Source organism: Budorcas taxicolor, chromosome 5, assembly GCF_023091745.1.
Source record: "Budorcas taxicolor isolate Tak-1 chromosome 5, Takin1.1, whole genome shotgun sequence".
NCBI lineage: Eukaryota > Metazoa > Chordata > Mammalia > Artiodactyla > Bovidae > Budorcas > Budorcas taxicolor.
The window spans coordinates 150,292,191-150,574,292 of NC_068914.1; the positions used below are offsets into that span (position 1 = coordinate 150,292,191).

At 51.8% G+C, this 282,102-nt stretch overlaps 10 protein-coding genes and 2 non-coding genes across 15 annotated transcripts; 5 read left to right on the forward strand and 7 right to left on the reverse strand.

Annotated features, from left to right (window-relative positions):
* Positions 1-2,703: 2,703 nt before the first annotated feature.
* Positions 2,704-2,776, reverse strand: TRNAG-CCC (transfer RNA glycine (anticodon CCC)). The gene has a single exon. It is a non-coding gene; the product is annotated as a tRNA-Gly (tRNA).
* A 13,482-nt stretch (positions 2,777-16,258) lies between these two features.
* Positions 16,259-77,472, reverse strand: TEAD4 (TEA domain transcription factor 4). Its single transcript, XM_052640053.1, has 15 exons — positions 77,458-77,472; positions 76,889-77,003; positions 48,952-49,206; positions 33,431-33,495; positions 32,979-33,041; positions 31,399-31,404; positions 31,346-31,351; positions 28,385-28,513; positions 27,137-27,180; positions 26,685-26,740; positions 24,344-24,483; positions 22,933-23,106; positions 18,991-19,131; positions 18,475-18,627; positions 16,259-16,541 (listed from the first exon to the last, which is right to left on the reverse strand). The coding sequence occupies exons 3-15, from the start codon at positions 48,956-48,958 to the stop codon at positions 16,428-16,430; spliced, it is 1,098 nt and encodes a 365-aa protein (XP_052496013.1). The 5' UTR covers positions 48,959-49,206; positions 76,889-77,003; positions 77,458-77,472; the 3' UTR covers positions 16,259-16,427.
* On the forward strand, positions 20,085-20,157 carry TRNAG-UCC (transfer RNA glycine (anticodon UCC)). Its single transcript has one exon. It is a non-coding gene; the product is annotated as a tRNA-Gly (tRNA).
* A 9,467-nt stretch (positions 77,473-86,939) lies between the features above and the next one.
* On the reverse strand, positions 86,940-117,152 carry TULP3 (TUB like protein 3). 3 transcript variants are annotated; one of them, XR_008199354.1, is made up of 12 exons: positions 117,071-117,152; positions 105,038-105,089; positions 98,410-98,644; positions 97,532-97,705; positions 94,768-94,901; positions 94,211-94,408; positions 91,843-91,955; positions 91,502-91,616; positions 90,009-90,107; positions 89,375-89,546; positions 88,615-88,827; positions 86,940-87,824 (listed from the first exon to the last, which is right to left on the reverse strand). XR_008199354.1 is itself a non-coding variant. In XM_052639944.1 (11 exons), exons 1-11 carry the CDS (start codon positions 117,109-117,111, stop codon positions 88,694-88,696), a joined length of 1,467 nt encoding a protein of 488 aa, XP_052495904.1. In that variant the 5' UTR covers positions 117,112-117,152; the 3' UTR covers positions 86,940-88,693. The 3 variants fall into 3 exon arrangements, 2 of the variants coding, with proteins under 2 accessions (XP_052495904.1, XP_052495905.1); XM_052639944.1 differs by having other exon boundaries at positions 86,940-88,827; XM_052639945.1 differs by lacking the exons at positions 86,940-87,824; positions 88,615-88,827 and having other exon boundaries at positions 89,121-89,546; positions 98,485-98,644.
* Positions 117,153-118,782: 1,630 nt separating this feature from the next.
* Positions 118,783-121,183, reverse strand: RHNO1 (RAD9-HUS1-RAD1 interacting nuclear orphan 1). Its single transcript, XM_052641009.1, has 2 exons — positions 120,952-121,183; positions 118,783-119,392 (listed from the first exon to the last, which is right to left on the reverse strand). Exons 1-2 carry the CDS (start codon positions 121,120-121,122, stop codon positions 118,838-118,840), a joined length of 726 nt encoding a protein of 241 aa, XP_052496969.1. The 5' UTR covers positions 121,123-121,183; the 3' UTR covers positions 118,783-118,837.
* Positions 121,184-127,981: 6,798 nt separating this feature from the next.
* On the forward strand, positions 127,982-139,982 carry FOXM1 (forkhead box M1). The gene is made up of 9 exons (XM_052640125.1): positions 127,982-128,105; positions 129,828-130,376; positions 130,979-131,130; positions 132,722-132,922; positions 134,509-134,637; positions 135,377-135,421; positions 135,961-136,030; positions 136,176-136,351; positions 138,969-139,982. Exons 2-9 carry the CDS (start codon positions 129,872-129,874, stop codon positions 139,980-139,982), a joined length of 2,292 nt encoding a protein of 763 aa, XP_052496085.1. The 5' UTR covers positions 127,982-128,105; positions 129,828-129,871.
* A 1,558-nt stretch (positions 139,983-141,540) lies between these two features.
* Positions 141,541-144,756, forward strand: TEX52 (testis expressed 52). Its single transcript, XM_052641529.1, has 3 exons — positions 141,541-141,612; positions 142,858-143,408; positions 144,474-144,756. Exons 1-3 carry the CDS (start codon positions 141,541-141,543, stop codon positions 144,754-144,756), a joined length of 906 nt encoding a protein of 301 aa, XP_052497489.1.
* Positions 144,757-161,013: 16,257 nt separating this feature from the next.
* On the forward strand, positions 161,014-167,740 carry NRIP2 (nuclear receptor interacting protein 2). The gene is given in 6 exon segments (XM_052641259.1): positions 161,014-161,484; positions 165,001-165,156; positions 166,241-166,323; positions 166,970-167,091; positions 167,314-167,366; positions 167,648-167,740. Coding segments are annotated over 6 exon segments (978 nt in total).
* Positions 167,741-169,613: 1,873 nt separating this feature from the next.
* On the reverse strand, positions 169,614-178,827 carry ITFG2 (integrin alpha FG-GAP repeat containing 2). 2 transcript variants are annotated; one of them, XM_052640157.1, is made up of 12 exons: positions 178,594-178,827; positions 174,455-174,550; positions 173,869-173,910; positions 173,604-173,775; positions 172,717-172,856; positions 172,200-172,348; positions 171,721-171,818; positions 171,488-171,541; positions 171,294-171,385; positions 170,973-171,090; positions 170,457-170,630; positions 169,614-170,333 (listed from the first exon to the last, which is right to left on the reverse strand). In XM_052640157.1, the coding sequence occupies exons 1-12, from the start codon at positions 178,687-178,689 to the stop codon at positions 170,230-170,232; spliced, it is 1,335 nt and encodes a 444-aa protein (XP_052496117.1). In that variant the 5' UTR covers positions 178,690-178,827; the 3' UTR covers positions 169,614-170,229. The 2 variants fall into 2 exon arrangements, with proteins under 2 accessions (XP_052496117.1, XP_052496118.1); XM_052640158.1 differs by lacking the exon at positions 173,869-173,910.
* Positions 178,828-185,666: 6,839 nt separating this feature from the next.
* FKBP4 (FKBP prolyl isomerase 4) lies at positions 185,667-193,675 on the reverse strand. Its single transcript, XM_052639405.1, has 10 exons — positions 193,495-193,675; positions 191,517-191,661; positions 190,936-191,078; positions 190,045-190,165; positions 189,619-189,775; positions 188,906-188,996; positions 188,733-188,816; positions 188,298-188,483; positions 187,448-187,687; positions 185,667-186,446 (listed from the first exon to the last, which is right to left on the reverse strand). Exons 1-10 carry the CDS (start codon positions 193,597-193,599, stop codon positions 186,339-186,341), a joined length of 1,380 nt encoding a protein of 459 aa, XP_052495365.1. The 5' UTR covers positions 193,600-193,675; the 3' UTR covers positions 185,667-186,338.
* A 16,042-nt stretch (positions 193,676-209,717) lies between these two features.
* Positions 209,718-242,586, forward strand: DDX11 (DEAD/H-box helicase 11). Its single transcript, XM_052639765.1, has 27 exons — positions 209,718-209,799; positions 215,652-215,799; positions 218,981-219,229; positions 219,891-219,977; positions 220,226-220,374; positions 227,848-227,893; positions 228,673-228,780; positions 228,971-229,058; positions 229,443-229,657; positions 230,144-230,296; positions 231,296-231,342; positions 231,665-231,744; positions 232,563-232,607; positions 232,700-232,767; positions 233,202-233,240; positions 233,404-233,515; positions 233,614-233,745; positions 234,210-234,322; positions 239,109-239,181; positions 239,469-239,572; positions 240,075-240,224; positions 240,489-240,557; positions 240,637-240,737; positions 241,063-241,147; positions 241,372-241,450; positions 241,595-241,749; positions 241,832-242,586. Exons 2-27 carry the CDS (start codon positions 215,656-215,658, stop codon positions 241,859-241,861), a joined length of 2,721 nt encoding a protein of 906 aa, XP_052495725.1. The 5' UTR covers positions 209,718-209,799; positions 215,652-215,655; the 3' UTR covers positions 241,862-242,586.
* A 107-nt stretch (positions 242,587-242,693) lies between these two features.
* WASHC1 (WASH complex subunit 1) lies at positions 242,694-258,454 on the reverse strand. The gene is made up of 11 exons (XM_052639973.1): positions 258,296-258,454; positions 255,007-255,160; positions 246,089-246,200; positions 245,735-245,881; positions 245,462-245,598; positions 245,128-245,263; positions 244,770-244,971; positions 244,507-244,677; positions 243,946-244,104; positions 243,238-243,306; positions 242,694-243,121 (listed from the first exon to the last, which is right to left on the reverse strand). The coding sequence occupies exons 2-11, from the start codon at positions 255,153-255,155 to the stop codon at positions 242,982-242,984; spliced, it is 1,422 nt and encodes a 473-aa protein (XP_052495933.1). The 5' UTR covers positions 255,156-255,160; positions 258,296-258,454; the 3' UTR covers positions 242,694-242,981.
* Positions 258,455-282,102: the final 23,648 nt, after the last annotated feature.

Below are 282,102 nucleotides of genomic sequence, written 5' to 3' on the forward strand. Positions count from 1 at the left end.
AGAAGATTCCACATGCCTCGGGGCAACAAAGTGTGTGTGCCACAACTGCTAAGCCCACCCGCCTGGAGCCTGTGCCCCACTACAATGAGAAGGCCACACACTGCAGTGAAGAGTAGCCCTCACTTGCTGTAACTAGAGAAAGCCCACGCTCAGCAGTGAAGACCCAGCATAACCAAAACAAAATAAAATCTGCCTTCCAGCAGACGTTGATAAAGAATCCGCCTGCAATGCAGGAGACTCAGGTTCGATTCCTGGGTAGGGAAGATCCGCTGGAAGAAGGGATAGGCTACCCACTCCGGTATTCGTGGGCTTCTCTTGTGGCTCAGCTGGTAAAGAATCCGCCTGAATGCAGGAGACCTGGGTTCGATCCCTGGGTTGGGAAGATCCCCTGGAGAAGGGAAAGGCTACCCATTCCAATACTCTGGCCTGGAGAATCCCATGGACTATATGGGGTCGCAAAGAGTCGGACACGACTGAGCGACTTTCACTTTCCAACAGAGGAGACATGGCTTCGATCCCCTTGCGGGGGAACTAAGACCCCACGTGCAACTAAGCCTGTGTGCTGCGACAAAGATCTGAGACCTGACGCAACCAAATAACTAAAAAATGAAAGAAAAACAAAAGCTCCTGGGAGGCTCCTGTTGAGAGAAACAAGTTGAGTACATGGGGAAGACAAGCAACCACAAATTGTAGAAGTTTTCATAGAAGGAGGACAGGGATGACAGAAGTAAAGTGTAGAGATTTGGCTAACGCAGGAAAGATGCCAGTCTTTGTACCGGGAGCAGGACGGGGAGAGGAGGGACGGGCAAGGAGAGGTGGATTTCTGCTCTTCGTGGGGATGCTACAGTCGGGACGTCACCAGACGGCAAAACGACGGAAGGTCGAGGTCAGGCTGTCACCAGGACTGTCAGAAACACGCACCTCCAGCCTGATAAGGACGGCAGACAGGAAGTGAGAGGCCTAGAGGGCGGGTAGTGTGAGGGTGAGAGCTGCGGTGCCGACGGGGGCCGGGGGGGGGGGGGGGGGGGGGGGGTGGGCGGTCCAGTGGGAGCAACCGAGCAGACAGCAGGAAAGACAGGAGGGAGGCTGGCTTTGGGGTTCGGAGCAGAACGGTCTCCTGTGATGCCAGACCCAGCAGGGCTCAGCAGGGTTCCCTGCTGAGGATATCACAGGCGGCGACCGGGGCGCTGGCCAGGTTGTGCTCACTCGGGCTGTGGTCAGAATTCACTCGCTCACCGGCCCTGGATGATGGCTGGCTCCTGCTGGAGGCTGCCCCAGTGCCTGGGGCCAGGCACAGCCACCTGCTTCATGGCACCAGCAGTCTCTGGACTACATCTGTCAGTGACACGGAGTCTGTATAACATAATCACAGTTCGACATCCCATCGCCTCTGCCATGGTCTCTTCGTTAGCAACACGTCGCAGGTACACATGCTCAAGAGGACAGCATCTCAGAGACGGGTGAACACCAGGAGTCAGGGAGCTGGGCTGGGAGGTGCGCCGTGGGCTCTGTCCTCCACAGAAAGCAAGCGGACATGGGGATTTGCTGGTCACTGCAGGGCCGCATGCTGGGAAGAGGTGCGAGCCGGGTCAGGGCAAGGGCCTGGCGAGGGATGGGTGGGCTTGGGGAGAGGGTCTTAGACGCTGATGGAGACTGAGTTCTCTGCCTTTCATGGGTCACACAGACTATGAAAAAGCAATCTGCTTACCTATGGTAATATGCTGTGTCAAATAGGTTAACTTTGTTCAGTATATATTGATTTTATTTCCTCCCAAAGGATGGCCTCTTTAAAGAGCAGATGGTTGAGCACAGACACCAAGACAGCCTGAGAGGAGTCCCAGAGAGGACAGGGAGAAAGAAAATGACAGGCGTTCCCAGCAGAAGAGGCAGAGGAGAGGCAGGAGGCGAAGCAGGGAGTCGAAGCCGATGCTTTGAAATTAGAACTCAGACTAGTGAGCTCAGTGAGGATGAGAGATGAAATTGTGTGACTGTCAATAAAATGATCAGAGGACGATGGCTGATAAGACCAGAGGATCAAAAAAGTGACGAGGGCACACTTGAAGCCCTGGCTGGGACAGCCACGATCCAAGTTGATATACATCCATGTGTGACATTTAAAAATTCATTATAATTAAAATATGCATTGAAGGAAAGTGTTAGTCACTCAGTCATGTCTGACTCTTTGCAACCCCTTGGACTCTAGCCCACCAGGCTCCTCTGTTCATGGAATTCTCCAGGCAAGAGTACTGGAGTAGTTAACTGCTGCTGCTTGGGCATCCCTGGTGGCTCAGATGGTAAAGAATCTGCCTGCAATGAGGGAGACATGGGTTCGAACCCCAGATTGGAGAGATCCCCTGGAGGACGGCATGGCAACCCACTTCAGTATGTCCATGGAATTCTCCAGGCAAGAGTACTGAAGTAGGTAGCTATTCCATTCTCCAGGGATCTTCCTGACCTAGGGATCGAACCTGGGTCTCCTGCATTGCAGGCAGATTCTTTACTGCCTGAGCCACAAGGGAAGTTCAAAATATGTACAGCATGACGATAAAAAGAAGCAGCAGCTGGTAGCTAAAAGCTAGTCATTTAGAGGGGCAATCAAATGAGCAGCTCTTATAATATATTTTCTTTTTATTAGTTCTTTTTTTTAATTTATTTTTATTTATTTGGCTGAGCTGGGTCTTAGTCACTGCATGTGAGATCTAGTTCCCTGACCAGGGATTGAACCTGGGTCCCCTGCATTGGGAGCACAGAGTCTTAGCCACTGGACCACCAGGGAAGTCCCCAGTAGAGTATATTTTCTAAAGGACGGAGCAGGATTGGAGTTAACTGGACACGTCCACGTGAGCTCATGTTCCAGCTCTCTCACTGGAGTGGACAGGAGTAGACATTCCTTCCTGCCCTCAGTGCCCATGGAGACGATGTGATTTGCGCCACGAGGGCCCAGGTGTTTGTCACTAATAACATTCACCATTTAAAAAAGCAGGGCTCCCTGGAGAATGGCTGGGTCCACATCTCAGTGCAGAGAAGTGCCAGCAGACCTAAGTCTGCTAGCTGAGGCCAGAGCTTGCTAATCCAGAGGACTCAGAAAGTGGTGTTGAAAGGAGAAGGGACACAGCAAAACAAACCAAAGCTGGCGATCTGAGTTATCAGAAAGGAATCAAAACTTGTGAAAAGCCTGAGTCCCTAACAACACTGAAAACCAGTTAGACTTAAAAAAGGTGCATGGGAGCTCTCAAAAATGTCAGCTATTCCAGCAATGTGCATGCCACAGCCGAGTGTGGGTTGATAATTAAGCTGTGAATTTCTGGTGCTTTTATCCAGGCAGTGAGACACCTAGGAATGAAAGAGGCCCTGAGGTGTCTTTTTTTGTTGTTTTTTGGTGAGGGTTTTGGGAATTTTGTTATTGTGGCAGGCAAACTTTGACCCCAAGCAGTCACTCCCCACAGATAATTGCCAGACTGGGTGACATCTAGACTCTATCCCCAGCCTCCTGCAATCTCTGAATCTGTAGCAGTATGGTAGCTTCAAATACAAAGCTTATAACCCCAAAGTGTAAGGATCCTCAAGTCCTAAATCTTCACTGTAGTCATCTAGCCCACCCGTGAGGCTGATTCTGCTTGCTTTGTTTGGACAGAGGCTTAAAAATAAATGTAAATATGATGAATGACACAAACATGTATCGATATTTGAATTTTGTGATAGGTTTAAGGATATCTGTAGCAGTAATTATTATAACCGGAGAAAGAAACCCACTCCAGTACTCTTGCCTGCAAAATCCCATGGGTGGAGGAGCATGGTGGGCTACAGTCCATGTGATCGCAGAGTCAGACGTGACTGAGCAACTTCACTTCTTCACTTCAAATGTTATAATCATTAGGGTAATTTATATTTTCTCTTGGTTTGGGGGTAATTTTAAAAACATGACCTTTGTTGTTGTTGGTCAAGCCAAGTGGCTTGCAGGATCTTAGTTCCCCAACCAGGGACTGAACCTGCACCCTCAGCAGTGAAAGCTCAGAATCTTAACTACTGGACCACCGGGGAATTCCCTAAAAATGTAATAACTTAAATTTTAACTTAAATTAATAAATAGCTTAAATTTTACATCCTCTTGAAAAAGTCACATAACATGAAATTAACCATTTTTATTTTTTTTTTTTTACCATTTTTAAATGAACAATTTTTATCTGCTTTTTTAAGTTGTTGGAAAAGTATAAAAGTATGTGATATATTAGACTTATGATGTTAATTTAATACAAAGGTGGCTGAACGGTGAAGGTTAAATGTTTAAAGAAGTCTGCTTAGATCTCTAAATTGAAACTTACTATGTTTCATGAATAGTGTGTGTTCCTAGTATTACATTCCAAGTGTCTAAGATTTTGTTAGATTTGTTTAAGTATGGCTTGTTAGATATTTGAAGTGCTTAATTATAGTTTTGTCTAAGCTAATTTAACCAAGTTCGTAAGTGATAGTAAATGTTTAGAGAATTTGTAAGCAAATTAAACATTAATCAAAAAGAAAAAGAGATTTAACATAAAATACGAGCTTTCTGAACAAAATAGCAGGATTTGTAAGTTGAACTTAATAAAATCAGGCTTTAAAATTTACAACTTTAATCAACTGAAAAAAAATTAAAATACACAAATAACTTGAAGTATTCTTTTCCATGCACGAAAGTTTCCCCTCAGGCATTAAAAACTCAATTAATAGTGACTTAGCAGTTTATAAATTAATACAGTGGTGTAGAATGATATTGTTGAAATTTTTGACCGCTTAAAATATTACAAGTCAAATGAAAAGGAAGCATCCTTTTTTGAATTTGTTAACTTTTTAAGTTCTATTTTTATTGATACTATTTTATTTATAGTAACTAAACCAAACAATGATGAGGGGGACTTCCCTGGTAGTGCAGCGTGCTTCCAATGCAGGGGGCCTGGGTTCAATCTGGTGGGGAACTAAGACCCCACATGCCATGCGGTGTGGCCAAAAAATTAAAAATAAATAAATAATGGCAATGCCTTAACTGATTTGATTAAAAATCCAGACCCTTCTCTGCTACATATTAAAGATGGCCACTAATTCTTCAAAAGCAAAACAAAGAAACAGAAAAACCAGTGATGAGTATGTTGATCAAATGCACACCTTTCCCAGGGGAGGAAGTCCATCGCGTGCTCTACCTCCAAGGAGGAGGAGTGATCATTGACGAGTCGCGGGTGGTGGGCAGGGCTTTTCTCTGCACCTGGTTAGAAAGCCTAGCCTGTTGCTTCTCGGATTGCACTGTGTGCAGGAATCACCTGCAGATTTTGATCCCGGGAGGGTGGGGTGAAAGTATATGGGTTCTGAGCCCCAAGTCCCTGCTCTGCCCACGTGAGCACACACGGATGTGGCTCTTCTCAGGGGTCCCATTTACCAAGGGCCGGAGATGCCCCCTCAGCCAGATCGGCCACGTCTGTGTCTCTGTGGCTGGAACAAGCCATCTTGCTATCACACTACAGCGGGACCAGGGGGTCACTGTCTCCTCTAAGGAGGCATTGAAGCAAATGCTTTCTGTTGCCCTTGACTCACTTCCTCCATCATAGAGACCAGATCCAAGATTCTCTGGGTACAGCCATGGGAAGGATAAACAGAACAGGAAGGCGGCCCAGTTTTGCTTGTATTCACCGCTGCATCCCAGGAGCAGACACGGGAACCGTGCCAGACACATCCCAGGTGCTCAGCAATTGTTTAATGAGATAAACTCGGCCTATTTGGGCTGTAGGCTTTCAGGCCAGCCCTTCTAGAACTTGACATTGGGGTCCAAGTCTCCGCTGATAAAGACAGTGGTCAGTGCCTTGCCCAGCCTCAATTGTGCATCTCTCTCTCTCGAGGAAGAAGAACTATGATCAAGAGTAGATCTGGGTCTTCTTAGGCCCCTGGCTAAAATGACAGCTGAAGACCACTTCCATCTCAGAGCCCAGGCCAGAGAAGGGTGGTCCTCACTCAAGGCCGAGGGAGGACACACACCAGAGGCAGAAATAGAGCGGACGGCAATCGAGAAAACCGAGGCCCCGAAAGCTGCAAGGGGAATGTGATGAGTTGCCAAACCCAAGGGAGCAGAAGCAAATATCAAAGCCAGGGACCACGGCCAGGAATCCAAGACCCAGGGAGATGAAGGGGAAGAGCAAGTGGGCCTGCAGCAAGTGGGGAGGAGCCGGGCCGTTCCCCGGAGCAGGCATGTGAGGCTTGCTTTAATGTGCCTCCAGGAGCGAGGCCAGGGCAGTCTGTCAAGATTAAAGGGGGCCTGGGTGGGATAGACAGAACGGCATTCCCAGGGGGCTCCTGGTTTTCTAGAGCTAAAGCTGGGAGTTGGGGGAGTGGGCGGTGTATGGTTTCTCAAGTCCCAAGGCTGCTTTGAATTGCAGCTTGCACTTCCCGACTTCGTAACCTCTAGCAGTCACCGAAAAGTCTTCTCACCTTCACTTGCTGTTTGTTTTTGTGAGGGGCCAAGCTCTGTCTGACTCTCCATGACATCTATGGACTGCAGCATGCCAGGCTTCCCTGTCCTTCACTGTCTCCCAGAGTTTGCTCAAACTCACTGAATCAGTGATGCCATCCAACCATCTCATCCTCTGCCGCCCTTTGCTGTTAGGAAGGTGCAAACTCATAATCAGTTTAAAGTCTGTTTCTCCCCCACAATCTCCAAGTGATATAGGCATATACAGCCTCCACAAACTGTCTACATCAGGATCAGTCGGGGATTCAGAGAAAGAAACTGGAAAGAAGTCGGCCAAGTAGTGACTGGAGAGGAAAAGCAGAAGGAGAGAATCGTGCCAAGCTTCAGAAGTGCTGGGCTCGCCTTTGGGAGGGAGTCTGCAGAGAGAAGCAGATCCCCTTTGATATCAAGAAAACATTCCCCCACCCGCCCATCACAGGATGCTCAGCAGGCTCTTGCTCTGAACATCTCATTGCTACCCAATTACTTCCAAAATGGGACTGCTCGCCCGCCAGCTGGCATGCACATTTCCCTCCAGTGTTTGTGGTTGTCTGATCTTTACTTCTCCAATTATCCTCTACGGTCTCCACCCCTGTGCAAATAGGAGCATTTTCCAGAGAGATGAGAAAGCTTCCATCGTCAATGACTGCCAGTGACTCTCAGGGTCTCTGGGGCCAGCTCCCAGCTCTCTGCCCAGCACCAGCATCTGGAACAAAACCTCCTACACGTTCCTAACCTGTTCCCCACTACAGTCACCAGGCGAGGAGCCAGAGGATCCAGGTGGAAGCACAAGGTCTGCGACGCAGTAACCGGGTGCCATGAGTGAGCGATTCCTCTGAGCCTCGGTTCCTTCATCTATGAAGAAAGTGTCTACAGCATCACTACAGAGCAGCTGCGAAACCAAGCAAGACAGTGTGTTTAAAAGTGGTCTGTAGGCTCTTCCCCGGTGGTCTGGTGGTTAAGAATCCGCCTGCCAGTGCAGGGGACTCAGGTTCAATCCCGGAAGATTTCACATGCCGAGGAGCAACTCCCCGCAACAACTGAGCCCATGTGCCTACTGCCTGTGTTCCACAACAAGGGAAGCCCACATGTGACAACAAAGAGTAGCCCCTGCTCGCCACAGCTAGAGAGAGTCCTCAAGCAGTAACAAAGACCCATCACAGCCAAAAATAAATAAACAAACCTTAAAAAAAAGTGCTCTGTAAACTGAAAAGTGCTACAGAGTCAGGAGTGGGATTATTACTGTTGTTGTTATAGCCATTCATGCTTCAAACGTTATGCCATGATGCATGAGTTAGAAATATGTTTGGCTGCAAATTACAAAAAAAACACAAAAGTGACTTAAAGAAGATAGTTTATTTCTCTCTCATAAAATCAGTCCAAAGCTGTAATGGTGCTTCATGGAACCAAAGATCCAAGATCCTTTTACCTTATTGGTTTACCACTGGTAACTTCTATTCCTAAGGTTATTTCCTAGTACAAAATAGCTGCAGGAAATCCAGCCATTACATCACAATCCAGTCAAGTGAAAAGGAGAGGTGAATGCCCTCTTTCTTCTTATTTATTTGACTTCCCCATTTCTTAGTTGCAGCATGTGGGATCTAGTTCCCTGACGAGGGATCTAACTCAGGTCCCTTGCATTGGGAGCATGGATTGTTAGCCACTGGATCATCAGGGAAGTCTCCTTCTTTCTATTAGGACACTTACAAAAACTGCAGCTCTATTTGCCTCCATTGGTCAAACTTACACAGCCTCATCTAGTGGCAAGAGAGACTAAGGAATATGGTTTTTATCCTGAGGGCCATGTGCCCTGCTAAAAATGGGGGATTCTATTATTCAGGAAGAATGGAAACCAGAGCATCTCTGCCCCAAATGATTGTTTCTCTCTGCTCACTTTAATATACATGTCAGTGCACAGCTCCCCTAGAAATGCTTTCTTTTCTTTACGACTGAGAAGAAAACCACTATTTCCCGCGTTCCTCCCCCCTCTCCTCTGCCCTTCAATGTTGGAATGACTCAGGGCAGTCCTGGCGACACCTCCTCTTCTCCAGCCATCTTCTCCTAAGTAATCTCATCTAGTCTCAAGGGCTTAAATACCAACCCAGGCGCCAGTGAAACCGCTCCCCTTCATTCCAGAATCGCAAGGGCAGCTGCTATGGACGCCTCCACTGGGAGGTCTAACAGGGATCTCAACTCAGCTCCGATCTCCACCCACATATTTGCTCCTCCTCGAGTCTCTCCCATCACTCTAAGTATGTGACTTGAGCCAGGAACCTTGGAGTTAACCTTGCTTCCTCACTTTCCTGCCCGCCCTGGACCCAAGCCTCAGGAAATCAAAGTGATGGTCTTCAAACACATCTCAAGGTCATTGGCTTTCTTTCCTCTCCGCCACTTACCTGCATCCAGAGCACTGTCTCTCCCCTCGACTCTGCAGCCACCTCCTAATGGGGTCTCCCTGCTGCCTCCCACCCCTGCCCTCCACTTATGTATCCTCACCTGACAGCCAGGTTGACATTTCAAATAAGTGACTCGGCACAAAGGTGGCAGATTCCACACATCCGTCTTTGTTTTCTCTTGAAATCCTTATAAGATGGCTGCATAGGGATTTTTTTTTTTTTAAGATATAAATCTCAACAAGATCAGGAAGGTGGGGAAAAAGTTCAGGAGCTGGAAAAAAGAAGAATGGGTGCTGGCTGATTTAGCAGACCAAGAGAGCAGAACCTTAACCTGGAGGAAGCCAGAAAGGAGCATGGTTTCTACCACTGATCCAACTCGCCAACAGTCAAGAGCCAATGGCTCTGGGGGTCTCTGCAAGTGGAGGTGGAGGTGGCGGCGGGGAGTGGGGGACTGCTCCAAGTCAGTTCAGGAAGAGATAAATGGCCCAGAGCCCCTCCTAACTCCTTGCAGCTCCCCCTCCCAGCCCTGGCAGAAGTCTGAGCTCTTCCCCACGGGCTGGGGGACACCAGGTCCAAGCGAGCGCAAGAGGCTCGTGCAGAACAGGGGGTCCGTGGGCAACACTGGGGCAGTCTTCTCCCACTTGGTTCGCAAGATGCTGGCAGCCGGATGGTTCTCCATGGCAGGAAATTGGGGGAGCCCTTTCCATGGAACCAGATGAGGCCAGGAAGCAATGCCCTAAAGCAGTCTGCACCCTAACACAAGAACCCCACCGGATGGTCACAGACGAACCAATCCCCCGCTCACAGCTGCCCACCTGCTCAGAGTCTCCCACGGGCATGTGGGACCCTCTTAAGCAGAGGTGGACAACCAACAGATGACTGGGTGGATGATCAAGGATGACTAGGAGTCTGAACAAAAGCTCCAGTGCAAACAGCAAAGTCTTAAACAGATACGGAGGAAACAGGTCAGGTTGGGATGGGACCCACACCCCTGAAACCATCACTGCCCTCACTCAGGCCAACCAGTGATGATGTGGCCCCCTGAGAGAGGGGCAGGATGTCACCTTGCCCGTCTTCCCTCCTCAGCACCCTCCCAGTGGGTCTCACTTCCCGGATCGTCATGTGGCCGCTCTTGCTGTCCCGTGGACAGGCCCTCGTTGGCCCCTGCTCTGAGGGAGGCCCTTGGTCACTCTCTGACTCAGGAGTTGGGAGCAGCTCCTGGAAAGGGCCACTGTGAGCCAAGCCACCAGAGCCCAGTGCAATGACCCCCAGTTTACCGACCCTGGACTTGAATTGCAGACCATTGTCACAGGCCATGTGCTAGTGTCCCTTGGATTTCTTTTTAGCCATTTAAAAACAGAAAAACCGTACTGTCACCAAACTGTACAGTTAAATATGGTTAAAACAGGGTGCTTTATATTATGTGACTTTTACTACAATTAAAAAAAAAGGTTTAATAATAAAAAATAAAAACCTTTCTTAGCTGCCAGGCTCTACAAAGGCAGGCGGTGGACCGGAAACGGCCAAACCATGTTCTGAGACACCCCCCTGACACACCCACCACCAGTGACCTGGCTCCCCAGGGAGAAAGGGCCCCTGGGAGGGGTGGGGGTGACACCTAGGTCCCGGGTCCCAGGGAGCAGTGCAGCTCAGGGTGAACTGAAGTGTGTCTGGGCCCCTCAGTCCACTATCACCTGCAGTTCTGATTTTGGGGGACCAGCCAGCCCCGTGGGCCTGCTCACTCCCAGGTCAAGGCTAACGTCACGTCCCCAGAAGGCCAACTTAGGGACGGCACCCCTAAGGATGCCCAGCCTGAACCTCTGGCTTTGACCACTCTCTGAATGCAGGGGGCGTTAAGTCCGTTTGCTGTTTACTGAGTACCTAACGCTATGCATCTAGAACCACGGTGCACACAGAGCCCGGGGCCTCGAAGGAGGAGGGGCGGGGGGTGGCTGGCCTGGGTGGCGGCCGAGGCTCGTCCTCCCTGACGGCCCAGCCAGCTGGACCTGCTGCTCTGTGTTCCATCCACAGGGACCCCTTCGTTTCCATACAAAGAAATCACCGCACAGACACCTTTGTGTATGGAGCAGACTTTACTGAGGTTTGGAGACAAAGGGGGTTCACATAGCAAAATACAAAACACTTGAAGTTGAATATCAGACAGCCATGAACCCAGGCACCATTTCCCCGCTGCGGCCTCCCGCCTGCCCGGGAAGCACAGGCCCACCTCACCCGTCCTGTCCCGGGAATTGAAACAAAAACGCACTTCGGATAGCTTCTCAATCGGAGCGGCCCGGCGCTCCCTTTCCAGAGTCATTTTCCCGATGAAGAACACCGGCTCCTTGTTTCCAAGCCCCCGCCCCACCACCCCACCAGCCGCCACAGAGTGAGAAGGGTCTAAAACGGTGGCCCCCTTGCTGAACCAGGCGCCCCGAGGGCTCCTCTCTGCCTTTTCTTGGGGCCACACTGCAGCATGTGGGACCAAGCAGCATTCGAACCCACGCCCCGTACATTGGAAACCCAGAGTCTTAACCACTGGACCACCGGGGAAGTCCCTTCTCTCTGCCTTTGAAAGGACATCAGAACAGAGCTTTTGTTTCTCTAAAAATGTGTGTGTGTGTGTGCGTGTGCTGACACCTACATGTCCATACATGTGTCCATACAGGTGTAAGTATGTGTGTCTGTATGATGAATGTTGAGTGTATGTGTGTAGGTGTATGGTACACGCACATGTGTGTGATGAGTTTATGAATGTGTGTAGGTGTGTGTGCCTATGTGTAAGTGTGTGCATACAGTGTGTGTAGCTGTGTGCTATATGTATGTGTATGTATATACAGTGTGTGTGTGTGTAGGTGTGTGGTACATGGGGTATGTTTGTGATGGTGAGTATGTCTATGTGTGAGTGTGTGCGTATAATGTGTAGGTGTGTACCGCATGTGTGTGTGTGTGTGTATACAGTGTGAGAGTGTGTGTAGGAGTATGGTACATGTGGTATGTTTGTAATGGTGTGTGTCTATGTGTGAGTGTGTGCGTATAATGTGTGTAGGTGTGCACTGCATGTGTGTGTGTGTATACAGTGTGAGTGTGTGTGTAGGAGTGTGGTACATGCATGTGTGTATGTGGTAACTACGGGAATGTGTGTGGGTCTGTGTATCTGTGTAAGGGTGTATACAGTGTGAGTGTGTGTGTAGGAGTGTGGTACATGCATGTGTATATGGTAACTACAGGAATGAGTGTGGGTATGTGTGTCTGTGTAAGGGTGTATACAGTGTGAGTGTGTGTGTAGGAGTGTGGTACATGCATGTGTATATGGTAACTACAGGAATGAGTGTGGGTATGTGTGTCTGTGTAAGGGTGTATACAGTGTGAGTGTGTGTGTAGGAGTGTGGTACATGCATGTGTATATGGTAACCACAGGAATGAGTGTGGGTATGTGTGTCTGTGTAAGGGTGTATATAGTGTGTGTAGTTGTGTGTGCTGCATTGCGTGCATGGGTGTGTATGCAATGTGTGTGCCTGTATCTGTGCTGTGAGTGTGTGTGTGTGGCCAAGGCGGCAGGGGCAGAATCAGGAGCGACCTCTTCATGCATCACACCCCGGGTGTGGGGCTGCCCCTTCGCACGTGTGCTCACCCTCCTCCCCACAGCAGCCCACTTCATTCCCGTCTCGCAGACAAGGCCACAAAGGTTCCCAGAGCTCAGTCCCTTGCCCTCAGCCCCCAGCAACCTGGCTCCGGGTTTCCACCCTCAGAGCAACTGCTCCAGACTCACCTTCTTGCTTCCGTCCTTGGCTGACACAACAGTAATGTCAGAAGGGGTCAAACGCAGTGACCTCTGGGATAACTGGGTAAAATGGGCCACAACTCAGCTCCAGCTCTGCCCCTCCTCTGGGCAGCTGCGGCCCAGGTGTGCATAGGTGGCCCTGTCCCTGCGGGGTCGGGGGCTCCCTGTGGTCACCACCCCTGCCAGGAAGGGCCGCACCGCCCCTGGCTTCACCGCTCTTGAGTCCCATGGGTGGGAGGGGAGCAGGTGCCCCGGCCCCACACTCCTCACCCATGGGATCCAGCCCACATGCCCCTCGACTCCTGTTGTATGGGGCTGCCCCCATCAGGAAGAGCACCCCCACTCAATGTAAAGTCCCTGATGACCGTCGGGGCCCTGCCTAGTCACCAGACCCCACGGGTCAGGCACACTCCGGTTTCCACGTCCCCACCTCCTCCCAGTGCCATCAGGAGGGTCCTATCCCTAAGGGGTGCACAGACTCCAGGAACCTCACTCACAGCCCCAAAGGCACAGATCACGCACCTTCAAATGCTCACCAGGCCGCTGCCGTGCCCCAGACGTGGGGTGTGGGTTGTGGAAGGTGGCAGAGCAGGGCACCTCTGCCCTGCAGTGGCTCCCCTGCCCCGATGCGGCGTCCAAGGGTAAGACAGACCCAGAAACAATGACACTGCGCTGTGGGCCACAGCCGCCTGGTGGTGTTTCCCAGAAACCAGACTTGACAGTATTACTCCCTCACTTGAGACCCTTCCAGGACCTCCCAGCATAGAGAGGAAAATCCAAGCCCTTCCTGCCCTTGGGGGCCAGGACCTGGGCCACACCTGGGCCTGCGGCTCCCTCTCTCGGCGCCTGACACGGCCTCCCCACCGTCCCCACGCACACGCCTCCCTCCCCAGGTTCCAGGGCCTCTCTCGTCTCCTGGTGGTCCCCCGTCAGGCTACCCACCCTTTACCCACTCGGTCTGTCTTCCCTCCTTAGTAAGGCATAAGCTTCCCAGAGACCCCATCTGTCTCAGCCGTCTGTACATCCCTGTGTCTGGTACGAACCAGAAGTTAAATAAACATGTGTTAAGCTGGTGAATACATGCATTCAGATTCCAGAACACTCCAAGCAAGTTAGCTGGCCTCTCTGGACGCCCCTCCCTCATCTTTAAAATGGGGAGAGCACAACACCCCCGGATGAAAACGGAAGAGATGTCTCGGCCCCGAGGCGCAGGGACGGGTGACAGGTGCCCTGATGGGTTGTGAGTGGAATGCCTTTCCCCCGCCAGGCAGGAGCCAGCATCCCTTCTGCAGAAGTGGCTCCATGCTGGGAGTGTCACTCCATGCAAGAATGAGTGACAGTTCTCCAGGGGCCTGCTGGCCAGGGGACATGAGGTGCCAAGACTGAAGGCAGAGAGTGGCTAGGAGGGGATGTGTGTGAGATGACGGCGCAGGAGAAGCGGGCCGGGTGGGACCTCCCATTTGTTGGCCCCGCGGGTCACGGTCTGCACTGCGCCTCAGGGAGAGGCGCCTAGACCTATGTTCTCGGTGGTGGAACGGTCTGGACTTTCCAGCTCTAAGTAGGTGACTGTCCACTAGGCTGCTGAGACCAGGTCCTAAAGAGAAGGGAACACTCGCAGCCAGCTCTGGCCCCAACATCTACATGGACTCCCTAGACCCAGGACACAAAACGATGGACGCAGTTTGTGCGTCTGTCCCAGGGCCCAAGGCTACTCATACACCAGTGTTTGTCTGAAGGTTCAGTCCTGTGGGGGCACAGAGGTCACGGGCTCCCTTTATCCTGACAGCTCCGGGAACACGGGTGGGGAGGTGGGAGGGCAAAGGCCATGACGGTGACCAGGGGTGGGCAGGAAAGCCTCCCCAGACCCAAACCACACAAAGACGGTAGACAATTCTCAGGGACTCAGGGACCCCTCGCCTCCCTCCACATCACATCGTCTATAGATGAGAGCCGGGCCCCAGCACCCAGGAGGGAGACACGACTTGGCCCAGGGTCTAGCAGCTGTCCAGAAGGAAGCTGGAGGGCTGGTCCTCCTGCCCTGTCCAGAGCTGCCAGCAGACTGCCCCTTCAGGCTGTTTATCTAGGCAATGCCTCTCTTTCAAGAAGCAGCCCCTCTCAATTTCCGCCTCTTCCCTGAATCTTCCACGCCCCACCCCCTCCCACCTCTGAATTCCAGTTGCTCTGAGGACCACCCCACCCCCACTTAAGAGTCTCCCAAGCTGACTCCTCAGACTGCAAGAGTCAGTGCTATTAATAATAATGCATACTCACAGCACACACTCGTGTGCTTGGCACCATGCTAGGCACTCTACATATACGAGGTAGGTACTATTGTTATACCCATTGTACAGATGGGGAAACTGAGGCACAGTGAAATTAGGTAACTTCCCCAAGGCCACACAGTCCAAAGCTGAGCACCAGGATTCCAATCCTAGCCACTGACTCTGGAGCCCTGGCTCCTAACCACACAACACCTCCTCAACACCATCTTATTCACTTCATATCCCCACACATGTCCCTGAGATCAGCACACAAAACTCCTGCACGTGACTCTTAGTCTCCTTTGGCTCCAGGCTCCTGGAAGTGTGGTTCCCTATTAGGGAAGATGATAGCAAACAGCCACTAGATGGCAGCAAAGAGCCGGTTCCCAGCATCCCAAGGGCCAGGAGGGGTAAGAGGACGGTAACTTCTTATCTCTCTAGTGCACCTTGCACCAGGCACTATACCGACATGTCCTCCTCACCAAGGCCGTCCCCCTCTACAGGGAGGAAAGGACACACGCTGAGACAGGGCAGGCAGCGGGGAGCCCTAGGACTGAGGCCAGTTGCCAGGAGGAACAGACCAGGGAAATTCCCTCAGCTGAGGGGTCCCCTCCAGGCCCAGGGTGGGCTCCACTCCCCTCTCCTCCATCCCCAGGGTGCATAGAACCTTCCGTCCGGGGAGGGGGTGGTCAGCGCGGCTGCCCCGAGGTGGTCACCACCCAGCAGGCTTCTTGGCTGGGAGGCGTTTGCTGTGAGATGGCAAGGCATACCAACTGCATGGTCTCAGACCACCAGAACAGCGCGGACCTCGGACCAACGTTCTTGGCCTTCACCACCGAAGAGGACGCCAAGGAACCCCAGGGCCCCCACCCACACTCAGAAGCTGGCCCCAGCACTCCTACCCTCTCTGTCTTGGGCTCCCCCTGACCTGGAACCCACCCCCCGGGCAGCTGGCAGGGCCTGAGAGTTCACGCCCACTGGAGCTAAAGAGCTCTGATTGCCCTTGTCTAACCTCCACACCTGAAACCCACCCCTGAGCTGGGCCGGCCTCCCTGTCCGCTCTTCAGGGGGAGCGGCAGCAGAGGCGGTGGGGGAAGCGGGGCAGACACATCACTCCCCGTGGCCGAGGTGCCCGCACAGGACACACAGGCCCCCAGGCCTCCCACTGTGGCCGGAGCCGGGGGCAGGGCCTCCAGGGCAGCTCGGGGACATGCCATCTTGAGCGTCGGCAGCTGGCGACCGTCCTGGCCGAGTCCACGGAGCCCTGGCTTCACGGCCGCGCCCGGGGTGGCATCCGGCCCCTTCTCCCTCAGCCCTCCCGGGGCTCGCGCAGCCAGACGGGGCCTCTGAAGACGCACAGAGCTGGGGTTTATTGGGCTTGGGCAATTGCAGGTTCAGGCAGAATTTGCTCCTGGGTAGAAGAGTCACCACCTCAACTCTCGGTGCTTCGGGGGTTGCCCCATGGGGCCCCTCCCCTCGTCCCTGCACACGTGATGTCACCCCCTCCCTGTCCCTGGTCTCTACTCCTTCACCAGCCGGTAGATGTGGTGCTGAGCCCCGCGCTCGCTCGCTGACACCTCGAAGACGTACGCGACGCACAGCAGGGTCTCCTGGGTGTCTCTGTTGGTGACCACCTGCCGGGGGTGGGGGGGAGGGCCTCAGGAGACAGCGTGCCGTCCACTCCGCCCACTGCCCACCCCCCACACACACACACCTACCTTCCCACACCTGCACACACCACACACCTGTCCCCACACACACACACCTGCCTTCCCACACCTGCACACACCACACACCTGTCCCCACACACACACCTGCCTTCCCACACCTGCACACACCACACACCTGTCCCCACACACACACACCTGCCTTCCCACACCTGCACACACCACACACCTGTCCCCACACACACACACCTGCCCCCCACACCTGCACACACCACACACCTGTCCCCCCACACCTGCACACTCCACACACCTGTCCCCCCACACCTGCACACTCCACACACCTGTCCCCCCCACACCTGTCCCCCCCCACACCTGTCCCCCCACACCTGCACACTCCACACACCTGTCCCCACACACCTGTCCCCCCACACACACCTGTCCCCCCACACCTGCACACTCCACACACCTGTCCCCCCACACACACCTGCCTTCCCACACCTGCACACACCACACACCTGTCCCCACACACACACCTGCCTTCCCACACCTGCACACACCACACACCTGTCCCCCCACACCTGCACACTCCACACACCTGTCCCCCCACACCTGCACACACCACACACCTGTCCCCACACACCTGTCCCCCCACACACACCTGCCTTGCCACGCCTGCACACACCACACACCTGTCCCCACACACACACCTGCCTTCCCACACCTGTACACACCACACACCTGTCCCCCCACACACACCTGCCTTCCCACACCTGCACACTCCACACACCTGTCCCCACACACCTGTCCCCCCCCACACACCTGTCCCCCCACACCTGCACACTCCACACACCTGTCCCCCCACACACACCTGCCTTCCCACACCTGCACACACCACCCACCTTCCCTCAACACCTGCCTTCACACCTGCACACACACACATCACACACCCGTCCCCACACACACACCTGCCTTCCCACACCTGCACACTCCACACACCTGTCCCCCCACACCTGCACACTCCACACACCTGTCCCCCCACACCTGCACACACCACACACCTGTCCCCACACACCTGTCCCCCCACACACACCTGCCTTCCCACACCTGCACACACCACACACCTGTCCCCACACACACACACCTGCCTTCCCACACCTGCACACACCACACACCTGTCCCCACACACACACCTGTCCCCCCACACCTGCACACACCACCCACCTTCCCCCAACACCTGCCTTCACACCTGCACACACACACATCACACACCCGTCCCCACACACACACCTGCCTTCCCACACCTGCACACACACACATCTGTTTCCCCACACTTGTCTTCACACCTGTCCCCCCCAGACACCTGCCTTTCCACCTGCTCCCACACACACAAACCTGTCCCCCCACACCTGCACACACCACCCACCTTCCCCCCATACCTGCTTTCACACCTGCACACACCACATACGTCCCCCCACACCTGTATTCACACCTGCACACACATCTGTCCCCATAAACACACTTGCCTTCACACCTGTCCCCCAACACACACCTGCCTTCCCACACCTGCACATGCATGCCTGTCCCCCCACACCTGCACACACACCTGTCCCCCCCCACACATCTGCCTTCCCACATCCGCACACACGCACGCCTGTCCCCCCCACACACACCTGCCTTCCCACATCTGCACATACGCACGCCTGTCCCCCACACACACACCTGCCTTCCCACATCCGCACACACGCACGCCTGTCTCCCCACACCTGCACACACACCTGTCCCCCCCACACATCTGCCTTCCCACATCTGCACACACGCACGCCTGTCCCTCCCACACACACCTGCCTACACGCATGCCTGTCCCCCCACACCTGCACACACGCACGCCTGTCCCCCGCACCTGCAGGATGGTGAAGTTCTCCAGCACACTGTTCATCATGTGCTTCTCGGGCAGGTGCCTGAGCTTGTGGATGAAGTTGACCATGTACTCGCAGAGCGGGGAGCGGTGGATGCGGTAGGAGTAGTGGCCGTTCTCGTAGCGCGCGCACTCGGTCTGCAGGGCCGGGGACGCGCGGCTTAGGAGGCCGCCGCCCACCGCCAGCCCGGCGGCTCCCAGACACCACCCGCAGGTGGGAGAGGTCTGGGGTTAAACACTGTGGGGGACTCAGTGCCAGGGTGTTGGCCCCCCCAAGACCTGATGTACAGCCAGTGAGAACCACCAGGACAGGGGTGCCTGGCCTCCCACCGCTCCCCCGGCTCGTGCTGGGCATGCGGCAGGCTGTCAGTGGTAAGGACGAGGTGAGGGTGAGACTGCCATAATTCAGACAAATCTGGGGGAAGAGGCGAGAAGCCCAAGCTGGGGGCGGTGTGTGTGTGCGCGTGAGGGGCCGGAGCCCAGGTGGGCAGCATGGCCTACCTCTACTTTCTCCACCACCTGCTTGCCGAAGGAGCACACCTTGGTGGAGCAGGTGATGACCATGTTCTCGGGGCTCTCGTACTGGCTGGACACCCCGTAGAAGGAGCTGCCCTCGTCCTCCATGTTGGTGTTGAGGTCTGCCTGAAGGGAGACAAGGGCGAGGGCAGGGTGGTGACTCAGAGGGGTCTTGGTGGAGGTCACGGCCCAGGTCCCAGGGCCAGGACACGACTGAGGGGGCGGTGCTCAGAAAGAACATGGATGAGGAACCTCAGAAAGCCTCCCCGCCCATTCACACGCAGGCCTGGGGTAAAGTCAGGCTGTGCAACAGAAACAGTGTCAAGAGCCTGGCCCCTGCTGCCCACCAGGTACTAACTGCCCAGCAGACAGGACCTCACATTGGCCTTCAGCGCAACGAGACCCTGCTGGTGCCTGTCAGCAATGGCTCTGGGGGGCCAGCCCCTTGCCATCTCTGTGGCCCCGTGAGCCCAGCCACCCTGGACTTGCATCTCAGTTCTGCCTCCAGATCAGTCTCCCCAACACCGGTCCCCTTCCACTCGGCCCCTCCTCTAACTGCTCTGAGAGGTCTTGGCACCCTTGTGCAGAACCCCTTTAAAACGGGAACAGCACCGGGTTGGCAGGGCCTGGCCTTGCCCCTTCCAAACGGTGAAAACCCTGGAGGCAGGAACCAAGCTCTCCCAGGGCTCGGCCAGGCGCAGGGTGTGTGCCTTCAACAGTGTGGCACGTGACTGAGCCTGCCCCCTCACGCGGGCTCTGGGCGAGGAGTGGTCCTGTAGTCACAAGGGGGACACCTAAGCTTCCTGCACCTGCCAGTCCTCAGAACCGCAGCCCCACCCCAGCCCAGAGACGCTCCCGGGTCTCCTGGCATCGCCTCCCACTCACCTGGCCTTTCAGTCACCCATGCATCCTGCCTGGCCCAGAACAGTCAGGGTAGAAGGGGAGAGGCTGCGACATAGTCTCTGCCCTCAAGGAGTGTGTGTGTGACTTGGGGGGTGGGGGGGAGCAGCAAGAACAGGTGAGCTGGCAGCTGAGAGAGAGAGAAGGAGATGAAGCAGAGATGCAATTCCACAGGGACCTCCCTGGTGGTCCAGGGGTCAGGACTCTGTGCTTCCACTGCAGAGGGCCCGGGTTCAATCCCTGGTCGGGGAACTAAGATCCGGCATGCAAAAAGAAAAGTCCCACAAGAGACGGTCCAGAGTCTGCCCCAGAATCTACCCCTGGGGACCTCAGCCAGCGACAGCCACAAGTATCCTCCGTGACATCCTAACTACGATCCCACTCCCTCAACAGCCCCACTGCAGGATTTCCTGCCCACCATGTACCCCCACTCTGAGCAACGCACCCACACAAGCTTGGCGTCTCCACCTTCCCAGCCTGAGAGCAGAGCTGCCTCCCTGTTACCCTGAGAGGCGCCCCACCCCCCACCCCTCGCGGCCCCTCACTCCCCTCCCCCATCCTATTCATAGCCGTGGCGTGGTGGGCAGCTCGCAGGCTGTGCCCAGAACAGGTGTGGGGGATCGGGTGGCTGACAGATGAGCCAAGACAGCTGGGCAAGGGGGCTGGGGGCTCAGATTCATTGTCACGCGCTGGTATGTGCCCAGGAGACAGGGTCCTGCGACGGAGGAGGGGCAGGGGCCCTGTCCTCCCTGCCAGCTCGACCCAGCCTTTTCAATCCGGAGTTAACAGCCATCAGTGCCCAGGAGGCCCCCCTCCCTCCGCCGACAGACAGAGGAGGACTCTGCTGATCTCACAGGTCCTGGGGAAGGAGGGAGGGGTGCTGGCCTCTCGGCCCCTGCATCTCACATGCCTAGGGCCCAGCCTGACCCCCCAACCCATCCTGTGCCGATGTCCCTGCCAGCTGGAACCGACGTGCACCGGCAGACGCGAGCCAACCATTCACTCCCTATTCCCCACCAGTGAGGGCAGTAACTCGGCAGGAGGGGCTGGGAGGCCGAGCTGGGGACATCAGAGTCCCCCCTCCTCCCACTCCAAGCACCCTCTGACCCACCCTGCAGCCTGCATGCCCAGGGCCTGGGGCCAGATGGGAAAACCACCAGGCAGGAAAAAGGAGGCTGGGGGCAGGGAGGGGGCTCACCATGTCCTTGCCCAGCTGTGTCCTTGCCTAAACATGTGGCCCATCTCGCGCCAGCTCCAGGCCAGGGCACAGGAGGAGAGGGTTTTGGATGACTGGGGTCTGGGGCTGCCCGGGAGGACCCCGAGTCCCATGATAAGCAAGCACGAGAACTGCCTTCCCCACATCACAGGTCTGACCTTCCCTGGCGCCTCTGCCTTCCCCACATAGGAGGAGAGGGTCCAGATGGTGGCTGAGGTCTCCTGGCCACCAACATGCACCCCCCACCCCATCTCCTCAGCCTGCTGCCCCGTCCCCAGCTCCGATTTCACCCACCCTAACCCTGCCCAAGCCTCTGGCCATCAGGGCTCAGGCCGCGGGCATAAGGCAGGCACACAGCCCCCTTCACCATCAGCTGCCCGCACACGCCAGGGTCCTCAGACACACAGCCTCTCACATGACCCCAAGAACCAAGTGCTGATTCTGCAGGTGGAGAAACAGGGTCCAGCGGAGCCAAGACTCCTGGGAACGCAACTCTCCAGCCAGACTCTCCGCTGCCCTCCTGGCTCTCCTTACACGCTGGAGGGCTCGCTGGTAGCCCGCCCGCAGTCCTGTGTGGTGACCGCCCCTGGGTGCTGAGAACGCGAGCTCCTGTCGGTCCATACAGCACAGGCTCTGTGTGCAGCCCACGGATGGGGCACTGAGGCCAGCATGGAACTTGCCGTTCACGCTTCCTGGCATCTCCGTCCCCACCCCCTCTTCTCTCATCATCCCACCCCCAGCACCCCCAGAGTCAAAAGGAAGGGGAGGACCAGGGCCATGGGCCAGACTGGGGAAGGATGCTCTGGCTCCTCCCCGACCCCTGCCAGCTCTGATCTCCAGGCAGGATGCCCCCGACCATCTCCTGGAAGCGAAGTCTGGGCTATAGAAAATGACTCTGAATGCACGTCTAAGTCTGCTCTCCTCCTGCCCCCGCTTAGGGGCTGGGGTCCCTTTTTAGGCAATCCACAGCCTTCTCCACCAGGACAGGGGAAGCACCAGGGCCCTGAGGGAGGCACCAAGCACCTGGCGAAGCAGGAAATGTAGGGCGATGGCTACAAGCACACTCCCAGAGCTGGGTCTGCACTCTGGGCTGCCACTACAAACTGGGTGGCCCTGGCAGGTCATTTCCCCTCTCTGTGCCCCAGTTTCCCCTCTAGGGACCAAGGCTGTCAACTGTACCTCCCTTCGGTAGGGTGGCGGGGATGCATGCGCAGTTGCTCAGTCATGTCCGACTCTTTGTGACCCCATGGACTGTAGCCGGCCAGGCTCCTCCGTCCACGGGATTCTCCAGGCAAGAATACTGGAGTGGGTGCCATTTCCTCCTCCAGGGGCTCTTCCCGACCCAGGGACTGAACCCGCATCTCTTACGTCTCCTGCCTCGGCAGGCGGGTTCTTTACCACTAGTGCCACCTGGGAAGCCCAGTGAAGAAGAAACACGCTAATAAAAGTCTCCCGACAGCCCTGAGCTTCCCCAGCACGCCCGTCACAAGAGGGACTGCAGGAGCTGGGCTCGCCGGGGCTGGGGGTCTCCCAGCCAGGCCCTTGCTGACTCCAAGCCTCAGTTTCCCCATCTGTGAGATGGGGGTCTAGGGTGGCTCTCATCTGAGGGTGGCTAGAACACAGACTGTTATCTCTGAGTGGAGGAAGGCAGGTGCTGGTGAGAAGGGCCCCCACGCTGCTGTCTCTCCTGACCAGGGCAGGGTTCCCATCAGTGCCTCCTGCCAGCCAGGCCTCCCTGCCCAGGCTTTTCCCTCGGGGCAGTTGGTCATCGCCGAGCTAGGGCAGGAAGGGAGAGGCCACCAGAGACTTACCCAGAACTTCACGAGGAAAAAGGCGTTGGAGGGTCCACGTTCAAAGAGCTCCTTGAGGCCGCCCTTCTTCTCGGGGAACTTGTCGTAGATCTGGTGGATGTCCACGGCTTCGAGGTAGGGGTCGCTGTAGCTGGGGCTCGACTGGCCGATGTGCACGAACAGGTGCTTGTTGTACTGTGGGCACAAGAGAGCTAGTCTGAGGGGCTGCGGGGCGGACGGACCAGCCCTGGGGCTCCGAGCCCAGCCAGGGGCCCAGAGCAGGGATGCCACGGCAGGGCCTCAGTTTCACCCCTGGTGACACGGAGCAGGAAGAAGGGCTGAGTGCACAGCAGAGTAAACAGGCATCCCGCACTTGGGGCAGGTCGGACCCCCACAGGTGCTTGGCATGTGTTGGTCGCTATTTGCACCATTCTGAGTCGTGGCTCGGTCACTGAATATCCTTAGGCGGGTCATTTCTATCTTTGGACCCCCTCAATCTCATCTGTGATGGAAGACCACTGAACCAGAAAAGGGGTGTTTCCCCCGTTTGAAGTGGGGGGCGGGGGCTGGGAACCCCTTGCTGCAATCCGAGAAAATCCACTGCTTTCACAATACATGCTGGGCTTCTAAGGAAGGGTTTGTCTGACTAACAAGTTCCTCACCTGAAAAATAAGCTTCTAAATGTCAAACTGGGAGTGGGGGGTATAGGAGGGAGGCTCAGGAGGGGAGGGGATATATGTATACATATGGGCTGATCCACGTTGTTGCATGGCAGAAACCAACACAACACAGTATAGCAATTATCCTCCAATTTAAAATAAATTAAGAAAAAATAAAGACCTTGAGAAATCTTAGCGTTTAAGAAAAAAAAAGTGTTAAACTGAAATGATCGGTGAAGATTCCCAGGCTCTGGGCTCCTGTCCACCCGGCCAGGTGCTACTCTGAACTCTGCAGGTGACGCGGGTCACCCAGGATGGAGACACAGCAGGGCTCAAAGTGGGGGTGGGCTGCTGCTCCTCCTGGTGCCCCCGAGGATGTGCGGCAGACAGACGGCTCCTTGGAGCCACAGGGGACAGCGCAGTGCAGCCTGGGGTGGGGCTGGGACCAGCGTCTTCAGAGGGAGAGGTGACTAGATGGGAGGAAGGAAGGCGTGAGGGACTGGGGACTAGGGTGGGGCACAGAGACCAGGGGAGGCTTAGGGGAGGGAGAGACGCAAGGTCCAGTGAGAAAGAAGCCAGGGGGAGGACAGGTGAACCAGGAGAGGATAAGAAGGAACAGGAACCTAAATTCAGTCCCAAGGTGGAGCAGAGCAGAGGGCAGGGAGAGAAAGCCAGAGCAGGCAAAATTGGAGCTGGAGGAGGCTGGGGAGCAGCACGCTCCAGGAATGAGGATGGGGCGGGAGAAAATCCAGCTGGCGACGGCTAGGACCTACCGTATCGGGGTCCTGCTGCCGCTCCAAGAAGGCAGAGAACTCCAACATCCAGAGCTTGGAGCTGGCCACGCTGCGGCCCTGCCACGGGGGTGCGGGGGGCGCAGAGGGCGACGGGGCAGGTCCTGCCGGAGACTCGAACCCTGCACGCGGTGGACGGCACATGGGAGCCGGCCCACATGGCCTCCCCACACCAGCCTCCCCCAGACCCCCAGACCCATCGGAACCTGCTGTGTGCCTCCCAGCAGGCATGGGGGTGGGGGCAAAGCACTGGCCAGCGGTCCAGGGGCAGCCCTGGCAGGGGGCTCAGCCCTGACAGTTCAGTCCCCTCTGGGCACAGGATGGCTCTCAAGGGAGGTGATGCTGGCCAGGGACAGGTTGTGGGGGGCAAGGGGACAGGGGTGGCTGGGGACAGGGGGCGAGTGGAATGCCTGCTGGACCCAGGGCTTCCAGGGCAGGCACTGCTTGGTTCTTGCTCTGGAGGGGCTTCAGGTCCAGCCGGGGAGATAACTGGACAAATGACTACAATGACACGAGTCTCTGCCCAGCCCCGTGACAGCATCTGGCCCAGAAGGGCATGCAGGTTTGTGATTAAGTGAAGCAACGAACGTGATGAAAACAGACTGAGCGCTGCAGGGGGGTTCCTGGTCCACCTTGGCGATGGTCAGAAAGGCTTTCCGCAGGTGATGCTTAAAGAGGTTATGCAGCCGGGGTGGGAGGGAGGCTCAGGTGGCAGGGGATATATGTATACTTATGGTCGATTCACATTGTTGTACAGCAGAAACTAACACAACATCGTAAAGCAATTATCCGCAAATTCAAAATAAACTTAATAATAAAAAAATAAAAAGAAGTGATGTGGCAGGAGCAGGAGGCAGCAGCAGAGACAGGGGAACGGGCTGCAGGCAGAGGGCACGGGGCGGCCAGACGCTCAGTGGGCTGGGAGGCTCCATCCAGCAGGTTTGTGCAGGAGCCGGAAATGAGGCTTGAGAGTTGGGGCCTGGCTGCTGGGTGGAGAGTACAGGTTTCAGCCTGAGCTCAGGAGGGTAACAGAGGATTCTAAGCAGGGCCGAGGAGCGATTGGCTGAGCATTTCTGCACATCTTGTTCCTTGTGGACGAAGGAATGGGCAGAGGCAGTGCTGGCCAGAGACGCGGGCCTCGTGGGCTCTTCTCAAGGGGGTAAAAGAAGAGGGCAGTGAAGAGGAGGGGACACAGGAGGGACATGGAGGGAGCAAGACTGCAAGACTTGGTGAGAGACAGGACGAGGGGGCAGCCGAGGCAGGTAGGTCAGGAGCTCGGGGAGGAGACAGAGAAGAGATGGCAGAGGAGCGGGTGGAGGACCACGCTGGACACACCAGCTCACACACTGGACGCGTGAGCTGAATCCCTCGTTCATTTGTCCAAGGGCAGCTTCCCGAGTCCTGCCCAGTGGGGGCACACTGGACGTGGCCCAACACACGGAGGACAGACACCAGCCCGGGATGGTGCCCGGGTGCACGGAGAGGGACAATCACCAGGGAGCCTCTAATGGATTCTCAGCTGGAAGCACCGCGGTGAGAAAGACGCTTTAAGATAATGGGTGAGTTATGGGGTGGAAGAGCAAGGATATGGTTGCAGATGGGGAAGCTGGTCAAGAGGCCACGGCAGTGACCCAGGCAGGAACGAGGAGGGCCTGAGAGAAGCTGATGGGCAGACAGGGGAGAGCACAGATTAGGGGGGTGGAGGGTGGCCCCAAGTGGCCGTCAAGAACCTAGGAAGGTGGCAGGGCTCCTCTCGGAGCAGGAAAAGCCAGGCCACCGTGCAGGCAGGAGCCAGTCCCAAACCAGGAAAGGTGGCTAAGGCCGAGGATCCTGTCTCGCCCCGCAGAGGGCAGATGGAAGGACCCTCCTGAGAAAGAGGCAGGAACAGAGCTGGTCACATGAGCAGCCAGGCTGCCACCCAGCCTGCCCCGTCTCAGGAGCCTTCCCTCTGCTGACCAGGGGTTCCAGGCTGGAATGCCAGGCTCTGCGGGAAGCCCGTCTTGAAGGAGAGGGTTACGGTGTCCCAGAGGGAGGCCAGCCCAAGCGCCAGGCTGGACGGGACGCACATGCAGGTGGGGCAGCTGCCCGGGGCACCCACCGTGCCCCTTGAACCATGCGCACGCTGCCAGCCCTGAGTCTCTCTGAGGAGGATGGCAGCCCCAGGCACACAGGGGTCTTGGCTCTGGAGAGGACTGGGGTGCACAGTCTGAGCAGGCACCAGGATGGCATCGAAGGGGGCGTGAGTGCCCAGCTGTCAGGGCCTGGGACCGGGACAGGAGCCACAGAGTGTGACACAGGAGGGAGTCAGACCCTGCCCACCCACCTGGCAGAGGCAGTGACGGCTGGACAGTGTAGGTTTGCTGGGAGAAAGGTTTCACACTGCAGGAGACGAGAGAGGACGCATGAGCCCAGGGCAGCCTTGGAGCCTCGGTCAGGCCCCAGCGCTGTCTGTGAGGCAGCCCGGGGGGTCAGGACTCTGGCCTCCTGCTCCCTCAGGATTCTGGCCGGCCCATGGAAGCAGCATGTCTGTTGGGCAAACCCATCACTCCCTCCCTCCCACCCAGGCCAGCCTCCTCCCCTCGGGTCCCGAGCTCAGGCCTTGCTCCACCCAGGACAGACCAGGGCTTTGGCAAAAGCTGGGTGAACCATCCTTAAGCACAGGGCCACCCGGAAACGCTGACTCCACCCTGTGGCCCACCCACCCTGTGGCCGGGGTCAACAGAATGGTTCACCGGCTCAAGTGCAGCCCAGGGAGCAATTAGAGGCCATACTCACTCGTGGGACGTTCCGGCTTGGCCTGGCAGAGCTCCTTGCCAAAACTGAGGAGGTAAAAGCACAGGGTCAGCAGAGCCCCGTGGGCACGGCTGGCATTGTGGAGTCAGACATGGCAGGGGCCCTAGAGCTGGAAGGGAGGCTGGAGCCTGGGCCCGGGGGCTAGGGAGGGTGTTAACACCCCTGCCTCCATCCAGGCAGCATGGCCTCCCAGAGAATGCATCCAGGAAGCCCAGCCCCAGGAACATCCCCCAGTGCGGGGCTCCCAGGAGAAGCCCCCAGACTCACAGACACGGCTCCTCCCGTCTCCTCCCTGAGACAAGTCCTCTGTGACGGTGCCAAGCATGGCCCCCAACAGTCCTGGAGTCAGGCATCCTGCTTAGATCTAAGCGCCCCAAAGTCACGTGGGCACACCCCAGGTCCTGTCGTCCTGTCTACTCAATGCCCTGCTGGACTAGAGGCCTCTGGACACACTGAACGCCGGCCGGATTGGAGGCTCGCCAGACGGCCCCTTGTTCTCGGGCCTGGGCTGGTGCATTAGTCCCAACAGCCAGGAAAACCCTATGCGGACACAGCCCTGGGAAGGAGGGGCCTTTCTGGACTGTTCTTAGAGAGGCCGAGAGACCCGTTCTCAGGCCAAGAAGTTCACATTCAAGACGAGTTTGCTCTGGGACGTCAGCCTCCACCTGGGAGGAACACCTGAGGGGGAAGGGGCATGAGGCCAAGTGGGGGCGGGGGTTACTGGGGACTGGCCAGTGCAGCCCCACAGCCTGGGGCCTAGGCTGCCTCTTCTGCACATGTGCATGTTAAGCTGCTTCAGCCACATCCCACTGTTTACTATGACCTGCAGCCTGCCAGGCTCCTCTGTCCATGGGATTCTCCAGGCAAGAATACTGGAGTGGGCTGCCATGCCCTCCTGCAGGGGATCTTCCCCACCCAGGGATCGAACCCAGGGATCTCACGTCTCCTGCACTGGCAGGCGGGTTCTTTACCACTAGCGCCACCGGGAAACCAGGCCAACTCTGCAGAGTCCCCAGGCCGGCCATCTGATGGCGTGGCTTCAGCCTGTGTCCCTGCCAAGGCCCCTAGAGGGCAGTTCCAACACCTGCACGGCCCTCGGTCCTTGGTCCCTCCTTCCCTGAGAAGACTCAGGTGAGGACTCTGGCGTGGCCAGCGCCGTGTCTCCTCAGAAGGGGGAGGAGGGAGAAGGACAGGGTGGTCCAGCCTCTGGCTGCAGGCAGCTCCACTTACCCCTGAGACCGCTGGGTAGCCTGGGCCCCGGGTGAGGGTCATTTTACTGTGGAAGGCTGCGGCGGAGATGATCTGGGCGGACGACATGGCAGCCATGCTCTGCAGGGCCTTGTCCTTAGCTGCCTGATCCTGGGGAGACATTGGGGGGAGGCCTCAGCACGGGCACCCTGGCAGGCCAGGAGAGGCCCCAGGACCAGGCTCCCGCTCCTGCAGGGCTGTCAACCTTCCCTGTGACTCTGAGCAAGTCACTGGGTGGCTCTGATCCCTTTCCTCATCTGTCAAAGGGGACACTTGGCCTGCCTGTCACACTAGCGTTTAAAGAGACTTTGACCCACTCCCAGGCATATAGCCAGAGGAAAACATGATCGAAAAGGATACGTGCACCCCAGTGTTCACTGCAGCACTGTTTACAACAGCCAGGACGTGAAAGCAACCTAGATCAACAGAGGAATGGATAAAGAAGGTGTGGTGTACACATGCAATGGAATATTACTCGGCCATTAAAAAGAACGAAATCGAGCCTTTTGCAGCAACAGTGGATGGACCTAGAGAGTGCCATACTGAGTGAAGTCAGTCAGACAGAGGAGAAATGTATGACATCCCTTATGTGTGGAATCTAGAAAGAAATGATACAAATGAACCTACTTACAAAACAGAAAGAGACTCACAGAAAACAAACCTACAGCTGCCAGGGGGAAGAGACAGTAGGGAGTTTGGGATGGATGGGTACACACTGCTGTATTCAAAATGGATAACCAACCACGACCTACTGCATAACACAGGGAACTCTGCTCAGGGTTGTGTGCCAGCCTGGATGGGAGGGGGGTTTGGAAGAGAATGGATACGTACATATGTAAGGCTGAGTCCCTTCCCTGTCCACCTAAAACTACTAGAACATTGTTAATCAGTTATGCTGCTGCTGCTGCTAAGTCGCTTCAGTCATGTCCAATTCTGTGCGACCCCATGGATGGCAGACAACCAGGCTCCCCTGTCCCTGGGATTCTCCAGGCAAGAACACTGGAGTGGGTTGCCATTTCCTTCTCCAATGCATGAAACTGAAAAGTGAAAATGAAGTCGCTCAGTCGTGTCCGACTAGTAATGACCCCATGGACTGCAGCCTACCAGGCTCCTCCGTCCATGGGATTTTCCAGGCAAGAGTACTGGAGTGGGGTGCCATTGCCTTCTCCAGTTAATCAGTTATACCCCCAATGCAAACTAAAAAGTTTAAAGTTCGAAGAAAAATAAAGAGACTTTGAAGGTCACCTGCCAGACAACAGCTCTCCTGTTACCAACCTAAGGGACACCTGTGAACAGAGACCACCCAGGCCTCACTCACCTCCACACCAAGGGTGTCTGGGGCCCCACCTGGCTCATGGGAGAGGATGTAGGAATATGCTCAGCAGAGGTCATCTCCGGTCACATGGACCAGTGGTCCCTGTCTCAGTCCTGGCCTATGGGTGTCAACTGTACCATGGGCACCCACAGCTCCTGAGCCTTTTATGTGTCAGAATGTGACTGTCCTCTGTAGTCCAAAGACCCTCCCCCAAAATGGGGCTCACCCAGCACAAGGCACTGAATGAATGAGCAGTATCATCTGCTTATAATAAATCCTTGTTAATACTTGTCTAAGCCAACGGTCCCAATCTGAGCTCCCCAACCCCGAAGGGCCTCTCAAGCAATAAGACAACATCCTGTATTCCAAAAAAGTCCATATGGATCGGAAATAAGACCATACATACAGACAGTGGGCTGGTACAGGCAGCATTACTGGGGCTAAAAGGTTGGGTTATGTCAACTCGGGAGCTGTGATTAGAAATCCTGTATCTTTATGATGGATTATTTTAAATGGGAAAAATACGTGGGCCCTTTATTTAATCACCAACTTGGTGACCCAAATCTGTCCTGAATGATAAGCAAGCAGATTGCTGAGGGAGGGCCTCACAGCTCACAGCTGGGTTTGCTGTGACTTCACTCGCCCAGTGGGTGGCATTACAAAGGTCCGAGTGTTGAGCCCGGCACCCTGTGGGACACAGTGTGGGGCCAGGCCCTTCTACCCAGACTCTCAGGGACCTTTACAGTCACAGGGCACCAGACAGCCCCCGGAAAGTAAAGAATGCTGTCTCACTTTGGCTCTGAACATCATAGGATCTCTGTAAGGCTGGCAGGACTTGTCACACCCCTATTCTAAGATAAACTGAGGCTCAGAGAATTTAGGGGACCCGGGTGTTGACAGGGGTCGCAGGCCAGTGCCCTGCGAAGTGGGTCCAGGACAGGCCTTCCATGACCTCTGACCTCTGCAGGCCCAGGGGCTGAGCAGGCTGAGGAGGGGGCAGGTCAGGACCTGAGGGCAACCCCGTCTTCAGCACAGAGGCGGCAAGAGGCCACACTGAGTGGTGGGCACCCGAGCCCACTGTCCTTCTGGGGCCAATCTTGGATCCTGCTCTAAGGCGATCCTTATTAACCAAAGTATCAGGCTGCCTCTCTGCAAGGACTCTGGGGGTCTCAGGAGCATCACCCAGGCTTGCTCCCTTCAGGACTTGGATGGGGCAGCACCCCAGGTACAGGCTCTGTTAACAGACCCCTGTTAACAACAGCACTGGGAGGCTGGATGGCTCCAACCCGAGGTCAGAGACCTGTACTCCTTTCTCATAGCTGGCCTAATGAACAGCCAGGGACCAGCAAGTGGAATAGGAATCGGGGGGAGTGGGGGGGGGGGGTGGTGACATCAGTGACCTGGTACTGAATTTTGAGGTTGGAGGGGACCTCAGATAGCACCTTGATTAACTCTGTCATTTATAGGCAGGGAAGCTGACAGGAGCTTGAGGTGGATGACCCAGCCAAGTGCCCACAGGCAGAGCCAGGCCAGTGACCCAAAGATTTCCACCTGACCTTGCTGCCCACGGAGGAGCTTAACTGCACTGGGCCCCAGACCCCTTGGAGAATATGGTAAAATCCTCAGACCAAATTCTCCCCTAAGTGCATACGCAGGAAAATGTGTGTATTACTTAAAGGACCAGTGCCTCCCCTTGAAGTCTGTCTGGTGGTCCACTGAGGCTGTTCCTGGCCCCTCATCAGAGTCTATGGACAGGGACAGGTTCAGTCCCCCCAGCACATGTGGGCCATACAGCTGGGCCCCTTGGAAATCAAGAGCTCCCCTCAACAGCTCTAAACAGAAGCCTGGACACTCCAGTCTCCATCAGGTCCCCTGCTGGGCCCCATGGAGTCACAGGGCAGCCAGAGAGTAGAGCGGGGAGCAAGTGGGCGCCAGGGCTGAGGGTGTCCGGGTACATGTGCCAGCGTAAGAGGGAGGGACCAGCAGCTGCGGCCAGCCAGCTGTCCTGGGGGCAAAGGGGCGAGGGCTGGGCCGCAGCTGTGGGGGGCGGGGACGGCTGGGTGGGCAGCGGGGGCAGCCTCCTGTGGCCTCCCACCCACGCCTTCCAGGCTCCAGTGGCAGGGTCATGGGCCGCAGTCCCAGAGGGGTCCTCTGTGGTCCTCCAGCCCAGGGGCTTTGAAACTGGGTTCTCATATGTTTTCAGGTTCGAGAGTCGTGGGGCCTGAGAGGGACGTAGAGGAGGGGTCCCTAGCCCACTCCTCGCCAACTTAACTTTGACCACAGCAGCTCCTCTGACATTGTATCAGTGATAATTCAGTTAGGAAGAAAAACAGAAAGGCTTCCACTGCTTTAAAAAAATGTCTGTGGGGAGTTCCCTGGTTGTCTAGTGGTTGGGCCTCTGCACTTTCACTGTCGAGGACCCACGTTCAATTGCTGGTCGGGGAGCTAAGATCCTACAAGCCGCACAGTACAGTCAAAAAAATTAAAATTAAAAAAAATTTGTTTTAATGTCCATGGATTTACTATTCTGATCTAAGGCCCAAATGCTGGCTCCTCCACGGGAGAAGTAGTCACCCAAGGGGCCCTGGCTCTGGGGTCCAGAAAGCCTGAGTCCCACGGGGAGGGGGCTCCCACCAGGGCTGGCCCCCTCGAGCAGTCACCTGTCCAGGCCTGCAAGGTGGGGCTGATCCAGGGAGGGACAGGAACCTCCAGTCCCAGAGAGTGGGGTGGGAAGAATTCCACCAGCCCCTCCTCCAGCATGGAAGCCCTCTCCCCAGCAGTGCCTCCCAGGCCCCGCCACCCTCAAACAGTAAGGGGCTGAGGGGTCCTCAAGGAAAGGGGCCTGGAGGTCAATCCTGTTGCCCTAGCCATGGGATTCGGGGCATGCACCGTCCCTCTGAGCTGGGCGGGGGGTGGAATGCACAGCAAGAGACGGGACTGTGCCTCCCAGGATGCTGAACCTGGCCGTTCACACACACACACACACACACACACACACACCTGCCAGTCAGTGGTCAGTGTACACACACACACACACACACACACACACGGCTGCCAGTCAGTGGTCAGTGTCCTCTGCTGGATGGGGGAGACAGGTTACAGGCTGACCCCCACTTTCCTCAGCACCTTGAAGCCTGCTGGCTCCGCGGGCAGTCCCGAAACCCATGGAAAGGCTTTTCCTCCTGGGAAAAGAGCCCAAAGTCCCAGAGGCCAGCCCTCCCAAGCCCTGGGCCCTTGCTCCCACCGCCATCCCTGTCTTACCTTTAGCTTGGCCTGGATCTCACGGGCTTTTCGCCGAGCCAGCACCTGGATGTGGCTGGACACCTGAGGCAGGAAAAGGGACTCCTGTTCCTGCCTTCTCCCCGAAGGCCACTCCCCACGGGGTTCCCCCCGGCCCTCCACCCGCCACAGCCCTCCATCCACATCACAGACTGACTGAATGAATGAATGAAAGATCCATCACTGATGGGCCCTCGGTTCTGCCCTCCCCGCTAAACAGAAGTGAGGTCCTCCTGCTGGCCAGGAGAAGTAGGGGAGGGGTCTCTCTCCTCCCAGTGACGGTGGCGGGGACCCCAGGGAAACTGACCGTCTGGGGCACACTCAGTGGAGGATCCCTCCCGAGCTGGCCCCCAGAGCCCACACCTGGCCCCGCAGAGGGCCAGGCCCACCCTGAGAGCCACTGTTGGTGCCAGGGCACCCGCGCCAGGGCCCACCTGCTTCCTGGTGCGGGTCTTCCCTGTCCGGAGCTTGATGTAGCGGGCGATCAGCTCGTTCCGACCTGCAGAGACACAGCAGCCTCTCAGTGGGAGGGCCCGAGGGACCCCAGCCCTCACCTCTGCCCACCTGCCCAGCACTTGGGGTGATGATTCTGTAGGCCCCTGCGCCCCTCCCCCCACCCTCCTTAGATCCCAGGGGTCTCCAGGCAGCAGGAGGGAGCCAAGGCCTTGCTGGGGATGGTAACCTGAGGACACGGTGACAGGGCCATGGGTCTCCGGCTGGTGGGCACACAGCTTGAAACTCCCCCCGCCGGAGCCTCCCCTCACCTGCAGCCTGGCAGTCACCTCTGCTTATGCCTCCCCTGGGGCCTCCCTGCCTTGGCCCTGGCTCCAGACAGCTCCCTCGGTCCCCACCACCTCCACGAAAGAGCAGGACCGGACAGGGTGTCTGTCTTGCCTGTGGGCAGCAGAGGGCACATGGGACGCAAAGAGCGTCTCTGGAGGGGAACCCGCGGCCCTGACCCGGACACAGCTCCAGGGCTCCTGCTAGACCATCACCAGGTCACACGAGTGCTTCCTGCCGGCCCAGCCTCCTAGAGGAGATGCCGCACGACCCCATGTCCTCCCTGGTCATAAATGAGATCAGGATGAGGGCTCCCCGCCTTCCAGGAGCTCACCACCTGTGTGGCCAGACGACGGCCCGGTGCCTGCATCCAACGGGGCCCACGCTGTATGCTGAGGACGAGGCCCCAGATCAGGCTGGGTGGCCAGGTGAGCCTTGAGCTGCACTGACCACTGGTAGGATTAGACCATAAAGAAGGGCACTGGGGGAGACAGAGGGTGAGAGGGTTTGAGAGGGAGTGATGACCTCCTTTCTCCACCTATGGGCACAGTCTCCAGCCAGCCCAGTCCTCTGGGCTTGGCTGAGCCAGGAGGCCTGCGGGGGGTGAGAAGCTGCTGATGCAGGGGGGCAGCGAAATGAGCAGGCCACCCGCCACCTGGGTGGTAACCAGGGCACCCAGCCAAGGCCACGCGGGTCTCCCAGCTGACCTCTCCCCACTGCCAAGGCTGAATCAAGAGCCGCCCTCAGGAGGTCTTGTCTGCCAGGAAGACTCGCCAGCCTAGGAGCACAAACCTGTCTGTGTCAGGGAAAGAGGGGGAGGTCCAGACCCTGGGGACACTGCCTGTGGGCTGATCTCTCTAAGCCCACGGTCCAGCACCATGCCCCTTCTCAAAGCTTCCCAGGGAAAGGAATTCCACAGGCAGTCCAATGGATGTGAGACAGTCCTACTCCACGTCTAACCAGAGGCAGTCATGCTGCAGCTAGGAACAGCAGAGAAGTGGGTCACGGGCTGGGAGTCGAGGAGCCAGGCTGCAACCTGGCAGCTCCACAGACAAGCTCTGGGGGCTCACTGCTCACTTCCCTCTGGACCCTCACACAGCCTCCTCATCTAAAACCTGGGCCCTGACGGCCGTAGGCTCATCATTCAAACGTGTCCAGATTGTACAGACTTGGGAACAGACCTGGACTCTGGCTTGACCGCAGTTCTCTGGAGCTCAGTCTCCCTTCCTGTTAATCAAACGAGCTCCAGGCCCACAAGAAGAGTCCACTGCCAACAGTTCAGGGGCAGAAGGCAGATGGGGTGGAGGTCCTTGGGGCCCCGAGGCTGAGCATGGTGCCGGTGGGCATGGTGCCAGCAGTGGGGGAGCCGATGGGGACCCTTTGGTCAGCATCCGGGATCCAGTTCTCCTTCTGCTCCAGCCCAGCCCTCATAAGGGCAGCAGCCCATCACTTCTGGGTCTGTCTTTTCGCGCTAGATTCTTAGCATCAAAGACGAGGGGACCACACCTCCCTTCAGGTCTGCATCCCCAGACTTGGCATCTCTGTGTCAAATGAATGAACGAGTCTGCCAGCAAAAGCTGATGACTCTGTTTTCAACCTAGGTTGGAATCCAGCCCCTTCTCCCCCATCCACCACCACCACAGTTCAAGCTACCACCTTCCCTGGCTGAATTCCCTGCTCTGAGTCCATTCTCTACACAGCAGCCACTGTGATGCTATTAAAACTCAAGCCCCCTCCAGGGGCTCCCACCTGCCTGCTTAGAAAGTGTCCAAATCCCTACAACAGCCCAGAGGCTCCCCCAGGATCTGTCCACCCATCCCCAGCTCAGTCCGCCCCTCACCCCACACCACCTACCTCTGAGGCTCTGAGCTTTTGCTGGACGTGCCAGGCCTTCCCACCTCAGGGTCTTTGTATGTCCGGTCCTCTCCTCAGAGACCCCCGAGGCCCACTCCCTCATCTTCACGTCCCAAAGGCAACTGTGGCTCAGCGGCCACTAGAGGGGGGGACATGTTCCCTAAACAACCCACTGAAAGCTGAGGTCACCCCCTCGAACCCCCACAACTGCCCGTCTACCCCTGACTCCCAACAGGAGGAAATCTCCTGTTTATCCCTAAAACTAAGAAAAGTGCTGTACAGAGCAAGCGCCCAGTAAATGCTTGCTGAATAGATGATCTGACATTGGTCACATCTTCTATGGGAAAAGTGACTTAAATTTTAAGTGCAAATAGGGGACTTTCCCGGTAGTCCAGTGGTTAAGACTTCTCCCTTCAATGCAGGAGGGTGTGGATTTGATCCCTGGTCAGGGGAGCTAAGATCCCACATGCCTCACAGGCAAAAAACCACACCTAAAGGGGAAGCAACATTGTAACAAATTCAATAAGACTTCAAAAACCAGATCCACATTCAAAAAAATATTTTTTATGGCTGATACACGTTGTTGTAAGGTAGAAACCAACAACACTATAAAGCAATTATCCTCCAATTAAAAATAAAATAAGTAAATAGAAAAAATAATTAAAGAAGAAAAAAATATGCAGATAATCCACTTTCAATGAGTCTGGCATCATTCTCAAAGTGCTCTCCTAGCCAGGCCTCATTTGAGCCTCTCACGGCAGAAACAAATCCAGATTTCCATGGGGCCTAAAGCATATGAAAACTGTGGGGCTCTCTTTGAGAAAAGGAAATTAGAAATACACACACAGAATTAGGTTCAGACCCTCTGGAGGTGAGGATGGGCTCATTCTCTTGATGGTGGTCACGGCTCCATAGGTGGACACATGGTCAAACCTACCAAACTGTCCACTTCAAATATGTGTCGTTTATTGCACGTCAATCAGATTTCAATAAAGCTATTTTAAATTTTTAATTAAAACTAAAAAGTTTTGGAAATTCCCGTGGTTAGGACTCTGTGCTTTCACTGCTAGCTGCTAGTTGTTCAGTCACTCAGTGGTGTTTGACTCTTTGCAACCCCGTGGACTGCAGCACGCCAGGCTTCCCTGTCCTTCACCGTCTCCCTGAGTTTTCTCAAACTCAGGCCCATCGAGTCGGTGATGTCATCCAACCATCTCATCCTCAGTTGCACCCTTCTCCTCTCACCTTCAATCTCTCCCGGCATCAGGGGCTTTTCCAATGAGTCAACTCTTCACTGCTAGGGCCCAGGTTCAACCCCTGGTCAGGGAATTAAGATCTTTCAAGCCACACAGTGCAGCCAAATAAGTAAAAGGAATTTTAAACATAAATAAACAAATTAAAAATTCAGGCACCTGGAAGGGGCCCAGGCAGGTGAGGGCCCTGAAGCGTGAGCCTCACTGACTTCACTGGAAATGCACCTACCTGCCCCACAGAAGCGCAGGCAGATGGAGCATCTCACCCAGGTGGGCACAGCAGATGCAGGGTTAACGCCCGGGTTTGAGTCCTGGCTCAGCCACTTGGAAGTGGCTCCGGGCCTGGCAAAGAAGGTGCTCCGACTGCAGGAGGTCACTCCCCGCCTGGCCTCCTGGCCTGGACATAGTGGCACCTCCCTCACTGCTGTGTGTGCTCAGTCGTGGCCGACTCTTGTGACCCCATGCACTGCAGCCTGCCAGGCTCCTCTGTCCGTGGGGTTTCCCAGGCAAGAAGACTGGAGTGGGTTGCCATGCCCTCCTCCAGGGAATCTTCCCAACCCAGAGATCGAACTTGCGTCTCCTGCATTGGCAGGCGGATTCTCTACCACCGCATCACTTGGGAAGCCCCGTTAAACAGCAGCCAGGAAGCCCCTGCCCACCCCTGGCTGAGACCGTTTCTCCCCACATCATAGAGACCCCTCAGGTCCTGAAGACAGAGCCCTACCCAGCTCTAGAACCACCTGTGTCTCTGCTATGGGGTCCAGGAGCTCTGCCTCCAGACAGGCCTCCTGGTCCTGGGCACAAGGCCAGCAGTGGGGCCAGAGGAGCCAGACCAAGGGGTCCAAGGCTGGCTAGGCTGTCTTTGTGCTTTTCAAGTTGTGCTTCTCTCCTTCTGGGGCGATTTGCCCTCCTCTCCCTGGCCGGCCCCTCTCAGACCATACCCCATCCAGGCCCTTTGTGCTGATCAGCAGTGGAGGATCCCAGGGTGGCAGTGGAGCCCCGGGTGTCTCTGGGTGTCTGGAGCCGAGGGGGACAAGCAGCTTCCTTCCTGCACCCTGAGGTCCTCCCGAGGTCAACCTGGCCATTCTACTGCCTCCAGACCAGCTGGCATCTGATCCAGACTTTATACAGACATAGGGAACCGCTATAGTTTCTTTCATTTTTGTGATGATAGTAATAATAATGAATGCTTATGGAACATACAGGAACCTGTACAAATACAGAGAGAAGACAGTATCTGCTCTATATGTGTTCACACTTTTGCCCTCCTGGGGCAGCTGTTCTATCTTCCATTCCAACCACAGGGAGATCGAGGCACAGAGAGGTTTACAGGCTTGTTTACATCACAGGCAAGCCCGTGGTTGAGATCGAATCCAAGCAGTCTGGTTCTCTCTCTTTTTTTTTTCATTTTTGGCCACGCCATGTCACGTGTGAGGTCTTAGTTCCGTGACCAGGGATCAAACGTGCATCCACTGCGTTAGGAGGAGGAAGTCCTATTCACTGGACCACACCGCAAAGTCCCTAGAGCCGATCTCTTAACTTCTCTTTAACATAAGAATGAGAGGACCGACCAGGTGGCCCCAGGGGTCCTATGCAGCCTAAGTGAGAAGAAACTAAGGCCCAGAGAGGGGACATGATTCATTCAAAGTCACATGGTTTATTACTGACCCAGGGCCATGGAACATCCGTTTTCTAAGGCCACACCCAGGGCTTCACAATGGCTCCTCTTCCCCGTGGATGGTCTGGGAGTTGCCTGAGACCATTCTACTCCACCTTTCTCTGCCAGTTCCCCCACCACCACCCAGGCCTCTGCATGAAGTCCTTAGTGATGGCTCACTGTCCCTTGCCCTGACCCTGCCCGGGTCCTGCAGGGACAGCCAACTACCTAGGCCAAGAGCCCGTCCCCCCACTTTCACTCTCTCCTGGACAGTGGCCCCAGGAATGTGGGAGCCAATGACGAGGTTATGGGGGTGCCAGGAGGACCCCGGAGCCTGGGCAGCAGCAGAGAGAGCCAGGCAGTGTGCAAAGCCACTAAGCCACAGTGAAGGCAGCAGAGGAAAGCAACGGCGGAGGGAGTGGAGTGAAGTGAAGTCGCGCAGTCGTGTCCGACTCTTGGTGACCCCATGAACTGTAGCCCACCAGGCTCCTCCGCCCATGGGATTCTCCAGGCAAGAATGCTGGAGTGGGTTGCCATTTCCTTCTCCAGGGGATCTTCCCGACCCAGGGATCGAACCCAGGTCTCCCGCATGGCAGGCAGACACTTTAACCTCTGAGCCACCAGGGAAGCCCAACGGCAGAGGGAACCTAATAGGAAATCCAGATGAGTCAGTGGGGAGACAGGAGACCCACACGCTGTCCCAGCTCTGCCCCCAGCTGCAAACCCTCTCCAGGGGCTGAGATCACAGACTGGGGCAGCGGGAGGCCAGCTTGGACCAAGTGGAGGCCAGCAGGGCAGCTGGGCATTGCAGTCTGGCAGTGACCTTGGCCAACCCCAGAGAGAGTCTGGGTGGGGCTGGAAAGGACACCCCACCAGAAGGTGGCCCATGTGTCAGAGAACATGTGCCCAAAGCCCCCACCCAGCTCACACCCATGACCCCACCCTCCATGGGCAAAGACAGCCATAGGGATTGACGCTCAGGCTAAAGGTGGGCCCTCCCAATGCAGCGGCCCACTCCAGTATCCTTGCCTGCAAAATCTCATGGACAGCGGCCACACCAAGTGACCACCCCCGACTCTGAAGCCCACGCCTGGAGTCACACGTGTCCTGCCAGTCACCCCAGGCTCTTTCTCAGTCACACATGAGCCACACACGAACCTTCAGTTAGTGTTAGTGTTAGTCGCTCAGTCATGCCCGACTCTGCAACCCCATGGACTGCAGTCAACCAGGCTCCTCTGTCCATGAGATTTTCCAGGCAAGGATACTGGAGAGGGTTGCCATTTCCTTCTCCAGGGGATCTTCCCAACCCAGGGATCGAACCCGGGTCTCCTGCACTGCAGGCAGATTCGTTACCAACTGAGTTACAAGGGAAGCCCCTCATGAACCTTTATGCCATCTGTAAATCCTGTCTGGGACAGGCCTCTTGTGTGTCTCATCCCCTCCCTGCACCAGCCCTCCCCCTGGGCCATAAACGTGTTCAAAGTTTATGTCCATTAAGAAAGGTCGAAAAGACAGTTGTTTTTGCTAATATTGACAATACAGTCCTGTTAGAACTAGTTTTCTAGTCAAAGCTATGGTTTTTCCACTAGTCATGTATGGATGTGAGAGTTGGACCATAAAGAATGCTAAGTGCTGAAGAGTTGATGCTTTTGAACCATGGTGCTGGAGAAGACTCTTGAGAGCCCCTTGGACAACAAGGAGATCAAACCAGTCCATTGTAAAGGAAATCAGTCTTGAGTATGCACTGGAGGGACTAATACTGAAGCTGAAACTCTGGTTACCTGAGTAACCAGAAAAGACCTGGAAAAGACCCTGAAGCTGGGAAAGACTGAGGATGGGAGAAGGGGATGACAGAGAATGAGATGGTTGGATGGCATCGCCGACTCGATGGACATGAATTTGAGCAAGATCTGGGAGTTGGTGATGGACAGGGAAGCCTGGCGTGCTGTAGTCCACGGAGTGGCAAAACAGTCGGACACGACTGAGCGACTGAATTGAACTGAAAACTAGTTTTCAAAGTTGAAAAGGGCATGAGCTTCCCCTTTGAAGCAAAGGGAGATATTCAGCAGAGTCCTCACAGGGAGGGAGCTCTTTAGAGGAGCTGACATTTCACTCTTGCAGTGGGTGGCTGCGGAGGAGACCAGCCCCTCCCCCCAGCCATGCACATGGCCTGGCCTGGGGGCCACTCTGGCCAGGGGTCAACTGAAGCTATAAACACCTGCAGCTGGAGGAGAAGGCTATTTGTGGAGAAGACACTTTTCAGGCCTGACATCCGAGCTGTCACCACCATTGTCCCTGGAGAGCTCTTGGACTTCTGGTGAAATCCAACCCCATCTTCAAGGCCACTGCCCAGGTGGGCATGCCCACTCCCGCCTCCAAGCCTGGTGCACAGGCTCTGCGGCTCTCTGGGCTCAAGTCATTTGAGCTCCTCCAAGGCAGGGAAGAGGTCCCCCACAAGTGCTGCAGCCCGTTCACTGGGCACCTCTCGGCCCGCAGTGACACCAAAGACTGTGCCGTCTTTCAACAAGAGCGTGAAAAGGTGCTCAACATCACTAACCTTAGGTGAAGGTAAGGTAAGGTGAAGTTGCTCAGTCGTGTCTGACTCTTCGCGACCCCATGGACTGTAGCCTACCAGGCTCCTCCGTTCATGGGATCCTCTAGGCAAAAATACTGGAGTGGGTTGCCATTTCCTTCTCCAGGGGATCTTCCCAACCCAGGGATCGAACCCAGGTCTCCTGCAATGGAGGCAGATGCTTTAACCTCTGAGCCACCAGGGAAGCCCTCGCTAACCTCAGGGAAATGCAAATGAAACCATGAGATACCACCTCACACCCGCTAGAATGGCTACTGGAGAAAAATGGAAAATAAGTATTGCCAAGATGTGAAGAAATTAAAACACTTGTACGTTGCTGGTAGAATGTAAACTGGTGCAGCCACTGTGGGAGATAATCTGGTAGCTCCTCAAAAAATTAAACAGAATCAGCACACGATCCAGCAATTCCATCTCTAGGTGCACACCACAAATAACTGAAAGCCGGGTCTTAAAGAGCTATCTGTACACCCATGTGTACACTATTCATAATACCCGGAAGGTAGAAATACCCACATATAAATTAATAGCTTAAATGGATCAATAAGATGTGGTCCAGCCATACAATGGAATTCAATGGAATTGTTCAGCAGTTAAAAGAAAAAAAGAACGAAGTTCTGAACCAGGCTGCAACGTGGATGAACCTTGAAGGTACTGTCCTGAGAGAAATAATTGAGACACAGAAGTGCAAGGACTGTATGATTCCACTACCGTGATGTACCCAAAATGTTGTTGCTATTGTTTAGTCACTAGGTCATGTCCAACTCTTTGCAACTCCATAGACAGGCTTCCCTGTCCTCCATTATCTCTTGGAGTTTGCTCAAACTCATGTCCATTGAGTCAGTGATGCCATCCAACCATCTTATCTCTCTGCCACCCCCTTCTCCTCCTGCCCTCAATCTTTCCCAGCATCAGGGTCTTTTCTAATGAGTCGGCTCTTTGCATCAGGCAGCGAAAGCATTGGAGCTTCAGCGTCTGTCCTTCCAATGAATATTCAGGGTCGGTTTCCTTTAAGATGGACTAGTTTGATGTCTTTGCTGTCCAAGGGACTCTCAGGAGTCTTTTCCAGCACCACAGTTTGAAAGCATCAATTCTTCAGCACTCAGCTTTCTTTATGGTCCAACTCTCACATCCATACCTGATTACTGGAAAAACCATAGCTTTGACTATGCAGATCTTGGTTGGTAAAGTGATAGCTCTGCTTTTTAATACACTGCCTAGGTTTGTCCTAGCTGTTCCCAGAATAGGGTTAAAATTCATAAAGACAGAAAATAGATTATAGGCCATCAGGGCCCGGGGGAGGGAGGAAAGGGATTTACTGCTTAATGGGTACAGTTTCTCTTGGGAAGAAGGAAAAAGTTCTGGAGATGTCCGTGAGGATGGTTGCCCGACACTCTACGTGTGCTTAATACCACTGAGCGGCGTACTTAAAAAGGGTCCGGATGGTACATGTTAAGCTCTGTGTGTTTTCCCACAATAAAGTATATGACGAGTTGGCTGTTCACATGAGTAATGTGAGTATATGTGTAATATATGAGCAATAAAATGAAAATACATGAGTAATAAATAAAACCAACCCCCCCAAAGGCAGTATTATTACTCTCCCCATTTCTCAAGTAAGGAAACTGAAGCTGAGAAGAGGTACACAACATGCCCGAGGCCACGCTGGCCCCTGGACAGAGTGGATGTGGGCAGAGGTGCCCATCGTCAAGCCTCCAGAAACAGGAGGCCAAGGACCCAGGCCGGATGAAGGAGACACACAGCACAGGGCGGCGGCGGGTCCAAGGTTCACAAGGAAGCGGGCAGAAGTCGACTGAGGCTTCCTGACCTGTGCCATCCCTGCAGGGACCAGAGCCCCACCCAGGTCCAGTCTATGCTCTGCCTCTTGCAAGCTAGTGATTCACCTCCGATGAGGGCCTCCCAGGTGGCGCTAGTAGTAAAGAACCCGCCTGCCAATGCAGGAGACATACGAAACGCAGGTTCATCCTTGTTTGGGTAAGATGCCCTGGAGGAGGGCACGGTCACCCACTCCAGCATTCTTACCTGGAGAATCCCATGGACAGAGGAGCCTGGTGGGCTACGATCCATAGAGTCTCAAAGAGTCAGACACAACTAAAGCAACTTAGTATGCCAGGCATCTCAGATGGGCCCTGATCACAGTGCTTTGCCCAGATCCCCAGGGAAACCCCCAAACCCACACGGCTAGTCTCCACCTCTGGGCCAAGGATCACTCCCTTCGGCCCTCCTCCACCCAGCCAAGCTCCACTTCCTCCCAGAAAGCTCCCAAGGTAAGCCAGCCCCTGGCTGACTCCTCTAACCAACATGAGTGCCATCCATTTTCTTTAAAAATATGTTCCTCCGGCATCTCCCTCAACCATGAAGCTGGCGAGAACAGAGACCATGGCCCCAACCTGGCCTGGTCCTGAATAAGAACCACCCGACGGCTAACAGGCCACGAGGCACCCAGGGAGACCCGGGAGAAAGAGCGGTCAGGGGGAGGGCAGACACAGACACTTGGGAGATTCAGAGCAGCATCCAAGAAGGTGAGGGGCCTGGTGGGCAGAGAGGAGGAAGGACAGCAGCAAGACAGCAGCTGGAGGGAGAGTGAGGCCACCGGGGCCAGACTCACCTCCCACCACCTGCCCACGGGGCCAGAGCCAGGCTGGGCAAGGAGGTCAGAGTGACCAGCAGCGCCAGGATGAGGGTCACACCATGACGGGGCAAAAACACAGGCTGCTGTGAGCCGGGGAAGGGGAGCCCCTCGGCATAGACAGGACCCTGCACCCGAGTGTCACCTGCATGTCTGTCTTACCCTAATCAGTGGTCCTGCTCTGGGTGTGCGTGGGCTGGGCTGGGGGCAGGCCTGAACCCCCATCCTCAGAGACTCCAGGTCTCGGATATTCCTCTGGGCATTTTGTGCTTCCTGCCTGAGAATCCAGCTGCCCACCTGGAAGCCAGGTTGAGGACTCTGGATGCAGAGTCGGGGATTAGGGGGGTAGGGGAGGAGCCCTCCAGGGTGCCCAGGGCTCAGATGGGGCAGGGGCACAGAGGGTGGCAAAAAAAATGGGTCCGGGAGGCTAAGAGGGTGGTGAGCAGCCCGAGGTCTGAGTCAGCTTGGCAGCAGGTCCCTCTCCCCCTCCCCCTGGGCCTGGGGCCCATCCCACGCCTAGGCCTGAGCTCAGAGTTATATATACCCCCCAGCTGGGCCACTCACTCGGGCAGAGAGCCCCGTCCACTCCCCGGCGAGGCCCCACCTTGGCTCAGCCCCCGCGCCTGTAAGAGGAGACGGGGAGCTGGGAGAAGCCAGCGTCTGGGCCCCGGGCAGGATGTGTACCCGAGGAGGACAGGTGCTGTGGGGGCTGGGTTGGTCACCAGACTCTGCAGGGATTGGGGGAGGCCCCCCTCCGGTCCCCCTGCCCAGAGCCTGACCCACCTGAGCCGGGGCCAAGCGGGAGCTGAACTGGCTTCGAAGAGCTCACCAGGGCCACTTGGGGTGACAGGGAGCGCTGAGCAAACCACCCCCCCCAGCCCCCACTTACTACCTGAGCGACTCAGGGACTCAGCCTCTCTGAGCTTCTCTCTCTGCATCTACAGAGGCTGTAAACCCTCCCTACTCACCCCTCCCCGCCAAAGATGGTCACTATGAAGCTCTGGCCTCCTTGGCCCCTCTCCTCTTCCTCCTTCGGGGTGGCCCCCCCACCCTCAGCCCCTCTCTATCTCTGGGCACATGGGAAGGAGGGCCACAAGGGACACCAGCAAGACCCACAGTGAGCCACTGTCTTCATCCTGCTTCCCCCGCCCATCGGCTCCCCTCTTGCCAAAGAGAATTCCACCCCCGGGACTGCTGAAAGTGTGCCTGCCTGCTGAAAGTGTGCCTGCCTGCTGAAAGTGTGCCTGCCTTTCCCAAACCCTGCCTCAGTCGCATCGCCAGGGGACTAAGCTCAAGTCTCCCAACCCCGATATCTCTCTACGTGAATAGAGATAGAAATAGCCACCCATAACGACTGTCGGTCTGGTCAAGGCTATGGTTTTTCCAATAGACATGTATGGATGTGAGAGCTGGACCATAAAGAAAGCTGAGAGCCGAAGAATTGATGCTTTTGAACTGTGGTGTTGGAGAAGACTCTTGAGAGTCCCTTGGACTGCAAGGAGATCCAACCAGTCCATCCTAAAGGAAATCAGTCCTGGAAATTCACTGGAAGGACTGATGCTAAAGCTGAAACTCCAATACTTTGGCCACCTGATACGAAGAACTGACTCATTTGAAAAGACCCTGATGCTGGGAAAGGTTGAAGGCAGGAGGAGAAGGGTATGACAGAGGATGAGATGGTTGGATGGCATCACCAACTCAATGGACATGAGTTTGAGCAAGCTCCGGGCGATGGTGATGGAGAGGGAGGCCTGGCGTGCTGCGCTTCAGGGTCACAAAGGGTCAGACACGACTGAGTGACTGAACTGAACTAAACGACTGAATAAACTGAAGCGTTCACCCAAACGTCTGTCAACTGAGTCAACAGCTATGCACCACGGGGTCCATCCATATGACGGAACGTGACCCAGTCTTCCAAAGGAAGGAGGTTCTGACACCCGCTACGTACGACGTGGAGGAACCTCGAGGACACGACGGTCATTTAAACAAGCTGGACACAGGAAGACAAGCACTGTGTGAGCCCACTTACGTGAGGTCCACAGAGGAGTCACAGCCACTGAGACAGAAAGTGGATGGCGGGCACCAGGGGCCGGGGGGTGGGGGAGCGGTGCAGGTGAGTGTTTAAGGAGGACAGAGTTTCAGTTTGGGAGGATGAGAAAATTCTATAGACGGATGGTGGGGATGGTCACACAACCGTGTGAATGTACTTAATTTCACTGAACTGCACACTGAAAAATGGTTAAAACAGTCAATTTGATGTTCCATATACTTTACCACCATACACAAAGGAACAGCTGGTCCACAGCGGCCCTCAAACACTGTCCGCTGGCTCTCCACGGTTTGCAATCCCTTGGGGTCTTCCCCACATGGCAGTGACCTCAACTTCCTCCCCAGGCTGAGTGCCTCTGCCCACCTGTGTTTGCCAGGCCCTCTGTCCCTTGAAAGCAGGAAGAGAAATCCTGCCAGGTTCCCCAGGAACCCATCACAGTCCCACCAGGGACCTGCCAGCTCTCCAGCCACCCACCTGCCCCTCCCTGCACACCCTGCCCTCTTCTCACCCTCACCCCTCAGCTCGTGACCAGCAGGCACCCCACTCTCCAACTGAGCAGTGGGAAGCACCCCAGATACTCGAGACCCTTCCTCCCCAGCTCCACAGGCAAAGCCTCCATGAAGCAGCCCCATCTGGACCCACGGATGCTCCATGCACAGTGCTGCCTCCTCCACGAAGCCTCTGCAGGGACCAGAGGTAAGAACCAGCCACTAGAACAGGGGTCAGGCAGGGCGGCCTAGGGGCTGACACAGGGCTTGAGTAGAGCCACGGCGGAGGGGCCAGTAAGGAGGGATGAGCAGCTTCAACTGCTGACTGAGGAGCAGACCTGGGGTCCAGAAAGGACCTTGCTTCCATAACAAGCAGGGGATGAGTCCTTTGTCCTCACAGGTGAGGGGCAGGAGAAGGATAAAGGAGGCAGGGCTGTGTGGCTCCGCAACACCCCGGGCCAGTGAGTAAGAGGCTTTGGGTTTGGTCACTTGAATTGAGTTGAACAGTGTCCCCTCAACATTCATGTCCACCCGGAACCCCAGCACGTGACCTCATCAAGAAGCAAGGTCTTGACAGACATAATAAGTTAAGATGAGGGCATACTGAATATAGGGCTTCCCTGGGGGCTCAGTGGTAAAGAATCCACCTGCTAATGTAGGAGACACAGAAGACGCAGGTTTTATCCCTGGGTCAGGAAGATCCCCTGGAGGAGGAGATGGCAACCCATTCCAGTATTCTTGCCTGGGAAATCCCACGGGCAGAGGAGTCTGGTGGGCTACAGGCCATCGGGTCATATAGTCAGACACGACTGGGCTCACATTGGATTAAGGTGGGCCCCCGATGTCTGGTGTCCTGATAAGAGCAGGATACACAGAGACTCGGAGAGGACAGCCATGTGACAACAGGGTCAGAGACGAGAGGGATGTGGCCACAAGCCAAGGGCACCAGGGCTGCCAGCTGCCACCAGAAGCCAGGAGGGAGGCATAGCACACATCCAACCCTACAGACCCCCTTGGGTTCAGACTTCTGGCCTCCTGACCCTCCAGAGGATACATTTCTTTGTCTAAGGCACCCCTTAAATTTGTGGTGATTTCTTACAGCAGGCCTAGGAGATGAGTTGGGTCAGCCCCCAAGGGCCCCTCACAGTTGACGAAACATCTGTGCTGGGGAAGGGCATCTGGCTTGGAGCCCTCTCACTGAGGGCAGAGGGCGACCCAGGGAGCAGCACCCTGAAGCACCTCCTTTCCTGGGAATCACAGCACGGGGGCTGGAAGGCTTCTGTCAGTCACAGAGACTCCCTTGCCTGCCCAAGACCCATGTCTCAAGCTGGGTGTCCTGGGGGACTTTCCAATGGCTGAGCTGAGCCTCCCAATGGCTGTTACTATTTGCTCTGCTTCCCCAAAGCCTTCCTTCAAGGCTATGGTTTTTCCAGTAGTCATGGATGGATGTGAGAGCTGGACCATAAAGAAAGCTGAGCACTGAAGAATTGATGCTTTTGAACTGTGGTGTTGGAGAAGACTCTTGAGAGTCCCTTGGACTGCAAGGAGATCCGACCAGTCAATCCTAAAGGAAATCAGTCCTGAATATTCATTGGAAGGACAGATGCTGAAGCTGAAACTCCAATACTTTGGCCACATGATGGGAAGATCTGACTCATTGGAAAAGACCCTGATGCTGGGAAAGACTGAAGGTGGGAGAAGGGGACGACAGAGGATGAGATGGTTGATAGCATCACTGACTCGATGGGCCTGAGTCTGAGCAAACTCCAGTAGTTGGTAATGGACAAGGAGGCCTGGCGTGCTGCAGTCCATGGGGTCCAAAGAGTTGGACACGACTGAGCAACTGAACTGAACTGAACTTGCTTCCCCATATACCGTATCTTCCACCCGAAAGTCAAGACAGAGCTTGGATGGGAACGGAATCTGGGGAGAATGGAGACATGTATATGTACGGCTGAGCCACTCTGCTGTGCACTGAAACCATCACAACAGTGTTAACCGGCTATACGCCAATCTAACATGAAAAGTTTAAAAAACAATACACAGTCACAGAAGTCAACACAGCCCCAGGCGAATGGCTCAGTCCACCGGCTGCTGGACACTGAGCATGTTCCCAATCTTAATGGCTCAGGAAGACCTAGCCTTCCTGATCACTGTCCTCTCTGGGGACACTCCATCTTCCCTGTGTACGGCTACATGTATGCTCACCGCCCCCACCGCCCCCACCGAGCAGGGCTTAGATCTGCCCCACCCCAGCTGGTACACAACAGACTCCTGCCTGGGGGAAGGAGGGAGGGAGAGGATGAGCAAGGACATCTTCCTAACACCCTTGACACGTGGGAAGCTGGGAGAAGGTCAGGCATTTGCCTGGGGGGCGGCTGGAGGGATTTTCCCAGCCTGCCCTGGGGGGATGTTCTGCCACTCTTCCAAGTCTTCCCCCACCACCTTCTTACCAACCTCCACATCCATCCAAGGGCATCTCCTCCAAGATCCTCCCATCCCTTAGGAGTCCAGACAGAATAAAGCAGCGTCCACCTGGGAGGAGTCCCAGGAAGTCACACCCCTCCATCACTTGGTGGGAACGTGACTCGACCCTGAACAGGGGTACGGCTGCCCAGACCCAACAGCCTCCTTACCATACATCTTGCCTTCATCCGACAGGATGATCTTGCGCCGACCGCAGGGTGGGTAGATGGCCAGGGCCTCCTGGAAGCTCTGCTCAATGTCGGGGCTCCACACGCCCTCCGCGTCATTGTCGATGGGCTTGTCCAAGGCCTGGCTGCCCCCAGAGACGTTGCTCCCCTCGGGGGAGTTGGGAGAGCCCCACTCGTTGGAGGTAATGGTGCCGGCCTTGCCCTCCAAGGCTCCGCTTGGAGGAGCGCCCGTTGGACCTGTTTGGGCAGAAACCACCAGGGCATCAGTGGACGAATGTGTGGATGTGGGGCAGGACACCCAGGGAGCGCCACCCCCGGAACTGGGTGCTCCTCCTTTCTTGCCCATCGCAGCTCAGGAGCTCGAAGAAAAAAGCCAGGGACCCCAGGGAACAGAGTGAGGCAGAAGGTAGGGGGGCAAGGGCAGGTCGTCTTCAGTCCATCACCCTCAGCTTCCCACCCTGTGAGAGCTCAGTGACCAGGCCCTGATGTGTGGGTCTAAGGCCCAAGATGGCACTGGGAAGCCAAAAGTGAGGCCCAAGTATCAGGGTTGTTCTATGTTAAACCACAAAGGGGCAAAAGAATGCAAAATATTGTGCACTGTAACGTAAAGTGGGAACAACAGCTAGGGAAAACAGTATGGATGTCCCTAAAAAAATCGGACTACCATATGGTCCAGCAATTCCACTTCTGCATATACAGCCGAAAGAATTGAAAGCGGTGTCTCAAAGACATGTGGGTACACCCCTGTTCATAGCAGCATTATTCACAATAGCCAAGAGGTAGAAGCAACCCAAGTGTCCATGGATGGATGAATGGATAAGCAGAACATGGTGTCTATATATTATACAGTAGAGATGAACCTTGACACTTTATCCTAAGTGACGTAAGCCAGTCACTAAAGACAAATACGCTGTGATTCCACGTTTATGACGTCTGAGAGCAACCAAAGTCATAGAGACAGACAGTAGAATGATGGTCACCAGGGGATGGAGCGGGGAGGAGGCAGGGAGTTGCTGGGTACAGAGTTTCCGTTTTGCAAAATGAAAAAGTTTCGGAGATCTGCTGCTGCACAACAATATGTATATACATTTTTTCCCCTGGTTTTAAGTTTACCTTTTATTTTTAAAAAATTTTTATGGCAGTACCGTTGATTTAATGTTGTGTTAGCTTCAGGTCCACAGCAAAGTGTTTCAGTTATACATATATCTCCTTATGAATATACTTTGACATGACTCAACTGTATCCTTCAAAACGGTTAAGATGATTAATTTTATGTGTCTTTTTAACCATAATTAAAATATGAAATTAAAAGAAGCATACAAAATAAAATGCAGGTCACCATTCTCCTACTTCATCCCAGCTCAGGCTGTTTTTAGAGGAAGAGTCTAACCCTGGCAGATTCTCAGGTGTTAGGGCTTCCCTGCTAACAGTCAGTAAAGAATCTGCTTGCACTGCAGGAGATGCGGGTTCAATCCCTGGGTCAAGAAGATCCCCTGGAGAAGGAAATGGCAACCCACTCCAGTATTCTTGCCTGGGAAATCCCATGGGGATTACAGTCCATGGGGTCACAAAGAGTCAAACATGACTAAACATGAACAACAGCAGCAGCACGTGCTAATAATCTTAAGGCAGTTTTTGGATTATAAAAACCAGGTGGACACCAGCTACCTCCCAAAGCCCTCTGGAGCCCCCAGCATCCCCTCTCTCTCAGCCACCAAGCACCTCTGCAAAGGAGGACCCCCTCCCCATCGCATGTCAGCCCCTCCCTTCTTCCTCATTAGCCATCAGGAGCAGTGTCAGGAGTCGGAACACCTGAGTTCCCACCCACTACCATCCAAGACTCTCTGAGATAAGACCTCCCCAGGCATTCCTCCTCCCTGTCTCTCTCTTCCCCAGGCTTGTTAGAGGCACCACTGTTCACAGAAAGGTGGGCATGAGGGTTAGCACGGTCAAGGTCACAGTGGAGGAAAAGGAGGAGCTGAGTTGGGGGCAGCGCCTCCTGGGAGGGGTGGAGGGTCTAAGGAGCTTGGCCTGGCTGCTGGCACGGACACGTAGTTGGAAGGAGGGTAGAACCACTGAAATTCAAGGCAGGAACCCCAGCGGAAGCCTAACCCAATCCCCTCAGCTTGAGGATAAGCACCCTGAGACCAGGGAGGCCTAGGGACACGCCAGAGGTCGCGGAGCCAATCACTAGTGCAGCTGACTCTCGATCTCTGCCCCAGGGTCCCAGGTTTTTCAGCGTAACAAACTTACATCAACCTCCTCTCTGTGGCTGTTAAAATAAGTTTTCCTACAGCCACTATGGAGAACAGTACGGACGGCCCTTAAAAAACGAAAACTAGACCTACCATTTGACCCAGTGATCCCACTCCTGGGCATCTACCCAGAGAAAACCATAATTCAAAAAGATACATGCATCCCAGTGTTCACTGCAGCACTATTTACAGTAATCAGGACAGGCAAGCCACCTAAGTGGCCATCAGCAGAGGAATGGATAAAGATGTGGTGCATATATGTAACAGAGTATTACTCAGCTATAAAAAGGAATGAAATTGCGTCATTTGCAGAGATGTGGTTGGACCTAGAGACTCTCATACAGAGTGAAGTCAGTCAGAAAGGGAAAAACAAATATCATATATTAATGCATATATGGGGAATCTCGAAAAATGGTACAGATGATCTGATTTGCAAATCAGAAATAGGGACACAGACATAGAGAGCAAACATCTGGGACGCCAAGGGGAAAAGGGGGTGTATGGGGTGAACTGGGAGATTGGGATTGACATGTATTGATAATATATGTAAAATAGATAACTAACAGGAACGTACTGTATAGCACAGGGAACTCGGTGCCCTGCGGTGACTTAAATGAGAAGGAAATCCAAAATAGAGGGGATACATGTATCTGCATGGTTGACTCACTTTGCTGTGCAGCAGAACCTGACACAGGGTTATAAAGCAACTATACTCCAAATTAAAAAAAAAGTTTTCCTCAATAGTCTGAGGGTGTCAAATAATACTAGAATGGGTTGCCATTTCCTCCTCCAGGGGATCTTCCTGACCAGGGATGGAACTCACATTTCCTACATCTATCTCCTGCATGGGCAGGCGGATTCTTTACCCCTGAGCCATCAGGGAAGCCCAGTAATGAAGCCGCTGAGTTTTAGTGGCCACACCTATGCGACCTTACACCAGAGGCATGCAGGGTGGCTGCAACTCAGTCCTCAGAGGAAAGGTAGACTGTTCATAAAACACGACATGGAAGACAGTCCGTCTTGACCTAAGCCCTAGGTATAAAAAAGAATCGTCTTTCCTCAGAATTTGCAGCCAACGTTCTGCCCTTAAGTGGATTTGAGATCTGAACTTCATATTACAGGAAGCCCCAGTCAATTCACAAAAATAAACAGTGACCCCAGGCTAATAATCTCTAAGTACACAATCTTATCTCAGACTGCTGAGACCCAAAGCCTTGCTAAAGAATCTCAAAATCCAAAATGACAAATATAAGAGGAAACGATCTCAGAGCTTCTGAGTATGGTGACCATGTGAATAGGCGGGGAGAGGGGCTGCCCACAGAAAGGGCGTGGAAGCTTGCTTGCTTCCCCAAGCCACGTCATGTGCATACCTGGCATCTGCTGTTCCTGAGTTACATCCTTTTATAGCAAAGTGGTAGGCTGGTAAGTGAAATGTTTCTCTGAGTTCTGAGAACCACTCTAGCAAGTGAATTGAACCCTAGGAGGTGGGGGTCTCTGGAACTTCCAATGTACCTATGCATGCGTGCTCAGTTGCTTCACTCGTGTCCGACTCTTTGTGACCCCATGGACTGTAGCCCACTAGGCTCCTCTGTCCGTGGAACTCTCCAGGCAAGAATACTGAAGTGGGTTGCCATGCCCTGCTCTGGGGGATCTTCCCAACCCAGAGATCGAGCCCGTGTTTCCCATGCACTGCAGGTGGATTCTTTACCACTGAGCCACCAGGGAAGCCCCCCAGTCTGTCTGTAGTTGATGATAACCCGAACTTGAAGGGTGAGGGCCGTCTTGTGGGCCTGAGGCTTTAGCCTGTAGGAGCCCGTGCTACTTCCAGATAGATAATGTTAGAACTGAGTTGAATTGTAGGGTAAACACTTGCTGGCTGGTGACAGGAAAAACACCTAGTCACAGACTGGACTTGGTGACCAGAACTTTTAATGACTAAACACTAAAAGTATTACACTTCAAGTCAGAAGTAAGATAAAGAATGCTCACTTTCAACACTGAACACTCAACACTGTAACCGAAGTCCTAGCCGGTACAGTAGAATAAAAGAGCTCCGCAGACTGGAAAGGAAGACGTAAAACTGTCTTTGTGCTTAGGAATCGTGATAGAAGATTGAAAAGAAACAAACCATAAAAAGAGCTTCTGAGTTCAACAACACCAACATAACAAAATCAATTCCATTTTTATGCCAGAAATAAGAAATTTGATAACGCAATTTCTTAAAATATCCTGTTTAGATACAAAGTCATAATTTATCGAGTAGTGATAAATCCAACAAAGGATGAGATCTTTACAGAGAAAATGGTAACTGCTTTAAAAGATATAATTTCTGCATGAGACAGGGTGCTCAGGGCCAGTGCATTGGGATGACCCTGAGGGATGGGATGGGGAGAGAGGTGGGAGAGGGGTTCAGGATGGGGAACACATGTACACCCATGGCCGATTAATGTCATTGTATGGCAAAAACTACTACAATACTGTAATTAGCTTCCAATAAAAAAAATTAATTAAAAAAATAAAAGACATAATTTCTAAATAAATGGAGAAGAAACTGTGTGTTCGTGGAAAATAGTATCGCCAAGAGGTTGAATCTCTCTGGATAAATCATAAATTCAGTGAAAGTATGACTAAAATCCCACAAGGTTTTCCACAAACTTGAGTTGATTTTCAAGACACATGGAAGCCCAAGACAGTTCTCGAGTCATCTAACCCACTGCCTTCACCTTGGATTAGACCTTCCCATCCAAACCCGAGTCTTCCCTGGGTTCTGGCTGCAGAGCGACTACCCACCAATCATCAGACATCTCTGAAGCTCTTCCCTCTCAACGCGTCCAGAGTCACAAGGCTCGAGATTGAATCCCGCTCCTCCTCTGTCTCTCGGGAGAGGACATCACCATCTGCCCAGAGGCCAGCAGCCAAGGAATGTGCTTTGACTCCCCTCTCATCTCCCATCAGCAGTTAGTGACCACATCCTGGCTTTCTCTCCCGGAGCCCTACCCCAAAGCTCCAGCTTCGCCAGTGCTCACCTGGACGACCGGGCCAGTCCAATCCGGACTCCATCATCTTTTCACTGCAGCTTCTACAGAACACATCTGATCATGTGACTCCTGCACTTAAACTCTTTCCCAGGCTCTTAGATAATGAGATTTTACTAGGCCCTTCATCCGCTGATTCCGGCTCTCCAGCCATACCTTCTGTCCATTCACACCATCCTCCCTCTTCTTTGCACCCACTCCAAGCCCCAAATGACACCCCAACATGTCAAGCTCTCCCCCTGCACAGGGGGCGAGCTGCCTGTGACCTTCCTTCCCACCCCCTACTTTTCATCCAGCCAGTTCTCACCCATCCTTAAGGTCCAGCCAAAATCTTCCTTCATTTTTCATTTTTGTCACTGAAGTATCCTTGATTTACAATACTGTGTCAGTGTCAGGGGTATGGCGGTTGCAGGCAAACTCACTTCCCCTGGGAGGATGGTCCCAGCCCAGTCTCTGTGCTCTGGGCACCCTCAGCCCCGGCTCCCAGGTGTAACTGCCGCCCCCCCAACACACCGCAGCCCCCCAGAGGGCAGGGCTCGTCGTCTTTCTCTACTAAATCTTCCGCATGCTGTACACACTGGGGCACAGAAGGACGAGCACATGAATGGCTATTTGGTGCGTGTTGTGGATTAATGATTTCTCTGTAGGAAGGACACGGGATTCTGTTTAGTGTCAGGAAACACAAGAAAATCTCAGCAACCTCTGGGCCTGGGCACACCCAAGGGAGGGCTTGAGTATGTATGCAAATCCCTTTGGGGTTTATCCTGGAGGCTGAAAAATCAAAGGTTGATGCCTGGGAATCAAGAGAGTCCCAGGATCTGGCTCCTGTCCTACAAGCCGCTATGACCATGGACAAGTCCCTGTGTTTCCCTGGACCTCAGCCAGCTCACCTGTGAACTGTGCAGGCACCTCCTCCCTGCCCCAGCAGAGCCTGTGGCTCTCAACCTGACCCCCAGTCTCCAAAGGAAAGAGAAAGTCTCAGTCACTCAGTCATGTCCAACTCTTTGTGACCCCATGGACTGTTGCCTGCCAGGCTCCTCTGTTTGTGGGATTTTCCAGGCAAGAATATTGGAGTGGTTTGCCATTCCCTTCTTCAGGGGATCTTCCCAACCCAGGGATCGAACCTGGGTCTCCTGCATAGCCAGCAGATTCTTTTACCAACTGAACCACCAGGGAAGTCCAGTCTCATTATCAGAAAGATTTCAATAAAAGCTGTAAGCTCCCAGTTCTTTGGAAAAGTTCTGAGTAACCAGCATCACTGGTCCCTAGGAGGGAGCCAGAGTTTGCTTTGGGTGGGGGCAGAACCAGAGGCCTCCGGGGCAGGCCCTGGGGCCAAGTCAGGGATTATTTTTGTTCCTCTGCTGGTGGCACCTGGCCCAGGCTTAATGAGGCCATCTGTCCCCTCCAGCTCCTCCTGGCAGGCCCCCGAGGGTCTCTGGGGAGCACTGGGGGAGGGGCAAGGGGACCCTTCTCCCAGATGCTGCTGGCTCACCCCACTCCACACCCTTCGAGCCATGGGCAGAGGCTGTGTGGGAGCTCTGTCACGGCCGTGGCCTGAGACAGAGGGAGAGGCCAGGCAGCCGGCCTCATGGGCCAGGAACAGCAGGCCACACAGGGCTGGGAGCAGCTCCATTTTGGTAACGGATCCCAGGTCCAGGACCTCAGGTGACCCGCTGCCCTGCTCTCCCCAGGGTGGACCCAGTGCAGGGCCTCGGCAGACCTGCCTTGTGGGGCAGTGTCCAGGCCTACCTCCCAGCTCGGGGAAGGAAGGACCTTGGGACCACAGTCCTTGTTCTGCCAGGGCCACATGGGACATCAGGGAAGTTGGAGCACCCTCCTGTCATCTCCCAACTTTCTGGCCTCCAGGGCACTTGCTGTGTTTAGTGTTAACCCCAGGAGAAAACCTAGGCATAGCCAGGAGACACGACGCCTTAGATATTCACATTATTAACTAGCCAGTTTAATTATTACTGGGACTTCCCAGGTGGCTCAGTGGTAAAGAACCTGTCTGCCAAGTGGGAGACGTGGGTTGGATCCCTGGATCAGGAAGATATCCTGGAGAAGGGAATGGCAACTCACTCTAGTATTCTTGCCTGGAGAATCCAATGGACAGAGGAGCCTGGTGGGCTACAGTCCATGGGGTTGCAAAGAGTCAGAAACAACTGAGCGACTGAAGAACAACAGCCGTCCTGCCCCCAGATCGGAAGTGATGGAGACGGAAACTCAGGAAGTTCATAGGACTTGCCTGGTATCACCCAGAAAGTTAAGGAGAGACCATTAGGACAGGGCTCCTTCCCAGTCACGAGGATAGGAGCTCTGGGATCCAGGCTAAAGGTTACAGCCACACAGGACTCTCGGGAGGGGGTCTGACATCCTGCCCACCGATGTCTCAGCTCTCACGCTGCTGCTCTTCTCCTGGGGGCCTGTGGAAGAACCACCTCCTGCATCCCAGTGACTCCTAACTGAAAAGCTGGGAGGAGAAGAAAAAGTGGGGTTTCCTTCCGGAAATCACTCCCAATCTTCCCGATACAGGAGGCCAGGTGTAAAGATATAGGAGATGGAAGGGTTGTTCCTATAGCTGTATAGTCGCTCAGGCATGTCGGACTCTTTGCAACCCCATGGACTGCAGCACGAAAGGCTTCCCTGTCCATCACCAACTCCCAGAGCTTGCTCAAATTCATGTCCGTTGAGTCACTGCTCCATCCAACCATCTCATCCTCTGCCGCCCTCTTCTCCTCCTGCCCTCAATCTTTCCCAGCATCAGAGTCTTTTCCAATGAGTAGGTTCTTCGCATCAGGTGACCAAAGTATTGGAGCTTCAGTTTCAGCATCAGTCCTTCCAATGGCTATTCAGGGTTGATTTCCTTTAGGATTTATTGAGGTTGGCTACAGTAATCTGGGGTGGGGAAGCGGGTCCTGTCTGCCTCAACCCCAAACAGGGATCCTTCTTCAGGCTGAAGGACTTGTCTGCGCGACCCCGTTATCAGAGCGTTCATATGTGCTAAGTCGCTTCGATAGTGTCCGGCTCTTTGTGACCCTGTGGACTGTAGCCCGCCAGGCTGCTCTATCCATGGGATTCCCCAGGCAAGAATACTGGAGTGGGTTGCTATGCCCTCCTGCAGGGGGTCTTCCTGACCCAGGGATCGAACCTGCGTCTCTTATGTCTTCTGCATTGGCAGGCAAGTTCTTTACCAAGAGCACCACCTGGGAATTCCAGTTATCAGGCCAGGGGGGGTCAAGTCTCTGAACCCCAGGTGCTTTGCCCGACCTGACTCAGTTGTTACAGAACCCACAGAACATCACGTTGGGTGGAACACGAATGTTTTCCATCCAACAGACATCAGAGCTGGGACGAAAATGGCTCTCCCATCATTACCATGGCTACTGCCACCAGCCTAGGCTCTGGAGATTGGACCCAAGGGTACGAGGACCACAAAGTCTCGCACACACTGAAGCAGGTGGAGACCCCCGGTGGGCTGGGCTGGGGCCGAGGGGTAGTCATCTCGGAGGCTTTGCTCCTCTGACCTCATTCCTGAAACTAGATCTGGAGGGAAATTCAGGACCAGTGGGCTCCAGCCTTCCTCCAGCCCCGCCCACTCTTTCCTCCAGCTCCTGGTCTCCTCACCGTCCCCAAATTCACACATATCACTTTCCAGAGGCCAGGGCTCTGTACTTAATTCTGGACACCAGTCCATCTACAAATATCTACTGAGGGTGGAGAGAATGGGAGAGGTCAGTAAAAGGGCACAAAACAGTTAACCTCTAAGAATAAGGTCTGAGGTCTAATGTCTCTCACGGTGACTGCAGCTGCTAGCCCCGGATTGTACAACTGAAATCTGCTGAGAGAGTAGCACGTAAATCTTCTCACACACAAGAGAAAACTATGTGAGCTGAGAGATGTGTTAACTAACCAGATGGAGGGGCCCTTTCATAGTGTACACGTACATTAAATCACCAGATGTGTGCTTGAAGCCTCTTACATTCCCAGATGTCAATTATGTCTCAAAACAGTTGAAACTGGGGCTTCCCTGGTGATTCAGATGGTAATGAACCCACTTGCAATGCAGGTGGTGTAGGTTCAATCCCTGGGGTTGGGAGGATCCCCTGGAGAAGGGAATGGCTGCTCACTCCAGTTTTCTTGCCTGGAGAATTCCATGGACAGAGGAGCGTGGCAGGTTACACTCCATGGGGTCAAAAAGAGTTGGACACGGCTGAGCAACTAAGGACCCACACAAAGTTGAAATTACCTACTGGATGCCAGGCTTGAGGTCCAAGATTACTAGGACATGGTCCTGCCCTCTACTTCCTTCAATCTATGGGTCCAGGGGTCCCTGTGATGTGACGGTGCAAGTACAGTCATCCTTTAGTATTCATAGGTTCCATGTTTGCAGACTCGCCCATTCACTAGAATTGAGCTGAGGTCCAGCGAGGCTGCCCTGCCTTCCAGTTTCAGCTCAGACCCCAAACAAGCATCCTTTCCTCCGTCTATTTAGTGCCACAACTTTGACACTTCTATCTTTTTTGCTGTTGATCTCACTGTTTAAAATAGCACCCAAGTGAAGCGCTGGGGGGCTGACTGGTGACCCCAAGGGCAAGAAGGTCGTGACACGCCTTACAGAGAAAATTCGTGCATTAGATAAACCCTGTCCAGGCATGAGCGATGGTGCAGCTGGCCGTGAGTTCAATGTTAATGAATCAACAATCTGTAATAAATTATGTGTCTCTGGACAGAAATACAGATAAAACAAGGTTACGAATTAAACAGATGACAAAAATGTTGCAACCAGGGACTCACAGGACCCTAACCTGTGTCTGCCCTTGGAACTCTGGCTCTGTACCTGCTAATTCATGTTCCCAGTGACTCTATGGAAGTCAGGAATGACAAGAATCCAGTGTACCTGGGAGAGTAACAAGGTAAGCCATTACAGGTAAACATCTCAGGCAGAGGGAGGATTCTAACAGGCGCCAAGATCAAGGCCCTAGGAAAACCAAAGTTGGTGGTGAAAAATGTGCCCAAAGTCCCCAAGACAGCCAAAAGGTGGAGACAACCCAAATGTCCATCATGAGCTGAAGGGATAAATGGAAGGTCATCTATCCATACAGTGAATTATATTATTCAGCTTTAAAAAGGAATTTTTTTTAAAAAAAGATGGGGGGCAGGAGGAAGGGAGATGGTGTTCCAGTCGATAGGACTTGGCACTTTGACTGCTGGGGTCCAGTTTCAATCCCTGGTCAGGGAACTAAGAGTCCACAAGCCAAACAGCATGGCCAAAAAAAAATTTTTAATAAAAAAATTTTAAAAAGGAATGCAATTCTGACACATGCTACTTGAGGACATTATGCTAAGTGAAATGTCAGACACAAAATCACTAATATTCTGTGATTCCACTTATATGAAACACCTAAAACAGGCAAATCCATGCAGACAGAAAGTAGAAGACAGGTTATGAGGGGCTGGCGGTTGGGGGAAGTTATGAGTTAAAGGGGACAGAGTTTCTGTTTGGAATGCTGAAAAAGTTCTGAAGACGGAGGCTGATGGTAACACAAGATAACGCTACTGAACTAACTGTATACTTAACAATGGTTAAAATGGTACATCTCAAGCTGTGCAGATTCTGCCACACTTTTTAAAAATAAGCAATGGCAACCCATTCCAGTATTCTTACCTGGAGAATCCTATGGACAGAGGAGCCTGGCGGGCTATAGTCCATGGGGTTGCAAAGAGTCAAACACGACTTGGTGACTAAACAACACCACCAGGAGATAGAAGGGAAAAAAGATGCAGATGGAAACGGGAGATAAAGGGTCACTCCAGAAGTCCAGGGCCCACCATACAGGAGAGAAAGGAAGCTGCCTGCTCATAACCAGAAATGAAGAGAAAAGGCAGGCACTCCCCAAGGATGGGAGAAGGAACGGGGACAGGCCAGGCAGGGCAGTCCGTTGGACAGAAGTGACCACTGTGTGACTCAGAAGGCTAGCCAGGGCTCGAAGGATGCCAGCAAAGGGCCTTTTGCAAAAAACCACACAGAACCAGAGGCCATGATACCCAAACGCCCCCACAGTCCCTTTGCACTGGGCAGTACCCCTTCCTCCCTGAACGCACACAGCTCTGAAGAAGCTGAGCATGAGGCCGTGTGGTCCATCATGAAGCTCAGAGTCTCAGGACCTGGCTAAGGTCTGCCTCTGAGCAGCTCTGCAATCACCCCCTGAAGCCCCTGCATCCTCACCTCGGAAACCAAACCAGACACCCACCCCTTGCAGAGCGGCGACAGGGACCACATGGGATAAACAGCAAAGCCCTGCAGGGTAGCAGGGTGCCCTCCCTCTCCTTTCAGTGGGGATGCCGACGGCGTCCCACTTCTTGACAGGACAGGATGGGGAGAGGGTGGAAGGGAAGAAGGCAAAAGACGAGCAGACACAGACCTTCCAGTGTGAATGCATGCTGGAACCAAAGTCACAGAGAGCCAGGCTTGGCCAGGAGGGCGGCGCTGTGGAGCCCAGGGTCAGAGGCCTGGCTGGGCCGCACACTGGCCAAGGGATACCGACTTGGCAAGCCATGACTCTCTGGGGCTACATCCTTGCAGATACACAGCAGAGGCAGTAACGATCGTGAGGACCAGGAAAACTCCCATCCACAGGCATGGCACCTGGCTGGCTCCCAGAGGAATGATGGATGGATGACGGAGGGGGGGCAAGGACAGTGAGGAGCATCGCCCCTGGACAGTGGGAGGTGAGGAGCAGGAGGGGTGAGGGGCACGGAGAGAGGTAACTGGAGGAGAGGGAAGCAGGCCAGAGGGAGGAGTCAGCAGGGAGGGACAGAGAGGCTCAGAGAAGAAAAGAAAGAGGGGAGATAAGATCCCTGAGCAGACACAGGCTAGAGGCCCATCCCCAGACGCCCCACCCACCCCAGGGGCAGCAGTGTCAACAAGGGCGAGGCACCAGCACACCACCCCCTCAGCTCTGACCCTAGCCCTCCTCCCAAATGGCCAGGCTGTGGGTGTATATGGACCAAGCCCTAAGGCATCCAGGAAATTGGTGCCCAAGGCCCTCCACCCCCCACCCCACCCTGGGGGCCTGCGTTGGGGCCCCCAGGGGGCCTTGATGAAGCAGTTCTGAAGTCCCTCTGATCTCAGAAGGAAAACAAACTAGTTCTGCATTCAGACCTGGGGCCATGTCCCCTCCCTGGACCTCAGAATGTCCCCACAGACAAAGAGAAAAGCTGGGGAAAGTGGAATATTGCTCATGATGAAAAAGAAACAAGCTGTCAAATCAGGAAGAACATGGAGGAAGCCTAAAGGCATATTCCCGCGGGAGGCCCACCTGATGCCACCAAGAAAGGCTACGGATGCAGGACCACGCCTACAGGACATCCAGAGAGGGCGTCACTGTGGGGACACGCGAAGCTCCACGGAGGGATGAGCGAGGGGGGCATGGGCATTCTTAGGCACTGAAGCTAGCCCATCCGATGCTGCAATGGTGCAAGTCACTTCAGTCATGTCTTTTTGCAACCCTATGGACTGCAGCCCGCCAGGCTCCTCCGTTCATGGGATTCTCCAGGCAAGAATACTGGAGTGGGTTGCCATGCCCTCCTCCAGGGGACCTTCCCGACCCAGGGATCGGACCCGGATCTCATGTCTCCTGCATTGGCAGGCGGGTTCTTTACCACTAGCGTCAGTCACCTGAAATTAGATATTTGTCCAAACCCACAGGGCACACAACACATAGATCAGACCCTAATGTAAACTGGCTTTCAGTTAATAATGTAGCATCGTTAAGGCTCATCAAGGTAACAGAAATGCCACAGAAGCAAGAGTTAATAAAGGAGAAACTGGGGGAGGAGGAAGGGTATTCTGTGTAATTTCTGCCTAATTTGTATGTAAACCCAAAACTGCTCGAAATAATAACAAAAGCTATTAATTTTAAAAAAAGGTAAAAAAGAATGTAGATATGTGGAACTGAATCACCGCTGTACAGCAGAAATTAACGAAGCATTGTAAATCAACTATACTTCAATAAAATAATTTTTAAAAAAGGTAGGGACTTCCCTAGCTGTCCAGTGATTAGGACTCCACGCTCTCACTGCTGAGGGTACAAGTTCAGTCCCTGATCCAGGAACTAAGACCCCACCAGCCTTGAGGAACAGCCAAAACCAAAATTTTGTGCATATATATATATATATATATATACATGTATATATTTTATATACATACATATACATACACACACACACACATTTGGGGAAACTGGGCGGGTCAGGGGGATGGTGAGAGGGTTAAGCCTTGCAGCCTTGCATTTATTTCTCCTCTGGGCCCCTCTCAGGATTCTAACAGAAAGCAAAGGTCTCGAAAGTACTGGAGGCGAAAGGACTGAACCAACCCACTGGTGTCCCTCTGGGTGCCTGTCCCAGAATTCAGATCTCTCAAGGGATAAAGAGCCCGGAGTCTCTGAAACTCCTCGAGTAGCAATTCCCCAGGCTGGGCTGGAGAGAGCTCCCCGAACACTCAGTCCCCAGCCTGGGGGCGGGGGTGGGGGGTACTGCCACACTCCATTGCTCCCCTTCTTTCCCAGCAGAGTGCGGGATGGTGCCCAGCAGTCAGGACCCAGGCAGTGCCCAGGCTGGGCACCCCTGCAGCACAAGGCCCCGCCCAGGGAGGAGCAGGTGGGAGGCCTTGCCGTTGCTGGGAGAGCAACCCAGGACCTACAACATCAGCAAGCCAAGGGTGGGGGCAGAGGGAGCCCCGTCCTCAGCTCTGACCACTGTTTGGTCATCCCTGGGCAAGGCCTGCCCAGCAGAAGAGTGAGGACTCTGCATGTAGGCAGCACCCCAGCCCCCAGCACACAGGAGTGGGATGGGCTGGACGGAGCTTGGGGAGAGGCAGGAGGCAGCACCCACCCCACCCCCAGGTCATTTTCATAGGAATGTCCTCATGTCTCAGAGCCACCCCCCGGACCAGGGTAGAAATTCTAGTGGCCAGAGCCTTCGGACTCCAGGCTGAGGTCACACAACCCAGGACCCACCCTAACCCAGAAACTCACCCTGTGATTCCCTCCTGCACCAGCCAGACACCCACCAGGCCCTTGCTCCTGCAGGCCAGCAAAGGTCCCACCTCCATACCAGGATGCACGGTCATCTTGTTAGGAAATGAGGCCATGTACTCAGCTGATACCCAGGCTTCACATAAGCATTTGTTGTTCTTGATGGGGTGCCCCAGCCTGGCCCAGTGGCCACAGGGAAGTCTAGCGCGGCTGGCCAGCGCGGGCACCTAGAGAGATGCCACTGGGGTCTCCTGATCTGAGACAGATGCTGTGCAGGGCAGGACCTCACAGAAGACCAGGTTCATTTCTCACCTTATCAGGAGGTCTTTCTCTAGGGGACTCCCAACCCCCACCTCACAGGGTCCCACCTTTGCCCCTGAAGAAAAGTCAAGGTTCAGGACACCAAATTCGTGCACCACACCCACTATCTTTTCTTCGCACTTTATTTTTCTATTTTTATTTTATAATGTCTTAGAAAAGTTTATGTTGTTTGTTGCTCAGTCACTAAGTCGTGTCTGGTTCTTTGCGATCCCATGGACTGCAGCATGACAGGCTTCCGTGTCCTTCACCATCTCCCAGAGTTTGCTCAAACGCATGTCCATTGAGCCGGTGATGCCATCCAACCATCTCATCCTCTGCCCCCTTCTCCTCCTGCCCTCAATCTTTCCCGGCATCAGGGTCTTTTCTAACGAGCCGGCTCTTCACATCAAGTGGCCGAAGTATTGGAGCTTCAGTTTCATCATCAGTCCTTCCAATGAATATTCAGGGTTGATTTCCTTTAGGATTGACTGGTTTGATCTCCTTGCAGTCCAAGGGACTCGCAAGAGTCTTGAGTTTATAACAGCATATAGATGTATCATTATACATGTATATGGGCTTCCCTGGTGGTTCAGAGGGGAAAGAATCTGTCTGCCAATGCAGGAGACAAGGGTTCCATCCCTGGGTTGGGAAGATCCCCTGGAGAAGGGCATGGCAACCCACTCCAGTACTCTTGCCTGGAGAATCCCATGGACAGAGGAGCCCGGTGGGCTACAGTCCATGGTGTTGCAAAGAGCCGGACACGACTGAGCAACTAAGCACAGCACAGCACAGCGTACATGTACATATGTATGAATATGTAATGAACTGGACAGAGGAAATAAAACATTCACTTTATTTTAGGCTGGAAGATCTTTATAGAGTCACACTGGAAGGTCATTTAGTCCTTTTCCAGTTATACCCCATTGTGATTTCTTACTTTTCTGATGATTTAAGAACATTTTCTGACATTTAAGAACATTGTTCAGGAGCTTCCCTGGTGGCTCAGCTGGTAAAGAATCAGCCTGCAATGTGGGAGAGACCTGGGTTCGATCCCTAGGTTGGAAGATCCCTTGGAGCAGGGTATGGCAGCCCACTCCAGTATTCTTGCCTGGAGAATCCCCATGGACAGAGGAGCCTGGTGGGCTACAGTCCCTGGGGTCACAAAGAGTCAGACATGACTGATGGACTATGCACACAAGAACATTGTTTACAATAAGACGTCAGGTTGTTACAAACACATTGGGATGCGGTATCTAAGGTAATAATTATCTTAACAAAATGACATGTAGTGAGTACTAGAGACTAGGGACAGAAATAGCCCTGGAAACTCCATGGATGAGAATGAGATGACAGGGGCTTCCCTGGTGGTCCAGTGGCTAAGACCCTGTGAGTCCAATGCAGGTGGCCTGGGTTCAATCCCTGGTCAGGGAACTAGATCCCACATACCCTAACTAAAGATCCCATATGCTGTGGAACAACTAAGCCCATGAGCCACAACTATTAAGCCTGTGCTTAGAGTCCCTGTTCAGTGACAAGAGAAGCCACTGCAATGAGAAGCTCACACACAGCAAGTGGAGAGAAGCCCCCGCTCGCCAAAACTAGAGAAGGCCTGTGCCTGAAGGAAGACCCAGAGTGGCCATAAATAAATAAATACACAAAAATTTTTCAAAGATTGAAAATAATAAGCTTATAAATAATAAAAGAAAAAAGAATGAGATGATAAAACAGTATTATTCCTGATAAAGTTAATCACCATGTTCTCAAATAACAGGGTTTTTTGTTTTTGCTTTCTTACACGTATCTCTTTTTTTATTGGAGTGTAAGTGGTTCAGTAGTAAAGAATCTGTCCAGGTTCAATCCCTGGGTCAGGAAGATCCCTTGGAGAAGAAAATGGCAACCCACTCCAGTATCTTGCCTGGAAAATCCCAGAGACAGAGGAGCCTGGCGGGCTACAGTCTGTGGGGTCACAAAGAGTCAGACACGACTGGGTGACTCAGCACACATAGTTGCTTTACAACGCAGCGTCAGTTTCTGCCGTACAGCGAAGAGAATCAACCCACCATCTTCTTTTGGAAATTTCCTCCTTAAGCGAGTTTTCCAGAAATCTATATAAATCAGACATCTGAGAAGTGACTTGTAACCAGAATATTAAAGACAAAACAATCAAAAGAAAGAAAAAAATAGGCAAAAGATTTGGACAGACATTTCCCTAAGGAAACTGTATGAATGGCAAGTAACTAACCTGAAAGGTCAACAAGGAAATGCAAATTAAAACCGTGGCCTCGATGAGATTCTACTACACACCCTGGGGGATGGCGAAAACAAGCCAGAGGGAAACCGAACACCACCACGCGCGCGAGGACAGATACTAGGGAGCACCGCCACTCCGCTGGGAGGAATGCAAGACGCGACACGCGGGAAAACAGTTCGGCAGCTTCTTTTTTGAGATGTTTCTTTGATGCGGATCTCTCTTTTTTTTAAGTCTTTATTGAATTTGTTGACAATATTGCTTCTGTTTTATGTTGTTTTTGGCCACGAGGCATGTAGCATCTTGGCTCCCCGACCAGGGACTGGAACCATCCTCCTTACGGTGGAAGCATAAAGTCTTAACCACTGAACCACCAGGGAGGTCCCTTGGCAGTTTCTTACACCATTAAACATACATGCACGGTGTGACCCAGCAGTCCCACTCTAGGTATTTATCCAAGAGAAATGGAGGCCTGTGTTCACAAAAAAACCAACATGTCAGTGACGATAGCAGCTTACACAATCAACAAAGGCTGGAAACACCCCAAGTCCTTCAACCAGTCAGTGGCCAAGCACACTGTGGGATGTTGTATAATGAGATCCTTACAACTCAGCGTCTTCTGACCCACACGCCACCTAGTGAAGGCCACAGAGCCCAAAGCTCCATGCGGTGTGATTCCACAGGAGGACAGGACCACAGGAGTGAGAGGAGATCAGAGAAGGCAGAGTGGGTGAGGGGCGACAGGGCTGCAGTATCAGGCAGTTGTCTGGGGAGATGGACAGTCATGGACCCTGATTATGGTGGCCACCACCCAATTCTGTACATCTGTCAAAGTCCATCGGACTGAGACTTCCCTAGTGGTCCAGTGGCTAAGACTCAGCACTCCCAATGCAGGGGACCCCCGTTCAATCGCTGGTCAGGGAACTGGATCCCATGTTCTGCAGGCTGGATTTAAGACTGAAGATCCCACATGGCACAATTAAGGTCCAGTAGAGCCAAATAAAGAGAAGGCAATGGCACCCCGCTCCAGTACTCTTGCCTGGAAAATCCCATGGACGAAGGAGCCTGGTAGGCTGCAGTCCATGGGGTCGCGATGAGTCAGACACGACTGAGCGACTTCACTTTCACTTTTCACTTTCATGCATTGGAGAAGGAAACAGCAACCCACTCCAGTGTTCTTGCCTGGAGAATCCCAGGGACGGGGGAGCCTGGCGGGCTGCCATCTCTGGGGTTGCCCAGAGTCGGACACGACTGAAGCGACTTAGCAGCAGCAGCAGCAGAGCCAAATAAATTCAAAAAGAAAGAGAAAAAGCCCACAGGACCGACACATCACAAGGAGTAAACTCTACTGCAAGTTGACAAGTAAACTTTTAACAGGTCCTCCTCATTCTGCCCAGAGGCCCCCAAACCAACCTCGTCATAAAGCCCAGTGATCTCCCCCCACTTCCCCTCCCCATTGTCTCATGACCACAGACCCGCAATCACTACTACTTCTGTCTTCTCGAGGACACTTCTCCCACTCGCTTCCTCCCTCCCTCTCTCCTTCTCTCTGTCCCTCTTACACACACCCGCACACACAGCTGTCAAATACCCATCCTTCAAAGTCAGCCCGAGTACCTCCTCCTCCATGAAGCCTTCCCTGGCTGCTCCCTCTCCAAGTGGGAATGAATCCTCTTCCCTGGGCACCCCCTCAGCACTGATCAGTGCTTCTCCGTCGCCCTCCTTGGCGCACCCCCACAGGCTCTCAGCTTTTGCCACTCAGGGTGTCTCCCCTGCCTGATGGGACACTCCTCGAGCACAGAGACCAGGCCCTCCCTTCCAGGTTCCCCCCACCACACCTGGCCCAGCGCCCGGCACACAGTGGGTGCTCTGTGACCACTGTGGCTTGCCCAGGGGCAGGTGCAACCAGGGGGTTGGGGGTTGATGCCAAGACAGAGAGCTGGCACTGCTGGCTCTGGCGGAGCTCCAAGATGGGTATCGGAAGCCACTGATCCTGTCTCCCTTCTTCTCCTGCACAAGCAGCAAGACTACCAAGAGCTGGAGGCAGCCCCGCCTCCCATCCCAACTCGAGGTCCTGCCATTTACAGCGGAGCATCTGGCCACGCAGCAGAGCTCCGAGCCCCAAGCAGACAGACACCCAGGACACACCTCTTGAGGTCTGGACCCTGCCCTGTCCTGCCCTGTCCTGTCCTGTCCTGTCGTTGGGGTGCTGACATTTCTCTCCCATGAGGCGGCCCTCTGCAGCAACGGTGGATCAGCCCATCTGATCTGAACCCATTTCACTCTGTAGAACTAGGGGGCCACCCAGGGAGCACAGGGTCCTCCTACAACAGGGCTTTCCCGAGTTCATCACCACCTGCCCCTCTAGCCTGTCCAGGGGTTAAGGACCAGTTACAGGTCATTTATTTGATAAGCACTTTATAGAAAGTTTCTGGAGAAGGAAAGGGCAACCCACTGTAGTATTCTTGCCTGGAAAATTCCATGGACAGAGGAGCCTGGCAGGCTACACAGTCCATGGGGTTGCAAAGAGAAGGACATAAAAAAGAAATGAAAAAGCAAAAAAATAAATAATAAAAAACAAAACAAAGAGAAGGACACAACTGAGCAACTTTCACTTTCACTTTTATACAAAGTTTAATGCGTGCCAGGCCAAAAAAACCAAGCGCTTTAAAACATTGCCTAATTTAATCTTCACATCAACCGTATGGGCTTGGCACTGTTAGTATTATTGACCCCATTCATAAGAGGGGTAAATAAGAGACTTCCCTGGTGGTCCAGTGGTTAGGGCTCTGTGCTTCTGCTGCACAGGGCACAGGTTCAATCCCTGGTCAGGGAGCAAAGATCCTGCACACTGCTAGGCAAGGGAAAAACAAATAAACAAAAAAATGTGGAAAACAAGACACACTGAAGTCTGAAAACTTGCCCCAGGCCACATAGCTGATAAGAAGCAGAAAGAGCAGGCCAGCTGTGAACCTACACGGTCCAAAACAGTGGCCAGTCACATGTGGCTGCCGGGCACTTGAAAAGTGGCTGGGCGACAGAGATGAGCCGATGAGTATAAAACACAGGCTGGATCGCCAACCCTTTATATGAGAAGCAACGTAAACAATCTCATTGTATTGTTTTACTATTGATTATACAGTAAGCGGTAATATTTCAGACACAGTAGCTTAATAATATATTATTAACACTCATTTGGTCAGTTTCTTTTCGCTTCTTTAATGTGGCTCCCAGAAAACATACAATTTCACATTCCCATCAGACGGTGCAGCTCTGCAGTCTGCTCACGGCCACTACCCCCAGCCAGGGCATCTTCCCCGGCCCCAGCCTCGGGGGCAGCCTGCCCCTGACAGCTGTCCACTCAGCTTTCACAGGGTGATGGGGGGCCATGCAGTCCCACCACGTCTCCCCCCTCGGACACTGCCTTCCCCCCCGCCCACATCTCTCAGCCTCTCCTCCGGCATTACCTCCCTCTAGCAGGATGGATTTTCCAGAAAGTCCAAGTGGGAAATACGCCCCCACCCTACTGGTGGAGAAACAGGCCAGGACCACAAAGTGGAGGCGAGATCCCAGAGGTCACTAATGCTATCTCCCAGCCAGAGCGGAGACCTCCTGTGAAGTATCCCGAACACATTCTTCACAGAAATAGAAACTGGATGTGGGTCCGCCTGGTCCTCCCTCCTCAAATGGACCGCAGATCAGATGGAGGGGTCTGCTGCTCCCGAAAAGAGGGCTGCCTTCTGGGAGAGAAGTGCCAGCAGCCACCCTTGCTCCATCCTGGCCGAGACAACCACAGCTCAGTGCTCCCTAGGTCTGGTGTGTCCACCCTCCAAAACCAGAAGAGGCTCCCAGTGTGGCCAGAGCACCGCAGTGGCCTCAGCCCTCCTGTCGCAGGCCCCTCCCATACCACTGTCTCCGCAGCGGAGAGCCAGATGGACCTGGGCACATGCCCCAACCCCACATTAATCTCCATGTACCTTCCTCCTCCTCTGTAACCTAAGTTATCTAAGTCACTTCAGTCGTGTCCGACGCTGCGACCTCCTAGACTGTAGCCTGCCAGGCCCCTCTGTCCATGGGATTCTCCAGGCAAGAACACTGAGGTGGGTTGCCATTCTTTTCTCCAGGGGATCTTTCTGACCCAGGGATCAAACTCGCATCTCCTGCATTAGCAAGCGGGTTCTTTACTACTGAGTCACCTGGGAATTCTCCTCTGTAAAGTAGAGGCTAAAAAAGCAACACAAAGCCTATGTCACAGAGCTGCTACAAAGATTAAATGAGAGATTTCGAGAGAGATGCTTAGAATACTGCCTGGCATCCAGTAGGCACTTAATAAATGCTCATTTCCCTTCCCCTTCCTTCATCAACCAAAAACCTCAAGATTTTTCTCCTCACAAGGATTGACAGTAAGTTCCTATTCTATATAATTGATGTTCCGAACTTAAACGCACGATTTTACAAGTCAACTTTTTAGATTTCATCTTCAGATAGGCAAACACACTAGATGTCAAGCAATTTTGAACGGGTTAAATATTGAAGACAGTTTTTAAAAGTCCAGCAGGGCACAGTTAAATAAATTGTCATAGGGTACAATACTGTTTGGGGCTTCCCAGATGGCCCTAGTAGTAAAGAACCCACCTGCCGACACAGGAGACTCAGGTTCGATCCCTGGGTTGGGAAGACTCCCTGAAGAAGGGAATGGCTACCCACTCCAGGATCCTTGCCTGGAGAATCCCAGGGACAGAGGAGCCTGGTGGGCTACAGTTCAGAGGGTTGCAAAGAGTTGGACACAACTTAGCGACTGAGCACACAGTGTTCAGTAGCTTAAAATAAAAAAGAAAAATAGAGTATAACTGCAATTATGCTAAAATATACAAGTTTGCATGAACACAAATTCGGAGGGACATATACCAAAATACCAACGGTACTCATCCTTAAGTTGTGGTCCTAGGTATTATTTTATTTTCCCCTTTATGTATTTATTTTCCTGGCGTTCGATAATGAGCATGTATTTATTTTAACTGAAAAAAAAATTTTTTTTAATTTTTGAGTTCTGCTTAACCTCAGCCTCCTAGCCAATTGAGATGGTTCTGAATCCTGGTTCTGTCATCCTGTGTGCTTGTTATCCTGAGCACCCACAGAACTGATAAGAGGACAAAGCCAAAAAAAAAAAAAAGGGAGAGAGAGAGAGAGAGAGCCCTGTGACACATCACTACAGACCTCGCCCCAGGGCGACACGAGGTCGTACCAGGACACAGAGCGCTCTTTCAGGCAGCTCCAAATCCCTCTTACTGCTCTTATCAGCCAGAACACGCTCAATTCTCTTGAACCCAAGAAAATCCTACACCCAAATTAGATTTTTTTCCCATGACTTGGTGAGTGAACACACACTGGCTGCTAGCTTCCTCAAATTCATTTCTGAAGCCCCCTCCCCGAGACCGAATGTTCAAACATCTGACCTGAAATTTGGTAAAGGATCCATAAGAAGTATATAAACTAGTCTTGCCCTCTGTGTGTGTGTTAGTCACTCAGTCGTGTCCAATTCTTTGCCACCCTATGGACTGTAGCCCGCCAGGCTCCTCTGTCCATGGGATTCTCCAGGCAATAATACTGGAGTGGGTTGCCACTTCCTCCTCCGGGGATCTTTCCAACCCAAGGATAGAACCTGTGTCCCCTGCATTGGCAGGCAGATTCTTTACCGTCAGAGCTACCTGGGAAGCCTTGCCCCCTAGAAGGGTTGAACCAGGACAATGTGGGTTGCTCTGCCATGCTCACCTCCTCCCACTGGTCAGGGCTCCTCCCAGGGCCCAGAAGCTTCTTTCTGGTTCCCAGAACCCGATCTGTGAGCACTGGCCACCTGAACTGAGGAAAAGCACGTAGTCTGACTCACTTCTCCCGAAGCCGCCTTAGCTCTCTCCCAGGTCGGCTCTGCTCTTACAAAGATGAAGGCTAGATAAGGGTGCTTCATCTCCCAGAACATCCTGCCACCTGCTCTGGGTAGGATCTCCCTCTGCCTGTCCTGGTCGGAATAATCCCTCTCTGTCGCCCAGCTGACCCAGACCAGTTGCCTCCCCACCCAGACCTCTGCCCACTGCCCAGTCAACGATTACTCGAGGCTCAACGCCAAGATGGCCGTCAGCCAGGAAGAAACAAGACTGGTCTTTTATCCCAGCCAGGCCCATTCACACAGACATCCCATCCAGGGAGCTGGCAGGAAGGGAGGACCGTGGTTCTGGTGGGAGTGAGCCCGGCTGGCGGACCCCAGGGACACCTCTGCTGAGAAGACACTGAGCAGGAGGTTCAGCCAGAGCGGGCTTCAGCGGCCCAGGTCTCTGAGTCAACAGCCCCTGCAGAGAAGACGCCCAGCCTGTGTGTCAGCGGCCCGGCCCCAGTGCCCTCTGCCCTGCCCCCAGCGCCCTGCCTTTCCTCCAGGCCGGATGTGTATCCCCTCCCCCACGACAGTCACCCAGCCTCAGCACAGCTCCATTTCCTGCCCCTGGTGACTCCTCTGAAGTCCATTGTTCCAATGAAGTTTGGGTCAAAGGAAGGCGAGTCCCACCCATGGGGGCCCGCCCACCCTCAGCAGGACGCACAGCAGGGAGCCGGGCCCATCCCCCTGATGGGCGAAAGGCCAGAAGGTGTGGGCACCCTGGGGAGAAGGGGGCTGCAGTTCCAGTGGAAATCTTCCCAAAGGGCCAGTCACAACAGCTGAGGCTCGGGGACCACACCTGGCAGGAGCTGGCTGTTGTTCAGTCACCAAGTTGTGTCCGACTCTTTGTGACCCCAGGGACTGCAGCATGCCAGGATTCCCTGTCCTTCACCAGCTCTCAAACTCATGTCCGTTAAGTCAGTGATGCTAACTAACCCCCTTCATGGATCACAGCCTTGTCGTGGTGACTTGCCCCAAGAACCCCATGGACATGAATAGTATGAGAGGAAGTGCGCTAGAATCTCCTTGCTGTCCACATGGCAAAACCAGAAACGTAGGAAGAACTGTCATTTCAGGAAAGGTCAAGGCAAAGCTGGAATGAGATCCTAGAGCTGGAGGCTGTGCCAGTGACACAGCGCTGCCCCCACGTCCACCTGGGCCCCGAGCTGGTCACACCACCGGGAGGGGGGGCCGACAGCAGCTGTTCAGCTACAATTTCAGAGCCTGAAAGGGAGCTGTGGTCTCAGCCCCTGCCAGCAACAGGTCACAGGGGGCAAAGGCAGGCAGGCCACCCCGGCCCAACCTCGGCGGCAGGAAGGCCATCACGACCTCCACTGCCACGCTCTGTGACAGTCACCCGTACAAGGCCGGGACGGAAGTCCAAGCTGGCTGTGCTCCGCATCCCAAGATACCTGGAAGGACAGGGACGCTTCTCACCTGGCTAAGTGACCTGCAGACCCAGGAGGAGAAAGGCGGGAGCATTTTAAAGATCTCTTATGGGAACTCCCTGGCAGTCCAGTGGTTAAGATCCCGAGCTTCCACTGCAGGGAACACGGGTTTGATCCCTGGTCAAGGAACTAAGATCCCACATGACACCATTGCGGCAAAATAGGAAAAAAAAAAAGACCTCTTGAAGTCCCTACCCACTTGCAGAGGTCATTCTCAGGTTCCACAGTTCCTAAGGGAGTATTTCTGCCCAAACAAGCTTATCTGAGCCACAAGATGGAAGACATCCCCAGGCGGAATACTCCAGACTCCACACCTGTTAGACCAAGGTGGCCAGTGGTCTGGGCATTTCCACCCACAGAGCAGGAGAGAGAAGGCATCAGAATGGACCAGAGTGGACCTCCAGTCCTAGCTCTGCCACCCACCAGCCATGAGACCTTAAGCAAGTTATAGTCCCACCAGGGCCTCAGTTTCTCACCTTTATATTTATTATTTTTAAAAATTTTATCGAAGTATAGTTGATTTACAACATTGTACTAATTTCAGGTGCATAGCAAAATGATTCAAATATATATATCAAATATATATATATGTTTTAGATTCTTTTCCATTATAATTTATTACAAGATACTGAGTAGAGTTCCCTTTCTACAGTAGGTACTTATCTATTTTATACAAAGTAGTGTGTATCTGCTAATCTCAAACTCCTAATTTATCCCTCCCCCACTCATTTCCCCTTTGGAGACCATAAGTTTGCTTTCTATGTCTGTGAGTCTATTTCTGCTTTGTAAATAAGTTGTTTTCTACCATTTTCTTTTAGATTCCATGCGGTATCACACAGTATCTGCCTTTGTCTGACTTACTTCACTCAGTATAAAAAGGTCTAGGTTCATCCACGTGCTGCAAAGAGCATTATTTCATACTTAGTACTTTTTATGACTAAGTAATATTCCCTTGTGTATCTATACCACATCTTCTTTATCCATTGATCCATCGATGGACATTTAAGTGGCTTCCATGTCTTGGCTACTGTAAACAGTGCTGCTGTGGACATAGGGGTACATGTATCTTTTCCGATTGTAGTTTTCTCCAATATATGCCCCAGGAGTGAGACAGCTAGATCATATACTAACTCTATTTTTAGTTTTTTTTTTAAGGAATCTCTATTCTCTTCTCCATAGTGAGTGCTTCCCATCTTTAACACGAGGGGGGTTCGGTGCTGACATTAGAGTTCTTTAAAGTTTAGCAAGTTCACCCTGGGTCAAGGCAAAACTGGAATCTGAACATGGAGAGCCTGTGCTGTTCAGTGACGAAGCCCAAACCCCACCTCTACCTGGGCTGCTGGTTCCTAAACCCGAGATAGGAAACCTGTAGGGTTCAGCGTACAGTAAACACTCGATCCGTTTTGCTAAATAATCATGAATGACAGGGTAGGGTTTAGCAAAGGTGTTCAGGAAATTCCCTGGATAAAGGGGCTCTGTGGTGAAATAGGGTTAGGAAACACTGGCTGCTCCTGCTCGGTGCAAGTCACTCTGCCAACAGTGAATTTTCACCATGAAAACTTCTTGGATAGATGTTAATTACCCCTCCCCCATTACTCATCAGGACACTGAGCCCGAAGCCTTAAAGGTAGTAACTGTCAGGATTTATACCCTGCTATGTCTGCCCCCAAACCTGAGTCCTTTCTACTACATCTATAGACCAGACACCCTCGAAGCCCCACCCACACACCTGGCCTGAGCAGGTGAAGGAGGAGGTGGCTCCCAGCAGAATATCTGTGTCCTCAGGGTGGATGGAGGACCAGTGGGAGTCCCCACCCCTCAGGGCATCTCGGCCCTTCCTTGCAAGAAGCCCTGAAGGTTATGCCCACAGCATCTTGTCATGGGATGAAGAGATAACTCAGGGATCAGTCTGTGCCCCCCCCCCCCTCGAATGCTGTCAGTCTCAAACTTCTGCCCATCTCCTGGGCACAGGGGCTCTCGCCCCACCCAGTTCCACCCTCTGAAATGTTTCCAGTGGTAAAACTCCAAAGGGAGAGAAAACAGAAGGCATAGCAGAAAGGAAGAGATGAGGAAACAGCTATCCAGAAGGGCCTCCCCACAGGTCAACCCAGTGAATCAGAGGCAGCCTTCCCCCCTAGGAGGGCAGGAAAACATTCTCACTACATCCCAGTGCCTGGTGGTCCAGTCAGTCAACAAGAATGAGGGTCCTTCCATTTGACCCCCAGGCGGCTCCAAGGAGAGCTGGACCAGTAGTTCAATTTACCCCTGTCCTTGGAGCCAACTTTAAAAGCACTGGCTAGACAAATACTATATGATATCACTCACATGTGGAACCTAAAAAATACAACAAACTAGTGAATATAACATAGGACTCACACATATAGAGAGTCGACGATTGGTTTCCAGAGGGGGAGTGGGGGGTGGAAGGAGCAAGCTAGGGGTGGGCGAAGGGCAGGTATAAACTATCGAGTGTCAGACAGGTACAAACTCAAGGATGTATTGTACAACACGGGGAGTATAGCCAGTATTGTTGTAACTGCAAATGGAAAGTAACTTTTACAAATTGTATTTTTTTTAACTTTTTAATTAAAAGAATAAAAGCACTGCCTACACAAATCTCAAGATGCAAAATGAGCTCTTTCTGGGGGGAGGGTGTCCAACCCCTCCCACAAACATGCCCAAGTCTCACTATCAACAACCCACCCCATCATGGAAAGGCAAGAATCTCAGCTTCCCTAAACTTTCTACCAACGTGTTCCCTAAATTCCTCCAGGCAAGAACAAAACCGATCTCCCCAGGAAGACAGCTGCCTGCGAGAGGCAGGTGTGCACAGCTTCCCTGCAGCTTCGCGGGTCCAGGGCGAATGAAGCCCGGGGGACCACACAGCCCCACAGCCACCGCCAGCTCCTTGGGCACAGACACCACCAGAGACTCGCTGTCCTGCTCCCGCTCCTGCAGGGAGGGAGGACTGTCCCGCCCAGGAACATCCTCACGGGGGAAACACACACTGAGAGACGTGGCATCTCGCTAGTCCTCTAAGACGCTCAGCTTACAGACAAACAGCGCTTTTCTCGGGTGGAAAGGCGCTCCCGTTCAACACAAACATGCCTCCTGAAAGGTAGGTGATCTCATCGGTGAGCAGGTATCACCCTCAGATACCCGGAGCTAAGGAGGCGGCACAGTCACACGCCACGTGAAATCATCACTGCCCTGCCAGGTCTGGCCCCGAACCCCCTCTCCCCTTGACACACAAGTGCACAGAGGCGCGAGTCCCGGGTCTGCTCGCCCTCCGGGGAAACGTTCGCTTCGGGCTGTGGAGCTCTGCTCTTCAGACTCACTGGCCTCCAGCACGGAACGCACCACGCTTCTCAAGCCCTGGGAAATGGGGACCTTTGGCGGAGGTCCTCTCCGCTCTCGCAAAGCCTCGGCTTGAAATCGCCAGGACACCCTTTCCAAGCCTGAGAGGCGCCCAGCAGAAGAGAGGCGCGGGCGCTGGGTCTCTTTTCGGCCGCCGGCGACCTGGGCTCGGCCTCCGGTCTTTTCGGCTCCGCGCGCTCCCCTTACTCCTGGCCCTCGCGCCCACCCCAGCCTCCCGGTTCGCTCGACTCCACGTGCCGGACTCGCCCCCAAGTCCGATCCCGGGTGAGAGCTCCTCCCGCGCCGCCGTCTTACCGGTCCCAGGGTGCGGGGAGGTGGGCGGGTACGCGGAGCCAGCCCCGCGGAGTCCGCCGCGGCGCCGCTCTTCCAGCCGCAGCTCCGCTGAGGTCCGGCGAGGCGGGCGAGGGCGCTGCAGAGACAACGCGGGGTCAGCGAGCGGAGACCCGGGCTCCGGCCCCGGGCCGACAGGCTGAGCCGGGATGAAGGCGGATCGCGGGACGGAGCCGACTCCGCGCGGGCCCAAACCCAGCTCGCCCCGCCCGGCGCGCGGTACTCGCTGCGCGGTGTCCGGTGCGCGGTGTCCAGCGCGCGGTGGCCGGTGCGCGGAGCGGGGCGGAGCAGAGGGCGGAGTTTTCCCAGAAGGGGACTGACGGGAAAGCACGGGCGATCCCTATTCCTGGCGGGGTGAGTCAACGGGAGAGGAAGGGAGCTGGGGGAACAGAGCGCGCGCGGGAGGGCGGAAGGGAGGGAAGCGGGAGAACGGAGACGGGAGAGGGGGACAGCGGGCCCGGCGCGCAGGTCCCAGGCGGGAAGGAAAGAGCGCCCGCGGCGCGACCGAGGGGCGCGGCGTCCGGGCCACTCACCTGGGGGATGCGGCAGCGCGGCGGAGCCGGGAGCTGCGGGTTCTCCCCGCCCCCGGCCTGGGGTTTGAAAGGAGGAAGCCTGGAATGCGCGGAATGAGGGCTGGAATGAGATGCGCGCGGTCGAGGGCGGGAGCTGGAGGGAGTGGCGGCCCAGCCCCGGGCCCTCGGGGAGGAGACTGGGACGCGGGGAGGGGCCGCAGGCTGGGCGGGCCGGGGGCGGCCGCGGGGACCCTCGGCTGTGACCTCGGCATCCGGCTCCGGCCGGGGCCATCGCCCGGCACACGTGCTTCCTCTTTGATCTCAGCCCCGACTCTCCTCCTCCTCCCCGGGCCCGGGTTCCCGCCCCTCCCGGCCAGTCCCCCGCTCTCTGCCGAGGCCGGAACCCTTCCTCCCGACCCTGCGGGCCGGGCTCTGGCTTCGCTCCCGGCCTCCTGCTCGCCTCTCCCTCCGCGCCGGCCCCGAAAGGGCGGGCGTCCAGCGCGCGGGCAGCTGCGCCCTTCTTCCCTACGGGGCCCATGCACCTGGGACCCCGGTCCGGGGCCCAGGACGCAGGAGCTCCGCGCGCCCACAGGTGCCCTCCCCGCAGTCTTTCGGCCGCTCCCCTCCGCCCGGCTCCGGCCTGCATCGCGGTCATCGCTGAGAGCCGCGCACGAGGGGACGGGATGCCAGTGTGACGGGCGTGTGGCGTGGCCGGAGACGCGTCTAACCCTGATCCTGCGTCTGTCACTCGCCCACCGGACACTGGAACAGCGAAGGATAAGACCTCGGCACCTGCCCTCTCAGAGCTTATCATTGAGCTGGGAAGACTCGATCTATTGGGGAGCATCGCCAGAAAGTGGGCAGTCTGCGTCTTAAACACACCAGGATGGATTTAGCGATTGGGTTTGTTTTCTGGTGTTTTGTTTTTGTTTTGAAGTCTTCAGAAGATACTGGCTTGACACAGGGTGCAATCACAGACCTCAGTCACCCTTCTTGCTGGGAGGTTGAAACCAGAGGACTTTTATCTTTTTCCAAAACTCAGGTCCAACCTCCCTGGAGCCTTATTGCTTAACCCTGTGCTGTAGTGGGTGTCCAGATCTTACCTCCCTTACCAAACAGAAACTTCCTTAGAGACAGACTAAATGTCCGATTTATCTTATCTTTCACCCAGCTCCGGCTTGGTGCCTGGGATAGATAAGTGTATAATAAATATTAAGTTAAAAATGAAAAAGCAGAAAGCTACTGCCACAGATCTTGAAAAGAAAGTGCTACAAATGCTGAAGTGACTTCCAAGAGAGATGTTCCACTGGTGTGTGTTTTTAATAATTTTATTTCTCTAATTTTGGCTGTGCTGGGTCCGCTGCATGCTTTTGTCTACTAACTGCGAGCAGGGGCTGCTCTCTAGTTGCAGTGTGCAGGCTTCTCATTGCAGTGGCTTCCCTTGGTGCAGAGCACGAGCTCTAGGGCTCAGTAGTTGTGGGGTCCGGGCTCTAGAGCACAGGCTCAGTAGTTGTGGCACACAGGCTTAGTTGCTCCGCGGCATGTGGGATCTTCCCAGGTCAGGGATGGAACCCCTGTCTCCTGCATTGATAGGCAAACTACCGCTGAGCCCCAGGGAAGCGCCCAGTGGCCTTTTGAGCATCACAGCATCACTGACAAAGTATTGAGTCTCTTGAGGTGGAGATTTTGAAGGAAGCAGGTCTCATTTGCATATAAATTCTGGTCTGTTTGTTAACGAATGCAACACGTCAGGGCTTGGTCACAGCTCGTCCACATGAGACATGTCTACAGCTCAGGACAACAGGCAGGCACTCAGTTCAGTTCAGTTCAGTCGCTCAGTCATGTCCAGCTGTTTGCGACCCCATGAATCACAGCACGCCAGGCCTCCCTGTCCATCACCAACTCCCGGAGTTCACTCAGATTCACCTCCATCGAGTCCGTGATGCCATCCAGCCATCTCATCCTCTGTCGTCCCCTTCTCCTCCTGCCCCCAATCTCTCCCAGCATCAGAGTCTTTTCCAATGAGTCAACTCTTCGCATGAGGTGGCCCAAGTACTGGAGTTTCATCTTTAGCATCATTCCCTCCAAAGAAATCCCAGGGTTGATCTCCTTCAGAATGGACTGGTTGGATCTCCTTGCAGTCCAAGGGACTCTCAATGAGGCACAAATGGTGAGCACTGGCTACTTAGTATAATAACCATTTGTTGAGTGACTGTGAGCTTTGAGCCCCACAGAGGAACCCAAGGGAAGGCTCAGAAAATCCAAGTTATAGAGGTAACTAGCGGAGGAGCCTGGTTGGCTGCAGTCCATGGGGTCGTGAAGAGTCAGACACGACTGAGCGACTTCCCTTTCACTTTTCACTTTCATGCACTGGAGAAGGAAATGGCAACCCACTCCAGTATTCTTGCCTGGAGAATCCCAGCGACAGGGGAGTCTGGTGGGCTGCCGTCTATGGGGTCACACACGACTGAAGTGACTTAGCAGCAGCAGCAGCAGTGACCTAGATCTTGAAGGATAAATGAGAGCTTGCTGAATTGAGTCTGGAAGACTCAGGAAGGCTGGTGGTCTGTACTTGGGTTCGGGGGTTGGGGAGCATGGGGGGACGGTGGGAGGAGGGAGGAGGTTAGGAAAAGTCTGGTAAACAGGAGTGGCTGCAGAACAGAAGGCAGGGAAGATGGATTGCAACAGCAGTGTCAGCTGTGTTGTTTGATATTGTTTCCATTCCTTTAATTTTTTTTAATTAAAAAAATTATTTTTTAATTTTTAAAGTTTTTTCAACCCATATTATGTGTGCTCAGTTGCTTCGGTGTGTCTGACTCTTTGTGATCCTATGGACTGAAGCCCACCAGGCTTCTCTGTCCATGGGATTCTCTAGGCAAGAATACTGGAGCGCGTTGCCATGCCCTCCTCCAGGGGATCTTCCTGACCCAGGGATCGAACTAGTGTCTCCTGGGTCTCCTGCATTGCAGGCAGATTCTTTACTGCTGAGCCACTGTGTTAATAAATTTTTTCAAACCATATTATGGTCATAGTTAAATTATCCATGTGATACTGTGTTAAACAAACTCAGCCACATCCATGTGATAGTATTCTTTAAATAAGATTTTTTAGAATAAACCCGACAAACGTTCTTGAAGTGGAAAAGCGGATTTTTTAAAAAAAAATAGTGTATATAGGATGATCCTGGGTTTTTTTTAATTTTTTATTTTATATTGGCGTATATAGCTGATTTACAGTGTTATATCCTGTTTTTAAAAAATAAATTGAAAGGTATTTTTGAGTGATTATCTCTGACAGGTTGACGATTAAGGGGCTTTCTTTGTCATTTTGTTATTATTTATAACAAACGTACTTCTTTTATAATGGGGGGTTGTGGGTGAGATGTGACTGGAACTATATGTCTAAGTGAAAAAAAGTGAATGTGAAAGTCACTCTGTCTTGTCCCGACTCTTTGCAACCCCGTGAACTGTATGTAGCCTACCAGGCTCCTCTGTCCATGGGATTCTCTAGGCAGGAATACTGAAGTGGGCTGCCATTCCCTTCTCCAGGGCATCTTCCTGACCCAGGGATTGAACCTGGCTCTCCTGCATTGGGAATGTGGAGTGTTAGCCACTTTATCATATGTCTAACCCTGCCCTAATTTTTCCATATCTTAAAAGAAAAAACAAAACCATGGCTGGATTTAATAGCCTAATACGAAGCTGACCAGGGCAGAATCAAGAGAAGATTATTGCCTAGTCTTTAGGTCAGAGGAAGATGCACTACTTTGGAGATGCCCCTAAAGCGTGCCCCCTCACCCTCGGCTTAAAAGTGGGGTGCTGCCGACTTGGTGCTAGAGTGTGAGTGCTGTGCCTCTGGGTCCTTTGCTTTTTTAAAAGTGTTTAGTTATTCGTCTGCACCCAGTCTTTGGTGCAGCACACGGATCTTTAGTCGTGGCAGGTAGGATCTAGTTCTCTGACCAGGGGTCGAACCCGGGCCCCCTGCGTTGGGAGCAGGGAGTCTTAGCCACTGGACTCCCAGGGCAGTCCCCAGCCACTATCCTGTATTTCCTTTTGCTTTTTTCCCTTAAGAAGACTCTGCATTCCGTACCGTCTCCACTGCATCGTGTATTGAAGGGTGAAGCAGTCCAACTTTTATCAAAGCTGCAAGCTTTCTTTTCCTCTATAGAATAAAAGCAGTCTGTAATTTGAAAAGCATAGTATTAGTCCTGTTTTCTCTTCATCAAAGAGAAATGTGGACAGGCTAGACTCCAGGTCTACCTTGAGGACAGTATGTGCCGGGAGCTGACTTGTGCTTCCTCCCCCCATCCCCAACCCCCAGCCCATCTGTTGAACTCCTAATCCTCAGTACATCAGAATGGGATTGGATATGGAGACATCTTTAAAGAGGTGATTAAGTTCCAATGAGTTCTCTAGGTTGGCCTAATCCAACTTGCCTGGATCAGGGCCCTTCCTAATCTTCTTTGTAAGAAGAGATTAGGATGAAGACTTCTCACAGAGGAAGGACCACGTGAGGACATGGAGAGAGGATCCATCTCTAAGCCAAGGAGAGGGGCCTCAGGAGAAACCAAGCCTGCCTACACCTTGACCTTAAACTTGCATCCTCCACAACCATGAGGGATAAATTTCTGTGTAAGCCACCCCATCTGTGGTACTTTGTTACGGCAGCCCATGCAAATGAATGCGGTATCCAGACTGAAACGGGACGCTTGGTGTCTGGAGCCCAGAGGTGAAGCTTTCTCACCTCTGGTTACAGTTCTTCAGAAATTTTTCTGAGGGTCCCAGAGGATCGTTAGGATCCAATATTTGGGAGCTTCCTGGAAAAAAACTCAGAAGGGAGAAAAGGCTTCCTCCAGCCTTACTGTTAAAGAGTTTCATTTTCAGTGACTCTGATATTTTGGCAACAAAAGGCAACAGAAGTCACGTATTATGTGGTTACTGGGGAGTTTGAACAATAACAGTTCAGCCGAGACTAATTATGACCCTAGGGACACTTAGGCATCTGAACCTGTCTCCTGTGACACCGGTTTCCATCCCACCAGGACGGAGCATGGATACGGCCCTTGGCACTGTACCAGGTAGACACCAGTGATGCACAGATGTCAGCCCTGGCCTGCACGCTGCCGACATTCTACTGGGGGAGCTAGACAAGCGCCGCTTCCACTGAGAGGACACCTGGTGAGCAGAGGTTACATTTTTGGAACCTGAGGTTGAATTTCTGTGGACCCACATTCTCCGACAGAACATTTTAGAATGATGAAGTGTTCTTTATCCACACTGTCCAGTATGGTAGGTGCGAGCCACGTATGGCTACTGAGCCCTTGAAATGTAACTAGTTGACTAAATTTTAATTTGAATAGTTCCATGGGACTAGCAGTGACAGAGAGCACAGCTGGGCGCCATCCAAAAGGAGACGCTCAACCAGCAGGTAGATGAGACCTTCGGAGCAAAGGGGAGAACTTGGGACTGTGGGAGATGCCAAGTGTGGTAATGCCAGGGGAGTTAGTGAGTTACTTATTACAGTTAATAACAGGTCCCTGCAGCACTGTATATACTTAAAACACACTGATACAATTTCTCAATGCTCAAACTGTACATGCATGGGGGACTATGTAAAAGCATTACGGTACTTCCCGGAGTGAATGAAATACTGTAGCCTAAAAACAGGTACATGCACATCTGAGAGACACTGCAGCCTCAGTCCCAGACCACCGCAATGAGGCAGATATCAAAATAAAGTGAGCCACACAAATGCGGGGCTTTCTCAGTACATACGGCAAAATTTATGTTTATACTATACAGTAGCCTGGTAACCACGCTGTGCAACAGCATTATTATGTCTAGAAAACAATGCTCATACTTTGATTTTAAAATATTTTATTGTTACATGATAATCGGCATCTGACAACACAAGGTTGCCACAAAACTTCAATTTGTGTAAAAAAAACACACACAAAAACAGTGTCAACAGATCATAATAAAGCAGTAAAATAAGGTATGCCTCTATAAGGAAGGACTGTATTTATTGATATGGAAACATCTCCAGGATATATTAAATGAAAAAAAGCAAGCTACTGAACCAAATCCTGAGGATGGGAAAGATTGAAGGCAGGAGGATAAGGGGGCAGAAGGACAGAAAATGAGATGGTTGGATGGCATCACCGGCTGGATGAACATGAGTCTGAGCAAACTCCAAGAGTTGGTGATGGACAAGGAAGCCCGACGTGCTGCAGTCCACGGGGTCGCTAAGAGTCGGACACGACTGAGCGACTGGACTGAACTGGACTGAACCAAGTATGTATTATGCTACCTTTTGTGGACAAAGATTGGGAGGTTACAAATACATTTTTATTTTTGCATGAAGAAACACTGGAAAGATACACTGGAAACTAAAATTGGTCAACTGTGAGAGTACGACAGGGCGAGAGAAACAGAGTAAGGGGACAGGTATGGGAGGAGGCTTTAATTGTATAAACACTTTTTGAACCACATGAAATCATCAGTATTTAAAATTTGTATCCATATGTGACACAGGATAACATAAGACTGACCAAAGGCAAAATCGGGACGTATTTCTAAGGGCATCCTTCTATCTTACCCTGATTGAGTCCACACTAGGCATGCATCAACACCCTAGAAATTCCATCTAGACCCACTCTTCAAAGCTTGATCTAAGTCCCAGCCCCCTCTGCCTGTCACCCTTCTTTCCTCTCAGAGCATCCTTCCTTCCTGACTTCCCTGCCCCCAGACTATGGAAGAAAGGGAACTACTGATTATTCTTGGAGTCTCTGAAAATCACAAGGGACAGAATCTAGGTGGATAGTACTTAACCAGATGTTAAAACCCCGAGGTTTGAGAACCACTAGATTACACCACCATGTGTAATAAAAAGTTGGAACAGACCAGGAAAGTCCCACTTCCACCCTTGCCCCCACCAGCTCTGCCCTCCACGTGGCTCACTCTTCTTGTGCCCAGGCTCCTGGGTCTCAGCTTGGCCCCATGCATGGGAGAGTGGACCTGATAGACAGAAGGACTCGGCAGAGCCAGAGAAGACCACGGAGGCCTACTTCGTATTTGAAATATTTCAGAAACTTGCATTAATCTCAGGGCATTTTTTTTGGGGGGGGGGCGGGGCATGGGCCGTTCCTTCCAATAGGAGAAAGTGAAAGTGTTAGTTGCTCAGTTGTTTTCGACTCTTTGCGACCCCATGCGCTGTAGCCTGCCAGGCTCCTCTGTCCATGGAATTTTCCAGGTAAGAATACTGAGAGAGGGGTACAAAGTCAGGAAGGCAAGGTAAGCTCAGGCCTGAGACCACAATAGGAATGTTTATCTCCCTAGTTAAGTCATGCTGTTTTCCTTTCCTTGGGCCATAGTCCCTGGAAAACTTTATGAGCATTTATAAACCATTTTGTGTAACTGCGTGGCTAAAAAAAAAAAAGTCAACTGAGCTGCATTATTCTGTTTGTAAGAAGACACTAGTGAAAATGAGAACATTGATATCTGCCTAGGCATTTGGTGCTGGAGCCCCGGCGTTCTGCCTGGAGTCCGTCCACTGTCTACCGTCCAGAAACACTACTGTCTCTAGAGCTTCTAGAGTTGTGTTGATGCTGAAGCACAGAGTGCCTAGTACAATACAATAGCACAGGACGGCAGGGTCTGGGCCTTGGAATCTGTGTTCCTTACTGCACTTGTAACATGCCCCCTGGGTCAGCAGGTGGTGCTAGGGAGCTGCCCACAGTTTAGGGAGGTGCTGTTCCTCAGACTCTTCGCAGCCCCCTGGACTGTTAACCCACCAGGCTACTTTGTCCATGGTTGCCATTACTCCAGGGCATCTTCCCGACCAGGGATGGAGGGAAGGAACCCATGTCTCTTGTCTGAACTGGCAGGCGGATTCTTTACCACTAGCACCACCTGGGAAGCCCGGTGGCTTAGGAGGGCTTGCCTGAAAACTTCACGGGCAGTATCCCGCCCCCCAAACTGGGAAGAGCCATGAGACTTAAGAGAGCACACACTGACTAAGACAGCTAGCTGATAGGGCGGGGGGAAAGGGGCAGACTAGCCCACGTGCCCTTGGCCAAGAGATGTGTGAGGCCAGCCATGCAGAGGGGGGCTGGAGGCTGAGGGGGGGCAGTTCTCAACATCCAAGGGTTTTCTCTGGGAACAGTTGTGGCCAGTGGTTGGGAAGCGGCTTCCTCAGTTGCAAGGTCACGCCCTTCCCCAGGTGTGCTCCCCAGTCCAGTCTCCCCTCCCCAGGTTTCTCCAGCTACAAACAGTGGAACAGCCAACAGCAGCTGTGCAGGAAGGAGAACCAGAGCACATGGCTGAAAACACGCTGTGGGGTCTTGGGTGACTGTGGGTGTGGGCAGGGAGGACTGGGTTCACGCGAGGACAGGAAATCCTATGTTAATAACTCTTAACTCCTCAGTCTACAGGAGAGGCAAATCCCTGGCAGAAGAACCAGAACCCAGGGACGCTGCCTGATTTGACCGTTGCTTTATTTCTGTACCCATGTTGCTGTCTAAAGGCAGTGAACTGATACTCGTTGATTTCTTTCTCTCACCTAACCTTCCACTCAAAACAGCCTTGTGTAGAGGGACGGAATGGGGTGGGAGGTGGGAGGTTCAAGTGAGAGTGAACATATATATACCTATGGCTGATTCATGCTGATGAATATGACGGAAACCAACACGATATTGTAAAGAAATTATCCTGCAATTTAAAATAAATTTTAAAGAGCCTTTTGCAGGCTTATTCAGATGTTTGAAAATCACCTGCTGGTATCTTTCATATCAACGACCACTGATATTATTCTTGGCTACTGAAAAGTGTATAAAAAAAGTGTATAACCTTTTGGCAAAAAAATCAAGTGAAAAAGAAAACCCAAGCTGTACACATCAGACTGACCCCAGCCCTCACCGTGATGTGACTCATCCCGTGACCCCAAGAGCAGGAAGGCCTCGCCAGGACTTACGAACGTACTCCTTTTAACTTGTCTGTAGAAGGAAGCCTTAAATGTGACCACTGAGAACTGAGAGAGTCCCTTCATTCTGTTTTTTTCTGCTGGGAAATCAGGAAGGTGACCCAGGAAGCTGACGGATGCAGGCACCACCTTCTGGGCCCCCTTAGTCTCAGCCCCATCATCTGTCTTCTGGGGGCCCCTCAGTCTCAGCTCCATCGTCTTGCCCTCTGGGGGCCCCTCAGTCTCAGCTCCCTCGTCTTGCCCTCTGGGCCCCCCGTCTCAGTCTTAGCCCCATCATCTGCCCCCTGGGGTCCCTGTCTCAGGCTCAGCTCCATCACGTGTCCAGGAAACACCATGTCGTGCATGTGATGAGTCCTCAGACCCCTGCTCTCCTGTGATGGAAACTCACAGTGAGACTCACTTGGCTTCAAAGAACTGACTAGTTCATGGCTGTAGCGATGAAACTATCACGACAGATGTGATGGAAGGAGCCATGCGAGGGATGGGGGGTCTGAAAGAATGGCAACACTCACATTTTTATAGAAATCACTTTTTATTTCTGTAGCGTACAAAAAGTATAAATATGTAAAACTGATCACCTGCACACTTGAGCAGGAAGGACAGGAGGCCGGGGTGTATCTGCGCCAGAGCTGGGGCAAGAGGCAGGTCAGATCAGCCGCCCCCCAGGTCCCTCCCAAAACACTTCATATCCCCTGCTGGAGGCAAGTGAGCAGCCTCAGGAGAGGCCAGCGGGGGAAGGGCACCTGAGGACTGAGGCACTTGAAGGACGCAGCCTGAGATGACCGCCAGGTCAGGACAGAGCAGTAGACATGCGGGTGGGGTGAGCTATGGGTCGGCTCACCCCTAGTCTCTTTCCTTCCACTGCTGTTTGATGTGGAGCAGGGACAGGAAGCAGGGACAGAAAGGACGTCCACATAAGGAAATAGAAGGAGCAACAGAGGCTGCCGCCCAACACCAGGCTAGCAGACAGGCCTGGGGGTGACCGACGGCAACGTGGAGCTCATGGCGCTCCTGAGTCAGGATGTGGGTGCCCGAGCAGGCCGTCAACCGGCAGCAGAGCCATGCAATTTGTTGGGAGAGGCTAATAATCTGAACAAAATAGCAAAACGCTTACAATCTGCGAGCACAAGTGATAGGACGTGACCTGGCTGAGGGAGCCAGGCCTTGGGGCTAACGACACTTGCCTTGAGAAGAGAGGCCTGAGCGTCCTCACCCTGGATGGTGACAATGGCAGGTTTACACACCCACACGGTTCTCTCCCTCCCATGGGGCGGCAGGTGTGTCTGCACTAACGGCTCCACGGTAACCCATCGAGGGAGGTGCTCGGGGCTGAGAAGGTGAAGGCCACGTCAAAGCTTCTCAGCCATGACCTGACCAGGTCAGGTCCCTCTGAAGTCCACGCTTCCAGCCTAAACCACGATTAAGACAATTTGTAAATTTCTCACATCACTGATCACAAATTGGACCACAGCCACCTTGACTGAGACAGGAGCCAGGCGGCCAGCCTTGAGGGAAGAGGGGATCATGATCAGGTGACTCCTGAGCCCCCAAGTGGAGCGGCTGGCTCTGGGGAATGGGCGCCGCACTCCCCCACCCCACCCTTGCCCACTGACAAAAGACAGCAGGGAGCGAGCACTTCTCCCGGAGCCCCTCCCCCGTGGGTGAGGCAGGTGTTGGGGGGACTTGGAATGACCACTGATGGTAAGTGACACTCTGCAAACCTCTGTGGGCAGGACACGGGGAAGGCTATGTCGCAGCAGACAGGGCCTCAGCTGCGACCTGCACTCCTGGAGGCAGTCGTCCCCCAGGTGCTCTCGTGACCACAGGCCCATTATGGAAGACCGCCAGGCCCAGGGCAGTACAGAGACCCTGGAAACTGGGGACGGTCACATCTCCATGGATGAACTGGCCATTTTCAGAAAAAGTCTGCAGACCTGGAGACTGAAGATCACTGAGGGAACTATCCCTCTCTGAGAAGGTCTGCAGGAAAGGGAAGTCAAGCTGATTCTGGCTGCGAATTTCCAAAAACGAGACTCTGACGGCTGGACGATAACGTCAGATCACTCCTGTGCTCTGCAAAGCCTCTTACCCGAGTTGAGCCATGATCCCTGACCAGGGCTATGTGACCAGGGAGTGGGGGTGTACAAACATATATGTGCACGCACACGTATGTGAATCCACACACATCTATACACACACTTCCAGGGACCACTCCACAGGGGCAGCCTCTTGCTCTGGGTGTCCTGGGGCGAGAGCGCCCTGCTCCGCCTGCTCGGCCTCACTCGCAGGCCAGCTTGCTGTCAAAGCTGGAGAGTCCGATGGCAAAGGCCTGGAGCGCGCAGAGCGGGTAGTTGTAGTCCAGCGTGAACACGTCGTCGGCCACGCGTCCAAACTGCATGATTATGTAGTCAGCTGGAAGCAGAGGGCAGGCACATCAGCGGGGGAGGTGCTTCTACCTGGAAGGGCCCACTTTAGATACGGAGACAAACCTTCCACACAGGCCAGCAATCCCAGCTCTCTAAAATGGGAATCCCTCAGAAGGATGGAAACAGGCGTGACCAAGAGTGCCCGCTCCCTGCCACCACAGGCTCTACTATGATCCACTCCGCTCCGGGGAAGAAGGCTGCCCAGGGCAGGGCCAGAGGAGGGGACGGCGATGAGGAAGCTGCTGGGCGCAGCACAAGCTCCGTGGGCCCGACTGGACTCGCCCAGAACATTCACTGAGGAAGGGAAGGTCTGTGCCCCTGCTTCGCACGCTGCCTCCCCCGGATGTCTCTGTCTCACTTCTGCCCTCCACACAGCAACTCAGAGGTCCCAACTGTACAATGCAGCTCTGTCTTTCCAAAGGAACCATTTCTTTCTTTCTTAAACCACTCTTTCCTGAGTGTAACTTCCTACCAAACAAGGCTAATGCTCATTTCCGAATCTCGCCAGAATACCCTTCTCCCTGGGGGCTTACGGTCATTGTCGTGGACGATCTGGAAGTTCTTCACAGACGCCTGGGTGACCCGGCCGTGGAAGTTCAGGACGTAGGACTGGGTGTCATCGTTCCAGACCGGGGACTTGTTGTGCAGCTCAATCAAGTTCTCCATGGCTTTGTTCTGCCATTTTGAAAGCAAGCTCTCGTGGTCCTGCAGGCAAGGGGTCTGTGCTGAGAGCCAGGGGAGACCACCCCTCCTCTACCCTGCACAGGGACGGGCAGAGGAGGGGCCTATTTTCTCCATTTCAGGAAATAGAACAGAAAGTCAAAGATTAAGCCAGGTATCTGGATTCTTAGAGAATCACCAGCAGTTCTCTTTGCAGAGTTAAGCGGCTGCCATCAACTGCAGGAGCAAGTGCCCGTGCCCGGGGCTCTGGAGCGACAGCTCTCTGAAGGAGAGGGGCCGGTCGCACACTGGGCTCTGGTGGAAGCAGGAGTCTGTTCTACTGACTTTGTCTGCATCACGGTCTTATTTTTAGGGTCCTCTGATGATTAAATATGTATACCTATGGCTGATTCATGCTGATGTATGGCAGAAACCAATGCAATATTATAAAGCGATTATCCTTCAATTAAAAATAAAGACATTAAAAACAAATACGCTCTTACTTACATTTCGTGGCTGAAAAGGAATCCGTTCATGATTCATATTCATCCCAGGGATGATCACAGACATTTTCCTCGGGCCTTTAAATCCAAGTACATTTGTCTCCTAGAAGAGAGGGAAATAAGCAGGAACTTGAAACAGAAAAGAAAAAGCGACAACATTCTTAACACAAGACTCTGCTGGGCACGCGCAACGTCCACAAGGTGGAGAGCACTAAAAACCATTCACCTACTTCACTGTAGTTAAACAAAGAGACGGGGAATCAAGACCAGGAAAATAATACTGTTTCCTCTTTTTAACCTACTTTGAACATTTGAATTTAAAGCAGATTCTATTATCTAGAAACCTTACTCTTCTTTAGCCTGACGTGAAATTTAAGACAATTTTGAGCAAACTGCCCAGTTTTATCATCATCAATAAATATCTATTTCCCAACTAAGGACATGGCACTATATGATATACAGGGAGAATTACAGTTTAACTAAGGCCTGTACTTGGAAGTAAAAAATTAAAATGCCTATCAAGCCAAGCAGATTATACATGAATAAGTACATTAAATATGTGGATGTGTATATATTTACATACATATATACATGCATATTAAAGTCATGCATAGTTAAAATATTTAATTGATTCTGAAGCTAAGAGAAAACATACCATAGGTTATAAAGGGTTAAGTCAAATGATTCTCAGTCACACAGATAAAATCTCATGGGAATCAAGTGATGAGATTAATTCCAACTGAAGAAAAGCTGAGACTCTAGGATCAAAGCAACAACTGAGTCGGGTTAATTCCTTCTCGCTTCTCTGACTCTGCATGCCCTCTACACGGCGGGTCCAGGTTTGTGCGGAAATAGCAGTGAGCGGGAGTTTACAAAGTGGTCAGAGAAGGATCAGAAGCATGACGAGGGTAGCTCACGGGCTGCGAGAGGAATCGAGGCGAGCCGAGGGGAGCGTCAAGCATGTCCTGTGTGGGGAGAGGCCCCTCTGCAGACCCTGGTGGGAGGCAGGAGCGGACGGGCAGGTTTGGGGTGGGGGGAGGGAGCGGCCAGAGAGGAAGGCTGCTGCAGCTCAAGGGGCAGGGAGCGTGCTGCCAGGGGAGCCAGAGGGTGAGGTGGAAGGTCTGGGCTGGACTCTAGACTCGGTGGGGAGCAGCCTGAAAGGCCGTGGAGCAGAAGGACGTCGTCTGCTGGAGCAGGGCCGCTTGGCAGCAGCAATACACAGCAAACCAGCTTGGAGAAGATGGAAGGAGGGACCAGCTTCCAAGTCACTGTCACCTCTAGCCAGTATGTCAGCGGTAACGCAGTGAGTGTTCACACCACCACAGCACAGGGAAGGGACAAGAGCAGAGGAGACAGGGCCTGCTGGAACAGTAAATACACTGAACTTGGCGGATCACAAGTAAACCTGAGCACACAGGGAAACAAGCATGGCGGGGCGGGAAGGGTGGCAGACTGTGAGCCTGGGGCTGGTCAGGAGGCCGGCAAGATGGCACTCACGTAGCACACGGCGGCCAGCTCCTGACGCATGTAGGCCTTCTCCACCAGGCCCTGGGCCTTGGCCGGGCTCACACCGTGGTCATACACGGTGAACTTAGTCCCCATGAGGTTGGACCTAGAATCAAGAGGAAAGGTCACCACAGAGCTCTGTAACTTTCTCTCACTTTGAGTCACTCTCTCAAAGATTCATCCTTAAAACATGGAGAGGCCTTGGGCTTTCTATTAACTTATTTCTTTAGATGGCATCAAACCAGCTCACTGTAAAACCAGCGTGGACTTGCTTTGAGACTACAGGAATCAAGCTCTCACAAGAAGAGGCCGTGACATGAGGCTGCCCCCACCTGAGCTTGCCAATATAGCTCTCCCCTTCTCGGGACAGGTCTGTGGGGTCCGTGGAGATGAGGTAGTTGGATGTCTTGCTCTTTTTCCGCTTCCTACCTGCAAGAAGAAATATCTAGAAAAGGAAAACACGTTTCAGTAAAAAATGCACTCAAGAGCTGCCAGGTGTGTATGTGTCCTACCTATTCAGTGAGCAAATATCCAGCAGCTGCCTGTCCTATACCAAGCAGTCCGCTTCTGGGTCTTTTCTATTTTTAAAAAGGTTTAATTTGCTTTAACTTTTCTTGTAGAAAAGCCACATGGTGGCTACAGCTGGAGTCCTCTGCACTGAGACTCCAGTGTGGGTCGTGCTCAGTGCATTCTCAGACACTCTCCCTTCAGAGCCTGGGGTGAGGCGGCCCAGGTCTTGGCGACGACATCAGAGATGATTTCAGCACAGCACCCGGGGCGGCGTACAGCCCAGCCACAGCACAGCGCTGTTCACGCTGGCCAGCTGGCAGCTTCCAGGCATAGGAGCAGAGGCTATGCTAGGGTCCCGGGGTGGGGGTGAGAGGCGCCAGCCAGGAGCCGAGGGGCCGGTGTGCCTGCAGGATGGTGTGGGGCCTGCTGATCCCACTCCCAGCAGCCTCACCACACAAGGACTGGAGAACCTGGCCAGAACCACGACCTCACGGATGGCAGCAGTGACCTCCCTGAAGCCCTGAACACCCAGACCAGCCTCTATGCACTGGAACCCCAGTGGTGATGACGCCTGGCCCCTGGTGTGCAGGCCGGCACATGTTAAACTCACGCATCATGTTCAAAACCTAGTCCTGGAAGGGTACTCCCAGGCAGAAGTCAATCATCTCGGGTTCCCAGATGGACAGGCACGAGACGGGGCTCCCGCAGAGCCTGGATGAGGCACCCAGCTGAGCGAGGGGCCCCCACTCCCTGTCCCTGACCTTGCTGCCGTGTGCTCTGTGGCCTTGGGCCCTAGGTGCCACGGTGGAAGCCCCTGTGGCCTCCTCTCCCAGGGCCCTGGGGCCTCCAGCCCTTTCACAGCACCAGCACATCTGCCGTTTGGGGTTTTCTCAGAGAAGACCAATCTCTAGGTCTTACCACTTTTTCTAATCCTGATTATGCCTCTTAGAATTCACCACCAGAGTCTCCAACTGCCTAATTTTTCTAAATTCACTAGCCTCATTCTCCACATCATTATTTGTAACTTCATCCCTAAAACCTCCACTGACATTTTATTTATTTGCTTGCACCAGGTCTTAGTTGCGTCATGTGGGATCTAGTTCCCTGACCAGGAACCAAACCCAGGCCCCCAGCATTAGGAGAGCGGAATCTTAGCCACTGGACCTCCAGGGAAGTCCCACTCCACTGATATTTTAAACAGGCTTCGTGCAGTTTCACGAAAAGATGGCCTCTACCCTGGAGAGGCAGGACCTTGGACACTGGGCCCCCCGCTCCCCACCGCACTGCCTTCCTGCTGCACTGTGTGAGTGGCTGTTCTGAGCTCCTGTGGCTTCAGAGACGTGGGTACCATGGTGTGGACATCCTTCCCAAACCCTGCTGAACCTGGAGAGTGACAGGGAGGCGGGCGAGGACAGTACCCGGGGGTGGGGGGGCACTATGGAGTCAGACAGGTTGAGACTGATGTGGGTGATGTGGGTGCTCCCCGAGCCCCCGTTACCTTGCCCGCACAGGGGTACAAGGACTCCTGTCTTACAGCGCTGTCCTATGGGTTCCAGGTGATGACACACACAAAGCCGGGGCACACGCCTGGTGCGCAGCGCACACGCAGTGAACAGCGGGTGTCAACAGCACTGACACCTACTACCACCATCTTATTTCTAGAACCTTAAAATCATCCACTTAGACCTGGTATTAACACAAAATAGGCTGGTCACTGGCAAATACTAACTGCCTCAAATTTAGGGTAAATCAGAATTTCTAGGATGGAAAATAAGACATTTCACTGACATGTTTTTGTTTTTCCAATTCCTCCTATTCCCTAAAATGTACTCTTTTTTTCCCACATTGGCATGTTCTACCATGTAATAAGAATAAAAGTCTAAGAGCACGCTGGAAACCCCTGCACCCCAGAAGAGGGATGGAGGTAAAAACAACATTTAAATATTCTCCTCCATTTTATGACTCCTTGATAAAACTCTCTTTTTTCTGGGGTGGGGGTGGATTTTGACTATTAGACTAGGACCTCTTTGAAGACAGTGAAAACACTGCCCCGGACACTTGTAAGTACACCCTCGTTCCTGCTGACTAGGTCTGAGACTGGTGCCCCCCAACCCCTGTTGCTAAGACCACCACCGTCCCCGCCCCAACAGCACACTTCCCTCCATCTCAAGATAAGAGCCACTCGCCTACCTTGCGATCCTCATCCTTTTCCAAGTGCATGTAGTAGGTGGGGAAGAGCCCCCGGTCCATTCCTTTCTTGTCCCGGGTTATCCGGCACTTCACTGTGACACCTCGTGGGGCAGGACTGTATGCAAAGCCTTCCAAGTCCTCCATTTCTCCCAGCTGAATGTCAGAGTGCGGGGATGCGGTCCCGGAGGCCCCTGCGCCCTGAGAGAGCAGCCGCAGCTGGGTCAGGAAACCTCATGTGCTCTTTGAGAAACACTTAAAGGACAAATTAACTTACTGATTTACCCATATGTCTTCCGTCTTCTGACAAAATAAGGAAAAACTCTGAGAAGTTAAGTAAGTATGTGACCACTGGGATTAATGAAGGAGAGAAGTACAAAAATGGGATACAGCTTTACAAAAGCTGGCTGAAGACACAGGAAATAGAATCGTGGGCTCTAAATATAATTCCAGCTTAAATCCTGGAAGCAGCCCTCATCCAGTGATGGCACTTAAACAGGAAGACGTGTCCAGGAAGCAGCGAAATCAGCCCCAGAGGAAGAAGGTTCAGGACTACACACCGGGGCTGGCTTCTGGCTGGATGCAGAACTGGGCCTCTCTGCCTCTGAACACGGCGACTGAGACCTTAGTTGGTTCCCTTCTCCTTCTTCCCCATCAGTCTCCTCCTCGTCAAAGTTCAAACTCCCTGAGATCCCTGGCAGAAAGGGAGAAACTGTTTTTAAAAAAGGCCAGAAAATCTTTGAGCCAAATATAACTTTAACTCCCTTGCTTAAAACATTCCAGCTGTTCTGACTTAACACACGGCTCTTTTATGCACATTCTGACAACTCTTTCTTCATATTCTCACCTACTCCATCCCTCGTTTTCCCTGCCCACTTCTGCCACCCTAATTTGAGCCTCTTTAAAACATTCTATGAGAGAAAATATCTGCAAATCATACATCTGATAAGGAGTAATATCCAGAATATTTAACTCAACAGCAATAAAACAAACCCAATTCAAAAATGGATCAAGGACTTGAGTAGACATTTCTCCAAAGAAGATACGTAAGTGGCCAATAAGCATGAGAAGATTCTCAACATCACTAGCCATTAAGGAAATGCAAATTAAAATCACAATGCGATACCACTTGACAAGCACTGGGATGACTACTATAAAAAAAACATACCAGGCTTCCCTGGTGGCTTAGTGGTAAAGAATTCGCCTGCCAATGCAGGAGACACGGGTTCTACCCCTGATCCAGGAAGATCCCCCATGCCGCAGGGCAGCTAAACCCGTGTGCCACAACTACTAAGCCCGTAGCCTACAGCCCGGGAGCTGCAACTACTGAAGCCCGCCACCTAGAGCCCGCGGCCCGCAACAAGAGAAGTCGCTGCACTGAGAAGCCCCAAAACCACAACTAGAGACTAGCCCCAGCTTGCTGCAACTAGAGAAAAGCCTGGGCAGCAACAAAGACCCAAAGCAGCCAAAATAAATAAGTAAAATAATAAATTTTAAAAAACAACAACAAAAACCCAAAACCAGAAAATAAGTGCTGGTGAGGATGTGGAGAAACTGGAACCCTCATGCACTGCTGGTGGTGATGCGAAATTATGCGGCCACAGCAGAAAGCAACATTGTGGTTCCTAAACTAGACATACAGAACTGCCCCAGAGTCCACCAATCCCACCTCTGGGTATGTTCCCAAAAGGAGGAAGAGAGACACAGACAGGCACGTGAACAACCGATGTGCAGAGCCGTGTTCTTCCCAATTTTCAGATGGTGGAAACAGCCCAAATATCCAGCAACTGATGAATTAACAAACCGTGGCACATACGCAAATGGAACGCTATTCAGCCTTAAGAAGGAATGAAATCCTGACGCCTGCTGCAACATGAACGCATCTTGAAGACACGATGCTAAGTGAAAGCAAGTCAGACACAAAAGGCGGAAGCCCCTGTGATTCTTCGTGCGCTGTGAGGGGAGAGGAGGAGCTGGGGAGGCAGAGTTCACCGGGGACAGAGGCTCAGTCTGTGAAGGTAACAAAGGCCTGGAGATGACAGTGGGGAGGCCCAGGAGGAGCAGTTCTGCCCAAGACAAAGAAGCAGAGCTCCGCTTGAAATCCAACCCTCTTTCTCTTTGGTCTCTGGGGTGAGGCTGCCCCTCATACAATAGCTGGCACAGCCCCCAAATCGTAACTGGCAAGGAGACCGAGCAACAGGCAGTCCTACCCATCTCGGAGGAGGGACCACCATGAGCTCTTTTCACACAGTTCACAAATAAATGGTATCAAGTTTTTCTCAAGGACACCCAAAGATAAGACTAAGGCCAGGAAAACATACATCCATATGAAAATGTACGCACAACTATTTACAGCAGCGCTATTCCTAACAGCCAGAGTGGAGCCACCGCAACTGTCCATCAGCCGATGACAAAAAGAACAAAAGATGGCTTATCTGTACAATGGAGCGTCACTTGACTATAGACAGGAATGAAGCACTGACAGGCCAGAACGTGGATGAACTCTGAAAAACTGATGCTAAGTGACAGTCAGGCACAGAGGGCCACTCTGAAAAACTGACGCTAAGTGACAGCCAGGCACAGAGGGCCACACGGCGTGTGACTGCTGACATGACATCCCAGAATCAGCAGGTCCACAGAGAGAGGGAGACCAGTGGCTGCCTACGGATGGGGTGCTGAGAATGCAGGAAATGAAGGGGGACAGCTAACAGGCACGAAGTCCTGTGGGGTCAGACAACGTTACAAAACGGAGAGCGCTGATGGCTGCAGGCTTCTGAGTGACACATTAAAGGGCCAATCAACCGTTGGCTTTAAGTGGGTGAACTGTGTGTTACGTGAATTATATCTCAATAAAACTACCATTTAAAACATTTGTTGGTTTGTGACGGACATTTCTTTCTTTTTTCTTCCCTAAAATGTTAACTTTTGGGGGTGGGTAGCAAAAAGGCACAGAACTCTTGGGACCTCACTCTCGTACGGGTATCTTCATTTCTACTGCGCTTTCTTCTTTTTTGTAGAAGTACCGTTGACTTACAACGTTAGTACTATGTTTTCAAATGCCATCTTATACTAAAAACTCAGTTTATGTGAACATGTACCTTAAGACAAAGATCAAGGATTTCTCCCAAACTTGTAAGACAAGCAAACGAACCTCCTCCACTTGAGGAACATTATCTTCCAAACTGACACTTCCTGAATCTTGGTCTAGAGAGCACCTGCCTCCTCCACTTCATTCTTCACAGCATGGAGTAACTCTTGTCCAGCCCACACCTGACATCACCCCAGCTCAACCAGCTCACGGCCTCAAAGCCGGGACCCCCTCACCGTGCTTTCGGAGAACCTCCTGCAGGTCCGGCTTGGAGGCGGGGTCCTGTGCACTCTCCCCATCTGCGCTCCCTTCAGTGTCCTCAGTGGCAGAGGAGCCTACCGTGAGAACGTGAAGTCTGGTGTCCACATCCTGAGCATCCGGCTTCAGGAAGGCAGCAGGACCATCAATGCCTAGGAGCCCAACAAAAAGAAACAGAAGCCGGTATTATCCGCTCTGTGGCCAGGTGGTTTTGGTGCGTGTTATCCGAATGAACACCCACCAAACGGGTTCACTTCTCCAGCCTTAACCTCCACGAGGACATCTGTTAACACAGGGAGCCACTCCATTAACTGTGTTCATTTTATCAAGCTGCCCTGACTAGAGGCTAAAGTATGAATAAAACGCACCTGATGCTGTGTTTCAGAAACTTAAAAAAGAGACAGAAAGCAAAGCAGGTCCTCTGGACTCGAGGCCTGGTCCAGGCAGGCGGCCAAGGGCTAGCTTTGGCCATGTTTAACCCTGCTCTTTCTCGTCCCTGCTGCTGTTGCTGCTGTCCCCCGAGTCCGGCTACTGGAGGAATGGTTGCCTCTCTCTGCTCCTGGCTTTACGGTTCACTCTGCTGGGAGACAACAACCAAGCCTGCCAGCTCCTCAAATGGGCTGTTCTGGGGGCTTCCCTGGTGGTCCAGTGGTTAAGACTCATCACTTCAATGGGAAACTAAGATCCCACACTCATTCATTTTGCAGATAAAACAACTGTTCCAGCATGGCTGTGAACTTTCAGGTATCCTCCGCAGATTGGACCACTGTGTTTATTCCAACTCAAAAGCCTAACCGTGATTATAAAGATTATGAAGGGACCTGGTAACGATGCTAATAGCATCCCTCTGGCCCACCTGAAAAGGCTCTGCCTTCCCCCAGGTCTGTGAGAGCCCTGTGGCAGCGGGAAGGGACGCTGCCTGAGCACACACCCTGCAGGACGACGCCGCCGTGCGGGGCCTGGGGTTCCACCAGCAGAGCGTGCTCCTCGCAGCCCCTCGGCCTTGCCCGCCGCGGCCGGGCCTCCAGGTTCGGCTGCACCATGAGCGGCTCCAGGCGCTTCTTCCTCTGCTTCTTCTCCAGCAGCGCTCTCTGGGGAGGATTGAGAGGGGACAGCCAAGGGGTCGACCACCAGGTCTGGCTACTTCAGTATATACAGTCTTTCACAGATCCTTACAGAGCCTCTGGAACTTACATTTTCCCATTTAAGAAGTGGGAAAAACTGAGGCACAGAGAGGGGGGTAAGGATCCATTTACTTCATTTAATAAATACTAAACACCTATAAAAAGCCATCTAAAGTGATACAAATGCATTTCTAGCCAAGCTAAGACCATAATTCAAGTATATTAAAAATATATAGTAATTAACATATTATTATCAAATCACAATCACAAGTTTATATAAATACATATGAGTGGGAAAAAGATGAAGGAACACGGTGACGGTGATTTGTCTAGCAAGTAGAATATGGATGATTATTTTTCCTTTTCCTAGTTTTCTAAATTTTCCTACTGTTTTAACTGGAAGGAAAAAAGAAAACTTATTATCCTTTAGATGTGAAGAAAAGGGGCCCATCCACCACTGTTGGTGGAAATGTAGACTCTTACAGCTGCTATGGAGAACAGTATGGAAGGTCCTTAAAAACTAAAAACAGAACTACCATATGATCCAGCAATCCCACTCCTAGGCATACGTCCAAAGAGTATATGCCCTTGAAAGGATACATGTACCCCAACGTTCACTGCAGCATTCTTTACAATAGCTAAGACACGGAAGCAACCTAAATGTCCATGGACAGAGGAATAGAAAAAGATGTGGTACATATATATATAATGGTATATTATTACTCAGCCATTGAAAAGAAAGAAATAATGCCATCTGAAGCAACATGGATGGACCTGGACATTATCATGCTGAACGAAGTCAGTCAGACAGAGAAGACAAGTATCTTGTGATATTGCTTATATGCAGAATCTAAAAAAAAAAAAAAAATGATACAAATGAACTTATTTACAAAACAAAAAGACACACAGATTTAGAGAAGGAACTTATGGTTGCCAGGGGGAAGGCACAGTTAGGTAGTTTGGCTGGACATGTACACCCTGCTACATTTAAAATAGATAACCAACAAGGACCTTCTGTACCACACAGGGATATCTGCTCAATATTCTGTAATAATCTAAATGGGAAAAGAATTTGAAAAAGAACAAATACATGTATATACCACTGAGCTGACTGCTGCCACCTTGAAGCACAGGCTGCCTGAAGACCACTGGCTCGTGCTCCATTCTGGGTGCACATGAGAAGGCTGGATCCCTCCTATGTGGGGGCCTGAGAGGCAATGGACTTGGTGAGAGGCCCCACAGAGGCACCATGGACACCAAGGGCCTGGTAGAGGCTCTGGAAGCCACACAGCCCCAGGAACGTCTCCCTGGACACAGGTGAACTAGGTTCCACCTTTGAAGTAATTTACTGCCTTCCAAGTCCTCTTACACAGAAGAACTACACAAAAGAGATCTTAATGACCCAGATAACCACGATGGTGTGATCACTCACCTACAGCCAGACATCCTAGAGTATGAAGTCAAGTGGGCCTTAGGAGCCATCAACATAAAGCTAGTGGAGGTGATGGAATTCCAGCTGAGGTATCCTAAAAGATAATGCTGTGGAAGTGCTGCACGCAATATGTCAGCAAATTTGGAAAACTCAGCAGTGGCCACAGGATTGGGAAAGGTCAGTTTTCATTCCAATCCCAAAGAAAGGCAATGCCAAAGAATGTTCAAACTACTGCACAACTGCACTCATCTTACATGCTAGCAAAGTAATGCTCAAAATTCTCCAAGCTAGGCTTCAACAGTACATGAACCTAGAACTTCTAGATGTTCAAGCTGGATTTAGAAAAGGCAGAAGAACCAGAGATGAAATTGCCAACATCCACTGGAATGGCTGAATTTAACTCAGATGACCATTATATCTACTACTGCAGGCAGGAATCCCTTAGAAGTAACGGAGTAGCCATCGTAGTCAACAAAAGAATCTGAAATGCAGTACTTGGATGCAATCTCAAAAACGACAGAATGATCTCTTCATTTCCAAGGCAAACCATTCAGTATTATGGTAATCCAAGTCTATGCCCTGACCAGTAACGCTGAAGAAGCTGAATGGTTCTATTAAGACTACAAGACCTTTTAAAATTAACACCCAAAAAAGATGCCCTTTTCATTATAGGGGACTGGAATGCAAAAGTAAGAAGTCAAGAAACACCTGGAGTAACAGGCAAATTTGGCCTTGGAGTACAGAATAAAACAGGGCAAAGGAGAATAGAGTTTTCCCAAGAGAACGCACTGGTCATACCAAACACCCTCTTCCAACAACACAAGAGAAGACTCTACACGTGGACATCACCAGATGGTCAACACCAAAATCAGATTGATTATATTCTTTGTAGCCAAAGATGGAGAAGCTCTACACAGTCAGCAAAAACCAGACCAGGAGCTGACTGTGGCTCAGATCATGAACCCCTTATTGCCAAATTCAGATTTAAACTGAAGAAAGTAGGGAAAACCACTAGACCATTCAGGTATGACCTAAATCAAATCCCTTATGATTATACAGTGGAAGTGAGAAATAGATTTAAGGCACTACATCTGATAGATAGAGTGCCTGATGAACTATGGACAGAGGTTCGTGACATTGTACAGCAGACAGGGAACAAAACCATCCCTAAGAAAAAGAAATGCTAAAAAGCAAAATGGCTGTCTGAGGAGACCTTACAAATAGCTGTGAAAAGAACAGAAGCAAAAAGCAATGGAGAAAAGGAAAGATATACCCATTTGAATGCAGAGTTCCAAAGAATTGCAAGGAGAGATAAGAAAGCCTTCCTCAGTGATCACTGCAAAGAAATAGAGGAAAACAACAGAATGGGAAAGACTAGAGATCTCTTTAAGAAAATCACAGATACCAAGGGAAAATTTCATACAAAGATGAGCTCAATAAAGGACAAAAATGGTAGGGTCAACAGAAGCAAAAGATATTCAAGAATACACAGAAGAACTGTACAAAAAAGATCTTCATGACCCGGATAATCACGATGGTGTGATCACTCATTTAGAGCCAGACATCCTGGAATGTGAAGTCAAGTGGGCCTTAGGAAACATCACTATGAACAAAGCTAGTGGAAGTGATGGAATTCCAGTTGAGCTATTTCAAATCCTGAAAGATAATGCTGTGAAAGTGCTGCACTCAGCATGCTAGCAAATTTGGAAAACTCAGCAGTGGCCACAGGACTGGAAAAGGTCAGTTTTCATTCCAATCCCAAAGAAAGGCAATGCCAAAGAATGCTCAAACTACCACACAATTGCACTCATCTCACACGCTAGTAAAGTAATGCTCAAAATTCTCCAAGCCAGGCTTCAGCAATACGTGAACCGTGAACTTCCACATGTTCAAGCTGGTTTTAGAAAAGGCAGAGGAACCAGAGATCAAATTGCCAACATCTGCTGGATCATCAAAAAAGCAAGAGAGTTCCAGAAAAACATCTATTTCTGCTTTATTGACTATGCCAAAGCCTTTGACTGTGTGGGTCACAATAAACTGTGGAAAATTCTGAAAGAGATGGGAATACCAGACCACCTGACCTGCCTCTTGAGAAATCTGTATGCAGGTCAGGAAGCAACAGTTAGAACTGGACATGGAACAACAGACTGGTTCCAAATCGGGAAAGGAGTACGTCAAGGCTGTATATTGTCTCCCTGCTTATCTAACTTTTATGCAGAGTACATCATGAGAAACGCTGGGCTGGAGGAAACATAAGCTGGAATCAAGATTGCTGGGAGAAATATCAATAACCTTAGATATGTAGATGATACCACCCTTATGGCAGAAAGTGAAGAAGAACTAAAAAGCCTCTTGATGAAAGTGAAAGAGGAGAGTGAAAAAGTTGGCTTAAAGCTCAACATTCAGAAAACGAAGATCATGGCATCTGGTCCCATCACTTCATGGGAAATAGATGGGAAAATAGTGGCTGACTTTTTTTTTTGCTCTAAAATCGCTCCAGATGGTGACTGCAGCCATGAAATTAAAAGATGCTTACTCCTTGGAAGGAAAGTTATGACCAACCTGACAGCATATTAAAAAGCAGAGACATTACTCTGGTCAAGGCTATCGTTTTTCCAAGCAGTCAAGTATGGATCTAAGAGTTGGACTATAAAGAAAGCTGAGCGCCAAAGAATTGATGCTTTTGAACTGTGGTGTTGGAGAAGACTCTTGAGAGTCCCTTGAACCGCAAGGAGGTCCAACCAGTCAATCCTAAAGGAGATCAGTCCTGAGTGTTCACTGTAAGGACTGATACTGAAGCTGAAACTCCAACACATTGGCCACCTGATGCGAAGAGCTGACTCATTTGAAAAGACCCTGATGCTGGGAAAGATTGAGGGCAGGAGGAGAAGGGGACAACAGAGGATGAGATGGTTGGATGGCATCACCGACTCAATGGACATGAGTCTGGGTAAACTCCGAGAGTTAGTGATGGATAGGGAGGCCTGGCGTGCTGCTGTCCATGGGGTCGCAAAGAGTCGGACATGACTGAGTGACTGAACTGAACTGACTGGATCATAGAAAAAGCAAGAAAATTCAAAAAAAAACATCTACTTCTGCTTCACTGACTTCACTAAAGCCTTTGACTGTGGATCACAACAAACTGGAAAATTCTGAAACAGACAGGAATACCAGACCACTTTACGCCTCCTGAGAAACCGGCATGCATGTCAAGAAGCAACAGTTGTAACTGGACATGGAACAATGGACTGGTTCCAAATTGTGAAAGGAGTACATCAGTGCTGTATATTTAACTTATATGCAGAGTACATCATGCGAAATGCTGAGCTGGATGAAGCACCAGCTGGAATCAAGATTGTCAGGAGAAGTATCAATAACCTCAGATATGCAGATGATACCACCCTTATGGCAGAAAGCAAATAGGAACTAAAGAGTCTTTTGACGAAAGTGAAAGATAAGAGTGAAAAACTTGGCTTAAAACTCAATGTTCAAAAAAACAAAAAACAAACAAACAAAAAAATGAAGATCATGGCATCCAGTCCCATCATTTCATGGCAAACAGAAGGGGAAACAACAGAAACAGCAACAAACTTTATTTTTTGGGGCTCCAAAATCACTGCTAACAGTGACTGCAACCATGAAATTAAAAGACGCTTGCTTCTTGGAAGAACAGTTATGACAAACCTAGGCAGCATATTGAAAAGCAAAGACACTACTTTGCCAGCAAAGGTCCATATAGTCAAGGCTATGGTTTTTCTAGTAGTCATACATGGGTGTGACAGTTAAACCATAAAGAAAGCTGAGAGCTGAAGAACTGATGCTTTTGAACTGTGGTGTTGGAGAAGACTCTTGAGAGTCCCTTGGACTGCAAGGAGATCCAACCAGTCCATCCTAAAGGAAATTAGTCCTGGAAATTCATTGGAAGGACTGATGCTGAAGCTGAAACTCCAATACTTTGGCCACCTGATGCGAAGAACTGACTCATTGGAAAAGACCTTGATGCTGGGAGAGAGGAAGGCAAGAGGAGAAAAGGATGACAGAGGATGAGATGGTTGGATGGCATCACTGACTCAATGGACATGAGTTTGAGCAAGCTCTGGGAGATGGTGAAGGACAGGGAAGGCTGGCATGCTGCAGTCCATGGGGTGGCAAAGAGTCGGACATGCCTGAGCGACTGAACAACAAAAAGTCCCATTATGAGGTCCAAAAGCAACATAAAGGAGCAAGACAGCACTTGGAGGTATTTTTAGTCACCTGTCACTCCAGACACTGATGGCTAATGATCCTATGTTGGCAGACTGGATGGACCTAAAGAATTTCCTGAATTAGAAAACACTCCTATGAAAGTAACACATGTTGGATGTAAGATTCTAGGCTGACTAATCAGGACTCTCACAGTATGTGACAACACAGAATTGCATTTATCTCTTCCATCATGCCAATATTTAATGAAGGACTACAATGGGCCCAGCCCTACGCCAGGACCTTCTGATGGAAAGGTCATCATCAACAGACTTCATGGAGAAAATGAACGTAAGTCAAATCATTGCAAATAATAACGCATAACTGAAAAGTGGGACCAGTACTGTGAGAAAATATTCTGTAGGCAACAGAGGCTTTTAAGTATCACAGTACCATTTTCAGATTTGCATTTTAAGATTAAAAAAAAAATCTTGCAGTTACATGAAATTACAGTGCAGAGAGGTATTTGGGCAGCAGTTTCATATTACTACACAGAAATACAGTGCTAACATTTTTCTAATTCTTATGACAGATGCCAAGGAATCTTTAGTGACTATAAGTCCAAGGCCAGTTTTAACGCTGTTATCCTCAAAGCGCTTTGGCCTTGCTGCAGCCACAGTCAGGCCCATCGGCTTCCTGGTCAGGATAAGCTGTCCACATCTTTCAGAAGAGGAGCCTCTGCTCACCTGGTTATCCAGTTTCAGCTGCCTGAGCTTCATGGTCTCATCTTCAAAGGCACTGTTAAGAAAACATGAAAGCACTTAGAGAGAAAATCCTCTTAAAACCACATCAGTCTTGTCATTTCCGTGTAGCTAACTACTCCTTTGGGCCATCTGGAGCCAGTTAAGTCTACCTCAGGGAAGCACCGGCCTCCACGGGCTGCCCTCAATGACTGCAGGAGGACCGGCCACCCTCCATGCCACACGGTCCAGGGGACCTGAAGAGACTGGATACCCTCAGGGTGAGAAAAGGCAGAACACAGACCCCCGTGCACGCCAGGATTTTCTTTCTCTTTAAAATCATGTACTGAGTATTCAATATGTTCCAGACACAGTGTTAAGTACTTTAAATGTATTCTTTTATTTATTCCTCAAAGCAGTCCTATGAATTAAGTACTGTCATTTTTCACACTTTGAAGATAAAGGAAACAGACCTGGAGAGCCACGCCTAGGGTTAAATAACAGAAACAGACACTAATCCTGGTCTCTTTCCAGAGTCTAAGTTACATCTAAAATCAAATATATTCTACTTCTGTGTTTGGTTTTAATTTTTATTGGAACACAATTGATTTAAAATGTTGTGCTAGTTTCAGGCATACAGCAAAGTGATCAGTTAATACATATGCTTTTTTAAAATTCTTTTCCCATACAGATCTACTTTAATTTGGGGGATAGTTCTAAGAGATAGTTAGGTAGTATATAAAGCATCTTACTAAAATCACTGACTTCAAGATCTAGCAAGTCATGTAACTTCCTTTTCAATAGAAGAATAAAACACTAGTCATTACAAGAGACTACAAATGTGATGGACAAGATTTAATACTATTAGACAAATCTGTTTCACTGAAGGAAGTCAACAAAATGGAATCAAATTACTGTCTCAATTAAAAAATCAAACCCTTCTGTCTTTAAACTCTTTCTGAAAGTCTTTTCTATTTTTGACAATTTCCTAACTTAAGATTTTGTGACTCAGCATTCTTAGAAACGAAGTATAAAACAAGGCAGAAGTGGTTCTCAATTATTTCTATTGTTAAGTTTTCACTAGGAGCTTCTTGCCAAAAAAAAACCCAACTATAAATATGACGTCTTTATTTAAGAAGACATGTTCCACAGCTACAAAGGGAAGCAGGGCTTTTCCTGCACTTTGGGTAAATGCCCAAAAGCATCTCTCTATGGTTGAATGGCTAACTAGGACATTCCCACATTGTGGAAGGGTTTGTAAATTTTAATAATGCACAGCAACCTGGAATTTGTGCACCATCTTCAAGACTCCTCCTGCCCACTAACTGTAAGCCGATTTAATAACCCCTGAGATACAGACAAGGAGGTATGCTGATTCTCTGACAGTCCCCTCTATTTAAATTTCTATGTAACCTTTACATTTGGAGAAGGAAATGGCAGCCCACTCCAGTACTCTTGCCTGGAAAATCCCATGGATGGAAGAGCCTGGTAGGCTACGGTCTATGGGGTCACAAAGAGTCGGACATGACTGAGCGACTTCTCTCTTTCTTCTTAACCTTTCCATCTTATGTGAACAGCCAACTCATTGGAAAAGTCCCTGTTGCTGGGAAAGATTTCGGGCAGAAGAGGAGGACATCAGAGGACAAGATGGCTGGATGGCATCATGGATGCAATGAACATAAACTTGGGCAAATTTCAGGAGATGGTGAGGGCAGAAAGGCCTGGTGTGCTGCAGTCCAAGAGGCTGCAAAGAATCGGGCACTACAGGGAGACTGAACAACCACCACCACCTTTACATTTAAGAATAACAACAACACTAAGTGTTAAATCATCTCATTTTTTCCCTAGCTTAAAAGAGACACAAATAGACAAAATATGAGATATGACACACTCTTCACCTTGACTTTGTGGATCCCTATCCAGGTATGCTCCTGATTTCCTGTCTTTAATCCTCATCCACATATTTTTAAATCAAGCTTTATATAAACAGTGAGAGAATATTATTGGTATTCAGTGAAAATTAGTATACACTTGAAAAAGTCCTATATAAAACAATTAAGACAAAAAATAAACTCACTGTTACAGACTAGTATTTTCAACAACTACTGCTATGAAACTGCTTTTCCTCCACCTCACTGGTCCCTCTTCACTAAACCAGAATTGTGAGCATGGGGAAAAAAATCATTCTATCTCAGAACTTCCCTGGTTGTCCAGTGGTTAAGAATCTGCCTTGCAATGCAGGGGACAAAGGTTTGCTCCCCGATGGGGAACTAAGACCCCACATGCTTCAGAGCTACTGAGCCCAGGCACCACAACTAGAGAGTCCTTGAACTGCAACAAAAGGTCCCGTGTGCCACAGCTAAGACCTGACTCAGCCAAATAAACAAACAGGTATTTTTAAAATGCTCTAAAAATCATTTTATTCCCTATAAAATACTAAAACCTTTCCAATGATGCCAAATTCTGAAACACAACTAAAATCCTCAAACATTTCTCTTACGGGCCTCTAACAGTGACGAAAACAGGTGTGTCTTTAATGCCTTCTCTCAACACCACTAATTCCTTTCATCAAGCCTGGGCAAGATGGACAATTTAAATAAACAGTGTGGTATATTCAAAGCATTCTGACCTGAACAGAAGAGGCACTAAAAAGATGTTATAATTGTAACATTTAGATCCCTTCTGTACTTCAAAAGCTACACTTTCTCTGAGCTCTAGTTTTAAATTATAACAGCAGAAATAATCAAGATTTTTATACACTTATAATAACTCTGAACTAGGATTTCTGGTCAAACTGTATTATGATCTTACTAAACTTGCATTCGTTGCTTTAATATTCTCTTTTCTTCATTTCAAACCAAGTTGTTGAATAGCAAGCCTAAACAAGCCTGGTTAGTAAATCTACACAAAACAAAACGAAGTTCTACAGAACAGAGAGAGAATCATTAACTCAGAGGGAAAGTTAACACTAGAGAAATGTTAACTCAGAGGGAGCTATCTGTTCAAGGTCAGAAAGTGGATGAGTGGACGAGCTAGAGTTCAGCCTCAGCCCCACAGGACCTGCCTCAGCGTGCAGACTGCACCTACCCCACAAATACGCAAATGGTCAGCAGAGAGTCTGGGATTTCATTATTACGGCATTTCAACAAGTCTGCCAAGAATCTTTTCAGTCAGAATGTCAGTTCATGGGTATTTTTAGGCAGCAGAATTTCCAAGCCAGTGAATGGATTTTGAAGATGCCCATGGGAGCAGCTGATCATAGGTTATAAATACTATTGGAAAAGGGTCATCAGATTTCATTGTGTCTGAACTGATCACGGTGTCAAGTACTTGGGCTGACAGCTATTAATAAAGCATTTTTCTCTAAGTCAACTGACAAGTACATTCACCTAGTCCAAATCCCAAATGTCAATACTGGAGGCTGTATTTTCACACACAGTGAGACCCAAGAGTATATCTGGCTGGAACAAAACATTGCTTCTGGGAGAAGGCACAAAGATCAAATTAGAACGGCCACAAAAGACTCCACAGAAACCTACCCTGCCTCGTGCGGGGGAACTGTTAATATTCCGGGCTCAGCGGTCTGTTACTTGAGTGACTGCCACAATCTGGGACTAACTTAATTGAAGAGAGGGAACGAAAACCCATTTCCTAAGAGGCCCATTTAGAAGAGACAATCAGAGAGAAGGGAGAACTGCCTGGGGAGAGAGAGGCAGTGAGAAGGGAAACTTGGCAGCTGATGAGATGATTCATTTGGCCCCAGAGAACACAGTGAGGAAAACTGCTCCAGACGAAGAAGCCCTCTCCCTCATTCAGCATGTCCCACACAACAAAGGCTTTAAAAAGCGTTCTTTTTAGTGAGCCCAACAGAAAGGTTATTTAGAACGAATGACTTGATGCAAAAGTTAAACTATCCATTTATTCCTCACAGATTTCAAAAAGGACACAACTGAGAATCCAAGTTCACATCACCTCCTGCTGGGCTGTCCTTTTCTCAGGAGTTTCAGTTTCTCTCTGGTAATGTCACTTCCCTTCTCTCTCGTGTGAAGATCAGAGTACATTCTTCTGGACATCCCTGGTGGTCCAGCGGTTAAGAATCCACCTGTCACTGCAGGGGACAAAGATTCGACCCCCGGTCTGGGAAGATTGCACGCGGGGCAACTACTGAACCTGCACTCCGGAGCCCAGGCTCCACAATGAGAAGCCATGGCAACGGCAAACACGCACCGCAACTGGAGAGGGGACCCCGCTCGCGGCAACTAGAGAAAGCCCCTAAGCAGCCAGGAAGACGCAGCACAGCCAAAACCCAAAGTGGCAAAGAGAAAGTACGTTCTTTTGCCTTAGGACAACAAGTAAATATTTCCACTCCCGTTCCACTGGATGAAATTAGTACTCACTAGTACTTTGCTATGGAGAAGGCAATGGCACCCCACTCCAGTACCCTTGCCTGGAAAATCCCATGGACGGAGGAGCCTGGTGGGCTGCAGTCCATGGTGTCGCACAGAGTCGGACACGACTGAGCGACTTCACTTTCACTTTTCACTTTCATGCATTGGAGAAAGAAATGGCAACCCACTCCAGTGTTCTTGCCTGGAGAATTCCAGGGACAGGGGAGCCTGGTGGGCTGCCGTCTATGGGGTCACACAGAGCGGACACGACTGAAGCCACTTAGCAGCAGCAGCAGTACTTTGCTAAGATGTCTGATTTCTTCAACCTTGCTCTAAAAATAATCCGAATGTAATCAGTAGCAGCTGTTACCAGTTATGTGCATAAATGGCATCCAGAAATATCTGGAATGGATATCTTAATAGTAAGGGAGAAAAAGAAGAGAAGAGATTAGAAGTCAAAAGCCCAGTTTTACGTCTAGACTTCACTTCTGACCACCTCATTTACCTGTCACACAACTTGGCTGTATCACACCTTTTCTGAGTCTTAATCTCCCCACCTATAACATGAAGACAGTGTCAGAAGCCCTGATTTCTGTAGAGCTCTGAAGCTCAGAAGACATCACATATGTGAAAGCTCTCTGTACTCTGCAAGGATATGCAAATGTAAACCATCATCATGATTCCTTTATCTCGACAGATCTTCCCTCTCCTAAAGCACAGCTTATCAGCCTTCTTCAGTCAAAACACCTCCCTCTGCTTTGCCTCTGGCTTAAATAAGTACCAAATTGTCGTAACAAAATTACACTGAATTTCAATAGGAAAACAAATCAATCCTCTATAAACTTGCTTCATTCTAAAACTAAAAATCAGACGCAAACCATGAATTTATTCACTTTTTTTCCTAGCAAATCTAAGAACCAATGATTTATTTTTCAAGAAGCTTGTTTGAAAAATAATTTTCTTCCTACAAGCCTTATTTCTATACGTTAATTATCACACAGAAAAAAAGCTTGAAGCAACCATAGCTCATACTCTAAAAATATATCTTGCCCATGATCAAAGTAGGTATCAGTGTTTAGACTATCGTCAGTTCAGTCACTCACTCGTGTCCGACTCTTTGCAACCCCACGCATCACAGCACTCCAGGCCTCCCTGTCCATCACCAACTCCCGGTGTTCACCCAAACTCCTGTGCATGGAGTCGGTGCTCTGTCGTCCCCTTCTCCTCCTGGCCCCAATCCCTCCCAGCATCAGGGTCTTTTCCAATGAGTCAACTCTTCACATGAGGTGGCCAAAGTATTGGAGTTTCAGCCTCAGCATCAGTCCTTCCAATGAACACCCAGGACTGGTCTCCTTTAGGATGGACTAGTTAGGTCTCCTTGTAATCCAAGGGACTCTCAAGAGTCTTCTCCAACACCACAGTTCAAAAGCATCAATTCTTCAGTGCTCAGCTTTCTTCACAGTTCAACACTCACATCCATACATGATCACAGGAAAAACCATAGCCTTGACTAGACGGACCTTTCTTGGCAAAGTAGTATCTCTGCTTTTTAATATGCTATCTATTGGTCATAACTTTCCTTCCAAGGAGTAAGCGTCTTTTAATTTCATGGCTGCAGTCACCATCTGCAGTGATTTGGGAGCCCCAAAAAATAAAGTCTGACACTGTTTCCACTGTTTCCCCATCTATTTCCCATGAAGTGATGGGACCAGATGCCATGATCTTCGTTTTCTGAATGTTAAGCTTTAAGCCAACTTTTTCACTCTCCTCTTTCACTTCCATCAAGAGGCTTTTTAGTTCCTCTTCACTTTCTGCCATAAGGGTAGTGTCATCTGCCCATCTGAGGTTATTGATATTTCTCCCAGCAATCCTGATTCCAGCTTGTGCTTCTTCCAGCCCAGCATTTCTCATGATGTACTCTGCATAGAAGTTAAATAAACAGGGTGACAATATACAGCCTTGACGTACTCCTTTTCCTATTTGGAACCAGTCTGTTCTTCCATGTCCAGTTCCAACTGTTGCTTCCTGACCTGCCATATAGGTTTCTCAAGAGGCAGGTCAGATGGTCTGGTATTCCCATCTCTTTCAGAATTTTCCAGTTTATTGTGATCCACACAGTCAAAGGCTTTGGCATAGTCAATAAAGCAGAAATAGATGTTTTTCTGGAACTTTCTAGGTTTTTCGATGATCCAGCAGATGTTGGCAATCTGACCTCTGGTTCCTCTGCCTTTTCTAAAACTAGCTTGAACATGTGGAAGTTCACGGTTCACGTATTGCTGAAGCCTGGCTTGGAGAATTTTGAGCATTATTTTACTAGCGTGTGAGATGAGTGCAATTGTGCAGTAATTTGAGCATTCTTTGGCATTGCCTTTCTTTGGGATTGGAATGAAAACTGACCTTTTCCAGTCCTGTGGCCACTGCTGAGTTTTCCAAATTTGCTGACATATTGAGTGCAGCACTTGGACAGCATCACCTTTCAGGATTTGAAACAGCTCAACTGGGATTCCATCACCTCCACTAGCCTTGTTCATAGTGATGCTTTCTAAGGCCCACTTGACTTCACATTCCAGGATGTCTGGCTCTAGGTCAATGATCACACCATCGTGATTATCTGGGTCGTGAAGATCTTTTTTGTACAGTTCTTCTGTGTATTCTTGCCATCTCTTAATATCTTCTGCTTCTGTTAGGTCCATACCATTTCTGTCCTTTATCGAGCCCATCTTTGCATGAAATGTTCCCTTCAATGAAACTAAGCAATGCCATGTGGGGCCACCCAAGACGGGCGGGTCATGGGGGAGAGGTCTGACAGAATATGGTCCACTGGAGAAGGGAATGGCAAACCACTTCAGTATTCTTGCCTTGAGAACCCCATGAACAGTAGGAAAAGGCAAAATGATAGGATACTGAAAGAGGAACTCCCCAGGTCGGGAGGTGCCCAATATGCTACAGGAGATCAGTGGAGAAATAACTCCAGAAAGAATGAAGGGAAGGAGCCAAAGCAGAAACAATACCCAGTTGTGGATGTGACTGTGATAGAAGCAAGGTCCAATGCTATAAAGAGCAATATTGCATAGGAACCTGGAATGTTAGGTCCATGAATCAAGGCAAATTGGAAGTGGTCAAATAGGAGATGGCAAGAGTGAACACAGACATTCTAGGAATCAGCAAACTAAAATGGACTGGAATGGGTGAATTTAAATCAGATGACCATTATATCTACTACTGTGAGCAGAAATCCCTTAGAAGAAATGGAGTAGCCGTCATGGTCAACAAAAGAGTCCGAAATGCAGTACTTGGATGCGATCTCAAAAACGACAGAATGATCTCTGTTTGTTTCCAAGGCAAACCATTCAATATCACAGTAATCCAAGTCTATGCCCCAACCAGTAACGCTGAAGAAGCTGAAGCTGAACGATTCTATGAAGACCTACAAGACCTTCTAGAACACACACCCAAAAAAGATGTCCTTTTCATTACAGGGGACTGGAATGCAAAAGTAAGAAGTCAAGAAACACCTGGCCTTGGAATACGGAATGAAGCAGGGCAAAGGCTAATAGAGTTTTGCCAAGAGAACGCACTGGTCATAGCAAACACCCTCTTCCAACAACACAAGAGAAGACTCTACACATGGACATCACCAGATGGTCAACACCTAAATCAGACTGATTATATTCTTTGCAGCCAAAGATGGAGAAGCTCTACACAGTCAGCAAAAACAAGACCGGGAGCTGACTGTGGCTCAGATCATGAACTCCTTATTGCCAAATTTAGACTTAAATTGAAGAAAGTAGGGAAAACCACTAGGCCATTCAGGTATGACCTAAATCAAATCCCTTATGACTATACGGTGGAAGTGAGAAATAGATTTAACGGACTAGATCTGATAGACAGAGTGCCTGATGAACTACGGATGGAGGTTCGTGACACTGTACAGGAGACAGGGATCAAAACCATCCCCATGGAAAAGAAATGCAAAAAAGCAAAATGGCTGTCTGAGGAGGCCTTACAAATAGCTGTGAAAAGAAGAGAAGTGAAAAGCAAAGGAGAAAAGTAAAGATATTCCCATTTGAATGCAGAGTTTCAAAGAATAACAAGGAGAGATAAAAAAGCCTTCCTCAGCAATCAATGCAAAGAAATAGAGGAAAACAACAGGATAGGAAAGACTAGAAATTTTTCAAGAAAATTAGACTATCGTATCCCACCCTAAAACTAAAATCATCACATTTTAAGAACAGTAAATGAGGGACTTCCTTGGTGGTCCAGTGGTTAAGACGGTGCTTCCAACGAAGGGGGCATGGGTTCAATCACTGGTCAGGGAACTAAGATCCCATATTCTGCGTGGCTCAACCAAAAATTAGAAAAAAAGAAAATTTAAGTAGCAGGAAAAAAAAATCCAAACTTTTAAAAGTAGCACAAACAAATAAAAAAATCCAACATGCCATAAATTCAAGACGGTATTTTTCAATGTATGGGTCACAGAATGATCCCTGGATATTTGTTAAGAGCTCACATTCCTGTGCCTCAGCTGAGTTCTATCAAATCAGAATCACGGAAATCAGCACTGTGACAAGCAACGTGAAAATTCTGACATACTCACTTGTTTACAAAAATAAATACATAAATAAAGAACAGGAAAGGAAAAGATGAGATTATTTAATATACAGAAAATCTTTAGAAGATCCCCCTAAGAAACCTACCAATGAGCAAACTGAGTGACATCAGAGACAACAAGAAGACATACTTTTCAGCGAATGTAGTTTTGTACCTTTCGAAATTTGTTACTGAAATGTTATTTTATTAATTCGGTATAAATCATTAAGGGAATCCGAAGAAACCCTGTTATTCCAGAGGAGAAAACTGAAGCCAGACAAGTAACTGAGGGGCTCCAGGTGGCACTGAGAGGCAGTGAGGAAGCTGGGACTGGAGCTCAGGAACCCAGCAGGAGCCCCCAGCACTTGCCCCACCTCAGTGCCTGGTGGTAAAGCAGGAAGGACCCCCTGATAAACACTAGGGCACTACTCTCATCACCTTCAGAACAGGGGTCTCCCAGAGGTCCGGTGCCCCCTATGATACAATCCCTTTATTCCAGAGACCCTTCCTGTTAACCATGAGTGCTGTCACAGAAGTCCTAAGGCAAACGGTCAGCGATGACAATCCTCGTTATCAGGACTCATGACAAGTACTAAGAGTTAATAAAGACAGCATATCCACCAGCATGTGGACAGGGTGTCTCTTCTCAAGCATCAGTGGGGTCAAGCTTTAACCAGGCCAGGACAATGCTGTAGGCCATACTAACCACAAGAACGTCTGGCGAGGCAGCACAGACTGAAAGCATCTTCCTAAGGAACGGAGCATTTTCCAAAGGAACTGGCTCAGAGGAAATAAAGGAAAGCGGACCACAGAAGTCTCAGTTTGAAAGAAGCCTTAGCAATTTCACTGTTAACTGTACTCAACATACCTAAGGGAATTATCAAGGCCCCTTCCAGGCCTCAGACCCAGGTTCAATCCCTGGGTGAGAGAGATCCCCTGGAGAAGGGAATGGCGACCCACTCCGGTATTCTTGCCTGGGAAATCCCATGGACAGAGGAGCCTGGGGTCGCAAAGAGTTGGACGTGACTGAGAAACACACACACACACACATATCCAGTCCTCAAATCCTCTAATACGGAGAAGGAAGGCAGCTTCCACTCTTCCTCTGAGCAACTCAAGCACGCTTTCCCTCTTGGTAAGAAGAGATGTTAACTTTTTCTTTCAGTGGGCACAAAGGCAGGGGAAACAGCACAGTTTCCACAGGAAAGAATAAGAGAAGCTGGACATGAAAATTATTCCAAAGAAAGTCTGAGTCTCTCTGCTTGGGAAGGAAATGTATTACAGGGGTTATTCTTGCTTTCCTAGGTCTCTATGAAGTCTTCATATTCGGAGAAATACATGCTTGAGGGATGTCAGTCAGTAGGCTTTTACTATAGCTCTTGATAATGCCCAGATACACTGTAGTCTTGCATTAGTTAATGAAAGCATATTCAAGCACTGGGTAAGTCTGTTTACCAACAATTAGCTCATCCGATGAAACACCTGAAAAAGAGAGAAGGTGAAAGAGGATAACAAGCCTGGCCCAGACATAACCCCCAGCCACCACTACTGGCTGCATTTCTGAAGAAAAACCATGGCATATGGACAAACCAGAGACTAGGACTTCTGTAGTCAGCTCTGGGTCACCAGGGCACATCACACGGAGCAGCCTCTCCCACCATATCTTCAATCCTGTATCAGAAGCACAAAGCCAGGGAGGCTCAGGTTCCAGCGCTGGCCAAGCACTGCTGTCATCTCCAGGGGAATCTATAGCACAAGCGCCTAGCTCAGCCAAGGAGCTGAGAGTGCTGCTTCAAATTCCATCTCCAGTTTCCACTAAACAGTTCAGATACAGGAAAAATGTTCAGCGTATTTGCTCATAATTTTTCTACTTTGTTGAAAATAACTCTGGGGAAATGGTCTCATCACTCAAAAGAAGAAAAAGAAAAAAAAAGAGTCAGATGAGACTTTAAAAAGTCAGATGTTATCCTTCACACTGAAAAGTACTCATACCAAAAACTCTATCCGTGTATCTCATCAAAAACATCCAAAACATACAACGTGAAGCCAAAAAAAGCAAGAGGCTTTCATTCCACTCCCCCTCTCGGCAACAAGTCAGATAACCAATGACAGAACATAGGGCAGGAGAAACATTTGGTGACTCACACATTCCTCTTCGAAGTCAATTTTCAGATTAAAGAGCTGATTTCTCTGGGAAGACAGAGAGGGACAAACTTGACAATTATCCCTTGAAACTTCAGGTCCAAGGAATTAAAAACCGTTTTGCCTCTTGGTCTCTCAAAGTCAATTCCATTTCTTTTTCCCCCAAATCATGAGTCACACCAAACATCTGGTAGCCGGGAAATTTACTGCCTTAAATCCATTCACTTAAGATTGACCGGATAGCCACGGCAGAGCGAGCACCACCCGAATTCAACGGATGATGCTGAATTTTAACTGGATCTCCTCCTTGGGCGTCCATATTTATACTTGTAAATGTCGGTTCTTCTCTCGACTTAAGAATGCAAAAAGCAGTGAACCAACTTCACAGAGCGCTGCTCTCACGTAAATAAAACCCGATGAAACAGAAAAACGGGTGTTGTCGGCGCCAACGCCTCTCGGGAGACCAGCTTTTGAGTCCTTTCAGCTGCTGACCCAGGGCAGGGTCGGCCCGGCTCCGGACGCACGCCGGGTGGTACCGGGCAGCAGGCGGGCGCGGGCCCAGGCGAAGCCGTGATTCCACCCCGCCTGTCCACTAGTCCGCCGGCGGGCCCCGGCCGAAACGCCTGGCCCGGCCTGCGCTGACTGCCCGGAGAGCCCGCCCTGGGCCGGGATGCCGCCGCCCCCACAACTGCTGGCCCCCGGAGCCACCCGGCACCCCCGGCCCAGGCCGAGCACCCCCTGACTGACGCGTTCTGACGAGGCCGGACCGACCCCGCGGGTCCCGGCGCGACTGGACACGAGCTGGCCCTCGGCGTGGGGGCCCCGCGCCCCCCGGCCCAGCCGCGCCCCCCTCCCCTCGGCGTCCAGCCCAGACCTCCACGGCCCTCTTGGGTCTCCGCCCGCCGCCATCGCTCCTAACCTGTCCCCGCGGGGGCCCGGGCGGCGGAGCGACGACTCCATCCTGCCGCACCGCGAGCGCCGACCGCTTCCACACCCGCGGCAGCTCCTGGCCAGCCTGGCGCAGCCGCCCCGCCCCGCAACCGCACCCCGCATTGTCACCACCGCCCATTGGTCCGCGCGCACGCCGCTCCGCGCCCATTGGCCAACGCACGCCCGACGCTCCACGCCCATTGGTCCGCGCGCCCGCCGCTCCCACCGCCCCCGCGAGTGGGTTTCTAGGGGCGGCGACGCCGCTGGAGGGTTGCTAAGGGCGGGTTGCTACGCGCCGCTGGGTGGGAGCCGAGGTCCACACCCTAGTTGCGGCCAGGCGCCCCGGCTGCCCGCGCTCCCCTGTAGCCAGCCCCGCGGCGGTCAGTACTCAAGAGACCACCCAGGGCGCTTCCTGGGGGGCCGCCCTTCCGATCCCGAGACATTCCCGGAACCACACTTGCCAACCCAGCAGTCCTTCCCAACCATGAGCGGCCGCGCCCCCTACCCGCAGGACGCCTTCTGCCTGCCCTAGTCCTGCGCAGACTTTTAGGACGTCCACGAACTTGCCCTGCACGCTTGCCTGACGGTCTTTTCCATCTCCCGCCCTTGACTGCCTGCCGCCGTCTTCTAACGTCTGTATCTCGTAATGAGATCCGCTGTCGGATCCAGTAAATCTTGTCCCCAACTTATTCGCAGTTTTACGGTCCCTACAGAACATCCTGTCAAAACTCATCGCATGTTGACTTTACGGCGTTCGATTCGGAAGCTAGTGTGGCGTCCACGTTTTGAGTTTTTAAAACGCAGAAAATGTGGCACAAGCTAGGAGAGCCGAGGTCTGTGCTCGCCGGCCAGCCTCCACTCACTGTGTGACCCTAAACCCGGTTCATTATCTGTGCTTCAAATCCCCACATTGAAAATAATCCCTGCTTGTCTTGCTCTGGCTGGACCTGACAGACTACGTTCTGAAGGCTGAGGCGATGGAGTTAAATGAGAAGATACTTGTATGGGTGGGAGGAAAAGTAAGATATTTTCTTGACTGGACAGTCTCTCTGCATTAATTACAGTAAGAAGTAGTATTTGAAAAGATTACAGATTTATTTACATACATTTTAAACAGGACAAGAAATCATTTCCCCACCCTAGTTAATATTTACAGGTTATTTCAACTGGAAACAAAAAAATCAAAACATAGCAACCCTAGGTAACTTAATCATGTCCCGTTTATCTCCCCAGCAACCCCCCTTCACCATATTTATTACATGCTTGCTGCTCTCTCTTCACTCTGCCCTCTGAGATGAGCCAAGACTGCAGGGACAGCAGCTCAACTAGGAAAAGTCACAGTCTGCTCCAAGTTTTTCCATGTACCGGGTCAAAAAGGAAGCAGTCACTGAGCTGGTCCTCAAACATATGGACTGAATTACTTTGAATGAGGTGACTAAAAGAATGAATAGATAATGGCTAAAGGGAACAATTAAGAATGACCATTTATGGGGGGAGGGGGAGGCAGTATTGCTGCATTAGTGTAGGTCAGAAGCAGGGTTCTCTAAAAACTCTGCAGCCATTTATTTACAGACATTCTAAACAGTTATATTTAAAATTTGTTAAACAGTTAATACACTAAAAATATGAAGTCAACTGTTTACGATACTAAAAACTGTTTATGACACAAGATATTTTAAAAAGCAAATCTGGGAATTCAATTCCCTTTTGACTCCAGTGATCAATTTCTTGAGACCACAGATGTCTGGGAAACCAGTCAGTCTTTCACGAGGAACTGGCTTCTGTTCAGCTTTCCCCTCTCCCTGAGGTACGCAAAGAGGTGTCCTCGCCTCCTCCACGTGACCTTTATCCCGTACTTCTCCTCTGGGGTGTCTTTAACCAGAACAGGCCCAGGCTCTGGGCTCTTGGGCGTGCTCGAGTGAAGGGAACAGCTGGGAAGGCTGTTTTCCCTCAGTTCAGAGGGAATGGGCTCTCCCTGCCCCGGGGATCCTGGGGTCTGGATGTCCGGGGGAATGAATGCACATGGGAAGTCTGGAAATGTGTGTGCCGACAGCTCCCTGCAGCTCTGGGGGCTGAGCATGGGCACTAAGGGCCTTCCGGAAATGTCCTTTTCTGGTTGACTGGGGCCATCCCCGATTGCCGGGATCCCGGCTGTGGCTGAACTGGCAAAAAAATGTGGAGTCTCAAACGTTAGACATGGAAACCTGGAGCTGGTAGATTTTCGACTTGAACGCCTTGCATGGTCTCGATGATGATGCTTCCGGTTGCCTGGGAACCAGCTTTCTGCTGTTGTATCAAACTGAGGTGATACCTAAGGATTCCAAAAGAAAGACATAAATGTGAAGCATGCTAACCTAAGGAAACTGCATCAGATGACCAGAATCCTAGAGGCCCACAACAGCAATGGACTTAAAACAGCTGCCTAGGGACTTCCCTGGTGGCACAGTGAATAAGAACCTGCCTGCCAACGCAGGGGACATGGGTTCGATCCCTGGTCTGAGAAGATCCCACATGCTGCAGGGCAACTAAATCCATGCACCACAACTACCAAGTCCAGCTCTAGAACCCAAGAGCCACAACTGCTGAAGTTTGAGCGCCTACAGCCCGTGCTCCACAAGAGAAGCCACCACAGTGAGAAGCCTGTGCACTACAATGAAGAGCAGCCCCTGCTGGCTGCAACTAGAGAAAGCCCAAGTGTAGCGGCAAATACCCAGCACGGCCAAGAAAACAACAGCTGTCTGTCTTACTGGATAACCATAGGAAGGGATGAGGGCTTTGGGCAAGTTACTCAGCCTCCCTGGCTTCATCACACCCTACGGCTGCAACACATTTAGCCATCTCCCTTTTAGTTCTGAGGGCGGGCCCAGCTGTCTTCTTCACCACTGATGCCCAGCACCTAGCAGAGCGCCTGGCACCTAGAGGACCCCAGTGTAGGAAGAAAGGGCTGAAGGCAGACCAGTGAGTGAGATCAGGCATGGAGAGCAGTGAGCAGGGCCTGGCGCATGGTGAGGACTCTGTACACCTCCGCGTGCTCATGCGTGCTCCCACCAACAGCGCTCCAACATCTACGCTTCCTCCCCACTCCTGAAGCCAGGGGTCCAGTTCTCCCCAACACTCCTGGACCACATCTGTTAGGCGCTCTGGGGCAGAGCTCAGGCTTCTGTCTGGCTCTTCTGCTACACCACTTTCTGAAATCCCATAGCTGTGTTCTCTTCCCAGGCTTCTAAACTGTCAAGACAGAACACATGCCATTTCTGAGAGTTTTTCTTCACTGTTTGGTCCATTAAACAGGAAACAGAGGGACTTTCCTGGCAGTCCATCAGTTGGGACTCTCCATTTCCAATGCAGGAGGTGTGCATTCCAGCCCTGGTTGGGGAGTTAAGATCTCACAGGCCTTCTGGCCAAAAAGAACCAAAGCCTAAAACAGAAAAAATGTTCTAACAAATTCAATAAAGACTTTAAAAATGGTCCAATTAAAAAAAAAAAAATCTTAAAAAAAAAACCCCAAAACAGTAAATAGACTACTTAGCTAAAAATTCCACCTCTAACATGAAGCTCAGGAAACAATCTCATTTTTCATTCATTCTGCCATTTATCTGGCTTTCTCACCCGGCTTTTCTGGATACTTTTATACTGAACTCTTTCAGGGGCACTGGTGCGGAAAGACTCCAATTCCAGTCCACCCACGCCTCAGCCTGAACTTAGGTGAAAAGATACAGCAGAGAAGATGGCTGAGGACGGCGGGAGAGTGAACACTGCCTCCTTGTCGCTGAGCCCGTGAGGCTCCTAATTCTTTGGCAGCCCTGGTGACGGGGCAGAGTACGCACTCTGAGAAGCCTGGCAGAGCAGAAATCAAGGCAGGAACCCTACCCAGGAAGTGATGGTGTTGTGGTCCACAGGCTTGCTGGGCACCTGTCTAGTGTGGGTGACCACGGGAGGCTGGGGAGATTGACCGCGGTGTTTGGGGCCCTCCAGTGGTTGTTGGTGGAATAGCAGCTGGGGTTTCTGAGCAGCTTGGCGGCGCTTTTTCCTGGGAGGCATCAACGGGTGAGAGAAGAGCAGTTAGCAACTGCATGATGCTGGCTGTCGGCAGGTCCGGGGAGAGGCTCCACTTCCAACCCATGCCTGCAGAGAAGAAACAAATGCCAGGAGAAAACAACCCGGTGATTCCCCAGCTCCTCCTCACACTCTGCCAGCCATTTCTGCTAGCAGCTCACAGCCCTACCTCAGGAGGTGGGCTGGCATACCTAGCCCAGCTTCCTAAAGCTGCAACACACAGCACTTCCCACTCAACAAACACCGCCCAGTGAAAACTTATCGAGCGCAGCCTAAGCACCATGCCGGTGCTGGGAGTTCAAAGATGAATACCACGTATTGCATCATCATATATGGGGTGCCAATCACTTGTACAGACACGGCCCGTGCCTGTCTTCAAAGAACTGAGAGTCTAGCGGAGGGAGACAGGCAATTACAGCAATGGGAGCCGTGCTTCCCTCCACTCCCCTCGGGGAGGCTCTCTGCGGAGGGTCACACCTGACCTAGGTACAGAAGGGCAGGAAAAGCCAAAGGACGAGGGGTGAGGGTGGGGGTTGGGGGCCGCTCCAGGCTGAGGAGCAGCGCACACAAAGCAGAGACGTGAAGGAGCTCGGGAACTAGGGAGCACATGGAGCTGGACCCAGGGCAGGAGACGACAAAAGCACACAGGCTCGACGTGGCATCAGGGCCAGGTCGGAAGGCCAGCTGGACCACCTGAGTCTGGACTCTGGCCTAAGTAGTCAGGGCAGATTCTAAAGCGGAGGGATATCATCACACTTGGATTTCTTTTTTCAACTTTTACCCCAGCTGATTTTGAACACAGGAAATAAAAAAAATAACAAAGTTAATAATAGGAGCTGCTATGTGCCCATCACTCAGCTCCAACAGCCATAAACCCACGACCAGTCACAACCCATCCACACCCCAGCCATTTCCCCTACCGATTTATTATTCTCAAAATACGACATTCCCAGTCCTGATGTCATTCCTAGTAACACAACCCATGTAAATATTTGAAAACTATAGGTATTATAGGGACTTGCCTTGTGGCTCAGCTGCTAGACAATCTGTCTGCAGTGCAGGAGACCTGAGTTCGAATCCTGGGTTGGGAAGATCCTCTGGAGAAGCGAAAGGCTACCCACTCTAGTATTCTGGCCTGGAGAATTCCATGAACTGTATAGTCCATGGAGTTGCAAAGAGTCAGACACAACTGAGTGACTTGCAATTCACTTACAGGTATTATACATATTTATATACTAGGTGTATTAAGTATACTTATTTATATGCTATATGTATCTACATAAACTATAGTATTCATGTATCTATATACATTCATATGTCTGTGCAAATTCCTTAGATAGTAAAGATCCAGTCTTCACACGTTCAGTTGTCTCATAGGTACCATAATTTTTTCTGTGTGTTTTTGTCTTAAGACAGATCTTAAAGCCAACAGAGGCAAGAGTAAGTGCCCTGGAAGCAGGGGGACCAGTTAGAAGGTTACTGTGTTGTCTGAGAACCACTGGGGCCTGCACCCAGGCTGTGTCAGTAGAGATGGGAGGCTGGAGGCAGAGGCAGGATCAACAGGCCCTACCGGGTAATGAAAAGTCTGAGACGGTGTCCAGGAAATCTAATAATAGGAGGGGCCACCAGGCATCCAGGAGAGACAGTCACACAGCAGAGCCGGCGGGTTCCATCAGACAGCCATGATCCTTCATTCAGTGAACAACAAAGCCACACGCTCTGTGTCACTAGGCAGTGGAGAATCAGGTGAAGAAAAATAAGGATGAAGTCTCTACCCTCCGGAATCTAACATTTTAGGAAGAGTACAGGTAGGAAATACATCCATTTGCTCATTCATTCATTCAACACATATTTACTGAGGGCCGACTGTGTTCTGGGCATTGTTACGGGTGCTGGAAATATATACCAGGTTACACAATTAAATCCCTGCCCTCGTGGTGCTTATATCTAGTTGGGGGAGTGATTAGAGGTAGCAAGAAAAGTAAAATTGGCATACGGGGCTGAGCTGACCTAGGCCTATTTGAGACAGGGTCATCTGGCAAGGCCTAGCTCAAGAGCGATATTTGAGCAAAGACCTGAAGGCAGAAACGAGAACAAGCGGACAAGAGAAAGATGTGAGAAAGAATACTGCAGAACCAGTAAGTGCAAAGCCTGCCAGATGGGACTGTGCCTGACACGCTCGGGAAGCAGTAAGGGGCAGCGTGGCTAGACTGGAGAGTGGAAGGAAGAGAAGCCAGTTCACACGACACAAGGCCAAGGCAAGGTCAAGGCCTGGGCTGCATTATTCTCGGTGTGCTAGGAAGTCGCTGCAGGGTTCAGGACAGGGAAGGAGCATAATCTGATTTATACTCTCACAAAATAGCTCTTGGTGCTTTGTAAGGAAAGGTGGGTTGGGAAGAGGAAAGTGAAAGTGAAGTCGCTCAGTCGTGTCTGACTCTTCGCAACCCCACGGACCGTAGCTCCTCCGTCCATGGGCTTTTCCGGGCAAGAATACTGGAGTGGGTTGCCATTTCCTTCTCCAGGAGATCTTCCCCACCCAGGGATTGAACCAGGGTCTCCTGCACTGCAGGCAGACACTTTACTGTCTGAGCCACTGAGAAGAGGGGGCATGGACAAAGGGAGCAGAGAAGCAAGTCAGAAGGCCCCCACGGGAGCCCAGTGGAGAGACGACAGTGGTGGCAGCATTTCCAGTGAGCAGTGCTCCAGTCAACAGCATGCTCAGAGTCCCCAGCCTCATGGGGACACCACACTGTTTAGCAGTCCTACTGGGTCCTGATCAACTCATTTTCCCCACAAAGATCGTCTTAAAACTTTAGAACTCTTCTCCCAACCAATTGCCTTACTTCCACCTACACAAAGAACCCAGGAGACATCAAAGGAAACACCCTCAGCTTCCAGGAAGCAGATGCATATTTGCACCTACCCTCCTTTCTCTGCTGTAACTAGAGGCCGGTCCCTTTCGCTACAAGGGCCTCGCCTTCTGGCTGGGTTTTGGAGCCTGCCTCACTCTGTACACCTTTCTAAGGCAATCACAGGCTGACATGTCTATAACTACCTAGAAGTAGGTTAGTCCAGTACTTCTACCTTCAGCTTAGAATTCTCCACACTCAGGACCCAAATATTCCACTGCCTACGTGACAGCAACTAGATGTCTCAAATGCAGCTCAAATTTGACGCATTTCCAACTGAATCCATGCTCATTTCCCCACAAATGTGCACTCCCTCCACAAAAGTGATCATCTTCCAGGGCCTTTGCTCAGGGAACGGTTTCATCACTCATCCAGCTATGTGGCCAAAAACTCTGACATTTACCTTTCCCCTCTACCATCCAACCGAACATCAAGCCCTCTTGATTCTACCTCTTAAGCATGCCTTGAATAATACCCCTCTGGGCTTCCCTGGTGGTCCACCAGTTAAGACTCAATGCAGGGGGCCCAGGTTCCATCCTTGGTTGGGGAACTGGATCCCATATGCCACAACTAAGACCTGGGGCAGCCAAATAAATAAATAGTTCTTTTCAAAATACTAACAGAGGCAAATTTCTAAAATAAAAATACTCCTCTCTTGGGGAGGGCAGTTGAGGGGTAGGCAAAATAAATGACAGAGGTCAAGAGGTACAAACTTCCAGTTATAAAATAAATACACTGTAGGATGTAATATCGGAGAAGGCAATGGCACCACTCTCCAGTACTCTTGCCTGGAAAATACCCTGGATGGAGAAGCCTGGTGGGCTGCAGTCCATGGGGTCGCTAAGAGTCGGACACGACTGAGCGACTTCACTTTCACTTTTCACTTTCATGCATTGGAGGACATGGCAACCCACTCCAGTGTTCTTGCCTGGAGAATCCCAGGAATGGGGGAGCCTGGTGGGCTGCCGTCTATGGGGTCGCACAGGGTCGGACACACGACTGAAGCGACTTAGCAGCAGCAGGATGTAATATGGGGCTTCCCAGGTGGCACCAGTGGTAAAGAACCCACTTGCCAATGCAGGGAAATGTAAGAGAGAGATGTGGGTTCAATCTCTGGGTCAGGAGGATCCCCTGGAGGAGGGCATGGCAACCGACTCCAGTATTCTTGCCTGGAGAATCCCATGAACAGAGGAGACAAGTGGGCTACAGTCCATGGAGCTACAGTTCACGTACAGTCAATGGGCTATAGTTGTGTAAGAGTCAGACACAACTGAAGCGACTTAGCACACACACAAGAATGTAACATACACTGCGGTCACTATAGTCAGTATTGTATTTCCAATCTGAAAGTTGCCAAGAAAATAAACTTAAAAGTTTTCATCACAGGACTTCCCTGGTGGTCTAGTGACTAAGACTCCACACTCCCAATGCAGGGGCCCAGGTTCGATCCCTGGCCAAGAAACTAGATCCCCCATGATGCGACTAAGACCCAGCATAGCCAAATACATAAAAAAAAAAAATTTTTTTTTAAGTTCTCGTGACAAGGGAAAAGATTTTTGTCACTACAGTGACGGGTGGTAACTAGACTTACTGTGACCATTTTGCAATGTATAATAAATACCAAATCATTATGTTGTACACCTAAAACTAACATAATGTTCTATAACAATTACACTCGTGGAGGGGTGGAGCTTAGATGTGTGGGATTCAGTGATATAGTTCAGGATTAAATGCGGGATCACAATGACAATCTATTTTTGAGACTTGTTAGATGCAACTCAAAATTTGATAAAAGCATTCCTCCTGTGTGAAAAATAATGCTATTTCCCCACCCTCCTCTCCCTCGCTCCACCACCCTTCAGGCTCCAATCATGGCCTGGGGTAATGCCTTAGTCTAACTGGTCTACCCTAACCTCTGGCGCCCCCTGCAGGGGGATGTTTTGGAGATGCAAAGCTGATCTCCTCTCCCTCCTGTCTGAAACAATTGTTTGGGGCAAGAAGGAAACTCCTCCGTGGTGGCTAAGGCCCTGTTGCTCTGGCTCGAGTGTCATCGCCCACAGTCCACCCTTGTCCCTTAGCTCAAACCCCTCAGATGTCTTCTTCAGCCTTTGTGCTGCCCCTGCTTCTTCCTGTCATGTAGTCCTTCAGTGCAGTCGCTCAGTCGTGTCCGACTCTCTGCGACCCCATGAATCACAGCACGCCAGGCCTCCCTGTCCATCACCAACTCCCAGAGTTCACTCAGATTCACGTCCATCGAGTCCGTGATGCCATCCAGCCATCTCATCCTCTGCCGTCCCCTTCTCCTCCTGCCCCCAATCCCTCCCAGCATCAGGGTCATTTCCAATGAGTCAACTCTTCACATGAGGTGGCCAAAGTACTGGAGTTTCAGCTTTAGCATCATTCCTTCCAAAGAAATCCCAGGGCTGATCTCCTTTAGAATGGACTGGTTGGATCTCCTTGCAGTCCAAGGGACTCTCAGGAGTCTTCTCCAACACCACAGTTCAAAAGCATCAATTCTTTGGCGCTCAGATTTCTTCACAGTCCAACTCTCCCATCCATACATGACTACTGGAAAAACCACAGCCTTGACTAGACGGACCTTTGTTGGCAAAGTAATGTCTCTGCTTTTCAATATGCTATCTAGGTTGGTCATAACTTTCCTTCCAAGGAGTAAGCGTCTTTGTACCCCCTCAATTCCCTTGTCCTGGAGTGTCTCCTTCCCTTGTTTGCATAAAGGCATCCGATCTCAGACCAAGCTTTAGTTCATCAGAAATGCCTTTCTGGGTACCTCCCTGGGGGAGGCGGGGGGTAAGGTCCAGCGGCTGAGACTCTGCGCTCCCAATGCAGGGGGCCCGGGCGAACTAGATGCCCCAGGCTACAGCTAAGACCTGGTGCAGCCAAATAAATAAATATTTAAGAAAGAAAGAAAGAAAAGAAATGCCTTTCTCACCTAACTTAAGGCAAGATCTCCTTATTTACATACTCAGTTATCCCTGAGCTGTTATCACTTCACAGTCGTAATTCTTCATTTGCTTAAATATGCAATTCGACGGGAGCTCGTGTGAGCCCCTCTTACCTCCCTACAGACTGTAAGCTCGGGAGAAAAACCACCGCATCTCGCCCCGCCACTGCATCCCAGAGCCGCCCCGCACATGGCCGACGCTCAACTAAAAACGTGCTGAATAAGAAAACAAAGTCCATTACTACAAAGAAAAGACTGCGAGGGACGGGGCGGGAGGAGATCAGAGATCCAAGATTCCAAGCGGAGGCGAAGGTCCGCGGCGTGCGCGGTCATTTTTAAGAAGGAGGGAACCAGAGCGAGGGGGTCGTAACCCTCTTCGGGCTGCTCGGGGAGCCAGGACGCTCGCTGCCCGGGAGGTCGACGGCGGACAGTACCCCCGCAGCGAGGAACCGGGGACGCGGGGAGAGCACGGGGCGGACGGTGGGAGAGCACGGGGCGGACGGTGGGAGAGCACGGGGCGGCCGGGGGTCCCTACTGTCCCCCGAGGTCCCTCGCGTCCCGCCACCGCGGAGCCCTCCTGCGCCCTACCCCCACGAGCCTTCGGCCGCACCCGCCGCCACTCGGCCCGGCCGCCCGGTCCGCACGCCGCTCTGACCGTCTCACCGGCCTCACCCGCCGCCGATCGGTCCGCCCTGCCTGCCCGCGGAAGCAGACGATCCGCCCGCCCACCTCGCCGGCCCCGCGGCGCCGCCTCACCTGCCCGTCCCGCCGCCGCCGCCGCCGATACGCCCGCCTCTCCCGCCCTCCCGGCCCGGAGCCCCGCCCGCCGCCGGCGACCCGGCCGAACGCGGATACAAAGCCGGCGCTGATTGGTCACGCTCGTCACGTGACCGCAACGCTCCGCCGGCGCCAATTTCAAACAGCGGAACAAACTGAAAGCCCCAGAGCGGGACCCCACCCCCGGCCCGGGCCTGGGACACCCTCCCCCCTCCCCTCCCCCGCCAGGATCCCGGGATTCCCCGCCCCGCAGCCGGGGTCGCGGCCCGGCCCGCAGGTCGGAGCAGCGCCGAGCCGCCCGGAGCCGGCGGTGCAGCGAGGTGAGTGGGCGGCGGGCTGGAGGCCCGGGGCCGGCGGGCGCGGAGAGCTGGCTCCAGCCGGGGGGTTGGGGGGACTGGCAACAGTGCGCCGCGCTGTTGCATCCAGCCTCCCGGCCCCCCACCCCCCCCCCCACCTCTCCCACTGAGCCCCCCCTAGCCTTTCATCTGGGTCTGGGGTCCTTCTAAGCTTACTGCGCTGGTTGCCGCGGCTCGCATACTCCCCTGAGCCCCAGGTGCTCTTCCTTCTAGGTAACCCAGTCTCCACTCCGTCCTGTCCCAGGACCCTCCTCCGGGTTCCGGAGACCCCCGCAGCCTTGCTCTGGTCTGGATAGGGGTGAGTCCCCGGGAGCCGCTCCGGAAATCTCCGGGCTAGAAAGTGTTGGCAATGGTAGCAAGTAAGCTGGTCAGAGTAGAAGGAAAAATTAAGACGCTTTAGACCAGGAAAATATCTTTCTGGGGGGGAGGAAGAAATACTAGCATCTACTGATTTGATGGGTGGAGGAAGGAAGGGAGGGCGGAAGAGATAGGAGGTGGAAGTAAAACTGAGATTTGAAGGTAGAGGAAACCTAGATATAAAGGAAAGAGAGGCGGCAGAGTGGAGAGGGTCTGTGACCTCTAAGCAGATGGCAAATGTCAGACGAGCGTGACAGTCATTTCTAGGGAAATTGCAGATATTCTAAAGAAGAGGCAGACAGTTACTCTGTCTCTCAAAGTACCTCTCAGCAGAATTTCACTACTTCGCACAATAATAGAGTATGCCATGGATCTGTCAAAATCAACAACACACAATTTTTAAAAGATAAAACTCATCCTTAATGCACAGCACTAGTCAGGAGACAAGGATTATAGTCTTGGTTCTGGAAGAGACGTTAAGTAAGACGGTAACATGCTTAGAAAGTTGAAATATGAACAAGCATATGCAGGTACTAAAATGTCGCTATATAAATAGTTTGCAAATTGTGAAAGAAAAAATGTATATACTTTTTTTTAAGATCAGTGCTAGCATAATAGCCCATGAAACGATGTCACCCCTCAGCGTTACTCTGGGTGTTGAATAGAGCAGTTTCCCTTCTGTCTGAAGCCTTGTGCACTGGGAGATGATTTCTTCAGTGGTGTGACAGTAGTGTAATGGTACAATCTGCCTTTTTCCTCTGATTCTATGGGCTCAGACCAAGTGGTCAATGCTAGAATGGATCCTGGGATCAGAGTTCTGTCAGGATGGCCTGTTCTGGGGTCCTCATCCTGACAGTTACCGCAAGTGGTCTGTGTTAGACTAGGCAAGAAGAGACATTTCCACATTTTTGTAGCTTCTCCGCTTGTTTCTGTAGCTGAACATTCCTTTTGGCCACGCCGCAGGGCTTGCAGATCTCAGTTCCCCAGCCAGTGATTGAACCCACACCCTTGGCAGTGAAAGCACAGAGTCCTAACGGGCTGAACCGCCAGGGAATTCCCAAAACATTCTTAAGCTTCCAGAGCCTTGACTATGTGGACCTACAGCCAACCTTATCCCACTCTCCCCCTTTGAATTTCTTCTGTTTGCTTCAGTTTTGTCTATAGAGCTCATCTCCTTATGGTGCACGGTCTTTGCAGAGGCCCAGGGAGCATTCACCTGGGCCTGTGGGTTCACACTCCTGGTCACATGATGAGGAAGACCCTCCCTAACAGAACCTCCTTCTCAGCCTAACAAACCTTTGACCTCTCGCTAACCTTTGCCCTTTGCAGGGTCCAGACTTATGATGCTCAATGGAGAGTGAAAGCACAGATTCATGATGAAAACCAGCCCCCGTCGGCCATTGATTCTCAAAAGACGGAGGCTGCCCCTTCCTGTTCAAAATGCCCCAGGTGACACAGCAGAGGAGGAGGCGAAGGGGCCCCCTGCCCAACAAGAGCCTCCTCAAGCGCAAGCCCCCAAGGAGGTGGCAGAGCCCAACCCCTGCAAGTTTCCAGCCGGAATCAAGATCCTGAACCACCCAACCATGCCCAACACCCAAGTGGTGGTTGTCCCCAACAACGCCAACATCCAGAGCATCATAACAGCACTGACCGCCAAAGGGAAGGAGAGCGGCAGCAGCGGGCCCAACAAATTCATCCTCATCAGCTGCGGGGGAGCCCCCACTCCCCCTCCAGGACCCCAGCATCAAGCCCAAACCAGCAAGGACCCCAAGAGGACAGAAGTGATCACCGAGACCCTGGGACCAAAGTCTGCAACTGGGGATGAGAATCTTCCAAGACCAGCGGGAGTCCTTCCTGGGCAGAGATGGAAGAACTGTGGTAAGTGGTCCGTAAGGCAAAGCGGGGAGGAGCCAGCCTTCGCTCTCTGATGCAAGGACCGTAGTCAGCCATGCTGATACCTAGGGCACACAGGCGTCTGTCTGAACCGGCGGAAAGTCTTGCCTTCCTTCATCCTGAAACCTTGACCCAGATCCTTGGGCCCTGTCGACAGGGTTGCAATGTAATTCAGCATTCTGGGAAAGGATTTGTTTATTGTTTCTATTTCCTTTGCAGTGACCACATAAGGAAGTAGGAATCTTTCTCCATCTTAATAAAGGAGAAACACGGGATGGAAAAATGACTTACTTTGTTGAGATGTTCAATCATGCTTTTTGTAAGGTTGACTTGACCAATCTCTGAGGCTCAGGGTGGCTCAGGTTGAAATGCAACTTGAGCCATGCTCCTGAATTTCTCCCGAAATCCTAAAAGGGCACCATAGATTCAGCATGCGCACTCTCTGTGCTTAAGGGGAGAGGTCCTGGAGGGGTGATCCCTAATCACAGTCATCACCTGGAGAGGTGATGCCTAACTGCCAGTCTCGGTGGACCTGCCAGGCAGGGAATCGGGCAGCTAAGTGTCGTCTTGGGTTGTCTCCCCTGTAGCTGGCGGTGAGGCAGCCAGCTGCCCCCTGGACAACAGCTTGACCAACATCCAGTGGCTTGGAAAGATGACTTCCGATGGGCTGGGCTCCTGCAGCATCAAGCAAGAGGTGGAAGAAAAGGAGAATCGTCACCTGGAGCAGAGTCAGGCCAAGGTGAATGAACAGTCCTGTTCCCCACCAGGGCAGTCAGAGCCAGTACAGGGAATTTCTAAGAAGGGAAGTAGGTCAGGTAGGCTGTGGAGCAGAATTGCCAAGTTTTCGTGTTAGCACTTTATTTAGTGTTTATTCTGAATAATTTGGAGCTTCCTTTCTGCCTGGGATCTTTCCTCCTACCCCCATCTGGGAAATTTCCTTGAGGGCAGATTCCTCTGGCTCACCCTGTACCCTGTCAGCACTGGGTTTAATACTCTATCCTTAGCAGGTACTTAGTATTCAGGGACTAATGAAGAGGCCTTAGTTCAGAAAGCTGCTTGAATGTTAAAGAGGTATTCCGACAGTGGAAAAGGAGTACGGCATTTTTAACAAGATTGCTTTATTAGAAGACAAATTAACAGCAAATAAAATGAGTTGTGAATTTTAGATACCTCTCCAATCAAAATTGATTTGACCCATTTGTGTGGTCTGGGTTTATTTTTTGTGGTTGCTCTTTATATATACCCCTAATTCCTCATTCAACAGGTTGGTTTTTTTTTTTTGGCCTTGTCAGCAGCATGTGGAGATTTTAGCTCTCCTGCCAGAGATCAAACTCTTGCCTCCTGCCTTGGAAACGTGGGGTCTTAACCAGTAGACTGCCAGGGAAGTCCCATCAATAATTTTTAAAGGGGAAAATTTACGTGGATGTGTGCATAAGTGAAAATTGAGCTGTTCACTTAAAACTTGTGTACTTTATAAAGTTATGGCTCAGTTTTTTTTGAGGGGAAAGGGGGCTGTGCCTCGTGCCTTATGGAATCTTATAACAGTTCCCTGACCAGGGATCGAACCCAGGCCACCACAATGAAATTGCCAAGCCCTAACCACTGGACCTCTAGGGAATTCCCAAAGCAGGGGGTTGGTTTTTCGGGTTTTGTTGTGGCTGCACCTTGCAGCTTATAGGATCTTGGTCCCCTGACCAGGGATTGAACCCCCACCCCTGGTAGTAAAAGCAGAGTCCTAACCACTGGACCAGGGAATTCCCTGAAGTTATAGCTCAATCTTTTTAAATATGGATGAGCAGATCTTTGCCTCAGACTTATCCAGATGTGTGCATTGCTGACCTTTGTCTGCCCACACTTTGGGGAATATTTCTGTTCTACAAACACTGAAAGGAGATGGGCTTGTTCACATCACTTCAGGAGCAGGAATCGGACTAAGACCTAGGTCCCTCAACCCTGAGGTCTGAAAAACGGGTATAGTTTTAACATACAATCGGTCCTTTAAGGTCATAATATATGCCCAGACTTTCCTGAAAGCTTTCAACCAGCAAAGACTAGATGGACTTCTGTTTATTACCAGGCAATATTCTCAACAAAATGACCGATGACAGAGAAGTGGTCCTGTGTTCAGAGACTGGATGGGATCGTCTCCAAAATCCTTCCTGATCCTAAAGTTCTCTCCTATAGAATAGAGGTTCAGATGAGTTTGTTTCTGTTCCGGTCTGTGGGAGAAAAGCTTTCTCTAGAGAGTGTTCTTAAGGTGGGGGTGGGGCAGGGGAGGCCTTGTGACCCCTCCTTTCATGGCCTACTTTTCTTTCCCTTTGGCTTCTCAGAGCCCTCAGGTGGAGAGGCCCCCTGGAGCGTCGGCACCCTGGCCAGACTCCGTGTCTGAACGACCCCCATACTCCTACATGGCCCTGATACAATTTGCCATCAACAGCACAGAGAGGAAGCGCATGACCCTGAAAGATATCTACACTTGGATCGAGGACCACTTCCCCTATTTCAAGCACATCGCCAAGCCGGGCTGGAAGGTACCATGTCCCGCAACAACCACAGTCTAGGTCGCTCAGGCCTGTCGTTTGGTCTGCACAGCAGAGTGGTAGTCTGTGTCTGGTGCCGAGGGAGGACTTAAGTGCCGACGATGCTAGAACCATAAACAATAGTCGTAACTTTTGGACTGAGACTTGACCCTACTGGATCCAGGCAAAACCATCAGTAAGCGCCCTGCAGCCACTCCATCTGTCGCTCCCCAGGTAATGCGCACTCTTCAGTGACGCTCAGAGCCCACTTCTGAGCTACACTGAACAGTGGCTAGAGTGTCTAGGTAGCTTTGTGAAGAGACATTGATGAAAAAAATAATAATAATCTGGGAGCCTCAAGATCCAAGGTTCACCTCCTGTAAAGTCACATCTCTTCTCCAGTAGGTGGGGATGTTCTCTGCCTCATGTTCATAGGAAAACAGATGCCCTGGAGCCATAGCTCATGCAGGCCTCACAGCCGCAGCTCAGGTGCCCTACAATGCTCTGTCCCAAGCCGAGGGACTTTTGGATTGTTTTCCCCACAGCAGGAATCTTTTTTATAGTCTTCATTTATTTGCTTATTTTTAATTGGCGCATAACTGCTTTACAATATTGTGTGGGTTTCTCTTGTTCAACAACATGAATCAGCTATACACATATATCCCCACCCTCTTGAGCCTCCCCGCCACCCCAGCCCAGCCCTCTCTGCCATCGCAGAGCAGCGAGCTGAGCCCCCTGTGCTATTCAGCAGCTTCCCTCTAGCCGTCTGTCTTGCGCACGAAGGTACATGTATTTCAGTGCTGCCCCCCCAGTTCACCCCACCCTCCCCTTCCCCACCATTTCCACCAGTCTGCTCTCTGCGTCTCTGTCTCTATTCCTGCCCTCCAGCTAGGTTCATCTGTACCATCTTTCTAGAGTCCATATATATATGTTAATAGACTATTTATTTTTCTTTTTCTGACTCACTTCACTCTATAACAGGCTCTAGGTTCATCCATGTGTCTGCAAATGACTCAAATGTGTTCCTTTTCATGGCTGAGTAATATTCCACTGTATATATATGTACTGTAACTTCTTTATCCATTCATCTGTCAGTGGACATCTAGGTCACAGCAGAACTCTCAGCCTCACACTCTTACCTCAACTAAATTCCCCAGCTTCCTGATTACTTTTTTATTTTTTTGCTGCACCTTGTGACTTGCAGGATCTCAGTCCCCCGACCAGGGTTTGAACCCAAGCCCCAGCAGTGAGAGCACTGCATCCTAACTGCTGGTACAACAGGGAACTCCCCAGCATTGTAATTTCTCCCCCCACCTCTCTGGCTACCGGTTATTGCCGCAGCCTCACTCATCTTTCCCAGCCCCCAACAGCTGTTTAGGTCTCTGCTTTATTACCACCTCAGCAACAGCCCCGGTCTCTGTCCCCACGGGACAGCTGGGTTGGTAGCCCAGGTCACCTGGCCTGCCAAGCGGACAGTCCCAAGAGCGGCCAGCAGCCAAGGTTATGAGACACGAAGCTGGGGGCTGACCTCCTCGGGGCCATCGGAGGTGGCGCTCCCAGAGCCAGAGTAGCTGATGAGCTGTGTCCTCCACTTTCAGAACTCCATCCGCCACAACCTCTCTCTACATGACATGTTCGTCCGCGAGACGTCTGCCAACGGCAAGGTCTCCTTCTGGACCATTCACCCCAGTGCCAATCGCTACCTGACACTGGACCAGGTGTTTAAGGTAAGCATACTGGTTTTGTCCAAATAGAGCCAGTGCTGGAGGTCATGATGTCCATCTCAAAAGAAAACAAGTCCTTGGTGGGGAGGGGGAGGCAGGCAGCCAACCTTTGGATAGGAATCCATCCTTCCACCCCCTCCGCCCTAGCCCACCCCCAGCTGCCGGCATCCTAAATAAAGCAAACTTTCCTCTCCACCAAAAATAAGAAAGAAGCAAGTCCTCCTTGGGATGAGCTTGTCTGCTAAGGGCAGAGTTAAGGGCCAACCAGCCCATAAGGAACAGCACCTTCTCTGCTATACCAGGCCCCAGAGAGGACTTCCTGTTCCAGAAAGGGGACCTCCTGGGGCAGGATGGCCCCTACTGCCCTGTGATAACTACCTAGGATACTTCTTAAAGTACAGCCTCCCAAGCCCCTCTCGGGGCTTCTGATTCAGTAGGCCTGGGATGGGCCCAGGAGTATATTTTTAGCAAGAATCTCAGGTGATTCTTGGGTTTTTAAAAAGCCGCTTTTTACAGTGGAGAGTAGAAACGGAGCCTACAGAATCTCTCGTCAGAAGCGATCACTTTGGGTCTTCAGAGTGCCCACAAGGCTGCCACTAGCTGCCTCCACTCTCCCGGGAGAGCCCATAGTTGAGGGTGGCCCTGGGTGTCCATCCGGAGTAGGTGTAGCCATCTGGTCAGCTTGACTGCACTGGTGGTAACTTGGTCTCATTTCTCTCCCACGATGCCCATCCACCACCAGCCACTGGACCCAGGGTCTGCACACTCGCCCGAGCACTCGGAATCAGTAAGGTTTTTTCCCTCCCGCTCGGGGCTCGGCCTTGTTTCCCCTCCACGCTCAGCATGGCTTCGGTGACGGGGACAAGGTGTTAGCCGGAGACGGGAGCCTGTGGCTGTGTGCTTGCCAGCCCTGGACGCAGAGCCTTGCTTCTGGGCGTCAGGACACTGGTGACTGCCACCGCCTCCCACTCCCGTGGACTCATCAAGGTGGCCTGAGCAGAGCACGTGTGGCAGGGGGACCTGCCACAGGCTCACTGCAGGATGCTGATGAGGTGCACGGCACAGGCCCAGCGGGCGGCCGTTGCTCTCTCTTCTCTACCCGGCTTTTCTTTGCCCTCCTAGAGCTCCATGCTTTGCACCCTGGGGGTGAGGACACCTGGATGAGGTGGGAGGATCGCCCGCCGCCCTGTGCCTCTGTTGCCACCTTCCGGGACCAGGCGGTTGGTCCACTCCATGCCCGGTCCCAGAGCAGCTGGTGGGGTCCCCTACCCCGTCCCCCTACCCTCCTGACCCAGGTCTGTCTCTCTCCCTCTCTGTCCCAAACAGCAGCAGAAACGGCCCAACCCTGATCTCCGCCGGAACGTGGCCATCAAAACCGAACTCCCCCTGGGTGCACGTTAGTATAGGGGGAGGCATGGTCCCTGGGCACACCCATAGCGGGGTAGATGCGGGAGTCAGAGCCCAGGGAAGGAGAGCAAAGAACCCAGGGCTGGGAGGCGACCCGGCCCTGGACCTGCTCCTGACCGATCCTGTTCCCTCAGGGCGGAAGATGAAGCCACTACTGCCGCGGGTCAGCTCATACCTGGTGCCCATCCAGTTCCCTGCAAACCCGTCGCTGGTGCTGCAGCCCTCGGTCAAGGTGCCCTTGCCCGTGGCAGCCTCGCTCATGAGCTCAGAGCTTGCTCGCCACAGCAAGCGAGTCCGCATCGCCCCCAAGGTCAGTGCCTCAGGTCTTCTCCGAGGAGAGACTCCAGTCCGTGACGATACACAGGAAAATGCAAGTGTTATAAGAGCCAAAAAGGAACTTGTTAGGGACCTTGGTGGTCCAGTGGTTAAGACTCCACACTCCCAGTGCAGAGGGCATGGGTTTGATCCCTGATCAAAAAACTAAGATCTTGCATGACACTCAGCATAGCCTTAAAAAAAAAAACCCTAGTAAACTATCCTTAAAAAAAAAATTCCCAATAAAAAGGAACTTTACAATGTAAGTGGTATTGGAAGGCCCACATATGCCTGATGAGTTTGTGAGAACTGAGATGGGGGTGATTGTTATAGCAGATGGGCTGGGAGGTTCAGGAAGAGTTCACTAGGGAAGCAGGCTTAAGAAGTAGTCGGGGCAGCAAACAGTGTGGAGAGGGCCTTGTAAAGGGCATGGCCTGGGGCACGCCCAGTCACAACCATAGAGTGGCTGGACAGTCTAGCCCTGGGTTTCTCGACCTCCAAACAGCTGACATTCACGGCTTCCCAGGTGGTGCTAGTGGTAAAGTACCGGCCTGCCAACGCAGGAGATGTAAGACACTCGAGTTCGATCCCTGGGTGGGAAGATCCCCTGGAGAAGGAAATGGCAACCCACTTCAGTGTTCCTGCCTGGGAAATCCCATGGATAGAGGAGCCGGGTGGGCTAAGAGTCAGAGGCGACTGAGCATGCACAGTGCTTTGTGGGGGCGGGGTGCCACCCTGTGCCCTGAGGGATGCTTAGCAACCGCATCCATGGTCTCTTTGCCGGATGCCAGGAGCACCGCCTGGTGTGACAGTTAGGACATCTTCTGGTGTTGCTGAGAGTCCCCTGGGGAGAGTTGCTCCCGGCTGAGCCTCAGCAGTCGAGCTGGAAGGCTGGAGAGGGCAAATTACAACCCCACCATGACATAGAGAAGAGTCTGTGAGCAGGACCGGGCCTGTAACAGATTAAGGAAGGGCCCCTCTGCCCCTTTCTCAGAGATAGAAGTAGCTGCAACTTCAGATAGAGAGACTTGGGTTTGCTTTTGTTTTTTAATTTAAAAATATCACTTTAATATACATAAAAGTATACATACCGGCATAGATAGTTTTCCTTAAATGCATTCATGTGATTGTAGCGTGGGTAGTGTTTCTGTTTCAGTGCAGTCTTGCAGTTTTTTCCTCCTTTTTGCCTCTCCTCACCTTCCCCATGTCCCCCCTGCTCCCCGTGATAAGCCATGTTGACAGTTTACCGTGCCTTCTCGCATGATTCCTTCATGCTCTTAGTATGCTCTGCGCACATGAATCACCGTAACTGTGTTACACATGCGCACACACCACCCAGAGCCTTGTCGTATACTCTTTCTGCCCCATGGAAATTCTTCCAATCACTTGGCATCGCTCTAATTCACTATTTTTTTTTTAAGATTTTTTTTTTTATGTGGACCTTTTTTTTAGTCTTTATTGTATTTGTTACAATATTGCTTCTATTTTATGTTTTGGTTTTTTGGCCTCCAGGGATGTGGGATCTTAGCTTGCCAACCAGGGATCGAACCCAGGTCCCCTGCATTGGAAGGCGGATTCTTAACCACTGGATCACCAGGGAAGCTCCTTATTCGCTATTTTTCAATGGCACATAATAGTCCATGATGTGGCTTTGTCATAAATTTTCTAACCATTCTGCTTTCATGGGCACATTTTTTTCAGGCTTTTTTTGCCCTATGACCAACATTGTAATAAATACCTTTGCAAGTATCTTTCCTTGCTGGTGCTTTCATTTCTGTGGGTAGAGAACAAGACATGAGATTGCTGAGGGGGCAAGTGTTTTAAAGTTTATTGAATACTGCAAGATTGATTTTAAGAAAAATCTATGATAACTCACATACATACCAACAAGCCCTGCTTGCCAGCAATTGGTATCATTGCCCTTTTACAGTGCTTGCCCATGTCCAGTGTGTGAAGGATACTTGCTTGTTTCATTTTGTCTTCTTCTCCTTATGCGTAAGTCAGCAGCTGCTCACCATGTTCGGTCACTTGGAATCGTTCACTGTGAGATGCTTATTTATACTCATGGCCTGTCTTCTTACAGGGTTTTGTTAAAAAGTTTATGACTTGTCTTTTCAGATATTTTTTACTCCTCTTGCTTGCTTCTTAACTTTATGATCTCTCTTGCTGCAGTAAGATTTCTATTTTTATATAGTCAAATATGTCTCTCTTCTCTTTTACAGCTTCTGGGGTTCCAGTCTTGGTTTAGAAGGTTTACCCCGCTGCTGACCCTCAGATTACAGACGTACTCTCCTAGATTTCCTTTCAGGATTTGAATGGTTTTAGTTTTTCTGATTAAGTCCTTGTATGAAACAGACATCCACTTTTATTTTCTCTTGGATGGGTGCTAATTACACCAGCGCCATAGAAAATGCTCTTTTTACCCCCAGAATTAAACTACCCCCTTCATCACACGGTCTTATATTTAATAGTCTTCAAGACTTTGAAGACAAGAGGATTGGCACCAAACCATCACATCATTCGTCTCAGCGATAAGCTTGTGTTCCCCCCGCCCTCCGGAGCCTGATGGCCTCTGCGGGGCTCCTTTTCAGCGTGTCCTGCTTCTCTTCCAGGTGCTGCTAGCGGACGAGGGGGTGGCCTCTCTGCCCACGGCAGGACCAGTGACAGAGGAGAAGCTACTCCTCGCGGAAGGACTGTCTCCTCTGCTTCCTGTCCCGTCCATCAAGGAGGAAGATGTCCAGCCTGGGGAGGAGACACCACTTCTAGGGAGGCCCATCAAAGTCGAGAGCCCACCCCTGGAAGAGTGGCCTTCACCCTGCCCATCGGTCAAGGAGGAGTCATCCCACTCCTGGGAGGACTCGTCCTGCTCCCCAACCCCTAGGCCCAAGAAGTCCTCCAACACTGGGTCCAGGTCCCCCGCCCGCCGTGTCTCCGACCTGCTGGTGATCAAACGCAGGGAGGGGCGGGAGATGAGCCGGTCTCGGAGGAAACAGCACCTCGTGCCACCCCGCCTGGACGAGCCCGAGCTGCTCCTCTCGGAGGGCCCAGGAGCTCCCCAACCAGCCCTGGCAGGGCCCCCGCAGCCCACCTGCCAGCTCGGCTGCCCCCCAGAGGACGGAGGCCCCTTTAAGACACCCATTAAGGAGATGCTGCCCACCTCCTCCACCCCCAGCAAATCTGCCCTCCCCACGACCCCTGAGTCCTGGAGGCTCACACCCCCAGCCAAAGTCGGGGGGCTCGACTTCAGCCCTGTACGAACCCCCCAGGGTGCCTTTGGCCCCCTGCCGGACTCTCTGGAGCTCGTGGATCTCAGTGCCACCCCACTGAAAAGCGTCCCGCTCTTTGACTCCCCCCGAGAGCTCCTCAATTCCGAACCCTTTGACCTCGCCACTGACCCCTTCAGCAGCTGCCCACCCTCTGATATGGAGGTCCCCAAGCCGGGTTCCCCCGAGCCGCAGGTGGCCAGCCTCTCGGCCAACCGCTCTCTGACCGAGGGCCTGATCCTGGACACAATGAACGACAGCCTCAGCAAAATCCTGCTGGACATCAGCTTCCCCGGCCTGGAGGAGGACCTGCTGGGCCCCGGCAGCGTTGGCTGGACTCAGTGCATTCCTGACCTGCGGTAGAGGCAGGGCTCCTGCCCCCCAAGCCATCCGCTTGCTCTCCAGACGCTCAGGCCGGCCTTCCGAGTCCTCTGCGAGGACAGTCAACGGGGGCCGTCCGCTCGCCCAGCACCCCTCTCCCCTGACTGGTGATGCTACACCAGGCGCCCTGTCTGAGCCACCCCTGGGCCTTCTGCAAGCAGCAAGGAACTGGGGACTGGTCTCTGCCCCCAACTCCCAACCAGGCGCTGAGGGTGGGAACAGCAGAAACAAGGGTGAGAGGGGAGGAGGGGCCCCCAGACCGTTGGCATCTGCCCAACAACACCCCTCCACCTTCCCTGCTGCATGCAAGGTGGCCCTTGTAAATAGTGTATACGCTCCAAATTATCCTGTAATTATAAACGTAAGCCTATCTTAGATCATTATCCAGAGACTGCCAGAAGAGGGGTAGGATGACGGGGTGGGGGTTCCAGTTTGCTTCTGTTCCTTGCTTTTGGCTCCTGGAGGCGGGAGGGCTGCAATGCACGGTTCTTTTGGGGCCCCTCCCTCGAGAGTTCCTCGTGGTGGGTGCCCAGAGGAGCGGGTCTGCCTACCAGGGTGCCTCTCACTGCCCTTTCTTCCCACCAGCCCCCATTTCCAAGTCAGCTTTCCTGCACAAAGAAATCCTGGTAAAGGGGGCTCTGATTATGGGTCAAGAGTTGAGGTGGGAGTGGAGGTACCTGGACCAGAGTGACTGCCCCCACGTACCCAAGAGACGTTTCTCTGATAAGGAGCCTAATCATGCCAGAGAGACACGACAGGAGGTGGAGGCCAGCCAGCCTGCCCGCCTTACCTGGCCTGCCTGCCCACCTTAGCTGGCACCACCGCTTCATGGAGAGCCGCCCTGGGTCCCTGCTGACCGCGTGCACAGGCCCCGGCTCCAGAACACTACTGTAACTACCTACCCAATAAAGCCCAAGGGCACATGCTGGTCTGTGCGTGCTGGTGTCTGGTCCCTGTGGCGTGAGGAGGGGCTGGGAAGGAAAACAGGTGACAGTGAACCTGGTGATGGGGAAGATGCAAGGCTTGGAGCCCCGGAAGGAGAGTGCAGAGGGCTTCAGCCCGGTCACGCACTCCCCTACCCCACCCTGGTACCTCTTCTAACTCAGCAGTCAGCTGCAGGTCTCCCATGCTGGTCCCTCATAACTGGCCTCTTTTCGGGATCTCTGAACCTGCTGGAGGAATTTGGGCCTTTCAGAGAGAGCTCCCTAAGAAAAAGGCCTACCAGCAACCCCCCTTCCCCAATGTTAGGGAAGGATGGGCTGTTAAGGGTCCTGGGAGCCAGCGACCCTGCCTTTCTCCCCCTGCCTTCCTAGCAAGAAGTCCGCCCCGAAGCAGCTCCTGTTACAAGTTCTATCCCCTACCCACCTCACCTGAAAGGCAGCCAGGTGCCAAGGGACAGATGAGCCCTCCCAGGGAGGGGTAAGGCTTCCTCCCTGCGTTGCCAGCCAGGAAGCATCGCCATAGCAACCCCAGCGGCAAACAATGCTGCCAAGAAAATCTTCCCTACCAAGCTGCCCCTGCTGCCGGGGAGCCCAGAAAAATGGCCAGCCATCTCCAAAGACCATCCAGAGGGCTAGATGACCCATCCCGAGTGAGAGAGACTTTCCTGAAGGTAGGAGGCAGGGACACCTCTGCAGCGGCCTTCTGCGTCCCGCTGGGCGAGAGGCTGTCCCCACCCTGAGATGGGCCTTGCTGTCACCTGGGCAGCTGAGCTCCTGGCATGTGAACCCGCATCCTGTGACCCTGTGAACACAGGGCTCAGAGGAGAGGAGAGATGTCTGATGACGACCTCTCAGACCCTCCCCCCAGGGTGCTGGTGTGGACTTGACTCAATGGACTGGGCCCAAGAAATGGATAAGTTTTTGGAAATAGAAAAGTCCTTGGGGCCAGTGGGAAGGAGAGGCATTTTGGGGAAGCATGGGGGTCCCAAGCAGCACAGCCTGGGGCCCGACTCCACCATCCTTGCTCAGCGCTGCGGGCGAGCTCTTCACCCTCCTGTGCCTTGCTTTTAGCATCTTTGAGATGGAACAATAGCACTTGCTCGAAGGCTGTGAGAGTTACATGAAAGTAAAAGTTGCTCAATCGTGTCCTCAGTCGTGTCCAACTCTCTTCAGCCCCATGGACTGTAGCTCGCCAGGCTCCTCTGTCCATGGAATTCACCAGGCAAGAATACTGGAGTGGGTTGCCATTTTCCTTCTCCAGGGGATCTTCCCAACACAATTGAACCTGGGTCTCCTATATTGCAGGCCAATTCCTTACCATCTGAGCCATGTGGGAAGCCTGTGAGGGTTACATAAGATGTGGATAAGTGTTCAGCAACATGTCAAGTACATCTTTGCTAGTTGATTTCATGGAGAAAGGAGGAGAAAGGGGAGGAACCCCATCTGATGCTTCCTGCACTTGCTTGTATCTCAGTGAGGAATGAGGGGAATGCAGCAATCATAGAGAAGCTGGGGAGGGGAGGAGCTGGGACAGAAAAGCCCTGGCCCATCCCCTGGAGAACCATTTCCCTTCGACACTCTGCTTGGAAGCAGCATTTTCTGGAGAGGAGCTCTAGACCCCAGGCAGGAATGGGGACCCAGCATGGGAGGAGGGGTGAAGTCCAAGTGAGCAGTGGGAACATGTCAGTTGAGGAAAGAGGCTGGAATCAAAGCCAAAACCCAATAGATGGAAAGAGAAAGACTGATGAGGTTGCATGCGAATCACACAGAGTGCCACACACTTCGAGGGCAGGGCAGAAACAGTCCCTGGCCAGGCCACTAGGTCCTAATGAGAACCTGAGTCCAGAGGCCGCTGGCAGCTGGTCTTCTCTGGGGAGGAGAGGCAGAGCACCCCAGACTCCCTTGTCTCTCCCCAGATGGTCCACGCCCATGAGACCCTCCCGACCCCTGGCACGTGGGCCCAACGCGAGTTCCTCCTCCCCAGGGAGCCCAAGGAGCTGCCCGGGTTCACACAGCAAGCCTACTACCAGCTGGCCCTGAAGCCACCACCCTACACGGAGATGAAGGCCAAAGTGCGCCAGCGACTGGCCTGCCCCTGGAAGGACACCGCCCAGCACACCTGGGGATTCCACACCTGGCTGGACGTCGGGCGTCTGCCGGCCACCTTCCCCTCCAGGCCTGACAAGCCCTACGACAGCAACGTCTGGCGCTGGCTGACGGACTCCAGGGCCCACCACCAGCCCCCAGCAGAGCCCCCCGTGCCCCCTCCCTCCTGGCTGGGTCAAAACAGCTTCCTGACCTTTATCTCCTGTACTCCGATCTTCCTGGACAGGAACAGAAGGAAACAGGTGATCTTCAGGACGGTGAAGGAACTCCAAGAGGCGGAGAAGCTCAAGCTGAGGAGTGAAGTGAGGGCGCCCTCACTCGACACCCATGGCAACATCCTTCCCCCCAAGGCTTCCAAGAAGTAAGAGGAGCTCCCTTGTCAGGGAGCCCACCTGTGTCCAGGTGACCCCTCCCTCTTCCATTCCTCTTTTTGATGCTTTACCTTCCCTCCGCCCTTGTCCTGAAAACCACACTCTGTCTGAAGGGTGTGAATAGCTGGAGGGGAGGGGTGGAGGCCAGGGAACCACAGCACGGGAGGGGCTTGATGACTTAAGGGAAGTTTAAGGGATCCAGCTGTGTGCTGTACACCTGCCAGGCCCTGGGGATACAGAGACATGTCACTCAGTCCCTGCCCTCCAGGAGCTTCCAAAAGGCAGGTACCGCTGCACATGTGTGGAAACACGGCTCTCAATGCCAGCCCACACCCTCCAAGTATCCAAAGCGTGACAGACAGTGGATGTCATGAGGTCGTCAGTTATCAACAGAAAGAGCCAGAGGCAGAGTGAAAGTATTAGTTGTTCAGCCGTGTCCGACTCTTTGCGACCCCATGAACTGTAGCCCACCAGGCTCCTCTGTCTGTGGGATTCTCCAGGCAAGAGTACTGGAGTGGGTTGCCATGCCCTTCTCCAAGGAATCTTCCTGACCCAGGGATCAAACCTGCAACTCTTAATACCTCCTGCATTAGCAGGTGGGTTCTTTACCATTGAGCCACCAGGGAAGCCCTGTATTCAGCTCTGTTGTGTGAAAAGTGGACTTCCCAAGGCAGAAATGAACACTGCACCTCTGCAGACCAGGGCCAGAGGGTGGTGGGTCAGAGCGGGAAGGTCTTCTGTAATTGTGTTCACCTTGAGGACAAGGAGCACGGCATTGGTGGAGGAGGTGGGAGGGCTTAAAAAATAGCTAGAATCTAAATGATTTCCTTACAGACCACAGGGTGGAAGACTGACCAACCACGTAACATGATGTCACCAGCCTCACATCAAAACATACAGGCAGGGTGCAGGTCACTGGGCTTAGGTCCGTGTCCAGGTGGGCAGAGAGCTGGAAGGGGTCCCCATGGGCTGATGGCTGAAAACATCACCTCCCCATTCCTGTCCCCTGAGTCTCCCTTTTGACCTCTGTCCTCTCCGCACCTTTCCCCCAACAGGTACCGGCACTTCTCAGCTGGTGGAAGGTATCAGCCTGGGGGCCTCCAGCTCATGCCCAACCCTCTTCCCAATGATCTGGCCAGGAGCTGGCCCTGCCCAAACCCTCTGCCTCACTACCGGGAGCAGGCGGCTAGGCTGGCCTTGCTGCCCAGCGCGCCTCTGAGCCAGGACCTGGTGAAGAACTACCAAACCCTGCTGGAGAGCCGGGTGGCCTTGCCCCTCCACTGTCTCTCCAGGGCCCGTTCCGGCAGGACCTCAGTGAGGAGACCTGGGCACCTGTAGGAGTGCCTCCAGGTGTGTGGCACGATGGTGGGCACACAGAGCCCCCAGCTGTGGCTCTCCACCCGAGGACCTTCAGCAGGAAGTCTCAGGGGCCAAAGGACTCAGGCTTGTGCAGACAGCCTCTCCACCACCCTCCCCACCTGTACCCCAGCTTCTGGAGACTCTACTGAGATTCTAATCTGTTCTGTCTTCCTTGGAGCGACCGCTCAAGGCAGGTGGGAGGACTGGGGAGAGCAGAGGAGGATCCAGTTCCTGGCGAGAAGCGGTGTGTGCCCCTGTGTGTGTGCGTCTGTGCCTCTGTGTGTGTGTGTGTGTCCCCATATGTCTGTGTCCATGTGTCTGTGTGCATATGTCTGTGTGTCTGTGTTTCTATGTGTGACTGTGTCTGTGTGTCCATGTGTCTATGTCTGTGTGTGTGTATGTCTGTGTCTGTATGTGTATGTCTGTGTGTGTACGTGTCTGTGTGTCTGTGTGTGTCCGTGTGTGTGTGTGTGTGTGTCTGTCTGTGGTTCTGTGTGTGACTGTGTCTGTATGTCTGTGTCTGTGTGTGTGTCTGTGTGTGTCTGTGTCTGTATGTGTATGTCTGTGTCTGTGTACATGTCTGTGTGTCTGTGTGTGTCCGTGTGTGTGTATGTCTGTGTGTCTGTCTGTGGTTCTGTGTGTGACTATGTCTGTATGTCTGTCTGTGTCTGTGTGTGTGTCTGTGTGTGTCTGTGTCTGTGTGTGTCTATGTGTGTGTCTAAGTGTGTGTGTCTGTGTGTGTATGTCTGTGTTTCTGTTTGGGTGTATATGCCTGTGTGTGTGTCTGTGTCCGTATGTCTGTGTCTGTGTGTGTGTGTCTGTGTGTCTGTGTGTCTGTCTGTGGTTCTGTGTATGACTGTGTCTGTATGTCTGTCTGTATCTGTGTGTGTGTCTGTGTCTGTGTGTGTCTGTGTCTGTGTGTGTCTGTGTCTGTGTGTGTCTAAGTGTGTGTGTCTGTGTGTGTCTGTATCTGTGTGTCTGTGTCTGTATGTCTGTGTGTGTGTCTGTGTCTGTGTGTATGTCTATGTGTCTGTGTGTGTGTCTGTGTGTGTGTCTATGTGTCTGTGTGTGTGTGTCTATGTGTCTGTGTCTGTGTGTGCGTATGTTTGTGTGTGTCTGTGTCTGTGTGTATGTCTATGTGTCTGTGTGTGTGTGTCTGTGTGTGTGTGTCTATGTGTCTGTGTCTGTGTGTGTGTATGTTTGTGTGTGTGTGTCTGTGGTCTGTGTGTGTGTGTCTGTTTGTGTATGTCTGTGTGTGTCTCTGTGTGTGTTTGCATGTGTGTCTGTGTATGTGTGTGTCTATGTGTCTGTGTGTGTCTTTGTATATATCTCTGTGTGTTTGTGTGTGTCTCTGTGTGTATATCTGTGTGTGTCTGTGTCTCTGTGTGTATATCTCTGTGTGTTTGTGTGTGTGTATGTCTCTGTGTGTATCCATGTGTGCTTGTGTGTCCTGTATGTGTGTGTACATGTGTGTGGTGTGGGGAGAGCATGTGGACGATGAGTTACCTCCACTCTCACAGCCCATTTGGAGCAAGACTGGGATTGGTTAGGACACAGGAAGCTTCTTAGGCAAAAACAACCTCTATCTCAGCCTTCCCTGGACCATCTGAAGTCTGGACAGAACCCAGAAGGCACCCTGCTGGCTTGTGGGTCCCACAGAGAGTTTGGGGGAGCAGAGGTCAGGCCAAGGCTGTTCTGGAGGAAGGAGAATTGGGTCTGAAGAAGGCTGACCAGGCCTCGGCGGAAGGACAGGAACAAAGTGGAGATTTAAGGTAAAAGTGGGAGCAGTTCCTCTAGAGCCACACCTTAGGGCCCATGCTCACCCCAGGGCCTCAGGTTTCCCACTGGAGGTGGAGGGAGGAAGGCAGAGACAAGGGACCTCAAGCGGAGGCAGGCTAAGTGCATGGGTCAGAAAGGTGCTGACCGGCTGGGTGGAGAGTGGGCAGGAGGGGCTGGAGAGGGAGAAGCTGCACCAGGGGCCCACCTCCCCTCCCCTCGCCCACGTTACACCCCCACGTCAGTGACCTTCCCCAGCTGGTTTCTCTTGGCTTCTCTGCCCCCTGCCCTCTTTGCCCACTTGTCTCAAGCCTGTGGGAATCAGGAGGCACCTAGGAATCAAATATCACCAGGGTTCCAGCCCTGGTCTAGCCGCTCACCAGACGAGCGCCCTCTGAGAGGGTCCTTGTTCCCCCCAGGCTCTCAGCTTCCTTCTCCACACAGTGGGAACCACTAGGGCAAAAATAAGTGGAATGGGGCTTCCCTGGTGACTCAGTGGTTAAGAATCTGCCTGTCAAGGCAGGAGACACAGGTTTGATCCCTGGTCCGGGGAGATCCCACATGTCTCAGAGCAACTAAGCTTGTGTGCCACAATCACTGAGCTGTGCTCTAGAGCCCAGGAACTGCAACTACTGAGGCCCACGTGCCACATACTGACGCCTACGGGCCCTGGAGCCTGTGTTCTGCAATAAGAGAAGCCACTGTAATGAGAAGTCAGCACACTGCAACTAGGGAGTGACCCCCACTCACCACAGCCAGAGAGAACCATGCAGCAACGAAAACCCAGCACAGCCAAAAATAAATATAAATAAATAACTTTTAAAATAGATTAAAGAAATAAGTGGAATAAATAAAAGAAACAAGTGACAGACCTGCAAAGTGATCTCCATACCTGCAACTGTCCATCATTACCTATAGAATCAAAGAAATAAAAGAGTGGAAGATGATTCAGCCTAAGGCGTCAAGTACTGACACAGGCGACAGTGTGGATGAACTTTGAACCCTGAGTGGGAGACGCCAGGCACAGAAGGGAGCATACCACTCAATTCAATTTCTAGAAAGTGTCCAGAATAGGCAGTTCCTTAGAGACAAAGATGAATCAGTGGGGCCAGGTGCTGGGGAGGGTGCTGAGTGCTTCACGGGTGTGGGGTTTTCTCTCGGGGGATGAGGATGTTTTGGGACTACACAGATGTGCTGGCTGCACGAGGCAAATGAATGAGATGCCTCTGGATGATAAACTTTAAGGTGGTCCATGTCATGTGAAAGTCATCTCCATTAGAAAGAATTATAATAAAGAGGATGTGTATAGAACATTTCCAAAGTTCCTTCCAGTTCCAAATTGACAATTCTATACCACGGTCCTTCTCCTGGCCGCCTTTCCCCCATGGTGTGGGGTCGGTGGGGAGGCCCGGAGCCAGGGCGTGAAGGAGAGTGCCCCAGGGCAGTGTGGGGCTCAGGGATGGGCCTGTTCTCCTCGCTCTGGATTAAGAATGGGAGCCGGAAGAGGAGGCCCCTTCCTTGCCTTTGATCCCGACATGTCAGAGGAGGTCGGGCTCTGGGAAACAAGGGTTTGGATGGAAAGCTGAGGCCCAGGGAGAGGTGACTGGCTCCAAGCCACACAGTCAGGCGGTCCCTGCCCTCCTGGTGCACCCCGGGCTCCAGGGCCCTATGGTCATCCTGCTTCTCGGGCCACTTGCCCATCAGGCCTGAGTTTTGTCACCCCAGCAAGAGAAGCCCAGGGGACACTTAGAGGGTTAATGTGAAGTTTTAGGGGGATGGGAGAGAGGAGAAAACCTCATTCTCTCTGGCCAGAAGCTGAAGCCCGGGGAGCAGAGGCGTAAGGAGCGTTTCACAGATGCCTGCCTTACAGACCCAGCCCCCTTCTCCGAAGGCAGGCTGCCGGCCTCCCGCGGGACCACCACTCCAGCCTCCACCCTCCTGCTCTGCTCTCTGAATAGCGGCCTCTTTCCTGCTGGCGGCGCTGTTGGGCCCTCTGGTCCTCACAAGTGAGAGATGCAGAGGCCAGGCTTCTGGAATTCCTGAGTCCCGCTGGGCCATGGGGCTCCACAGGTCCTCCTGGTTCTAAGGATTCTTCAAAGCCATCCTCAGCCCAACCAGCCCACAATCACAGGCATCACCCCTACCCTGGCCCTCCCACATCCACTCGCAGATGTGGAGTCCTCCAAAGCCTCTGGGGGTGATGACACTGGTGCCTGGGCCCACCTTAAGGACCTCCTCTCCAGAGGCAGGGTTGGAGCCTGCCTGCCCGCATCCTGCACCCCTCCCCAGGACACCCTGTGCTCTGCTGGGTGCCACCAGCTTCAGGACACGAATGGATCCCAGCACAGAGGCTCAGAGCCACTCCTGGGTCCTCCCTCCCCTCCGCAGCCTCCCTCTCCTTTGGCCAGGTTCTGGCTCATAAGTGGGCAGCTGGGGCATGAAGCAGGGCTGGGGCCTGTGAGGCTGGAAGCTGGGGAGCTGAGGGCCCCTTGGGGAGTCTCGGGGCATCCAACAGTGACCTTCAGTCTTCATCTCAACCGCCTGGCTGCAGAGCTGACCTCTGTCATTGCCATGCCTCAAAATGCCCCACCACTGCTCTGGGATGCCAAGTCAGAGCCACCATCCTCTGCCCAGGCCATCCAGACCCATTCCTGGCCTCCCAAGATGCACTGGCCTCTCGTCTCCATCCTCCGATGACCTGCTTGCTCAAGCCCTTCACCGTCCTGCGTCTCGTCCACCTCCAAGCTTCTCCTGGTTCAGGCTGTCCCCTGAACCACACCACTTTCTCTTCTCATTACCTGAGATAACTCATTGCTATAGCCTGCTTGTCGTTATATCTAGTGGTTTCCGTGGCTCTTCATAGACTTGCCCATCTCAGGTGAATCTCCAGCGACACACACTCTGCACGTTCCCAAAGGCCCCCCTGGAAGAAAGCTGCTGCCTCTCAATATAGTACAGATTCCAAGGCAGAGTTAGGACACGTGGTTTCCCCCTGCCCAGCATCACTTCCCCTGGTCGGTCACTGAGCACTGGCATGAGACACCACGACAGGCTCCCTGGGCAGTAATCAGTGGCTTCTTTAGCAGGAGTATCACTAGAGCGACACCTGCCACCCCGGGCAGGTCCAAAGCTTAGGCAAGGAGAAAGAGGAGATGGAGGGAAACGGAAGCAGGAAAGGAAGTCATTAAACACAAGACGGGCACGCGGGGCTTGGGGGGAGATGAGCTGAGGCCAGAGGGAAGGCAAAGCAGGATTCCAAGCCCCCTCTTCACCCTTGCCAGGCACGGGATGTCCAAGATGTTCAAGGCGAGGTGGACGTCTTTGCCAGATTCCCTGAGGGCACTTGCAGGATCCAGATTGGAGTGCAGAGCCCAGGGAGAGGGGCAGTTAGAGTCCCGTGGTGCCAGGGAAAGGGGGTCTGGAGTGACCGCCGATGGCCGTGAGCAGATTCTGCAACTGGAAAGAGTGGGTGGGATGCCCAGCAAGCTGGTGTCCCAGCACCTGAGTCCTCGGTAAGAGTGGCACGGTTCCTCCTGGGTCCTGGAGTCCTGCCAGACAATTCAGTCAGCAGACTGTGTGTAAAAATGTTATTGGAAGGTGTGTGGGGTCCAGCTACTTGCCGCTCAAAAGCCAGTAAACAGGCCAGGCTGGTGGAAAGGATGCCTGCCACTAGGGGGTGGAGTTGGGAGAACGGAAGTCTTTCCAAAGGCCTACTCCCCCAACCACTGGCCATCAGTGGGGCAAGAGCTTTTATAGACAGAGCGAGGGGGCTCCGTGCAGAAACAGCACAGTCACCTTCGACCATCATCTTGAAATTGGTCGTCGGTGGTCTGACTGGAGTCATCTTCATTGTTTTCGGTACAGTTAAGCTTCAGTTCCCGAGTTGGTTTGTTTCCATTTCTTTGAGGCCAGTTCTCAGAACTGTGGCAACTCAAATCATGGGTGCAGTCTGGTTATCATGTAGTTCAATTTTTCCACCTGGGGTTTCAGTATCTATAAAGCAGCTCATACGATATGGCTCAGAATATTATCCATAGCCCTTGAGAAGGAACTAGAGGTCCTTGACTATGCTTAATGACTACATTATTTCTCCTTTGACTGTTTTCCTTTGTTTCCACATTTCTCATTTCTCTGGTTAAACTTATTCTTTGACTGAAGTTTGCCATAGATAAAAGGCAAGCAAAGGACTTGGGGTTGGGTGGGGGTGGGGTGGGGCAGCAAGGACAATAGGGAGAGAGAAGGGACCAAAAAAAAGAAAAAGACTCTGCCCTTATAAAGGCTAGTATCTGGTGGGAAGATGGACAGGCAACAATTTTAAATAGTGTGAGAAATAAGGTAAAAGATGCTTGACCCGGCTGTGCTGTGAGAGCAGAGGGGAGAAACCTCTAGGTCAGAGCCTGTATGCGTGTGTGTGTGTGTGTGTGTGTGTGTGTGTGTGTGTGTGTACAGGAGCACTCACGTGAAGATGAATGTCACCTCCCAAACAGCAGAAGGTGGCTACCCAGGACTCTGTGTGTTGGACAGGAGTTGCAAGCTTTCCGTGAACCAGCCCACATCACCCTCCCAACACGATGAGGAAGGACCCACAGGGTCCCCATTTTAGAGATGAGTAAACCCAGGCCCTCAAACCCTAGCCAGTTTGCCGTTGTGCCTCTTGCTCAAACTTCACAGCCGTTCTCCAGATGACACGTTAGCTCAGTTTTACAGATGAGGACGTGATTCTGAAAGACGAAGCGCTTCACCCAAAGTCAATCACCCAGCTGGTGAATGAGCTAGGAAACGTGACCAAGTTTGTCTGAGTGCCACGTCCCAGGCTCAATCTGCTTTCATCAGTAGAGACAAGCGTTCTGCCTTTCTGTGCCTTGCTTTTGTTGTCATTCTTGTTATGTTTTGGGTTTCTGTTTGCACTGCGAGGCTAACAAGATCTCCATTCCCTGACCAGGGATTGAGCCCAGGCTTCGGCAGTGAAAGCTCAGAATTCTAACCAGTGGGCCACCAGGGAACTCCTTATACCTTGTTTTTTGTCATCTAGGAAACACGAGGAAAGTATCTTAGCCTGGAGTGTAAACAGGGGTCCTAGACTGGTGGCCTTTGGAATATCTCCCTTTTGGGGGTGAAAATTGTTGTTGTTTAGTTACTCAGTCATGTCCAACTCTTTGCCAGCCCATGGACGGGCTTTGTCCTTCACTATCTCCAGGAATTTGTTCAAACTTATGTCCACTGAGTCGGTGATGCTGTCTAACCATCTCACCCTCTGCCGCCCCCTTCTCTTCTTGCCCTCAGTCTTTCCCAGCATCAGGATCTTTTCCAATGAGTCGGCTTTTCACATTAGGTGGCCAAAGTATTAGAGCTTCAGCCTCAGCATCAATCCTTCCAATGAATGTTCAGGGCTGATTTCCTTTAGGACTGACTGGTCTGATCTCCAGGAGGTAGGAAGAAAAATTTCAAAACTGGCCCAGCCTCCTGGGACCCTTGCTGGACAGGAGAATTCTGGAAAAAGCGTCATGCCTGTCTTGAGCAGATCTGATAGGGCCGGAGGAGAAAGCCTGAAATAGACCTGGCTGCCCTCACCCTCCACAGACCCGAGGGAGCTGTTTGTCCAGCTCTGAATAACCATTCTAAGGAGGATGTCCTGGGAATTTCCTTATGTGGCAGAGCGTTTGACTAGATGACTTCACAATGCCAGATGGACTCTCCCCCACCTCCATCTCTAACCTCGGCGATAAGAAACGGCACTACTCAGATTCTTCTTAAACAGAAACTTAAAGACATCAAAGGCTATCACAAGGGAGGTGGGAACCGGTTCATCTCCATGTCTACTGAGGCTTGGACAAGACAGTGGGAATTTTCAAAACAGCTACAGAGATTTCCAGGTGGCTCAGACGATAGTCTGCCCACGATGTGGGAGACCTGGGTTCAATCCCTGGGTCGGGAAAACCCCCTGGAAAAGGAAGTGACAATGGCATCCAGGATTCTTGCCTGGAGAATCCCACGAATGGAGGACTCTGGCGGGCTACAGTCCATGGGGTCTCAAAGAGACGGACATGACTGAGTGACTGAGCACAGCACAGAGGACGCTAGTAGTGAAGAACCTGCCTACCAATGCCAATGCCGGGGCAATAGAGACTCGAGGTCGGTCCCTGGGTCAAGCAGATCTCATGGAGAAGGAAATGGCAACCCACCCCAGAATTCTTGCCTGGAAAACCCCATGAACGGAGGAGCCTGGCGGGCTACAGTCCATGGGATCATAAAGAATCATTCACTTTCTTCACAGGGATTTAGATTAGACATAAGAGCTTTCTGATAAGGTGAAGAAAGGCTGGAGTGGATTATGCCAGGTTCCAGGAAACAAGCTGTGAATCTCTTTAGACCTGTGACGTCTTGCAGAAATATAAAGTAGCCACATGTGAAAGGGAAGTCGCTCAGTCGTGTCCGACTCTCTGCGACCCCACGGACTGTAGCCTACCAGGCTCCTCAGTCCATGGAATTTTCCAGGCAAGAATACTGGAGTGGGTTGCCATTTCCTCCTCCAGGGGATCTTCCCAACCCAGGGATTGAACCCGGGTCTCCCACATTGGAGGGAGACGCTTTAACCTCTGAGCCGCCACATATACAACTTTAAATTTCTTAGCTGCCATATTTAAAAAGAAAAAAGAAACAAGTGACGATAATTTTTATAACATATTTTATTGAACCCAACAGATCCAAAATACCATCAACAGAAAGTAATGTAGGGACTTCCCCGGTGGTCCCGTGGTTAAGACTTCACCTTCCAATGCAGAGGGAGTGGGTTTAATCCCTGGTTGAGGAACTAAAATCCCACCTGCCCTGCGGACAAAAAATCAAGATGTGTAACAGAAGCAATGCTGTAACAAATTCAATGGAGACTTCTAAAATGGTCCGTATCAAATATATATTTGTTTAAAAAGTAATGTAATTTGCATTTTTAAAATAATGAGATGATTTTTATTCATGAGATATTGCACATTGTGTTTGGCATTGTCTTCAACCCCCAGCATGTATTTTACACTTACAGCGTGTCTCAGTTCAGACTGGTCGCATTGCTGCTGCTCAGCAACCACGTGTGGGCATGACCATGCGACAGTCAGCACAAGTCTAAAATCACTAGTGACGGGCACCCCATGGAGACACAAGGTGTAGTCTGGTTTTACCTGCAGGCAGAAAGTTCTCCAGAAGTCCCGAGAGTCTGTGAGGGTGAACGCCCAGAGAGCGGTACCTCCTAGCGCCTCTCAGCCTTCCTTGTTGCCGGAAACACAAGATCCATCACCACCCGCAGTTCAGAGAACCCGCTGGGCAGGGCTTTGTGTGCCCTTTTGGCAGAGGGAACCCTGATCCCGAGGGTCTGTCAGGTCCAGGGTCAGTGACTTGTTGACCACTGTGGGTTAACGCTGCCCAGGAGAACTGGGAGACTGGGATTGACCTATACACACTGTTGACACATAATGTATAAAACAGATAGCTAATGAGAACTGAGTACGGCACAGGGGACTCAGTGCTCTGCGATGACCTACATGGGAAGGAAACCCGAAACAGAGGGGATAGATGGAGACTTATGGCTGATTTACTTTGTTGTACAGCAGAAACTAAGACAACATTATAAAGTAATTATCCCCCAGTTAATTAAAAGACAAAAACACCGCTTGGGAGAGCGAGGAAATATTCCGTGCTGGCCTCCTGGTTGTTCTCTCCACATCTTGCTGGCGTGAGTGACTGGTCACCAGATGGGGGTGCCAGGCCAGGTTGGAGGTCTACCGCATCTAGGGTGTGGTGTGGGGGCATCAGCCCAGGCCAGTCTGGCCCATGTTACCCCCAGCTGCAGCACCTCTGCCAGGTACCATACGGCCCGCTCCCTCCCCGCGCTCATCTCCGCACGATGTCATCTGCCCCTACGCTCATCCCTCTCTCTCCTCTGCCCTGGTGTATCCTCCAGCGCCTGGCCCTCCCCGGCACCATCCGTGAAGGTGTCTGTAGTCTGCCTTCCTCATCAGGATGCAAGCTGTATGGAAGCAGGGCTGCATCCGGCTCACCACTGTGCCTCCAGGGTCTCGCTCAGTGTCTGACACACAGTGCTGCTGTTCAGCCGCTCAGTCGTGTCCAGTTCTTTGCAACCCCATGGACACACCAGGCACACCAGGCTCCCCTGTCCTTTACTGTCTCCCGGAGTTTGTTCAAACTCATGTTCATTGAGTCGGTGATGCCATCCAACCATCTCATCCTCTGTCATCCCCTTCTCCTCTTGTCCTCTTGCCCTCAATCTTTCCCAGCCTCAGAGTCTTTTCCAATGAGTCAATTCTTCGCATCAGGTGGCCAAAGTTCTTCAGCTTCAGCAACACGGGGCAAAGGACAAATTTACAAAGGAAGAAGTCAAGGGACGCAAAAAGCAAGAGTCTCCTTACCCCCGAGCCTGTGGGACCATGAAACAGCGAGAGAGCCAGTATTAATTTAAGTCACAGACACAGGGACCAGCTGGACCCCTTCTGCAGCCACATTCCAGAGAATGGTATTTCCTGAGCACAACTGGTTCCCAGGCCTCGTCAGACCCACTGGGAAAGAGGTGACGCTGTCCCCAACCTCTCCCCGTCCAAACTGCAAACGCCCGAGTCCCCCATCTTCTTTTCTATTTTCTAAAAATATTTATCTATTTGGCTGTGCCAGGTCTTAGCTGAGGCATGAGAATTCTTAGCTGTGGCATGTGGGATCTAGTTCTCTGATCAGGGATCAAACCTGGGCCCCACCCCTTGGGAGCTCAGAGTCTTAGCTACAGATGACCAGGAAAGTCCCCCGGCCCCCACCAAGTCCCCCCTCTACACCACAGGAGCTTGCGCTGTCCTGTGGGATGCAGACACATGCTGGGACACCCATCCAGGCTGTCAGCCCAGCCTGAGGCAACATGGCTAAACCCCCGAGGGTCCCCTCATTCTTAACCATTGACTGTGGCACCCCTCCAAAGAATGTATTAATAAAGGACTCTTGAAGACATTGAAGACTTCTCAGACCTAAGGTATGGATGGCTGAGAATGAGGTCGGGGGAGATACCTGTCAACGTTGGCCTGCTGAGCATCATTATATACAGAGTCCATGTGCATGGTTAATCCCGCTATAACAACCAGAGACCCCCGTACATGCCATGGGAGCCTCTTCAACCTCTATGCCCAGCTAGTATGGGGGTAATGGGTATCCAGGCATGGGAGTGGAAGGGAGCTGGAATATTCCACTGAAACTGAGGCCAGGATGTGGGGGCTGAGCTGGGTAAGTGGAATCACACCAGTGTTTGGTTTTCAGTCCACACTCGCCATCTCCCTTGTGCTTTGGCTTTGGCCCGCGGGGACCAAGCAGGACTCGGGAGACAGGCAGGAGGCTTTGAGTCCTGGCTGTGCCCCCCACCTCAGTACCTGACCTTGAGTAAGTTTTCTGAGTCTTGGTATACTCGCTTCCTGGGGCTGCCTTAGGAAGCCACCACCTAACAAAACCCTGCAACCTGGGTGGCTTCAACAGCACAAATGTGTTGTCCCGCTGTCCCGGGGAAGCTGGAAGCCCAAGGTCAAGGTGTGGGCAGGACTGTTGCCTCCTGAGCGCAGTGAGGCAGGATTTGCTCCAGGCCTCTCTCCCGGCTGCTGGTGGTTTGCTGGCGACCTCTGACCTTTCTTGCCTTGAGACACACCACCCCACCCTCAGCCTTCATGCTCACATGGTATTCTTCCCAAGCGCAGATCTCTAGGGGTCCAAATTTCCCCTTTGAAGAAGAACACTATTTGACCTATTTCAAATCCTAAAAGACGATGCTATTAAAGTGCTGCACTCAATATGACAGCAAATATGGAAAATTCAGCAGTGGCCACAGGACTGGAAAAGGTCAGTTTTCATTCCAATCCCAAAGAAAGGCAATGCCAAAGAATGTTTAAACTACCACACAATTGCACTTATCTCACATTATAGCAAAGTAATGCTCAAAATTCTCCAGGCTAGGCTTCAACAGTACATGAACCGTGAACTTCCAGATGTTCAAGCTGGATTTAGAAAAAGCAGAGGAACCAGAGATCCAACATCTGTTGGATCACTAAAAAAGCAAGAAAGTCCCAGAAAAACATCTGCTTTACTGACTATGCCAAAGCCTTTGACTGTGTGGATCACAGCAAACTGTGGGAAATTCTTAAAGAGATTGGAGTACCAGACCACCTGACTTGCCTCCTGAGAAACCTGTATGCATGTCAAGAAGCAACAGTTAGAACTGGACATGGAACAACAGACTGGTATATTTTCACCCTGCTTATTAAACTTCTATGCAGAGTACATCATGTTGAAATGCTGCCAGGAGAAATATCAATAACCTCAGATACACAGATCCCACCACCCTTATGTCAGAAAACGAAGAAGAACTAAAGAGCCTCTTGATGAAAGTGAAAGAGAAGAGTGAAAAAGTTGGCTTAGAACTCAACATTCAGAAAACTAAGACCATGGCATCTGGTCCCATCATTTCATGGCAAATAGATGGGGAAACAGTGGAAACAGTGACAGGCTTTATTTTCCTGGGCTTCAAAACCACTGCAGATGGTGACTGCAGCTATGAAATTAAAAGACACTTACTCCTTGGAAGAAAAGCTATGACCAACCTAGACAGCATATTAAAAAGCAGAGACATTACTTTGCCAACAAAGGTCCGTCTAGTCAAAGCTATGGTTTTTCCAGTGGTCATGTATGGATGTGAGAGTTGGACCATAAAGAGAGCTGAGCGCTGAAGAATTGATGCTTTTGAACTGTGGTGTTGGAGAAGACTCTTGAAAGTTCCTTGGACTGCAAGGCAATCAAACCACTCAATCCTAAAGAAAATCAGTCCTGAATATTCAATGGAAGGACTGATGCTGAAGCTGAAGCTCCAATACTTTGGCCACCTGATGCGAAGAACTGAGTCACTAGAAAAGAGTCTGATGCTGGGAAAGACTGAAGGCAGGAGGAGAAGGGTATGACAGAGGATGAGGTGATTGGATGGCATCACCGACTCAATGGACATGAGTTTGAGCAAATCCCGGGAGATAGTTAAGGACAGGGAAGCCTGGCATGCTGCAGTCCATGGGGTCACAAAGAGTCAGACACAACAGAGTGACTGAATTGACTGACTAAAGAAGGACACAGCCCATATACACAATGGAATATTACTCAGCCATAAAAAGTAATGGATTTGAATCAGTTGTAGTAATGTGGATGAACCTAGAACCTGATATACAGAGTGAATTGAGTCAGAAAGAGAAAAATGAGTATCATATCTATGCATATGTATGGGATTTAGAAAATGGTACTGATAAACCTATTTGCCTCAGAGAAGGCAACGGCACCCAACTCCAGTATTCTTGCCTGGAAAATCCCATGGATGGAGGAGCTTGGTAGGCTGCAGTCCATGGGGTCGCTAAGTCAGACATGCCTGAGCAACTTCACTTTCACTTTTCACTTTCATGCATTAGACAAGGAAATGGCAACCCACTCCAGTGTTTTTGCCTTGAGGATCGCAGGGAGCCTGGTGGGTTGCCGTCTATGGGGTCACACAGAGTCGGACACGACTGAAGTGACTTAGCAAAACCTATTTGGAGGGCAGGAATAGAGCCAGACAAAGAGAACAGAGTTGTGGACACAGTGGGGGAAAGAGAGGGTGGGCTGAATTGAGAGAGTAGCATGGAAACATATACGCTAGCATGTGTGAAATAGACAGCCAGTGGGAATTTGGTGTATGATGCAGGGAGCTCAAATCAGGTGCCTTACAACAAACTAGAGGGGTGGGAGGGAGGTTCAAGAGGGAAGGGACATATGTTTCTTGGTTCATAGAATACCTGTGCTCATGTATACCTGTGGCTGGTTCATGTTGATGTATGGCAGAAACCAACACAACACGGTAAAGCAAGGATTACAGTTAAAAACAAATTTTAAAAAGGAAAGACACAGTCATACTGGGTTAGGGTCACCCTGATGACCTCATCTTAAATTGACTGTCTCTGTAAAGATCCTATCTCTAAATAAGGTTACATTCTGAGGTCCTAGGGGTTGTGTGCATGCCTGCATTTTAAGTCACTTAGCCATGTCCAACTTTTTGCGATCCTATAGACTGTAGCCCACCAGGCTCCTCTGTCCACGGGATTCTCCAGGCAAGAATACTGGAGTGGGTTGCCATGCCCTCCTCCAGGGGATCTCCCCCACCCAGGGATCAAACCTGTGTCTCTTACGTCTCCTGCACTGGCAGACAAGTTCTTTACCACCAGCACCACCTGAGAAACTCCCTAGAGGCTGGGCCATTAACATATGGATTTGAGGGGAACACAGTTGAACCCCTAACATCTCGTCTGTAAATGGGGATCGTAATGTAATTGTCGTGGTTGCAAAGTGCCTCAAGGAGGCATGGTCCACAGTGGGGCAGGGGAATGTCCGCCTGGTGTGAATGGGCATGCGCCTCCTCTGTGCTGCCCGGATGGGATCGAGCCCTCGGGAGCAGGGCCCAGGTCAAGACTCACCCTTTGAGTATCCAGCACAAGTCAGCAGAACCTTGACCAGGGCGTGCCGACGATGTTGGGGACAAAAGGCTGGAGAGAAAACTCTGATGGCAGATGCATCAGGGCTCTACAAAGTCTGAGAGTGGACTTCCCTGGGGGCCCAGTGGCTAAGGCTCTGTGCTCCCAGTGCAGGGTGCAGGTTCCATCCCTGGTCAGGGAACTAGAGCCCACATACAGCAACTAGAGAACCCGAGTGCCATCACTAGGACCTGCGGCAGCCAAATAAATTAAAAAGGAAAAGTCTGATACCAAGTGCGGGCAAGGAAGTGGGGCCAAGGAACCCCATCTGCTACTGATGGAGTGCCGGTTGGTACAAACACTTGGGAGGGTAATTTGGCATCATGTCAAAAGAGACAAGATGTATATCTGATGCCCCAGCAATCCCACTCCTAGGAATGCTTACAGGTGTACCCCCAAGAGACAGGTGCAAGAAATGTTCACAGCATCTTTGTTTGTAAAAATGAAAACCTAAACTTCCTAAATGTGATGCATTCACTAGAGAAATACTATACAGCAATAAAAATGAATTAGCCCATGGGTGAATCTCACCAATAAAATAATGAGCAAGAAAGAGCAAATTGGGACTTCCCCAGCCATCCGGTGGCTAAGACTAGAGGTAGCTAATGTAGAGGGTGTGCGTTCAATCCCTGATGGGGGAGTGAAGATCCCACATGCCTAAAAAAAATTTTTTTTTAATTGCAGAAGGATGTCTACAGTGGGTCAGACAGTGTGAAATGACACTGCTTAGGATATACACAAACCTATGTGCTTGAAGAGAGGAAGAAGAAGCCCTAGATGCCACAGCAAATGTTATCTGGGGGGGAGAGGCACCCAGGGAGCTTCATGTATGTTTGTGGCAGTTTTTTTTTTTTTTAACGAGATGGGGAGTAAAGGATATTGTTTATTCCTTATAACTTTCTGCATGTTTGAATTATAACTGTTTTAAAAAGAGCTAGGGGATTTCCCTGGTGGTACAGTGGTTAAGAATCTCCCTTGCAATTTTAGAAGGCTTCCCAGGTGGCATATCGGTAAAGAATCCATCTGCCAGTACAGAAGACTCGCGTTCGATCCCTGGGTTGGGAAGATCCCCTTGAGGAGGAAACGGCAACCCACTCTAGTTTTCTTACCTGGAGAATCCCATCGACAAAGGAGCCTGGGGGGTCACAGTATATGGGGTCGAAAGAGCCAGACACCACTGAGCACCAATGCTCTCTCTCTCTTGCAATGTGGGAGGTGCAGATTGGATCCCTAGTCGGGGAACTAAGACCCCACATGCCACAGAGCAACTAAGCCTGCTGGCTGCAGCCACTGAAGGCCTCCTCCGCAACTAGAGAGTCCATGCACCGCAATGAAAGATCCCACACGACACAGCTAAGATCATGCACGCTGCAACTAAGACCCAACACAGCCAAAATTTAAAAAAAAAAAAAAAAAAAGAGCCAGACCCAGTGAGCCTTACATAAAGGGGAAGGGGAAGCTGGGGCCCTACTTGTGGGAAGATTCAGAGCTGCTCTTGCCAACCCTGGAACCCAGGACCCAGAGTAAAGGAGCAAAGGATGCTGAAAGGTTGAGACCCAGAAGCGGAGAGGCTCCCTGTTGAGACAAATGTGATGCTGGACCTCCCTGTTCTGAATCTGCACCCCAGGTGTTGGCCTGCACCTCACCTTGGGGCTGCAGAGAACCCCAGGTGGAGGGCACGGCCAGGAAACCCAGGAGACACATGCCCAGGGATATTTGTCCTGCATCTCACGCCTGCCCCTACACACTGACACATGCTGCCTTTCCAACCACCTGGCACGGATACCCTGACAGTTTACAGCACAGATTCACCCCCTCAGCCACACACGCGTGCACACACACACACGCTCCTCCACCACCCACTCCGGCCAGGACCCCAGAGCTAGAGATGCTGCAGAGCCTGCCAGCTGCAGCCCTGCCAACCACCACTCCCCCCACCTCCTCCAGGGCTGGGTTTTTCTAGCCGGAGCCCCGCTCCCTCTACTGCAAGCTCTGGAAATTGGTGTCTGACGCGGCTGCTTCTGCACGTTATTTATTTCCTCTCTTCTTCCCGCCGAGACGACCCTCCGGTCAGGAAAGCCGCAGCTGGGACGCAGCAGGGGCTGCAGAGGCAGGGAGCACGGAGGGCAGGACCACTCGGCAGCCCCTGGTCCGTTCCAAGGGGGCCATGAGCATCAGGCCGGAGGCCCCACGGGAGGAGGGCGACGCTGGGGACAGGGGCCGGGAGGCAGAGCTTCGGGGCCGAGCCCGGCTGAGCCAGCAGCGCCGGCTCAGACAGGCCACCCAGTTCCTGCACAAGGACTCGGCTGACCTGCTGCCCCTGGACGGCCTCAAGAGGCTCGGCACCTCCAAGGACTGGGTGAGGCTGCCCTCTCCCCTTCCCTCCCCTGGGGGAGCTGAGACCCCCACCTTCTCTGGCTCTGCTGGGAGGGTGAAGACCCCAAGCCTCCAGACACCTGCCTGCCTCTGGGGTGGGGGGAGGCGGCTCTGACTTGTGGGTTCACCTTGACCATTCCTGGCTCCTCACCGGGCTGTTGCCACGGCTTGGTGGCTCTTGGGGACCCTATCTATTGCTCAGCTTCCCTAGAGAGCTCCAGGCTTCCCTCCGGGGAGGTGAAGAGCACCAGTTAGAGCAGAGGCTTGCAGGGGGCGGTTTACTGCTGGCCCCAGAGAACCAGTGGGTTCAAGGCTGTGATTCGCTCCTCTCCCAAAACCACAGGTCCCGGCACACGGGGGCTGGACATTCATTGCCTGTCGCCTTCACCCCTTCTAGAACACCAGCGTTTCCCACGGCTCTGGCCTGGGCACCCGGCTCCTCAGGGCCCCCCGGCTCCCTCCTAGTTGATGTGGCCCTTCCAGGCTCCTTTCCTTCCACCCCCCTGCAGTAGCTGTGCCCCCCGCCTCCTCCAAGGATACCAGGTCAGGGAGCACCCACCAAGAGGTGGTTAAGTCAGGGGACAGCTGCATATGCTTGCTCCCCTCCAGCTCCGACAGAGGGAAGGGCTGAAAGAGTGGGCTTCTGCAGAGCCTAGAATCTTGGGTTCAGAGCCTGGCTCCAGCACTTAGCAACTTGGGCAAGTTACTTTCTGTCTCTGAGCCTTGGTTTCTTCATCTGTTACATGAAGATAAAAATAACAGGTTGTAGCGCATAGGGAATGTCAGGGTTACATCAGCTAAACCTGTAGAGGGCTTAGCACAGCGCTTGGGAAATAGGCAGCACCGTCTAAAGGCTGTTATTCCTCTAGCTGCTCCTCTGTTTTAATGTTTATTTATTCTGGCTGCGCCGGGTCTTAGCTGTGGCATGCAAACTCTTAGCTGCAGCAGGTAGGATCTAGGTCCCCGCCAGGGATTGAACCTGGGCCCACTGCTCTGGGAGCACGGAGTCTTAGCTGCTGGACTCCCAGGGAAGTCCCTTCTCCAGTTACTCTTACTCCTCCATTTAGCCTGAGAGAGAAAGTGAGGTTCACGGGGTCCAGAGAAGACAAGATGGCTCTGGCCTCTGGCTCAGGAGAGAAGAGAGCTTCTGTAGAAGGGCTGGGGGCACCCTGTCGCCTCTTCTCACCTAGGAGGCAGAGGATTGGAGAGGAGGGACTCCCGCAAGGGGAGGCATTTGAGGCCATTTCCGGAGGACCTCAGGCCACTCCAGCAGTCCCGTCTCCCCAGAAACCTGGAGCCAGACTCAGCCCCTCACTTCTCTTCCTGAACCAGCCCTCCCTCTCCACAACCCTCCCAGCCAAATGTTCCCCCTCAAGGAACCCAGCCCAAAGGCACCCCCACTCAAGGGAAAAGTGAGCAGCCTGAGATTTCAGTTCAGAGAACGGCCTTGCTAGCAGTGGGCACAGCTGAGACCCCAAAGGACCAGGGAAGCAGGTTCTTGGCTCTCATCGGCCCATCTTCATCTGGCAAAGGGGCTCTAGTCGCACTGCTGCTCCAGCACGGAGATTCGGCCTTTTGCCCTCAGGACCTCTCAAATTGATCTGGAGCAGTTATCTTGTGTGGCTTGGGAAGTGAAGACACAGCAGTTAGGGGGACCCTGTCTCCCTCCCCGGGTGACTCTGGAGCACCCTGCATGGGAGTAGGATCAGAGCCTGTGCCCCTTGTGGGAAAGGTGGGCAGGCCGCCCTTCCCAGCCGCTCCCAGCGCTCGCCGCCCCTTTTCCCAGAGCTGGGTTTTCTGCTGGCAGCCTGCCAGCAGGAGCAGCCTCAAGGGCCTCATTAAGCCCAGGGTAGAAAAACAGTCCCAGGCTCTCATGGAAAGAGGGCAGGTGAGGAATCATGTATGGAGCCTAGAGGGACACAGTCATTCTTCAGTGGGCATTTATTGAGTGCCTACTGTATGCCGAGCCGAGCCCTGGGATATAAAGAGGAGTAACAAACCTGACCTCGAGGGCAGAAAACAGCGGTGAGATGCATGACAGACAGGGGGCGGGGGACAAGAGATGCAACACTGGCCCCGCCTGGTGTGTGAACGGAAGAACGCAAAGAGGTCAGAGAGGGGTTCCTGGAGGAGGTGAACCCTGCCTGGATGACAGTATGCTCTTGGAACCCTAGACTGAAAATCAAAGCCTCCCTCCAGAGAGCAGTTTCTGAACAAGTGAGTTGAGCCAGTCACCCAGACTGGCCTAGAGAAGGGTGAGGACTTTCAGGAGGAGGGATGAGCAGGGGCAGAGGCCTGGACAGCCTGGCCCAGGCAGGGCAGCAGAGGGAGATGGGGCAGTGGCCAGCTCACCAGGCTGTCGCCTCCAGGCAGGTAAAGTGGGGAGAGGCAGGCTCTGATGAATTTCTTTTTTTTTAATATTAAAAAAATTATTTATTTGATTGTGCCAATTCTTCACTGTGACATGTGGTATCGTTTGCAGCATGTGGACTCTAGTTCCCTGACCAGGGATCGAGCCCAGTTCTCCTGCATTGGGAGGGCAGAGTCTTAGCCACTGGACCACCAGGGAGGTCCCTCTGATGGATTTCAAGCAAGGGAGGGACAGGTTTAGTCTGATGGGTTGCTTTGCGCTTCTCAAACTTTCCTGCGCATGTGGGTCATTTGCACGTCTTGTCAAAACGAGGTTCACACAGGTTATTTGCACGTCTTGTTAAAACAACGTTCAGATTCAGTAGGTCGTGATTCTGTGCTTCTAATGGGCGACAGTAAAGCTGCTGATCTGAGGATGGCACTTGGAGTAGCAGTCTCAGAGACTCCCTGGCTTTGAGCAGGTGGATTCGAGAGGCAGGTTCTTATGGACTAACGGAGGCATCCCAGGGATGCGGGAGAGCTGTGCCGAATGCGTCAGTAGCAGAAGGCGAGGCGGGCTGTAAACACAGGAGGCGAAACTGGTGGAACTGAGAAGTGGCTGGACAGGGCAGTGCGGCTGTGGGTGAAGGAGGGGAGGATGGCTCCCAGCTTCCTAGTGAAGACTGGGACTTTCCTTTCTTCTTTGTTCTTGTTTCTTTGACTTCTTTTCATCACTCTGTCAACACTGGGATCTGTATCCCATAGAAGAATGAGGTCAGAGGAAGGAAAAAAGAAAAAATGTCCCCAAATTTGTGTTGTAGACAGGAGACAGAATTGCTACCTGCCTCGCAGCATCACACCAGTACCTGCGAGGTCACGTCTAACTCAGGATGGACCCCTCCCCTCCCCCCATCTCTCCATCACTGAGCTATACATTGGGGCCCTGGAAACCAGCATGATTTGACGCTGGGGCTTGCTCTGCTATCATGATCTGACTGCTGGGACCCTTGGGGAAGCTTCTGCCCCTTCTTACTCCCAGGAGACTCAGGCCAGGGGTGGGGCTGGGCAGGAGAGCATGGGACGTGTGAGCTGGGGTACCGAGCAGACTGGGCACCGGGGTTCAGCATCTCCACGTTTTGTGATGGATCAGCAGCCACACAGTGTGATCCAGAGACGCCTGGTGGTGGAGGGGAGCCCGGGCCGGCCTCAGGGGGAGCCTCCCCGGGCACAGGCCCCGATCCACGGCCAGGAGAGCAGGACGAAGACCAGCAAGCCCGAGAGGCCAGCACTTCTGGTCAACTGCAAGGTGAGACCCTCTCCTGGGCCCGGCTCCCCTCACTCACCCTCCCTTCTGCCCCGGAGGTGAGGAGGGGTGGGGAGCCAAGGCACTCCTCCCCGAGCCTGGGCCTAGAACTGGGGTCCTCCACGTTCTTTGTTCCCTGCCTCCGCGTCTTCCAAGGTCGACAGGACTCCTTTCCCATGAGCCAAGCATCCTCTTTAAACTGGAGTGTGCTCTGCACAGAAACAACGCACGTGCGTGGGTAACGCAGCCCTCCTGGGAAAGCTCACGCTCCAGGCCACAGCCTTGTCATCTCTGAGCCCTCCCTGATACACGCCCGCTCCCTCCTGCCCGACTTTGCTGGGCGCCTCCTCTGCCTGCTCTTGGGTGTTGTCCCATGTCCTTCCGGCCCCAGCTGTCACCTCCTCCAGGATCGGTCCCCTGACTTTCCTGATGGAAGGGCCTTTCCTCTGGCTCGACATCTAAGGTTCTAGCCCCTCAACCCACAGGCCTAGACACTCTCTCCCCGAACCGGTGACCCTCCCCCCACCACTGCCTCCAGGGGAGCAGCCTCCTCTGCTGCCCCTCCCACCTGCCATACACAGCAGACCTCAGCAAACGCGTAGAAGCAGGAAATGACTTGTTTTATGGTATCAAGTGCAAACTCGAAGGTCTGTTTTTATCCAAAAGAAAGCAGCCTCATCCTTCACCTGCAGTGACGAATCTGGTTCCTAGCATCTCGTTTCCTAAACGGTGCTGTGGTCCTCACCCCCACCCCTCCTCACTCACACCCCAGATCCCTCCAACAGGATGCGCTCAGCCCTCCTCTCAGTAGAAGGACTTCCATTCGGTTCCTCTACTTCTGATGGAATTTTCCCCAAACGTATGCATTCACCACTCACAACTCTTGATCTGATCCACTTCTGCCTCAACTGTATGACCCCCAGAAGAATCCCTCTTAAAGACTCAGTTTACCCCCTTCACTCATTTCTGAAAGGAACTTATCAGGGGCTGGGAAATATGATAGAGTCAATCCCAGCCCATTCCTCCTTGTGCCTGCCCCCCCCAGCCCCGCCCCCAGGGACTCACAGAGACCCTTCCCTTTTCTCAGTGCAGGGACCAGGAGCTTCAGGTGGCGGTGGACACGGGCACCCAGTACAATCAGATCTCCACTGGATGTCTCAGCCGCCTGGGGTAAGGCAGGGGTGTGTGTGTGTATGTGTGTGCACACGTGCGCGCGAGGGGCTTCTTTTCAAGGTGATGGAAATATTCTGAAATTAGATAGTGATGGTTGCAGAACTCTGCTGTCTACTTTAAAAGGGTGACCTTCGGCAGTTCCCTGGTGGTCTAAGGGTTAGGACTCTGGGCTTCCACTGCTGTGACCCAGGTTCAATCCCTACTTGAGGAACTGAGATCCCACAGGCTGCATGGCTTGGTCACAAAAAAAGTGACTTTCACTATATATCTGAACTATATACCTCAATAAAGCTATTATTGATTTTTCTAAAAAAATGTGTAACAAACTCTACTAATTTTATTATTTTATTTTATTTCTGGCTATTCTATGCAGCATGTGGGATTTTATTACCCTGATCGAACCCGAGCTCCCTGTCATGGAAGCTCGGAGTCTTAACCACAGGACTACCAGGGAAGTCCCAATAAAACTGTTCTCTTTTTTTGTTTTTTTTTAAGAGTTGGTGGGGGCTCTGGCTGATAAGACTGGATTTAGACTCTATGTGGGGCCAGGGATGGGCTGCAAACCCAAAATGTGGTGGGAGGGACATTAATGGGGTGAGGGTGGGGGGCTGTGGTGGCCATAAGCCTTGCTTCCCAACCACAGGTTAGGGAAGAGGGTCCTAAAAGCCCCAGGTGGGGACCTGCACCCGGGGCCCCCAGCCCTGGTGGAGCAGCTGGAGCTACAGCTGGGCCAGGAGACTGTGGAGTGTTCAGCTCAGGTGGTAGGTAAGTCCTCGCTCCGTCAAAGCCCAGTGCCTGTCTCAGCAATTCTAGCTCTCCCTCCTGGGTGCGGCAAAGGCAGAGCCTCTCAGCTCCGGCCAACACAGACGAGGCACCCCACTCCCAAGATGCTCCCATTATCCCCCAGTTTCTCGGAATCGGGCAGGGGTGGGCAGAGAAGGGTGAGGGCCGACGGGGGACAGCAGTGTCCTCAAATGGTTCCCGCAGATGTGGAGAGTCCTGAACTCTGCCTTGGCCTGCAGACCCTGCTTTCTCTCCAGGTAAGGTGATGCTCACGCTGGTACCACACCCTGGCCTGACCCGGGGCCCAGGAAAAAGAGCGTGGACCAGGCTCCCTCCCATAAGAACGGAGTTGGGGACGTGGAATTTTACCCTCACTTCCTTAGAGGTTCCTTATCTGCCCACAACTGAAGAACATGGAGAACTTGGCCCCTTCTCGACAGTGGTCTGGGTGCATGGAAATGGGGAGGCGCAAGCAGTAGGGCGTGGTAGGAAGGAAGGGGGTCACCTGCCCAGGTGAGCTCACTGCCCCCACCTACAGTGCTGCATCGACCTGGAGCATCATGTGCTGCGGCTGAAAGCCCCGTTCTCAGAGTTGCCCTTCCTGCCTTTGCACCAAGAGCCGGGCCAGTGACGACGGCAGCCCTGGACAGTTCCCTGGGGGAAAACCTGCCTCAGGAGGCGAAGCCCTGGGGGATGGGGCATGACTAGAGCTGGGTAGCTGCGGACTGTCCCTCCTGTCACCACCCTGACCCCGCTGTCCCTTCTCCCTGGTGGGCAGCCACGCTCCTCTGCTTCTCAGCACCTGCCCTGCCTCCCAGGAAGAGTGATCCCTAGAAAGGGCCCGAGACCTCAGGGTTCTGGTTTCCCCGTCCTCTCTCATCCCCTCCTAAGAACAGAGTCGCATCAGGACTGCAGAAAAGGACATTGGCAAAGTGGGGCTCCAGGTGGGGCCCTGGCGCGGCCAGGGTGCCCCAAGTCCGAGGCTGCAGCCTGCTCCCTGTCCCTGCCTGCCCCGTCCACCCTCAACACCCTCGAGGCCTTGATTCCACGTTGCTCACCTCACAACTAGCCTGCCCCCTCACCGGCCCCGGGCCCTGGCCCTGCTGGCCCACGTTTCTGATTCTGTGCTCGGCTTAGTGAAAGAGAAACCGTCGTCATGATGGGGACGTGTCGGGAGAGGAGCGCCTGGTCCACGAGGCTGCGGGCTCTTTCATCAGTTGCCTTTTCTGGGGGCTACAAACGATCGAAGCCAGTTATTGTTTGATTGCCCCGTGCAAACCCCGGATATACCTCTATGACTTACTCCAAACACTTGCCCTCCACCTGCTTTCTCACCTGTGGGGTGCCTGAACTTCAAGTGGGGGCACATGGGAGAACTGCCCCCCAAGCCAGATGGGTTGGTGGGATTGTCAGCACCAACTTTACCTAGCTAGTATTCCTTACTTCCACAACTATCCACCTCATTCGACCTTCTTCCCACCCCTTACCTCTGGCCTCCTGAGCTCGAGCTCATCTTCTCTGGCACCATAGCTCTTCCCAACCCCCACCCCACCCCAGCCCTGAGTCCAGTAAAAACCCAAGGAGGCTCTGCTACCTTCACTGTGAACAGAGGATCCCAAACCTTAAGGCCTAGGCACCTGGTGTCCTTCTGGCTGGTTTGAGTCTCAAATCTGGGGGAAGAGTGAAACAGTGGTGTAACTAACCTGACTAGGGGACTATGCCCCTTGGGTTGGAAACAAAACCTGGAGCCCGGACTAGGTTAGACCAGAGCAGGCCCAGGAAAGGCCATGCCCCCTAGGCATACCTTCCTCAGCTACGTCCCTGGCACCCGGAGGAGGGGCTCCCTGGCACAGGTGCGGGAGTGTGCTGGCCCCTGCTGTCACCCTCCATGATTCCTGTGCTCCTGGGTCTCACCCTGTTCCTCTCCCTTCCACCTGTTGCTTCTGCCATTGTAGACCCCGGGCCCAAGAATGCCCTCCGCTCAGCACTGACTTTGTTGGAATAAACACCTGTTTCTCTAAGCTGGTATCCTTCTCTGCTTCCAGTATGCTACATGATTGCCGCTGCCTTTACTCCCACACAGAAGGAAATATGAGTGCGGCCCTTCCCCCAGGGTGACCTTCTGGCTGGGGTCAGCGTAATTGAGAGTACAGGTTTTCCACTTCCTCTGAACACAGCTCACACACGGTAGGGACGTTCTACTTTGCCCTCAGCACACACATGTGCATGGACATACAACCTGCAATGTGAAAACCACTGACTCGGAGCAGAGGAAGCCAAAGCAGAAGGGATATAAAGAGCACTGGGTACCATTCTGATTGTTGTTGGGATCGAAAACCCACATCAGATTTTAAAATCATGAGCGTGAACAACCAACATACAACCATTCCGTACCCACAGTCACCACTGTTTCTCACTTTCAGTACAGTATTTAGTAAATCACATGAGACACCCACTTTATTCTAACACTTTTGTAATGACACTTTATTACAAAAGAGGCTTGCTTTAGGTGATTGTATCTAACTGCAGGCTGCTATAAGTGCTTGGAGCACAGTTAACACAGAGAAAGCTAAGCCGTGACGTTCAGCAGGTGGGGTATGGGAAATGCATTTTCCCCTTAACGATACTTTCAACCTATGACGGGTTAATGAGGGCATAACCCCACTATGGTGGAAGATCTGCGGTTCGCCATCCCTGTAACAGGAATGTTACAGGAATATAAAGTCAGTCGCCTGGGGCTGCAGGAGACAGAACTTGTGGGGCCTGGGCCCTCACTGCCCTCACTCTTCTGGCCCCAAAGCCTGGTTTCCTTTCAAGTTGGGGCCCCACAAGTAGGGGCCCCTGTGTAGCCACTCCTCACAAACAACAGGAGTGGGGGGCTCTGGGAAGGGGCAGTGCCTGCTGACGGGACGGGTGAGGTACACAAGGAAATGGGCAGAGGGGCAGCTTGTCTCTTCCTTCACCAAGACGGCCAGGAGGTCTACAGTCCCCAGCACCCAAGGGTGCCGCCATCCTTCCCCTGTAATGTGCACTCCCTGTCTTCCAGATGCCAGATAGCTGGGGGTGGGGGGCGGCGGGGAGGTTCAGAAGGCTCCTTGTTCTGCCAGGAAGCCGGTCCAGCTAGGTGGGGTCTTGGGGGCCTGCGGGGGCGCACTGTGGAGGCTGGTCTGGATGGTATAGGGTTTGGTGAAGCAGGGCGCGGGTGGCGGACAGCTCATCAGGATCTGAGGGCGAGACAGAGGCTGGTGGGTCTGCTGGGACCTGTGCCACTGGGAGCCGGCAGCCACGGGCCCCAGGGCTCAACCACACCCAGCTCTCCCAGCAGCCCCGCCAATCCCGGGGCTCACCCACGCCCAGCTCTCCCAGCAGCTCCCGGAACTCCGGCTGGGCCTCCAGCACTTTGAGCAGGTTGGTGGACTCCATCCGCTCCAACTGCACCTCCCAGTACACATAGATCTTCTGGTTGAACGTGACGTACACGAGGCAGGGGCTGTTGTGGCTGTCTTTGCAGGCATACAGGCCTGGGGGGTCGGGGATGGGGAGACAAGGTTGGGAGGCTCAGGCCCCACGGGTGTTTGTGTCAGCAGTTTGCAGCCACCCACAGACGCCGAGCAGAGCACTGAAGGCCCCTTTCTGTTTCTACTCTGTTGGGAACTCAGTAAAGCAAGGAAAACAGTAAGATATCTGGTCCGTTCCAGACATGGAGTGACACCCTGGCAGGACGGCGTCCCAGGGGGTGTTTGCCAAGTTCCTGTCTCAGTGGCAGCCTCGGGGAACACGGGCAGCTTCTCTTGGGTGATGGCCCCTCTCCCCAGGTCACTGGAGCGAGGGGCAGGTGTGCTGGGCATGGGGCAGGGTCCCACCTGCACAGAAGGCGCGGATGTTCTCGTCCACCTGGAAGCGGACGACGGTGCGGTTGTGGTCGATGATGTACGTCTGGCCGTCCCAGGCACAGGCGACCACCTCCTCATGCCCGTTGCCCTGGAAAAGGCCAGACAGCGGATGTAGGGGGGCGCTGGGAGCCTCTGAGAGAGGCCTCCTGTGGGGGTGCTGCTCACTTCAGGGGGGTTGGGCCTCTCCAGGGAGCCCTAAGAGGAGGGCAGACTTGGCTGTGGAGGGAGAGCGGCTCCACTGAAGGTGCCCGAGGAGGAGGGGGCCGCCCCCCTCCCCCAGGTCCCGCTCACCGTGACGTCCAGTTTCTCAAGGGCGAAGAGCTGGTGGTCCACCTGCACCGACCACAGTAGCCTGTCCGCCTCCTCCATGAGCTTCAGGGTCCCTGGAGGGAGAGGCAGGCCGGCTGGGGACCCCATCTCTGCGCAGATACCCGGGCACATGACTGCCCACCCCGCACAGCCCGCGGTTGACCCGGGGGACTCACCATCCAGGGTGCAGAGAGCAAAGAGGCCAGAGGCACTGCTGTTGGGGCTGTGGCCTAGGTGGGGAGGGGTTTGGGGTGGGGGGTGGGGGTAAGGACCAGAAGAAGGAAAGGTGAGATCAGAGCCGGCACTGAGGGTGGAGTGGGACAGCTAGAGACGGAGGGAGGCCCCGCACCTCCCCTCCTCCCCACTCACCCCTGCACCTGCTGCCCCACCTCGCCCCTGCCGCCCCCACCTCGCTTGATGTTGCCGATGAGGTGAGTGGAGACATTTTTGTTGTGGATGCGGCCGGAGGTCTGGTGCAACACGACATCCCGGGCGGCCGGGGTCTCTCTGTGGGGAAGTGGGTGGGGGTGGCGCTAAGTGGGAGCCCAAGAGAACCTGGTTCTCCCAACCCCTTGGGCTCATCTCTGTACGAGCTTCCAGGGTGTGAACCAGCTTGGAGATTTGACAGCCCAGCCCACCTGGCCCAGGGAGAATGTCGAGAGAGCGGGAAAGAGCGCGGAGCTGCCAAGCTGGAACCCTGGAACCTCCTCAGTTGCCATAATTCATGGCAGGGACTCCCTGGCCCCAGAACAATCTTCCTTAATGGGGCTCTGGTGCTGGTGCGGAAAATCGGCCGACACAGCTTGCCAACTGCAGACCCGCCCACGGCCCTGGGCGCCCACCTCAGTGCCAGGCACCCCACTGTCCACAGACCCACACACCCCTTACCGAGTGCCCTCCATTGGTCCCTCAGAAGTGGGGGGCGCCCCAGGCTCCTTGTTCCAGGTACACAGCAGAATCGCATAAGCACAGCCTGGCTGAGACACCATCAGTTCAGGAACACCCAGGGGCCCTGGAGTCACTGAGAGACTGTCCACCTGCAGCAGAGGATGGGGCTTACAGGGGGCTGGGGAGGGAAGGGGGAGCCTGCAGAGGCCGGGACAGTAGGGTAGGAGCCCTGGGACACGTCCTTAGCCTTCAAGGACAGCAGCAGGGGAAGGGCAGAGTCCACAGGGACCACCCGCCACGACACACCACACTGTCACACCCTTAACTCAGCACAGTGGCCTTTCCTATCTGCCTGTTACCCACAGTCTCCGCTAAGACTCTCACTGGAAGTGAACTCCTCTGGGTCTCGGTCCCAGGTTGATTTTCCCTTCCTCCCGCCTGCGCCTCGTCCCCAAGTCCCCTGGAGGAGGGAGCCCCTCCCCACTCCTGGGCTGCGGTCCCGGCCTCAGCTGCTCACCTGACCCTCCAGCATCCACTTCTTGAGCGACACCAGCTGCCCCATCGGGTGCTCGGCGCCGTCGCCCAGGTCTTCCCAGCGGAAAGCCCGGACCACGCGGTCTGTGTAGCCTACCACCAGCTCGCAACGGCCATCACCATCTGCACATACAGAAAATAAGGCGGGTTTGGAGCCATGTCTGCCTTAGTCAGCTGAGTCCTGCCAGCACGCTCTCCCCACCCCTCCAGCACCAGCGCTTTTTAATTAGGTTCAACCTCGGGCCCACCTGCTGAGCCGCCACCCAACCCCTGGAGCCTGGGACCCACTCCTCTGCCCTCCCTCGCATCCAGAACCAGGCAGCTGCCTCATGGGGCCTGTCATCTCTTCCCTGGATACACGACTCCAGTGCCTTGATGCACCCATATCCCTACCAACACCCTCCAGACAGCCCAAGTACCCGCCCTGCATCCCTGACCTTGACCTTGAGGGCTTACTCCCCTCAACCCTGACCTGTTGCTCAGATGACCCCTCCCAGCAGGGACTTCCCTGACAACTCCTCTCAGAACAGCCACCTCTCCCTCAACACCCTCCAGCCCCTTTCTTGATGTATTTCCTCTATAACTTCGAGTGTTATATTATACTATTTAATTTTCTTACCCCATTTCTATTGCTTATTTTTTATCCCTACCTTGTAAACATCCAAGAGGGCCATGATCTTTGTCTGTTTTATTCACTACTGCAACCCCAGTGCTCAGGACAATGCCTGGTTTATGACAGGAATGCAGTAACTTGGAGTTAAACGCATAACAACCGCCCAGATGAATACTGATGACCCCCTGGTCCCTTGACCTCTGCTCTGCTGCCCCAACTCCTACTCCCCAGCTGCCTGCAAACATAGCCATGCCCACCGATGTCGCTGATCAGCATGACCTTGGTGTTGGCAGGGATGTGCTGCTTGAAGACTGGGCGCTGCTCCTCCCCACCAAGGGTCTCGTGGTGCCCGGAACCATCCAGGGACTTGGCAGGCGTCAGGTCACACAAGTGAAACCAGCCCTCGGCACTCACAGCCACCACCAGGTTCTGGGTGAGATGAGGCAGAGGAGGGGGCTGGTGGTCAGAGCATGGGAATCGGGAGTGGGCTGAGAGAAGCCCGCGGGCCCCTGGGCTTCTTACCTTTCCTTTATTACATACGTCTCCAACCCCAACGCAAGTGAGCTGCAAGAGAATAGAGAGGGGCTCGGGGGACACGCCTAGGGACCCCAGTGCTCCCTGACCTCCTTGCAACTCTGTCATTCGCTGAAAGCACGGGCACACGGCCCGCATCAAGGGGCTGTGCTAATCCTGTTACCATGCTCGGGGTCCTGTGTACCAGAGAGCAGCATGTGGACCTAAAGCAGCGAAGACAACTTGGGCTTAAACAAAACAAAAACTACATGTATCAAGGGAGCCAGACTACCCGTTTCTAGACAAAATCAAATGACCGCCCCTGTTTTCTACTGTACTTCATACCAACAGGCAACCTATGCAGATCCATGAGTACTAAGGGAGTCATTCCATCACATAAAATGAAAACCAGCCCAGCTGTGTACGTGTGCGCCTATGTGTGACAGCTGGGAGAGCTATGCCTGGGGGCTTCCCTCCCTGACTCAAATGAGCCCTGAACCAGGAGCTGGTTGGCCGAGCACACGCTGGGGAGCTGGGTCGGGGCCCCCAGCTTCGACAGTGCCTGGACAGGAGGGACCCAGGGTTGAATACTGACCATTCCCTGGCAGAAGCAGGTGAGCCACGGCCGGCTATCATCATTCTTATACACTGACAGCTTTCCGCTGGTGTCCCCCACCACCAGTTCATTTAACTTCAAATGGAGAGAGAAGAGAGGGTTAGGCTGGGGTCCTGCTGAGCCATGCAAGGCCTTCTAGGCTCGGCCCACCCTGCAGAAACCACAAGACCTCAATCTGTATCTTCATCGACTTTATCACAGATATTTTGAGACCAACACAACCATGGTTTCCCAGTTTATTTCCAGGCAGGGGTGTGTGGGCTTTGAGAGCAGGGCAGCTCAGAGGAGGGGCAATACAGAACCTGCGAAGCATCTCAGAAGAGCCTGACATCTGAACAGCTTAATGCCCTACCTGCCTGCCTTTGGCTCTTCTAATTCACCCTGATGCCTGGGACAAGTTTTGAAAACAACCCCACATATGCAACTTTGGGGGAATTTAGGGCTTCCCTGGTGGTTCAGATGGTAAAGAATCTGCCTGCCCTGCAGGAGATCTGGGTTCAGGAAGATCCCCTGAAGAAGAGAATGGCAACCCACTCCAGTATTCTTGCCTGGAGAATCCCATGGACAGAAGAGCCTGGTAGGCTAGAGTCCATGGGGTCACAAAGAGTCAGACACGACTGAGTGACTAACACACTTGGGGAATTGACCTTCAGAGTTCATATTTAATCAGAGGCCAAATAAAAACGGTGGCTCTGGGGCACTCCCTCCTCTAGCAACAAGACTTTTTGATATTGGTGCCTCTGAGGGAACACAAGGCGGGTGGAGGTGCCTGAGGGGCTGCATCTGAGTTCTGGGCCTCTAGTGCCTTCAAGTGGTGGCTAAGCTCCCTGGAGGGTCTGGAGCCTCTTCACCATTTATACCTGGGCCTTCCTTTCCCAGAGGTTCCCCAAAGGCTGGCTGCCCTTTCAAGGGGATACCATGGAAACCAACTGGCTCCACAAACCTATTTCCAGATGTCGTTTCAAGATTCTCCCTTAGGGGGACATCTAACACCCCTTCCTGTCCTCATATGAATACTGTTTTCTGAAGAGATTTTTTATTTTCGCCATGTGGTGAAGCATGAGTAATCTTTTAGTTTCTGGACTAGAAAATCAAACCTGTGCCCCTTGCAGTGGAAACGCCGAGTTTTAACCACTGGACTGCCAGGTAATTCCGTTAATAGACAAATTAGAATTTTTTTTAAGAAACAAAGAAAAATCAGAATCAAAGAGAATGCCCAGCCAGCCCTTTAGTTCTCTTTCAGGGAAAAATCTTTGGTGGGGATCCAAAGACAGATGCCACAGGCTTGCAGTTAACAACTGCTGAGAAGGACCTCAATCAGTAAGGGCACAGAGGCAGGGATGAGACTCACAGAGCAGTGTGGTTAAGTGCAGTGAGCAAGCAGGTGCCACTCAGCGGGCAGAACCCAGGCCACAGCAGGCGTCCTGGAAGGGGACCCTTCCAGGGTAGCGCGCCTGCTCCCCAGCATGAGCGCTCCTCTGCAGTCCATCCTGGCCCCGGCCTCTGGAGGTCACTCGGTGGCACTACAGAACCAAGCTGCAGAGCACAGCTTCACTCAGAAATGCTAACAGGAAGGAAGGGAGTTCTCTCTGAGCGGGTGTGTATTCTATCCCTGGCTTCTCCCTCTTAGCAGGAAATAAATCACTTGCCAAAAAACTTTAGGTGAATGGCTTATCAGGATGAAATAAGTCTTTTTTCTGGCCTGGAATCTCCAAAGATTGGCCTGGAGCATCAGTTACAAAATGTCTATGCACACTCATGCAGGCTGAATGGATCACATCCCATCACTAGCCAACTACCTCACCTACTTGCCCTTCTTTTAATTACATTTATTGATAACAGGCAAAGCCCCTCAAATTGCCTGGAGATACATAATAACATCTGCCTTATCTTAACAACTCTCATTTAGTCAACAAACATTTATTGAGTGTTAATTATGCACCAGGCACTATAGGTGTAGGAAGGGAATACAGCAGCAGAAAAAAAGATTAAAAATTCCTGTCATTATGGAGCTTACAACTTTTTTTTCAGGGTAGTATAATATACCTAATATTGCAGAACTGAGTGTGCAATGCAGTTAGACAAGTACAATTTAATTTCAAAAAAAAAAAGTGACACTGAAGCTATGAGAAAAGGCATATAATCTTCCCTTTTAAACAAAGACGACGATCGGATAAAATGGAAAATGACTATCTCTAGAGTCACTTCGGTAATTTACTACTCTAAAATGCCTCCCTTGATTTTCTCATAAAATTATACTGCTTAGTATATGAAGAAACGCGAAAGCCCAGAAAACATAATACAAATTTACGAGAATAACTTTTTCCTCCCTAGAGGAGGTAGAGCAAAGAGGCCTCAAAATACCTTTCCCATCACAGGGCAAAGGAGGCTAGGGGCAGGGTGGGATGGGGTGGGGGTGAGTGGTGGGATGTTTTAGCTCTACGGCAGAAAGTGAAGAGGAACTAAAAAAGCCTCTTGATGAAAGCGAAAGAGGAGAGTGAAAAAGTTGACTTAAAGCTCAATATTCAGAAAACGAAGATCATGGCATCTGGTCCCATCACTTCACGGGAAATTGATGGGGAAACAGTGGAAACAGTGTCAGACTTTATTTTGGGGGCTCCCAAATCACTGCAGATGGTGACTGTAGCCATGAAATTAAAAGACACTTACTCCTTGGAAGGAAAGTTATGACCAACCTAGATAGCATATTCAAAAGCACAGACATTACTTTGTCAACAAAGGTTCATCTAGTCAAGGCTATGCTTTTTCCAGTAGTCAGGTATGGATGTGAGAGTTGGACTGTGAAGAAAGCTGAGCGCCAAAGAATTGATGCTTTTGAACTGTGGTGTTGGAGAAGACTCTTGAGAGTCCCTTGGACTGCAAGGAGATCCAACCAGTCCATTCTGAAGGAGATCAGCCCTGGGTGTTCTTTGGAAGCAATGATGCTAAAGCTGAAACTCCAGTACTCTGGCCACCTCATGCGAAGAGTTGACTCACTGGAAAAGACCCTGATGCTGGGAGGCACTGGGGGTAGGAGGAGAAGGGGACGACAGAGGGTGAGATGGCTGGATCACCGACTCGATGGACGTGAGTTTGAGTGAACTCCGGGGGTTGGTGATGGACAGGGAGGCCTGGCGTGCTGCGATTCATGGGGTCGCAAAGAGTCGGACACGACTTGAGCGACTGAACTGAACTGAGTGTATTCCCAGGGAAAAGAGCATAGAACAGGGAGGTGAGGATGAGACGCAGGTAGCCAAAGGAGAGCAACAATGTGCTTTGCATCTAGACTGTGAAATAGAGGTTATGGGAAAAAAGCGTCCCGCACCCTCAACAGCCACGGCCCCCTTCGATGCCCCCACCCTAGAACGCTTGGCACATTTTAATCAATGGGCTCATGACATTTCTCTATTATTGTGACTATCGCGCAGTGGGAGTGTTCTGTCCACTTTTGAATTCCCCAGAATTTCGGAATCCTCGGACCACAATCCAACACTAACGACAACACTGAGGCGTCCCTGAGCCTTCACCGAGCACCAGACTCGGTTCGGGCCTGTTCTACTGATATTAACACACTTTAACGACGGGAGAAGGAAGGGGAGGAAAGGGAGATGGACACTGAGCTTGTAACTCAAGCCAAGGATGGCCGGCCAGGCGAAGACGCCCCGGCCAGGCGCCTAAAGCCGTCCGGTGGGCCGGGCCAGGCCGGGTCGGGCGGCAGGTGCTCCTGCGGAGCCGCACGCGCGCTCCGTGTTTATTTTCCGAGGCTCTGAAAGGGAAGCGGGGTACGGAAGGGCGGGGAAGCCGGCCATGCAGTTTATTGGTTCCTCCTGAACACAAGTCATTGAACCACGCAGCAGACCCGTTACGCGAGCCCCTAGAAAGACACCGGACCAGGGCTCCGGACCAACGCAGCCAGGACGCAGTGCACCATAGCTGCCCACACGGCCCCTCCCAGTCCATTTCTCCTAGCACCCGTGCGCACAAACGAGGGCCGCACCGCCCGGCCTGCAGGGCACGCCGTCCACTCCCACGCAGCACGCAGGCGCCGGCCACCTCCTCCGCCCCCGGCCCCGCCCCGCGTGCGCAGACGACTGCGTCTCCAGTGCGCATGCACCGACCGTGTCGTTGTCAACGTCTCCGAGGCAGATGGCGTGTGGGAAGAGGCTCCCGCTGAACTCTAGGGCTACGCGCTGTACGTAGCTAACCGACCTCATCGCACTTCCGAGGGCTCAGGGACGGTGGAGGCCCGCTAAGTGTTCCCCGAGCCCCTCTCGACAGCCGCCCGAGTGGAAAGGCCACCCAAAGCAGAAAGCTTCGTCAACGCCTGAACCTCCAATCGCGGCCTACCTCGCTAAACCTCGGCGAGGGGGCAGGCCTTCCGGGCGCGCCGGGCGTGGGGGCGGGGCTCCCGAGCTTGAGTTGAGTGACAGGGCTTCGGGCCACTCCTCTTCTCCGCAGGCTGTGGCCTGTACCAGTCGGCTGAAGCTGGCGGGGCTGAGTCGTTTCCTTGACAACAGGGCTCTCGAGGGCTTGACCTAATAACCTTGACCTCGTGCTTTGTTGCCCTGGCAGTGAAGATTCCTAGCTCCTAGACCATCCCTGAGAATCATAACTGTAATAACCAACAACTCTGTGGTTTCCAACAATGTTTTAAAAAAAAAAACAGAACTGTAACATCCCTTTAGTAGCCTTGAAATGAGGGTAGTGAACCGGACCAGCTTTTTAAAATATGAAATAGAAAAAGCCAAGTAATCTCAAGTAGTAAGGTAAGTATTGTTTCTGTGAAACCTTTGTTTCAGTTGTATATATTGATACATGTATATAGGGCTTCCCAGGTGGCGCAGTGGTAAAGAATCTGCCTGCCAATGCCTGAGTTGCAGGAGACACCTGTTGGATCCATGTGTTGTGAAGATGCCCTGGAGGAGGAAATGGCAACCCGCTGTGGTATTCTTGCCTGGGAAATTAAGTGGACAGAGGAGCCTGGCTGGGTACACTCCATGGGGTCGAAAAGAGTCAGATGTGACTGACCACACACATGTGAATACAGGCTTATTATGTAAAGAAATTTTTTTTCCATGGTGGGTGTGCTCTGTAGGTAAAAGTTTGAAAGTCACTTGTAAGGCACATTGCACGTATATTATCTCATGTAAGTAGTGCATGTGAGCTTGTCTGCCTATTCCAGATCTTTTATTGAAAAAAACAGGTTCAGCAAGATAAAATAGCAAGGCAGAAAGTGATGGACGTGAGTCAAACCAGAATTGTTTGAGCAAAAACCCACATCCTGTCATTGACTGCCAGAGTTCCCAGAAAAGTCCTCAGGCTAGAAATCAGGGTCGCTGGGATTCTGGGTCTGGTCTGGCCCTCCAGCACAAAGCTGTTGCCCTCCTCAGGGGCCTCCATCTGTAGTGTAATGGGTCGTCCCCATCATGTCTAGACTTGGAGTGAAACCTTCCATGTTGAAGGAAGGCTTCCAGTGCAGCCTTTCTTTGGGCCTCATCAGTCAGAGCATCAAAAGTATTATTTGTGAGATTCTGCAGGTGCTCAGTGGGTTTTCAGATTTAGGCCTGCAGGCCCAGACTAATCTACACATGGGTTTTTCAGGAGTTAACATTGTAAAAATAAGGACATCTACCTTACCCTGGTGGCTCAGTGGTATAGAATCCGCCTGCCAATGCAGCTGATGCAGGTTCGATCCCTGGGTTGGGAAGATCCCCTGGAGGAGGAAACGGCAACCCACTCCAGTATTCTTGCCTGGGACGTTCCTGGACAGAGGAGCATGGCAGGCTACAGTCCATAGGAGTGACAGAGTCAGACACAACTTAGGGACTTAGCTGAAGAAGTGGAATCATCTGACACAGCAGAAGAAAGCCCCGGGAGCTGGGGAGGCTTGGCACCTTTTGTCCTAGAGGTGCTGTGGCTCTCATGGCTCATTAGATGAGGACAGGGAGCAACTGGTCAGAACAGCAAGAGGAGGCAGTCTGGACAAATGCTGGGCACAGTGCCCTCAGGTTTCTGTTTCACACAAGGTCCATGCAAAAGGCCCTGGGTCACACGCATATCAGTTCAGTTCAGCACTCAGTTGTATCGACTCTCTGCAACCCCATGGACTGTAGCACGCCAGGCCTCGCTGTCCATCACCAACTCGAGTTTATTCAAACTCATGTCCATTGAGTCGGTGATGCCATCCAACCATCTCATCCTCTGTCGTCCCCTTCTCCCGCCCCCAATCTTTCCCAGGAGCAGGGTCTTTTCCAGTGGGTCAGTTCTTCGCATCAGGTGGCCAGAGTACCAGAGTTTCAGCTTCAGCATCAGTCCTTCCAGTGAATATTCAGGACTGATTTCCCCTAGGATGGACTGGTTGGATCGCCTTGAAGTCCAAGAGTCCCTTGGACTCTCGAGTTTTCTCCAATACCACAAAAGCATCCATTCTTCGGCACTCAGCTTTCTTTATAGTCCAGACCCCACATCCATACATGACTACTGGAAGAACCATAGTTCTGACCAGACGGACCTTTATTGGCAAAGTAATGTCTCTGCTTTTTAACATGCTGTCTGGGCTGGTCACAGCTTTCCTTCCAAGGAGCGTCACATGTACCTGGTGCTGTAAGCCCACCTCCTTTATGGCGGGCGCATGTGCTGCCTCACCTGGCTCTGCCACATCTCCGTCCTCGCATCCTGGCTCCAGTCCCAAGCGTCCACCAGGTTTAAGGGGCGGAAAAACAACCAGTTTCAAAACATTTCTATCTGAATGTAAACTTAGTTTTGAATTGTGTTTTTCACTGTATGTATGCCTTCATTGTTTTTTCCCCCAGCTCTTTCAGTGAAATAGTAAAATAATAAATAACCCGGGACAAAATACTTGAGGGTCACCTCACCTCAGTCACCCAGTGCCCTGACCTGACCTAGCTCTCTGAAATGGTACCCTGACCCAGCACCCACAGGACCTTGGTTTATCTTCCTCATCACTTGGGCTTATTGTTCTTGACCTTTCTCTGCCAGGGTGCCTGTTTTTGTTGGCTCTGTCATGTCATGAAGGTCGTATTACTGTGATTGCAACTTGGACTCACTGCCTCTTGGCTTTTGTCAAGAGAGCCAAATAGAGTTAGAGAGGAAGGAGAGATGGGTCTCTGGGAAGTGAGGCATGAGTCAGTGCCTGCACCCCCACCCCACCCCGCCACGCCTCTCCCTTCTGCATCAGCTACTTTTAACTGCACCAAGTGTCACAGTCACAGTAAGTGGAACACAGGCCTCGGCACTGCAGAGCCTTGCGGACAGAGGCCTGGCTCCACAGGGAGAGCTCTGACTCCACAGGAGACTCCTGTTCTTGGCCCTTTCTGGGGAGATGATTGGTGGGTCTCTACTGGCACCATCTAGAGCTCAGCTCCTTTAGGCCAAGCACTCTCAGCGTGGGTTTTGGCTTCCTTCTTAGTGCTGCCTAACCAGGCCTTCTTGTTGGTCAGATGACTTGGATGTGGTGTTCATGTGGGTGGCATATTCTCTACAAACCCATAGCCAAACAATAGCTTCAGTAGAAACCTGCTAATAGCAGGGCAAGGGGAGGTGTGTTAAGCGGGAAGCATTTCCCCTGGAGATTGTTCACTTCTTTCTCCCCAAGTAGACATGGGTTGTCCTGTTCAGGGTGTGGACCTAAGATGCTCAGTAAGAGACAGGACCTTTCAAGAAATCTCTTCCTGTGAGACCCAGAGCCGCTCACCCTTCCGAGGGCATGGCCAGAGCTTCCAGTGGGCTGTGTGAGACTCCCACCAGTCTGACTCATGATGCGCCTTAGCACACGGACGGTTCTAGGGCCCCGAAACACAGAAACCTGTCCCTCAGACTTGACCTGACCTAGAGTTTAGGCAGAATAACAGTGCAGGCAGCCGTGCTCTGAGAGAGGTGGTTACTCCGAGTCCCCCCCACCACCACAGCTCTGGCCCTATTAGGACCCCCAGCTCGGGAAGGCTTTGCTCTCAGAACCTGTCTGGGCTGCTGTCTGTTCAAGATTCTGCTGCTGCTACGTCACTTCAGTTGTGTCCGATTCTGTGCAACCCCATAGATGGCAGCCCACCAGGCTCTGCCGTCCCTGGGATTCTCCAGGCAAGAACACTGGAGTGGGTTGCCATTTCCTTCTCCAATGCATAAAAGTGAAAAGTGAAAGTGAATTTGCTCAGTCGTGTCCGACTCTTCGTGACCCCATGGACTGCAGCCTACCAGGCTCCTCCGTCCATGGGACTTTCCAGGCAAGAGTACTGGAGTGGGTTGCCATTGCCTTTTCCGTTCAAGATTCTTCTGCCTGTTAACTGAAGGATGAAGAATTCTTGTCACTGAAGACCAAACGTGAGGAAATGGGCAAAGAATGGTGAAAATGTTTTAGAGCTGGATCGAGGTGGTCGTGCAATTTTGTAATTGGAGTAAGTGCCACAGAATTGTTCCTTTTGAATGGGTAAAACTATGTGAATTTCACCTCAAAAAGAAAAAAAAAACAAAACAAAACCCAGAACCACCTTCTGTGTGAGGCACTTCTCACCATGAAACCTGAGACTGGAGATCTCAAGGAATGTGTGTGTCTCGGATGGGGGGACAGGTATGACTGGTCCTCACCTCTAGTCAGGGAACTCGTAGAATTCAAAAAGGCCTTGATTTTTCTTGGTCATTCCTCCTTTGAACCACTTTGTAAATCTTTCACATTCTGTTTGCCCCCCAAAGCAGTGTATTTAGTGTTGTTCATTACATGCTAAATAAGGTTTTGTTACCTTTCAGAATTAAGGATTGTTGGTGCATCCACATCAGAGGTTGGCAAGCAGCTGGGGAACTCAGGTGGTAAAGCCAGCGTAAGGATTTCCAGAAAGAGAACAGGGATGTCTTCTCTCTTATGTTGGCTTTTCTCAGCACTGCCCTGAGCCCACTGCCATTTCCACCTGAGGGTTACCTGGCCTTGAGGAGGGCTCAGGTGGTCAGGCTTCCCAGGTGGCGCTAGTGGTAAAGAACCTGCCTGCCAATGCAGATGTAAAAAGACATGGGTTCAGTCCCTGGGTCAGGAAGATCCCCTGGAGGAGGGCATGACAATCCACTCTAGTATTCTTGCCTGGAGAATCCCATGGCTCACAGAGTCGGACACGACTGAAGCAACTTTGCAAGCACAGGTGGTCAGGGACAGCGGAGGCTGGTCTTTAAGACAGGAGTAAGGCATCAAAGGTTCCACTGTGTAATTCTTGATTTTCAAGCAATAGTTTCCTGAAAGGGGACTCCTTGTTACTAGTCCTGCCAAAAATGTCTTTCCTTCATCTGTTCTTTTTCCAACTGAAATAGTGGACACAGTTGAGCCTCTCTTGCAGACTGGTGTGAAGGGGAGTCCAGCGTACCACCGCTGGGAGGGCAGGCTCGCCCTGGCCCGTGGGGTGACCTGCAGCCCAGATGGGCTGGGAAGGCATGGTTGGGGCTTAAGCCTGTAGAGATTTATCTCCCACACAGGGTCCCTGGTGCTCAAGGGAACACTGGGGTGCCTTTCATGGGACCATAGGTGGGTGGAGGGCCCACAGGAATGCTGGAAGGAGGCTGCTGGAACCAGGACTGCAGATACTCAGGAGATAAAATTTATAGAACATGATGTTCAGACCAGCACTAGAACAAGATAAACCCCATTAAAAATTTTCCAGAGACCACTTTAACTCTACAGGAACTGCTCAGGCCTGGTTGCTACTGGTTCTGTCTACTCCACATTCTCGGCATGGAAAGATTTAGGCATTGGTCAGGAGGGTGCAGCTGCCCAGCAGACGCACTCGCAGCTGACCCAGAGCAGAATGGAGTAGGAGGTGCATTATCTCTAAAGGCTTCTGACTGCTTTAGTAAAACATCCTCAGAAGACAGTTTTAATGTTACATACACCAGAATTTGTCCACTTCAGGGTTCTACCTGAGTGCAGTTTTTCTTTTCCAGTTATGTTTCAAATTCTTAGAATCCTGCAGAAGCACCCAGAGGTGGAAGGACCCTCACACGTTTTTTTTTTTTAATCTCCATTTTTGCAGATGAGCCAAAGAGGTTCAACTTGCCCAAGGTTTCATGAACCTCAGGCCACTCTGGATTTGGTTAAGAGGTCATCTCACATTCCAGGCAGACCTTCTTTCCATTCAGGTTCTGAACCTTGGTTTCCTCGCTTGTAATCCAGGCAATGCCTCTTTCTGTGGGATGGTTTCAAGGATCCAAGTTAATCCATGTGAGGCTCTTGGTTTAGGGCTGGGTTTACATCAGAAATGCTTACTGAGGGTTATCTGTACCATGGGCTGTGAGACCAGGACACAAACCCTAAGCCCAGGGCGTTGCTGTGACCCCAGCGAGAGCAAGCAGAGGTGCTGGGAGAGAACAGGCGAATTTTCATTCTGGCTCCAGCAGCAGCTGTGCTCTATGGCTTAGTGAACTTTTCCACACAGAAGTGAGCCCTGCATGGTGACAAAGGATGGAGAAAAGTCCTGGAAGTAACTGTACAGGCACGTGGCGGGCAGGTTACCTGTACCACAGTGCAGGAAGGACTGGCAGCCCACACACGGACAGAAAGGCACACAGGCTCTGGCTCACAGTCCGAGCATCTGGACAAGACGTGTGATGCCTCCCTTGTGCCCCTTGGCTTCTCCCAGTGCCCTGGAATGGTGCAGAAGCCACGGGTCAAAGCACGGCAGAAAGCATCACAAGCTTTCCCCGCCACTGAGGCCAAGCAACAAGCTGGGGAGTGGGCCCAAGCGGTTGTCGGTGCTGTCAGGCTTCATGACTATTCCTCCCTGTTCCCTTGTGTACAAGGTGACAGGTATTGCTGACACCAGGGGACTCACTCTGTAAGGAAGCCAAGAAAGCTTCAACTCTCTACTGAATTGCTTAGGCAGAAGCTAATACATCTAACCTCAAAGCAAACTCAGAAGTTTGGTCCCAGAAGTTTAGATGTTTGTATATTTTCCTAAGCAGTTAGGAAAAGAAAAACCACAACTACTAAAACCTGCCAGGCTGCTGCAGGGAGGGCTGTGGGGAACCCCTGGCCAGGCCTTCAGTGCAGGCCCTGCTGTAGTCCATGTGGTGCCCAGCAGGCCCTCCTGGACCGCTGCACCGCAGGTGGGGCTGGGCACAAAGTGGGTGGCTCCCTTAGCTTTGCCCCAACGGCGCAGCTGCCCACACCCACCCTGAGGCCAAACAGAGAAAGCGCTGCCCAGGTTTTTAGTGTTTCCACTTTATTGCTCAAGCACGGAACTTGAGGCAAGCCTGAACCTTCAGCAACGTGCAGAAGAAGAGGCTGAGGGGGTGGGGATGCGACCTGGCTGAGAAGGGACACTGACAGGAGGGGGTACAAGGGTGGTCACCATGACACCAGAAGACAGCATCAGCCACGACACCTGGGCTGAGGAGGAAGGGAGCGGAGGTAACGGGCACAGCAGTGGTTTTCCCATGCCCCTAGCACCCACGTGGAGGCCGCGTGTTTGGAAACGGACTGGGAGGAGGGAGGAGGGGAAGTGGCTGCCCAGGAGGAGTCTCCCTGTCCACCCTGCCTTCTTGTCGGACCTCACATCCCTACCACTCGCCCCTTCTACTGTCTGAGAAACGGATGCAGCAAACAGGAAGCAAAATAAATTAACATTCTGATGAGTGTACGTGTGGAGGGACATTCATTCACGTGGAATGGGGGTGAGGGGAGGGGTGACACCACCTAAAATGACCCCCCCACCCCCCAGCCTGCTCCTCTCTCTTCCCCCAAAGCCACCATCCAACCAGATAGAAAAATAAAGGTCTAATTCACTCAAAATTCTTCAGTTTGTACAAAACTAACAGGGTGGAGTAGGGTTGGGGGGCAGGCAGGCAGCCATGGGACAGGGCTGGGGCAAGGCTATGCTTCCGCCTCCACCTGAGGCTGGACCCCAGCCACGTCGTTCTTCGGCTCGTCCCTCATCTCAGTGTCAGCTGACTGGTCTCCTGCAGCCACTGCGGCCTTGGCCTGTGAGAAGGGAAGAGGGGCAGGGCGTCAACGCCAGTTCTCATTTGGCCCTCGCCCCTGACGAGAAAGGTGACTGTCACTCCAGGTCCCTACTCACCTGCCTATACCCAGGTGATCTCCCTGCACAATGACGCCACGGAGTCTGTACCCAAAACACGCACCCCGCATAAAAAATAGTACACAGCAACTTCCAACAGAATTACAGAGACCAACGGCACACCTGTGCATGCATGTACAGAAGCAGGGACTCGCATCGTTTATTGCAATATTATGGAAAACTGAACTTGTCCACGGCAGGGCACTGAACACTTCAAATATAGCTAGTTCAAACTAGTGTAAAATACACATTGGATTTTCAAGCCTCAGTCTGGGGAAAAAAAACTAGCCTTGCCCCAGCAATTTAAAAGTGCTACGTGTTAAAATATTTAGATACCTTGGGTCAATTAAATATTAAAACTAACCACCTATTTTACTTGTTTTTAAACAGAGCTACTAGGAACTTAAAATTAGAAATGTGGTTTGCATCATATTTCTGTTAGTGCAGGTTTAGAACACTGAGAGACCAAGAAGCAGGGAACAGGGTAAATAAGATACGATACACCCACTCAGTGAAATACTATGTGAGCTCTTTTGCACATTGATGTAAAATGAGCTTCAGGTGTGATGTCCAAAAAGCACAAGATACTAGGAGGAGGCAGCACCTGCTGCCTGTCACCCGGGAGCACTGCCTGCCCTGCAGCCTTTTTACTACGTGCCCTTCTGTGCACTTTGAATCTAACTATCACCTGTTGAAACCTCAGGTTCTTAAACCTGTGTTTACTAATGGGCACAGAGGATACAGGGCAGGAAGCACACCAGAACATCCAGCTCCCAACCCCCAGGGCCTGAGTGCGCACACGCGCACACACACACACACACACACGGACGCACACTCAGGGACACACACAGACTGGCAGGGACTAGGTGATGCCGCCTCCCGTCCACCCTGCCCATCCTCACACCTTGTTCTCCTCCTCAGCCAGCCTCTCAAACATGTTGGCGTAGAGCTTCTTCTCCTTCTCAAGCTGCTTGCGGATGCGCTGCTGGCACACGACCAGCTGGGCCTTGGCCGCCTTGTTGCTGGGGTAGAGCTGCAGAACCTTCTGGAAGTCAGCCCGTGCCAAATCAAAGTCATTCACTGCCAGGTGGGCCTCTCCCCGGCGGAAGAGGCCTTTCTCGTTGTTGCTGTCTAGTTCCAGGGCCTAAGACACATAGAGGAAGCAGCAGCAGTCTCAGATCCTCCCAAGTCACTGCCGGGGAGATGGGGCCCCACCCCAAATGAACAGGTCTTGGGCACCACGTGGAAAGGACCCAAGGCTGGGAAGGCGCCTCATTTAGTCCAGGAGGCACACAGGAAGACGGCTCGTCAGATGAAAACTACCTGGGACGCTAACACACTCTTCTCTTTCTGGGGGGCAGGGGAACCATGCAGCTCATAGCTTAGTTCCCCAACCAGGGATCCATGCCCTCTGTGATAGAAACACAGAGTCCTAACCACTGGACCTCCAAGGAAACCCATCCGCCTTCAGAATAAAGCGGGTACAGGGGGGAGAGGCAGAGGGCCAGGAGGGGAGAATGCTGAACTGGCTCCTCCAACCAATGCTTCTACTCGCCTCTGTGCCCTCGTCCCCGACCTTAACTAAGCCAAAAACCCGCTTGCTTCCCACATTGCTGCCTCTGGGCCTCCACCTCCGAGCCCCACAGCTCCATCCTGCCTCCCCTGCCCTAGTCCCCAAGGCCAGTTTCAGGCACACTGGGAACTCACCCAGCCTGGCCTGGGCACACCGCCCTCACCCCCCTAAGGAGCCTCACCTTGTTGCAGTTTTCAATGGCAGCAGAGAAGGCTTGTAGCTTCAGATGACACATGGCCAGGTTGAGGTGGGAGGCCAGCCGAAGGGCCTGCGCCTTCTCTGCGTCCTCATCAGAGAAGCTGGACTCGTACTCCAGCCAGGACACAATCTTCTTGTACTGCAGCACAGCTTGCTTGTACTTGCCTTCCTACGAGAGGCGGAGGGGCAGGCTCAGGCTCCCAGCACAGGCTCGGGAGCCCCAGGCTATCACAGCCCGTGGACACCAGTGACCCAGGGGCATGAGAGTCATGACCCCTGCCCCCCCCCAACCTGACCAGCCAGCCCAGATCCACTTGGTGACAGCTGCAGGTGCCAGCCTGTCTACTTCCTGGCAGAAACCCCGCTGTCATAGCAGAGCCCGCCCTGGGAGTGTCTGAGGACCTTGCTGGGGGCTCACCTTGAAGTACACAGTGCCTCGCTCCTTCACTATGGTGCTCTGCTCCAGCTTCTCCTCTGAACTCATCTCCCAGGACTCCTTGGCCTGCCATACCCCAAAGGAGAAAAACAAGCTGTCAGCTGCCCCAAGGAGTTACGTCCAAGGTGGGGTAGGAAGACCCTGAACAAACTCACCTTCTCAAAACTCTTGAGATGTATTTCATACTTCAGCTCAGCATTTGGTGGGATCTGGAACTTCTCTTTCCCAGCGCTGCCGAAAGCATAGCTGTAGGGGCAAGAAAACACCAGGTCGTTTCTTAACTTGCTTCACACTTAAAAGGTTTCCTGCAAAGTACCCTCCATCCCTTTGGTCTTGGTGCAAACTTCCATGCTTGGCAAAATCTTCCCTGATGCTTCTTCTTCACACAGTTAGTTGGGCTCTGACGTCTTACACATCGTTCTAGTAACTCACATTACACACTGGCATGATTACCTCCCTGAGAAAAGAGCCATTAGAAGGTGGGAACAATGTCTCTGAACACCCAGGAATTTTCTGCACTGTGTCTAGCACATAGTAGGTGTGTTTCAACAAACATTAGTAACGACTGAGTCAATTAACAGGAGACGAAAACCTTGGGCTTGAAAAGGCAATCTGCCGCAGCCGTAACTGAAGAGATGAGGTTTTGATTCAAAAAGACGTGGATGACTGTGGCCACACTCCTGAGTACAACAGAGGTCCTGACGGTGTCTGTGCGGGGTGCCCAGCACATAGTGACTGCCAGGAGGGGAGGATATAACTGGCTATACAATACAGGCCGGCTCTACAACGCACCTGGACAAGGATATTTGATCTCAGTTCGCCCACCTGCTCTACAGACTGCCCACACCTGGGCCAGAGCTGGCCTCACCTGGGCTTGAGATACACAATGGAATGTTCTCCTTTCTCCATGCGCTGGATGGCTTTCTCCAGACCAAAGGGCAGATCCATGCTCTCCCCCTCGCCGACCTCAAAGCGGAGCTCCCGCTGGTCAAACATCTGGTCCTTGAAGTACCCTTCCAGTGCAACTGGTATGGAAGACAGACAACGCACTGGATTTGAGTGGGCTGGTGACTAAGGGATGCACCAGCCACCCCCAGCCACCCCCCCGCCCTGTCCCTTCCTACTCCCCAGATGCCCTTCTGCATTCTCAGATGGACAGATGTTAAGAGAATGTGGTTCAATCCCTCACTTTACAGATTAGAAAGCTGGATCAGGGAAAGGCATGGACCTGCCCAAAGCCACCCAGGCCCTACACAGCGGAACCCGAGTGGGAATCCCAGATTGTGAGCCTCACCCTCCACAATGGCGCCTTCGTTGGGCTTGGCATAGCCCTCCCCCCGCGTCCGTATTCTCCTGATGATCCCGCCGTCTTCCTCTTCTGTCAGGTCCTCACCCTTGAACTCGAACAGCTCCACCTGTGGGACAAGGTCTAAGGATCCAAGCTCCCCTCTCACTCACAAGCGTCCCTGGTAAGGGCCAGAGCAGGTCTGACGGCACAGGCAGCCACACCAGGAATGGACCAAGTGGCTAAGTTCTCAGGAGCGGCCCTGGTCTCGACCTTGGTATCAGTCTCCTCAATGACTGCTCTATAGAACAGGCACATGTTCCAAACGGTCCTAATTCAGCTGCCAGACAAGCTCCATCCGACAGGCATTAGAAATAATCCAACACCTCTCACCAGTCTTCCCAACATTCTCCGAGCCTCCAGTGCGTAGGGCTCAACCATTTTTGAGTCTTAACACAGTGAAGTTTCACCTTCTCAGCAAAGGCTTGCCCCTTACCTCGACCCACGCGAGAAGCATCTCTGCCCGCATCTTATTTCTAGGGCACCAATGTTCTGCACTGTCAGTCATGACTGCATGTAGCCTGTGACCTCCCAATTCCTTTGTTTTGGTCCACCTCCCTCTGAGCATCCTTCTTGAGGTGAACAGGCCTCAAGCCCTCACCCCGCTGCTTCAAGTCTGAAAGAGGGGCTCGCAGCCACCTCTCCCCAACTGAAACCTGCCCACTGACAGTTCTCTGGTAGAAGCAGTAGGAGAGGCGCACTCCATGTCTTCCCTCCCCAGGGAAGGCCCTCAGCCTTGGCTACATTGTCTCCAGGCAGCAGGAAGGGCTGGAGGGCAGCCAGACCCTGGGCTGAGATAAGGCTGGCTCTCTGCCTGGCCCTCTGTGGCCGGACACTCACCTCGAACACAAGCGTGGCGTTGGGAGGGATCTTCGGGGGGCTGCCCGCCAAGCCGTAGGCGTACTCTGGCTTGCAGGTGATGTGGCACACTTCACCCACCTTCATGGTCGCCACGGCGATATCCCAAGCCTTGATGACCTCCCCTGTAGGTACAGAGAAGAAACAGGTCCTCTTTGGCAGGGATCTCCCTCTGGGTTCAAACAGTGGCCTGAGAGACTTACTGTCCCATGCCCAAAGGGAAGCTGGGTACTATTTAGAAATAGGACCAAGAAGGTAGAAAATCTGGTTGTGATAAATGGTATCAGGTCTCAGACCTCTCAAAAAAAAAAAGAAAAAAGAAAAATCACTCAACTCTGAAACAAAGAGGTTCAAGAAAACAAGGCAGTCCACCCCGGAAGAGGAAGCAAGGTTTTCAGAGGTGATCAAGGCAATGAGAGATTAAAAAATCAATAGAGTTTCAGGACAGTGGAAATAAAAAAAGAACTGTAATAAACTGTTCCGTGTTTAAGCTTCTGAGAATACGGTTTCTGTTTGTGACAGCGCACACACCCCGGTCCTGAGAGCCTGCTAACCATGCCCACCTTTCCCCAGGTCGAAGGAGAACCTGTCCTTGCGGTCCAGGCTGGAGTCGAACTTGGTGCCATCGAGCAGCCAGCCTGTGTAGTGGACAAAGACACGGTCCCCGATCATGGGTGTCTCCGTGCCCGTGCCCTCTCGCTTGATGACCTGAAGAAGGGAAGGAGAGAAGGTGAATCCCTGGGGATGGACACAGAGAGGAACCATGAATGTTCGCATGCCCCTGGCCAGAATATAAATGGTGTCCTCTGCCTCCTTGTAAGTAACTCAACAAACCCATCATCAAATGACTCTGCTGTGGGGTTTGGCTAGAATTAAACTGACCTCCCTTTCTTGGACCATGACATAACTTGGTTTAAAACACTGGAGACAAAACACCTGAGATCATTTTTGCTGTTACGATCTTACAGAAGTCACTTTAACTCTCTAAACTGACCATATTTGTAAAGTAGTGATGATAAACCCTATCAGAGTGGTTACAGGACTAAACCAGTAAAACACTGAATAATTATCAGCAGCAAAGGGGAAAGTATTTACGCTACACTTCCTCATGCTTCCTAAACGCCAGTCATCCAATCAGGTCTGGTTTAGAGAGAGAAGAGGGAAACCAGAAAGTCCAGGAGAGCTAAGAGCAACCACCAGCTTACAAGTGAGCCAAGGGTCCTTGAGCAGGCCCTAGGCTCTGACCTGGGACTTGAGGGTTCCTGACTGGTAGGCTACTGCAGTCCTTGAAGTCAGGGCTAGAATATGTCCCAGTGTTTAGAAGAACCTGCTTCTCTTTGGCGTTTATAAAAAGGTGGTCTACCTGGTTAAGCGTGCAAGTTACCCTCTAAGGGAAAGCTCCCACGATGCAACGGACATGGACTTGAGTAAACAGAAAAGTGAAAGGGAAGGCGTGGAGAATGAAAAGGGGAAATGGGTCTCCCTGGAAGCCCGCGTGCCCACTAGGAGAGCAGCCAGGTGCGTTTCTGAAACGGCTAAGCAGCTCCCCGGGTCTCCAACCTGCCCTGGCCACACGCACACGTGGGCTGAGCTGCGGCAAGCCAAGAGGAGCAGAAAGTCTGGGTGAGGATACCAGCCGAAGCCAGGCTAGGATTTCGCCATCCTGGACAGCGCAGAACCTGCTCCGAACCGCGGCCGGACCTGGGTCAAGACGCCCTGCTGCCTGGCTCCAAGACCCCTCCCCTGGCTCCTCCGGCCGTAACACTGTTTAGGGCCCCCAACCAAAGCACCTCCTCCCAGTCCCGCACCCCGCGCTCAGTAAGGCCCCGGGCAGGGGGTGGAGTGGGGTGGGGTGCGATGTGGGGGCCGAGGCGGGGTGAACTACAGGTCCCGGCATGCACCGGGGCGGCGGGGGGGAGGGGGACAGCATGGCCGAGCGGGTGACCTAGCCGGGTCCCAGCCTTTAGGAAAGGGGTGACCAGAGGCCGGAGGACGCCAGGACCGCGCGCCAAGTCGCACAAAGACCCGCGCGGGCCAGGCAATAACTCCCGGGACCCTGTTCGCGTCCTGGCTAATGTTTAACTGCCGGGGTCGGCGAGCTCCGCACCCCGGAGGCGCAGGAGGCTGGGGTCGCGGGGGGAACTCCCTGGCGGCAGCGGCGGCCGGGAAGGAGCCGGCCGCGGGTCGCAGATCGCAGTGGGGCGGTGCACGCCGCCGGGGCCCCCGCGCGAGCGCGTCCGCCCCCCGCCGCGCCCCTCCCGGCGCATGCCGCAGCCAGAGCAGGCGCTGCGCTCCGGGACCCTTCCCAGGCCTGGGGAGCCTCAGCCCAGATGTTCCCCTTCCGAGCGTGTAGCAGCCCTCCCGCCCTGAACCGGCGGCCTGGCTAGGAAGGCGATGCGCAGGGCCACGGCTGCACGGCCTGCTTAACGGCCGGCCGGGAGGCTGCAGAGGCGGCCGCCCGAGCCCCGGCCAGATGCTGGGGCGCTCCCGGTGCCCGACTACCGCCGCCTCCGCCGCCCCGGGGCGCCCCCCGCCTCTTACCTTAAGCACCCCTTCATCCTGCTTGGGGCTGATGTCCACCCCTTCGAGGGGCAGCGGCGCCGACTGCGCTCCGCTCTCGGCCGTCTTCGTCTCCTCGGCGGTCATCACGCCGTTTCTCGGGCAGCGGGCGCCGGGGTGTGCGCGGCGGTGCGGGCGGCGGGTCGGGGCTCGCGCACCTCTCTGCGCGGGCGCGGGCGGAGGAGGAGGTGGGGTCGTGGGCGGCCGGGTGAGCGATTGGTCCCACCGCCTCGGAGGGAGGGGCTGGGAGGAGCCGGGCGGCCGCGAGGGACGTGGGGGGAGAACTTTCTAGAGGCGCCGGCGGCCGAGCGGGTTCAGGCTCTGGCGCTCAGGGCTCTTCTGCGGAAGGTGGTTTCTGGTTCGTTCCTCCCGCCAGCCGCCTAGCCCCGCCCCGGCCCCGAGACCCTCGGACTCGGGAGCCAGCCCCCGCCCCCGCCGCTCGTTCTCTCGGCCTCTCCCTCCCGTCCCCCCGGTCTATCCGGATTCTTCCAGATCCTTCTCGATACCCCCGCAGCATCCGACGCCGCGCCGCCGGACGTGGGCGCCGCGCGTGCGTCTCCCCGGCCCGAGCCGCGGGCTGCCTGCCTCCCCGCCTGGCCGGGCGCGCGTCCTGAACGCAGAGCGAGGGGAGCGGTACCTGGGCGTGTAGGGCCGGGGAGGCGTCTGGGTTTCCCCGGAGAGGGGCCAGCGTGCGCCCAGGGCCGGGCGAAACGCTGCGAACTGCCCGTTTGCAAGAAATGGCCCGCGTATTAAAGGGGCCTTTCCCGACAATAATATAACTGAACACATAGAATGGGTTCAACTCGCTAGGAGAGCCACTGCGTCTTACTGAAGGCCCATGAAAAGGAATATTTTCTTAATACTGGGTTCCTGGGTGTTCATGGACTTCCCTTGGCGACTAGGAAGCGCCATAGTTACCGAAACAATAGTCTTTTGACAAAAAGATCTGTGTATGGAGGGTCCTGCTCTTCCTTAGAGCTTAAGCCCAGTTTAGGGTCTGGTGCGTGTTATCAAATAATTATTGGCTGCAGGAATTTGTATGCCAATAATAATAAGGTTTTTTGTTTGTTTTGGAGCCCTTGCTCAGTGCTTGGCACTGTACTATGAAGACTGTCCTATATAGGTAAACTAAAAGGGCTGTTTTCGGATGAAATTTCAATATTAAAACATAACCAGGGAATTCATTGTAATCTTTTCTGTTGGGATTGGCTGGGAAGGGATGCAGGACAAATAAAATCGTTTCTTCCAGCAATTTACAGCAAGTGTATTTAGCCTCGACTAAGACGTTTTTCATTCAGTGACGCCCTCAGCGGACTTGGGGGGATTGACTCACTAGAGATTAAATCTGCTTCCTTTCTACCAGTGTCCTCAGGAGGGTGAGAAGTAAAGGTGGCCCTCCAAAGTTGCAGGAGACGGGCGCAGGGTAGGGTGCTGGCTTGCCGCCTTGGCAGTTATCTTGCTGTTGGTTCCTGCGCCTGTGTGCGGTCACTCTTGTGTGTACTGGTTTCTTTTGAAGCTGGGGCCACTGGATATTATCTGGCTGAACAAGTTGGTATAGAAAAGCTCCGGTCGAGTAATGCTTTTCTAAAAGCATCTATTTCTTTACTGGCAGCAAACAGTTGTAGGTATCTTCTAGTCTGTCAGCACGTTTTACTTGAGCACCCAAGATATGACCGCTTTTGCACGCATACTGACAGTAGAAAGAGCACGTGCTCTTTCTAGAGAGTAAGCAACGAGTGGGGTCCCCAACATACTAACCGATTTGAGGCAGATTAACAGGGACAGGAACACCTGTCAACGAGGGTAGTTGTGATGGTTACAAAGCAGAAATGTATGTCGGGTATCTAGCCCAGTGGCCACCTTCGCACAGGTTAGTAAATCATGCTCATGATTCTGATGGGATGAGTGCTCTGCTGAGACCAGGATAGGATACAGAGGTCTGTAAGAGAGGGGAAAACCTCATGGAAGGGGAAGGGGAAGGGTCAAAGGGAAAGGTTTCCAGGGAGGAAGTGCTGTGCTCTTTCAGTCAATGAATGGTTGAGGGGTCTGGGAGATGGAAGAGGTGAGGAGGGACAGTAGTCACTGGGTTCTAGGATTCCCCCCATTTTTTTTCTGTTTCTAGAATTATTTTCCATTTTATTTACATTATATTCTTCGGATTGTAAAACCTACACATACTCAATGTCGAAAGTGCACAGATAGGTTTGTTTCTTTTTTCAATCTTTTCTTTTCATTCTTTTCTTGCTAGGGATCGAACCCATGCCCTTGGCAGTGAACTGGCAGAGTCCTAACCACTAGATCACCAAGAAATTCCCCAAATTTTCTTTCATTCTCCCTCATCTGTTTCCCAGCCACCCCCCCTTTTTTAACCCTCAGCCAGTTTAAATTAGTATTCCCGTTAAAGGTGTTTAATAACATGATTATTTTCACTGGTACCAGTCATTCAAAATCCTTCTGAAACTCCCCCCTTTTGCTAGAGGAAGAGAGCATACTTTTTCTTTTCCCCACTCCCACCTTACTCTTTAGGTATTCTGGTTAGTTTTGTTATTATTGTTATTATCTGGCTCATTATTGTCAGAATGAACCTCCTGGGAACTCACATGGTACACCTCCCAAATGCCAGGCCCATCCCTCAGACATAAAGATCCCTTGTTTTAAACGTTTTGTTTTTATTTTATTATTATTATTTTGGCCATGTTGCCTGAAGTGTGGGGTCTTAGTTCCTCCTGACCAGGGGTTGAACCCTTGCCTGTAGCAGTGGAAGCAAGGAGTCCTAACCACTGGACCACCAGGAAATACCCTAAACCGTTTGTTTTTAAAGGTTCTTTAAAAAGGAACTTTTTGACTGCTAATGCTCTTAAACATTAAAAGAAAAAAGTAGTACTTGAATCATTCAAGAGAATGTGAGATGAGCATGTGTGTGTACATCTACACATTATGTAACATACCAACATAATGGACCTAGGAATGTACCACACTCCCAACCTAAGAATTAGAACATCGCCGATACGACTGTTGTGAAAAAAAATGTTAATACCAAAAATGTTAAGGACATTCATAATTTCTTGCTACTTCTGGTGTCTGTCGACTGAGAAAACACAATTTATACTACTAACCAAAACAGCTACTGAACATTTCATAAAATATTTACTTATTTTAGAGATTACAGCTCCATTTTCATGCATTTGAATAACAATAGACTGCTGTGTGGGCTTCTCCAGTGGCTCAGGGGTAAGAATCCACCTGCAATGTAGGAGATGTGAGAGAGGTGGCTTGGATCTCTGGGTCGGGAAGATCCCCTGAAGGAGGAAATGGCACCCCACTGCAGTATTCTTGCTAGGAGAATCCCATGGACAGAGGAGCCTGGCTGGCTACAGTTCGTGGGGTCACAGAGTCAGACATGACTGAGCACTGCAAACACACGTGGGGTCTGCACACAGTGGATGGTTGAAGCTCCATCACTGAACACACCCCGGGGCACCGGGTGGGCAAGCTTTCCTCATCTCTGGGATAGATGGGAATCATAATACTGTCTATGTCACAGGGGTTTTCTTTGAGGGTTAAATGATAAATTATCACGTGTGATGTACTTAACACAGCGCATGGCACACAGCAGACGGATAAGTGGTCATGAGTGTGTGTGTGCCGTGTCTCACTTGTTCAGCCTGTTGGATGCTGGAGTACAGATCGGAAAGACCCCACAGTCTCCAGTCTTCAGATTGAGAGCCACTGACTGGTCTGGACAGGGGTTTGATCCATGGTGTCTAGAATAGTGCTTCTTCCTGATGCTATTATGAATAACATCTGTCCTTCTCTTTCGCACTCAGTGATGAGCATGACTATCTAATACACTAGCTTTGATATTTTGTCATTCCAATAAGTCTGGGCACCCTGTGAAGTAAAGACTTGATCTTAATATTTCCTTGGGTTTCTGATCTCCTTGGGGGAAAGCAGATGGGATATCTGGTGCCTGTCCTACCGAAAGAAAGGAGTATTTTCCTTTTAAAAGATAAAATCTAATTTCACACTTAAGATAAATACATTTTGTTTTGTTTTGCTCCTTGGGGCAATAAAAAGTAGCCTGTCTTCATCCTTCCATGTTTGTAGATGAACTGAAATTTGGCTTTGGCCTCATTCATGGGAGTGTCCAATAACCAAATGCCTCATTTCCACCCTCCCCAAACCTGTCTGTGATCAAGGATCACATTGTGGGGTCCAGGGCATCAGATCTAATTAGCACAACTGGAACTAGGATCCCCTTTTGGGAGAAACGCAGCCCTGCAACGGCCTCAGTGGAGAGTGAATGTGTTTACCATCATAAATGAGCTCTGCGGTGACCACAGGAGCAAGCCAGCAGCTCTTACTACTGAGAAATTAAGAAATTATTGTTCCTTTGGTATTACATCAAACTTCTGTAACTGGTCTGCTAATATTTTTAAACATTTAAATTGGAAAATATTAACAACAATAAAAGCTTGTATGAAAGCTCAGATTTACTCTTGTATCCCAAAAGTCCATCTATATCGGTCACAGTCAGCTCTAGTCAAATATTGACTATACATCCTTTCAGCGTGTAGCCAAAACGTGTACTCAGAAGCACCTGGGAGTTCATCCCTTCCCAAAGGCCCTGCAGGTGTGTTGTTCAGCAGCCTTCCTCCCCAAGCCAGCCTCTTCCTGGGGCACTATTTTTGGGCTGATGGCCTCAGCTTTTTTCCTCCTGGGTTTCTGGGCGCCCCTAGCTGGGGGGAAGGTGGGGAGGGGTGGGAGTACTCAGGGATCCCAGGTAGAGGGTGGAGGGGGAAGGGGTGTCTTTCTGCACGGGGCTCTGGGTTCCTCAGGGGCTTCACTGATCAGTGGCAACGTCCCAACTATTCTTTCTCAACTTGCAGGCACTTAACGCCCACCATCTGTATTACCTATTGGTGGCCAGTTGGTGCAAAGCTATGTATTGAGTGGGTCCGGAGACCTCCAGGCACAGAGTGGGCGGCCAGGCCCATAGGCTTGGAGCCGCAGGCAACCTTCGGGCCCTGGAGCTGAGAGCTGGCAGCGTTGCACTTTCCCTCGGTGACAGCCCGTCCAGTTGTCTCCAGATTTGTTCCGAGGGCAGGTGCTGGACTGAGTGTGCAAGGCCGCCTGGGATCACCGGGCTCAGACCCAGACTGTTCGGGTAGCTGCCCTGGATTTCCCATTGTAGGGACACGGCCGAGCGAGGGACCCAGGGACCCAGGGACGGAGGGAGGGAGCCTGATCTCATCAGCTTGAGTGGAGCCTGCGCCGGCTCGTCTCAGGGGCGTCAGTATGGGTCCCCTCCTTGGGCGCGCTCCAGCCTCCGTGCCCTCTGGTGGCCTCTGGGGTCCCCCAGAGTGGCTGCCTAGCGCGTGATGGGGCTTAGTACGACTGGGGAAGGGGACAATTGCCGAAGGACAGTGGCCCGCCCAAGGCCCCGCCCCAGCGAGGTGGCTAGCGAGGCCCGCTCATGCTAGGCGGGTGCTCGGAGGACTCCAGTGACCCGGTCGCCCGCCCCGCTGTAGGACCCCTTCCCGACCCACGGGGGGAACGTGGCGCCGGGTTCTCAGCAGCCGGGCCGCTTTTCCGCCCTTGTCTTTGTACTGTTTTTTGATTGTACCTGTGTCATTGTGATAATAGCAGGGTCAGCTCTTTTCTACGCACTGCTCTTGGCTTTCACCGCTCCCCTTCCATCCCTCCGCGCCTCTGCCCTCCTCCGCCCCATGTGGACATGTGACCTGATGCTTTAACCGCGATTTTGGTAAGAACCAGGTTTATCCAACATAGCGAACTCATTTCTAACTAAGGAGAAGAGAGAGATTTATTGAGCACCTGCGAGGGCCCTTATCAGCAATAGGGCCTGCGGGCACGTCTGTGATGCTGTCCAAGGCCCCAGATACCAGAAGGGAGAGCAAAAGAAGGACTGGCCCTCGTGGGTCTACTTCAAGAATGCAGGTTGGCCCGGTCTGTGAAAGATAACAGTACTCTGGGAAGGCGTCACAAACACCCAGGGCTTGAGAAAGAGCTTGGAAAAGTGGACAATAATATATTTGTTTACTTTTAAAAATTATATACCATCATGAATGAAATAATGCCATTTACAGTAACATGAATGGACCTAGAAATTATCATACTAAGTGAAGCAAATCAGAGAAAGACAAATATGGTATCATATCACTTACATGTGGAATATAAAAAAGTGATACAGATGAACTTATCTACAAAACAAAAATAAACTCACAGACATAGAAAACAAACTTAACAGTTACCAAAGGGGAAGGAAGAGAGAATAAGAGTTTGGGATTAACATATACACACTACTATATATAAAATACATAACCAAAAAGAACCTACTGTATAGCATAGGAACTATAATCAATATCTCATTATAAAGGAAAAAAATCCGAAAAGGAATATATATATGTGTATATATACATATTGGAGAAGGCAATGGCAACCCACTCCAGTACTCTTGCCTGGAAAATCCCATGGACAGAGGAGCCTGGTAGGCTGCAGTCCATGGGGTCGCAAATATATACACATGTCTAATTGAATCACTTTGTTGTACACCTGAAGCTAACACAACATGGTGAAACAATTATACTTCAGTAAAAAAAATCAAAAGATATCAATAAATTAATATATAGCTGGATAAAATTATATATATATATATATATGTATATATATATATGTAGCCACCTGACTACCAGTTCAAGGTACAGAACACCTGGGCACCCCAACAGACTTTTGCATAGCCTCTCCCAAGAGAAACTGTCCCTAAGAGTAACTGCTATTCTGACCTCTCCCAAAAGATTAGTTTTGTCTGTTTTTGAACATCATTCAGAAGGAATCAAACAGTATGTACTTTTCGGACCAGTTTCTTTCATTGCACATGATGGCTGTGAAATTCACCTTACTGTCTTGCATGTAGAAGTAGTTAGTTACCTTTTCCTGCTGTGTGATACTCTACCATATTGAATATACTACAGTTTTCTTATTGATGATACTGGGGTTGTTGCCAGGTTTTGGGTATTATGCATAAAGCTTCTATGCACATTCTTGTACATGACTTTTGGTGGACATAAATGCTCATTTCAGTTTGGTATATAAACAAGAAATGGAACTACTGGGTCATGGGGTTTCTTTTATATTTAGCTTGAGCTGCTGCTGCTGCTGCTAAGTTGCTTTAGCAGATACTGCCAATTTCCCAGTATCAGGGTGTCAAGTTACACTTCCACCAAGAGGGTATGAGAGTTCCAGTTGCTGGCCACTTTCACCAAAACTTCGTATTGTCAGTACTTTCTTTGTTGGCTGCACTGTGGCATGTGGGATCTTAGTTCCCCTGGGATCAAACCCAGGCCCCCTGCACAGAGTCCTAACCACTGGACCACTGGGGAGGTTCCGTCAGTACTTTTATTTTTAGTCCGTCTGGGGGATGCAGTGCAGTGTAATTTATATTCCTTGATAGTTAATGAAGTGGAACGCATTTTCATATACTTATTGACCGTCTGGATGTAGCCTCATTTGTGAAGTACCTTTCAAATCTTTGGGGATATTTAAAAAATTATGTTGTCTGTTATCAATTTGTGGGATTTCTTTATATATTATAGGTAAGATATATTGCAATAATCTTCTGGTCTGTGGCATGCCTTTTCACTCACATAATGGTATTTATTTTTTTTAATTGAGGTATAGTTGATTTACAATGTTAAACATGACAGAGTGACTCAGTTATACATATATACATTCTTTTTCATATTCTTTTCTGTTCACATAATGGTATTTTTTGATAAGCATTTAAATTTTAATGGAATTCAATTTATTAATCTATTTTTATACAGTTAGTGATTTTCCTTAGTAGATTATATTTTTTAGAGCAGTCAAGTTCAAAGCAAAACTGAGCAGAAGGCAAGGAGACTTCCCATACACTCCTGGCCCTCACACATACACAGACCTCCTCCCCATTACCAACATCCCCTCATCAGAGTGGTACAATGTATCATGCTTTGAATTTCAAATTCCTCTAGTTCATTGTCAGTATAGAGAAAAGCAACTGACTTTTGTCCATAAACCTGTATCCTGCAACCTTGCTATAATCCCTAATTAGTTCCACTAATTTTTCAAAATGTTTTCAATTTTCTACATAGATGTCCATGTCATCTGTGAACACAGAGTTCCATTTCTTCCTTAACAATCCCAGGCTAGTGATTTTCCATGTGTGTCTTGTTTAAAAAAATCTTTGTCTATTCCTTGGTCATGAAGATTTTTCTCTATTTCGTTTTTGCTTTTTTAGAATGGAAGCTTTTTTTGCTTTATCATTCACATCTAGGTCTATGATCCATATCTGATTAAACCTGACAAATGGAGTGAGGTAGAATTGAGGTTTATTTTTTCCCTATGAAGGTACAGTTAACCCCAGACTGTTTATTGAAAGACTATTGCTTCCCCTCTGAACTGTGGTGGTTTCTTGGTCATCTGTCACTGGGGACCATATATTTATGTCTGTTGTGGACTCTTATTCCATCGGTCTGTTAATAATCCTTGTGCCAATGCCGTAGCATCTTGGTTGCTATAGCTTTAAAATGAGTTTTGACATCCAGTTTTATCCTTCTGTGTCAAGATTGCATTTACTCTTCTAGGTTCTTTGATTTTCCGTATACATTTTAGAGTCACCTTGTCAATGTCTTTTTAAAAATCTAAGATTCTGATTAAGAGTCCATTGAATTTACACGTCAAATTAGGGAGATTTGACATCTCAAAATATGGAGGCTTTCAGTCCATGAAAGAAAGTGAAAATGTTAGTCTCTCAGTCGTGTCTGAATCTTTGTGACCCCATGGACTGTAACCCACCAGGTTCCTCTGTCCATGGGATTCTCCAGGCAAGGATACTGGAGTGGGTAGCCATTCTCTTCTCCAGGGGATCTTGCCAACCCAGGGATCAGACCCAAGTCTCTTGCATTTTGGGTGGATTCTTTACCGTCTGAGCCACCAGGGAAGCCCCTTTCTGTCCATAACCATGATCTATTCTTCCATTTTATTGGGATTCTTTCATTTTTTTTCAGCAATGTTTTATATTTTATATTTTTCAGTGTAGAGGTCTTATGCATCTTTTATTAGATTTATTCCTAGGTACCTTTGGTTTGGGTGCTGTTATAAATGCTATTTCCCAGAGTTTATTTTCTGTTTGTTTATTGCCAGTATATAGAATGCACTTACTTTCTTTTTATTTAACTGTGATAAAATATACGTAACGTAAAATTGACATTTTAACCATTTTTCAGTGTATAGCTCAGGGGGATTAAGTACATTCAAATTGTTGTACAAACATTCAATTGATTTCTCTTTGGTAACAGCCTTACTGAGATAGAATTCAGACACCATATAACTCATCCATTTAAAGTGTGCAATGCAGAGAGTTCTCTGCAGGTCCAGTGGTAAGGACTCTTTATATGTTCACTGTGGAGGATCTGGGTTTGATCTCTGGTCAGGAAATTAAAATCCTTCAAGCCACACTTCATGGAAAAAATGTGTACCATTCAGGGGCTTTTAACAGAGTTGTGCAATCGCCACTCTAATCCATTTTATTTATGTATTTATTTCATCTCGAGGTTTGTGGGATCTTAGTTCCCCAACCAGGGATCTAACCCAGGTCCCTGGGTCCCCTACATTGGAAGTGTGGTGTCTTAACCACTGGACCACCAGGGAGGTCCCTACAATTCATTTACAACATTTTCATTACTCTGTAAAGAAATCTCATACCTTTGGGCTGTCATTTCCCAACCATCCTCAGCGCCCAGCCCATGAATCCACTTTCTGCCCATGTTCTTAATTCACAGGTATTTAAGACTTAGAAAGAGTGACTGGAGCTTTCTTTTTCTTTAGGCACTGCCTCCCTTTCCTCCTTTTCATTTTTTGGCAAAGGATGGGAGGGAAGAAGTCTGTGGTCTGTACAGTGCCTCTTGTTGCCAGGAGAGGGCAGCAGTCAGTTCCCTATCCTGCAGGCACAACCTCAGCGCCATCTCCAGAGGTCAATGAGAGCCCACCAGGTGCCAAACTCTGTGCTGGGGTGCCAATCTGACTCCCCGCTCTGGAGGAGTCCATGATCTGTAAGAGTGAGTCAGGATAAAAAGAATGAAATAATGCCCATTAGCAGCCTGCTGAAGCTCCAGTACTTTGGCCACCTGATGGGAAGAGCCATTGGAAAAGACCCTGATGTTGGGAAAGATTGAAGGCAGGAGAAGGGGATGGCAGAGAATGAGATGGTTGGATGGCATCACCAACTCGATGGACTTGACTTTGAGCAAGCTCCAGGAGTTGGTGACGGACAGGGAAGCCTGGTGTGCTGCAGTCCGTGGGGTTGCGAACAGTCAGACACGACGGAGCGACTGAACAACAGCAACAAGCAGCGACATGGATGGACCTAGAGACTGTCATACTGAGTGAAGTAAATCAGAGAAAGACACATATCACATGGCATCACTTATTTGTGGAATATAAAAAGTTGGTACAAATGAACCTATTGCAAAACACAAATAGAGTCTCACAGCCCCCTTCCCTGCTGTTTCAGAACCAGCTGAGTGAGCCTGACCCTCCATGGCCAGCCCAGCTTGAACAAAGGGTGATGGAGAGGGACAGAAAGACTCAGAAGTGGGGGCCACAGAGGGGTCGTTGACTGCTGTGCTGTGGAGCCTGGGCCAGAGCCATGGAGGAAACAGGAAGCCACCGGGGTTTAACTGGAGGTTTAATAGGAGTTAAACTAGGGGTTTAAACAGGGGTTTAACTGGGAGAATATTGAATGTGTTACAACATTGCTTCTGTTTTATGTTTTGGTTTTTTGACCCCAAGGCATGTGGGATCTTGGCTCCCTGATCAGGGATTGAACTTGCACCCCATGCATTGGAAGGCGAAGTCTTAAAGCACTGGGCTGCCAGGGAAGTCCCTATCCTCCATTCTTATTGCCACCCTTGAGGTCCAAGTCCCTACTGCACTGTCTGGTTTATTGCATAACCTGACTTGTTTGCTTGCTTCTAGTCTCTTTCCCCTCCAAGCTGTTCTTCACCCTGCTTCTGACTTATTATTTCCAAGACACTGCTTGTGCAATTTCATTCCTCTGTTAAAAAAACATTTCAGTGATATACAAATGGCTTATAAGATAAAGTCTAAACTTGTTAGCTTGCTGTTTAAAGTTTTCTGGGCTTCCCTGGTGGCTCAGCTGGTAAAGAAACCACCTTCTATGTGGAGGACTTGGGTTTGATCCCTGGGATGGGAACATCCCCTGGAGAAGGGAAAAGGCTACCCACTCCAGTGTTCTGGTCTGGAGAATTATACATCTACAGTTCATGGGGTCACAAAGAGTCGGACATGACTGAGTGACTCACTTTCACACTTTAAAGTCTTCTACAACCAGACCCCAAGGAGTATCATCTTCTATTCCTCCCATGATGCTTCTTAGAGAATTCGTACCCTAGGGATGTGTGTGTGTGTGTAGAATGGGGAGGGGAACTTTGAAGAAGTAGACCAAAATGCAGTACATTTTCTTAAAGTGTCAAGTTTACCAGATGACAATTACTTTAAGACAATTTTTAAACATGGAAACAAGCCGTGGTTGTATAGTAAATGCAACATTTACATAAACTTAAGACTGAAGCATCAGAGATCTTTTCAGGATTTTGATGGGCCTCATTCCAAAGGGCCCATTCTCTAGGGGCTCCCCAGATGGCACGACAGGTAAAGAGTCAGCCTGTCTTTGCAGGAAATGCAAGAGTTGTGGTTTCAATCCCTGGGTCAGGAAGATCCCCTGGAGTAGGAAATGGCAACCCACTCCAGTATTCTTGTCTGGAAAATTCCATGGAAAGAGGAGCCTGGTGGGGTGTAGTCCATGGGACCCCAAGGAGTCAGACACAACTGAACACAAATATATACTGCTGCTGCTGCTGCTGCTGCTAAGTCACTTCAGTCGTGTCCGACTCTGTGCGACCCCATAGATGGCAGGCCATCATGCTCCACCATTCCTGAGATTCTCGAAGCAAGAACACTGGAGTGGGTTGCCATTTCCTTCTCCAACGCATGAAAGGGAAAAGTGAAAGTGAAGTCGCTCAGTCGTGTCTGACTCTTCGCGACCCCATGGACTGCAGCCTACCAGGCTCCTCCACCCATGGGATTTTCCAGGCAAGAGTACTGGAGTGGGGTGCCATTGCCTTCTCCAACAAATATATACAGAAGACATTAATCCATGGTTTGTGGTAGGAACTGAATTGTGTCCAATTTAAAAATTAAATGCATTCCAAAGGGTGATAGTACTTTGCCCTTTTCAAACTACACCAATCAGTGATAGTTGGAAGTACTGACAAAAAACAGACTCTGGAATCATCCTTTTGTAAATTCCCACCCCCAGGTTTGTATACAACTTGTAACACTGGCTCTTCTTGAAAACTTTTCCTTCAAGCCTTAGAAACTGTCCCTAAAGTTTCTTATCTTGCCAGGAAATCACACCAATTACCAAGGTCATTCCCAGGGACCACTTAGCGTAAAACGCCCCCAGTTGTAATTTCATAGGCCCATCCTGAGATATTGTGATAATAAATATATTTTTGGCCTCTGTCCCAGCTCTTAGCAGAGCTCCTAAAACCCTTGAAATTTCCCGAGGAAAGAGATACAGGTGTCTCTTGTTATGTTAATAATGTGATTTTGGGGAAGCCCCAAGGTAACCAGCCTAAGGTTGTGAGCCAGGGGAACAAACTGGGTGACTGGAAGGTGGGAATGGTCAGGCCCATCCCCAAGCCTCCTGGGAGGGGAGGGGGCTGGAGATGGAGTTCAATCATCAGTGGGATTTCCATGGTGGTCCAGTGGTTAAAACTCTGTCTTCCAATGCAGTGGACGCTAGGCTAGTTCAGTCCCTGGTTGGGGAATTAAGCTCCCACGTGCAGCAGGATGTGGCCACACAAGAAAAGGAAGAAATCACAATGACCAATGATTTAATCAACTTGTGCGTACGTAAAGTCGCTCAGTCATGTCCGACTCTGTGACCCCGAGGACTGTAACCTACCAGGCTCCTCTGTCCATGGGATTCTCCAGGCAAGAATACTGGAGTGGGTTGCCATTTCCTTCTCCAGGGGATCTTCCTGACCCAGGGATTGAACCTGGGTCTCCTGCCTTGTAGGCAAAGGCTTTAACCTCTAAGCCACCAGGTAATGATGCCTCTGTTAAATACATGGAAAGAGGAGGTTTGTAGAGTTTCTGGGTTGGTGAGCTCATGGAGGTGTGGGGAAAGTGGAAACTCTGCTCCCTCCCCATACTTGCCCTGTGCATCTCTTCCTCCTGCTGTTCCTGAGTTATGTCTTTACATAAACTGATGTTCTCATAAGTAAAATGTTTTCCTTGGTTCTGTCAGTCTCTCTAGCAAATTAATCAAACCCAAGGAGGAGATTGTGGGAACCTCTGATCTACAGTCAGTAGTAGGTTAACAACTGTGGTGCTGGCGAAGACTCTTGAGAGTCCCTTGCACAGCAAGGAGATCAAACCAATCAATCCTAAAGAAAATCAACCCTGAATATTCATTGGAAGGACTGATGCTGAAGCTGAAGCTCCAATACTTTGGCCACCTGCTGCGAAGAACTGATTCACTGGAAAAGACCCTGATGCTGGGAAAGACTGAAGGCAGGAGAATGGGGCAATGGAGGATGAGATGGTTGGATGGCATCATTGACTCAATGGACATGAGTTTGAGCAAACTCTGGGAGACAGTGAAGGACAGGGAAGCCTGGCATGATGCGGTCCACAAGGTCACAAAAAGTCGGACGTGACTGAGTGACTGAACAACCACAGCAAGGTGAGCAGCACAGATGACGAGCTGGCCTTGGGGCTGCTGTCTCATGCTACAGTCCTGTGGGACCGAGCCCTTAACATGTGGGATCCCAGTTACCTGCAGGTAGTGTCAAAACTGGGTTATTGTGTGGTGTTGGAAAACACACTGGACATGCCTTCACAAAAGCTCCCAGGGGTCATGCAGTCCAATCCCTGAGTGGACAAAGAAGAACCACGTCCGAGGGGGTGAAGGAGATGCGCTCTACCCTCCTGACCAGGTGAACCCCCCGAGGAAGGACTGGGGCCAGTAGCAACAGCCCTCAACTTGGCTTCCAGACCTGAAAGTGTCATTTCACAGAAGCGCAGAGGAGCTTTGGTACCATAGTCCTTTATGTCTCAGTGCAGAGGAGAATTCAGTAAGAGCAAAGTGGTAGAGAAGTGATTTACCAGAATAGGACATGTGTGAGGCTTTTAAGCAGGTGGGCAAGAAATGCCATATGCTGAGGACATACTGGGCTACAGTTTTATAATCAAAGGAAAAGTGGGGAGGGGGATAAGACCTTCTTTGTCTTTCTTGAGTAGAGGTCATTTTCTTCATTAGTTCCTTCTCCGGGTTGAGCAGGGGAGTGTTCTTGTCCCTGCATGGTTAATCTAGGTCCACAAACAATATTCTTTTTCACCTGTGCAGAGAGCGTGTCCTAGGGATCACTGACCTACTGAGCTCGCTGGCAGGATGTGGGGCTCACACCACCATTGTTTTATTGTCTGGAGGCAACTCTCATGCTTCTGTGGCATGGGTGTTGTGCTGAGCACACCTGCTTTCCCGAGTAGTCATTAACTTACAGGAGTCTCCCATCTTTCTACATAGAACCCCTTAGTGGGATTAACTGTTTAATCCCTTAGTCTGTCTCAACCCTGCTGAGGTGGGTTGGGGAGGTGCTGTCCATTCTAGAGGTAAAATAACAGGGTCTCACATTAAGGTCAGACAGGAGCAGGGTCTATGACCAGACTGAACTTCGGGGCTGCTCACCCTGCACACTGCGTGGTGGTCCATGGGACTGCGAAGAGTTGGACACAACTGACTGACTGAACAACGCTCCACATGGCAGTCACTTTCCTGACACCAGGTTGTGGTGAGGGAAAGTACAAGGCTGACTGCAGGACCGAGCAAGGAGCACAGCGGCTGTCTTTTGATTGGTTGGAGATGAGGTAACAGGGCAGCGTTTCAGGAATCTTAATCTTCAACCTTCTGGTTCCAGACAGTCTGGGTTTCACGTGCTTGTGCTCAGCTAGTAGCCACCATCCTCCCCGGGGTGAGGGTCTCAGTTCCCACAGAACTGCTCAAAGATGGGTGTCAGATTATTATGTATACGTCTTGAGGAGGCTCTAGGGCTGTTTTGTCAATGAATGATGGTCCTGACTTCTGTTTAACTGCTCTTCTTGTTTCTGTGTTCCTTTATCAATAATTGCCTGTGCCTTCCCTGTGGAACTCAGGAAGGGTATCAAAAGACCAAAGCCTTTTTCTACAAACAACAACTAGAACACGGAGAGGCTTTTTCACCTGGGAGGCCCCTGAAGGGTGCTGCTGGGTTCCAATCCCCCCCTTTCTTGGATACTTTTCAATCCTGAGGGCAACAGGTGCGGGATAAGAAAGGGAATAAAGTTTTAAATAAAGAGGTTAATGAAAAACTGGCTAGAGGAAGCTGGTTTTACCAGGCTCAGTTCCAGGACCGGAATACAGGCTTCCTTAGCTACGCACCTCGTCCTTAGGTGGTGCCAGGTCGGTTCAGTCGCATCTGTTTGCGACCCCCATAGGCTGTAGCCCACCAAGCTACATGGGATTTTCCAGGCACGAATACTGGAGTGGGTTGCCTATGCTCTCCTCCAGGGGATCTTCCCAACCCACGGATCGAACCAGTGTCTCTTAAGTCTTCTGCAATAGCAGGCGGGTTCTTTAACACTAGCGCCACCTGTTTGATAAACATGGTCAACTGAAGTCAACTGACTGCGCTCAGTATTTACGGCTGCCAGCTGGCAAAGAAACACGCCGCCACGGATGGCGGAGGAGGGCGCAGCGAAGGAAGGGTACAGAGTCCAGATCACGATCCCTCCGCTGGGGTTCCCGCCCCAGCTGAACAGGCCAGGCACGCGCAGAGACACCAAACGCGAACTCCATCCTCAGGAGCGCCAAGGAGCGCGCATGCGCAGTGACCCCAGAGCGCAGCGGCGGGACGCTCTACTTGGCTACGGAGACAGAACCCCGGACTAGCCGGCCGCGCAAGCGCAGTGGCGCAACACGGGGACCCGCCCCACCGAGCCCCGGGGTGCGCATGCGCAGTCCTGCGGGGGGCGTGCAGCGCGGTGTACTGCCCTGGAAGACGCTGACACCGGCGAGGAGCCGGAGTTTCAGGTTCAGCGGCGTCTGCCTGGACTGCTCTCCGGTCTGGCCTCGGCGGAACAGCCCTGCCGCCGAGGAAGGTGAGCGCGGTGCCGAGGACGTGGAGCGAGATGAGAAAGGGCAGACTGGTGGATATGCCGGGGAGCGGGATTGCCCGGTGGCGGGAAAGCGTCCCGGGGCGGTGCCGCCGTGTGATCGACAGGCCAGGCACCAATGGGAGGGCGGGAGAGGCCGCGGGGCGGGACCTGGCCGCGATGGGTGGCTGCGGGGCGGTTCCGCCGGCGGTGCTGAGTGCGCTTTGCACGTGGTAGTACCTGCTGGTCCCTGCAGGGCCACCGAATGCGCCGTTCCCCGTCCCCTGCAAGGGACAGAGTCCCTTGGACTCCAAGGAAATCCAACCGGTCTATACTAAAGGAAATCAGTTCTGAATATTCATTGGAAGGACTAATGCTGAAGCTGAAACTCCAATACTTTGGACTGATGTGAAGAACTGACTCATTGGAAAAGACCCGGATGCTGGGAAAGATTGAAGACAGGAGAAGGGGACGACAGAGGATGAGATGGTTGGATGTCATCGCCAACTCGATGGACATGAGTTTGAGTAAACTCTGGGAGCTGGCGTTGGGCAGGAAAGCCTGGCGTGCTGCAGTCCATGGGTTCGCAAAGAGTCTGACAGCTGAGTGATTGAATTGACTGCCCCCTGCAGCTGCGGAAATGGACTCAGAGATGTGGACTTAAGTGGGGATACAGGCGGGATCCCAAATTGGGCAGTCTGACCCCCAAGAGCCATCCTGCCACTCGGCGAATCCCGGTGGAGCAGTGGCCAGCCAGGAGGACTGGGACGGATGGAATTGACCAGACTGTGGGAGGCAGTGCCGTGAAAAGTGTAGCTAAATCGTCACACAGTGTGACAGCTCCGAGGGCGGAGCTGGGTGGGATACAGAAGCAAGATGAGGACGTGGAGTTGGGGCCAGCTGGCAGCTCTCAGCCCTGCCACCCCAGATTCACAGCAGGTGAGCTAGAGCCTGGTTGTCTCCCAGGTGTGTGGAGTTAAAGCGCTTTAGGAGGGAAACAGTAGGATGGTACCTGGAACACAGGCGTCTCACCTGTTCAGGCTGCCATAGGCTGGGAGGCCTGAACAGAGCACTTCTCTCTCCCAGGGCTAGAGGCTGGGAAGTCCAAGGCCACCAGTCCTATAGGGGTCAGGAACCCACTATTAGGACTCCACTTAATCCTAATTATCTTCTTCATTTAATGTTAAAATGTTAGTCATTCAGTAGTGTCCGACTCTTTGCAAATACATGAACTGTAAGTCTGCCAGGCTCCTCCATCCATGGGATTTCCCAGGCAAGAATACTGGAATGGGTTGCCATTTCCTTCTCCACATTTAATGTTAATTACTTGCTAAAAGCTCTTTCTCCAGATACAGCCTAACAATGAGGGTTAGGGCTTTTAACACATGAATTTGGGGTAGGGGGAACACCATCAGTCTGGAGCAAGTTTGTACCCGGGTAAATAAGCGATGATCGAAGACTGAAGAAAATGAGCACTTTCAGGAATTGTGTGTACCCTGCTGCTGGGAAAGACTGAGGGCCAGAGGAGAAGGGGACGACAGAGGATGAGACGGTTGGATGGCATCACCAATTCAATGGACGTGAATTTGAGTAAACTCCGGGAGTTGGTGATGGACAGGGAGGCCTTGCATGCTGCAGTTCATGGGGTCGCAAAGAGTTGGACATGACTGAGCAACTGAACAGTGTACCTGAGATGCCTTCATGTGTCTTAACCCATGAGTGAACATAAGATTACCGTTCCTCGCGTCTTCACACTGGTGGGGAATTCTAGGGACAACTTGTGTGTGTGTGTGTGTGTGTGTGTGCTCATGTCCAGGCATCCAGCCTGAAGAGATTGGGAAAAGTTGTACCAAACATCTTTAAACAGCACTTAGTGAATCCTTTATTCTTGGATTTAGCTAAACCCTTTTTTCACTTATGGTTTAGCTTGTGCTGCTCCTGGAATAATGAGATCCCTAATTACCACCCACAGAGAAGTGAAATAATGATTACTTTTGTTCTTTATTGTTTCGTGTTGTCATTCTAAAGTTTGGTAACCAAGTCTTTTCATCCTACTTACCCTGGTGGGAGGAAGATTAGAAATCTACAGCTCAGGAGCTCAGAGGCTGCTGCTGCTGTTTAGTCGCTTCGTTGTGTCCGACTCTTTTGTGACCCCACAGACTGTAGCCTGCCAGGCTGCTCTGTCCAGGCAAGAATACCAGAGTGGGTAGCTATTTCCTTCTCCGGGGGATCTTCCCGACTCAGGGATCAAGCCCAGGTCTCCTGCTTGGCAAGCGGATTCTTTAACCCCTGAGCCACCTATTCCCTCAGGTAAATATATGTTAAAATCTTGGATTCAAGCCCTTGCTGAGTGATTGTGAGCAAATCACTTAACTTTTCTGAGCCCCGGTTTCTTCAACTGTGAAATAGAACTAATAAAAATCCTGACTGCATAGGGTTGTGAGGTTATATGAAAACAGTTTGAAACCATCAAAGAACTGGCCCTTGGACTAGATACTGAAGTCATAGATCTCCTCTCCCCATCCCTCTGAAGAACAGAAACCCCCTCCCACACCCCTTACCTCAGACTGGCTATTCATTTATCACCTGTTTATTGATTGCCTGCTAAGTGCCAGAGCACCTGTTCTGAATGCTAGGGGCAGGGAAGAGAGAGGCAGAGAAGGTTCCTCCTCTTACGCGAGGACAGTAAATAAGTTCAGATAGTGCTGAGAGCTATGAACAACAAAAATACAGTGTTTCAAATAATGAGATAAAAGAATGACAAAGCAGAGCAGTGTGTATGTTGGGAGGGGAGGTGTTTGACCACTGCTGCTGCTGCTGCTGCTAAGTCGCTTCAGTCATGTCCGACTCTGTGCGACCCCATAGACGGTAGCCCACCAGGCTCCCCCGTCCTTGGGATTCTCCAGGCAAGAACACTGGAGTGGGTTGCCATTTCCTTCTCCAATGCATGAAAGTGAGAAGTGAAAGTGAAGTCGCTCAGTTGTGTCCGACTCTTAGCGACCCCATGGACTGCAGCCCACCAGGTTCCTCCGTCCATGGGATTTTCCAGGCAAGAGTACTGGAGTGGGGAGGGTGGCAAATAGAGTGAGAGGCCTCTGAGGAGCTGAGGCCTAAATGTCCAGGACTCCAGTCCCCAAGCAGAGAGGGGCGGCAGGCACAAGGCCCAGGCTGATTAGATCATGGCTCAGCCAGTGGTCTCTAGGCTGTCGAGCGATCTGTCTTTAAAGACAGGAGATTTGCAGGGTAGGGGTAAAGATGCAGATGTGGAGAACAGACAAGTGGACACAGGGTGAGTGGGGAGGAAGGGAGAGTGGGACGAATTGGGAGATTAGGATTAGCATATATGCACTACCACGTGTGAAATAGATAGTGGGAAGCTGCTGTGCAGCACAGGGAGCTCAGCTTGGTGCTCTGTGATGACCTAGAGGGGTGGAATGGAGGAGGGCTGGGAGGGATATCCAAGAGAGAAGAGATATGTGTCCATATATATATGTATCCATGTAGCTCATTCCCGTCATTACAAGTTAAGTGTTTGTCACTCAGTCATGTCCAACTCTTTGCAACCCCATGGACTGTATTTGCCAGGCTCCTCTGTCCGTGGAATTTTCCAGGCAAGAATACTAGAGTGGGTTACCGTTCCCTTCTCCAGGAGATCTTCCCGACCCAGGGATTGAACCCAGGTCTCCCTCATTGCAGGTGAATTCTTTGCCGTCTGAGCCACCAGTTAAAAGCCAATTAAAAAATAAAAAATAAAAGGGTTGGGGTAGGGGGGGTGGTCAGATTTCTCTCCTGGGATTTAGAACTAGGAAACAGAAGACTTTGCTTGACAGTGGGACCTGAAGCTGGAAGGTTAAGGACCTGCAGAGGCAGTGTGCAGGCCAGTTTCAGGGTAAAGCTGAAGCTGGGATTGAGCAGAGGAGGCTGGGCAGGCCCCACGTGGCATGTGTTGGGGCAGAAGAACTGGGAATCTTAAGGCATATACTGCTGGTAGACTTCCTGGAACCATCTTAAAACCTGAATCACTCTGGAGCTCTAGTCTGCAAGAAGTACTACCTTGTCCATGGCTTCTGCTCTTGGATTTCCCAGACTGGCTGTATTCTTAATCTCCAAGTGTGTATCTTTTCGGTAAATCTCCCTTTTATTGATGCTAGTTCTCTTTTGCCGACACATGAGTTGGACTAGAACAGCCATGTGAACCTGGGCTTGGATCCCTGGGTTTCCTTTCTGAGCTGAGTCTTTGAACAGTTATTTAATTTCTGTAAGTGTCAGGATCCAACAACTATATCCTTACAGTGTTGTGCAGATTAAACAAGAGGACAAAAATGGAAGGGCCTGTGGAGTGTTTAACACAGGGCAGGTATTTGGGGTTTGTTAGGGCCTGTCTCCTTTCCCTCCATGTTTTAGTGGGTTTTTGATTACAGGCCTACCTCTGCTGTTGAACTGTCCTGGTTTTGTCATCCTTATTTTTATCATTCCACCTCAGTCCTCGTTTTAATTACCCCTAAATTCTTAACTGGAAGGACACCGTGCAACTCCCTCTCCTCATAAGTGAATCAGCATGGTCACTGGTCTTCCTGAGGCCACTTGTGTAGCGGAGGTGTACATGGGATTTAGATTTATTCATATTTATACTGAGGTGAGCTGGTCCTGTTTACCTAGCTCAGAGCAGTGACTTCCAAAGAGAGAGAGCAGGGGCCAGGATGGAAGATGGTGATTAAAGGAAGAAAGGGTGTGAAAAGCTGTTTCAGAGAAGCCAGGGTCAGAAAAAGAGGAAAAGATAGTTCCTAACACGGAAGGCAATGGCACCGCACTCCAGTACTCTTGCCTGGAAAATCCCATGGACAGAGGAGCCTGGTAGGTTGCGGTCTATGGGGTCGCGAAGAGTCGGACACGACTGAGCTACTTCCCTTTCACTTTTCACTTTCATGCATTGGAGAAGGAAATGGCAACCTACTCCAGTGTTCTTGCCTGGAGAATCCCAAGGACGGGGGAGCCTGGTGGGCTTGCGTCTATGGGGTCACACAGAGTCGGACACGACTGAAGTGACTTAGCAGCGGCAGCAACACGGAACGGGGGGCGTGGCGGGGAGGCGTGGCGGGGAGGCGTGGCGGGGAGGCGTGGCGGGGAGGCGTGGCGGGGAGGCGTGGCGGGGAGGCGTGGCGGGGAGGCGTGGCGGGGAGGCGTGGCGGGGAGGCGTGGCGGGGAGGCGTGGCGGGGAGGCGTGGCGGGGAGGCGTGGCGGGGAGGCGTGGCGGGGAGGCGTGGCGGGGAGGCGTGGCGGGGAGGCGTGGCGGGGAGGCGTGGCGGGGAGGCGTGGCGGGGAGGCGTGGCGGGGAGGCGTGGCGGGGAGGCGTGGCGGGGAGGCGTGGCGGGGAGGCGTGGCGGGGAGGCGTGGCGGGGAGGCGTGGCGGGGAGGCGTGGCGGGGAGGCGTGGCGGGGAGGCGTGGCGGGGAGGCGTGGCGGGGAGGCGTGGCGGGGAGGCGTGGCGGGGAGGCGTGGCGGGGAGGCGTGGGAGACAAAGCGTAATGGTTGCAGAAATAATAATAGGCTGGCTATCCAGGGGAAATCTCCAGGCCCTTACAAAGGTGTGCAGGCAAGTGGAGCGGCCGGGGTTTCTGTTAGGGCTGCCTGGGTCAAATTCCCCTGTGTCCAGTTTTGATGAGTGTCTGGATGAACTGCGACTCTGGCCAGGCCTTATGGATAGGCCCGCAGTTGGAGAGAGCATGATCTTTGCTTGCCAAAAATGGTCCCCTCTGGGGAGAAAGTGGGTGACTAGTACTGAGGCTGCTCTTAGGAACTGTTCTCGATCTCAGGCCAGTACTTGCCCATCAGAGAGCTGCCGGCTTTCTTTCCCTCCAGGATTATGGCCGATGAGACCCAGGAGGCTGGTGGCGTCCACTTCCCGTTTCCCTTCTCACCATATGCCATCCAGAAAGACTTCATGGCAGCGCTGTACCAGGTGCTGGAGGCTGGCAAGATTGGGATATTTGAGAGTCCAACGGGCACTGTAAGTATGACCAGTGGGGGCCTGAGAAGGTCTGGGGAGACGCTGATGACAAGTCAGAGGCCACCAGCACGCTCATCTGCCTGCACAGGGAGTCATGGTGTGAAGCTTAGAAAGGTCGTTGTTTCTATTTATCATTCTGAGTAAGTCATTCCTGTCTATTAAACAGTTAAACACAGCCCCGGGGTTACAGAAAAATTAGGCTAGAGGCAAATGAGAATTTGAATGGCCGTGGAAACCACAACTTGGAGCACTGAAACCTTCCATCTTACTCTGGGCACACAACTGAGAAACATAGAAATTACTCTAGCTTACTCACAGATCAAACATGGGTTTATTCTCCACAAACTGGGCCACCAAGGGCCAGAGTAACCCCGTCTGGAGCCCCTCCGTTTTCCTTCCTTGCCTGGAAGGAGGGGGTTTATTAGAGGTTGACCACTGAGGACTGTTGGGGTCCGGCTCCTGTCTTGCACTTTCTTGTTGCAGCAAGTGCTGTGTGACAGTGGGCTGCCCGTGTGGGCATTGCTGTGACCTCCTGGAGGACCTTTCGGGCCTCGACTCTGTGTCCCTGCCATCTGGGGAGCTTGGCCCAGTTGGCCTGGGGTGGTAATGTGTGTGTTGACTGAATGAACAGAGGAAAGTGACTCATGTCTTCTCATCCGCTGATGGGAGTGTGTCATCTTTTCCTGGGGAGACACAGACGGGGCTCCTCTCCTGGTTCTGTTTTGTTCCTTCACTCGCAGTGAGTGGGAGGGACTCCCTCCTGCCGATTCACACGGTTTGGGTCACGAAGATGCTGTGCGGGATGAGGATGTTGTGTGGGACGAGGATGCTGTGCAGGTTGAGGAGTTGTTAAAGCAGAGTCTTTCTGCCAGTCTCCAGCCCTCCATTTACAGCCAGTGCCTGTGGGGAATTCCCTGGCGCCTCCACTGCAGGGTTATGGGTTTGATTCCTGGTTGGGGAACTAAGATCCCAGGTGCCATGCAGCGTGGCCAAAAATAAATAAATAATGCAGCGCCTGGGACTTCTTCCCTCCCAACCCACCGAAAGACTGACCGGGATCAGAAGCGACTTCCTGTAAATAGATCTGAGGATGTTCAAGTCCTCATCTGACCATCTGTCTCACCTGATGTCAGGAAGCATCTTTTCCTCTCTCTCTTTTTTTCTTTCTTTCTTTCTTTTTTCTTTCTTTATTTTTTAATAATTTTTTTGTATTTATTTTTGGCTCTGCTGGGTCTTCACTTGCTGCTTCGGCTTTTTTCTGGTGGTGAGTGGGGGCTGCTCTCTAGTTGCACTGTGCAGGCTTCTCACTGCAGTGGCTTCTTTTGTAGCAGAGCTGGGCTCTAGGGCAGGTGGGCTGCAGTAGTTGCAGCTCCCAGACTCTAGCACACAGGCTCAGCAGCTGTGGTGCATGGGCTTGGTTGCTCTGGGGCATGTGGGATCTTCCCAGATTGGGGATGGAACCTGTGTCTCCTGCATTGGCGGGCGCATTCTTTACCACTGAGCCATCAGGGAAGCTCTATTTATTTATTTTTGGCCATGCCATGCAGCATGTGGATCTTAGCTCCCCGACCAAGGAGCAAACCTGCACCCCCTGTTTGGAAGCACGGAGTCTCAACCCCTGGACCACCAGGGAGGTCCCTTGTCCTCCTCTCTTTAAAATCACATGAAACATTGAATCAAAGAACAGTGTGTGTAGTTTAAAAAGTCACATTTACCAAACTTGGTTCCTTGGGCCGGTGCTTTTAACTCTCATCTATTTTTTAAATGCCGTTGGTTTGCATATGTTGAATCACAAGCCGATGCTGCTGGTTTTCGCTTTACTGGCGGTGGTCACTGGGGCCTCTTCGCCATAGGTAAGATGGAGCTTTCTGACCTCCTCTTTCCCCTCCTTCTGCCCACCCTCCTGCTTCAGTCACATATTTTCGGTCTCTTTTTTTTCCTCTCTTGAATAACTTTTAAGCCCGTAGTTGTCTTTTAAAGGTGTGTGTCACTTTCCGTGTTCTTACACCTGTTCTTCTCTTCACCATCCAGTGGTGTCTCAACATTACAACTCCTCATGCAGTCATCCTCTTTGCCTGCCCGCCCGGGCTGCTGTGAGAAAACACCACAGACAGTGTGAATGTGGGAATTTATGGTCTCACAGTCTGGAGACTAGATGTCCAGAATCAAGGTGTCGGCAAGGTCCCTCCTGAGGGCCTGGGGGGAGGATCTGTCCACGCCCCTCTCCTGGGCATGTGGACAGCAAGCTTCTTCCCGTCTCTTCACGTTGTCTGCCTTCGTTGCTTCTGTGTCCACGTTTCCCCTTTTTATTATGCAAGAGTACTGTTTTATACACAGGCTTCCCTGGTAGCTCAGCTGGTAAAGAACCTGACTGTCAATACAGGAGATGCAAGAGACATGGGTTCGATCCCTGGGTCGGGAAGATGCCCTGGAGAAGGGAATGGAAACCCACTCCAGTGGCTTGCCTGGGAAATTCATGGACAGAGAAACCTGCCGGGCTACAGTCCATGGGGTTGCACAGAGTCGGACACGACCGGGAACATACACACAGACGCTGCTCCTCTGGATCAGGGCCCACCCCCTCTTAACTCAGGATGCCTGTTTTCAAGCAGGGCCGCGTTCTGAGACACTAGGGTCAGGGGGACACAATTCAACGCACGTCAAGGACCTCCAGGGAAAAGTCTGATGTTTAAAGCAACAGATGTATTCTCCAGAACAATTGGTTTGCTTCAAAATTTCATAGCATTGGGACTCCCGGGGCCAATCACCTTCTGTCTGCACAGATACGTTGACTGCATCTCTGCCTCAGCAGGTCCTATTCAGGATTTCATGACGTGCCCCTTTTTGGGGGGCGGGGCTTAATTCATTTTCTGGGCTATTTATTCAGTTTCTGCCATTCTTCTCATTGTGGTGACTTGAGGTACTTACAGGTAGCTTGATAAGCCTCTTATTCTTTGAAGAACAGTGAAGACATATAATTAAAGAATTTCACTTTTATATTTCCTTTTTTGTTAGCTGTGCTTTAGGAAAAGGCCAGTTCCCTTCCCTTTTCTTCCTTTCAGAAGCGGGTCTTGGAGCACCCTCTGATACTTAACATCAGATGCTTTATTACAACAGTAAAGGTCATTCGGGAAGCTGGGTCTCTTGGCTTCTATGTCTGAGAGGATTTTTCTTCCCGTAGGGAAAATCCCTAAGTCTCATCTGCGGGGCCCTCTCCTGGCTCCGCGACTTTGAACAGAAGAAACGCCAAGAGGAGGAGCGTCTGCTGGAGGCTGGAGCCCCCAGCTCGAGCGATGGGGTGGCCCCAGCCCTGGGTCCCCCATCCTCCTGCCGGGGGAGCCCAGGCACCCCAGAGGCCACCGGAGAGCCCGACTGGATCACTCAGTTTGTGCAGAAAAAGGAAGAAAGGGACTTGGTGGACCGACTGAAGGTGAGATTGGGTTATGGGAGGTGGGCGATCCGGGAAACGGGGTGTCTGGGTGACGTCAGGTGAATCCCGAGGCTGGACAGCCCGTGTCCTTGCTGTGGGTCCTCTGGTCACCTCCAGAGGGTGGTGCTGCACCCTCACTGTCTGTGTTAGCTGATGTCACCAGGCTTCCTCTAGGTTGGTGTTCACGAGTACGTGCTAGGTCGATTCAGTCGTGTCTGACTCTGTGCGACCCCATGGACTGTAGCCCACTGGCTCCTCTGTCCATGGAGTTCTCAAGACAAGAATACTGGAGTGGGTTGCCATTTCCTTTTCCAGGGGATCTTCCCAACCCAGGGATCACACCCGGGTCTCTTGCATTGGCAGGCGGGTTCTTTAGCAGCAGTTCCCTTTCACTGCTGGGAGAGGAACCGCACTGTTGCCAGTGGCAGCACGGACCTGGCCTCCCTGGCATTGGACCCCTTAAGTGCCATGCTGGATGCAGAGTGTGTCCTTTCTACAGTGAGCCCGGGGCTCAGGGTCTGCTGGCCATGCTGTAGCGACTGGAGGCCAGCAGGGCAGGCTGCCCAGAGGCGAAAAGCCCTGGACTGAGGCACCCCGGCTCCAGAAGGGGCCTGCTCCGGGGCTTCCTGCAGGAGTCTCCCTTCTGGCTTCCCCCTTCCAGGAGGAGCAGGTCCGGAGGAAGAAGCGAGAAGAGCGTCTGCAGCAGATCCGTCACAACGCGAAGCTCCGGTTCGCGGCCAAGCGCATGGTGAGTGTGGTCCCTGGGACCATGTCCAGGCGGTGTCCACCCGTGCGGCTGGTCAGGGTGAGCAGCCGGGCCCTCGGCCGCTTCCCTAGGAGTGGGGCAGCCTGAGCTGGGCTGGTACAGGGGCATTGGCACCAGTCACTTGAGGCCCGTGTCAGTGGCGGGCACCCTGCCCTTGGCCATGGCTGCCTGATGCTGCCTCGTTGCGTGTGGGGCACCAGCACCAAGGTTTCTCTCTCTTTGCCCCACAGAGACAGGAAGATGAGGAAACAGAGCGTCTGCTCCGGCTCAGCAGTGAGATGCTGGCCGCAGGCACAGAGCCTGAGCAGGCGGCCTCTGGGGAGGAAGAGCTGGTCCTCGCAGAGTATGAGAGCGACGAGGAGAAAGGAGTGCCCAGTGGGTAAGAGCATCACCTCCACCCACTGCCCTGCCTGGGTCTGCGCAGGTTTCCAGGGAGCAGCTCCTTCCTCCACCGCGAGAGGTGGCCCCCCTCTTCTGCAGTGAGGCCCCTCTTCATGGCACAGAGGATGCCCACAGCGGCAAGCCCTTTCTCTGCCAGCTCGGGCAGCTCCCTTCTCTCGGCGGAGTTTGCATCTCGGCTCTGCATTCAGGGCACCACGGTCCAGCAGGGTGCCAGGCCTGGGCCAGGGCCACCAGCTGGGGATTTGAGCCCCGCTGGTCTGGCTCTAAGTCTCAGGCTCTAGCACCAAGTCGAGCTGTGTAAGGCTTGTGAGGCAAGCCCTTGAGTTGTGGTCAGGCTGAGGTTTTCTTAACCTAAGGCTTCTGTTGGTCCACGCTCATAGGTGTCTAATTTGTGCACTGTTATTTCCTGAGTGAACTAGAAATGCTGATTTTGATTTGCATTTCTGTGTTGATTAGCGATGTTGAATCCCTTTTCATGTTCGGCTCTGCTCAATCGCTCAGTAGCGTCCGACTCTTTGTAACCCCATGGACGGCAGCGTGTCAGGCTTCCCTGTCCTTCACCAACTCCCAGAGCTCACTCCAACTCAGCTCCATTGAGTCGGTGATGCCATCCCACCATCTCATCCTCTGTCATCCCCTTTTCCTCCTGCGTTCAATCTTCCCCAGCATCAGGGTCTTTTCAGATGAGTCAGCTCTTTGCATCACGTGGCCAAAGTAATGGAACTTCAGCATCAGTCCTTCCAGTGAGTATTCAGGACTGATTTCCTTTAGGATGGACTGGTTTGATCTCCTTGCAGTCCAAGGGACTCTTAAGAGTCTCCTCCAACACCACAGTTCAAAAGCATCAATTCTTTGGCGCTCAGCTCTCTTTATAGTCCAACTCTCACACCCATACATGACTACTGGAAAAACCATGGCTTTGACCAGATGGAGCTTTGTCAGTAAAGTAATGTCTCTGCTTTTTAATATGCTGTCTAGGTTGGTCATTGCTTTTCTTCCAAGGAGCAAGCATTTTTTAATTTCATGGCTGCAGTCACCATCTGCAGTGATTTTGGAGCCCAAGAAAATAAAGTCTATCACTGATTTTGTTGTTTCCCCATCTATTTGCTATGAAGTGATGGGACCAGACATGTGGACCACAGTCTTGTCTAACTCAGTGAAACTATGAGCCATGCCGTGTAGGGCTACCCAAGACGGATGGGTTATGGTGGAGACTTCTGACAAAACATGGTCCACTGGAGAAGGGAATGGCAAATCACTCAGTATTCTTGCCTTGAGAACCCCATGAACAGTATGAAAAAACAAAAAGATACGACGCTGAAACACGCTGAAAGGCAACAACACAAGAGACGACTCTACACGTGGACGTCAGCAGATGGCCAACAGTGAAACCAGATTGGTTACATTCTTTGCAGCTGAAGGTGGAGAAGCTCTATACAGTCAGCAAAAACAATACCAGGAGCTGACTGTGGCTCAGATCATGAACTCCTTATTGCAAAATTCAGACTAAAATTGAAGAAAGTAGGGAAGACCACTAGACCATTAAGGTATGACCTCAGTCAAATCCCTTATGATTATACATATCCCTTATGATTATATAGAAGTGACGAATAGATTCAAGGGATTAGATCTGATAGAGTGCCTGAAGAACTGTGGACGGAAGTTCACAGCATTATACAGAAGGCCGTGATCAAAACCATTCCCAAGAAAAAGAAATGCAAAAAGGCAAAATGGTTGTCTGAGGAGGCCTTACAAATAGCTGAGGAAAGAAGAGAAGTGAAAGGCAAAGGAGAAAAGGAAAGATATAACCATCTGATGCAGAGTTCCAAAGAATATCAAGGAGAGATAAGAAAGCCTTCCTCAGTGATCAGTGCAAAGAAATAGAGGAAGCCAACAGAATGGGGAAGACTAGAGATCTCTTCAAGAAAATCAGATACACCAAGGGAACATTTCATGCAAAGATGGGCTCAATAAAGGACAGAAATGGTATGCATCTAACAGAAGAAGATATTAAGAAGAGATGGCAAGAATACACAGAACAACTATACAAAAAAGATCTTAATGACCCAGATAACCACGGTGGTGTGATCACTCACCTAGAGCCAGACATCCTGGAATGGGAAAGGCAAGTGGGCCTTAAGAAGCATCACTATGAAGAAAGCTAGTGGAAGTGCTGGAATTCCAGTTGAGCTATTTCAAATCCTAAACGATGATGCTGTGAAAGTGCTGCACTCAATATGCCAGCAAATTTGGAAAACTCAGCAGTGGCCACAGGACTGGAAAAAGTCAGTTTTCATTCCGATCCCAAAGAAAGGCAATGCCAAAGAATGTTCACACTACTGCACAATTGCACTCATCTCACACAGTAGCAAAGTAATGCTCAAAATTCTCCAAGCCAGGCTTCAACAGTACATGGACAGAGAATCTTCCAGTTTAAGCTGGATTTAGAAAAGGCCTCTGCCAATATCCTCTGGATCATCAGAAAAGCAAGAGAGTTCCAGAAAAACATCTGCTTCAGGGACTCCACTAAAGCCTTTGACTGTGTGGATCACAACAAACTGTGGAAAATTCTTCAAGAGATGGGAATACCAGACCACCTTCCCTGTCTTCTGAGAAATCTGTATGCAGGTCAAGAAGCAACAGTTAGAACCGGACATGGAACAATGGACTGGTTCCAAATTGGGAAAGGGTATGTCAAGGCTGTATATTGTCACCCTGCTTATTTAACTTCTATGCAGAGTACATCATACAACATGCCGGGCTGGATGAAGCACAGGCTGGAATCCAGATTGCCGGGAGAAATGTCAATAACCTCAGATATGCAGATGACACCACCCTTATGGCAGAAAGCGAAGAAGAACTAAAGAGCCTTTTGATGGAAGTGAAAGAGGAGAGTGAAAAAGCTGGCTTAAAGCTCAACGTTCAGAAAACAAAGATCATGGCATCCGGTCCCATCCGTTCAGTCAGTTGCTCTGTCGTGTCACTCTTTGCGACCCCATGGACTTCAGCACACCGGGCCTCCGGGTCCATCACCAACTCCCAGAGCTCACTCACACTCATGTCGATCAAGTCGGTGATGCCATCCAACCATCTCATCCTCTGTCGTCCCCTTCTCCTCCTGCCTTCAACGTTTCGCAGCATCACAGTCTTTTCCAGTGAGTCAATTCTTCACATCAGGTGGCCAAAGTATTGGAACTTCAGCTTCAGCATCAGTCCTTCCAACAAATATTCAGCATCAGTCCTTTCCTTTAGGATTGACTGGTTTGATCTCCTTGCAGTCCAAGGGACTCTCAAGAGTCTTCTCTAACACCACAGTTCAAAAGCATCAATTCTTTGGCGCTCAGCTTTCTTTACAGTCCAACTCTCACATCCACACGACTACTGGAAAAACCATAGCTTTGACTAGACAGACCTTTGTCAGCAAAAGTCTCTGCTTTTTAAAATGCTGTCTAGATTGGTCAAAGCTTTTCTTCCAAGGAGTAAGCGTCTTTTAATTTCATGACTGCAGTCACCATCTGCAGTGATTTTGGAGCACAAAAAAATACAGTTTCTCACTGTTTGCATTGTCTCCCCATCTATTTGCCGTGAAGTGATGGGACCAGATGCCATGATCTTAGTTTTCTAAACGTTGAGCTTTAAGCCAACTTTTTCACTCTCCTCTTTCACTTTCATCAAGAGGCTCTTTAGTTCTTCTTCGCTTTCTGCCATAAGGGTGGTGTCATCTGCATATCTGAGGTTATTGACATTTCTCCCGGCAATCTGGATTCCAGCCTGTGCTTCATCCAGCCCGGCATGTTGTATGATGTACTCTGCATAGAAGTTAAATAAGCAGGGTGACAATATACAGCCTTGACATACCCTTTCCCAATTTGGAACCAGTCCATTGTTCCATGTCCGGTTCTAACTGTTGCTTCTTGACCTGCATACAGATTTCTCAGGAGACAGGGAAGGTGGTCTGGTATTCCCATCTCTTGAAGAATTTTCCACAGTTTGTTGTGATCCACACAGTCAAAGGCTTTAGTGGAGTCCCTGAAGCAGATGTTTTTCTGGAACTCTCTTGCTTTTCTGATGATCCAGAGGATATTGGCAGAGGCCTTTTCTAAATCCAGCTTAAACTGGAAGATTCTCTGTCCATGTACTGTTGAAGCCTGGCTTGGAGAATTTTGAGCATTACTTTGCTACTGTGTGAGATGAGTGCAATTGTGCAGTAGTGTGAACATTCTTTGGCATTGCCTTTCTTTGGGATCGGAATGAAAACTGACTTTTTCCAGTCCTGTGGCCACTGCTGAGTTTTCCAAATTTGCTGGCATATTGAGTGCAGCACTTTCACAGCATCATCGTTTAGGATTTGAAATAGCTCAACTGGAATTCCAGCACTTCCACTAGCTTTCTTCATAGTGATGCTTCTTAAGGCCCACTTGCCTTTCCCATCCAGGATGTCTGGCTCTAGGTGAGTGATCATACCACCGTGGTTATCTGGGTCATTAAGATCTTTTTTGTATAGTTGTTCTGTGTATTCTTGCCACCTCTTCTTAATATCTTCTTCTGTTAGATGCATACCATTTCTGTCCTTTATTGAGCCCATCTTTGCATGAAATGTTCCCTTGGTGTATCTGATTTTCTTGAAGAGATCTCTAGTCTTCCCCATTCTGTTGGCTTCCTCTATTTCTTTGCACTGATCACTGAGGAAGGCTTTCTTATCTCTCCTTGATATTCTTTGGAACTCTGCATCAGATGGTTATATCTTTCCTTTTCTCCTTTGCCTTTCACTTCTCTTCTTTCCTCAGCTATTTGTAAGGCCTCCTCAGACAACCATTTTGCCTTTTTGCATTTCTTTTTCTTGGGAATGGTTTTGATCACGGCCTTCTGTATAATGCTGTGAACTTCCGTCCACAGTTCTTCAGGCACTCTATCAGATCTAATCCCTTGAGTCTATTTATCACTTCTACTGTATAATGATAAGGGATTTGACCTTTTCATGTACCTGTTGGTTATTTGTATGTTACTTTGGAATAATGTTCATTCAGTTCTCCTGCCCATTTTAAAATTGGATTATATGGGGTTTTTGTTTGTTTGTTTGGTTTTTTGCTATTGAGTTGTAGGAGTTCCTAATATATTTTAGAAATTAACCTCTTATCAGATGGATGGTTTTCAAATATTTTCTCCCATTCCATAGGTTGGCTTTTCATTTTGTTGATTTTTTTTTTCTTTTGTCTGGAAACGTTTTAGTTTGAAGTACTCCCTCTTGTTTATCTTCGCTTTGTTGCTTATACTTCTCGTATATTTTAAAAAGTCGTTGTCAACACCAACGTTAAGGAGCTTGTTCCCTGTGTTTTCTTCTAGGAGTTTTGTGGTTTCAAGGGTTACATCTCAAGTCTTTAATCAAGTTTGAGTTAATTTGTGAGTGGTATGTGAAGGTGTCTAATTTCATTCTTGTTCTTGTGAATATCCCATTTGTTGAAGAGAGTGTCTTGTCTCCATTGGGTATTCTTGGCCTCCTTTTCAGATTAGTTGTATACACAGGGGTTGATTTCTGGGCTCTCAGTTCTGTTCTACTGGTCTGTGCATCTGCTTTTATGCCAGTTGTTGATTTTCAATCACTAAGTTGTGTCCGAGTCTTTGCAACCTCATAGACTATAGCACTTGAGGCTCCCCTGTCCTCTATCTCCCGGAGTTTGCTCAGATTCATGTCTGATTGAGTCAGTGATGCTATCTAACCAACTCATCCTCTGCCACCTTCTCCTTTACTGAATTTCTTTATTAGTTCTGACAGTTTTGGGGTCGCATCTTCACGGTTTTCTGCATATAAAACCATGTCATCTGCAAACAGTTCACTTCTTCCTTTCCAAATTGGATGCCTTTTATTTCTTATTCTTGCCTGATTGCTCTGGCTAGGACTTCCAATACTGTGCTGAGCAGGAGTGGTGAGAGTGGGCCTCCTTGTTCCTGATCTTAGAGGAAAAGCCTTTACCACTGACTGTGATGTGACCTGCGGGCTTGTCGCCAATGGCCCTCATTGTGTTAAGGTAGGCTCCTTCTCTTCAGTTTCTTGAGAATTTCTATCATGAGAGGACATTGATTACTTTTTTTGGAGCTATTAGCTCTTTTTTTTTTTAACAGAAATTTTATTGGTTTACTTTGGGCTGAGCCGGGTCTTTGCTGTGCGGGCTTTCCTCTAGTTGTGGTGATCGGGCTTCTCATTGCCGCGGCTTCTCTTATTGCGGAGCACGGGCTCTAGGGCGTGCGGGCTTCCGGAGTCGCAGCTCCTGGGCTCTAGACACAGGCTTCGCCATCGTGCACGGGCTTGGTTGCTCCACGGCATGTGGGGTCTTCCCAGATCAGGAGTCAAACCCGTGTCTCCTGCATTGGCAGGTGGATTCTTTACCACTGAGCCACCAGGGAAGCCCCAGGTGTTGACTTTTGTCAAATGCTTCTCTTACACCTACTGAGATGATCATACAATCTTTTTTATCTTTCATTCCACTAAGTGATTTATGACATTTATTGATTTACTTATGTTGACACATCCTTGCATCTGAGGGATAAATCCTACTTGATCATGAAGCATGATGCATTAACATGCTGGTTTGCTGGTGTTTTTGTTGAGGATTTCTGTGTCTGTATTCAGTGGGGATCTTGGCCAGCAATTCTCTTTTCCTCTGTGTCATTATCGACTTTGGTATCAGAGTGACACTGGCCTCATGAAATGAGTTTGGGACTGATCCCTCCTCTCTGGTTTTTTTGGAAGCGTTTGAGAATGATTGGCATTATTTCTTTATTTGGTAGAATTGACCAGTGAAGCCACCTGGCCCTGGGGTTTTTCTGTGTTGGTGCTCAAAGGCCTGCCCTGAGCCACAGGTTTCAGCACCTGGCCAAGACACTTGTGACCCCACCCAGGGCTAAGGTGCCAGGCTGCTCTCCACACCCCATCCTGCTCTGGGGAGACAGGAGCAGCTAGTGCCCCGTGGCCCTTCCTCCCCATCCCTGGATTGCTGGCCTGCTCTCCTGCTCCTTGCCTGGGGGCCCCTGGGGAACATGGTAAAGAACTCGAGTGCAGTTTGTCAGTATTCAACCAGAAAGTGCACCTCAGGGTCCAGCCAGGCCCCTGATCTGCAGCTTAGCTTCTGTGGCTTCGATGCCCTGCCTCCTGAGATACCAGCCTCTGAGGACACGCCCCCTGGTTCTGACCCACAGGATGTGCTTCGCCTCCTCCCACATCCAGCCTCTCATGGGGGTCATGCCAACTTTGTCCTGGGTGACCTGTGGTTTAAATCCCAGAGTTGCCCGAACAGCCCTCCACGGACCAGGAGGCTGGCCCTGTTGATAACCCCTCTCTGAGAGCCTCAGGCAATGCACCCTAATACCTTTAAAAAAAATTGAATTTCTGGGTGGATAAAAACAAAAACTGAAGTCTGAGAAGACTTTCTCCGTGCGTGTTTTTTTCTCTCAGAGTGGACATGGATGAAGATGACCTGGACGAAGAACACGTAACGAAGGTGAGACAGAGGGTCCTGGGTCCCTGGTGAGCCACCCAGGTCTGCGGATGAGGCTGGAGCTTCGTCTCCATGTCTCCAACCCCCAAGTTTCCGGGTGCTCGCCGGGCAGGGCCCCCGGGAGATGCCTGCGCCTCAGGGTGTCGAAGGGCAGCCTCTGGGCCAAGGGCTCAGGTCTCCATGGGGGTGGGGGGCGGCGAGTGCTCTGCCCCCGGTTTCCAGGGGGTGGTGGGTGGTGGCAGGCCCCTGTCCTTGGTCTGAGTGTGCATTTGCCTGGGGGCTGGGAGGCCTGTGTGGTTCTGACGCTGCTCCGGCTTCCTGCGCTGAAGACTTTTGGTTTTCTTTATTGACATTAGATATCGCCCCCTCTCCTTTTCCTCTCCTGCTTCTCAGAGGGGCACACAGAACTGAGCTCAGCCTCCTCCTGCTTTATCCCCACCTAGCTCCCAGCCCCTGCGCCCTGGGAGGTGTGTGTGGACCCTCACCCCCACCCCCACACCTCTGACTCTCAGAGTCCTTCTGGTGTCTGAGTTGCCACTGAGGGGACACTCCCTCTTCTGACATGACCGAGCCCCGCAGCGCACCCGGAGCAAAAGCCGGGTGTGACCCAGGGGCGGGGGGCGCCTGGGGTCTGCTGGGGGTAGGGGGATGGGGGTGGTCACCTTTTTTAGGTCTGAGTCCTGGCCGCCCTCCCTGTTCCCTTGGCCTCTTGGGCCCCGGCCCTCCTCCCTGTGCGGAGTGTTTGGAGTGACGGTCTCCCCCGATACCCCCTCCCCGGGCAGATTTACTACTGCAGCCGGACGCACTCCCAGCTGGCCCAGTTCGTGCATGAGGTACAGAAGAGCCCCTTTGGCCAGGACACCCGGCTGGTCTCCCTGGGCTCTCGGCAGGTGAGAGCCTGGTGCCATCCCACTGGTTTCCATCCCAGAAGGCAGAGACCACCGTGGGGCCGAGGCAGGCCACTGGGCAGGACGGGCCGTGCTGGTCCCTGGAAGGAAGCGGGAGGGCAGGCAGGCCTCGGGGCTCCCTCCGTGTTGCTCAGGCAGCCCCGTTTTTCTTGCCTTCTCCTCGGTCTTACAGAACCTGTGTGTCAATGGGGACGTGCGGAAGCTGGGTTCGGTGCAGCTGATCAATGACCGCTGTGTGGAGATGCAGAGAAGCAAGCATGGTAGCTGCCAACACTCCAGGCCTCTGGGACCCTCCTGCAGCCCAGGGCGGTGCTGGGAGTGGAGTGGGGAGTGGCTCCAGGGATGCGGGAAGTGGTGGGAGCGAGGGCAAGGCAGACCCAACTTCCTTCCTAAAGAGCCTCACGTGGGGAAGAGGGGCCTGTCTGCCTTTTAGTCCAGATCTAGCCCAAAACCCTGGCTGAGAGATGGTTTTGTAGGCCTTTTCTAGAAAGACAATAAGATGCTGGGATGTTTCAGTGAGATCATAAGCAGCAGTCCTGAAAGGTCCATAGGCTCCGCCCCGTGGGAACAGGTCTGGATGGTACAGAACCATTCCTGGCCCCAGGACAGCTGTGGCTTTCTGCCTTTGCCCCTGTGCCCCTCAGAGAGGAAGAGCATCACTGAGGAAGAGGAGCCCACGAGGAGGAGGCGGAGGCAGGAGCCAAGGGCTACCTGCCCCTTCTATAGCCACGAGCGGCTGCAGCTCCTCCGGGACGAGGTCCTGGCAGGGGTGAAGGATGTCGAGCAGTTGGTGGCCCTGGGCAAGGAAGCTCGGGCCTGTCCCTACTACGGGGGCCGGTTCGCCATTCCTGCAGCCCAGGTGAAGACCGGGGGTCGCATGGTGGTGGTTTTATGTGAGATAGTGTGTTGAGCCCATTTTGCAGATAAGGAAACTGAGGCTGAGAGGTTGACTTTCCTAGAGTCACATGGCTCCAGGACCAGAACCCAGGGCTGCCTTGGGGGCACAGAAGGGGCTCCGCAGCCGAGGTCCCAGCCCCCTCCCCCAGGTCCCTCCCCACTTCCAGGGGCACAGAAAGGCCTCTGCAGCTGGGGTCCCAGCCCCCTCCCCACGACTGCCAGTGGTCCACTGGGCTCCAGTTGTATCTGTTTCCTGTTTGGTCCACAGGCTTTCTAGGCAGGGTCTCATGCTCAGGTCACAGCGTGCTGCTCTAGCTTTCTTCTGTGTCTCTGTATGTGTTCTGGGCGGGAAGTGGAACCATGCACACTGGGGCTGCAAGGTGGCTGGGCCAACCCTCCTGGGGGAGGAAGGGGGTCCTGCCCCCTCAGGCCCTCTCTTCTCCTCCAGCTGGTGGTGCTCCCCTATCAGATGCTGCTGCACGCACCCACTCGCCAGGCAGCGGGGATACGGCTGCAGGGCCAGGTGGTGGTCATCGACGAGGCCCACAACCTCATTGATACCATCACCAACATCCACAGCATGGAGGTCAGAGGTTCCCAGGTGGGTGGGCCTCTGTCTTCCCGGACCAGGGCCTGCCTGGTGTGGGGGGCAGGGCGTGTGCTGAGCTGAGACTGGGACCCCCAGCAGGATTTAGGACTGGGCCCAGCCCAGCGGTGGGCACTCTGCGTGGTCCTCCCTGCCCTGTCACCCGAGGCCTCCAGGTCAGAGTGGCAGGGTGTGAGAAGCGGGTCCTCGCGTGGCTGGATGTTACTGTTGACACTGCCGTGAGGGATGCTGGAGACGGTTGACAGCCGCTGTTTGTTAATTGCCTGTTACGTGCCTTGCACCTCGTTGGCGGGGCCCCCTGACTGCATCGGGCTGGTCCTGTTAACTCTGAGAGTGGAGTCTGAGGGAGGTTGAGCGCTGTCCCTGAGGGCTTCCATGGAGGCTCAGACAGTAAAGAATCTTGTCTGCAACATGGGAGACCTGGGTTTGATCCCTGGGTTAGAAACATACCCTGGAGAAGGGAATACGTAGGTACCTACTCTTGTATTCTTGCCTGGAGAATCCCTATGGACAGAGGAGCCTGGTGGGCTACAACTTATGGGGGTTGCAGAGAGTTGGACATGACTGAGCGACTTTGAGGGCAGTGGATTTGACCACTGGCTCTTGATCCTTAAGCCCACATGACGCTCCCCTCGACAGACCTGGGCCAGGGTGTGAGGGTTGCCTTGAACCGTCTCTCTCTGCAGACAGCGTGTCCTTCCTGTCCCAGGAAACACTAGCAGAGATGTTCTTTACGTGCGAGCATTGCCATCTGGCCTTTTCCCTGACCCTCACTGGACGCCACAGCAGCAGTCTGCCTCCCCCCGTCTCTTGGCCCCACCAGCCAAAGGGCCTTGAAAACCCACACGTTGGTCTGCCCCAGCTCCCCCTGCATTTCGACTGCCCTGAGTGTCCTAAGTTGGCACAGTCAGGCATCCAGGGGTCACTGGCACTGCCCAGGGTGGCTTGCCCAGGTCTGCTCTGCCCTCTCACCCACACTGTCTCCTCCCCCAGCTCTGCCAGGCCCACAGCCAGCTGCTCCAGTACACAGAACGATACAGGTGAGACGCTGCCTCCTAGGGGGTTGGGAAGGCCCCGCTCAGCCCTGGTGCCCCAAAGCCTACCTGTGAGAGGAGGCATCGTGGGGTGTCTCTGGCCTGGGCTCAGAGCAGTGGGCCAGCATGCCCTTCACCTCCTGGTTCGTTGGGCTTGCACCCCACTAGGCCGTGGAGGCCTTGGGGCCCTGGCCAGCCTGTCTTCTGGGAGAGCTGGCTGCAGCTCATGCCCCAGTTGGGAAGGTGGCAGACAGGAAGGTCCCAGCTCGGGACCAGGAGGGGAGTTGGGATCCCTCCCACTGATATGCCCGGGCTTCCCCCCTTCCAGGAAGCGCTTGAAGGCCAAGAACCTGATGTACATCAAGCAGCTCCTGTATCTGCTGGAAAAGTTCGTGGCTGTGCTGGGCGGTGAGGAGCCTCCCCACCCGCCCCGAGTCTGCTGGAGCCCGGTCCCCGGATGCCAGTCAGCACCTCCAGGGTTCCGGTCACAGGCATCGTCGCAGCCATTGATTTAGAAGTCCTCATCTGTCCCCGCTTAGATGTTTTTTAGAACCTGGTTGTGTATGCTCCTGTCCTGAGTCCTTTTTACTTGGCCAGGCCCTCTCCTTGGGTGGCAGCACCCATCACATGTTGTGCTATAAACGTGTGTATGACCCTGTTGGTGCTGGGACTCAGGGCTCGGTGCTCCCACGAGGAGGGTGGCATAGGCGTGCTCAACCTCAGGGCAGTAACTGAAGCCCGGGGCAGGGGCATGGCCGGCCGCTGGTTCATGAGCCCAGCGAGAGGGACTGGAGTCCCTGGCTCCTGGCCCCATGCTCCGTTGTTTTCCTCTGTGTGGCAGCATCCCTTTGCTGAGTCCCTTTGCCCGTAGAAGCTGAAGTGCGGAGGGCAGGGGTTTCCAGGGGATCTCAGCTCGGCGCTCTATTGGTCTCTGCCCTGCAACCTGGGGGTCTCCTGCTCACGCCTGTAGGAATGGGGGTGGGGGTCCCTGTGCTTGCCTTGCAAAGGGTGACATTGCCAGGCTCGGGCTGTACATGCAACATGTGGGTCAGACCTCCGTGCCCCCGGGACATCCTGCCCCCCTCCAACGGGTCCTTTGGGTGCTATAAATGGCAGAAGACCCCTTCAGACAGCAACATTCTCGCTTGATAACTACAGAGCAGAGGGAGAGGACGGGGGCTGGGCCCACTGTCCTGACCTGTTTGATTCTCTCTTTTTTTTTTTAGGGAACATTAAGCAAAATCCCAACACACAGAACCTCTCGCAGGCAGGTAAGAACGGGCGGCAGCTATTGGTGAGCTTCCCTCCGGGATGCAGGCCCTGGTCCCCGGGGGGGACGTCTGGCCCGCATGTTTGTTGTCAGGGACAGAGCTGAAGACCATCAACGACTTCCTCTTCCAGAGCGAGATCGATAACATCAACCTGTTCAAGGTAGGTCATCACCTTTGGGGATAGGCACCCCCATGCTCCTTTATTGTTCCCTACCCGTGGGCAGGACTCTGCATGAAGACCGTGGAAGGAATCAAAAGTGAGTTCCTTCTGTCCTTGAGCAGCTCAGAGGCCTGAGGGTCTATGGGATAACTTAACCCTTGCACACAGCTCATGTCAGAGGAGAGGGGTCATCAGCTTACTGTGATGACAGCTGCGCTTTTCTCTGTGTGATAAACCGGTGCTTCTAGCTTCCCCCTTTCTCCTCTCTGCAGTAATGGGGGCAGGGGCAGAGGAGAGGCCCCGGGCGGGAGGCTGACGTGGCCACTGGAGGCTTCTGGCACCGGGGGTGGTGGGCCCACTCCCAGGCATGTGGAAGGTCTCTCTCCAGCTGTATCCATTTTCATGGCGCCTCTAGCCGGGTGTGTTTTTTGCAGGTGCGGCGTTACTGTGAGAAGAGCAAGATCAGCAGAAAGGTACCCGACCCTCTGCTCAGCCCGAGGCTGCCCCACGTGCCCCTCTCTCCTGCCTTGCAGAAGCGCCGGGGCACCTGCCCCCATGTTCACTGGGGGCAGCTCATGGGTGGGCAGAGAGGCCCGTCTGTCTCCCCTCACGGCTGCTGCTCTCATCCCATCCCAGCTCCTTGGCTTCACAGAGAGGTACGGGGCAGTCCTGGTGCCCTCCATGGAGCAGCCCAAACTGTCCGGCTTCCAGGACTTCCTGCAGAGCCTGCAGCCTGGGGCGACGGCGGGTGAGTGGGGACGGGCAGCCTGGGTTGCGGCCTTCCTCACGTGAGTGGTCTTTGTCCTCCGTCCGGAGTCGCTGACCCCCTTCCTCTGCTCTGTGCAGCCCCTGCCACCCCCGCAGAGGCGGGAGAGGACCTGTCTCCGCGGCCTGCTTCCCCGCTGATGCGCGTTGAAGGCTTCCTCGAGGCTCTCACCACTGCCAACCAGGATGGCCGGGTCATCCTGAGCCGCCAAGGTAACTGGGAGGAGCCGGGCTTCTTCACCTCCAGTTGGTGTTCATACCTCGCTGGGTTAGGACAGGTAAACGGCCGCCTGTGACCCGCGCCGGTGTCGGGGCGAGGAGGAGGACATGGAGGTGCTGGGCTGCTGGCCGGCCTCGGTGAGGTTACCTGAGAAGCTGCGCGGCCCGGTGTGAGGGTCGGGGGGCTGTGTTGGAGTATGGCCCCGTCACCTACAAGCTGCGTAACTGGGACCAGTTTCTCCCCAAACCTCAGTCCCTCGTGTGGGAAGGGAGATGATTGTGCGCCTCCCTCGTGGTTGTCCTGGGGATGAAATGGGTCTCATTTAAAGAGAAAGCGGCATCTCTGTGGCTCCTATGTGGACCTGACTGGACACCATCTTTGTCTCAGACAGATGGAGGTTTTGGTTGGCTTGCATCCGCCTGCCCTTCTGCATGTGGCTGTCTTTATTTGTCTGCAGGCAGCCTCAGCCAGAGCAGCCTCAAGTTCCTGCTCCTGAACCCAGCCGTGCACTTCGCCCAGGTGGTGAAGGAATGCCGGGCGGTGATCATTGCGGGCGGCACCATGCAGCCGGTAAGGACGTGGCCCAGCCTTACGCCTGGGTATTGGGAGGGGAAGGATCCCTGGCCAATAGGGCGGGGGGTGGAAGGGTAGGAGGGTGGGGTAGGGGTGCAGCTTGAGCCAGCCAAGCAGTGTCCACCAGGTGGCATTGCTATTCTGTTTCTAGGCCAGTATCTGGGGTCAGGCAGACACAGATATTTGGGTCTCTTCTCCAGAGAAAGCCGTCCTGGAGTTTCAGACCCAGAATGCAGTGGCCTCCCCTTGTTATACCCACGCTAGATATAACCATTTCTCTCTCTTTTATAAACTTAAGTTTTAATATACACATTTTCAGTTCAGTTCAGTTCAGTCACTCAGTCGTGTCCGACTCTGCAACCCCATTAATTGCAGCACGCCAGGCCTCCCTGTCCATCACCAACTCCCGGAGTTCACTCAGATTCACGTCCATTGAGTTGGAGATGCCATCCAGCCATCTCATCCTCTGTCGTCCCCTTCTCCTCCTGCCCCCAATCCCTCCCAGCATCAGAGTCTTTTCCAATGAGTCAACTCTTCCCGTGAGGTGGCCAAAGTACTGGAGTTTCAGCTTTAGCATCATTCCTTCCAAAGAAATCCCAGGGCTGATCTCCTTCAGAATGGACTGGTTGGATCTCCTTGCAGTCCAAGGGACTCTCAAGAGTCTTCTCCAACACCACAGTTCAAAAGCATCAATTGTTCGGCGCTCAGCTTTCTTCACAATCCAACTCTCACATCCATACATGACCACTGGAAAAAGCATAGCCTTGACTAGATGGACATCAGTCGGCAAAGCAATGTCTCTGCTTCTGAATATGCTATCTAGGTTGGTCATAACTTTTCTTCCAAGGAGTAAGCGTCTTTTAATTTCATGGCTACAGTCACCATCTGCAGTGATTTTGGAGCCCCCAAAAATAAAGTCTGACACTGTTGCAATTGTTTCCCCATCTATTTCCCATGAAGTGATGGGACCGGATGCCATGATCTTCGTTTTCTGAATGTTGAGCTTTAAGCCAACTTTTTCACTCTCCTCTTTCACTTTCCTCAAGAGGCTTTTTAGTTCCTCTTCACTTTCTGCCAGAAGGGTGGTGTCATCTGCATATCTGAGGTTATTGATATTTCTCCCGGCAGTCTTGATTCCAGCTTGTGTTTCTTCCAGTCCAGCATTTCTCATGATGTACTCTGCATAGAAGTTAAATAAGCAGGGTGACAATATACAGCCTTGCTGTACTCCTTTTCCTATTTGGAACCAGTCTGTTGTTCCATGTCCAGTTCTAACTGTTGCTTCCTGACCTGCATATAGGTTTCTCAAGAGGCAGGTCAGGTGGTCTGGTATTCCCATCTTTATCAGAATATTCTATAGTTTGTTGTGATCCACACAGTCAAAGGCTTTGGCATAGTCAATAAAGCAGAAATAGATGTTTTTCTGGAACTCTCTTGCTTTTTTGATGATCCAGCAGATATTGGCAATTTGATCTCTGGTTCCTCTGCCTTTTCTAAAACCAGCTGGAACATCAGGGAGTTCACGGTTCACATATTGCTGAAGCCTGGCTTGGAGAATTTTGAGCATTACTTTACTAGCGTGTGAGATGAGTGCAATTGTGCGGTAGTTTGAGCATTCTTTGGCATTGCCTTTCTTTGGGATTGGAATAAAAACTGACCTTTTCCAGTCCTGTGGCCACTGCTGAGTTTTCCAAATTTGCTGGCATATTGAGTGCAGCACTTGGACAGCATCATCTTTCAGGATTTGAAACAGCTCCACTGGAATTCCATCACGTCCACTAGCTTTGTTCATAGTGATGCTTCCTTGGTATCTCTAATTTTCTTGAAGAGATCTCTAGTCTTTCCCATTCTGTTGTTTTCCTCTATTTCTTTGCATTGATCGCTGAGGAAGGCTTTCTTATCTCTTTAGAACTCTGCATTCAGATGCTTATATCTTTCCTTTTCTCCTTTGCTTTTCGCTTCTCTTCTTTTCACAGCTATTTGTAAGGCCTCCCCAGACAGCCATTTTGCTTTTTTGCATTTCTTTTCCATGGGGATGGTCTTGATCCCTGTCTCCTGTACAATGTCATGAACCTCAGTCCGTAGTTCATCAGGCACTCTATCTATCAGATCTAGTCCTTTAAATCTATTTCTCACTTCCACTGTATAATCATAAGGGATTTGATTTAGGTCATACCTGAATAGTCTAGCGGTCTTCCCTACTTTCTTCAATGTAAGTCTGAATTTGGCAATAAGGGGAGTTCATGATCTGAGCCACAGTCAGCTCCTGGTCTTGTTTTTGTTGACTGTATAGAGCTTCTCCATCTTTGGCTGCAAAGAATAAAATCAATCTGATTTCGGTGTTGACCATCTGGTGATGTCCATGTGTGGAGTCTTCTCTTGTGTTGTTGGAAGAGGATGTTTGCTATGACCAGTGCATTTTCTTGGCAAAACTCTATTAGTCTTTGCCCTGCTTCATTCCGTATTCCAAGGCCAAATTTGCCTGTTACTGCAGGTGTTTCTTGACTTCCGACTTTTGCATTCCAGTCCCCTATAATGAAAAGGACATCTTTTTGGGGTGTTAGTTCTAAAAGGTCTTGTAGGTCTTCATAGAACTGTTCAACTTCAGCTTCTTCAGCGTTACTGCTTGGGGCATAGACTTGGATTACTGTGATATTGAATGGTTTGTCTTGGAGACGAACAGAGATCATTCTGTCGTTTTTGAGATTGCATCCAAGTACTGCATTTCGGACTCTTTTGTTGACCATGATGGCTACTCCATTTCTTCTAAGGGATTCCTGCCCGCAGTAGTAGATATAATGGTCATCTGAGTTAAATTCACCCATTCCAGTCCATTTTAGTTCGCTGATTCCTAGAATGTGGACGTTCACTCTTGCCATCTCCTGTTTGACCACTTCCAATTTGCCTTGATTCATGGACCTGACTTTCCAGGTTCCTATGCAATATTGCTCTTTACAGCATCGGATCTTGCTTCTATCACCAGTCACATCCACAACTGGGTATTGTTTTTGCTTTGGCTCCATCCCTTCATTCTTTCTGGAGTTATTTCTCCACTGATCTCCAGTAGCGTGTTGGGCACCTACTGACCTGGGGAGTTCCTCTCTCAGTAGCCTATCATTTTGCCTTTTCATACTGATTTCATACTGATACACATTTAGGGGAGTCCAATAGGAAATCAATAATAGATTGTAATTCCACCAGGAAAAGACGGATTTTGGTGTACATTATTATTACAGAATTTGCGTATGTAATTGTTACAGATATACAGACCATTTTGAAAACAAAAGTGGTGTCTCCACACACTGCTATTGTCATTTGCTTTTTTCACTCAGCAGCAAAACGTCTTAAATGTTTTTCCTTGTCAGCAAATTGGCATTTATCCTGCCCAACTCTGGCTGCCCTTTATTCCGTTACATGACTATGTTATTATATATGACTGCTCTTCAGTGGACAGACTTAGTAGGACATAGTTTTCAGAAGTTGTGAATCCACAGTGATGTTTCTGTATCAAAACCAGTCATTTTACTTGACTTTACACAATGCCTCTTAAGCTGCAGTTTGGTTTCTTATAGCACATTAACATAATTCTTTGCTCTGTCCCACAATGTACTTAGAACAGTTGTAAAATTATAGCAACACTCGAATAGTAAACTGTGGATTGAATTCATTTACCTGCATTTATTCTTTGCCCTTGAAGTGCCCCTCCAAGGGAGTGTGGTCACTAGGCGTGGAAAGCCAGCTCTTCTCTGTGCAGTTGTGGTTTAAGTTTGATAGGTAGCCAGGCTTTCTTGGTTTCAGTTTGTTTTCAGTTTCACAGTTTGCCTTGTTGCTTTCTTATTCTAAGAGATGTCCACATCTGCATGGTTCAGAAGGCAGAACTGTAACAGCACATATTCAGTCTCACTACTTTCCTCTCCAAACTTCTGTTCCCTGTTCCCATAAGTAACCCTTTAATTAGCTTCTGATCTGTCTCTCCGGTGTTCCACTGTGTGTGTGTGTGTGTGGTGTGTGTGGGTATCACTCCTCAGCCTTTTCACCAAGATGAATTATATTATGGGGTCTTCCCTGGCGGTTCACTGGTGAAGAACCTGCCTGCCAATGCAGGGGATGCAAGAGTCCTGGAAAACCCCATGGATGGAGGAGCCTGGTGGGCTGCAGTCCATGGGGTCGCAAAGAGTTGAACACGACTGAGCAACTTCCCTTTCGCTTTTCACTTTCATGCATTGGAGAAGGAAATGGCAACCCACTCCAGTGTTCTTGCCAGGAGAATCCCAGGGACGGGGGAGCCTGGTGGGCTGCCGTCTATGGGTCACCCGTCAAAGTCCCCTCCCCAGGAGTTGTTCTGCTCTGTACTCTGCATCCCACCAGCAGCCTACAAAAATACCTATTTTCCAGAGAGTACTCAAATTTGGGGAATTTTGCCCATTTGATAGGTGAAAAAACCTGGAGCCCTTTAAAAAATACAAATGTGCATGTCTTCTCACTACAGATTCTTATTCAGTAGTTTGGGCTGGGCTTGACCATGTATATATATTTTTTTTCCAAAGTGATTCTGTTGCACAGCCAGGGCTGAGACCCCCTCTGCCAGGTTGCTGAATTTCCCCTGTTGTTCCCTCAGGTGGTTGGAATGAGGCTGCCAACACCGGCTATCGTTAGTTCTGTCTTTTTTTTCAGCGAATCTGTTAGCAGGCTTTCCCTGTACCTCTCCCTCCTGTTCTTAAGCACTTGCCCCGTCCCGGCCCAGCCCTCTGGGAGGTGACGGTGTTGGCCTTGTGGTCTGCAGGTGTCCGACTTCCGGGAGCAGCTGCTGGCCGGTGCCGGGGTGGAAGCGGACCGCGTGGTGGAGTTCTCCTGTGGTGAGGACCCAGGCCCGGGGTGGTGGCGGGGGGCCCTTGTCACAGTCCAGCCGTGTGTTGTGATCAGCCAGGGGCTGATGGAAGCCATGGTGGTAGGGCTGGGAGTAGGGGGGAGCTTCTGGCCCTGAGGCCCTCTGTCTGCATGTGGAGGCCTGGGCGTCCCAAGTTGGTTTTCCGTGGGAGTGGGGCAGAGGGTGGGTGCCGTAACTTGCTGGTCTGGGTCTGGGAGACAGGGCTGGGGGTGGGGGCCGTTCTCCGTGGACTCAGCCTCACTGGGTCTCGCCCAGGTCACGTGATCCCTCCAGATCACATCCTGCCCCTCATCATCTGCAGTGGGCCCTCCAACCAGATGCTGGACTTCACATATCAGAAGAGGGGGCTGCCTCAGATGGTCAGTCCAGCCAGCATGCTTGCCGGTGGCCTTCATGGGGGTGGGAGATGGATTTAGGGCTGGGGCACTCTGGCCAGTCCCGGGTGTTCAGGCTCTGGGTCTCCCATCTCAGCTGGCACACGCTGAGCAGTGTCTGTGTGGACGTCCACCAGGGAGGGACTGAGCTGCCCCACCCTCACCCTTTAGCAGAGTGTACGAGCAAGCTGCTCACTACCTTGGTTCTCTTGCTATGTGGCTGGGGGTGCTGGGCACAGCTCTAGGGGCTCACCTGGGCAGGTGTGGGGGTGCTGGGCACAGCTCTAGGGGCCCGTCTGCAGTTTTCTGTGCCTGATTTGTCATAGAAGCATCAGCTGGGCCTGTGGTAGGGAGGGTGGCACACGACCCACTGAGGTGGCGCCGCCTGGCTGCACCCCATAGCCGATCGCAGCCACCCTGGCCTTGGTCCGTGGCTTTGAGCCTTCCAGGAGGGGCTGCAGGATTGGCTCTCGTCTCCCTTCCCTAGATGGACGAGACGGGCCGCATCCTCTGTAACCTGTGCAACGTGGTGCCGGGAGGGGTGGTCTGCTTCTTCCCCTCCTACGAGTACCAACACCAGGTCTGCGCCCACTGGGAGAAGAGTGGCCTGCTGGCCCGCCTGACCATCAGGAAAAGGGTGAGTGGTCAGCACTCAGCTGGACTTACCACCTGAGAGATGGTGGCACCCAGAGTTCCTCCTGGCGTTCCTCGTGTGCGGGGGCTGCCCCTAGTGTCTCATCCCTACTTCCAGTCCTGATACCAGGCCGGGGGCGGGGGGGGCCCTTCAGGACGCCAGCTCTGTGGGCTTTTCCAGTCCCCACAAAACTTTAAGGCTAAGAGTGACCCAACACCTAGGCAATTTGTGACCCTTTTCTGGGAGATGTTCTCTGTTTACCTTCAGATATTTCAGGAGCCCAAGAAAGCAAACAGGGTGGAGCAGGTGTTGCTGGAATATTCCAGGTGCATTAAGGTGAGGCTGTTGGTCCCCAGAGCTCCTGAAGGGGGCACCCACTGTCTGGCGCTGCAGCTCTGGGCTGGTGTTTCCACAGCACTGTGGCCAGGCCCGGGGCACGGAGACGGGTGCCCTGCTGCTCTCCGTGGTTGGGGGGAAGATGAGCGAAGGCATCAACTTCTCTGACGACCTTGGGCGGTAAGCAGTGGCTTCTAACCCCTCGGGCTCTGACTTTGCACCTGGGCTGACGGCTCAGATCCACAACTGCGAGGGGCCTGGACTCACCAACTCTGGATCAGGCCCTTTGGGGCCAGCTGGAAAACCAGGCTGCCCTCACTGGATCAGGACTCGGTTCCTTGGTCTAGACTAGACATCTGGGCTGATGAGAGAACTTGCTCCAGGTGATAGGGATGAGGGGAAGGAGAGGCCGAAGAAAGCTGGTGACGGTGGGTGAGGATGGGCCCCTCATCCTGGGCCTTGGGAACCGCCCATGTGCCCCGGCTCATGTGTGCCTCCGCCCTAGGTGTGTGGTCATGGTGGGCATGCCCTATCCCAACATCATGTCTCCAGAGCTGCAGGAGAAGATGGCTTACCTGGACCAGACGCTTGTGAGTACCCCCGTGCCTCCCATGGCCGCAACTACCCCTCGATGTGTGTGCCTGTTTGCCCCAGAGGGATGGACGTGCTTCCATACTCCTGGGTGTTTTCGTGCCGTCACCTGTTGTATAGGCTGCTGGTGCTCGTGAGGCCCACTGGTCTTGCCCCAGAGCCTTGGTGAACCCCTCGCAGGAGGCAGGCATCAACCCTGACGGGTCCTCTCTGCCCTTCGCAGCCCAGAGCCCCAGGCCAGGCCCGCCCCGGGAAGGCACTGGTGGAGAACCTTTGCATGAAGGCTGTCAACCAGTCCATAGGTGAGTCTGGGGCGGTGCTGCTGGCGGGAGGGTTGGCTGCGGGCTGAGGTGACAGGAAGGAGCAGTTTCACCTGCCGTCTCTCCAGCCTGAGCACTGAGCAAGGAGAGGGGCACAGTAGAAAGACCCGTCCCCATTCTGTCTAGGCAGGGCCATCAGGCACCAGAAGGACTTTGCCAGCATAGTGCTCCTGGACCAACGGTACGCATCCCCGGCCATCCAGGCCAAGCTGCCAGCCTGGATCCGGGACCGTGTGGAGGTCAAAGCTACCTTTGGCCCTGCCTTTGCTGCTCTGCGGAAGGTCAGTCCTGCCCGTCTCCTGCCTCCCTGAGACTCTGCCGCGCCTGCCCCAGTCTGGTGTCATGGTCTTTTCCTCTCTGCAGTTCCATCGAGAGAAAGCTGGCCTTTCCTGACTGGTGGCTGCACCGCTGCCTGGTTGCCAGGCCCTCCCTTCACCTGCCCATGGGCAACATCATCATGAGCTTGGTCTGCAGGGATCCTGCCTGAGAAGGGGGTGCCGTGGGAGCCCCTTTGGGACTCACTGGGCTGCCAGGATGCAGGAATAGGTGGACCAGCCAGCAGGAGACAATGAGGCTGACCCCAAAGAAACAGTGACCCCACCATTCCTGGGCCCACCCCCAGCAACTGCCCTGCCTGGAACGGAGTCTGCCTTTTGCTCGGCCCAGCCCTGTGGGCCGCTGATTTCCTGGCCAATCTGTGAGCGGCTGTGGAGGCTGCAGCCACCCTGCCCTGGCTAGTTTCTCAGGATCCACATTCTCAGAGGTGAGATGGAGCAGGCTCTTCCAGCCTCTCCCTTTTGCCCTCGGAAACCCAGAATGTCATCCATCCCTACCTCCTGCTGTCCGCAGGGCCATTCTGCCCCAGCTTCTGGTCCCCTCAGCCACCTTTTCTCTAAGTCCTTAAGAACTGCTCCCCAACCTCCCGGCCTCACTTCCTCCCACACTGCTGGCCCTCACCTGCCCCTGGCCCTGCCAGCAAGATCATCCTCCTGGCCTGGCTCCAGGGCCTCCCACTCAGCCACAGAGCAGATGCCAAGACACCGCCTCCCCTGACATCAGCGATTATGCCGAGGGCCATTAGGCTCTCAGCATGGCTATTTTTAGAGACCCCATGTCCATCACGGAGACACTTTCCTGTGTCCCCCCCTCCATGCAACCCCCTACCACCACCCCCTGCACAGCTTGGGTTCCTTAATTAAAAGTGCACTGTTGGTTTAGACTCGCGTCTTGCATCACTTCTTTATTGATTCATGTACTGTTTTACCGCAGTCTCCCCAGGAAAGAGGAGCACACGCTGGTGAAGGGGGCTGGAGCACAGGCAGAGGCACCCCCCCGCCACCATGCCTCCGCCCCGTCCCCAGTTTGGCCTCTGAAAGCAGCCTCTTTGCTCCTTGAAGATCCCAGCAAGAGAGCTGGAGAGTCCTCCGTGACCCCGTTCCCCCAAGGAGCCTATTCGGCTGTTCTGCACGGGGGCATGGTACAACCGGGGACTTGGGGGAGGATAAGCCCAGCCCTAGGACTCCCAGTCATCCTCATCTTCCTCGCCCGGGGGCTGATGTGGGGGAGGCAGGGGCGGGATGGAATCTGACATCCGGGCGAAGGCCCCCCCCGGCCCCTCGCTGGCCCCGGACCCAGGTCCTTTCCCAGAGATACCTAGGAGGGCAGATGCTGGAGTGAGGAGCTGGTCTGGCTGGTGGCACCAGGCCACCCAGGCCCTAGAGACCTGAAAACCGTGAGGAAGGAGGCGGCACCGGGGTCCTGCTTCTTACCTTTGCGCCTCATGGCCAGCTTGTTGAAAAGGTCCGACATCAGGTCCCCGCCCTGGGTGGTGGCTCTCACTGCAGTGGGAAAGCATGGCGACAAGGTGAAGGCACCCGGGGTGGGCTCAGTCCAGCCCATGTGACACCCCAAGGCTCAGTCATGGGGTCCTCTGCACCGTCAAAACCCTGGCCCCTCCACAGCCACCAGGCCACCACAGCTCCTGGAGCACTGGTCAGTGTTACTAAGAAAGCAGGTGACCACTGAGAAATGGAGTCACCGATATCCGGAGTCAGGCTCAGGGAGCGGAGTCGCCGCCGCCCTGAGACGGGCACAGAGGAAAGTCGCCGCCCTGAGACAGGCACAGGGAGTGGCAGTGGACACAGGAGCCTGCCCGGGCTCCCCGTGCGGTGCTCAGCAGCACAGCGGGGATGACTCAGGGCTGGGGCCCCAGAGAGCTCAGCCGCTTCGGGCCCAGACATGGCATCTGTCAGCACTGGATACACAGCTGACGTAGCCCGGAGCCTCAAGGGGCCTCGAGAAGTGGGACACAGCCAAGTCCCCGTCTAAAAATATCCCTAGTCCCTGTTTCCTTGGACAATTAGCCGAGTCTAAGCAGGCTCCACCACTGGGCAGGAGGGGCCCACACATGCCGGGGCGGCCTGCACAGGCCCTGGAGACGCGGGCAGAGCGCCCTCCTGCAGCGGGTCCAGCCTCACCTTGCTCCTGCTCCTTCTGCTTCTTTTTCTCCAGCTTGCGCTCCTTCACACTGCGGAGCTTGGCCTTGCCGATGCCTCCGGCCTGGCGGATAGACTCCAGCAGAGTGGCCCGGCCACTGGAGGGGTCAACCACTTCCTTGGGCGCTCCTTGGACTGGCGCTGGAGGGTGGAAGGTGTGAGGAAGAAAGGCTGCTAGGGCAGAGCCAGGCTGTGGGCCAGCACCGCCCAGAGAGGGTGCTGAGGTAGCCTGGGAGACACACCACTTAAGGGCCACGTGGGGACTCGCTGTATTTTCCATGGTTACTAGCAGCCCCCTGTCACTGGTTTAAGGGGAATGGGGGCGTCCAGGCTCCCTCTACCTTGAAGGTTAGAATTTCAGGGACCCACAGATACCGTTCGAAACTACTACTTTATGAACTCGGGGGAATGTGATTTTGAAATCAGAACTATTCTGAAAATCTAGAATTGATGACCATTTAACTTAAGCTACAGAAAACCCTCCAGGGATCCAGAAGTTGGAGGTGCCCCTCCCCAACCCACACGCCCCGGGACTGCCCCTACCTGAAGGGGAGGCACCCCCGCTGTCTTCCCCGCTGGCGGGCTGTCCTGGCGGGGCCACAGCCTGCGGCGGGGGCGGAGGCGGGGGGACACTGATCTGTATGGCTGGAGCTGGGGGAGGTGGTGGAGGTGGCGGGGGTGGTGGGCGTGCCGTCAGCACCCCATCCTCGAGGTCTGGGACAGAAATCGAAGTGTCAGGTACCTTAGGAGGCAAGAGGCTGAGCAGGAGGGCACCCGCCCTAGTCCGTCCCCAGCTCTTGGCCCACCTGGCTTGAAGGGCTGGGCCACCTCCGTGTGGAAGGTAGGCAGCTCAGGAATGGCACCGGGGGCAGAGGGGGCGATGCCAGGGCCCAGATCCGCACTGTACATGAGGTCGTCAGCCACACCTGGCAGGTCAGGCAGGTAGGACGGCACGTCAATGTCCGGCACCTGGCCCAGGTCGGGCACGTAGAAGTAGTTCTCTGGGACCTGTGGGTCAGGAGGGTGAGGGGGGCCAGGGAACGGGCCTTGGAGCTTCCCAGGTCCTCAAGCACAGCTGGGCAGGTAGGGGGCTCATCAGACCCCTGGTCCAGACAACACTGGGGGGCCACGCCTCCCCCACCCCCAGGCATCGTCTCCGTCCACCTGCCGCTCCAGCTGCTCTCTCCTGCTGATGGACAAAGGGGCATCGAACAGCTTCTCCTCTGTCTCAGCCCCCAGCATCACATGGGTCTTTGTGACGGCACCGGCCAGGGGGTCCAGAAAGACATACTTCTTGTACCTGGAGAAGGCGGAGGGCAGGGGATGCAGCACCTGTGCTTGGCCCCCGGGCTGGACTGCCCTTCTCACGTCGTTAGGGCCCCAGCTCAAGTTAGGATTATGGCCTCCCAGGCCTTACGAGCCTCCTGGCTCCCAGGCCATAGACTTCCGCTGCACCCGAGCCTGGAGACCCCCCTGGTCCCCCGCCCCCCCCACTCACAGGTTCTCGGTGGTGTTGAAGAGCAGCAGGGAGCTGACAGAGCTGATGTTGCTGGGGAGCCCGCCCAGCCCCTCCTCAGCCTCGTCTTCAGGCTCTGGCTTGGTGTTCACACACACAGGGAAGAATTTCAGCTTCTCCTGGGGGTGTGGGGAGATGGGAATTGACCGAGGAAGGTAGGTTTCAGCTCCAGGCCAAAGAGCTCCCCCCACTCCCCCAGCAGTCAGAATCCTCTGGGGCCTCGGCTCCCTCCAGGGTGCAGGCACCCCCGCAGACCTGCAGGGCCCGTTCATCCAGGGGGCGGTGCTTGCTCTGGATCCTGTGGCGGGGACGCCTCTGCAGGCCGGGGTCCTGGGCCCCTGTGAAGATTGAGCCGTACTCCCGCAGGTGCTCGGAGGCAGGGTACTTGGCGCTGGAGAACACCTGTGGACACAGGTCATCTGGTCACTCCTGCTGGGGCCTGAGAAGCTCCAGCCAGCCTGGGTTTGGGGTGGAGGGATTGTGGGCAGGAGGAAACCTGAGGGGTAGCTGAAGCAGGGACCCGGCAGCTTCAGAGGCATGGGGAGAGGGGAAAGAAGAGGGCTTTTGGGACTACCGACCAGCCAGAGGACAGGGCCACACGCTTGCTACCTTGATGGCTTTCTTGCTGCCCTTGATCTTCTCGATCTTGGCCTGGGCCAAGGACACCCTCTCCCCAATGGCCTGCAGCTGACTCCGGCTGAGCTCTACTCGCTGGGAGATCCTGCCACCAAAAAAAAAAAAACAAACTAATCACCAGGGCTGGAGGCTCCTCCCCAAGCCCCTGCAGCCTCTGGCCCCCTTTCTGTTTCCAACAGCAAACAGGCAAACGGGGACTTAGGTAAGGGCTTGTGTCTGAATTGTTTGTTTTGGCTATGCCCCACAACATGTGGGATCTTAGTACTCGACCAGGGATTGAACCCGTGCCCCTGCAGTGCAAACACATCTTAACCCCTGGACCATTAGGGAAGCCCTCAGGTAAGGGCTCTTAAAACAGTAATACCTGCTTGTCAGGGCTGCTCCTGGAACTTCCCAGGTGACCTCAATCAGGGCCATCCAACCTGAAGCGTCTGGGAACAGACTGTATTCCGTTCCCTGGAGCTCTGGGCAGGGACTGGCAATCACCATGGCACCAAGCTGGCACCTGTACATGCCACCTGAAAGGATGTATTGCCCACCCACCAGGGCTTTCGTTCTCAGGCCCAGGTGAGCAGAGACAGAATCTTCATGACTTACATGGAGGAAACCAGAGCTTAGCGAGGCTGAGCGACAGGCCAAACTGGTCCTTATTTCAGTCCCAGAGCTGTCCACAAGGAACTGCCCAACTCAGAGCAGGTGGTTCTAGGTAAACCCTAGTTCCCACTGAGGTTCTCACAGCTGTGCGTAGGCTGCCAAAGGGCTGCCCCTCCCCTTCCCAGGATTAGCGGGCTCCAGCAACAGGGTACCCTGTTAGTTCCCGAATATGCCCAACACTGCCTTGTCATGTAGCCCAGCCATCTCCCCACACGGCTGGTCCTTCACTTCATTCAGCCCCATGCCAAAGCCTCCCTGAGACAGAGTTTAAAACTCACTGTCACTTTCCAACCCCTAGCCGGCTCTATTGTTACACACTGCCACCTGTCACCATCACAGAGACATCATTTTTGCCAACAAAGGTCTGCAGAGTCAAAGCTATGGTTTTTCTAGTAGTCATGCAGGGATGTGACAGCTGGACCCTAAAGGCTGAGCACCGAAGAATTAATGCTTTCCAACTGCGGTGCTGGAGAAGACCTTTGAGAGTCCCTTGGACTGCAAGGAGATCAAACCAGTCAATCCTAAAAGAAGTTAACGCTGAACTGATGTGAAGAGCCAATGCACTGGAAAAGACCCTGTTGCTGGGAAAGATTGAGGGCGAGAGGAGAAGGGGTGACAGGATTAGATCGCTGGATGGCATCAGTGACTCCATGGATGTGAGTTTGAGCAAACTCAGGGAGATAGTAAAGAACAGGGAAGCCTGGGATACTGCAGTTCATGAGGTCGCGAAGAGGTGGACACAACTTAGCAGCTGAACAAGAACCACCTGTCACCATGTGTCTCCTGCCTGTGGGCTCCTAAGCTTGGGGCTCTGCTCTCTGCTGTGTTCCCAGCATGTGGCACTGTGCCGGGCACCTGAAGGGCTCCTGTGCGGTCACTGAATGGCCAGCACCACATGCCCCAAGGTAAATGCACACGCGCCTCACTTTCACTATTCAGCAGCACAAGGTTCTTCTCACTTCCCAGGAGCCCCAGCCCACCCCACCAGAGTGTCCTCTGCCCAAGAGCCCCCCGACCTCCAGGAACACCAGCCCCTGACCGTGGCCACAGCTGGTGGATGGCAGAAGGCCTGTGGTCTCTGGTCAGAAACCACACAGCGAGGGAACTCAAGGACTTTTTTACCAGCCCTGATCAGCCACTTTCACAAGCGCAGGGTCTCCACCCCGATGAAGTCTCCTTGATTACTCCTGTGGCCGCTCGTGTGCAGGGGCTTGGGGACGCAGGAGATGGGCTCCAAGCAGGTACCCAAACCAGCTTAGTTTTCCTCGACAGGCTGGTCTGAGTGGGGCAGCAATGCATACCAGATCAAAAGGCACAGCTTCCTTCCAGGAGATATGGAACCAGTGACCTGTCTGGGCCCACTTTCTGGCAGGGAGGACGGGTTCTCTACTTGCACACAGGCCACCTTCTCTAGTTCCCAGCTCAGCCCCATGCTGCTGGGAGATGAAGCAACCTCACAGTTAACATAATGGTGGCATAAAAGGTGGATGTCAGAACTGGACACAGACGGAGCCTGCTCTCTGTCTGATTTCTCAAAGTTGCAGACATCAAGCTTAACAGTGAACCCTGGCAAATTTCCGGAATGGATTATTAAATAGAGGGTCCTGAGCAATCTGAAATGGAAGAGGTGGATCCCCGAGGCCAACACTGTTCTAAATTTATAGCGTTTTCTGACAGGGTTATTAGCCTGGTGTAAGAGGGGAAAAACCTTACACGCAGTGCAGCCTGAGTCAGCAAGGACGCTGATGGCTTCTCACAAAGTCCTGTGGATGAGATGGAGCTGCGGGCTGGAGAAGAGCACACTTAGGAAAAATCAGAGCGAGCCAGACAGCAGCAGCACCCGGAAGGCACCATGGGCTAATTTTAGTCGTGAACATAGCTCACCCAGTGCTTGATTAGGAAGCTGGGGTATCCAATGGGAAGGCCCCCAAATGGTCTGCATGGTGGAATCAAGACCCACATGAGCTGAAAGGCCAGGAAAGGTGACACTGATACAGAATGACTGTGAAGCTCAGCACTCAGGCACACAAACACGGGGGACAGAGGTTGAGCAGGGGTTCAGGTGAAGGAGGACCTGACGACTTTGGTCACCTAGGCGCTAATGGCAAGCTGGACTAAGGAAGTGAGTCCATGGAGCACACAGCACCATGTTCCTCTCCCACCTTCTTTCAACAAATGGGACATCCACTCTCTTGGAGGCATGGCAGAGGAAGCAGAGCCCTGGATTCATGAGCTCATCTCCTGGACACCATACTCATGCACAGCCGTGTCTCCTTCAAACCAGGTCCACACATTAAGAGGACCCTGAATTCCCTTCCGGGCTACAGGCTCTGCCTGAGTCACGGTTGCACCGCTAGCACCTGGGACAGCGCCTGACACGGAACACAGCAGCTAGGTAAGAAGTGAGGAGGCAACGAACGTCCGGGGAGGGTGAGGAGCAAGGTGAGGAGTGAGCAGCTCACGTCATACAAGGCAAGTGAAGGACATTCGGTCTGAAGATGAGATGACTTTGAGAATGTAACTCCCTTCAGATACCAGAAGACCTCAGGTGCTGTCAGGTGGGAAAGCAATCATCACCAGAAAGAGTGGGGTGCATCAGAGTCCATGGTGCGGCGGGGGCGGCTGGGTGGGTGGGGCAGTGTGGCCTAGGAAGCCATCAGACTCCAGCTGGATGCCCACTGTCAGGGTGCTCCGGGGCGGACTCCTGTGAGGACAGGATGGAAGATGAAATTCCCAGAGTTCTATGCTTATCTAAGTAATGTCCTGCTTGTTGACAAAGGCCTCAGGCAGCCCAATCTCAGACCAAGGGTGAGAGAAGAGGTTTCAGCTTGTGGGTCATCCCTCCTGACTGGCAGGGGCAGGCTGGAAGGCAGTGTTGGGAAGGCTTGCAGGGCCACATGGGGTGGGGCCCGAGAGCCAGGACTGATCAGCAACATCCATTGTGAACAGGACGGTGCCAAGAGGACAACTTGTTTGTTCCTCATCTAGACCCTACGGCTCAGCCCCCAGGCTCATCCCTGCAGCTGCGACCCCACAGTGTCCCCAGGACCCCAGCAGGGAGGAGCAGGCTCAGCGGGTCTGCTCAGAGCCTGGGGCAGAGAGAAATCAGGCAACACACACCTGCTCCCAAGGAGACAGACAACTGCCATGTCCCCAAGCCCTGGGGACAGCAGCACTATGGCCGTGGGCAGGTCACTTAACTGGTCCATGTCCCACCTTCTTCAGCTGAGAAGCAAGGCTGGTAACTTCTCCATTGGAGAACTGCCGTAAAGGTCAAAGTCAGTGATGTGTATCTCATGACCAGAAAAGCCGACAAGTCCCCAGAACACGGTCAACACCTGCCTGGACCACCCACAGATTGGGTGGGGTGAGAGGCCCCAGGCAGTGCTGAGTAGACCCGGAAAAGAACATTCCAGATTCCAGACAAGGACATGGCACACTGCAATGGAGCACTGTGGAGGGCAGAGGGCTCCTCTGCCGGGGCCTGGGGCGTGAGGCGATCAAGGTCAACGAGGGCCCCAGGGGGCCAGGACAGCGCCTGGGCTGCCTGTCCCATCACCTCCAAAGCCGAAGCTGATCCCCACAACCCTCTGTGGAGATCGCCTATGAAGCCAGGCAGGCCCAGGGCTCCCTTGGGGCTGCTGCTGCTCCCAGCATCACACCAGTCAGCTGCTGGTGGGGGGCGGCGAAGACCCCCAGCCCTAACTGCCGCTCCCCTCCCCTCCCCAGCAACCCCCCCCATCAGCCCTCTGAGCAGCTCTTGCTTTCCCCTGGATCTTCTCCACTAGCTGGGGTAATTAAGAATGATCTGCTAATTATGCAGGCGGCTGATTGAGGCCTCCTAACCCTGGGAGGCACCAGGTGCCAATCAGCAGGGAGGAGGGGAGCATGGAGGAAGGGGAGAGGATGGAGGAAGTGAAGAGGAAGAGAGGGGAGGGGAAGGGGGGGAGGAAAGGAAGAAAAGACCAGGGAAAAGCTCTGCAGAGGGCAAGTGGTCAGGCTGGGGCCGCCGGGGAGGGCCGTCTCTAAACCCGCCATTCACACAGTCCCCTCCACTCCTCCTGCAGCCCCTCTGCCGTCATCTAAGTCACGTGGAACAGGTGACGTCTCTGGGTAGCTATTTTGGGGCTGGCATCTCCCAGGTGACGAGGGGCAGGTGAGGGCGGGAGGTCTGCTTGGCAGGAGAAAAGGCTGGGGAGGGGCTGTAAGGAGCGGTCCAGGCGCCCGCAAGGTCCTTGTCATTCTCTCCAGCTCTGTAGACTCGGCTGCAGGCTGCGGCAGAGCAGAGCGGGAGAAGGACCCGGCTCAGAATGCTAATACCCTATGAGCTCACCTGCCTGCAGAGCTGGGTACAGGCTCCAGGGGGGCCAAGGGCTGGGCCTGGGCCTGAACAGAGGGGAGGGGAGGGGAGGGGAGAGGGCTCTTCTCTGCAAGAGGAGTTATGTTCAAGGGGACCGATTCCACGCTGGAGTCACATCCCCACTGCAAAAGCCCATGAGGAGAAAAGAGCCTCAGGCTCGTAGGTGGCTGGGGGATAGGGGGGCAGGGCTTGGCATCCCCACTCCCTGTCGTCCCCGACCCCTCCCTCCCCTTCGACCTCATTCCCAATCTGTCACTATGTCCCGTCAGCATTCCCTTTGAAGTGTCTCTTATCCGCCCATCCTGCACCGCAGCCCCCCTCCTTGGCCCCTGTGCAGCTGCCTGATGACCCGTCCCAGCTCTCTGTCCCATCACTTCCTGCTCAGAACCCATCAAGGCTCCCAAAACCCTGGGCTTAAGCTCAAAGCCCCATCCAGCTGGGAGAAGCCCTCATGGCCCTGATGTGGCCCAGCTCTCCCCTCACCCACTCCTCCCACCAGAGACCGTCTCAGCGTTGTGGGGACATGAGAAGGGCTTGGTGGTGAGGGGCACAAACACGGAGGCTGACTTTCACCCCATCCTGCAGTGAAGGAGCAGACCGCAGGGACAGTGGCTTCTGGGCTGGGGTGCTGAGGGCCCTGCCGCCAGGGGCACCACCCTCCAGTCAGGCCTCAAGCCCCTGGCGCCCCTTTCCAGGTCCCAGGCAGATTGCATTCCCCACCCCTCAGCAGAACCTGCCCCATGTGGCACCCCTTCAGGAGGCCTCCCTTGACCCGGGAGCAGGTGGTCATGTTCCTCTCACCATCTGCTCCCTCATTTCATCATAGCCAGCCTCCACTGGGGATGCCACTGCTCCCACTGGCCTGGTCCCCACATTTCAGGTTAAACCCTAGGTCCTGGGCGTTAGGCATGTGACCAAGGGCTGAGCCAGCCGCCGTGTCACCCCCATCCCGCCCCAGCCATGGCTCTGGGACCGCCGTGAGGCTGGGGCTTCTGGGGAGGCACTCTTTCCTGCTGGACCTAAGCTGTGGGCCCACTGGTCACCCTGCAAGAGCAAGGCCTGTCTGGGGGTGGGGCCAACCCAGAGGTAGCGAGCAGGGAGGGGATGAAAGCAAACCGGGTCCTCACGACATCACTGAGCCCTGCGGCTCCAAAGCCTGCTCTGCCGGCTGGTTACTTTTGCTTCAGTTAGTTTGGGGAACCTAACTGATAAACGTGCTGCCAAGTCTTGCTTCTCTCTCCTCTGGATCCCCAGGTGCCCACACAGTGCATGCTACATGGCTCAGAATCAGCTTAGCCAGTGGCTCTCCGCTCTGAGATATGCCGCCCCTGAGCACAGGGACCACGTGGCCATGCATCATCGGTATTTCTCAGTCCTGAACTCTGGGCACCTGCTGGGAGAGGGGCAGAGCCACCCGGAAGTCGGAAGTCGGCTGTTTAGGGGAGCACCCTGCCAGCCCTGGGCCTCAACGAGCCCACCACCCCTCCATGTGACATGGCCTTCCTGCCCTCTGCTTCTCCCATCCAGGAGCAGAGGAACCTGGAAATGTCTACAGGAAGGGAAAGGAAAGCATGCTAAGAATCCAATGCTCCCCTTACAGACAGGCAGGCATGCAGCCACGGTCCTGGTGAGGAAACACAAGTATCTCTGATGGACTGTTTCATCACGAGGTGTGGGGTGACCGGAATCTGGCACTAGTAGCTTTTAAAGGCCTGTGTCCTCTTGCTTAGGTGACCCCTGGATACATTTAGCACCTAACACTTTCTATAACTACTGACAACAGGTAATGGAGGGCTAGCACAGGCGGCAGATAAGCAGAGATGATGTTACTAAATAACAAGAGGGAACATTTACTGGATGCTTACTAAACACCAGGCACTTCGGTTCCTTTGTAAATTTCAATTCATTTCATCTTAACGATGATCCTCCGAGGAAGGCACCATTATCGATGCCATTTTATGGATGGGAACATTGAGGCTTTACAGGGAGGTTGCTGCTGCTGCTGCTGCTAAGTCGCTTCAGTCGTGTCTGACTCTGTGTGACCCCAGAGACGGCAGCCCACCAGGCCTCCCAGCCCCTGGGATTCTCCAGGCAAGAACACTGGAGTGGGTTGCCATTTCCTTCTCCAATGAATGAAAGTGAAAAGTGAAAGTGAAGTCGCTCAGTCGTGTCTGACTTTTAGCAACTCCATGGACTGCAGCCTACCAAGAGTATTGGAGTGGGGTGCCATAGGGGGGTTAAGAGCAAGCAAATGGGGAAACCAGACTGGAGCCAGGAAGTCCGCTCCAGAGTCAACCCCCTTAATGAGGCCCCGCTCTCAGTTACACTCACTTCCTGGAGAGGCCTGGGGCAGCCAGGTGCATTAGAGGGCAGCTCAGAGGCATTAGAGTCAAGTGTTGGGACTCTCCCATCTGGAGACAATGGCCCCATTTTCTGCCCCCACTGGGGAAGGCTTCTGGGAAGAGGTGGGGTTCCAGTTGGTGGAGGAGGAGATTGCACGCTGCAGTGGTGGGGGTCCCTGGTCTGGGATACAAGCAGGGGACAGTGGGGGAGACTTGGCCAGGAGAGAGACCTGAATCAGGCGGTCAAATGCTCCAGCCGGGGAAGCACAGCATGGGCATCCAGGAAGAAGCGCTAGCCCATCTTCGCTTGCTCACGGCCAGAGAAACAGGACCTTACACAGGACAAAACTAGGGAACCTTTGCAGAAAACAGCAAACACCACACACGCGTTCAACCAAGACTGAATGAAAAATCACAAGAGCCTGAGAGCTGAGCTGGATCAGCGCTAGGGGTACAAACAGCCACCACTCCCCACCTGGGATCACTGAGGATCCAAGGCCACCTTGCCAGCCTCCCGAAGCCCCTTGCTCCAGCCACAGTGGCTTCCACTGAGGCCCCTTTCCACTTTAGTTCATGCTCTTCCTTTCTTGAAGGTTTTTCCCCCAACCTACCCACTCACGATATCTTCCCTTCCACCAGTCCAGCTTTTCCTCACATACGTCTTCCCTGACCCTATAGACCAAGTCAGGCCTCTTATCACAGAGACAGGGGTAATTCCAGAGCCAGGAGCCCCCACACCTGGGTGTGACGCCTAGTTCCACTGCTCAGGCAAGTCTCCTGACCCTTCTGCCAGAGTTTCCTCATCGACAAAGTGGAAATAACAGAAGCTCAAACAAAAAGCTGTTGAGGGACTTCTCTGGTTGGTCCAGGGGCTAAGACTCTGCGCTCCCAGTGCAGGGGGTCTGAGTTCGATACCTGGTCAGAGAACTAGATCCCAAATGCCGCAACTAAGACCCAGCACAGCCAAATAAATAAATACATGTTAAAAAAAAAAAAAAAAAGGCTGTTAAAAGTGTTAAATGAGTGAACACACTCAGGTCAAAGGTGGCACACAGTTAATGTGATACAAATATTAGGTGTTACAAGACAGTAGAGATTGGTTTTACCACAACTGTAACTAACACCCAACTGATCACTTAGAGTCTGTCTCTGCTGCTGGAGCGGACCCTCCAGCTGGGCAAGGATGCTGCCTTATTAAACGGCCCAGAGCCTTGCACACAAGAAATGGTGGATAACCAACCATGGGCTGACTGGTGGAACAGGCAAAGGAACAGGGCACCCCAGCAAGGGAAGAGCAGTTGGGAGAGTCATACCACTGCCAGCGCCCGTGGATGCATGGGGAACCCCAGGGCTAAGCAGGATGGTAAACAGTGAGCGCTTACAAGAAAAAGTCTACACAGGGGACCCAGCTTGGCCCCCTGGGCACAGGGGACCCAGCTGGCTTCTCTCAGGACCAAAAGTCACCACAGAGGTGCTCCAAGAGGGTGCCTTTGGGACTGGAGAGATGACTGCCTGGGCCAGGGAGCAGCACCCACCTGCTGAAGATGTCTCCGGAGACCTTCTGTAGGTACTGCAGGGCATCTGCCACCTGCTGGATGGCCTCCTCTCGCCGCAGGTCTGGCTGAATGAGGGGTACTGCATAGGTCTGACCGGCCAAAGAATGCTGGGTCCCCGTGGGGGTCATGGTGCCTGGGGGAGAGAAGGGAGCATCAGGACCCCCCCCCCATCCCACACCCACCCATCACAGGGCCAGGTGCGGGAGAAGAGCATGCACGCAGACCCCATCCCAATGGTCTGCACAGCTTCAGCCTGGGTGGCAGTCGGGGGGCTGCCAGGAGCTACTGTTCTGTCAATGCTGGTTGAGTGAGCAGGGGAAACTGTAAGGACTAGAGATGGACACAAGGCATTCAGAGGGCACTGACTGGCTGCCACAAGGTGGGTGCATGGTACCCAGCTAGATGCCCCTGCCCTACCTCATCTCACCTCAACTTCCCAAGCCTGGATGAACAATAAAGAAACCGTGACTGCAGAGTGAAAAAGAGGGATGGATTGCGGGGCAGTGGGGAATTGCCTATGTCTACCGCCAGGTACCAGCAAATGGTACCGGTTCTGCAAGAGCACAGAAAATATGGACTCTGGGTTCTTCCTCTTCTGGTCCCTGGGACCTGCTCCCGAGAAAGGACAGGCAACAGTGGGAGGCAGGGATGTCCGGGCTCTGCTCTCCCGGATTAGAGCTGCGTGTGGGGTGGGGAGAGGCAGGAGGAAGGAGGGACACATGGGGGGGTGGACAGGAAGGAAAAACCCTCCTTCGAACTGCAAGAGGAGGGCAGAGTCAGTCTATTTATACTGGCTTTAATTAACTCCGCTCCCTGGTGCCACCAAAGCAACAATCACACTGCAGACGGCACTGATGTGATTGGCAAGAGAGGCATCGGGCAGAATATTAAGGCACCAAGCCCCTATAAATAGGCCTAATCACGGCCCCTCGGTAGAAGACCGTGAAGAAGACATTAATCAGCCTGGCACCGTGCCCCAGACCTGCTCTCCTAGGTTGCAACAGAAGTGTGGGTGGGGCTGGGTAAGTCAGCCCAGGGTGGGTTTAGAAGGCTTTGTTTGAGCTTCAAGTCCTATATGACCTGGGGTAAGTTGCTTGCCTTCTCTGAACCTCTGATTCTTTCCACTTCTCATCCCACAGACTGAGAATGGCACTGCCCTCTGAAAAGTAGTTATGCTCAATGCTTCACACCAATATCCTCACCTTGCTGGAGCTTACTCCTCCTCGCCCTCTGCTGGCTTCCCCCACTCTTCCTTCCACCCACCTTGTTCTCTCCTACCCTTCCCAGGCCAGCATTCTTCCTGGTCTGAGATGACCAGTCTGCTCTCCAAGCTCTTCTACAGCGGTGAACACCTCAGCTTCCTACACCTGAGCCTGCCTAGCAGGATTCTCGGAGTAACTCCTCACCTCCCCACCTCTCCTCCCAACATCAAGTGACCAAAGTGGAGCCAACTGATCCTAAACCATCCCCACACCTGCCCCTCTTTGCATTTATGGTAACGCAGCTCTGCTGGGCATCCTAGCTTAGTTCAGTATCTCAGTTTTCCCACCTGTAAGACAGAGAGGGAGGAAAAGGCAGAAAGAAGGTACTTTCTGTGCTCATCTTGAGATGCACTTCTCATGGTCAGTCACCCACCTAATGTATGTCTGTCCACGTACCAGGGGGTGGAACAGGCACAAAGCCCCCAGGCAAGGAAACAGCAGGTCTGTCAAAGAACTGAGAGCCTGAGTACAGGTGTCCAGAGCTTTTACTCATTCTGTCTGCTAACAAGGGCTGATCAACTATCAGGCACTGGTCATGACCACAACGAAGAAGAATAAGACGCTATGCTAGCTGTGAAGACAGCCTGGAAAACAATTAAACAGCAGGTGTTAATGCTCTAATCCAGCTGTGAACCCAGTGCTAGGGGACAATGAGGAAGGAGCAAGGGACAAACCCCTACTGGGGTCAGGGAGTCTGGGAAAGCTCTTGGCAGAAGCTGTGTCTCCCTACCAGGCCTGGGAGAGAGGGCAAGGAGAGCACCCCAGGGAGAAGGGACCGCTGAACAAAGGTGTGTAGGAAAGGGCAAGTGGTTTGGGCAGGGAAGATAAAACCATCCTTGGAGGAGCAGAAAAAGACAGTGGCCAGACTGCGAAAAACACTGATGGCAAGGAGTACGACTTGAGCCTGAAGGCCAGGAATGAGATCCTCAGACCTGCCATGTGGTATAGGGGCCGCAAGCTACAGGGCTCCTGAGCACCCGAAATAAACGGAACTCGTCTGAATGCAGATGGAGTCCAAGCGTAAAATACACACCGAATTTCATACTTCCTACTGAAACGAAGAAAATATTTCATTAAAAATTTAAATACTGATGACATCGTTGAAAGGACCATACTTTAAATACAGTGCGCTACTGCTGCTAAGTCACTTCAGTCGTGTCCGACTCTGTGTGACCCCATAGACGGCAGCCCACCAGGCTCCCCTGTCCCCGGGATTCTCCAGGCAAGAACACTGGAGTGGGTTGCCATTTCCTTCTCCAATGCATGAAAGTGAAAAGTGAAAGTGAAGTCGTTCAGTCGTGTCCGACTCTTCGAGACCCCATGGACCGCAGCCTACCAGGCTTCTCTATGGGATTTTCCAGGCAAGAGTACTGGAGTGGGGTACCATCGCCTTCTCCGACAGTGGGCTACGTAAAGTGTATTACTAAGTTAATTTCGCTCTTCCCTTTTAAACTCACACATGTAACTCGTAGTTTCTTGCACAGTATGTTTTTCCTGGACGGCGGACGCTACCTTTGACTCTACGGCTTAGAGAATCTTGGTAAACACTGTGGATTCTCATAGGAGTGAACATACAACAAATCGACTCTCATAAATTCCGCTTTTACAGTAAATTTGCAAGTGTCGGCATACCGACACCCACACCAGCTGCGGGCAGGAACCCAGGCAGGGTTATAGCGGTGTGGGGTCAACCAGACGCCACAAAGGGAGGGTTCCGAGAGCCGGGCCAGTGGTGGGCAGGCCCGCGGGGCGGGAGGCGGGCCCTCCTCGCAAACCGGTCGGGGTTCCCCGGGGCCCCAGGTCGCGGCGAGGGCGCGTACGAAGGCCCAGTCCGAATCCAGCGGACGGACGCACGGCCAGTCGGCGTCTGGGGCGGAAGTCACCCGGCCCGGGCCTCCCGGCCGGCGTCCCCCGGAGAGCCGCTCCCGCCTCCGTCCGTTCCCTCGGTGACCCGCCCCCAACACCCGCTCTCCGTCCCGCCGTCCCAGCCAGGCCTGCGCCCTCACCTGCGCTACACCCGCCGCTTCCGCGACGCGACGCGCCGGGTCCCCGCAGCAGCCCGCTCCGCCTCCCGGGTGATCCGGCGCCGGAGCTCCGGCCCCGCCCCCAGCCGTCAGTTCCGCCGGCTCCGCGCCGCGGGTCTGGGCCCCCAGTGGCCGCCCGTCCCCTCAGCTCCGCCTTGCCCGGCGGCCAGACGCGACCCCCACGCTGCCCCGCCCCCGTGCCCTCTGCCCCCTCTTCCCGCGCAGCCGCTCCCTTCGCCGCGCGGCCCCGCCCTCCGCGTGGTCCCGCCCTCCGTGGGCGCTCCACCCACTTCTCCTCTGTGATGCGCTTGATTGTGCCTCTCTCTGCCCGTGTTTTCTGGGCTTGGCCTCTGCGGGCCGAGCTCCCCAGAGTCCGCCCAGTGCTCGCCCTCCCTTAGATAGTAACTGCCAGACACAGAAGGACCACGCGGTGCCAGGTGCCCCATAGCCGCCAGATCCAAACAGAACCAGAGCTGTGGTTGCGGTGGAAGCGTTATGGTTTAATGGGTTCAGAGCTCCTGACCGTCTGTTCTGGACTACGCTTAAGTCAGGCTCCTCTGAATCCTCTTCCTAGCTGGGCCTCCACTTGCGAAGCCCAGTTTTAGCAAGAATCCTGTCACTCGATTTAGCCAGAAACCTCCGCCCTCTTATCTGGCCAAATTCCTTCCTCCCTTACCCGCTGCCTGCCCCCCATCCCTGTCCCCAGGTAATGTCCCACCCCTCACCTGCCCGCCTGCGGCAAGAATCCTATCCTAGAGTTACCCGTCCCTCTTAAGTAAATTTCCATCCACCCCATCCCCTACCCTGCTGTTTGTCCAGAAGTCCCCACTTGTCTGCTGTATTTGGAATTGACCCCGGGTCTCTAATGACCTCTCTTTTCCCCTGTTGCCAAGTCCCGAAAAATCTGCTTTTACCACTTCAAAGACTGTGCGGCTCTGGTTTCCCTTCACATGTTGGTTTGGGACGATGACAGAGTTCTGGATATTGCTGATGGTTGCACGACGAGGTGGATGTATGTAATGCCACCGCACTGTATACTGAGAAATGGTTAAAATGGTAGATTTTATGATATGTCTTTGTTTCAACAAGAAAAAAGGCCTAGAAGCTTGTTTAAAAGACTTAAAAAGTAAAATACATAAAAGCAGCATCAGTGCAAAGATTCTGTAATAGTCCCTCCTGGGGTCCATTGACTTGCCTCAGAATTCTTGTCCCCTCTCTTTTAGGGTTGCCAGATGAAAACAGAAGATGCCAAGGTCATTTGAATTTCAGATGAAAAAAAAAGTTTTTTTTATTTTTATTTTTATATAAGTATGTCCCAAACTGAGCATGGGGCACACTTACATTTAAAAAATCATTTGTTGTTTATTTGAAATTCAGGATTAAGTGTTTTATGTATATATTTTTGCTAAATATGGCAAAAATTTCTTTCTACTCTCTTCCAATTACTCTCAGAATTTTGTCCTCCTTCCCTACCCCTCTCTGCATTCTTCCCTGGGAGAGAGTTAGGATGAAATGTCTTTTTTGATGAGTAGACCCCAGTGTTTGCTGGCTGCAGCATACTGTTCCCACCAATGATGGGAAAGAGATGGGTTTGCACCTGTATTATAGACCAAAGTTGCACCTCTTCCAATACATTAACACCTAACCCCCAAGGTGACAGCATTTGGGCTGGGGCCTTTAGGAGGTAATTAGAGGCAGACAATGTCACGAGGGTGGGGCTCTCATGAGGGGAGACAGCCCTGATGAGAAGAGATCCTCTGTCTCTCTGCAACAGTAAGGACACAGACAAAAGGGAAAAGGGCTCTCTCCAGGAATCAAATTGGCCGGTACCTTGATCTCGGACTTTGGAGCCTCCAGAACTGTGAAAAATAAATTTAAGCTGTTTAAGCCACTCTATGGTATCTTGTTTTTGACTAACACAACCTGCAAGCTCATTTCCCCCTCACTCCACCTGAGCAATGACTGATCAGATTAAGGTGTCCAGAACACATCAAAGAGGGACTGATGGGGTCTCGGCTGCTGCATTTGTAAATTGGGGTTAAGGGTTGAGCACGGGAGAGAAAGGATATCTAAGTGCTCTGTGATCTGTGAAGTGTGTTCAGACACGAAGGGCTTGGGATGTTTGTCTGTACATAGACATGTTCCCACATACTCCACACATCAAACCCAGCTGTCTTCTCACAAAAGTGTTGCAAGACAGCACACCCAGCCCGGAGCAGCCAGTTCACCCTCCAGACTGCTTACCCTCACTTCATCCAAGTCCTCTACCTTCATCTACCACCGACTGGCTATCCCACACTTCATTTCAAAGCTTTCCTAGGAGCTGGATTGCGAAGACATTTAACCTCAGCCACTGGAGCTGTAGTGATGATGCTGAGGATAAAGAAAAGCTGAGTGTCGTCTTAATGTGTGGACACTGGAGCCCCACTTGCCTCTGGTGACCCATCATGTAATTCTATTCACACAAAATATCCAGAAAAGTCGATACAGGTTGGTTGTTTCCAAGAATGAGGGGAAGGGGTAATGTGAAACGGCTTCTTAATGGGAACGTGTGTGCTCAGTCGTGTCCAACTCTCTGCAACCCCATGTACTATAACCTGCCAGGCTTCTCTGTACGTGGGATTCTCCAAGCAAGAATACTGGAGTGGGCTGCCATGCCCTCCCCCGGGTGAGCTTCCCCACCCAGGGATCGAACCCGAGTCTCTTGTGTTGGCAGGTAGGTTCTTTACCACTGAGCCACCTGGGATGCCCTGCCTAATGGGTACAAGTTTTTAATTGGGGGTGATGAAAGGTTTCAGAGCTACACAGAAGGAGGGGTTTCACAGCATTGTGTGTGCACTAAATGCCACTGAATTGTTTGCTTTAATTTTTTTACATTTATTGAATCTTTATTACAAGCACATCTACAAGACATTTTGTTTGATGGTTTGGGGAGTGAAAAAGAATGTTATGGCCTGATTGGGAAATGAGAGGCACAGATGAAAAACAACACAAGGCCATATTTTACAAATTTAGTTGATAAAGAGTAAAGCAAGGCTGTATCATTGACTGCATGATGATTAAAAATTTTTTGCTTTCTTTTTTAATATAATTTTTATTGCGCTATAGTTGATTTACAATGCTGTGTTAGGAGCTGTTCACTTTAAAGTGGTCAGTTTGTATGGCTATCACCTCACTCTAGAAAACGAAACTGATAGACAAGGCTGGGGCATGAAAAATGCTGTCTAACCACTAGGGGAAGAAAGGAAGCAAAAAGGTAAAATACAGATGTGAGCCCAACCTACTTCTTTTTAACAAAAATTCCCTAGGAATCTCCATCCAGCAACTTTCTCTAACATCTTATTGACCAGGTCTAGACCACATGACCTTGGCCACCTGCAAAGGAGACTTGGGATATGAGTCTTTGTAACTGGGGTTATTACTTATCTGAACAAAATAGGATTCTATCCCTGGTGGCTCAGTGATAAAGCACTCGCCTGCCAATGCAGGGCACGTGGGTTTTTAATCCCTGAGTTGGGAATATCTCCTGGAGAAAGAAATGGCTATCCACTCCAGTATTCTTGCTTGGGAAATCCCATGGACAGAGGAGCCTGGCAGGCTATCATCCATTGGATTGCAAAGAGTCAGACACAACTTAGCGACTAGACAACAGTTAGGAGGGAGTGGACAGAAAGAGAGTATTCAACTGGGCAGTGTCTGCTAGAGACACCTAACCTTTGCTCATGTTTGCTCAGAGAGGGGTTTCTGGAGGATGTGATGCCAGACATGAAGCTTAAAGGATGAGCAGGAGTGACCCCAGGGAAGGAGGGTGGGGTTATAGGCATTCAAGGACCACGAGACAGCAGGAGTCTATTCATCAAGGTGAGCCTGGTTGCTGCAGCAACTGGAAACAATCCCATTACTTCTCATCCAGATCCGTGGAGAGTTTTCCTTCAGGCTTTAACTCAGGGGCCTGAGCTCTTTCCATCTATGGGTCTGCTGCCCTCAACAAGGGGCTTCTGGGGTTGGGAAGGGAAAGAACATGAAGAGCACATGCAGGGTTTGATGGAGCAGGTCTGGTAGCAGCACAGATCACTCCTGTTTATCTTCCACTGGAAGGAGTCTGCTCAAGTGGCCACATCTAAGTGCAAGGCAGGCTGGGAAACAGAGTCTAGCTATAGATGAGCCAGTTTCTGCTACAGTGATCAGGAGGTGAGACAGTGTGCAGAGGGGTGTGTGACACTAGACCGTGAGCAGTTTGGTGCTGGTGAAGTTCAAGGTGAAGGGGCTGGAGATAAGATTAGGCAAGAAGTAGGGACCAGACCACAATCAGTTCAGTTCAGTACAGTTGTTCAGTCGAGTCCGACTCTCTGCGACCCCATGAATCACAGCACGCCAGGCCTCCCTGCCATCACCAACTCCCGGAGTTCACTCAGACTCACATCCATCGAGTCAGTGATGCCATCCAGCCGTCTCATCCTCTGTCTTCCCCTTCTCCTCCTGCCCCCAGCCCCTCCCAGCATCAGAGTTTTTCCAGTGAGTCAACTCTTCGCATGAGGTGGCCAAAGTATTGGAGTTTCAGCTTTAGCATCAGTCCTTCCAATGAACACCCAGGACTGATCTCCTTTAGAATGGACTGGTTGGATCTCCTTGCAGTCCAAGGGACTCTCAAGAGTCTTCTCCAACACCACAGTTCAACAGCATCAATTCTTCGGCGCTCAGCTTTCTTCACAGTCCAACTCTCACATCCATACATGACCACAGGAAAAAGCATAGCCTTGACTAGATGGACCTTTGTTGGTAAAGTAATGTCTCTGCTTTTCAATATGCTATCTAGGTTGGTCATAACTTTCCTTCCAAGGAGTAAGCGTCTTTTAATTTCATGGCTGCAATCACCATCTGCAGTGATTTTGGAGCCCCCAAAAATAAAGTCTGACACTGTTTCCACTGTTTCCCCATCTATTTCCCATGAAGTGATGGGACCAGATGCCATGATCTTCGTTTTCTAAATGTTGAGCTTTAAGCCAACTTTTTCACTCTCCTGTTTCACTTTCATCAAGAGGCTTTTTAGTTCCTCTTCACTTTCTGCCATAAGGGTGGTGTCTGCATATCTGAGGTTATTGATATTTCTCCTGGCAATCTTGATTCCAACTTGTGCTTCTTCCAGTCCAGCATTTCTCATGATGTACTCTGCATAGGTGTTAAATAAGAAGGGTGACAATATACAGTCTTGCTGGACTCCTTTTCCTATTTGGAACCAGTCTTTTGTTCCATGTCCAGTTCTAACTGTGGCTTCTTGACCTGCATACAGGTTTCTCAAGAGGCAGGTCAGGTGGTCTGGTATTCCCATCTCTTTCAGAATTTTCCACAGTTTATTGTGATCCACTCAGTCAAAGGCTTTGGCATAGTCAATAAAGCAGAAATAGATGTTTTTCTGGAACTCTCTTGCTTTTTCAATGATCCAGTGGATGTTGGCAATTTGATCTCTGGTTCCTCTGCCTTTTCTAAAACCAGATTTTTTCTGTTAGCTTTTTCTGACAGAATGTGGTCCACTGGAGAAGGGAATGGCAAACCGCTTCAGTATTGTTGCCTTGAGAACCCCATGAACAGTATGAAAAGGCAAGATGATAGGATACTGAAAGAGGAACTCCCCAGGTTGGTAGGTGCCCAATGTGTTATTGGAGATTAGTGGAGAAATAACTCCAGAAAGAATGAAGGGATGGAGCCAAAGCAAAAACAACACCCAGTTGTGGATGTGACTGGTGATAGAAGCAAGGTCCGATGCTGTAAAGAGCAATATTGCATAGGAACCTGGAATGTCAGGTCCATGAATCAAGGCAAATTGGAAGTGGTCAAACAGGAGATGGCAAGAGTGAACATCGACATTCTAGGAATCAGCAAACTAAATGGACTGGAATGGTGAATTTCACTTAGATGACCATTATATCTACTACTGTGGGCAGGAATCCCTCAGAAGAAATGGAGTAGCCATCATGGTCAACAAAAGAGTCTGAAATGCAGTACTTGGATGCAATCTCAAAAACGACAGAATGACCTCTGTTCGTCTCCAAGGCAAACCATTCAATATCACGGTAATCCAAGCCTATGCCCCAACCACTAACGCTGAAGAAGCTGAAGTTGAATGGTTCTATGAAGACCTACAAGACCTTTTAGAACTAACACCCCCAAAAGATTTCCTTTTCATTATAGGGGACTGGAATGCAAAAGTAGGATGTTAAGAAACACCTGGGGTAATAGGCAAATTGGCCTTGGAATACGGAATGAAGCAGGGCAAAGGCTAATAGAGTTTTGCCAAGATAATGCACCGGTCATAGCAAACACCCTCTTCCAACAACACAAGAGAAGACTCTACACATGGACATCACCAGATGGTCAACACTGAAATCAGATTGATTATATTCTTTGCAGCCAAAGATGGAGAAGCTCTATACAGTCAGCAAAAAGAAGACTGGGAGCTGACTGTGGCTCAAATCATGAACTCCTTATTGCCAAATTCAGACTTAAATTGAAGAACGTAGGGAAGACCACTAGATTATTCAGGTATGACCTAAATCAAATCCCTTATGATTATACAGTAGAAGTGAGAAATAGATTTAAGGGACTAGATCTGATAGACAGACTGCCTGATGAACTATGGACTGAGGTTCGCGACATTGTACAGGAGACAGGGATCAAGACTATCCCCATGGAAAAGAAATGCAAAAAAGCAAAATGGCTGTCTGGGGAGGCCTTACAAATAGCTGTGAAAAGAAGAGAAGCAAAAAGCAAAGGAGAAAAAGAAAGGTATAAGCATCTGAATGCAGAGTTTCAAAGAATAGCAAGGAGAGATAAGAAAGCCTTCCTCAGTGATCAATGCAAAGAAATAGAGGAAAAGAACAGAATGGGAAAGACTAGAGATCTCTTCAAGAAAATTAGAGATACCAAGGGAACATTTCATGCAAAGATGGGCTCGATAAAGGACAGAAATGATATGGACCTAACAGAAGCAGAAGAGATTAAGAAGAGGTGGCAAGAATACACAGAAGAACTTTACAAAAAAGATTTTCATGACCCAGATAATCATAATAGTGTGATCACTTGCCTAGAGCCAGACATCCTGGAATGTGAAGTCAAGTGGGCCCTAGAAAGCATCACCATGAGCAAAGCTAGTGGAGGTGATAGAATTCCAGTTGAGCTATTTCAAATCCTGAAAGATGATGCTGTGAAAGTGCTGCACTCAATATGCCAGCAAATTTGGAAAACTCATCAGTGGCCACAGGACTGGAAAAGGTCAGTTTTCATTCCAATCCTAAAGAAAGGCAATGCCAAAGAATACTCAAACTACTGCACAATTGCACTCATCTCACACGCTAGTAAAGTAATGCTCAAAATTCTCCAAGGCAGGCTTCAGCAATATGTGAACCAGACCACAATACTGGGTACCATTTTCTGAGCTCCTGCTCTGTGCTGGGCAATGCACTTGGTACTTCACATCTATACCCTCAGTTATGATAAGGGGCCTGAGCTAAGGAGAAGAGGTGGGTGATCTTCTCTGTTTATTTGTTTTGTATGAGAGTTCTGTTGCTGTTTCAGTCACTCGGTCATGTCCGACTCTTTGCGACGCCATGGACTGCAGCATGCCAGGCTTCCTTCACCATCTCCCTTGCTCAAACTCATGTCTATTGAGTTGTGATGCCATCCAGCCTTCTCATCCTCTGTCATCCCCTACTCCTCCTGCCTTCAATCTTTCCCAGCATCAGGGTCTTTTCCAATGAGTTAGTTCTTCGCATTAGGTAGCCAAAGTATTGGAGCTTCAGCTTCAGCATCAATCTTTCCAATGAATATTCAGAGTTGATTTCCTTTAGGATTGACTGGTCTGATCTCCTTGCTGTCCAAGGGATTCTCAAGAGTCTTCACCAGCACCACAGTTCGATGGTATCAGCGCTCAACCTTTTTTGTTGTTTAGCTCTGACATCCAAGCATGACTACTGGAAAAATCATAGCTTTGACTAGATGGACATTTGTAGGCAAAGTAATGTCTGTTTTTTAATATGCTGTCTAGGTTTGTCATAGCTTTTATTTCAAGGAGCAAAGTATTTTAATTTCATGGCTGCAGTTACCGTCCACAGTGATTTTGGAGCCCAAGAAAATAAAGTCTGTCACTGTTTTCATTGTTTCCCCATCTATTTGGCTTGAAGTTATGGACCCGAACGACAGTCCTACTTCCTAACAAGTGTATAGCGTTTTCCTGGGTGCAAAGCACGTGTTGGTACACAATAGTTAATACTTATAAGAATTTGGTAAGGAAAATATTCCCATCATTCCTATGTACACTTGGAGGAAAATGAGGCTTAGAGAGGCTTAAGAACTTGCCCAAGTTCAGCCAGGGCCACCTGTTGGTAGACACTCTCACCAGCTCCATTGTATCTGCTCCTGAAGAGGGCTGCATGTGCCACAGCGGGCAGTCAGGACTTGAGCCAGAACTCCAGTGGCTGGTGGGTTCAGAAGAAGCCATCTCTTTCCAATGCCAAAATTGGGCTCCCTCAGATTTGCTCAGACTTATCTGTCATCAGCGGCATCTGGGGGGCGGGACGGACTCCATGAAACCATGAACTTGTTCCTCTTGGGTAGCACCAGGTTCTCCCAGCTGAGGAAACTCTCCTTTTTCAGAGGGAGCAGACAGGGGGCTTCCAGGCCTTGCTCTGACCCCCAAAGGCCCACTTTGGGACCTCATAGCTCTCCTGACACCCCCAATCCCAGTCTCCTCTGCAGCTTTGGAGGACCAGAGCTTGGGAACACAGTGGGGCAGGCACCAGCCAGCCACAGGTGGCGGCAACTTCCCCCATCACGCACAGTAAGACAGCACTTTCAGAAGACCACAAATGTATTTTCATTAAGAATCAGAAGAAAAAAATGAACTTCAGATTGAAGAAGATATTTGAGTATTAACATTTTCATCTGTGTACCAACATAGTCAGAAAATATGATATTTAATATTTTTTTATGGAATAAGATTCCTACAAATGTAAAAGAACCCACCCAGTCCACGAGAGTTGTGGTGAGACTGGTGTGTGAAAGTGAGGAGGAGAAGAGGATGTGCGTGTGCGTGTGTGTGTGTGTGTATAGAGAGGGGTGACAGTGTTTGTGTAGAGAGGGGCGTGAGTGTGTGTTTGGAGAGGGGTGCATGTATGTGTATGTGCAGAGAGGGTATGTGTGTGTGTGTTTGGAGAGGGGTGTGTGTGTGTGTGTGTGTGTGTGTGTGTGTGTGTGCGGAGAGGGGTGCATGTGTGTATATGTGCAGAGAGGGTATGAGTGTGTGTGTTTGGAGAGGTGTGTGTGTGTGTGTGTGTGTGTGTGTGTGTGTGTTTCAGGGCAGAGACTGAGGACCTAAGACCTCAGGCTCTGACTCTCCAGCCTGTAGCCTGGCAAGCTTCCTATGTCCTTCTGCTCAACTCCACACTCCAGGATGTGCCCTAACCCTAGAGCCCAGAGCCTGGTGCCCAACGCCCTGAGTAGATCTGCAAGTCAGGAGCTGCATCCCCGTTCCTGGCGCAGCATCCACAGCCCTGAAATCCCACCTCGTGGTAGCTGGGTACCGGGCAGCAGGACTAATCCTTGAAATAGCTCAGGGCGGATTATCCCAGCTTCTCAGCAGCAGCGTGGCCCAGCTCAGCTCCAGGGAAGGGGAGGCTGGGGCAGGGTGGCTGCCCACAGTGGGAAGACCCAGGAAGGTGAATGACTGTCCAGCAGAGAGCTTTCCCTGATGGACCAGCAAAAAAGGGGCTCCTAAGGGGTGGGGCTAAATATCAGAGGTGGGATTATGCAAATCAGGCCAATTCCAGCCAGAGATCTGAAGCTTAGAAAAACCTAGCCTAGGGGAAAGAATTTAATTTATAAAAATTTAAAAGTATGAAATGTCAAATAATCCCTTAAGGTGCTTATTTAACAACCAAATCATTCTGACACAATGAATCAAATGTAAAATGTTCCTCCCCCCAAGCTCTCCCTACCCCACCCCCCAAGTGGTCTCTTCTCTCCCCAGTGGTCTCCCACTCATGCTGTCCATGCTCCTTCCCATCTCACTAACCCAGCAAATTCTGAAATCCCACCTCCCCTGGAGGTGACTGGAGGACAAGACTTGGTTTCCTGGGGCCCAAGTCAGTGCGGGTAACTGGAGAGAGCCCAGACAGCAGAGGCTTACTCCCTGGTGGCTGCTGGTCACAAGTCGGTGTGGAGCATTAGAAATGCGGCCTGTGGGTGCAGCTGAGGAACTGACTGAACTCTTAATGTGCTTAATTTTCAGTAAAAATCAATTTAAAAGTCGGTTGCAGATGAACCAGTTGGTTGGGGATGGACCTAGAGACTGTCACACAGAGTGAACTAACTCAGAAAGAGAAAAACAAATACCATATATTAACACATACATGTGAAATCTGGGGAAAATGGTATAGATGATCTCATTTGCAAAGCAGAAATAGGGACAGACATAGAAAACAAAAGTATGGAATGTATGGATGCCAAGCGGAAACAGGTGGGGTATGTGTGTGTGAGGGATGAATTGGGTGGTTGGGATTGATATATATATATACACTGTTAATACGTATGAAACAGGTAACTAATGAGAACCTACCATATAACTCGGTGCTCCATGGTGACATAAATGGGAAGGAAATACAGAAAAGAGGGGATATAGGTATATGTATGGAGAAGGCAATGGCACCCCACTCCAGTACTCTTGCCTGGAAAATCCCATGGGAGGAGCCTGGTAGGCTGCAGCCCATGGGGTCTCGAAGAGTCGGACACGACTGAACGACTTCTCTTTCACTTTTCACTTTCATGCATTGGAGAAGGAAATGGCAACCCACTCAAGTGTTCTTGCCTGGAGAATCGCAGGGACGGGAGAGCCTGGTGGGCTGTCGTCTATGGGGTTGCACAGAGTCAGACACAACTGAAGTGACTTAGCAGCAGCAGCAGCAGTAGGTGTATGTATGGCTGATTCACTTGCTGCACAGCAGAAACTGACACAGCAGTGCAGAGCAACCGTATTCCAATTAAAAAAAAAGAAAAAAATTGATACTCCCTCCTTTCAGTTATTAGAAAAAAATATGGGTGAGACAACTTGAATTTTCAATGTAAATGCTGTGAAATTAAGTACAGGCCATGTATTTCCGATTAAAATTTAGCATCCACACTGAAATGTGCTGTAAGTATAAAATACACACTAAACTTCTAGGACTTAGTATGAAAAAAATAATTTTTTCAAGGACCTCATTAATAATTTGGTATACGATTACAATTTGAAATGATAATACTTTGGATACATTGAGTTAAATAAATATATTATTGAAATTAATTTCACTTTTAGTTTACTTAAACATTTTTTAAAAATATTTTTGGTTGTTGGAGTATAGGACCCATCCCTGGCCAGCACCCTCTTGTTTTTAATCGAGCTATAATCCACATACTATAAAGATTTCCCTTTATAAAGTATACAATTCAATGATTTTTAGTATAGTCGTAAAGTCGGCAACCATCCTTGACAATCTCAAAATATTTTCATCACACTGAAAAGAAATCCTGTACCCACCAGGAGTCATCTTCATCCTTCCCTCCCGGCCCCTGGAAACCAGGAAGGTACTTTCTGTCTCTGGACATCTCACTGCAGTTCCTTCCTGCCTGGATGCCTGCCCTTCATCAGCCCTGAGATAATAAACACGGGGACTTCCCCGGTGGTCTGGGGGCTAAGACTCAGAGCTCCCAGTGCAGGAGGCCCCAGATTTGATCCCTGGTCAGGGAACTAGATCCTGCATGCTGCAGCTAAGACCCAGCGCAGCTAAATAAGTAAACAAAATAATATTTTTTAAAAAGATAATAAGTGTATGCTGTTTTAAGATTTTTAGTTTGTGGTTAAATTATTTATTACACAGCAATAGATAACAAATACAGATTTCAGTAATGGAAATGGCGTACCGCTTTAAGTGAAAGTGAAAGTTGCTTAGTTGTGTCCGACTCTTTGCGACCCCATCCATGAAATTCTCCACCCAGAATACTGGAGTGGGTAGCCTTTCCCTTCTCCAGGGGATCTTCCTGATCCCCTGGCCCCGACCCAGGGATCAAACCCAGGTCTCCCACATTGCAGGCGGATTCTTTACCAGCTGAGCCAGAAGAGTGCTGCTTTAACAAATCCATAAAAATGTGGGGTACAGAGGGCAGAGGCTGGAAGAGTCCTGACAGACAACTCCTTGGATCCTGTCGGAACTGCAGGCTTCCAGAACTTGCCAGACAGGCCTCAATGGAAGTGAGGGTTTTACTATGAGCACCTGGAAGAAGGAGTCCCTTGCTGAACAGCAGCAAAGAGCTTAGAACAGCTGTCTCCTTGCAGGGTTGGAAAACAGAAAGGGTAAGTGATACACTGGTTAACAGAGTGGAGGGGAACGAGGGCTGCAGGTTGCTTCCTGTTTTTTCCTACCAAAACGTGAGAGGAGAGAGGTTAATGGAAGAGAAGCTGTTTTGTTTTTTTTTTAATTTATTTTTGTATATTTTTTGGCTGTGCCACATGGCTTATGGGATCTTAGTTCCCCAACTAGGAATTGAACCCAAGCCCTCGGCAGTAAGAGCATGAAGCCTTAACCACTGGACCACCAGGGAATTCCCAAGCAGAAGCTGGTTTAAAAAGCCATGGAAAGAGAAGGAGGACTTGAGGATTTTGAGACTTCTCAGCTTCCCGACATGGCACAAGATGCGAATGTTAAGAAATGACCTCCAGGAAGATGGATTAGAGAGGAGCTGTCTAGAGGAAAAGCAGAAAGTGTACAATTTTTCCTTAAAACCTCACAAAGGACTTCCTTGGTGGCGCAGTGGATAAGAGTCCACCTACCAATGTGGGGGACACCAGCTCGATCCCTGGTCCAGGAAGATTCCACAGGCTGAGGAGCAACTAAGCCCATGTGCCTCAGTACTGAGCCAGCACTCTAGGGGCCATTTGCCCCAACGACTGAAGCCAGAACGCCCTAGAGCTGGTGCTCCACAAGAGAAGCCACCGCGATGAGAGCCCACGCACTGCAAAGGAGAGTAGCTCCTGCCTCGTTGCAGCAACAAAGACCCAGCACAGCCAAAAAGAAATACATAAAATAATTAAGGGAAAAAGAAACCTCATGGAGCTCAAAGCATCACAGCAGCATTGAATCACTCAAAGGGCTGCTTCGAGAGACTGGGGGTGTGCCTCCCAGAAACAGAACCTCTTAGTCCAAACACAGGGCCTTGAGGCAGCCGGAGGGGGTCAGCCCTTGGTGACCTCAGCTGGGGCTGATGGGAGGGAGGGCTCATCTCACAAAGATCTGGGGTGTGGCTTTCCACAGGCAGGGTGAACCCTGTTGAAATCCAGGGAAGACACACGCAGTACGTTTCTTTTAAGTCTTTGCTGAGTTTGTTACAATATTGCTTCTGTTTTATGATTTGTTTTTTTGATCAGGAGGCATGTGGGACATTGGCTCCCAGACCAGGGATCAAATTCACATCCCCTGCATTAGAAGGCGAAGTCCCAACCCCTGGACCACCAGCGAAGTCCCAGACATACACAGTCTTGACGAAAGCTTATTCAGCAACAGCACTTTCTGACTGGACCGTCAGGGCAATGAGAATGCAAAATGGAAGGCGGCTGTAAGATCTCCCAAATTCTACTGGCAGGAAAAAGTTGAAAGATCTACTCAGTTGCTTTTCAGTGGAAAGATGAGCCCAAGGGCAGAACGTTGAGCCAACAGACGTGGAATCGTTCTCAGGTCTTGAAATCTAGGCAGGGAACATGCAACGTGGGCCCAGCGGATTCCAGAATCGCTGTGGACCAGCAGTTCCTTTGTGCTTCCTCTGTTGACCCCTTTTTGAGCTGTTGTCCTGCCATTGCATGTTGTGAGTGTGTGGGTGGATAACAGGTGTCTTTACTTTTACTGATCAGGTAAGAGGAACACCTCAAACCAGCTCACTGACACCTGCACCTCAAAGAATATGAGTTAGGGGCCTTCTCCTTGCTTGGTGACTAGGCTCAGGCCTGGTTGATGGCTCTGGGTTCAAGCCCCAGCTTTCCTCCCTAGTGCTGTGCGACCTTGGGGAAAGCACTCCATGTCTCTGAGCCTCGTTTTTCTCACATGCACGATGTAAGGACACGTGTTAACTGTTGGTGAAATTATTAGTCACCCACTCCACCGTTCTCTTTTCTTCTCTATCCTTTTCACTCAGTGAATCTTATCTATACTCATGGCTTCAGGTTTTAAACTGTGGGTGGTTTTTTTTTAAGGTTTAAGTTACAGGCAGTAAAATTCACACATTTCCACGTCCAGTTCTGAGAGTCTTGACACGCATACAGCTGTGTAACCACCGCCACAATCATGGTACAGAACAGCCCCATTACCCACCCCCAAAACCCGTGCCCTCATCCCCACCCCTTTGCAGTCAATTCACACCCCTCTCTGCTCCAGGCTGTCACTAATCTGATTCCTATCAGTAAAGATTAGTTTTGCTTGTTCTAGCATGTCATGTAAATTGAATTAGGCATATGTACTCATTTATATCTGATTTCTTTCCCTAAGCATACTATTTTTGAGATTCATCCATATTGTTCCATGTAGCCGTAGTCTGTTTCTTTTTGTTGACAAATAGTATTCCAGCGGGTGCATACCCACAGTTCACCTATTCACAAGTGAAATACATTTGGTTTGTTTCATTTTGGGATTGTTACGAATAATGCTGTGGTCAACATTATTTGCAAGTCTTTATGCCGGCTGTCTATTCCAGCCTCTCACATGGCTGTAGTTTTTATTTGCTGAGAACTCCAAACCTCACTTCTGGGCTCTGAATGAAGATGCCAATGGCATTCTCAATACTCTGTCAGGATGTTCCAAAGGGAACTTAACTGAACAAAAAGGAAAACTCATAAACTTTTCTCTCACCCTTCCTCCACTCTCCAAACTTGCCCTCTATCACTAATACATGTCTTGTAAATGACCTCACCACCCACACAGTGGCTAGGAGCAGAAGCTTAGGGGTCATTCCCAATGTCTATTCTCCTCTCTTCTTGCCCCTTGCATTCACTCCATCACTTTTCCTCCTCCTTGCCTCTTAAACCCATTCAACCCTCTCTCCCCAGTGCAGCCTAAGACACCATCGTCTCTCACCTGGATTATTGCAGTAGCCTCTTTTCTAACTAGTCTTGCTCCTTTCAGGCTGTTCTAACATTTGTTGATGAAAAGTCAATTAATTACCAAGTTAAGAAGGGAAAAAAGAGGAGGAATTTTATTTGAGTCAGACTGAGAATTATAATCCAGGAAGCAGGTTATCAGAAAGCTCCAAGAACTGTTCTGCTCTTAGAAGCAGTCATACATGTTTTTGAGACAAATGATTGCACATCAAAATGACATACTGATGTTTTACATAAAACTCACCAAGGATGCACAGTCCAGCACATACAAAGAGGGGGTCAGCTCTGCATGACCCCCTGTAGAGCTGGGAAAGAATGCTCTTCTTTTAAGAAGTTACATTGCTAGCATCAGAAGAAAGAAAAAAAAGAAAGATCTTCACAGCTAAGAAGGCACTCCTGTGTTTTCAAGGTTCTGGCTAATGGATAATGTACATGACGGGGGAGGCTCAAACACACAGACAGAATTTTACGTTTAATTTTTTCTTGCCCTGCCTTAAAATATAAATTTGATTTCATTACATTGTAACCGAGAAGGAACTTTTCATTTTTTAAAAAAAAACGCAGATTTGACCCCATTACTCTCTTACTTAGATTCTTTGCATGTCTGAATGTACCAGGAATCCTATTTAGATTCTTCCGTTTGTTTATGTGTTTTAATTTTTATTTTTTGGCCATGGCACACAGCAGGCAAGATCTTAGTTCCCTGGTCAGGGATAAAACCCATACCCACTGGGATGGAAGCGCAGTCTTAACCGCCGGACCACCAGGGAAGTCCCCTATTCAGATTCTTTAATGGCTTTCCATAACTCCTAGGATAAAGATCAATTCCTCGATGGGACTGATAAGGCTGGGCCATGTCCAGTCAAGCGGCCTTCTTTTCCTGGGATGCCAGCCTCTGTCCTGCCTCAGGGCCTTTGCACACACTGTCCCCTCTGTCTTGACCACTTATTCCTTTTTCTTTACTTCATGGACACCTGCTTATGCCTCACATCTCTGTTCAAACATCACTTCCTCTGACCCCAAGGCTAGTTTAGGTCCTGCTACTATGTGCCATGAGGTAACCTGATTTTTTTTACTTAGCACTGATCAGCTTGTATGCATGTGTGCTAAGTTACTTCAGTCGTGTCTGACTCTTTGAGACCCTACGGACTGTAGCCCACCAGCCTCCTATGTGCATGGGATTCTCCAGGCAAGAAAACTGGAGTGGGTTACCATGCCCTCCTGCAGTGGATCTTCCCAGACTAGGGATCGAACCTGCATCTCTTATGTCTCCTGCATCGGCAGGCAGGTTCTTTACCACTAGAGTCACCGGGAAGTCCACTGATCAGCTTCTAATGATGTATTTCTAGGATCATTCCTTTCACCTGTGTTTCTCTCACTAGACTAGTAGGCTCTATGAGGGCAGGGACTGTATTTTGTGGATCCTGGATCCCTGGTGCCTCATCCCTAGGGCTACTATGTAACGTGTGGGCCCCACACAAGATGAAAAGGCAGCGCCCTGTTCAAAAAGGAGGAAAAAATGCCATTAGAGACAGTAAAACAGACAGCTTTTCCTTTTCTTCTGTGTTTTCTGTCTTGACTTGTCATGGCATTTAAAAAAAGATTGGAGGGTTGATACTTTCCTGGTGGTCCAGTGGTTAAGACTTCACCTTCCAATGCACAGGGTGCAGGTTCAGCCCCTGGTTGGGGTGCTAAGACCCCTACATGTCTCGCAGCCAAAAAGCCAAAACATAAAACATAAGCAATACTGTAACAAATTCAATAAAGACTTTAAAAATGGTCCATATCAAAAATAATTTTTTGGACTGTAGTTAATTTACAATGCTGTATTTGCTTCTGGTGTATAACAAAGTGATTCAGTTATATATATATATATAAATGGGAAAGAGTCAAAAAGAATACATCTATATTTAAGAATAAATACATATTCTTAAAAAGAATATCTATCTATATATATATACTCTTTTAAGATTCCTTTCCAGTATGGTTTATTAAAAATTTTTTATTGAAGTATAGTTTGTCATAGTATTTTTCTTTGCTATTTAATGCCATCCTAAGCTAAGAGGTTAAAAATATAAACTTAAATAATCATCATGAATTTTCATTCATCTTTATGTCGTACCATGAAAATTTAAAATGGAAATCTGAGCATTTGACTCCTATGTGGAATCACCAAAATCACGCAGCTGACAGCTGGTTCACGTGTACGTGTTTCACTCTTCTGTGAGCAGTGGACATGCTGCATAAACCTGGATGTTTCTCTCTCTACATTTGCAGCTCCACCCCCACACTCTGCCTCGGGTCACTGATGACTCAGGCAGGGCTGTGAGGACAAGGAGCTGGCGGCTGGTCTGTCTTTTCCTTTCCTTCCATGTCACCACTTTCAGCATCACTGCTGGTTAATAAGGATGTGACATCAGTAGGAAAGGACGTGATGGGGTTCCTCGGTTATTCGCGTTTCTTCGAATGTCACTGCCTTCTCTCTGCACAGAGCAAGTTCTGGGTTGGATGTACAGTGTCCTCCCCGGCCTCTGAGTGACCCACCTACCAGTCGGGGACCCCACACCCCTCCCTGTGCTAATGTGAGTCTGCCTACTCTGTCCCCACATGTGTGTCCCTTGGAGTTCTCTGCTCACGGGGTGTCCAGAAGGCTGCACTGGAGCAGGGTGACGGGATGGAACACACCTGCTGTCTGTGTGCCGGCTCTCCTGTGCCGGACTTCCCTACAACCTCCCAGAACGGCCCTGTCGAGATAAAATGAATAATGATTTCAAGGTTCTGACAGCAGACCTTTGACTCAAATGTGGGTTTTTCTGAGCATGAGACTCTGTATGACTGCAAAGGTCACATGCTTATGAAGGTGGCCCTTCCAAACGTATAAAATAGTTGCTCGATAACTGTGTTAATCGAATGAGTGAGGGTTGTCACTTGATGTAAGAGACAGTTCATTTGGTTTTGATTAAAGACGAAAGACCTCTCTGCTCTGTCACCTTGGAGATGCAACATAAACGTCAGAGGGGCACCCCTGCCTGGGACTGCTTGTTTGTGGAGACACTTCCTCTCCTGTTCCAGAGTGAGAAAGGAGGGGAGAGGGGGTGGAGAAACCCTGGCCTCTGGACTCCTCTGTCAATTGATCACTGCACCTTGTAAATACAGAATGTGACAACTTGTAGCCTAAGCCCTTAAGATCAGGCCTAAGTGTGAATTAAGCTTCACAGCTCATTGCCTTCATTCACCTTCTCCCCACCTTTCAACCTCCATCGTTACTTCAAGAGGCCTGAAGTTGCTACTTCGTCGGCAGAAGACCTCTGGGACCCACCCTAGGGTGAATGGGGAGCAGCACAGCTCAGCCAAGGTCAGACCCACTGGCTGCTGGGTGAGGCTGAATCTTTGTCTGTGGCCTTGCCTTGGGTCCACAGCTTGGCACATGCAGAAAGACCTCTGAGAACTGCAGCGTCCAGGAGGCAGGAGACCTCAGCTCAAGATCTGGGTTTATTCTACAGCACTGCATTGTGTGACCCTCTAGAGGTCTCTGTCAAATGAGAAAATGAGCTAGATAAATCATCTACAGGCAGTGTTCCCAGAATCTTCAATGTTTCAAGAATTACACTGGTTAGAGGAAGGGAGAGCCTCCCCAACTTCAGCCCTTAGTAATCATCTTCATTCTTGCCATCACCATCACCATCACCATCACCACCATCATCAGCACCACCCTCATCATCACCATCGTCACCACCACCATCATCACCACCATCATCATCACCAACATCATCATCACCATCATCAGCACCACCCTCGTCATCACCATCATCACCACCACCATCATCATCACCATCAACATCACCACCATCATCATCACCATCATCAGCACCACCCTCGTCATCACCATCATCAACACCACCCTCATCATCACCATCATCACCACCACCATCATCATCACCAACATCATCATCACCACCATCATCATCACCACCATCATCATCACCATCATCAGCACCACCCTCATCATCACCATCACCACCACCACCATCACCACCATCACCACCACCACCATCACCACCACCACCATCATCACCACCATCATCATCACCACCATCAGCACCACCATCATCATCACCATCATCAGCACCACCCTCATCATCACCATCACCACCACCATCATCATCACCATCATCACCACCATCATCATCACCATCATCACCACCATCATCATCACCATCATCACCACCATCATCATCACCACCATCATCACCACCACCATCATCATCACCACCATCATCACCACCACCATCATCATCACCATCATCACCACCCTCATCATCACCATCATCACCATTACCACCCTCATCATCACCATCATCACCACCACCACCACCATTGTCATCACCATCACCACCCTCATCATCACCATCATCACCACCATCATCACCACCATCATCACCACCCTCATCATCATCACCATCATCACCACCATCATCACCACCCTCATCATCACCACCATCATCAGCACCACCCTCATCATCACCATCATCATCACCATCATCACCACCATCATCACCACCCTCATCATCACCATCATCACCACCACCACCACCATCATCACCACCATCATCACCACCCTCATCATCACCATCATCACCACCACCACCACCATCATCACCACCCTCATCATCACCATCATCACCACCACCACCACCATCATCACCACCATCATCACCACCCTCATCATCACCATCATCACCACCACCACCACCATCATCATCACCATCATCACCACCCTCATCATCACCATCATCACCATCACCACCACCATCATCACCATCATGGCAGACACTCACTATGCTAGGGATTCTCTTAAGGCTCTAGATGCAATAACTCATTTAGTTGTCACAATATTCCTTTAAGATGGGTTTTAACCATTACACTCACTTGCAGATGAGGAAACTGAGTAGCTGAGAGGTTAAGTGACTTGCTCCAGGCCAGTAACTAGTAAATAACAGAGCAAGGACTTGAACCTTGTAGTCAGGCTCTGTAGTACCCCTACATGACCACACCACTCCCATTTTATCTAAGTACCTGCCTCTCCATTCATCTATCCAAGTTCCACCCAAGAGTCTATTTGATAAAAAAGGATTATTCTGAAAAAAATTATTAAAAATGATAAAAAGGTGAAAACTGCTAAATATTGTCATTCAAATTAGAGAAGCCCTAGGAGGTGAGGTGCTATGATTGCTTCGCTCTTCCTGGGTCATTCTCAGAGCAGTGTCAGTGGGTGGGAGGGTGGGCGGTGGTGATGGTGGTGGTGGTGAAGAAGAGTTGGCAGCAATCAGAAAAAGAGAATATTTTAAAACAATTTGTCAAACGTGACACCCACAGCTTCCATAGAGACGATGCTATATGAAAAAGCTCAGGCAGTTTGCAGATTGTTTACTCCCTCCTCCCTCTCTCTCATCTCCTCCTCTTCCTGGGAAGGCAGAGCTGGAAGATATTGGGTGATGTAATGAGACTTCAGAGGGCTGAATGTGACCCATGGGAGAAAGGTTAAGGACGACAGATCACAGCTCAACATAAGAAGAATCTTCTTAGGATTTCCCTGGTGGTCCAGTGGCTAAGACTCCACACTCCCAACACAGGGGCCCCGGCTTTGATCCCTGGTCAGCGAACTAGATCCCACATGCTGCAACTAAGAGTTTGCATGCTACAGTGAAGCCTGAAGATCCCCCGTGCTGCAACTAAGGCCTGGCACAGCCAAACAAACAAATATTTGTAGAAAGGAAGAATCTTCCTAGCCATGTCGTCATTCTGGTATTAGACAACCATGCTGTGGTGCAGAGACTTGCCCGTCCTGGGAAATTTGGGGCAGAGCCTGGTGATCAGGGATGACATGGTGGGTGCTTGGGCTTGAGGGGGGAGGGTGTCCTTGGGTGCGTGAGCTCCCAGAGGCTTCTTTCTCCTGGGTCTAGTGAGTCCACCTCCACCTTGACGCTACTTGGGACTTCTCAGGTCCGGAGGAGAGAAGACCTTGCCCCCAGCCCATGGGCTTCTCAGGGTCAGAGAGAAAGGGTCAGAACCAGTAGCCAGCGTTCTCAGAGCTGTGGCTCTAGCTGGAAGCTTCTCAAATGTTCTCTGTGACACCCCACTGCATGCCCACCCCCCTCAAAGATGGAATATAATTCTCTCGGTGCCTTCTCACTACAGGGCTTCCTGACACATCTCTGAGAGTCTGTCATGGAGCCTTCTGACCTCCAAATCCAAGGCGGGCCATATGTTGGGGGTGCAGATGAGGGCACAGAGGTGCAGGGGTGTTCCCACCTTCAGCTGGGCCCTCAGGTCCTGCTTGGACCTGGACTTCCTCCTCGAACGTGTTCACCACTTACTGTTCATAAAGGACATCCACAGGTGTGATCTCATGCAGTGCCGCTACTGACCCCTCCACGGACAGGGTTGGGGGCATGTGGCAAGAAGTGACTCACCAGGTGCCAGACCCCAGGGAATCCTTCACCGCTCCTGCTCCTCAATGAGGCAGCATTTCCCCTACGGCAGGTGTCGTGGAACCACATGGCTTTCTGGAACATCTTTAAGAGTCTGACGTGGAGGAACCACAGCACATGCCTGAGACTCATGTACAAGTGAAGAATGCAGACTCAGAGAAGGTGACTGATTCCCCCAAGGTCGCCTGGGTGGAAGGGGCAGAGTGAGGGCTCAAATCCATGTCTGCCTTTTCCAGAACTCATATTCTTTTTTCATCCCTAAATCCAGAGACACCCCCAAGGAAACGGTGTCTTGGGAGGAGGGATGTGGAGCTCTGTTCAGGCCAGAAAGCTTGGGATGCCTTTGGAATGGCCCAGAAGGACTGGAAGGGCTGGGCTGATCCACTGGGGGGTGATGAGGCTGACTAGGGCTCCTGCAGCCCAAATCCTGACTGCAGGATGGCTTCGGAGATTCCCTCTGGGCTCAGGCCATGAACTGCATTCCATCCACTGACGTTCACTATGCAAGACTCGGAAACACCATCTCCTGGGCTGCACTTGAAAGAAGCCCTGACTGAGGAAACCCAGGGCAGCCTGGCCTGAGTGGGCCCGGGGCGCTGTCATCTGCCAGCCTTGGGAAAGCTATGTTATTCCCGTGTGCCCCTGCACACGGGAATGGGGTTAATACAAATACCGTAAAATGGGGTTAATACAAATACTCCATGGACTTTTCTGTGAGGATGGAATGAGCCTGTATATCTGTCTCTGCTCATGGTATGGCATTGCTATACTTATTATGGTATTCATACAAGCTTTATTAAAGTAAAACTGATCTTACTGGGCATATGCCCTGCGCCAGATATGGTTCTGAGTATGCTGACGCTTCATCTCATTTAAATACACATACAAGAATAAGGTTGAGGCTTCCCAGGTGGCGCTAGTAGTAAAGAACCCGCTTGCCTATGCATTAGATATAAGAGACTTGAGTTCAATCCCTGGTCGGGAAGATCTCCTGGAGAAGGGCATGGCAACTCACTTCAGTATTCTTGCCTGGAGAATCCCATGGATGGAAGAGCCTAGCGGGCTACAGACCATAGGGTGGCAAAGAGTCAGACAGGACTAAAGTGACCTAACGTGCACGCACAAGTATAGGGTCACTGCTGGCCACCCCTTAAAGTATTCTTTCCACAACCTGTCAGAATGTCTGAATATGTAGCGCAGAGGAAAAGGAGTAGGGGCTTAGAACAGGAGACCTGGGTGCCAGACCTAGTTCTGCCATCGTTGGCTGGGTAACTTCAGAAAAGCTACTTGCCCTCTCTGAGCCTCATTTGCCACATCTGAAAAATGTCCATGTCTGGCTTACCATTCCTGAGAATCAAATAAAATGAATACATGTGATTGCACATATCACGCACTATTTATTTATCCTTACAATGCCCTTACAACTTATGATGAGAATTCAGTTATTATTCCCACTTTATAGTAAAGAAAACCCAGGCCCAGAGAGTGAAAGACAAATGCTGGCTAGGATTATGAACACTGTTATTAAATAACGATAAGGCAAACACCAGTGAAAACAGACCCGAAAGGTCACGGGGAGATGCCATGTTTGCTTTAGGCCTGTAGGCTGATAGCCCGATTTCTTCCCATTCCTGGCAACAGTGCATAAGAAGCATGTGTGCGCCCGAGTTCTGGTTTGCATGGAATCCAGAGGCAGAGGGTTGAACAAAGTCTCCTGAGTGCCCTCGCTAGTGGTCCAGCATCCCCTGAATCTTGTGGGCAGGAGCAGACACAGCCACTGTTTCCTCCCCACCCCTACCTGCCCCTCTGGCAGGCTGTCCAGTCAGAGCCAGGTGTGAAGTCTGTGTGGGTCCTTCTGTGCTGAAGTGAGAGGATTCCCCCTGCTCCTCACCCTGTGGACAGAGGTGGCAGTGCCTTCTGTCCTTGTCAGGTCGTTGAGGGATAAGAAAGGCACAAATTCATATCCTGGGCCAGAAAAACTGAATCCCCCACTGTTCACTGGGCGTCAAAGCCCTTGTCAGTATCCTTCCTGCTGCCATCATGTTACCCTTGAATTCTAATCTTACTAGCACACACGTCATAGCTAAGAGACAGGTCCTAGAATCCCACCTCCTGTAGGAAGTCTTCCT

Coding starts and splice junctions, on each gene's coding strand:
- RHNO1 (XM_052641009.1), bottom strand. CDS start 121,122: ATGCCTCCCAGGAAAAAGCGCCGCCAAGCTGCTCAGAAACCCCAGCTG. Junction 119,393..120,951: donor ACAACACCATCACTTCCTGG/GTAGGGTTCCTG, acceptor TGGAATCCTTAG/GTATCACCTCAGTTTGATAC.
- ITFG2 (XM_052640157.1), bottom strand. CDS start 178,689: ATGAGGTCGGTTAGCTACGTACAGCGCGTAGCCCTAGAGTTCAGCGGG. Junction 171,819..172,199: donor GGACCAATGGAGGGCACTCG/GTAAGGGGTGTG, acceptor ACTTCCCCACAG/AGAGACCCCGGCCGCCCGGG. Junction 171,386..171,487: donor TGCTCTCTGCACCCTGGATG/GTGAGTCCCCCG, acceptor CTCTCCCTCCAG/GGACCCTGAAGCTCATGGAG.
- TEX52 (XM_052641529.1), top strand. CDS start 141,541: ATGGCCAGCCATCTCCAAAGACCATCCAGAGGGCTAGATGACCCATCC. Junction 141,613..142,857: donor TGAGAGAGACTTTCCTGAAG/GTAGGAGGCAGG, acceptor GTCTCTCCCCAG/ATGGTCCACGCCCATGAGAC. Junction 143,409..144,473: donor CCCCCCAAGGCTTCCAAGAA/GTAAGAGGAGCT, acceptor TTCCCCCAACAG/GTACCGGCACTTCTCAGCTG.
- FKBP4 (XM_052639405.1), bottom strand. CDS start 193,599: ATGACCGCCGAGGAGACGAAGACGGCCGAGAGCGGAGCGCAGTCGGCG. Junction 188,997..189,618: donor ATTGTGTATCTCAAGCCCAG/GTGAGGCCAGCT, acceptor TTGCCCCTACAG/CTATGCTTTCGGCAGCGCTG. Junction 187,688..188,297: donor CCATTGAAAACTGCAACAAG/GTGAGGCTCCTT, acceptor TATGTGTCTTAG/GCCCTGGAACTAGACAGCAA.
- TEAD4 (XM_052640053.1), bottom strand. Junction 23,107..24,343: donor GGCAGCAGGACCCCGATACG/GTAGGTCCTAGC, acceptor TTGTGCCCACAG/TACAACAAGCACCTGTTCGT. Junction 19,132..22,932: donor TTTTCCTCGTGAAGTTCTGG/GTAAGTCTCTGG, acceptor GTCTCCCTTCAG/GCAGACCTCAACACCAACAT.
- FOXM1 (XM_052640125.1), top strand. CDS start 129,872: ATGATGAAAACCAGCCCCCGTCGGCCATTGATTCTCAAAAGACGGAGG. Junction 131,131..132,721: donor TGGAGCAGAGTCAGGCCAAG/GTGAATGAACAG, acceptor TTGGCTTCTCAG/AGCCCTCAGGTGGAGAGGCC. Junction 136,031..136,175: donor CGAACTCCCCCTGGGTGCAC/GTTAGTATAGGG, acceptor CTGTTCCCTCAG/GGCGGAAGATGAAGCCACTA.
- TULP3 (XM_052639944.1), bottom strand. CDS start 117,111: ATGGAGTCGTCGCTCCGCCGCCCGGGCCCCCGCGGGGACAG. Junction 91,956..94,210: donor AAAAGGATGAGGATCGCAAG/GTAGGCGAGTGG, acceptor TTCCTTTTCTAG/ATATTTCTTCTTGCAGGTAG. Junction 89,547..90,008: donor TTCCTTTTCAGCCACGAAAT/GTAAGTAAGAGC, acceptor CCTTGCCTGCAG/GACCACGAGAGCTTGCTTTC.
- DDX11 (XM_052639765.1), top strand. CDS start 215,656: ATGGCCGATGAGACCCAGGAGGCTGGTGGCGTCCACTTCCCGTTTCCC. Junction 215,800..218,980: donor TTGAGAGTCCAACGGGCACT/GTAAGTATGACC, acceptor TTCTTCCCGTAG/GGAAAATCCCTAAGTCTCAT. Junction 241,148..241,371: donor CTTACCTGGACCAGACGCTT/GTGAGTACCCCC, acceptor TGCCCTTCGCAG/CCCAGAGCCCCAGGCCAGGC.
- WASHC1 (XM_052639973.1), bottom strand. CDS start 255,155: ATGACCCCCACGGGGACCCAGCATTCTTTGGCCGGTCAGACCTATGCA. Junction 245,264..245,461: donor TTCAACACCACCGAGAACCT/GTGAGTGGGGGG, acceptor CGCCTTCTCCAG/GTACAAGAAGTATGTCTTTC. Junction 243,307..243,945: donor GCAGAAGGAGCAGGAGCAAG/GTGAGGCTGGAC, acceptor TTCCCACTGCAG/TGAGAGCCACCACCCAGGGC.